Here is a 281401-nt window from a genome sequence, read left to right on the forward strand (position 1 = left end):
CTTGTTGGGAATTTTAGATTTGAATTAACAGTTTCATCTTTCAATTGGAAGGAATCTTTATTCGATTCCAATTGAGTTATCAAACTTGAATCGATAAACTAAGCATTGTGAATTGATTAAAAAGTGGATCCCTGGATCCTTAATTGCATTTAATTATTGTTTCTACAACTCTTTTATTCGTTGTATTAAAAACTTAAAATTCTCTTTAGTTCTAGAAGTTTTCTTAACCAAATTGTAGTCCATGTGGATTGACCTTGGATTCACCGAGCTTTGGTACTTCGCAACCTGCACTAGGGTGTGCAACCCTAAGGTTGTAACAAGTTTTTGATGTCGTTGTCGGGGACTGTGCGTTTAGAACGCTTTAAATTTAGATTTTATTTTTGAATTTTTTTTAAATAGGTTTTCTCTGCATTTATAGGTTGTGGTCTATTTTTCTAAGATTACTAACATCGGTTTTTGTTTTCTGTTTTATAGGGTTTTGCTAATCCTAGTTCTTCATCTTGGGTACCATCCTTCTAACTCACTCTTTACTGCTTTAGTTGAATTTTTTTTTTCATTTTTATTTTCTAGAAGTAGAAATTAGTATTAGGTTTTTGGTGTGTTCAAGCCTAAGTAGACATGCGATAGTTCAATTCGACTTCTGAGAGATGGAATTCTAGTTAAAGGGTTGTCTGATCATCGTGTTAGAAAACAACATGATACTTGTGAATTAACTAGAACCATGGCTAAGAACCAACTGAACCAACCTAATCAGGCCATGCAAAATGAGAATGATGTACATAACATCCTACCGGTTTGGACGCTATGTGATTATCTACAACTTATGCGAACGAGCACTCCTTCCTGCATAGGTTTTCCAACCACTGCGGGAAAAGTTGGTTTTAAACCTAGTATTATTCAACTACTTCCTAAATTTCATGGGCTAGATTCTTTTTTTCTTTTTTTTAAAGAGGACTAGCCCCATGTATCTTTGTTAATTTGAAACAACAATCTACAAACTAGACTATCGGGTGGGCTCCACAACAACATTAAGTCTCACCTATTATTTCGCCAACAAACAGAAAAATAGGAGAACAGACGAAAAGAAGAAATTGGAGGAGAGGGAACTGCTTCAGGCGTCAATATGGATGAGCATTTGAATTCACCAGAGTCAGGGATCCCCAACTGCCCCACATAAGCTTCAATTGGAGAAGCTCAGATAAGTGATTGGCCCTGCTGTATAGCTGACAGCCACATGCTTTCACGCCGCTAGCTGCAACGCTTCATCCCAAATCAAGCATTAGCCCTCAACCAAACTACCATCAACTAGCAGCCTTGCAGCACACACCCAGTCAAGCATCAGACTTGTTAGCATACTGTTATTGTCATTCATCCACAGTAATGGTATCTCAGACATACATTCCTGCAGTTTCCCTGGGATAGGCTTGAAAACAGTGTCATTATTAAAGTAGTAGCAGGTTTGAATCCCACCATTCCAGAAGGCCACTTTCAGTAAGGTTATCTGCTCTCGCGAAAGTAGGCAATCAACACATAAAGCCACATCCAACCCAAATTCATCTCATTAGGTGGAAGGTAACTGATAGCACTTGTGGTTGCTACCCCCAGGTAGCTCAGTCTCAACCTAAATCATGTGCAGAAAACAGGGGCCCATCTACAGGAAAAAAAATCAGAGATTCTCAACCAATTCCCTTCTTAGTTGTCTTGCTCCTAATTAGCCCACACCTTCTTTATCCAGCACCAAAGAGCCTCTAATGCTTTTTGGAAGGTCGGCGATAAAGCTTGTTTGGGCACATGTCGTTTGCAATCATCACTAGACCATCCATAATTGAATTACCTTATCAGAGGGTGTGAGAAAAAAGTAGGTTGAGTGGCTGAATCAATCTTTAAATCATGCCCATACGGTACCATATGTTAGATTCTGAAGGTCCATATTTACATCTAAAAGAGTTTGATAAGATTGTTACCACTTTGCATTGTAATAATGTCATTGATGATTTTATTAGATTGAAATTGTTTCATTTCTCCCTGAAGGAGAAAGCCAAGACATGACTTCACTCCTTACGGCCTAGAAGCATTGAACTTGGCAAGAGATGACTTAGGAATTCCTTAAAAAGATTTTTTCAATTTATAAAATCAACACATTGAAATGGAACATCATGATTTTCACGTAAAAAGAGAATGAAATATTTTTTCAATGTTGGGAACAGTTCAAAGAGCTCTTGCTTGCATGCCCTCACCATGGCTACGAAACATGTCATGTAATTAGCTTTCTCTATGATGGTTTGAACTCAAACATGCACCAATATGTAAAGATGATGTGTAATGGTGAGTTCATGAGCAAGGATCCCAAAGAGGCTTAGAATTACTTTGATCTTCTAGCCAAGAATGCCCAATCATGAGAGATATCTAACAAAGCAAGTAATACCAAGCCTATGGCCAAGGAGAAAAAAGGTATGCATATCTTAAGAGAAGATGACGATGTAAATGAAAAAATAGCGAGTCTCACACGAAAAGTTGTGGTATGGAATTAAGGAAAGTAATTAAAGATGGTTAAACCCAATGAAGTTATTAAAAGCATATGCGGTATTTGTAAGAGCAATGCACACTTAACAAAGGATTATCCTATAATTTCAACTTTTCATGAAGTGTTGCATGAACAAGCGAATGCCATGAATGCTTATCAACACTCATTCAATTCTCCCATGTCAAACACGTACACTCTTAATTGGTAGAATCATCCGAACTTTAGTTGAAGGAATGGACATACTGAGAATGCTAACAATAATCCTCACGGGCCTTTTCCTAGTACTCCATATGTGTCATTATCGATGAACACCCCAGAGGATACATTACAAGCATTCATGTAAGGCCAAACATAATTAATTCAAAACACCATGCAAGCACTCTATAAGCTCAAATCCTCAGTTGAGAAAATTGATTCTCACCTCAACATTAGAGAGAAATGGATTTTTCTAGCCAAACCTCAACCAAACCAAAAAGGACAATATAAGGTGAGCAACTCAGATTCTCCCAACTCCGATATCGTAGGGCATGACGTAACTAGGCCCTAGGCACTTCTGATTTGAAGAAATTCATTTTGGATATAGAGAAATTGTCGTTCAAAGTGTGAACCATAAATCAATCATAACTTTTTATTCAGGTATCATTACAGGACTCCGAACCTATCTTTATGTAGTTGGCCTTCTGAGGTCAACCAACCCACATAATGGGTCACATCCATTCGTTTCGTGAGAAAATGGACACTTCCTGTTCAAAACAACGATTTTAAGAAAATTAATATTTTTAATAATTTCAATTTTTGTTGTATATCTTTATTTTTAAAGTTTTAGGATTTTCTTCTTTTTTAAAAAAAAATGCTTGTAGTAATATTAGGAATACTCCAATAAGGGTTATTTGATGTTTACATTATTTGACAAATTTAATGTTTAATTAGAATTTTTTACTATTTTGGATAATTTTGAATTAGGGCTTGAGTTTTCTTTATTAATGGTGTAAAAGAAAATCACATAAACATTATTAGTCAATAAAATATCTTAATTTCTTATGGATTCAATAACTCTCCTTATAGAATGTTTTAATCACTTGAGGAAGACGTTAATCTTCCTCTTCACTTTTCATGTTCTTCCCCATGTTAGTTGGTATCAAAGCGAAGTTTCTCCTCAGTTCGATGGCTTCTAACAATGGTTTGAGTAATAACCCCACGGACGGCGCTACAGGGGACAATACTCTGACAATAGTGGCATTTACAGCCTTCTAGTTAGAGAATTTACAAGCCATGTAAAGACTACATGCAGAGATCGATCATTTGATGGAGACCTTAGGACGGAGCCATGTTTGTGATGATGAGTGGCTTGAGAATGGTGTTGGGGCTTGTACTTATCAAGTTCATGGTGTAATTCCGGTGGCAAATCGTAGACCACCACCCAATAATTGTAGATCTAACAATGAGGAGATTGATGATATGATTCTCCAACGATAAGAATAAAGAGGTGTCAGGCTGGATAGAGATAGAGATTATAAGATGAAGGTTGATTTCCCTAACTTCAATGGAGGACTTGATTGACTTCTTAAAGTCGAATGAGTCTTTGATTATATGGAGATTCCTTAGGAAAAGAATGTCAAACTTGTGGCCTACAAATTGAAAGGTAGAGCCTCAGCTCGGTGGGAATAACTCCAACTTTCACGAACCAGACAGATGAAAGCGTTGATCCGCACATGACCACAAATGAAGCAATTGATGCAGACATGATTCTTGTCAAGTGATTATGATCAGGAATTATTTCAGCAATACCATAATTATCAGCAGGGTGGCCAATCACTATAAAATTACACAGAGGAATTTTATTGCCTGTTTGTGAGAAATGGTCAGGTTGAGACTGAGTCATAATAGGTTATTAGATTCACCGATGGTTTATGTATGAAGATCCAAGATCAAGTGTAGAAACAACCCTTCCAGATGATGAACGAGGCAGTTAAATTGGCCACCCTGAGTAGAGATGCAACTGGAGCATCCCAATATACGAAATTATGTTCCGAACATGGTAACTACTTTTGAACCTTTACGGGATGTGGCACAATCCCAAGGATAGGATCCTTTTGGAGGGTGTCCTTGGCCTCCTCCAATTGCGAACCAAAATTTGGAAAGTGGTCAAGTTAGACCTCAGAGAGCACCAACCAATGTTGTTGGTCCAAGTAAAACCTTAATCCCTACGCTCCGCTTCAATCGTACAAGTGTTATCAATGTGGCTAACCTAGTCATCAATTTAATATGTGTCCTTAGAGGTATATGGTTAATCTGGCCATTAACGATGGGGAAACAAAAGATGGACAAGACGGTCTGGGATTTGATGACACTAAACACACTGAGGATGATGGAGGAGGCAAATGGATTCACGAAGATTATAATGAGTCTATGATCATAAGGAAGCTGTTGTACACACTAAAGAAGGATGAGATAGATCCGTAGCGGCACAACATCTTTTGAATGAGGTGCATTATGAACAATCTGTGATATGATTATATATGGTGGGAGTAGTGAGAATATCGTGTTAAAAACTATAGTAGAAAATCTACAACTGCATGCAGACAAAAAAAAAATCCCTCTTCGTACACGATTAGATGGATCAAGGAGGTTAACGAAATAAAGAAGTCTGAGGGAATTATACCTAAAGAAATTTATGACAAATTATCCTCCATGCAAGATATTGCTCTTGCTCAAGCAGAGTTTGCTTTCAATAACGTACATAATTTATTCACTTGCTCTTAATTCGAGGTTGTATATGATCGGGTTTCCAAACGTCCACTTGAATTGATCTCTTTTCTTAAGTTATAGGGTATGAGTGTTGTAATAAAAGATATCATGGACTAGATCATGACAGTGCATGCCGAGATCCAAAAGAAGTTAAAGGAGTTCAATGTTAAGCATGAGAAAGAGGTTGACAAACATCAACCCAAAAAAGTGTTTAAAGTGGATGATAATGTGTTAGTTTACCTATGTAATGAGAGATTTCCGACCGCAATGTATAATAAGTTGAGGAATAAGAAAATTAGCCATGTTTCGATCCTTAAGAAAATCAATGATAATACATACATTGTTGATCTCCTCAAAGGCATGCAGATCTCATGGACTTTCAATGTGATAGATCTACATGAGTATCATGAGTCAAATCTATTGGATAACACAAGGACGAGTTCTTTCCAGAGTTGAGGGAATTGATGTAAGACATGTCATAGATGTATTCTTTGAATGGTTGGACCTAAAAAATACCAAATGAAAGTAGAAGTAGTTCATCAAATTTGGGCCCACAGTCTTATGTAAAGCATAATGTAACTGGCCCCAGGCACGTCCAATTCAAAGAAAAGTGTCATTTAAAGTGTGAACCATAGATCAGTCACTACTTCTGATCTGGGTATCGTCATAGGACACACAACATATTGATCTTTATGTAGTGGGCCTTTCGGAGTCAACTGTGCCACATAGTGGGTAACTTCGTCCATTTTGCAAGAAAACACACGCTTCATGTTTGAAATTACGATTTTCAAAAGAAAAAAATTGTTGTTTATAGCAATTCCGATTTTTGTCATATCTTCTTATTTTTAGAGTTTTAGGATTCCCTTCATTTTTTTACAAATTACCTATAATAATTTCAAGAATACTCCATAAGATTTATTATATTTTTGACAAATTTACTCTTTAGATAGAATTTTTGCTACTTCTGGTAATTTTGAATTAGCGTTTGGATTTTCTTTATTAATGGTGTAATTTAGAAAATCATATACACATTCTTCAATAAAATATATAAATTTTCTATTTTAATTTTTGGTGGATTTAAGAACTCTCTTGTGAGTTTAAGATTTTAATTACTACGGGAAGATGGTGATCTTTCTCTTCGCTTTTCAAGCTCTCCCTATGCCATGTTCGATCCTATCCATCTGATTATCGAGAGTGGATATGCTTGCGTCCGGGTAACTCCAAGTTTAGTTAAGCCATGACTGTGGGCCCACTTTGATGTATATATTGTATATCCATGCCGTCCATCCCTTTTGACAGATCATTTTAGTCCATGTACTTAAAAATGAAGTAGATCCAAATCTAAGGTGAACTGCACCACAAGAAACACAATTGAATGCACACAATTCCTATGATCCACTTTAATGTTTATTTTCCATTCAACCAGTTGATAAAGGTAATAGAGACCTGAGAAATTTCCTACCGTACGACCCATATATGGCCCACGAACCTTTTTAAGCCCACTTGCTTTTACCTTACAAGAATAAACCCCAGCTGTACGGATAACTTTTCTCAGGTCGAAAATGCCCTTGCTTTTCCTTCCAACAGCGGATCGACTGGTGCCGAAGACGAGCGCTGACGCTCCTCGAACTCCGAGTTGTACGAACGGTTCAAAAGAGATCAAAGTTACATGGGCCCCACAGTTATGTATTTATTATATCCACAACGTTCATCCATATTTCGAGATCATTTTGGAGCATTATCAAAAAAAAAAATCATATCCAAAGATCAACTGTACTGCACCACAAAGAGCAGCGGGAAAATTGATTTTCACCATTAAAAATTTTGTAGGGCCCACCATAACATTTACTTTCCATCCAATCTATTTATAAGGTCACAAAGACCTGGATGAAGAGGAAAAACAAATTTCTTAATGATCCAAAACTTCTATGACCCCTAAAAGGGTTTCAATGGTAGACGTTCAAAGTAGCATGGTAATGTCTTATGCTACGGTCAGATCTATGGCTACAGATTATAACTGTAGCCATAAGTACCATAATTCGTAGCTATAGAGGCCTCCCCCCAAAAATCAAACCCGAATAAGGGTGGGCTCGCCGAACTAGCCCCCCCCCTCTCTTGCTGGCCTGTCTGGCGAGGCCACGCCGATCTGGCGTCCCCCCTATGGCTACGGATTATAACCGTACCCCCCCCCCCTGCTGGCCTATCCGGTGGGACAATGCCGATCTGGCGGCCCCCTTATGGCTACGGATTATAACCATACCCCCCCGGTCACTTGCTGGCCTGTCTGGCGGAGCCACACAAATCTGGTGGCCCCCCTATGGCTATGGATTATAACCGTAGCCATAGCTACCATAAGCCGGTCTGCCCCCCCAACTCCTTTTTATATTTTTTTTGTTTTTTTCACACACACTCACGCCTTTTCAATGACACTTTGGAATAAGATGTAAATGACATACATAACTAGGTCGGGTTTTGCAATGACTCGGCCTACGTTGCAATTTTCAAGTTGATTTTGTATCTTGTGGATAAAAGGTGGGGTCCATAGTGGTAAATTTCTCCATGTTTTATCTATGAGTTGGCATGGTTTTGTATCTTGTGGCAAATGCACGTTAGGTCGCTTCCCTTGAATTTGGGTTAGAGTATTTTTTTGCTTTGATCTTGAATAGTCATTTATATTATGATATTTTTATTATAAATTCTTTTGCGATAATATTTTTATTGGGAAAAGTTTAATTTAATGACTCAGATTGGCTCGTTCGATCTTGACTTGAGTCACGACTCGACCAAGTCAGGAGCAACTCATCTTAGGTGGGTCAAGTCATGCGTATTTTCAATGCTGATCATGGTGTCGAATCGGCTTTGATTTGACTGAGTCCAAATTGGCTTGGATGAGTTGCATCCAACTTGGATAAGTTGTCAATCCATGGTGTAGACTGTGTACAATGAGAATAACTTGACACTAATCTCTTATTCTGTGTGGGGTTTAGCACTTGGGCAGTGGTGGGATTGTGGGAATCCCATCACAGTTTCAAGATGGGATCTGAAATCCTATGTTGAAGTGCATGTTGAGACTTAAAATTCCCACTCAATGTCCATGGACAGTAGATGGTGCATGCCAACTTCTAAGCTCTGTACGCCAAAGTCGATTCTTTGTAGTTTTCATCTTATCTATTTCATTGTTCTTTGTATTATTTATTATTGGTGGATGACAATAGATGCATTTTCGTTCACCTTTCAAATAAAAAAAATAAAAGATGCATTTTTGTCTGCCCTATTTTTGATTTGGTGAATGGGCATGAGATGGGTTATTAAGCAAGAAAGAAGTCGTGCTTGGGCCAATTCACAGTCCTCTCTCTACCAAAAGAGACTTCTTGTCGCTTTTAAAAGGCAAATGCAATTGAAGTAGCTTAGATCCTCTATTAAATAATTCAGAAAATCTACTATGAAATTGAAGTGAAGAGAATTGACCGTGAAATGCATGGAATTGACCGTGAAGCGAAGGGAGAATTGACCGTGAAATGCATGGAATTGACCGCGAAGTGAAGGGAGAATTGACCGTGAAATGCATGAAATTGACCGTGAAATGAAGGGAATTGACCATGAAGTGAAAGGAATTGACTGCGAAATGCATGGAAATGATCGTGAAGTGAAGGGAATTGACTGTGAAATGAATGGAAATGACCATGAAGTGAGGATTGACTGTGAAATGCATGGAATTGACCGTGAAGTGAAGGGAATTGACCGTAAAATGCATGGAATTGACCGTGAAGTGAAGGGGAATCGTAAAAAATGATCGTGAAATGCATGGAGTTGACCGTGAAGGGAATTGACCGTGAAATGCAGGGAATTGACCGTGAAACGCATGGAATTGACCGTAAAATGAAGGGGATTGACCATCAAATGAATTAGATTGACTGTGAAGTGCATGGAAATGACGGTGTAGTACAAAGAATCGTGAAATGAGAGAAGAAATTATATGTCTTAAGTATAAATTGTTTTTGTGGGCCACCTGAGTATTACATCATCCTGACTTTGGAATCAGACTCAATGGTGGTGGAGTAAGTGATGGACAGTTGCTCATTTTATGTACGTTTTAGCACGAGGTAGTTTCCTGGAAACGGATTGGCTACTCCCCTGACACCAGCCCCGGAGCTGGTGGTCAGTGCTCTGTGGGCCCCACCATGATGTATGTGTTTCATCCATTCCGTTCATCCATTTTTAATTATCCCTTTATGTCATTATCCCAAAAATGGGAGGGATATAAATCTCAAGTGGATCACACCACAGGAAAACAATAGTGATTGGATATCCATCTTTTAAATCCTCCTAAGGCTCGTTGTACAGTTTATTTGACATCCAATCCGTTGATTAGGTCATAAAGACCCAGATGAAGGGTGAAAACAAATATCAACTTGATCCAATACTTTTATGGCTCCCAAAAAGTTTTTAACGGTCGAATCCGTTGATTAGGTCATAAAGACCCAGATGAAGGGTGAAAACAAATATCAACTTGATCCAATACTTTTATGGCCCCCAAAAAGTTTTTAACGGTCGAAGTTCATTCAACACTGTTTCGTGTAATGTGATCCACTTGAGACTGGGATATACCTCATTTTTTTTATGTTATCATAAATTGATCTAGAAAAATAGATGAACGGAATGGATGAAACATATACATCATGATGGGCCCACGGAGCACCGACCACCAGCTCCGGGGCTGGTGTCAGGGGGAGTAGCCAATCCGTTTCCTAGTTTCCTGGTAAAACAGGGAAAACAAAAGTAGTTGCGATGCATGGACGCCGCTGTTTTAATTGGCCTAACCGATGGTCCCCACATGGAACCAGCCGATCCATCCAGCGTCCGGAGCGGTTTGGGTACTAGCTGACACGTCCAGAGCTCAGAACGGGCAGGGGGTCTGAGGGGCCACCGTGATGTATGCATTTTATCCACACCGTCCATCCATTTTACTATATCATTTTAATATCGAAATAGCTAGATACAAGGCTCGGGTGAACCAGGTATTAGACAAATACCGTTGAAAACTTCACGAAGGCCAAGTAAGTTTGTCTTGACCTGATATAGGTGTTTTCCCTTCATCCAGGTCTATGTGACCTTATGAACAGGTTGGATGGAAATAAACCATCACGGTGAACCTTAGGAAGGTTTCAACGGTGTTACCATTATCACCGCTGATTCCCGTGGTGTGGTTCACTTGAGTATTGGATATGTTTCACATTTTTTGGTTTCCGTGCTAAAATGATATGAAAAAAAATGGATGGACGGAGTAGATGAAACACATACATAAAGGTGGCCCCTCAGAGGCCGTGCTCGTTCCGAGCTCGGAAAGGGCGGGGGTGGTACCTAATCCTCGTCCCCAACATCAGACGTCAGCCAATAGAAACCTAGTGCAGGACGCGGATTGCGTCCTCCCCATTACCATCTGGGCGGGGATGGCCCCACCATAATGTAAGTATTTTATCCACTCCGTTCATCGTTTTTCTCATATCATTTTAAGCTAAAGGTAAAAAAATAAGGCAGGTCCAATCTTAAGTGGACCACAAAATGGGGATTGAATATCCACCATTAAAAAATTCTCAGGAGCTGGATAAATTTGGATAAGTTTCTGATCAAGATAATATTAGTGTTTTCACTTCGTCCACGTCTACGTTAACTTATTAATAGGTTAGATGGTAAAAAACATAACAGTGGCCCTTAGAAAGGTTTCAACGTGGGTGTCATTATCACTGCATCTTCCTTTGGTGTGGTCCATTGGAGCTGTGGAACTGCCGCATTTTTTTTTTCACCTTGAAATGATACGAGAAAAGCGATTAACGGCGTGGATAAAATAATTACATCACAGTGGGGCCCACAGAGCCCTGCCCTGACGGATTACCGTCAGGGCAGGGTAGGACGCAATCTGCGTCCCCTAGTGCAGACTATCTGACCATCTCCATGTTTGTTACCCGTCGCTTTCGGGAGCGGATTAGGTGCGGCCGCCAGCCTCACCCAAGATTGTACGGCACTTACCGTGGAGCCCACTTGATGTAAGTATTCCATATCCACGCTGTCCATCCGTTTTGTCAGATCATTTAAGCGTATGATCCAAAAATAACCCTATCCAAATCTCAGGTGTACCATATCACAAGAGACAGTTCTGATTGACCATTAAAAACTTTCTGTGTGCCAAAAAACTTTCAGACGATTTTTTTTCCTACATCTAGGGTTTTTTGGTCTTCACAAAAGGTTGGATGGAAAATAAATATTAAGTTAACATTTCTATGGGCCGTAGAAACTTTTTATGGTAGGGTGTTCAATCACCACAGTTTCCTAAATCATGGACGACCTGAGATTTTGATCTACTTCATTCTTACATAAAATTATATGAAAAAACGGATGGACGGATTGGAGGTATAATATATACTTCATTGTAGGCCCCATGGTAAGGGATGCACCATCTTGGATGTAGCCGGGGCCGTACCTAATCCACTCCCGTCGCTGTCACGAGATACGACGCATTGCACGAATGCAGTTTGAAAGCGCCCTAGCCTTGCACGTGAAAATAAAAGAACACGTCTCAGAACCTCAGCCGCTCACCGGATGATAATTTACTCTGCATATTACATTACATCGGTCTGTAGTTCGTCCAGATGCGATCGTCAAAGGGGCCAAAATTCTACATAAATTCGTATCATTTGCGAAAATTTTTAACCGTTGGTATATGTTGTAATTCTTATGGCTCACCGTACGATCATATAATCCTAATTTCTAATAATATTATATATCATTTGGGTATATCCTGAGGAACGATTTAGATCTCTCATACGTGTTATTAATTTTCACGTGCGAGGTGTTCATACTTGCAATGTTCACTCGAGCGAGTGCACGCAGTAAACCAATACCCTGTCGCGACGTAGCGTACCGCGTGTTTTGCCGCCCACTTGGGTCCTCATGCTTTTTAATCTGATGATCTGAACCGTCCATATTTTGAAACCTAATATTTTAGTACTAATTTAAAAATTACACTGAAAAAATGATTGTAACCGCCACTATCTCTAGATTAATTTCTAACAGTAAAAATAAATTTTTTGATGGCTTGGATTATACAAATCATAGGTTAGGATCTTCAACGAAACTTTATTATATGAAACTATCTTTCTTATTTTAATAACGAAAATACGGACGATTCAAATCATCAGATCATCTAAGCATGTGGACCGGGGGTCGCGACACACAGAGTATCCTTAGTCGCGATGGAGACAAATACGACCTCGTTAGAAAATCCCATACCATACAAAACCCGAAATTCCAGCTTTCTTCAGAAAACTCTTCCCCATCAATCGCCTAATCCATAAATACCCAGATCCGAAAACCGCAATCGTCTCTCTTTGTCTCCCCGTCCGTTGGTCCGTCGATAGATGAATGCAGCTTCAGTACGATTCGTTTCACCTCCTTCAAGATTCGTATCGAAACCATCGCCGAAAATCGGAATTCTAGATGTAGCTGATTCGGAAGCTGTCCGATTTGCTCGGAAGTTCAAGGGTTTGAGAATTTCTGGTGTCAGATCGACGGTTACGGCGAAGGCGATGCCCGAGTCGAGAATTTTATCGGATTCGGAAGCGGCGCCGGCAGCCGGGCAGAGCGATCAGGCAGCTGCAGGTTCCGGTATTGTTTTCCTTTCGCGCATTTTCATTGTGCTTTGCAGTTAGAGAAATTGGGAAGATTTTCGAAATATCAGTTGAATTTCAGGGGTCGTTTGGATGCATATAAGTTTTTAAGTTGTAATTGACTTGCACCTACAATTCACCTATATTCTACCTATTTGGATGCAAGTTGTGTAAGTTTATATATATATATATATATATATGGGAAAAGGTACTATGCGCTCGACCTCACGATAAGCTACCGTGAGGTTGAGCTGTGTGGGCCCCACCGTGATGCATGTCGACCATCAACACCGTGCATTTGATGGGTCCCCTTTAAATTATGGGATATCCCAAAAATCAGCCGTCTACGGAACTCAGGTGGGCCATACCATCTAAAATCATGTGAAGACACCGTTAAAAGATATAAAAGCACTTGGTGGGGCCCACTTGAAATTTGCATGCGTCTGAAACTTGGTCCGAACGCTCATCCAAGTGGGACACACATAATGGATGGGCTGGAATTTCAAACCACATCTCAGTGGGCCCAAAAAATGATTATGAATGTTTTAATGGTGCACGGCCCCTCTCCACTTCTATATGTGGTGTGGCCCACACAAGTCACGGATTGACTTGATTTTTGAGACCTAGGCCCACGATGGAATGATGCATCTGACTGATGGGGTAGATGGTCAAAACGCATCACGATGGGGCCCACACAACTCGACCTCATGGGACGGACTAGTGAGGTCGAGCGCATAGTACCTTTTCCCTATATATATATATATATATATATATATATATATATATATATATATATATATATCAAGCTGTGTGGGCCCCACCGTGATGCATGTCGAAAATCTAACCCATCAGTCAGATGCACCATTCCATGGTAGGCCTAGGGCTTAAAAATCAAGGCAATCTGTGACTTGTGTGGGCCACACCACATACAAAAGTTGAGAGGGGCTACTCTCCATTAAAACATTCATAATCATTTGTTGGGCCCACCAAGATGTGGTTCACAAATCCAACCCATTCATTATGCGTGTCCCACTTGGATGAGGGGTTAGACCAAGTTTCAGACTTATCCAAATTTCGGGTGGGCCCCACTAAGTGCTTTTATATGTTTTAGGCATGTCTTCACATGATTTTAGATGGTATGACCCACCTGAGTTCCATATACAGTTGATTTTTGGGATATCCCATAATTTAAAGGGGACCCATTAAATGCACAGTGTTGATGTTCGACACATATCACGGTGGGGCCCACACAGCTCGACCTCATGGGACCCCCCCCCCCCCCCCCCCACACACACACACATATATATATAATGTTTGGTTAACCTGGAAATCACTTAAAAGTAATTAGTTGTGTAGCTTTATATAGGAAATCACTCCAAAATCTCCTTATCATGAAAAAAAGCTTGGCACAAGATATGTTATTTGGTTAAGCCCATGTAAATAAAAAGCTTGGCATAAGATATGTTATTTGGTTACGCCCACGTAAATAAATCTTTAAGCTCATTTTTCAACTAAACCTAATATGAATATTTCAACAAACCCATCAGTCTTTTTAAGGGGCTAAAGTGTTAATTTGGTTTTTTATCCTTTTATGCTTTTCTTTAGTCCCATATTGAATAGAATGGAAAAAAGAAAAATGGCTTATATATGACTCTTGTCAAGTGTGTTGATCTATGCCCAAACCCGTACGTGTGCGCAAGGGTGCAGCTAGTGGGAAATCTGGCCCAGAAGCCTTTAAATGGGTGTGTGTGGACATGCGCACTTGCATGTACTCGTGCACAAGGGGGTGCAATTGGACCCCGGGTGTCTTGATGTGGTGTCCTATTAGTGTGGATTTTGTACTAGTGTGTGCACGTTGTGTGGAAACATTGCTGAGAATCAAGGCAGGTGGATATGACTGTGGTATGAACAACTGAATCAGAACTCAGATGAACATGGGATTTCGGTGACTTAAGGCCGTAGATATTTAGCCTACTCATAAGATAAATGTACCCCAACGAAAGCCGTTGGGCAGTAGCGAACTAGATTAGGAAAAGTGAGATAAATATAAAACTTAGGTAGATATAAAAGTAGGTAGATGTGTTTAGCGTGGGGTCTCTAGCTCTTCTTCTTGTGCTCCATTTATAGCTTTTTTGAGGCAATGATAGGCCCTTGCTTAGCTTCTAGATGCTTCGTGGGAGCTTTCTAGATATGTAATCTTTTCTTTAGCAAAACGGGACTTGCGTTGGGAAAAAAGGGCTTCGAACTTGTTGGTTTCTCGGATCTTCTTTAGTAGTTGATCCTTTGCGAAGATCTTCATGGTCCGCTAAGGATCTGGCCTAGAACCTCCAAAGTTTCTCTAATGAAGATAACCAGGCCAAGTTTCGGGGAGCTCAATGGTTGATCTCTATCAAACATGACCAGTCAACATCTCCGTTAATGGCCCACCTTGTCAACTTTAAGGTGTTGGACGGTATAGATCAAACCACCTCCTTCGTTTAACCCTCCAAACAGTGATGGTCTGGAGTGCTAAAGGAATTTGACCCCAGACACTCATTTGTCATTTGGACAGACCAAATCTCCCATTCTCTTGATTTAGATCATCGTGTAGAATGAGACTGGATATGGGTTCAGCCATCCCTTGGTCTACGAAATCTTCTAAATCGCTATTAGTTCTCCAAACATCTCTTGGAAAATCTCTCATTTTGAAAGGATCGTGAGAGACGGCCTCGCAGATGAGATCATATCCAGTTGTGAGATAGGATACGTTCGTTCGGCGGGTCTTTTATAAACATGCCAGGCATGTTGCCTCATTTAATGGGCACGTTAGTCGTGGCACATGACAATTCATCCCCTTAAAAGGCCTGATAAGAGTCTACACTATCGTATTAATATTATAATACATAACGTCGATAGAAGATTAAACGAAAATCTCTTCAGGTGAGAGTATAAGTTCTGCATATGCCAAACAAATAGTATCTCCACGTGGCATCCTCCCATAAGTCCACGTTAGGGCACCAAAAAAGGCTGTAAACAACCCCTATTTGAATAAAAATTGAAAATCCCGAACTATAATATACATAAACCTTTAAGGTAAAGCTTTGTATTAAACACACATTAGAGTCGTTTCTGTCAAAACCCCATCCCCTCGCTCTCTATGCAATTTTTGTGTAACAATGTTTTGAATCGCGCTCGTAGCATAGCTACAACGCTATGTAGTGTTAGCAAATAGTGATGTAGTGCATTTCTTTAATAAAAGATAATTGTATTTTGTATTTTAAATACTCTCAACCTTTGAGATTTAAAATTCTTTTCATACTTGTGATTTCAATTAAATACTATTAATTAAAGCAGTTTGATCAGAAAATTGTTGATGTGACAATGATTTGATTTGGTTTATACATGTGGCTTAACTTTTTGATAAATGATAATTAATTATTTGTTTGAATATGCTTATACTTGAAAAAAATGAATCATCTTTTAAGTGTGTGTGTGTGTAGAGAGAGAGAGAGAGAGAAACGCTCAGCTGTGCACCGGTTCGCATATCATTACGTGCGAACCTTACTATCAACCATCCGATAAGGCAGACGGTCTGGATGAAGGCGCTCTTATGCGCGAGTTTGAAAGAGCGAGTTTCCTTCTCTGGCACGCCTCTTCACCCTATTCTCTAACTCTCCGAATGATGTGGAGAAAGCCTTTCGCATGAGGTTCTTCCGCTGGGATGCTAGGTGGGGCCCACCATGATGTTTTTTGAGAAATCTACCCTGTCCATCCATTTTTTGAGCTCATTTTAGGACCTATGACTAAAAATTAGCAGGATGCAAGACTTAAGTGGGCCGAACTAAAGGAAAAGGTGGGTAGGGAATTTTCTAACGTTGAAACCTCCCTGGACGTCGACAGTGATTTTTTCTGCTATTCATACCATTCGTAATGTCATTACCATTGAGATGAACTGAAAACACAAATATTAGCCTGATTCAAAGCTTCTGAGTCACAGGAATATTTCAACTGTGTGTGTTCAATCCTTACGTTTTCAGCCCACTTGAGTATCGTATCCTTCTCATTTTTGGCCTCATGTCCTAAAATGATCTCACAAAACGGATGGACGGATTGGATTTCTCAAAAACATCACGGTGGGTCCCACTTAGGTTTCCAACACATGAGCTTTTTGCGAAAGCGCGTTTGGTGACTTCAGAAGCGAATTAGTTATGGATAGGTTGAGTAGCTAGACTTGCTACTGAAGTGACGTCACTAGGTTTTGTAGGCCCCACCATGGTGCATAATTTGTATCCAAACCATCCATCCATTTAGAGAGATAATTTTAGGTCATGACCCAGAGAATGAGCCACACACAAAGCTTCAGTGAACCCACCACAGAAAACAATGGGGAGAGTGATGCCCACCGTTAAAAACTTCTAAGGGCCACAAAAGTTTTTGATCAAGCTGATATTTATGTTTTCCCTTCTTTCATGTCTGCGTTAACTTATGAACAGTTTGGATCTCAAATAAACATAATGGTGATCCTTAGGAAGTTTCCAACGGTGTGCATCACTCTCCCCACTATTTTATGTGGTGGGGTCCACTACAACTTTGGATCTGCCTTATTCTTTGCTTTATGCCCTAAAATAATCTCTCCAAATGGATGGATGGTGTGGATGTAACACATACATCATGATGGATCCCACAAAACTTGATGATGCCAGTTCAGTATCCAGTCACGCTGCTCAAATTATCAGTAACTAATCCGCATCCAGTAACCTCTTGTGAAATCCGTGCGGATCGCGACCTATCGCCACCCGTCTGCAACTATGAATGGGCAGGAGCTTTAAGTGGTCACGTGATGTATGGATTTTATCGACACCGTCCATCCATTTTTCCTTATCATTTCAGGGCATTATCCCAAAACTGAAGCAGATCCAAATCTCAAGTGGACCACACCACAGGAAGCAGCGGTGATAATGTAACATCCCAAGATTTCATGGCCAGACTTTATACTCGTGCCCGAGAAAAATGGGTATTAACAATGTACAAACTGGATGCTCTGAAATCGCACCCTATTTTTTTCATTTGGATTACATCTAAATACATTCATGAAGGTAACATTCACAAGAATAAAATTAACAGTATTGATTATATTTCATCAGAGTAAAAGAATAATCAACGGCCTTTCTAATTAAAGCTTATTACATTCATCGAGTTCGCAGCGGAAGTATAAAGCTAGCTAAATAAACTATCTTCGTATTCTTTCAGTACAGTCTTCTATAGGGAGATGGTCCTCTAAGTCTTTAAATTTGTACGTCACCTACATAATCTGTACAATTGGGAGAGGGTCAATGCCCTACTCATAGTGAAGGTTATCCTTTAAGATTAGTAGTAATTCAAAATATTCATAAAGCACTATAAATATTCTGATATGTCAATCACTCCACACTATAAGAGGTATCAATGCGCAATCAATCTATATGAGATGCATGCCTAGCATAGTATATGCGATGTATCACACTTAGCGATCGCCACAATGTGGAATATGATTACAGTTATCTGACTCGACCCGCATCCCATACTACGGATATTCGTCGGCGTGTCCCACGTTTAACATGATTTTACACGGTTATCCTAAGATGACCACAACACGTATCTCGATGAATACGCACCTAGAAATTGGAGCGACTATTTGTGACAACCAACCCCCCTCTAATATAGGAATTGATGTACTGCGTATACAGAACGACTCACGTACACCAACCAGTGCAACATCGCCCGAGAACCCCAGAATTATGTGGCGCCTCAGGGCCACTACCGAAAACGCATTACGTCCACGATATTTAATTGATTGTCAGAAGAGGGATTCCAACATAGTACTTGAATCAAGAGAGAATTCCCTAATCCATGGTCAGTTAAGAAGATCAAGACACTTACCAAATCCTTAAGGAGAAAGGGGCGAGTGACAATAACCAACTCGAATAAGAGGCAAGTGACAAAGGTCAACTCAAAGATGAGGAGAGAGGTTAAAGCCAATTCAAATAATAGAAGAGCAGCAAAGGTCGATTCTTTAATAGGGGTGGCAATGGCCAACTCCATAATTAGAAGAGCGAACACCGTCAATTCTTGGTAATGGAGAGTGGCAGAGCCAAATCAATGGTAAGGCAAGAGTAAGGCTTGTATCCACAGCCTCCCATGAATCCAAGAAAGCCTCTTACAATAAATATCATGTAAAAATCTCAAAAGGGTCAATAATTGATGATGACAAATTAAAATGAAAACAAAAGGAAAGTAATGGAAATCTGAGGATCGATAAAAGATATGTAAAGGATAAGTATAAAGGCAAGATAAGACATTCACTCAATTAAGACAAAAGGTATGAAAAGGGCATGATAAAATAGTATGAAGACATAAAAGGGTAGGATAAATATATCAACTTAAATTAACATAAGCTTAGGATAAAACTCTCACCCGACTTTGACTCAAACTCGGCGAGTCAACTCGGCTCGACTCGGAACCCGACTTTCCTTATCTCTCTTTCCTTCTTTCTTTCTTCCCTTTCCCTTTCTTCCTTTCTTTCTTTCCTTTCTCTTCTCTCTTTTCTTTTCTTTTCTTTCTCTTTCTTTCTTGCTGCTACGTCCAGCAAGGAGCTGGACGTCGCGCTCTCTCTCCCTGTCTTTCTTTTCTTCTTTCTTTTGTTTTCTGTCTTGCGGACGGCAGGGCGTCCCCTTTTATAGCCTGTCTGAAGTCCCGAAACTTCTCTGCGTAAGTCTGTTTACGTAGCAGTAACAATTGCGTAAGACCTACGCTGTTTGTTTTCTTAGCCGAGAAAACAGAGCACCCAACTCCCTGCTGTCTTACAGATCGAATTCAGCGTGCCGATGGTCGAATCCTCCATTTCAACAAGATGGCCGGTTCAGATCGCCCATCACGACTATAACGGAGGTCCACAACGATCTGCAAGGATCGGCATCCGTGCGGATCGCGCAGAAAGGGTACGCGGAATTTGTGGTGCGGTCCAATTCGTGACTGAACCTGCGTATCCGTGGGACCTCGACTCTGGATAAATCGAGTATGGGTTAGATCGGTTTCATCCCATATCTGTGATGAACGGTTTGGATTGGCCAGATGGGTCGTTCTGGTGGCCCACAACTCAACCGATCGGACGTTGTCCGTTGATGTTGCAGTGCAGAGGTTTTCATGCCGCGATTGTTGCGTGCCCATAGTTGTGCATAGATGTGCACGAACGGCATGAGTATAGTCGTTTTGTCTCCTCCTAGATACGATGGACAGCCCAGATCATCCAGTTGGATGATGATGGTGGCCCATCATTCGTCTCAGCGGATGATGTTTGCGAGCGACGGAAGAAAGGAAATCAGTTTCCTTTTATTTTCAAAAAAACTGTCGGGTCAAACCTTGTTTGACCCGATTTCTGGTTTGGTGCACAGCCGGTGCATGTGCACTGTGCACTTGCATTGTAAGTAGGGTCCACTTGTAATAGTGTTTCGAGAAATCCACTCTATTGATCCGTTTTGTAGGGTCGTGTTACACCAGGGGCCAAAGTATGGGACTGATCCGAGCTTTTGGTGGGCCATAATACTAGTCAACGTGGGGATCAAGTTCACCATTGAACCAAACCACTATGGAAAGTTACTTACGTGTAATGCACGTGATTTCATGTGCTTCTTGGCTCCGTGAATGGTTGGGGTGAAGGTGTGGTCCAGTATGATGTTTGGTGGGAAATCCTCTCCTTTCATTAGCTTCCTCATGTTAAGTTGGCCCAAGAGGTGAAATATGAAGCTGATTCGAGTTTCCGGTGGAACACATGATTGGCTGACATGAGGGAAATTTTTTATTATTGGAAAAAGTCTATGTTGGGCATTTGAAAATAGGTGGGGAGGACTCCACGCTAGTTTGAGTGATCTTGAGTAGAGGAAAAACATGATTTCCTTGTTTGAGCGTGATTCACTTTGGATAAGGCTTCCACTTGCGAATGTGACACATATGAGAGGCTAAGTGGGGTCCACTATGATGCATTTTTGGAAGATCCATTCCACTCATCACTATAGTCACGCCGTGTTAGCCCATGAACCCAAATATGAAGTAGATTGGAGTCTTACATGAGCTAATCTTAGAAATTCTCATAACAGGTGTTAAAAAGGACTTGATTTTAATTGACAGTCTATGTTCAATGATCAGGGTCCAATTTTGAAAAAAATGTAAAGTCAAGATAGGTGAATGGTTAGACGAAACTTGGTGGTTGATCGATGGTGGGAAAAGGATATCACCTTTTGCGTCAAAAAGAAGGAACTGGCTTCAGCATTCAATGGTGTAGGATCATAGATCGGAATCCAAATTTTGTATAACGTCGTAGTCATGTGAGGCCAAGGTGTGGTCAAAATTTGAGTTGCGATGGACGGCCGGAAGTGGCTATATTTGAATATCTAGATTTATATAGAGTTGATAAGCCTTGAAAGGATAACTTCGCGCCTAAGGAAAGCCTACCAGAGTGGAGTCTTCATATTTCATTCTTGGTTCATATGATGGGCAATCCAAGTCGTTTATATAAAAGGAAATATTCAACTATGATTAGCCACGAGGTTTCTTCACTTGATAGACACCAAAATTAACGGTTAAGGGGCTGATCTGTCAATTGGGTCATTTTTACAATAATCTAATGACTGAAATTCGACGTGTATGGTTAATTTATAATACATAGGCATGGTATAAAATTTCTCATCAAGCAGATCATGGGAACCATGTGATCTAGAATTCAGGGGTATAGGTTAATGACATTTTCATAATTATTGTTGATTTAAAAGCTTCGTGAAATCAAGTGTTCTACTTGGTTCTATGTCCATTTCTAAGCAATTTTTACAAAAGAACTTGCATCTAAATCATTATGGTTAAAGAGTTATTCACCGATTTAATCAAGAAAAGATACATGTATCCGACCACATGATCAACGGTCGAATGACTTGATTTATGGATGAAGGTCATTCCCAGTGATCAGATCTAGGTTTGAGAGTAGACGCAAGGTGAGGATAGCTAAGTTGGTATCGTATCCATATATATGTTCCGTTAAATCTCACATTAACGCTCAAGAACTTTCAATACTTGGGTATTGAAAAGTTCGGGGCGTCACAGATAATGATTCTCACTGTTAAAATTGTTTTAGGACCCATCGTGATGTTTATTTGGCAACCAACTTGTAGATTAGGTCATAAAGACCTGGATGATGGCAAAAAACAAATATAAGCTTGATCCAAAAATTTGGTAGCCCCAAGAAGGTTTTAATGGTGAGAGTTCAATCAACACTATGTGGCCCACATGAGATTTTGATCTACCACAGTTTTGGGTTTATACTATAAAATTATTTTTAAAAATGTATGGACGACATGGATTTATAACTAACATCTTGGTGGGACCCACCTAACATCCCTGCGGAAGAACTTCATGTAAAAAGCTTCCGCCACATCATTCGGAGAGTTAGAGAATAAGGTGAAGATGCGTGCCAGTAAAGGAAACTCGCTCTTTCAAAGTCACGCATAAGAGCGCCTTCATGCAGACCGTTTGCCGTGTCCGATGGTTGATAGCAAGGTTCGCACGTAATGACGTGCAAACTGGTGCGCAGCTAAGCGTCTCTCTCTCTCTCTCTCTCTCTCTCTCTCTCTCTCTCTCTCTCTCTATATATATATATATATATATATATATATATATATATATAAAGTAAAAGTATCATGTAGCTTACGTTATACAATACGCTATCGCTATTTAAAACATTACTATGTAAAAGGAAGAGAAATCCAATTTGTTGAAATCATGGCTGAGATTTGAGGTAAAGATCTTCGCTCCCCCTTTCTTCGTAGCAAAAAAAAAAAAATGATAGAAGATCTCAGGCCGTGTAAATCACTTATAGATAAGTGAAATACCACCTCTACTCCATGTACGATGCCTGTGAGTGGCTTACAAATTGTAACTCACTTACAAGTGAAATTACCGGTGAGTTATAGGTCACTTCTCGCTAACCCAACTTGCATGCATCCAAAGGACATCCGATTGCTGTGAGGTAGAGATGTGGGGAATTATAGGGTCATGATGATGATTATACATGTAGAAGACTAGAACAGTGTTATGTTGGGATAATGGTTCTTTTATCCGGGTCAATGATCGGTTGGGCTGTGTCATGGATGGGGATGCCTTGATAGTCTTTTGCATGAGATCTTTTCCTTGCAATCTTTGGCCTTTATTATAGGCCGTCTATTTTCAGGACGACAATTGAAGGGCCAGGATCTTCTAATCTAGGGTGGGTTTTCAGCTTTCCCCCATCCATGGTGGAGCTAATCAGATCAACAGTCTGGATAACTGAACTGTGGCTCCACTGTATGTACATGGTGCATCAAGCCACCATACATCCTGATTGTAAGGTCGATGGGCCTATTTGATTGGTTGTAATCACAGGTAGTCAAAGTTAAATAATTAATAATTATTTACTAGGCATTTTCTGGACAAGTATGACATCCCATCCGAGAGACTCCCACTGTGTGTGTTGGGTACCTTTGTACATGGCAAAACTCTGTGGCCTGCACCATGATTTGTGTTTCATCCATGCCGTCCATTCATTTTTTCCAAATCATTTTATGGGACGAGCTCAAAAATGAAGCAAATCCAAAGCTCAAGTGGCCCACGATGAAATAATGATGTCCACCAGTGAACTCACTGTTTTCTGTGGTGTGGTCCATTTGATCTTTAGATCTTCTCATTTTTTGGTTCATGCTGTAAAGTGATCTAAAAAAATTGAATGAATGGTGTGGATATAACACATACATCATGGTAGGGCCACAAAGTTTTGCTTGGAAAAGAGGTTGAAATTCGCACTATTTTCTATATGGAATTCCATCTATTCCAAACAGATGCTAAAACCATCATTATGATTTTTCCACCATTTACCTCCCAATCAAACAGGCCCTAGTATTCAATTCAATGTAATTAATGAACAACAATTATAGGGTACTAATGGTTCATGTCTGTACAAGTGGGACCCATGTTCAAGAGATGCAGACCATTGATGTGATCCCTAAAAAGAAAGGGGGATGCCCCAAGAATTCCCTGATTGGTAGGTCCTAACCTTTTGATCAGTTGCCTAAAATCAGTCCCCTTTACGAAAAGATATAGCAACGGCCCACATCAAAGGTAAGCCAAAAGGTCAAGGTTTCCCAATCTGGGAGATCTTTGAGTTTATGGTGAGCCTCATCAGATTAACAATTATGGATTGCTTAACCATGGGTCCTCCTGCACAGGCTAGCCAGATCAGGACACTACATGTCTTCTATCTTGGGACCCCTATAATTCCTTGAAAACCTTCCACATCTCTTATTTTTTCAGAACACATTCCAAGATTTTTATCCCATTGTTTGGATGGTGGTTATAAATAGAAAATTGGTTCCTACATGTGGGCTTTTCTTTGATAACCTCCCTACAACCATATCTTGCAAAAAGCAGCATGAACTAGTCAAAAGAACAATACCATTTTTGCCAGTTCATTAACCACTAGAAATAACATTTATAACAATTTTAAAACTCAGAAGAGCCAGATCGATCTAATCAATAAAATATTTAGTGATACAACCCATTCCAGTCCTATCCGGTCTGTCCATCCGGTTCGTTCCAGGTTCAAAATACTTAAAAGAGTTCTTGGAAGTTGAAAAGCGAATAAGTACAGAGAATAGCAACTGCACATGTTGGTATCAGTTGCACCAGCCAGTCTCAAGCCTGGATAAAGAAAGAGGAATGATATGAGCACTGTGATGTCTACTGTTGTGTGAATCTGACAAGGGTTTTGTTCTTCTGTTTGTCTAGGGACAAATGGTGTTGTGATGTCTACTGTGGGAAATTCGACAAACATTGTCTGGCAAGAATGTTCAGTTGGGAAACTCGAAAGGCAAAAGTTACTTCAGCAAAAAGGATGCGTCATATGGATTACAGGTCTCAGCGGTTCAGGTTTGTTAATTTTAATATCATTTGTGTCTACCTTGTCTAATGCAAATGTCTAATGGTATCATTTTATTGCAAAAATGTGACCCTCTTCCATGGCCACTTCTAGAATTCAGGTAAAAGATGCAAGTTGACGTCTGGGGTGCAACCTATCATAGAACTTTGAGAAAATCTTTGATACTCAGGCAGAGTGTAATGGATGATTCGCAGGTGCTTAGAAATTGCATACTTTGCATACAAGTTAGTTGAATTGAACTGTCCAAATTATGGTCCTAGTTTAGATTTATCAAAAAACAAAAATATGCTTATTTGATTACCTGACTATCAGATTGGTGGACATTTATTGGATGGTTAAAATAAAAAATATTCAATTGTGCTATTTCAACAAAATGGTCAGAAGTTAGCCCTTTAAGAAAAAGGTCCTATTTCAACAGACTAGTGTCCACAAATCAGAGGTTAGGATTGCTCAACCAATCTGAATTTGGGACTCTGACTTTAATGACGATGGGTTTGAAGATTTAGTCGGTTTAATTGAAGTTACTGGATACCACATGTGCACTTCCTCAATGCCTGCATATCAAGTGTTATACTCTGCCAGGAGTATCAAATAACTTCCCAAATTTCTTGGAGAATGGCAAGATTGCAGTGGTGATAATGACAAAGACAATGATATTTTAATGCAAACTGGTGCTTTCTTTTTCTTTCTTTTTTTCTGAGGATCATGAATGCTGGCATTAATAACAAAAAAAAAAAGACCTGGCATATAACACAACTGCATGCCAATGTTCAGAATAACAAGGAAACAGGTCCGATATTTTTGGCCTATATGTTCATCATTTGGTTGGTCTCATTAATTATGCCATGTTGAAATCTTATTCAGTTTGAGGAACCATGACCATAGCAATATGGCATGTTTTCTTTACTTATTTTATATTTGTTTTCTTTTGGTATTGATTGGATTCTAGCAGGTGTGATCAGTTTTCTTTGAGCTGTGGACCTCACATGCATTGTATGATGTGCCGTTTATTTATAATTGTGTGGTGTATTTTTATTTTATTAACAAGAATTTTGTGTTATGTGCAATACATCATTACACTCAGTTACTGATACAAGCTAGCAGCTTGAAGCCTTGAACTTCTGCTAATGGTGAAAAGTGAAAATATTCAAGAAGAATGAAAGGGATAACTGGATTTGATGGAAAGGCCATCTGTGAAAATTAAAAAGAAGAATGGCATAATGGGAACAGATGTTTTGGTCCCCATCCAAACATATTAACTCTTGGAAATTAGTGTTTGGAAATGAACTAACCTATGGAAAATATAGCAGTCTTGGATAAAGTGCAGTTCTGATCAAAGAATTACGCTGATGTACCTAACAAAATTATAGTCCTTCTCTGAAATTTGGACAACAGAAGATACATTTAATTCAAGGTTAAAATAATGAATATAAGCATCTTATTATCTTAAGAAAAGCGGTAAACCTGATAGTGGATGTAAAATGAACAGAAATGCCTCTAATGATATTATAAAGTGGAATTATAGAGTTCTGATGTAGTGGTGTATCATATACTGTCCTGATGCATATAACCCGTAACAACCAAGGCCTGTTTGTAGATCTGCTACCAAGGCCTGTTTGTAGATCTGCTGAGCCTGTTTTGTGGTTGCTTTGATGGATGAGCCCGTGTTCTTAATGTCATTTAGTTCTGTACTTGCATCCCTCTGCCTCAATCTGTTTTGCACAAAGGAAAGCTGAAATTTCAACCAAAAAAAAAAAACAAAAACAAAAACAAACAAAGAAAGGGGAAAAAAAGCCTTTTTCAAATGCTATGCTGACAGTGGCTATTCAACCATAATTGCTGCAGTCACATTATCTGAGTCTTTCTTCTGAACATTTCAGAAGCTCATTTCATGTACTTCTGAATTGCTCCAGTTGCCTATCCACAGCTGATTTGCATTTTTCAACTCATTTAGATTCTTAGATAGAAGGTCACGTTAGAGGATGGCACCATCTTTGGACCTGGGGATGTTCCCCTGCATATTTGTACCTTTTTGTTTTTGTTCCAAAACATATATAGATATTTGGCATTATTTTATTTGATAATTCTTATGTTTAGCCTTGAATTTGAATTTCAGGGAAAAGCACTTTGGCATGTGCGTTGAGTCGAGGGTTGCACTATAGAGGAAAGCTAACATATGTTCTTGATGGTGATAATGTTAGGCATGGTCTAAATCGGGATCTTAGTTTCAAAGCAGAAGATCGTGCAGAAAATATTCGCAGGATTGGTTAGTTGCCATAAAGGCTGTTTATATTGTTTTTCCTCGTTATAGATCATGCAGAAGTTATATGACGAGTTGAACATGCTTGCCAAAATGGCCACTCATATGATTTGTATCCCTTCATAACACTATTTCAACTTTGATCCGATTTTTCTAGAGACAAAGGTAAGTCTTTGGATGCTGTAATGAACTAAAATGCAATAATCAATTCAATAAAGTGAAACTTGTAGTTACCTTCACCAGTATTTCAATCAAGGAGCCATGCTCCAAATTGCTATTATGGGTGCATTCAAGTTGGACCACTTCCTCATCATGAATACTAGGAAACTTCACTAGATGTTGGATGTTTCCTCTCCTTTGAATTTGATACCTGCAATTCAATTCTTTTGTGCATCCACATGCATTTGACCCAACTTCTAGGCTTCCTTTCGTAGTGTGGATATTTTATTTGTACTTTGTCGTGAAGTTTTAATCCAAATGTGGTCAATTACATGTTTGCGAACTGGATTATTTCTACTATAACCATTTGTTCCAGTCATTTCTAAGCAACCCTGTTCTCTTCATACAGGGGAAGTGGCAAAGCTCTTTGCAGATGCTGGTGTGATCTGTATCGCTAGCTTGATATCTCCATATAGAAAAGACCGGGAAGCCTGCCGTGCACTTCTGCCAAAGGAAAGTTTTATCGAGGTTTGTGGTTTTTGTTTTGACTTTCAGGTATATACGTATAAATATTTTTCTACTGCTGCAATGTGCTAACAACACATGTTATCAAAGGTTTTCATGAATGTACCCCTGGAACTATGTGAGTCAAGGGATCCAAAAGGCCTGTACAAGCTCGCACGTGAAGGAAAGATCAAAGGTATGCTCTAGGAATGTAGATTCACTTGTTGAATACAAATTATACAGTAAACATGAATCGGTCCTCAATGTTAGGGAACTGAATTGCTTATCAGTGGTACCATGGAAGTGGCTAAATATTCCTTCTCACTTAGTTTGATCACTTTGCACTTGCAGTTCTGCAAGCAGCACTGTGGGGTTGTGCGTTGTCTGGTTTCAGGTTGTTCCCAGATTTACTCACCCTTGAAGGGCTCAGTGGCCAGGTCTAGGCTAAGTTAAATCAGAATACCAAGTGATCCTGGCCCATTGACAACCCTACACCGATTTTTGAGTCTGTTACTGCATTGTAGCTTTCAACTGTTTAATCATGTTTCCTTTAATCATTTTCTAAATCTGACACTAACAAGCTATGTTGTCACCAATCGCTATGGGCCAAGTCCTTATAAAATATGAGGGATGGTAGTATTACAATTTGCCTTGTTGAATACGAGGGATGGTAGTATTACAATTTGTTACTGCCATTCGTCGTTTGCAAGCCCTAGATTCACAGGTTGGAATCATAAGCAATACGAAATGGGATCTGTCGAATAGACGTTTCAAGATGATGATTCAGAACTATTTTGTTTCTCACTCAGACTGTCAATTTTCCATGATGTTTAGGTTCATTTGATTGCCTTGATTTTTGCACCATGGCTTGCCCCTAGCTGTATGAATGAATGAACAGTTCAAATCAACCATAGGTCTTCCCATGTGTCATTTAAAAGCTTTAGGGACATTGCTAATGCCCCCATGAAGGTGGAGATGTTAACAAAACCCACTAGAGAATATGGAGCAATATGCTAATATTTATTTATTCATTTATTCCTGCCTTTTTCTAACTCTAGCATTATGTTGCAGGTTTTACTGGGATAGATGACCCATATGAGCCACCCTTGAAATGTGAGGTGTGTGTATTGATATGTATCATCAGTTTAAAAAGGACACTTTCCAACATGATTGAGAATAACAGATGTAGATGTGCATACACTTAACAGTTTTCATATGCTTTGACATGTTATCTATTTGAAATGACACTTCATATTCAAGTATACAAAATTCCACTTCTTCCAAAAGTGGCATCATTCGCTCTGGTTTTGATGCAAACAGGATTCACTTGAGTGCAGTTACATGGGATTTGCAGCTCTCACCTGCCGACAGGGCATGTGCGTGTAAGATCTAAGGCACGCATCAGGTGGGATTCACATTTCACTGTGCAGATGTTCTGGCCCAAAAATCAAGGAGCTCCAGGCATATTGTGGGATTTTTATGTTGAATGTGTGCCATTGTTCAATCCTTTTTAACCATGTGTTTTCACATTAGTCTAATTGAGATCCAGGGCATCCACACATTGGCCTGCATGATGAGTGGCTTCGATCTCACAAATGTGTGCCACATGGGCACATGTAGGCTGCAAGTCCCATGAGAGCACTCATGCAAGTTCCATTACCAGGGCTTATGTATGTGTGCATCGGTTACAATCTGCATGCTCGCAACTCATATTCAAGCAACATGAATACATTTGCAAATTCATCGTTGCAGTTGCTTCAGAACTTTGCTCCTACAGCAGTAACCTGTGCACCGATGACCTTCAATTTCACATTTCTTCTCAGTGTTTGATAATATGTACAGAAAAAATAATAATAATTGAAGTAGCTAGTTACAGTTCCATGGCCTTTTAATTCAGACATACTGTTGTTCGAATTGACATTTTGAGCTGGTTTTCTCAGATTGAGATACGGCAGCAAGATGGTGATTGTGCTTCACCGAGTGCCATGGCGGAACAAGTGATATCTTACTTAGAGGAGAATGGTTTTTTGCAAGCTTAACAAATTACCAGCAATTCATATTTTGGTATTGAACAGCTGAAACTACTCTATCCACATTGCAGACAGCCTATAAGCATAGATACAAATTTCAGGCCCAGTGATTCGATGTAGTTCTACATTGATTAGTTTGATTGAGTGACCATCAAGATGAGTCAGTCCAGGAAATGCTGTGCTTTTTATCCATGTGTTTCTGCTCAAAAGTTGTAATTTTTGTATTTTATTATTGCTAACACGATTTTTTTTCTTCTTTTGCGAATAATGAGTGCCTTTGATTCTCTAGGCAGCTGAGGAAATAGTCCAATCCCATCAAGGTGGATTTCTCTTGATGTTTCTATAGAGGATGTTGTAAAATTTTATGGGAATATCAGTTCAAACATTCAAAATCTATTTGCCATGCCTAATGTTCATATGTTTTGTACTCTTCATGTTTTCTAAGAGAATGTTTTGCCTACTGTTCAGAATGTTTCACAGTCAACTGATCTGGGTACTCTAACTTGGTAGGCCCTGTTTTAAATGAGCCACAGTGACAATCCTTTTCATGTTGGTCATCAAGCAGATTGAAACAAAAACGATCGATGGTCCACATTCAAAGTTAGTATGTATGATGGAGCGCATGTGGCAGTGGGCGGTTGTTCATGCATCTTATAAAATATTTCCCATTCCCAGAAATTTGGTTTGATTTCTACATATTCATTCATTCAGGGGGCCCACTGAGTAGGTGAACAATGTTACTGTTCCCTGTGGACAAACTGAGTGAGAATGCTCTTCCATCCATACCTTTCAGTAGATGGGACACCTCTTGATTATCTATGGCCCCATTAATCTCACAGCAAGTATGACCCCATTAACTTGATCTATTGCCTGAACTTTTATCATTACGAAGTAGCCCATGAAATTTCTTTATAGATTCGGCAATTAGTTCCCCCCACATTGATGTAATTTCTCTGCAGGGTTGGCAATGGGCCGGCTTGCGACTAGTCCAACTCAATATTTTGAATAGGCCTGTACTGGAAGGCCTGGCTCGACTAGTTCAAGATTGGCTGCAACCAACCCCAGGCCTGCCTCTGGTCAGTCGGATTTTTTCGAGGTGGAAGATAGGAAACCACCTGAATTGTCCAGATGATAAGCACATACACAGATTTTTTCCATGAAAAGGGACACATTACACATTTAACTCTGTGAAAGAGTGGATGAAAATCAAGCCTGGATTGCCAATCGGTAGGCTGCTAATTCACTTAGTTGTATAGTTCAAAATCAGATGACATTATTGATATTGGCCTGCCTAAGTAAGATCCAATGATTAGTGGTAGAAGGGTAGGAGTGAAACTTGGGTCGGGCGCAACCTGAACCCATGAGCCAAACTTGAACTTTTAGGTCACGTTGGGTTGGGCAGAAAATCTTCAAACCAACCCAACCCTACATTGGATTGAGCTTTGCCTTTTTAAGTCAAAGGACAACTTGATTCAACTGCGACCTGACTCTGGATGTTTAAAGATATAGCCGTAGAATTATGTATGGAAATGCTAGTTGTATTTGATGGTTAGATGTTTAATGGCGTTATTTGATGCTCAGATGTTTGATTTTGTGTATTAGTTTAATAGTTGGGGTGTTAACCTGACCTAACCTAAGTTATGTTAGGGTTGAATGGTCAATGCCTCGGGTTAGGTCTTGAGTTGGGTCAGGCCTCTTAAGGTTGGGTTGGGTTTGGGTTGACCCTCAACCTGATCCGCCTGCAGTGCACTTCACCCTATTAATGGGTCATCTAGTTGTTGTGCATTTTGGATGAGGATTCATCCAAGAGGTGAGCTCACCCTAGTAAAGGCGGAGAAAGAATCGATTAAGTTCAAACATTCTTAGTATTACACACAACTCTAATTTTCTTTCATTGTGGGAAAAATCACTCTATGGTGGGTGAGCTTGTTCAATAATGCATGGTCTAGACATCAACCCTTCACAAATTCCCCTTTATCGGCAGCACGGTGTAATTGTGCTAAAGCCAAAGTGTGGGGCTTCAGTGCATCGGTCCGCCAAACATGTCGGTAACCATGTATAAATGGGTTTCATGCCAATTGTTAACATGCCAAAGTTGTTAACAACTTCTCCAAAAGCGAAAAACCCCATAATTTATTAAAACTAGTAAGTTTTGATTAAAAATTCAAAATTAACCACTAAATCAACATATTTTTGGAAAACGATTTAGGGAGTAATGGCCTTTGCCATTTGTTAACATGCCAAAGTTGTCAATAGTTTTCCAACAACATATCATGTGCACAACACGGAAAACCGATTACAAAGTTATAGTCGTTGGAAGCTATAATATGAGCTAGACGCTTGATTGAAATTTCGAACCCACTTTCTTTTTATCATAGCCATTCATGTAATTATCCTTTACTTTGTCCTACATTAGGATTTCATCTTTAAATGGCAATTACATTACTTTTAAGCATGGACTGCAAAGAGAATTGATTCTCGAGAAGTAGTTCACTCCATGTGCACTAGTCTGTTCATTTAGGACCCGTTTGTATACCACCAAATAAGTTACTTTTTCTACTTACAGTAGTAAATAAGTAACTTATTTGATATCAGTAAGTTTGGTTTAAGATCAATTATAAGTAACTTTTTTTTACTTAAAGTTACTTAATCACTTCAACTTAATAAGAAACCAAGATAAGTTACTTGAGGCAAAAGTAGTTTATCTTAAATAACTTAAGATCCAAACACCCCCTAATGAGTTTAATGTGCTTTTAATATTTATTTCTTTTTCTCTTCTTTTTTTTTCCCCCCAAGAGAGATCCAATATAACATAATACTTTTCCAAGGTCTTGATAGGGCATCACCTTTTACCATAGCTATTATGCAGGGTTGGGTTTTCACCCCCCTCACACCTTAGATGATCATCTCAACTATTTGTATACTAGATTTATTCTGTAGGCACCATGTTAAGAAGCATTTATTGAAAGGATGAGTATGAAGTTGAATTTGTGATATTGAAAAGTAAAGTTTCAATGGGTCATATTCAAATACAAGAGTCAAAGTTAGGATCATCAAAAATGTCATATAGCTTTTACATGGTTGTAATGAAAACATTAACTATTCATATCATCATCTAGAAGCTCATATGGTAGATATTCCACATGTAAACAAAACTCATTAATCTGATATCTCAATGTCCATGCAAAGGGATTTCGAAACAACGGTCCCTGTAGATGTTTACAATGATCTGGACCTTTCATCTAGAAGTTTCCACTATAGATGCCCACATAGAGAAAATATCACCAATCAGAGATATCTTCTTCCATACAAAATGACTTAGAAATAATGGGCCCAATAGAGAGTTTCTAAACCAACCTTCGTGTGGAACGATGAAGATCTTTGGGACCTTCTAGATAAACGATCTGGATCATCATGTGGTCCGGTAGAAAGGGCCACCCCAAATAGTAATTGCAATGGGTTGGGTTTAGACCAGGGCCTACCCCGGCCCAAGTCCAACATGGGTCTGGCATAGCAGACCCAAGCCCGAACCCAGAAAATGAGAATGGCCCAATCCGGATGGCTTGAAATTGATAAAAATCGCTATCTCCCCACTTGAATGCTCTTAATCTGAAAGGAAAAGAAAATATAAGCTTGATCCAAAACTTTTGTGGCCCACAAGAAGATTGTAATGGTCAATTACTACTGTTTCCTCCGGTATTTTCCACTTGAGATTTGGATCTGCTTTATTTTTGGGCTCATGTCTTAAAATGACCTGACCAAACGGATGGACGGTGTGGATATATAATACATACATCAAGGTAGGCCCCACAATCAGGACCGCACCATGTTGGGTGAGGCAGGGGCGGCACCTAATCCGCTCCCAATCCCGAACTTCTTTCTATATGAACGGCTGAGAAAAGTCGACGGGATGCACCACAAGAAAGGCGAGATGTAAGGCCTTGCTCCTTTTATACGGTCATTTTCTCGTGCGGGCGCTTCATGAAGAGAAATGATCGGGTACACCGTTTGTATAACGACTTATGATACAGGACGTGAATAGAATATCCAAACCATGAAAAATGTGGGTCACACCATAATTATCACCTGATATAAAACTCAGTTCGATCTGATCTTGATATAGTGTCAAATCAATGGTCAACAGAGGGGATGACTCAGTGTACTCGTGTGGCCCACCTAATTAATGGATGTCCACGATTTTTATCTTAGATTGTAATCATGGTGTGTCCCACCGTTTGCATGGATTGGATATTTTACACATGTTGCATGTTGGTGCAAAAAAATGGTTTTATATCTGATCATTTCTCTTTGGTGAATTCCACATGGCACGTCTCCACCGTGACCAGAGCCATTGATTTGGTGGGCGTCATCTGAGCATGCCATATATCACCGTAAATCATGACAAGTGTGTTGGCAGCCGCACGTGAAGAAGCTGTTGCAAAAATATTGATTTTAATAAAAATATTTTAATAATAAAATATAATATAATATAAAAAGTTGTTTTGAAAAAACACTTTTCTACGGGTTTTTTGGAATAGTCCCACATGGAAAAGAGAAGAGAAAAACCTGTGGTTTATATGAAGGAAGTGGAGTATTATAATATTTACTTACCTAGTCTGTGGACTATGGACTTTACGCACTGGAACACCCGCGCGCGCGCTCGCACACGGGCTCGGGTTCGGTGCGAGGGCATGGGCATGTGAGGCAGTGTGGCTGTAGAGGCGCTAGTGGCGCACTTTGCACTTCGCAAGAGTCGCTCCTTCGCGACCTTGAGCGAACCGGAGCGAGACGTGTGCGAGTCGCGGTGCGACTAAGTGGTTATGGCGGGTGGCTGGTTAGTAGAGAGACTAAAGAACTGAGAGAAAAATCTCTCAGTATGAATAGAGGGACTGAAAAGAGCTGTGCGTGGGCATTTGAGGCAGTGTGGCTGTAGAGGCGCTAGTGGCGCACTTTGAATGGCTAGCCCAACAGCTAGAAAACGGCTAGCTATTGTCTCACAACATTCAACATATAGCAGCTTAATGGCCCATGCATAACAGTTAGAAAACGGCCATAAAAATGGCTTAATGGAATTTAAGTCTCTGGACCATAACCCCCTAGCCATCCTAGCCTATAAAAGGAGGACTTGGATGGGTTTCCAATCCATCTCAACTCACTCCAGCAAACCCATACGAACTAAGACAGTCAGCCCCTCTCCACTCAAATATTCTAGTGTTTTCCAGCAACATAGCAAGGCTTAAACCTTAGCTTGAAGAACAGACCAGTGGTGTGGTCTAGAACGGTTCAACTGAACCAGTGACCTGTGCAGAAGTTTTTCTCTTCTTTTCTTCTTCTTTTGAAATTTTTTCCTTTATATTGTAATACTGCCAGAAAGCGTGTAATTGAGTTCCATTTGGTGGGCCTTCGTGTTTGCTGAACGCAGACCCACACCAGGCTCGTCGTATCCTAGAAGCTATTTGCCTATAACCTACCAGCATACTCAATTCACTTGAGTAGGGGCAAATAACGCTTTAAGGATAGCGTTTCAGACGTGCTTCAGCCTGTCCTGATTTCTGATTATTTTGCACTTTTCGGTTTCCATATTATACAGAAATACATTAAACTGTATAATTAATCCAACAATCTTAAAGCGTTATTCTACTGATGGAAGCCGACAGTGTTTCATCCATCAAGTTGATGAATCAGGACTTGATACGTCTTGATCGGTTCGATGGAACCAATTTTACAAGATGGCAAGACAAGCTGAAATTTCTCCTGACGACACTGAAGATCTATTACATATTAGATCCAAATTTGCAAGCACTACCTGAAGCATCTGACAACGATACACCTGAACAAGTAGCTGCCCGCATCAAAAGAGCCGAAGACGAACTCTTGTGTCGAGGACACATTCTGAACGCTCTCTCCGACCGCCTGTACGATCTATACCAACAGACGTCATCAGCAAAGGAGATCTGGGCCGCTTTGGAATTCAAATACAAGGCTGAAGAAAAAGGTACCAACAAGTTTATCATCGCCAGGTATTTTGACTTCAGCATGGTAGATAATAAACCGCTGCTGCCCCAAATCCAAGAATTGCAGCTAATAGTAAACAAAATCAAAGCGATAAAAATCGATCTTCCTGAATCATTCCAAGTCGGGGCCATAATCGCCAAATTGTCACCGATGTGGAAATACTATAAAAAAAAGTTGCTGCATAAAATCGAGGACTATACACTGAAACAAATCCAGAAACACCTCAGGATTGAGGAAGAATCCCATAACCGCGATAGAAAAAATGATAACGGGAATACCTCGTCCAAGGTGCATGCTGTAGAAAACACTAATAACAAACATCCCGAGAAGGACAATTCCCTGAAACCTAATAAAGGAAAATTCAAGAAGAACACCCAAAAGAAGAATGGAAAGTTCAAGGGCCCATGCCATGTCTGTGGAAAAATCGGGCACTATGCTCGAGTATGCCGCTATCGCAAATCCAAAAAAGAGGCAAGTACAGTAGAAGAAGGCGATATTGTGGCTATGATCACTGAGGTGAATACCATCCAAGGTAAAGTTCCAGGTTGGTGGTATGATACTTCCACTACTGTACATGTGTGCTACGACAAATCAGCCTTCAAAACCTATGAGAAATTGACCGATGGTCAAGAAGTCCAATGGGTAATGATGTCCGATCGAAGGTCCTCGGCAAAGGAACTGTCGAACTGATATTCACCTCTAGAAAGAAAGTGATTCTAACTAATGTACTGCACGTCCCAGACATGAGGCGAAACTTAGTTTCTGGAGATCTTTTGAAAAAATCAGACATACGGGTGGTGTATGAGTCAGGTAAACTGATTCTGTCCAAAAATGGAAATTTTGTCGGAAAGGGATATGCTTGTAACGGAATGGTTAAGTTTTCTCTGAATAAAAGTAGCACTCTGCGTATCCGCTGGACTGTGGCATGATAGACTAGCCCATATAGGGTATAGTACGTTGAAGTCTATGGCTAAGAATGGTTTAATCTCATACACAAATAATGAAACCGAAAAATGTGAAGTGTGCATAAGATCCAAAATGACAAAGAAACCTTTTCCAAGTGTTGAAAGATCGTCTCAAGTATTGGATCTTGTGCACAGTGACATTTGTTAGTTAAACGGCATTCTTACTCGTGGAGGTAAACGGTACTTCATAACCTTTATAGATGATTGCTCTAGGTATGTGTATGTGTACCTATTAAAAAGTAAAGATGAAGCATTAAGCATGTTTAAAATATATAAAGCAGAAGTGGAGAATCAACTGAATAAGAAAATAAAAATTCTCCGTAGCGACAGAGGAGGAGAATACTTCTCCAATGAATTCGATAACTTCTGTGAAGAACATGGACTGATACATCAATGTACAACGCCATATACACCTCAACCAAACGGAATAGCTGAAAGGAAGAATAGAACCTTAGTAGAAATGGTCAACTCAATGCTGATAAGAGCAAAGTTGCCACTAAGTCTATGGGGAGAGGCACTACTTGCAGCATGCCATATAATAAACAGAATTCCGTCTAAAAAATATAAAATATCTTCATATGAAACATGGAGAGGTAGAAAACCTAACCTAGGATATCTAAGAGTGTGGGGGTGTTTTGCATATTGCAGAACCCCTGATCCAAAAAGAACTAAGTTAGGACCAAGAGCTATTAAGTGCGCCTTCGTAGGGTATGCACAAAATAGTAAAGCTTATAGACTTCTAGACATAGAGTCTAATACAATAATAGAATCAAGAGATGTTGAGTTCTTTGAGAACTCACTATCCTTGGAGTCAAAGGATAATGAAATCCAAACTCCTAATAGAGAACCAGATAGCACAATTACACAGATAGTGGAAGCTCCTATTGAGCCTCGTAGGAGTCAAAGAACAAGAATAGAGAAGAGTCTTGTAAATGACTATATAGACTCACAACGTGTTATTTTCCATCTTGTAGAAGGAGATAGAGAAAATGTTATAAGAAAAATACCTATAGTAATGACTATAGAAGATGATCCTAAAACATATAAAGAGACCATATCCTCTAGAGACTCGGCTTTCTGGAAAGAAGCTATAAATGATGAAATGGAATCCATACTATCATATCAAACATGGGAACTAATTAACTTACCTCCAGGTTCTAGACCCATAGGTTGTAATTGGGTATTTAAAAAGAAATATCACACAGATGGGACTATCCAAACCTTTAAAGCTCGATTAGTAGCTAAAGGTTTTAGACAAAAAGAAGGGATAGATTACTTTGACACCTACTCTCCTGTAGCTAGGATAACATCCATTAGGATATTATTTGCGCTAGCTTCAATACATCATCTTTACATCACCCAAATGGATGTAAAGACTGCATTCCTGTATGGTGACCTGAACGAGGAGGTATACATGGAACAACCTGAAGGATTCGTTCTACCAGGAAATGAAAATAAAGTATGTAGATTAGTCAAATCATTGTATGGATTAAAACAAGAACCAGAACAGTGGCATGAAAAGTTTGACTCCAAAATACTTTCTCATGGTTTCATACATAATGTAGCTGACAAATGCATATATTCTAAAGTAGATGGTACTTACATCGTTATTATTTGTCTGTATATTGATGACATGTTAATAATAAGTAATAAAATGAATGGTGTAACTGAAACAAAAAGATTTTATCTTCCGTATTTAAAATGAAGGATCTTAGACAAGTTGATATCATTCTTAGTATCAAAGTTAAAAAAATATTATGGGGGTTATGCTTTGTGTCAATCCCATTATATTGTGCTATGCAATGCACTAGACCTGATATCGCATATGCTGTGAGTAAACTTAGTAGGTTTACTAATAACCCCAGTACTAAACACTGGAATGCAATAAGTAGAGTCCTTGGTTACTTAAAAACAACCAAAGACTTAGGACTATTCTATTCAGAGTTTCCTGCCGTATTGGAAGGATATACCGATGCGAGCTGGATATCGAGTGCAGGAGACAACAAGTCTACTACAGGGTGGGTATTCACTCTAGGAGGTACAGCTTTATCTTGGGGATCCAAGAAACAGACTTGCATAACGCATTCGACTATGGAGTCTGAATTTATAGCCCTGTCTGCAACAGGCAAAGAGGCTGAGTGGCTAAGGGATCTTCTATTAAAAATTTCTTTCTGTGTAAAGCCTATATCGGCTGTGTCACTACATTGTGATAGTGAATCCACATTAGCTAGAGCCTATAGCAGGACTTATAATGGTAAGTCTAGACATATTAGTCTTCGACATGATTATGTCAGACAATTGATTCGAGATGGAATCATTGCTATTTCTTATGTGAAATCAAGCAATAACCTGGCAGATCCTTTCACTAAACCTCTACCGAGAGAGGTAGTAAAGGCTACATATAGAGGGATGGGGTTGAAACTCTTTAACCAAAGTTCCACCAGTGATGGTAACCCAACCTAAAGTCAGAAAATCTCTGATTTTAGGTTTAATGGGTAAGAACAAGTCACTGATATATGGAAAGTTTTTCAGCGCTAAAATTATAAAACCTCATCCATAATAGATAAGTGTTGAGCGTTACGATAGAGGGTTGAGTCTTAGAACTCTTAATGAAATCCAGTCTATAAGGACAAGTATCTTATAGTAACGAAGATACTGGAAGGATTTCACCTCTATGAACGTAGAGATGGTGCCGTCTCTCATGAGAGTTAGGAGTTTTTCTCTCGGGATCGTTCATGAATTAGGATAAGCACATGGCCATTAATTGTGCTGAGTAAGATTGTGGGAACTCTAACAAACACATAGCAAATATGTGTGTGGTATTTCCAATTCTGTTATCTAGGAATAACTGGTTCAAAGCTGCGGCTACCAGTCATTTCGACAGAGTTTTGAAATACATACACTAAGGAAAGATTAAAATCTAAAGATATCTTTCTTTATGCATATAAGCAAATTATTCTGGCAGTATTGTTTAACCGAGAAAATATTTTAATAAAAAATCAAGTGGGGGATTGTTGCAAAAATATTGATTTTAATAAAAATATTTTAATAATAAAATATAATATAATATAAAAAGTTGTTTTGAAAAAATACTTTTCTACGGGTTTTTTGGAATAGTCCCACATGAAAAAGAGAAGAGAAAAACCTGTGGTTTATATGAAGAAAGTGGAGTATTATAATATTTACTTACCTAGTCCGTAGACTATGGACCTTGCGTGTTCCAGTGCGTAGCACTGGAATACCCGCGCGTAGCACTGGAATACCCTCGCGCACGCTCGCGCTCGAGCTCGGGCACGGGCACGGGCTCAGGCTCGGACTCGGACTCGGGCTCGGACTCGGTCTCGGTCTCGGTCTCGGTCTCGGTCACGGTCACGGGCTCGGGCTCGGTACGAGGGCGTGGGCATGTGAGGCAGTGTGGCTATAGAGGCGCTAGTGGCGCACTTTGCACTTCGCACGTCCGCATCGTGTCGCAGAGGGTCGTTCCTTCGCGACCTTGAGCGAACCAGAGCGAGACGTGTGCGAGTCGCAGTGCGACTAAGTGGCTATGGCGAATGGCTGGTTAGTAGAGTGACTAAAGGACTGAGAGAGAAATTTCTCAGTATAAATAGAGGGACTGAAAAGAGCTGTTGCAGCAGAAACTGTAACAGCTGAGCCATTAGTGCAGGGTCCAGCTGTAACTGCTGCATGGCTAGCCCAACAGCTAGAAAACGGCTAGCTATTGTCTCACAACAGTCAGCATGCGGCGACTTGATGGTCCATGCACTGTGATCACGGCCATAAAAGCGGCTAGTTTTCAACAACTAGAAATGGCTTAATGGAATTTAAGTCTCGGACCATAACCCCTAGCCATCCTAGCTATAAAAGGAGGACCTGGATGGGTTTCCAATCCATCTCAACTCACTTCAGCGCAAACCCATACGAACCGAGACAGAACCCCTCTCCACTCAAATATTCTAGTGTTTTCCGGCAAAAACATAGCAAGGCTTAAACCTTAGCTTGAAGAAAAAACCAGCGGTGTGGTCTAGAACAGTTCAAGCGAATCGATGGTGAAGATTTGAACTGACCAATGCAAAAGTTTTTCTCTTCTTTTCTTCTTCTTTTGGGATTTTTCCTTTATATTGTAATACTGCCAGAAAGTGTGTAATTGAGTTCCATTTGGTGGGCCTTCGTGTTTGCTGAACGCAGACCTACACCAGGCTCGTCGTATCCTAGAAGTTATTTGCCTGTAACCTACCAGCATACTCAATTCACTTGAGTAGGGGCAAATAACGCTTTAAGGACAGCGTTTCAGACGTGCTTCAGCCTGTCCTGATTTCTAATTATTTTGCACTTTTCGGTTTCCATATTATACAGAAATACATTAAACTGTAAAATTAATCCAACAGAAGCATGTTAGTGTGTGTGTGTGTGTGTGTGTGTATTCCCTATATAGGGAAAAGGTTCTATACGGTAGAGCTCATGGGAACTCCCCATGAGGTCGAGATGTGTAGGCCCCACCTTGATGTATGCCGAACATCAACACCATCAGTCAGATGCACCAGTCCATAGTGGGCCTAGGACTTAAAAATCAAGTCGAGCTGTGTGGGCCCCACCATGATGTATGTTAAACATCTACCCCATCAGTCAGATGCACCAGTCCATAGTGGGCCTAGGATTTAAAAATCAAGTCAATCCCTGACTTGTCTGGGCCACACCACATACAAAAGTTGAGAGGGGTTACCCTCCATTAAAACATTCATAATCATTTTTTGGGCCCACCGAGATGTGGTTCACAAATCCAGCCCATCCATTATGTGTGTCCCACTTGGATGAGGGGTTAGACCAAGTTTCAGATGCATCCAAATTTCAGGTGGGCCCCAACAAGTGCTTTTATATGTTTTAGGCATGTCTTCACATGATTTTAGATGGTATGGCCCACCGGAGTTCCGTATATGGCTGATTTTTAGGATATCCCATAATTTAAAGGGGGCCCATCAAATGCATGGTGTTGATGTTCGACATACATCAAGGTGGGGCCCACACAGCTCAACCTCATGGGGAGTTCCATATATATATATATATAGGGAAAAGGTACTATGCGCTCGACCTCACGATAATCTCCTGTGAGGTCGAGTTATGTGGGCCCCACTGTGATGCATGTTGACCATCAACACCGTGCATTTGATGGGTCCCCTCTAAATTATGGGATATCCCAAAAATCAGCCGTATATAGAACTCAGGTGGGCCATACCATATAAAATCATGTGAAGACATGCTAAAAACATATAAAAGCACTTGGTGGGGCCCACCTGAGTTTTGAATGCTACTGAAACTTGGTCTGAACCCTCATCCAAGTGGGACACACATAATGGATGGGCTAGATTTGCAAACCACATCTCGGTGGGCCCAAAAAATGATTATGAATATTTTAATGGTGCACGGCCCCTCCCCACTTCTGTATGTGGTGTGGCCCACACAAGTCACAGATTGACTTAATTTTTTAGACCTAGGCCCATGATGGAATGGTGCATCTAACTGATGGGGTAGATGTTCGAAACGCATCATAGTGGGGCCTACACAACTCGACCTCATGGGACGGTCTTGTGAGGTCGAGCGCATATTACCTTTTCCCATATATATATATATATATATATATATAAAGACATTGGAAATGCAAGCATTTCCAAACTCATATTTTAATTAATTAGTGGATCTATGGCTAGATGTTATCAAGTTCAAAATCAATTTAAAACCATAACCAAAATTTACATTTAATGGATGTCACGAAATTGAACATTATTGGCCAATGTTAGACCTCTGATCATATAAAGTCTACAATCCTACTTATTAATTCAAATTGTTCAAATCCCTCCACTCCCACTGTTACTATCCTTAGACCAATATTCCATGCAGGTCTAAATGATAGATCAATAGATCTTATAAACTATAAGATATTCATAAAATTGATTTAAAATAAATCAACAAATAAAATTGAAATTTAACAATTAAATTTTTTTGATAATCATTAGAAAACATTAAATGTGTTAATTAGTTGAGAAATTATTTGATAGACAGTCCAAATCACAAGATAACCCTCATTGAATCATGTGAACCTCAAGTCACCATGGTGCATCCACCAGAATCACTCATATGTCGACCACTCATGAACCTTGTAAAGGGAATTAAAGCGCAAAACACCAGGATCTTTTACCTTCTGATCCAGAGACTTAAAGTGATCCACAAATGCAAGTATCAAATAAATCTAATAACAAGAGCATATATTAATGCTCCTACTCTCATATGAAGTAGGGCAGAGGTAAGATGACTCGTCATTGAACCCAATAGTAAAGATCTTTCATCCCAACTCAGCCTTTTATCCCAACTCAGCATTATTCATCTCACACAAAATTAGTATATCGAGAATAAGCACGGGTTTGTCCTACAGCCTACTAAATGGTTATGGTCGAATAGAATAGCCAGATCCATAACCCATAACTCTCCTTCTTCTTATGGTTGTTGTGACTAATCTCAAATTCCCAAAGGCACAAAAAAAATCCCTCTTCTTAACCTATTCCATGCACATCAATGAGGTAAATAAATGAATCATTCCATAATGAAACCGAGGTCTAAAGCATAAACATTGGTTTTTCATGATATAATACAAATAAAGAATGCTAAGGTGAGCAAATAAGAAAGCTAGAAGAATTATGATAAAGTAATATAAAAACTTCTTAGTAGCCTTAAGACTTGTTTTGACATAGTAGGTGTGTAACGCCCTGAAAATCGGGGGTCGAGTAGAAATCCAACTCCCGAGTTCTAATGCATCACTTATGCAACATATTTAATGATGATTAAATGTTGTCTGTATTAGTGCATAAAACATGAATAAGATTAAGCCAAATCAGCAATACATAATCCAGGGACAGTTGTAATACACAAGCGGAAGACTTACTCAAATATGTATAGCGTTATAACTCAGTATAGGTCCCCAAAGTATGTATGCATTGTTAGGTCAATAATCACATGTATTATTTCAAATTACAAAAATGTCAAAAAGGTAATCGTTCACTACAAGTATAACCCTGAAGCCCCGCCGATCAGAATGATCTATGCAAACCTGCCTGAATACTGCATATATGAGAAGGCATCCTCATCGTCTACGAAGTCCGCCTCTGCCTCATCAGTCGAGTCTCCATCTACAGCTAAGACAGAGTCTGGTTGGTGTGTACAACATCGTCCCTTAACGTGGGAGTGAGTGATCAACTCAGTGGAACAATAAAGCAAAGGTTAACATATTCTCAATTCAGTCAAGCAATAATGATAAAATAATACAATTAAACATTCCTAAGTACTCTGATTAATGCAAGAATGTTATGAATAAATGATGCATACCCTCGCCTGCACTCCCTTTGCGATCTTCATCTAACGGTCGCGCATGTCAGTCACTTCCTCAGTGCTCTGCCCAATGCCAAACGGCACATGCAGTGCGGTGCATAAATGTGATTACCAAGTTCTTATTAGTCTTTTTCATACAGCAGGATTGAGAAGCTAAGGTACCTCCCTTATATCAATTCTGAAATGATGATCCAATATATAGTCGTTAATCCTAGCAAATCTCATATAATGTTACGATTCTAGGTCGCTGCAAAGGGCTCGTCACCTTATCAGTGCAGGCCTAGTATACTCTTATTGCTACGTAAAGGCTCATCGCCTCTACGCAGTCTTAACGTACGCTCGAGGTCACTACAAAGGGCTCGTCACCTTATCAGTGTAGGCCGACAACTCAAATGCAATGTCCCATACCACCGTATTCGGCTCACGAGTCTGGGTTGCTCACTGGTCACTATAGGGAGGCTCGTCACCCCAACGTAGGCCGACAGCTCGACCACGGTATCCCATACCACCATGCCCGGCTCATGAGTCTTAGCGGATCGATGTACCAAGGTTTAAAAGAATTTTTACTAGTGAGTTTGGTACCTTGGATTCAAGCAGTAGCGTCCATACATGGTAAACATACATCGGGTCAATCGGGTTACTTGACGAGCTCGACTAGTACAAGCGCACGTTGAGTTGATCGACATGAAGTGCATAAGCACTCCGTGTGGCCTAACCACTGCCAACATCCCAATTACGGCTCGGATTCATCGATCACGTCCTATGTGGCGAAATCAACCTCAGCCACCTATTCAATACCTGTTACCGATTGTCTGGACTATTCCGTAGTCCCAAACAAATTCAATTATAACAGATAATCATACAAGCTAATCAGAACAGTAATGGATCAACAATTCCAATCATACTAGCATATGAGCATTTGATGGATTTCAACTTAAACATGAATTCACACATATGTAGTCCCTAAGTAAAACAGACAAAGAATGTAAGTTACATGGAAGAAATCATACACATCGTTAAGATAGTTGAGAATCTCTTCTCAACGCCCATATAACGTACAATTTATTACACACTTGTTCATTCAGACATTTCTACAAACACTTAGACTACATATTCCAACATACATGACGTATGTTGGTGATAGCACGTATTAGGGCAAATCCTTTCACTAAGAAATTGTCACATATACTTCAACCATATGTCTACAACAGTTAATCATGGCAAATCCATATTCAGAATCCATACACATACAAACATTTCAACAAACACAAGAATACACAATATTCAACATAATTCATATATATATATATATATGTAAAGTGTGGGAACAACGTGTCTAAGCATGTGATAGCAATTCAAGTCAGTCATAAATCATTAATTGACATTGAAAGCCTTGAAAACCATAACCTAAACATTTATAGTCCGCACCTTTCGCCGGTAGACTCGTAGCGAACTCAGTTTTAAAAGTTAAGTCATGTTTACGGCACCACAATAACCTATATCAGGGAATATGTTAGTTATTTCATCTATTACAATAGTTGAAAACCCTAAAACAGGTTAGGGTTAGGATTCCTTACCCAAGTACGGAGTCAGAATTGTCTGTATAGTGATACAGGAATGACAGTTAAGTGCGTGGAATAGTGAGATCGAATCCCAGGAAGAATCCCCAACTCTCACTCTCACTTTCTCTCTTTTCCTTTCTCTTTCCTCTTCTCTCTATCCTAGGGTTTCTCAAATTCGTATGAGGTGAAAGAGAGAGGGTTTAAGGTCCTTATATAGGCCCAGGTTTGATGGGAATGGCCCCAGGGCCAAGGTATACTTAGTTCTATCCGAAGGGCATCTGTTTCATCCCAACGAAGCACTTCTGGTGGCCCTTTTTCCACGTGCGGTCGGACTTAAGCTCCCTGACCATGGATCTAGGTCAGGCTGAGTTTTCGTTTCGATCGGGTTTACAGATCAGCCGTGGTGGACCAGTTTCAGTTCAACGGTCACGGTCACTCGATCAGGGTCACAAGTACACCGACATGTGTGGGACATTTCTCCTGATCCGATGGTGTATTTGGGTCAGATTCTGACGGTCTGAATCCTTATATTTGGCCCGCAAGCGACACGACTCAGATTACTTAAATTCAGATTTTATTTCTAAATATTTTCACGTTTCTCACACACTTTGCTCTGGGCTCAAGTTGTGCATTTCTAAATATAGTTAGGACTTGATTTCCGAGGCGGTTGTCAAGTCCAGTAATGCGGTCATTTCCGTATAGTTTCGGGGTAATCGGACTTTCGACGTGCGGTCCAGGTCCGATACGGAGTTTCGGTGTGCTCCCGAGAGCAACTGGGTTTTGAGATGGATTCTAGATTTCAGGGTAACGTAGCGTCAATGATACTACACGGTTTGGGTCTTGCAGATCATATTTAAAGTGATTAGTGCTAATTTCATAAGCACTCTAGTTTAGCACTTGCTAACATTAACCTAATTTCTAAAGGTTTTGGTCCTAGGTGATTTCTGCCTTAGGTGGTACTCGGGTCCTTGTACAGATTTTTCCGAGACGTTACAAGGTGCATGGATACAGAAAAGAGATTACAGTCTTCTTTTCAAGAATAGCTTTACATCCGCAAAGACGGAGAAAACTTTAAAAATAAAAAATAAAAATGATATTATTGATGAAAGTTTGAATAAAAACATTTTTACAAAGTCATTAAAAGTCTTAATTTCTAAATTCATAACCTTCTCAAAATAGTAAAACTTTCTTAAAATAATAAATTTACTAAAAAGTAAACAACTTCTAAATTAATTCAAACTCTTTCCTATTACTTAAATAATGACTTTAAGCACTAGGGTGCACACGGGTCGATTCGGTCCAGTTCTGGGGTGAAATCGGAACCAAACCGTTCCATACGATTCTAGGAATTTCGAAACTGGAACCGGACCGTTAGCACCCTAGAACTGAACCAAAACCGGACCATGAAAACCGGTTTGGTTCCGGATCGGCTCCATGGTTCTAGCTAGGCTTTTTAAAATCTAGCCCAATTGGTATGAATTGTTGGGGCCCACGTTTTGGCACACTCACTTGTTGATGTGGTCACATATACTTGGACGTGAGTGGATACCTACAAATAAAGTAGATTCAACAGCTCTACTGGGCCCCACCGTAGAAAATAGTGGTGATGAACGGCCACATGTTGAAACCTTACTAGAGACCATTTTGTAGAGATGCATTTATATCCACCGTCCATCCAGGGACCACATCACAAGAAACAATGGAGGTAATATCTCCTATAGTTGAAACCTTCCTAAGGCCAGCGAGAGAGGGACAATGAGAGAGAGAGAGAGAGCGAGCGAGCAAGAGAGAGAGAGAGAGAGAGAGAGAGAGGGCAGGGGGCTTGGGCAGCCACATGCAGACGCAGCAGGGTTGGGTTGGGTAGGCTTAGGGTTTTTTTTAAAAAAAAAACATAAATTCGGTTCCTGGTTCGGTTCGGTTCTACATACCCCTAAACCAGAATCGAACCATATCCAACGGTTCTCTGATTTTCGGTCGCACGTGTGTATGCATGTGGGTGTGTGTGCACGTGTGTGAGTGTGTGTGTGTGGGCATACATATCTATATATGTATATACATATATATGTGTATATATATATAATATTGTATTATATTATTATTATATATAATATTGTATATGTCTACATATAATAATATTATATAATATATATATATATATATATATATATATATTTGATGGTGGGCCTATATGGGCCCCACCATGATGCAAGTGTTACATCCAAGTTGTTAAACCATATGGCCGTTGTTGAGGCCCACCTGGATGTGTATTTGTGGCCATTATTGAGGCCCACCTTGATATATATATAAGGCCCATGAGGTTAGGCCCATTCGACGTATTGGTGGCCCGATGATGAGGCCCACTCTGATATATATAAGGGCCATGTTACGAGACCCATTGTGATGTTTTCACAGGCTCATGGAGTATGACCCATTTGAATGTACATAAGGCCCACTAATGCGGCCCACTTGATTTATATAAGGCCCATAGGAGATGGCCCATTTAATGTATCTGGAGAACTATGGGTCGAGGCCCAATGAGATGTATATTAGTCCATTGCAATGTGTGATTTCTTATGGTTTGTGGACTGGTGCTTTATGGGTGGATAAGCCTTGGGAACACTGTTGGTTTGACTTCCACCTGGTAAGGACAATGTGGGTTAAATGTCCGCATTGTCATACTCCTTAAGGCCTCTGATAGGTTCATATTTATACTTTGCAGGCCGTCTACATCCCTATTTGCATGTTTAGTATAGATCCATGGTTCATGATCATTCGCATCATATGTATGCCGACATGAGGAGTGACCGATCATAGCATATGCCTTTGGGCGGACTGTTTAGGGCTCCCCGATAGGCGGAGTTGCCCCATATAAGTGCATGGTACATACTGACTGATGCCCTTGCATTTGTGTGATTATAGTTACTATGTGCCCTAGCGACATCGGGGCCATAGCCTCCACAACACATCGTGGATGGCGGGATTGAGACCGGAAATATTTGATTACAGCATACGGGCACCATAGATGTCCCCGGTGAAAATTCCTAAACCCGATGGTACCGAGGATGACTCAACGTCGAGACCGAGTGGATATACGAACGCATGAGGGCCGAATACCGGGAGGCCGCGTCTCCCACCGTGTCGTGGTCGGTTGGAAAGGAGTGTGGCCTTACTCGCCCGAGGGTAGGGGCAATACGAGGTTCACCTCGTGAATGGGTCCGCTATCGACGTCTCGGGTAGGTATTGACTATTGGCTAGCCGGATAGTGAGGTTTCTTACGCTCATTTGGGCGCGACTAGGAGAGCGGCAGTGCCATTTGGAGTGTATTGAACCCTGATGATTATCCATGATATATGAGGAGGATTGGCATGCTTGAGGCATCTTGCATCGCATGGCCGTGTTATGGCCGATAGATTCATATCTTGCCCGCATAGCCTTGTGACTGATTGCATTCATGTGCTCATCATCATGATTTCGCATCACTCGACCTTACATTTTTGAGCACGTATATTCCACACTTACACCCCCCTCAAGCTTTCCATAAGCTTTGCATTGATGCGGCGGTGCGTCGGGCGCAGCCATAGTCTCGTTGTAGTTGGAGCGTGCAGCCGAGCTTCTGGAGTTCTGTTTCTTTTGTTACATTGTATTTTCCTTTTCTTTCGCATTGTACTTAAAAAGTTTTTGATCTTAGTGGATTTTGTGGTGGTGTTCTTGTGGTTATTGTTTGTGGGTTATGCTTTTGTTATGCTCATTATGATTCAGACTGATGACTTGAAATCCTCCTTGTAGTATCCCAGGATCGGAACCTGGTGAATGGGTGCCGGGATCCGAAAATGGGGTTCTACGGAGGCTGTCGGCGCCGGATTCGGCGATCGGGAATTTTGTGAGCCCGGTTTCCGAGTTCGGGGCGTGACATGGACCACACCAAAGGAACCTGCACTGATAATGACACCCACAATTGAAACCTTTCTAAAGGCCAACGTGATGTTTTTTTTACCATACAACCTATTCATAAGGTCATGTAGACGTGGATGAAGTGAAAACACAAATATCAGCTTGATCCGAAACTTCTCCGATTCCTAAGAAGTTTTTAATGGTGGACGTTCAATCCCCACTTTGTGGTCCACTTAAGCCTTAGACCTGCCTCATTTTTTGGTTCACATATTAAAATTATCTGAAAAGCCATTGAACAGCGTGGATAAAACACTTACATCACGGTGGGCTCCACAGAGCCCTACCCGGACGGATTACCGTCCGGGCGGGGGTAGGACGCAATCCGGTGTCAATGTTGGATAAGTTCTACCTAAATACTTTAAAATTTACGCCAAAGCCAACCTCAAATCCACCCTGATCATTAAGTATATGATAGAAATTTAGTAATATGTCTTAAAAATTAGATAGATTTGTGATTCATATGCGTCACACCAAGTGAAACCATTTAGATAGTGGGCATCCCCTACACTGTTTTTTCTTATGTGGCCCACAACATTATAAATTTGTCTAATCTTTTATCCATACGAGTAAATTATTGTCACACACCTTATGGATGGAGTGGATTTCAAATAAACATCGTGGATTTCAAATAAACATCAAGGTTGGCCAACCCTAGCCAACTCAGTAGTGGTTGGGATGCTCAGAGACGTGGATTGCATGCCGACCCTGGCAATAACTAACCACCTTACTACTGGTTGGTTCTAGTGTGCGCAACAATGATGTATATATTTAATCCAAGCTGTCCATCCATTTTCCTAGCTCAATTTATGGCATGATCCCGAAAATGCATAAGATCCAAATTTAAAGTGGACCACACCACATGAAAATAGTGGTGATTAAATGGATTAAACGCTTATCATTAAAAATTCTTAGGTACAGTTTATCTGCCATCCAACCTATTGATTAGGTTAAAGAGACTTGGATGAAGGGAAAACACAAATATCAGCTTGATCCAAAACTTACGTTGGTCCAAAGAATTTTTTAATGGTGGGCTTTCTTGCAATCTTTCTTGTGGCATGGTCCATTTGATATTTGGATTTGACTCATTTTTTGGATCATGCCATACATTCAACTAGCAAAATAAATGGACAGTTTGGATTAAATACATACATCATTGTTGGGCTGACTAGCACTAACCAACAGTTAGGTGGCTGATGGCCCTCATGGCATGTAATCCACATCCTAGGACAACATCCCAACCAATACTGGGTCAATTGGAGATGGGCCCACCTTGACATGTATGTAAAATCCACTCCAACCATAATGGGTCAAGAAGATAATTTAGGGGCATTTCTCCAACATCAGCCACATCTATAATTCTAGTGGGCCACATGAGTGAAAACCGTGTAGGGAACACCCACTATCAAAATCACTTCACTTGGTGTAATCCACATACATCAGGTATGGGTTTAATGTTTGGTCTTCATGAATTAACCTCTACAAGGCAATTAATGGATGGAATGGATTTCACATAAACATCATGGTGGCCTTGTAAAAATTCAAACGTAGGCTTCTCCTCTCCCATTGTTTTCTGTTTTGTGGCCCAGTAAATCACAAATCAGCTATATTTTTTGCACCCTATGGTTCAATTGATATCACGTACTGAATTGTCGGAATGGATCAGAGGAACACATCATAGTGCTCACTTACAACACACTTGTTTAAGTTGGCATGACCGAATGACCGATGGTAATTTGGTGCGCAGGAAACCATTACTCTCTCTCTCTCTCTCTCTCTCTCTCTCTCTCTCTCTCTCTCTCTATATATATATATATATATATATATATAATTTAAATCTCAGTAAGTTTAAGTCTCCTGCGGTATGGTGCATAGGAGACCATTACTCTCTCTCTCTCTCTCTCTCTCTCTCTCTCTCTCTATATATATATATATATATATATATAACTCAAATCTCGTAAGTTTAGGTCTCCCATGGTACGGTGCGCATGAGACCATTTCTCTCTCTCTCTCTCTCTCTCTCTCTCTCTCTCTCTCTCTCTCTCTCTCTATATATATATATATATATATATATATATATAACTCAAATCTTGTAAGTTCACCTAAGCTCTGAGTTGTGAATGTAGCCCGTGGATACCTATGACACCCGATCGGATTAGTCCATGCAAGTAGAATCGGACTCAGATTGGGTTAGGTTCGGATTAGTCCAGGCTAGAATTGATCTTGGATTGGGTCTGGCATGTTGGACTCGATACCAAGTCAGGTCCACTTTGGATTAGGTCTAATTCAAAATTTGATAGAGTTGGGTCAGCCATAACTCGATCCAGCTCGACCTGATGCCCAGCTCCAACAACGCCACTCAAAATAGTTTGGTTCATTTTCTTGATCCATGCAATGTGACTGGTCTATGTCACCAATAATGACATATGCTGATATAGACAATAATTTCTGCTTAGGTCTAATTCAAAACTGAATAGAGCCGGGTCAGCCCTAACTCCATCCGGCTCGACATGATGTCCAGCTCCAACCCCACCACTCAAAACAGTTCGGTTCATTTCCTTGCTCCGGCGATGTGATTCGTCGATGTCACCCAGCCATGACATATGCTTATATTATCAATATTTTTTGCTGACGTCATCAATAATGACGATACGAATCACAAAAAACAAGAAATCCGTGCTCCGATCAAGAGGAATACCCGGTTCCTCGAAACAATGTGAATTGGAAATGCTGACGGTTAAAAACTTCCTGGGCATACAAGTATTGGATGATTAGATGAGAAATAAACATCACGGTGGCCCTATAAAGGTTTCAACGGTGGATATCATTGTCTACACTGTTTCCTATGCTGTGGTCCACTTGAGCTGTGGATATGCGTCAATTTTAGATTGATGCCTTAAAATGACCTGGAAATACGGATGAACGGCGTCGATGAGACAAGTACTTCCAGATGGGCCCTGCAGAGTTTACACCGTATGCAATCGGAAGCGGATTGGCTGGTGTACCACACACCACTGATGTGGCTGTGTGTTGACGTCACCAAGTTCTGTGAGCCCCATCATGGGGGTATGAGTTATATCCAAACCATACGTCCACTTGGTGAGCTCTTCCTAAAGCTTGAAACGAAAAATAAGACAGATCCAAAAATCAAGTGGACCACACTTCAAAAAGCAGTGGGGTTGAACGCCTGCAATTGAAATCCTTTGGGTCACGTAAATATGATTTTTGATTTTTCTCTTCATCCAGGTCTATGTGACGTCATGAACAAATTGGATGGAAAGTAAATATTACGGTGGACCTTAAGAACATTTTAATGGTGAGAATCATTGTCCCACTGTTATTTATGGTGTGGTCCAATTGAATATTAGAAATTATTCATTTTTGGGATCAAGAAGTAAAATGATCTTGCCAAATGGATGAACGGCATAGATAAGAAAAATACATCATTCTGGGCCATGTAGCTTTAATCTCCTTTGAACCGTTCGTACAACTCGGAGCTCGTCGCTCGTCTGCGCCCAACACGTACCCACATCAGCTATGTTGGTGGTGTGTAGTACACCAGCCAATCCGCTTCCTATTCCTGCAAGACTTCCGCAGGAAGTTCCTGCACAAGGAAGCTAAGTGGGGCTCACATCGATGTTTGTGAGAAATCCACTCCGTCCATCAGTTTATTAATAGCATTTTAGGACATGCAACCAAAAATGAGGTGAATCCAAGACTCAAGTGGGCTGCACGAGATGAAACAGTGCAGATTCAGTGACCATAGCTGAAATATTTTCATGGCCACAAAAGTTTAAGTATCAAGATAAATTTTCGTGTTTTCACTTCGTCCCAGTGGGAGTGACCTCATAAACGGTTTGGATGTCCTATAAACATCAAGGTGCTGCTCAGGAGGGTTTCAACGGTAGGAAACTCTTTTCGCCGTTTTCACTCTCGTTCAGCCCACTTGAGTTTTGTATACACCTCATTTTCAGTCGCATGTACTAAAATAACCTCTCAAAAACGAATGGACGGGGTGGATTTCTAACAAACATCACGGTGGGGCCCACCTGGCATCCCAGCGCAGGAACTTCCGGAAATCCGCTTAGTAGGGATTTATATCTTCAGCATCACTAAAACACTCTTTACGCTGATACTGGAGCTTCAGAAGCATCAACCATGGCCGTCCGGTTAGGGTCCTTCCTCTCTCTCTCCATTCCTATCTATGTTCTGTATCGGTTTCACCAAGAGACGTCCGAATCAGGTCAAGCGTACTTGTTATGGCCAATCTAGCCAGATCAGACAGGTTTGCTCCTTTCCCAACCATTCAACTGCTACCTTTTGTGATACTCATACCATATCTTAAATCTATTTCAATTCATGTCTTATTTTCAGATCCGCCACAAAATGAGAGAGATAATGGTCAAAGGAACCAGTACAGAAGTTCATTCCTGAGGTCATTGGGTAAGAGATTGAGTAAGCAACCTCAAGTAACTACCCACTCCAGAATGTATTTATCCGTAAAGTGAAGATCTTGAAGCCCCCAAAATTCCATCTTTGGAAGCTCATGGAGGTAGACTTGCATTTTCGCACCCCTACCAACACCCAATTTTCTTTATCTGGGAAGTGCCAGATTTTTAACCATTTGAAGGGGGATTTTAAAAATTATAAAATAATAATAATAATGAAAACAGAGTGCCCGATTCATCCATTCTGTGAATAGCTAAGACTCTAATATTCCTTGGAAGCTCATGTGGGTGCAAGTGCACGTTGAATTTGGACCACTGGTTCTTACTTTTCTCCTAGCCAAGTGTTTTTCTTGGGCATTTGTGGCCTTTCCACCTGATGGATTGGCTCAATTTTGGGCCAAAGCATTTGCGGCGTATGCATGTGTTCCTAGAGAAAACCCTCAATTCCCCTTTTTATGGATCTCTGTTACATCTCTTATACCTGATTATCATGAACTTGCCCAATTTTGGACTGGTATGATCTTGGGTGGGGCATGTGCACGACATTGGCATGTGTTCCTAAAGAAAACCCTTGCGACATGTGCACGACATTGGCATGTGTTCCTAAAGAAAACCCTTGCGACCCCCCCCCCCCCTGAGTGTATCTTTACAGCCTCTCCGAACCTGGTTATCATTAGTGTTCACAGTATCTGTATCGTTACATGTATTGCTGCCTGGGAATACGAAACATGTATTGATATCATCGATGCCTGAAAATATATCGTTGATTGAGGGAAATGTTTGGGAAATATGGGGAAAATGGTGGAATTTCTCAATGAAACTTTAGGAGGTGCTAAAACACACATATTTGCATATTTAGGAATCAAATAATTGTAATAATAAAAAAAGACACATATATACTAAGTTTTTCTTTAATGGGGGACTAAAAGCATGTAACGCTGACTCAAGGAAACATCGAGTAAAATGGTGGAAATTTTCAATGATACTTTAGAAAATGCTAAAATACACATTTGCATATTTAATAATCAGATAATAGCTAAAAAGTTGCAAATTTGCATATTTAGGAAACAAATAATAAGTTTCCATTTAATGGGTACCTAAAAACAGGTATTGTTGGTAGGGAAACATGAGGAAAATGGTGGATCCATCGATGCATGCACATACATACATACAAACAATGCATGATCCATCCAACCATCCATGCATGCTTACATACATACAATGAAAAATGCATATATACACAAATACATGATCCATCCATCCATTCATGCATGCATTCATAGACACATCTATACATCCATCCATCCATCCAACCATCCTTTCATTCATCCATCCATGCATACATACATACATACATACACACATACATCCCCGATCCATTCATCCATCCATGCATGCATACATATACAAACTTGCATTTCGTCATACAACCATGAACCCATACAAAAAAAAAAAAAAATGAAATGGAATTTCTTTAAATAAACAAATTTTGACAATATTGATATGTACACAAATACATGATCCATCCATCCATTCATGCATGCATTCATAGACACATGTATACATCCATCCATCCATCCATGCATGCATACACACATACATCCTTGATCCATTCATCCATCCATGCATGCATGCATATACAAACTTGCATTTCGTCATACAACCATGAATCCATAAAAAGAATTTGAAATGGAATTTCTTTTAATAAACAAAATTTTGGCAATATTGATACATTGGCGATATTATCAAAATATCACCGATATATTGTTGATACAAGCGACACTTGGAATTTACATAGTCGAAAACATTGGTGATATCGATACACAAGTGATATTGATACATTGGCAATACTTAGCGACATATCACTGATACCTAAAATTTTTAATACTGCTAGTGTTATCGGTATCGCGAAGCTGGCAGGTCCACTGATACCTGAAATTTCTAATACTACTAGTGCTTTTGCAGGTCCACGGCAATTACTCAGAGGATGTGGGGGTGAAGGTGGATAGACCGGATGAAGACACTTCGTTGGAAGGGGAGACAGAAGTAGTTGGAGCCTGATTGAGTTGTTATTGTCTCGAGTTCTCTTGTGACATCAGTTTTGGTATGTGCCTCATCAGTTTTGGTAATTTTAGATGTTCACAGTTTTAGTATGCATAACCATGTTTTATTTATTTAAATATGGGATTATTAGACCTTATGTGGGTTTGTTTTGTCTTGCTTGGGTTGGGCCATAGTGCAACTTGACATTGCTATCGTACAACCTTGATTGCTTGCTAAATGAACATGGATTTTATCATGTGAATGGATGATTCTTTCAATTAATTTTGTAGATGAATGTGGACCATTGAATTTTAAAATTTTAATGGCTCACACTCAACTAAATCACTCTTGTTGAAACATTTCTTCCATTCTTTCCCCTCTCCCACTTAACCGCCAAGATACTACACTTGGAACTGTCTCTTCTCCTCCTTGCCCCACCATTTCATTTTATCAGTGGATCTAATGCTGTCATTGGCCGTTGGATCCTTGAGGTCATGCTTGGAACTATGGATTCCATGCCACACTGCGGAAAAAAGGAAACGGGTTTTCCTTTGATGTGACAAATTTGTCTTTTGTTTGAATAGCAAAGAAAGAGGTTTGTTTGAATCCATCCCGACGTATTGCAATATGATACGTGGCTATCTCAGCCACTGAAATTGGATTCTTTCCAGTGACTCAAACCAATTATATGATAGGGCTTCCCATAGATGGGAGTGCCCTAAACATCTCCATGGTTTAATATTTCAAGGCTTTGATCATACAGATGGTGACTGTCAACTTTTAAATCAAATGATCCAAATTTCAAACAGTTGAAACAGTTGAATTTCAGACATTTTATTTGTTGTTTATCCACCATAAATACACATTGGTGAGACACATCGAATAACCGTTTACATCATCGGAAGATGATCCAGATTCAAAGGCTAAAGTCCCTATGTATCAATTGCAATATGTTGGTATGTATTTGAGGACACATTACAAAGACAATGTGGATTCTGCCAAACAATCATCACACTTTTCCATAATTTAGATTTTTGGCACAGGGTGAGTGTTGTGAGAGAAATATGAGAATTCCACTTACTACCTAAACTAGGATTCAAAATTGAAATCCCTGTTTTGTTAATTATGGTGGAAATTATCATTGGATAATTGTTGTTTCTTCTTTCCTTTCTATTGCCTTGGATCGGCTTACCCTCCGAGTGAAACAGTATCAGGCTACGCTCGGGCATAGCCTGGCCCATTGCCACCCTACTTACAGAATCTTGGATCTGTAATGCAGGGGCATTTCACACCGGGCTCGAGTGGGGTAGTCCGTGGGATGCGGGGACACACTCGGGGTGGGCGGCCCATATGATTTGGGGCCCACGAGCCCACAAGAGGGGTTCAGCCAAGGTCCTAACCCATGAGATGTGGAGCCTGGGCTATGAGATAAAGCGATTAATTCATCATACTCTAATAGTTCGAGCTTTTAGAGCAAGTGGTTAATTGCCCTGCATCAAATTGGTATCAGAGCGGGAAGTCTTGTGTTCAAGACTCCTCACCGAGGGTGATTAATGCAGGGACATTTTCACACGAGAGAGGTCTCGTGTTCGAGACTCCTCACCAGAGGATTAATGCAGGGGCATTTCACACCGGGCTCGAGTGGGGTAGCTCGTGGGATGCAGGGACACACTCGGGGTGGGCGGCCCATGTGATTTGGGGCCCACGAGGGGGGTTTGGCCGAGGTCCTCTCCCAGGAGATGTGGGGCCTGGGTTATGAGATAAAGGGATTAATTCTCCATACTCTAACAGTTCGAGCTTTTAGAGCAAGTGGTTAATTGTCTTGCACCGATCTGAGGGATGGTAAATACAGGGATACTGTCCAAGCAGCGTTTCGAGTGTAGGCTTTCATGATGTATGCTATGGGCTGCATATAGCACTGACGTTGTGTGCTGCATGTAGCCTGCATCATTCCTCACATGTCATTAAAAATGATCCTCACCATAGATTGAGTTAGTTGAATGCGAACCATTACAAATTTTATTTCAATTGCCCTTATTCATGGAAGCAGATTGTGCCCTGACCCTAGATGATAATCCATCCAGGGTGGGCTCTTTGGGGCCCACCATGATGGATGGGTTTTACCCATGCAGTCCAACCGTTTTGCCAGGTCATTTAAGGGTATGAACCGCAAAACAAGGCAGATACAAGGCTCAACTAGACCATTCTGTTGGGATTGAGCGCTCACCATTAAAAACTTATTGGGAGCCATAGAAGTATTGGAATTATGGCAAATAAACATCAAGGTGGCTCCCAGGAAGGTTTCCATGGTCTTTATCACCACTACTTCCTATGGCGTGGTCCACACTCATTAAGCCTGACCATCCCATTTTGCTTATAAAACTTGGATGGCTTAGCATTTAATTTCATTCATCCATTTCATAGCCAGAAGCTAAATGGTCAGCATCATGTAGTCAATACTGATTTGGAATTTGCTCCATCCATTGTGGGTCTCATTTTTTGGAAGGTCTAGATTTACAAACATTTGTGTTGACTAGTTTGATAAATGAGTTGTTGTTCACCCTGCTTGATAGTGTCCCTCTCTGCATTTACAAAGCTACTTTACACATTCAGGTGCACACACACCTCATTATAAATTCCGAACTGTCCAAGTGGCAAGCCTTATTTAAAGGTGCGCCATATTCAAAAACCTTGAATAGATGATCCTCACTGTCTAATTGGTGCCATCAAATGGATGATCAAAGATGCAACACAACAATTTCCAATTTATCTAATTTTTTATTTGTGCTCCCCATATTGTTTGGTTTGAAGTTATTGTATATCATATGTACCACCAAAGTGTACTACTGGTCATTGAAAGGCAAACATCCTACCATTAATTTGGATTGGAATCCCTATTCTGAATTAGCCACTAGTGGGCCTATCAAGAATAGCCCATACCCAAAAAAACACTTACAACAATCTTGTCCGTTGTATCAAACCAAGAAATATGTATTGTCTTGCTGTTATAGGTGCCTCTTGTAAGAACTTTATTGCAAATGAAAGCCAAATGGAAGATAAGAATTATATATATTAGATAAAGAATAAGAGCAATGGAGCTTATTGTATACAATAAAAAAATAGAAATTTCATACATTGAATGTTATGGAAACTATGTATAGATGTATGAATATTGCACCCGTCTTGCTTCTACCGCTTCAAATTGCAGGTTTTATCAATATTTTCTGGCACATCATGTTGTTAATAAATTCTATGAAAGGGCACTCCAATAGCTCAAATCTGTCTGAATTTGTTGCCTTAGAAAAACCATACGACGTAGTCCAACTCTGTAGAAACTTAGGAGCTATAGGCAATATCAATTTTTGTACACCCATGTCGGAAAGAATCTGCATAAAAAGCAAGTAGAACAATGTGAGCAAGTCTCCATAATTGCCATGATATTTCATTGTTTGTATTGAAATAATCTCAGGCATCGCCCACATGAGCAAGCATATGAAGGAACCATGAAGGATATTGAATCCTCTTTGTGGCATTCAAGCAATATCTAGGCTGTTCAGCAAGTGGGAACGCCATATATGACCCCATGGCATAAAATTTGGCTCGGTTCATCCGTAAAGTGGGCCACATGTATATTAATAGAAATGGACTGTTAAACCAACTTGACCAGATATCCACATTCAAAGTATACATGTGTCCTACCTGGTGCGGAATAGAGTGATATTGGGACATGAAATTCACAGACTTGCTATACTCACAATTGTGTCAATATCCTCAACTTTTTCCCCAAACACGCAGATGGATAGGTAAAACTATGTTATCTCTTATGCCTCTAATCAATGGGTTGAATGAAAATTATTCACACAAGTTAAAACATATCATTAAATATCAACACACAATATCTAGCTGTATATCTATATCTACTGAAAATCTTACCTTTTGTAAATTGTTCATGAGAAGACTTGCCATTCCTTGTCGGCGCGACATAACACGTGTACCCAATAGAGGCACTTCTGCTACCTTGTCACCATGGACCCTAGAATAGAAATGTGCCAAAAGTAGAATAATGTTTTGTTATACAATACATACAAGAGTGAAAAAAAGAAGTAAAAGTTTCAAGTACTTGTTACCAAGATACCTGAACGTTGCTACGGATATCGGTTTCTTCCCTCTGTCCAAGATCATGGTATAGAAACCTTGATAGTTCTGATAGGGCAGCTTCGATCTGCATTAAAGGAAAGAGGCTCAGTTTATCATGGATAGAAGCGACATTGAGCAACATTGAAAAACCCATGAGTTTCTTAATCTTCAAAAGATTCTATTTAGTTCCAAGGAGTGGAAGTTAAATGTTTCAAATCTTGAATTTAAGAAAATGTAGACTCTTCAATTTTATTTTATTTTTTAAATGTTGGAATGCAACAATGGTAGTAGACTCATTGAGGTCAATATGCTAATGATTAAAACCAAGGTATATGCTTTGTTGACAGTGCCCTCATCACATTAACAGCCTGGATCACCAAATAACTAGCCCCATGTGCAGACGAGTACTGGGACTTGGTGATTCCTCAACCTCAAAGACGCATTGCTAACAATATAATAGGACTACAAGGACAATAGATATTTTTATTATTGAAAGCAGGAAAGTAGGTCTTACTCTTTACTGAAAACAATATCTTTGATAAGGTTCGTCTTGGTAACCGGCTGGACAATGCGACCATAACAATCGCGCAGTACAGCACGCGCATCCACAAGCTTGTGCTTAGTCATTGCTTCAATATAGGAGGATGTGTGAAGATCATGCCCATCCTTTTCATTTGACCTCAAAATAGTCCACGATAGATCCTTTATGCCCGTTGGATTTGATCTTCCAAGAAAGTTTTGGAGATGGAAGAATATCTGTATTACAATAAGTACATTAGCAGAAATTAACATTATCATAGCTGAAAAAAAAAAAGGAAAAAAAAAGAAAAAAAAAAAGCACAAGAATGAGTATTTTTATGCTAGAATTGACCACTCTCAAGGAAATCCATAGAGGAAAAATGATTTCAATGAGAGACACATGACAATCGTAACTGGATAATATACAGATGAAGTTTCTTGGATTTCAAAAAATGCTTATAATCACAAATATGTTGAATTCAAACACATGATTCGACTTGAAAATTCAATGATTTTGATTTCTTTCTAATATAAAGAGATGAGCGTACAAGATACAAGCCACCCATTAGGCAGGACCGCTGTTCAAATTCCTTGACATGCGCGGCACACATTTTAGACTTTAGATGCCTTGACATGCACCACTTACGTCCAATGACTGTGGATCATATGTCAGTTTTAACTGTCTAGTATATAGGTGACACCTCAAAATCCACCAAACAACTATGTAGTTGAAAAAGAAAGATAATAAAAGGTATAAATATTCAATGACACATTTATAACAAAAATATTTCATGTATTAGTAAAATTCTTGTAAATGTGTAAAGCAAAAACTTGATAAAACCGAAATCACATAATAGCACTAATTATGGCTGCATATGGATGGATTATTGAAATGAATTGAAATAATTAATTCAATAAATGAAAATGATTGGATTGGAGTTATTTTTCATATTCTTACTTTGAAAAAAGAAGTGGCAAATACATTAGTTTCAAAATGGTTATGAAATTAACTCAATTTCGAGTGAATTGAACATTTGCAGTTCAATTCAGTTGTGCATCCAAACACACTGTAAGTGAAACATTAATTAGAAAAAGCATATATTTCTACTTCTCATAGAGAAAATTTTGAAGTACCTCTGCACATTTTTCCTTGCAAAACCAATTTCCCTTCGGACGACTTTCAAGCCCTTCGACTCCTCTTTCTCTTAGACAACCCACATGATCTAAAGAAAATTAAAGAAAATGTAAGTTTTGGAGATTTCAATTTTCCATACAACACACATAGGAAAAAAAGAAGATGAGAGAAGAACCCACATCTACGTTCGCATTGATCACAATACACAATTGTTCGCTCCTCAAACTGATCGTTTTCATTATTGTATTCACCCCCACCGCATAATCCACATGCACAAGATGGGCAGAACCATACACTTTCAGGAAAACCCTACACGAGCGCCAACATCAACTTAAACGTGAGAAAAAAAAAATAAAATATATATATATATATATATATATATATATATATATATATATAAATTTCTCTATTCTCAGTATTAATATATGAATTAAGGCTGTGTTTGGATTATAAAAAAAAAAAAAGAAATTATGAAAAATTAGTCCAATGAAGAGAAAAAAAATCATGACGGCATTTTCTAGTATTCACAATGAGGAATTAGCTTTCAAATTATAATCATTTCCTTCCAAATCCACTCATAAAGAAAAAAAAAAAAAATTACAATTTGGAATCTAACCCACCCATCAATACAAATATTAAGGTGATTATGATTCAGCCGTTTCCTCACATGTCTAAATTATTTCAATTCAATTCAATAGTGCATCCAAACACTGGTTGAATTATATAGCAGATTTGGTGGATCAAGCCAACTATTTGAACTTAATTGGCAAACTGTAGTGGAAATAGAATTATATCATAAGATTTCATGAGTTTGGGATCATACCTCTAAACCAATGCAGCTTAAGTGAAACATGCGCAGGCATTCACCTTCACACACTAGCAATCCAACCCCTTGGTGGAGACAAATGTGGCATATTCCATTTCCTCTGCAACATGAGATTTTACTCTTCATTTCTTCTGCAATTGTGATTCTGCAATCCTTTTTGTCAACCTTTATTTGCTGAATTAATGGGTGGGCCTGATTCCTCTCCATATGCTCATGCAGATACCCTGTGAAGCCTTCAACACCCACATCACTCTCCATTTTCTGAATTATGGGGTGTGGATTTTGTTCAAAGCCTTTAACTTCATCACCATTTTTTATTTGTGCTTGACACTGCAGCAGTGACCTTCCATCTTCCAAGAAGATATTGGCAGTAGGCCGATGACTACTGCTGCCTGCATGGACCTCAAACTTGGAAAGACAATACACATTTTTGCAACACGAACATCTGATTCCTTCGTGCATGACCCACCCTTCTGCCATAACACGGTTGTCCTTTTTATTCAAGTAACGTGCTTTCTCCCCCAACGACACCACATTATTGTCTATCAGAGAAGACAGGTTGATTGAAGGCATGCGTCTATTCCGGCGTTTTTCTCCTTTCAACTTGTGAGGTTCAACCAAGTAGCTTGATGGCTGATTTTGTCTATCCTTCTCCACTGAAGAAGCACCGGAAGACGAAGGCAAGTGGTTGCGTTCAAGCTTTCTTTTCTTTAACTCAGGTTCTCCACATTCCGGCCGTTTGCCAATCAATCCCTGGAGTTCAAGCTCCAATTGATCAACTTGATCTTTATCAATGACGTGTTTAATCATCCATTGATCAAATTCATCATCATCAAGAATAGCATCCATTTTCCTGAAAATATAAAAATCATGTTATGTAAATTACATGAAAACAAATGCATTCATGTTTAATTGATACAACAGGAAAGGAATTAAGCATGACACTATCAGATGTTCTGGGTTAGACTGTAATTAGCAGCACTCACTCATCAGTGGGCCTCACTGAAGAAGCACCGGAAGACGAAGGCAATTCAGGTTCTCCACATTCCATGACAGGTTGCGGGCCTTTGCCAATCAATCCCTGGAGTTCAAGCTCCAAATGATCAACTTGATCTTTATCTATAATGTGTTCAAATTCATTGTCATCAAGAAAAGAATCCATCTTCCTGAAAATATAAAAATCTATGTTATGTAAATTACATGAAAACAAATGCATTCATGTTTAATTGATACAACAGGAAAGGAATTAAGCATGACACTATCAGATGTTCTGGGTTAGATGGTAATTAGCACCACTCATCAGTGGACCCCTTGCAGCAAATGCTCTCCCATCATCAACATCATCGTCGACTAAGCCCTAACCTAACTAATGGGGGATAAATGGAATTCCCATTGTCCCATGTTCTTCATCAAATACCAGTTAAATTGATCCAGTTAATTTGCTAAGCTGCACTATTATACACTTGTGGGTCCCATGGTTCAGTGCTCCAGATTGTCCATCTGATTGGTCCAATCCATGATCAGAAGGGGCATGACAGTCCACATTCGGCATTGAATCTGAATGGTTGTTGTAGTTATTTTTAGGGCAAAGATCAAAGTATCATGATCTTCCATTCTACAAGAATTATGGCAAATTGTCCAACCATGGAGGGGCCCATCATAATAAACCGTCTGGATCACCAATTCATGAGCCTGAGATGTATGGAATTGTGGGTCTCATGATCGTATGATTCCTCTTAATGCAGAACCATGGTTCAGTGGTTAAGGCTATCAATCTGATATTCTCCACCATGAATGCATCACAAGCCCAAAATCGCCTGGATAGAACAATCCAGACCATTCGATCTGTAGCATGCAGATAGACGGCTATGAAAGAAATACAGCAAGTGAATATAAAGGAGGTGAAAGTGTAGACAGCTAGGATCTTCCAAAGAGGGATACTTTTTTTGGGCAGTCCCAACTACAAGGGAGCCTATTAGATTAGCGATTTAGTTCAATAATCTGTGGGCCCCATTTGTAGGGTCTGGTGCCATAGGAGAGGACCACCAATCCTACGTCCTGGAGCTCCAAAACACCAAGGGAGGTAAGAAGGAAAGATCCAACTACAAGAGGCCTAAATTTTACGCATGGAACACGTGCACAAGATCTGGGCCATTTATCTGGTGGGCCATCGTCAATGGAAGAGAATTCATACACCTTACAACCCATGGATGAGAAAGAAAAACAGAATACCTTGCGTAGAGATGCTCTACTTTTTCAGGAAGAGAGTGTAAGACCTCTAGTAGGTGCTCCCCCACATGATAAACGGTTTAGATCTGACTATTGGATTAGACTTATTGAGCATGTGGGTGGACCCCACTATGGATGTAATGGTAAGCTTGGACTGTAATATATGGGGTGGAGACTTGAGGGTGGTCTGTTAGTACCAACGTACAGAAACCTAAGAGGAAACTTTGCAGGGCCCACATAAGATATTTGTGTCTACAGTTTTGAATGTTTTCAACGGTTGACATTTCTATTTTAACTGTTTCCTTGTCGTGTGGCCCATCACTAACGTACGTGGGTGTTTCTGCTTGATTTTTGGATTCCCAAGTTGAGAAACTAATGGTCGGAGTAGATTTCTCGCGGGCATCAGTGGGTCCCACAAAGCTAGCTTACGACTACAGGAAAATCTCAAATTGAGGAAGATTCATGAACAACCTCATGCATCCACGTAAAAAGAAACAAGGGTTTTTTTTGTCACAAACAGAGAAAACTGATTTCAATTGAATTTAGGAGTATCTCATCTATATTTCAACACCCGACACACACCAACGTTGCGGTGGGGCCCATTACTAACGTACGTGTAGGGCTGACAACCGTCGATCGGTCCACTGTCCAAATGCTGGGGACAAGCCATTCGAAATCTTGATCACCAGCCCCACGATCAACGTTCGTGATGAGCCAGGCCCAATCCCGCGGTGAATGAGGCCATGCGCTTTATTTCAAGCCCTCAAGTGGGGCTGGGGCCCACCATACCACCACATGCAGAGACACGAGAGAGGCATACCTTTCGCGTTTTTCTTCTTCACAGAGACTCTTTGTTTTTTCTCTTCTCGAGTGTTTTGTTGAGAGATTGAGAGAGTTGGTGGAAATACTCTTATAATCTTTAAAGATGAAATGACCGAAATGACCTTATCTTCTATACTTTCTAAATAAGTAATGCCAGACTTCTGGAAGGATGCGGCTCCCCTATATCCCCGGATCCACTGAATTGCGGTGCCAACCGTGATGCATGTGCCTTACATCCACGCCGTCCATCCTTTTTAACAGCTCGTTTTAGGACACAATCAAAAAATGAAGCAGATCCAAATCTCAGGTGGACCACACAACAGGAAACAATGGTTATTAAATACCCACCATTAAAATTTTCTCGGGGGCCCACCGGAACGTTTATTTGCCATCCAAGCTGTTGATAAGATCACAAAAGACCTTGATGAAGGGACCACACAAATATCAGTTTGATCCAAAACTTTTGTAGCCCATAAGAAGTTTTGTGTCATATGGTATGGTCCACCTGAGATTTGGATGGCACCAAAGCCGTATCTGCCGTGGACCCACGTATGGAACCCAATGCGTCCAACTGGTGCACCCGTCTATGAAGAACATAAGAAACAAGACCCATGTCTTTCCAATCATCCGGTGGGCCAAAATTACAATATACACTCTCCAAAAACAACCTAATTCTTGTGTGGCCCACATAATGATTGGACAGGCATGATCTTTAATTCTTCTATTCATCATGATGTGGTACACCTGTTGAACGGGTTGGATGTCACACGCACATCATGTGAGGCTCCAAGGTGCTCGACTTCATTACTTTCCTAGAAAAAGATAGATAAGGGCATTAATGTCATTTCAACTCTAAAAAAAACAGAAAGTAAACCTTGAATTGGACCGTTGGACCTGGACTTTCTATTTTCTAAGTACACATTCTCCTGGCATAGGTGTTGTGATGAATGCTCCGAATCTCTCCATTCCTAGCCATCCTATGGAAGAGGAAACGGATTGGCTACTCCCCCTGCCACCAGCCCGGTGGCTTGTGATCAGTGCTCTCTACATTTCCCATTTGTACGGCCTGGTACCATAGGTAGAGGTGGGCACGGGAGGACTCGATCCTATGTTCTGGTGGGCCATCGTCAATGGGAGAGAATTCATACACCTTATAACCCATGGATGAGAAAGAAAAACAGAATACCTTTGCTTAGAGGTGCTCTACTTTTTCATGAAGAGAGTGTAAGACCTCTATTAGGTTCTCCCCCACATGATAAACGGTTTAGATTTGACTATTGGATTAGACTGATTGAGCATACATACGGTGGGCCCCACTGTGGATGTAATGGTAAGCTTGGACTGTAATGTATGGGGTGGAGACTGGAGGGTGGTTTGTTACTACCAACGTACAGAAACCTAAGAGGAAACTTTGCAGGGCCCACATAAGATATTTGTGTCTACAGTTTTGAATGTTTTCAACGGCTGACATTTCTATTCTAACTGTTTCCTTGTCGTGTGGCCCACATGTGTATCCGCTTGATTTTTAGAGTCCCAAGTTGAGAAACTAATGGAAGGGAGTAGATTTCTCACGGGCATCTGTGAGTCCCACATAGCTAGATTACGACTACCGGAAATCTCAAATTGAGGAAGATTCATGAACATCCTAATGCATCCGCATAAAAAGAAACAAGGGTTTTTGTCACAAACAGAGAAAACCGATTTCAATTGAATTTAAGAGTATCTCATCTCTACTTCAACAACACCGGACACACACCAACGTTGCGGTAGGGCTGGTAACCGTAGGGCCAATGTCCAACTGCTGAGGACACGGCATTCGAAATCTTGATCACCAGCCCTACGTTCAACACGTTGGTGATGAGCCGGGCCTAATCCCGCCATGAATGAGGCAATAGACAATCGATGCATTTCCAAGCCCTCAAGTGGGTCCCACCATATCAACACACATGCAGAGACGAGAGAGGCTTACCTTGGGTTGTTCTTCTCGATTGTTGTTGAGAGAGGGAGAGAGAGGGTGGCAGCAGTTCTCTTAATAGCTTTGCAAATCTTTCTAGAAACTTGTTTTTGGAAAGAGATGAAATGACCGAAATGACCTTTATCTCCGATTACTTTCTAAAAACTGACGCCAGAATCCTGGAAGGACGCGGCTTCCCGGATCCACCGAATGGCGGCGCCAACCGTGATGCATGTGCGTTACATCCACGCCGTCCATCCTTTTTTAAAATTTGAAGCAGATGCAAATCTCAGGTGGACCACACAACATGAAACAACGGTTATTAGATACCCACCATTAAAATTTTCTCGGGGTGCCACCGGAACGTTTATTTGCCATCCAAGCTGTTGATAAGATCACAAAAGACCTTGATGAAGAGACCACACAAACATCAATTTGATCCAAAACTTGTGTGGCCCGCAAAAGGTTTTTAATAGTCAATCACCGCTGTATCATATGGTATGGTCCACCTGAGATTTGGATGGCACCGAAGCCATGTCTGTCGTGGACCCAAGTATGAAACCCAATGCGTCCAACTGGTGAACCCGCCTATGACAATTATAAGAAGCGAGACCCGTCCACCAATGACCTTATTAATAGGTTTGATAGCAAATAAACATTCCCGTAGCTCCAAGAAAATTTTAATGGTGGGTGTTCAATCATCATCGTTTAAAGTGGTGTGGTCCACCTGAGATTTAGATCTGCAGCGTTTTTTGGATCATGCCCTAAAATGAGCTGGCCAAACGGATAGACAGCGTGGATATAATAAAATACATCAAAATGGCCATCCAACTAGTGCTATGATGATCTTCAGGAACAAGAGCGGTGCGGATCCAATCATCCGGTGGGCCACAAATTTAAAAATAAAAATACACATCATCTAAAAATCACCTAATTCTTGTGTGGCCCACATGATGATTATACCGGCCTGATTTTTGGTTGGACGTTGTTCATGATGTGGTACAACTGTTGGACGGGTTGGATGTCACACGCACACCATGTGGAGCTCCAAGATGCTCGATTTCATCACTTTCTTGGAAAAGGATAGCCGAGGGCATTATTATCATTTCACCTAAAATAACCTTGAATGTGGACAGTTGGACTTTTTATTTTCTTAGCATACGTTCTTCTAACGGAGCAGATCTCCTCCAACGGCAGGAACTAGCCATTCATTCTGTCACGATTCAAAATTCCGTTTTGGACCTTCCCGCGTTTTATCGAGACAAAACTACGGTGCATTGCGAGAGTTTAGCGATCTACATGCGCACACACAAAAGATTGTACGTGTGGCATGTCTTTTTCTCACTCAGATTGGGTAGTGACCCCTCCACTACCCAAGGCGTGGTGGAAAAGCTCTGTTGGCCCACCATGATGTATATATTTATTCACTTGAGCTTTGAATCTGCCTCACTTTCGGCTCATGCCTTATAGCTGGCAAAATAGATAGCAGCCAGATAAAACACATATATCATAGTGGGCTAACAGAGCTTTTCCACCATAAGATAGATTTCAGTAGTGGAGGGTTCACTACCCAATCCGAGTCAATGGCAGGCCTGGATACTCCGTTTCTGGGATGCCCTGTAGACCAAGCTGTGCGACTTAGTGTGATGTATATGTTTTATCCACGCCATCCATCTGTTTTACCAGTTTTTTTCAGCATGATAATAATAATAATAATAATAATAAAATGAGCCAAATTCAAAGCTCAAGCGGACCACATTACAGGAAATAGTGGAAATAATGACACCAGTATTAAAAGCTTCCTAAGACCTGCTGTAATATATATTTGCAATCCAACTTGATGATTAAGTCACACAAACTCGGATGAAGGAGAAACACAAATATCAACTTTATCCAATTTGATGATTAGGTCACACCCCTGGTGCAGTGATACACTGCGGCCAATATCTAGGCCAGCATATGGGTAGGCCGTCTTTTAAATTTTACATGCATACTTTGGAGTAGAACCTAACCAATAAACTAAAAGTCTTAGAATTGTTGAAATGCTTAAAGTTAGACTCTTTAAGCTATTGGGCTTATAACATCTACCACGCTCTATAGCTCTTTAAACTATTAGGATTATAATATTTTACCACGCTTCACGGCCAGTGTCCATCGCGGCCCCCTCTGCAGTGGTACTCTAGCCTCTTTTTCAAGTAGCCCTTTCTAAGGAAAGGTGGCTACACTCAAGGTCATCCAACTAGCTGTTTTCAACGGTAGGGATCATTGTCACCACTACTTCCTGTGGCGTGGTCCGCTCGAGCCTTTGATCTGCCTCCTTTTTAGGCTTATGCCCTGCTATGATGTGTGTACACATTTATTCATTGGATAATATATATATATATATATATATATATATATATATATATATATATATATATATATATATATATATATCATGGTGGGCCCCACAGAGACCTTGACAGGACCGTCCGTCTCTATCTAGTTCCTGGTGGGGGTAGTACCCAATCCGCGCCGGCCATCCTCCTGGGACCCAACAGCTGAATGCTCTTGATCACGTAAATGTGTGCCACGTGTGCTAAGATAGAGTGCTTAATACCTAATTTACCTTTCCTTTCCTATTTATTTTCCAGTGCTTAGTTGAACCTCAAAAGCCTCAATGTGGAGGAGGAATCATAGCCAATCCTGAATTCAACCATGGTTTGGACGGATGGGATGTGTTTGGACGTGGGATGGTAGCAGAGAGAATGTCCAAAGCAGGGAATAACTTCATCACGGCGCACAATAGAATTTAGCCATCCGATAGTTTTTCTCAAAGACTTCATCTGGAGAATGGAAAGCTCTACACTTTTTCGGTAATTTCTCATTAATTAGCATTAGAAAAATCTAAAAACCCGGTGTTGATTGGTGCCGTACGGGGGGCCCCACCAAGGAGTAGCCAAGAAAAGCAACACCATGCTTGTGGGTCCCACTGTATGGTCGCTAACCAGTCTTCAAGGACTCAGATGGGCTATAGGCTAAGGTGATAGTTCACCACCATTTCTAATATGGAGATGGCTCATCCACCATGCACAGTAGATCTCCCTAACTGAACGATCTTGTCCATCAGATCTCATTCTCCGAATTTGTTCTGCCGACAATTTTATTTTTCACGATCTACTTAATAACTGCCGCTATCAGTATGATCTTCGGGCTATGATCCATCGACAATGGGCCTCAAGATTTGGACGGTCCAGATTGACTTGCATGTTTTCGAATGTACAATGGATGATTCACTGCCATTTTGTAAATGGTGTTGGATTATCACCGTTGTTTGGAATGGCAACTGGGCTCGGGTCTGTAATAGAGTTCTGTTGGTTAGGATGGGCCTGATCCGATCCCAACAAACGGGCCGTGTATGATTTTTATGCACGACCATGGGCCTGAACGATTCAGATTAGAAAATGGGCTGGTGCTGGGCCTGACTTTCAGGTCCCATGATAAACGGTCAGGCTGCGGGCTCTGGCTGACGGGCTAGGTGTGGCCCATTCCATCGTTAAACCATAGTCCAGCCCGGACCAGAATCGCCTACGAGCTTTGTGGGGCCCACCATGTTGTGTTTACGAAATCCAATCCGTCCATCAGGTAAGAACCTTATGTTCACCGTACAGATAAAAGACTAGCCTGATGAAAATTTCATATGGGCCAAACGATTCTGAACAATGTGAAATTGTGCCTAAAACCTCCAAGCTCATATGGTGTGGCCCCCCTGAGTATTTAATCAGGTTGATTTTTGTACCCTCCCTTCGTCCTTGTTAGCCACACCTGATGAACGGGTCCGATGAACGATACACACCATGGGTGGCCTCACACATGAGCTTATGTTTGGTGTTCCATCTACAATGTTCCCTGCGGTGTGGCCCACTTGAGTCGCCTATCTTGCTGATTTTTGTATCCAGGGCCTACACTGAGGATTGCACCTAATGGACGGAGTGGATGTCACACAGACAACATATGGGCCCGCAGATCATCGATGTTTTATGCTCAGGCCCTGTCGAGGATTCCAGTAATCCAGTCCGTCCAGCCCTTCAGTTTGCTTATGATCATGTCCCATGGGCCCCACAACATGATTAGGACAATTTGCATTTGCTCTGAAAATTACAATTTTGCCCTCTCAGCATGGGTACAGATCAGTGAAGGGAGTGAAACAGTTTTGCAGTTGTAATAAGAAGTGAAAAGGGTCAGCTCACACAAGGGGGCACAGTCACAGCTAAGTCAGGATGCTGGTCCATGCTCAAAGGAGGCTTCTCTGTTAATTTCTCTGGCCCTCCTGATCTCTATTTTGAGGTGAAATTGCATCACGGCCGTCCATTCGGGCACGCGATCGTAACCAGTACATCTTTGCTGAGAAAATGGATGGCCCACCTGATGAGTGTACCAACACACAAGTCGAATAAGAGACAATCATACCACATGTTCCGTGACGAAAATACCCCACCACGCTTCATGTGGAATTCTAGTACTATTGGGTTGGGCCACACATGTACACTGACTTTGCCGTAGGGAAGCAAGTGATGAGGTGGATCACCGTCTTCCTTAGGGATAACTACTCCGAATCCACGGAGCTCTCTGGATTCCTCATATAGTTTCCTTGAATGCACAAGAGATAAAATAGAAATAATTTCTAATAAATTCAAAATTATATTAATTAATAATTTAAAAAAAAAAATTACTCTCCTTTAAAGAATGAGCTCAAACCTAGGATGGAGTTTTAGACTCAAACTCACTAAAAACGTGACTTATTATAAATAGTAAAGTTACTATTTATAGATGGTCATCATTCCTACTAGACTTCATGATTTTCAGCCAAAAATAGTAAGTATCCAATTTGGCCGCATGATTCCTACAACGCAAAGGATAAAAAAGTTACGATTGAACTAAAACTTACTGTTTATAAGGAAAAAAAAAAACGAAAATAAAATGGACTCTTGACTGTCTGATGGAATCTCACAAATCAGGCATGGGCAACACAGTATGGCGGGGTTGGTTGGCTAAAGTAGCTTCTCCTGAAAAACTCATTTCGGTTTGCAAGATATGACTGGTTTGCAAGATATGACTATTTTAAGGTTTTGATAGTCTGGATCATTTTTGCCTCGGCCTTCTCTGGTCCATCTTTGCCATGAAAGTGTCCGCGGCCTGCTCTACATTGGAATTAGTGATCTGTTTGTTCAGTACAATGTGGCCCACCTGGATGACTTGGGGGCCGATTTTATTGCAATGGCACACACATATGGGCCACACTTTGATGAAACAGCTTGGAACTCGCACATTCTAAGAAACCATCTTTTTAGTTTAGAAGTTTATAACTGATGGCCCTTCAAATTTCTTCCAGTAACTTGGTTGAGATCAACCTAAAAACTCACGTTCATGAATGGCTGAGATTTATCGTGTCGATTGACGAAGACATGAGATTTGATTTCCTGTATATTTTTCCAACAAACTGCCACTTCCACAAAGTGAAAATACAGCTATGGAGATTTGGGTCGACAACATATCACTGCAGCCCTTCACCAAAGAGCAATGGAGATCTCACCAGTTGGAAAGCATAGAGAAGGTACTATTACTAGCTCTGATCTGTGTAGTTGTAGCAGTAGTAGATAACATAACTGACGCAGGGATGAACGTGATGGGGTCTCCTCACAGAGACTTCTCGAATCCACGAGGAAAGAAAGCAAGAAAATAGAAATAAATTCTAATAAATTCGAAATTTAATTAATTCTTGAAATAAACGAGTTTACAACCCTTTAAATGGGGATACCAAGCAATGAGAGAGAAATCAGAAGCAAATTATGACTAAAACTCCTAGAAATTCAAAACTTACTATAAATAGTAAACTTACTATTTATAGACAGTCATGATGTCTACTAGTGCGCAAGGTTTTTGACCAAAAATAGTAAGTGTCCTATTTGGCTTTACCAAGCTGTTCTCCTAATTATTCTAAGCACTTTTCATGTTGGACACAACTCCTAAAGCCCAACGGATGAAGAGTTATAATCAAACTAAAACTTACTATTTATAGTAAAAACGGAATTAAAATAGGGAAACGACCATCGATCCGGGGGTATTTCGCAAATCTAGCTTGCATAACCCGGCGTAGCAGGGTTGGTTGGCTAAAGTAGCTCGTTCTACCCCAAAATCATATATTTTACGCCTGATAACTCATTCTAGATTGTGAGATACGCACAATCTAAGGTCCAACGTTCCGGATCACTTTTATCGTTGACCGGGCCTTTTCTTATCCATCTTCGCCATGAAACTTTCCGCGACCCGCTCTACATCAATAACAAGAACAGCTACCAATACTTACCGATTTTCGACCCTTACGCTTGCTTGAGAAATATCACAAAAGAACCATATGATTCAATAGAAATAGAAACAGAACAACCCCAATAAGACTAGCAATGCTTCCAGACCACCCATGTTGTGGGCCTCGCTGTGGATGGAGCAACACCCGACGATTAAATAGACTAGATGATCCACGCCTTTCCTTCCGAGCCCACAAAACAGGTGGCTTAAATGAAAAAAAAAAAAAAAAGTGCGCGAGTGGAAAATTTGAAATGGTTCAGATCTTTGATCAATGTTCGACTTTTGTATATTAGTACAAGATGGATGGTCTGGATCATCTGACCATGTAACTTCGTAGGCTCGCCGTAGGTGGGCGAAGGGCCATGGACCTAAATGGAAGGCTACACCTCTCTCTCCAGGAATCAGTATCCTTTTTACTTATGTGCCTAAACACCAAAACCAAGCTCAGTTATCAGATGACATCATCAAACCATACTTCAAGTACTCAAAAGCAAACTCCACTCAACTTTCCCAAGTCAAATCGACTCAACCAGATTTTGATCTGACTCAAGAAAAACTCGATCTGGTCATTCTAAATCAAAAAATGAGAAAAACTAGACTCAACTCACCACAACTCGATGTTATTTGAAAAATTCAGAAAAACCCATACAGGTTTTTGTAGAGCTTATCCCAGTTGCCGAGTTGAATCGACTCGACTAGGTTTGCAGTTGAGTTTTTGTGTTTTAAAACCATGAATCAAACACTCTCAAAGCCTCAATATCACCTCTTTGATGCCAGTTTCAATTCAATTCATGCAGATACGCAAGACCAAGGTGGCATTCCATGCAACTGATGCCCATGGAAATCAATTGGTAGGATCCACACTCTTCATCAACCAAATCAGGCCTACCTTCCCATTCGGCTGTGCGATGAGCCAAAACATCCTCGTGAATGCGGCCTACTGCTCCTGGTTCACTTCCTGATTCACTGCCACCGCCTTCGGCAACGAGATGAAGTGGTACAGCACCGAAAAACAGCCAGGACATGAGGACTACACGGTCCCAGATGCAATGGTTGCATTCGCTGAGCAACGCCACATTTCCGTCGGCCGCCACAATGTTTTCTGGGACAGCCCAAAGTTCCAGCCATCTTGGGTGAAGAACCTATCATCCATACTACTCAGAGAGGCATCAGCCAAGAGGATCCAATCTGTTGTTTCAAGGTATGCAGGCTGGCTTATCGCATGGGACGTTGTCAATGAGAACCTGCATTTCTCCTTCTTTGAGGACGAGCTTGGGCATAATGCATCTGCTGCATTCTACGCCAGAGCTTGGGAACTCCTTTTTCTTAAAAATAAAATAAAAATTACACACGCGCACACACCCCACACACTCACGCTGGTGGAATTTCACCACCTATGGATACTCGAACCCTTGACCGGGTGTTGAAACTCCCGATAGTCTACCACCCGAGCAAGAGTAAGGATCAACGACGACCATGTTCATGAATGAGTACAATACAGTGGAAGACAGTAGAGATAGGCGGGCCAGCCCCAATAAGCACTTAGAGAAGCTCAAGGAGAATAGGTCGTATCCGGGGGAACAAGGGCTTGTTAGCAGGGATTGGATTGCAGGCACATTTCGGATCAGGCCCACCAAACATTGCCTACATGAGAGCTACCATGGATGTGCTGGGTGCAACAGGATCGCCTCTGTGGCTTACAGAAGTAGATGTTGGTGTGGACCCAAATCAGGTGATTCATGTTCTTCTTCTTTTTTCAACTGTGTTTGAAGGCGACTAGTTACCAAAAAAAGAAGGCAACTGATTGGACAGCTAGAATCATCTGATCAGCTAGTTTTTCAAGATTGGGCCACCCACATATAGAAAGATATGGATGGATGACCCAGATATGACGCCCACCCGCCAATTGGATTGTACTTGGCTACGTATGCACAAGCCCTTGAGGGAAGATGAACTCATCTATAGGATAGCTGAATGGAATTAGTTGCCCATCATTTTTTTAGTTATAAGATAATCCCAGCTTCAAAATGCTTTTCAAACAATCCTCACCATCCAATTTGTGGTCTTTTAATTCACATCCTAATCATTGCGTGATATTTTGGGCCAGTAATCCTAAACATCCAATTAATGGCCTGATTTTTTGGGTGTCCATTCATCCTTGTAGGGAACATCTTCTGAAGGGATTGAATGGCATATATAAAACACAGCGGGCCGGCCTCACACACAATGTAGAAGGTTTTTAAGTCAATCTCCATCACAACTGTTCCATGCGATTTGGACCGCAGATTTTTGGGTCGGCCCTATTTTCGGGTGCCAAGGACAACATGAGTGGGTTCTCATGATGGATGGATTGGATGCTTGGTGGGCTCCACACATCACCTTTTAGGTTAAGCTTAACATACAAAGCTTTGTAGTGGATGAACCAATCAACTTCTCTTTGATGTAGGCCATCAATGGTGGGGGCCACTGAATTACATCTCTCATCGCGAAGGCTGGGTCCCCCATGATGTTCGTGGCGGACCTCACAGTCTACAAAATCAAGCACTACTGCAATCCATCTGCCTTTCACCATTCCTCCCCTTGGCTAAGGTGGTTTGCTTATCGCTATTTTCTTCTTATTTTCCATCAACAGGCCCAGTACTTGGAAGAGATAGTAAGGGAGGGGTATTCACACCCTGCTGTCCAAGGCATAATCATCTGGTCGGGCCCCCCGACCTCCGGTTGCAAGGCCATGTGCTTAACAGGCGAAGATTTTATGAATACCCCATCTGGAGATGCCATGGACAAGCCCATCTCCGAGTGGAAATCCAGCAAGTTGATAATCACAATTGATAGCAGTGGCCCATTTGAAGCCCCATTCTTTCATGGAGAATATAAGGTAACACTCACACACCCACTAATGAACTCATCTACCACCCTAAATTTCAAAGTGGAAAAAGAAACTTCACAAGAAGCGGGACATGTACAACATGTTCATATTCATGCATGAAACATCTGCATTCAGAATAAATCGCATTGGTGAGTCAGCGTGTGTTAGAATTATTTATGAAGTTGATTGGATCGTCCGGTTTTTTAATTTAAGTTCAATACTATTAGATAAAGATTATGGTAAGTAGTTTGATGTAAGACTAGTCACCAATGTCTTTATCTAAGGCTAGAATGGAAAGAAATCAGGTCATAGGGGACAGCTATTGATGAGTCCTACTGATTTTGTAAAATATGATTATTTCAAATGTTAAATTTCAATTTGAAGTCAAAATTTACTATCGATTTACATTTTTTAGAAGAAAAATGGCTTCATCTCAAACACCAATAGTAAATCTGATAACCATAAGGTCTAACTAGAAGTAGTAAGATTGATTCTTTTATTTTTTATTTTTTTTTAATTAGCATGTTAGTACACACACGACTGTTAGCCACACCCCCACTTAGGAATCAATACCAAGACCTCAGTGTAGAGACGAGGTTATCTTCACTTAGTCTACCACATGAGCTATAAATTGGTGTGTGATAGCAAGTTGATCGGTTAATTCACTAAGAAATGGGAGGTAACACTTGATTTTGTCAGTGCCATCCAACTGAATCCAATTCAATCGTTTACTCAATGAGTGAATTTTCAAGTTTAACTAACCCTTTTTCTATGATTATATCAAATTGGAATCTGCTCATCACAAAAAATCAAACGGGTGTGAGCTTCACCAATTACAAAGACCTGCCTTTGGCATCCAACACTGTATTGATTCCAAGTTTCTAAGGAAAAAGACATCAGAACCTCACCAGTAAGAAAAAACAAAAAACAAAGAAGAACCCAAATGAAACTTTCCTTATCTCCTTGCCCTCAGAACAGATGAATATACAGCTCTAATAACAGAACACAGAGCAGAGCTTACAGCATCATAAATCAACGACAATCTCCTCTCTTGCAAAGCCCAAATAGTCGACGCGCAGAGACCCAACCCTTCAATCACTGCCAACAAGATCTCCATCTAATCAATAAGACCTTTTTCTCTAAGAACCTCCTTCCACGCTCTCCTTTAAGAAATCATGGAAAATGAGACATGGGTTTTGAAGAACAGATCAATCTCTACAAAACCCATGTCTTGGAAACGATTTTAGATCTAAAACGTACGAGAATTTTGGTTCAAAAAGCAATGGTTTTTGATAAGGGGATACAGATAAGGAGGCGTCAGCTATTTCCAAGAAGCTTCCAAAGAGATATCTTTTCCTATCGGTTAGGGAGATAGATTACCATGATGGCATGGTGGTGACTCTTCTTCCTCACACGTGGCACTCATGTACGGCTATCCTGACCATCCAAATAGTTGGAAAGATGATGTATGGAGAGTATGTCTAAAATCATACTGATCAAGCAATCCAAACCGTTTGTTACATGGCTAACAAATGGATGGTTAACACCAAAATAGTGAGTCGTCCAAATTCAAGGGTGAATTCAGACCGTTATTGTTATAATCTCAACCTAAATTTTCGGTTATCGATCCATACATAAACGGCCACCAATATGGACGGTCTGGATTTCCATGATAATTCCACGTGTACAGTTGACGATTCATCCTCACTTTTAGAACGGTGGTCAATTATCATAGGCGTACAGACAGACAAGATGCTGAAAACTACACCAATCCGATTTCTCAATTGATAACAAACACAACTTCCGAGGAACGGTCACATACGTCCGGACGTTATGTGAGTTCCAATACGGTCGAGCTGTGTGGGGCCACGGCCATGTTTATGTGACATCCAAACGGTTAATCAGATGAGACCCCTCTTGATATACATCCCTTAATTTAGCCTAAGAAAAAACTGACGTGGGCCACATCACAGAGGACAGCAGGGAACAATTGACGGAGAAGCCTACCTTAAGAACCATGACAGTTTCTCTTAGGGACGGTCCAAAAAAAAATGGAAGCAATCCAAGATTCAGGTAGATCATATATGATTGACCATTAGGCATTTTTAGAAATAGAAATTAAATGGTATGAAATTGCATTAAAAATAATTAACACCATTGTTACACAATCTTTCTTAGTAAAAATACTAGATTTTGTATGTTCAGTCTATAATATCATATTAAGTGAAACTTGTGTTTAGTAGATCTTTGAATTATAATCAATGGACTAAAATTTTAGGATAAACACATGCAACTCAATGTCACATTTAACGGCATGCATGGCTGAACGGCATAGGTAAAACAAATGATGTATTGAACTTTGAAATCCATCAAAAATCGTGCAAAAGATGAATGTTATAACTTATAATACGCAAGCATTCCAATTGGAAATGGCGGATGGAATTTACATGGACCAAATAAAATTCCTTACCACCTCGTCCCACATTCCAAACATAAAAACTCTCCGTGGGTTAGAAAAGTTTTGGATTAGGTTGATATTTGTGTGTTCCCTTTATCAAGATTTTTTAGAGCCCATTTGGTTAGTAAATTGTACTTACTCCACAAGTAACTTATCTTAGTTTCTACTTGTTAAGAAGATATGTATGTTTTGCAAACAACATGCTTTTCACCCTTTCCTGTCATTCATCTCTCCTATAAGTCCTAGTGCCTCTTCAAAACTAATGAAAATTAAAAATGCTAAGAAAAATTAACTATAAGGATTAAGTACTTTTAAATAAAAAAGTTATGTACTTATATGATATCTACTGCTATAAGTTTTTAAAAAAAATTTAAAAAAATAAATTAAATTAAATTAAAGAAAAAAAAAAAGAGAGAGAGCAACTTATTCAGTGGTTTCCAAACGGGCCCTTAGAACAATAGGTTGGATGGTAAATAAACATTCAATCACCACTGTTTCCTGTAATGTGGTCCACCTGAGATTTGAATCAGCTTTATTTTTCATATTATGCTCTAAAATGAGCTGTCAAAACGGTGGAGGTAAGGCACATATATCAGCATGGTCCCACAGTCAGGGATCCACCGACCCCAGCGTCCCTAGACAAGGTATAACCAAAGTTCAGCCTATTCCATAACTCCGGTGGGCCAGACCAGTGCATTTAGGGGTCTTTTAACATTGTTCCCTGTGATGTGATACACCTGAGTCCTTGATCAGCATGAATTTTTTGAATGTAGGGCGAACATCGATCAGCTTACCTGATGCGCGGTTTGGATTCCACAAACAACGCCGTGGGCCTGACAGAAGCTGCCACATATGGGATCATTCCAAAAAACAAACCAAAAAAAAATAAAAAATCGTTGATTCGTTTTTTGCCTCTGTCGCGACATACGATGGCTAGCATGTGTTGCCTCATTGAGGTCCATATGATAAAATGGCCCGATGGTTTGAGCCATCCATGTTCCTGGTATTACAATAAAGAAGCTATGGTACAATAATCAATCTTCAATGATGATTCGTACAAGTTTGTTTTTATAATCTAGCCCAATTGCATGGTTTTTAATATAATCTAGTCCAAGCTTCTCTATTAAAAATTTTCACAAAGAGTAATCTTGTCATGGTTTGTTTCTATGACCCTTACGTGTTCCCAAGATGATTTTGCTGTCAATATCTACTCGTATTGTGATCCATTTAATGAATGGTATAGTTTTGTATGTATTAAAAAGAATTAATATTTATTGACCAAGGGGTACGTTTCCAGGTTTAGTTCTACGGTCCAGTTCAGTTCTACGGAACTCAAAACCGAGAACCGAACTGAATTAACCGATTCTTTGATTTTCGGATCCAGAACCGGACCGGTGCACTTCAGAATGGACCAAATCATGCGGTCTGGTCATTCCAGTCCCAAGGAACCATAGGAGCTTCCCCTTCTGTAAAGGTTGCCTGAGCTCAAATATGAACCATCCAAATAGTGGGACCAACTGTAGATTGGTCCCAGTCTATGGACAGTGACTCCCACTACTTGAGCTGTTTCGATTGGTGGTATACAGTACTAGTCGCCCAGCTATGGAGTGGAGCACCATGCCACTCGATCACCAGCGTCCGTTCCCCTAGTGAGCCCACATGTTGAGATGATGAGATGAGCGTAACTGTCCATGTTCTCGATGCTGTGCGTTGTGGTTGTAGGCCACCATAAGAAACATCTGCTGGACGAATGATGCTGACCATCACTGATGAATGTAGAACATTGAATCTCTTTCTTTCTCTCTCTCAAATAAGGGCATGTTTGGATTTGGAATTACTGCTGTAAAGTAATGGAAAAGTGGCAGTCGGTACGATTTTACCGCCACAAAATCAAATGCCGCAATCGTCAGTCAAATGCACACGTTTTGGAATTACTGATGTAAAGTAACGGAAAAGTGGCAGTCATTACGATTTTACCACCACAAAATCAAATGCAGCAATCGCCGGTCAAATGCACACGTTTTCAAGTGTAAAGGAATTTGTAAATCTCAAACTCAAATATGCACCTCAATGCATAAATTTAATGATTTGATATTAAAATGGTTATGCAATATGCTTTGCATTTCACCTTCAATTTGGCTGCAAGTGCAGTTTAGTTGACTGAGAAATATGAAGGTCGATCAAACTATGCTGTGATGTTCTCAGTGGATCGAAGAATATTTGATTGATCAAGAGTTTCTCTTGATAGCTCGGTTGACTGAAGGTCGATCAAAGTTGCGACCAATGGTTTGCACATTTTTTGTATAAGTACAGGGTATTTAAGGCTTGTTTCAAATTAGGAATCGAATCAACAAGTGTTTTCTTTCAAGAGGCAAGAATTTTGCCAAGGGAGAGAGTTTCTACACTTGTGAGTATTTGGGAAGAAATTTTCTCAAGAGATCTAGGGTTTCGTAGATGTGTGCATCGCAAGAAGAGATTCAGGTTTTATCTGTAATTGAAGAAGGTAAGTGGGGTAATCTCTAAGGTTTTGATTATAATGAATTTCTGACACTTTGTGCCATGTTTTTTTCATAAGGGTTTTCCACATAAAATATTGTTGTGTTATATGTGTGATTGCTTTATTCATTATTCTGCTTTATTGTGATTGTTTTATCTTCGTTATATGTACTTTCGCAAAACATATAGATTGACGGTGGTCTTAAATCCGAATTTTTAATACCTAGGGTTAATCTAAGTTTGTTAGGGGGTTCGAATCCCAATAAAGTGATATTAGAGTGCCAGGTCCAAGGACGTTTCGAGAATTTAGCGAATATGTCATGGTTGAAATTCGATATACATAAATTCGATTAAAAGAACCATTTTATTTTTGGATGTGAAAGGTAAAGGAAATTCTAGTCTCACTAGGGACGAGCAAGGCATTGTTGAAAACTAAACCGGAGAAAATGTCGGATGATAATTGGAGCGATCTCGGAGAGAAAGTTATGAGCACCATCCATTTGTCTGTCGGATGAGGTTATATACAATGTCTTGGATGAAGAATCTTATTAGAAAATATTGAAGAAACTAGAAGACATATACATGTTGAAGTCTCTCACAAATAAGTTATCTGTCTGCAGATGAAGGATCGGATATTCTGGAGCATATGAACTTCTTTACAAAGCGATATAGTGAGTTGTTAACCCTCTATTAGTTGCATTTGCAAATGCAAAATCAACAAATTTCACAACTCCACTTAAGTATGCATTATTCACCCTATATCATCCAATGAAATTAAAGGACATGTCAAACCAATGCATCTTAACGATTGGGCCATAACAATTGGAATGAGAAGTTACTAATTGAGGTACCTTGATAAATGAATCCAAGTCTTATCCATCACGATGTTCCTCAGCCACTCCGACGAGATAGTAAAAATACAGCAAAACTATAGTTTGACAAATTTCTAGGAAGAAGATGACGAAAAAGAGACAATTGTTAGTTAGCATGTTTAGTACCCTGAAAAACCATCAAGCACACCACATACTAGATTTTAAGCATTCCTCTTGTTTGTGTGTGCATGTGCATATGTTACAACCCATTTTATGGTAAACCAGTCATGGGCTCAAAAGGAGACAATTGTTAGTTAGCATGTTCAGTACCCTGAAAAACCATCGAGCACACCACCTACTAGATTTTAAGATTTCCTCTCGTTTGTGTGCGTGTGCATATGTTACAACCCATTTTATGGTAAACCAGTCATGGGCCATTGGATTTCAAACATTCATCGTGTGTGTGTGTGTGTGTGTGTGTGTGTGTGTGTGTGATGGCTTCCTAGCAACAATTGCAGATTTAGAATTGGTTTTCCAAAATGAATTTAACAATCCATTTTTGTGTTCCCACCTTTTGCAGCAGATGGGATGCAGTGCACTTAAAATATCCATATGGATAATTTCAAGACCCTCCTGAAGTTATTTGCTGTTGATATGGGATACTTTTTATGGATTTAAATATGAAAATGGAGCATACATTGAATATGTTGTTATTTGGATGTTTATCTAAAATCTTGTGACTGATATATTGTGATTTATGTTAAATTTTGATGTTTAGGAAAGTGGGAGAGGTCATTGTTATGAAAAGAATACTTTTGGAACTATAAAAAAACAAAAAACAAAACAAAACAAAACAGTTATCCCGACCATACACATCATGCTAAAACAACTTCCTTGACCTGCAATTCCATAGAAAAATTTAAGCAACTCCGATACCATGAGTGTAATTTCATCCTACAAAATGTCATTCCGACTACCTACAAAATTATTAAAATTTCTCGATTATTAGCTGTCGTAACCGACTAATTTTCCAAATGGTGTGTAAATGTCCTAAAGCCAGTCCCATTTGAGCTTTGCTTTATTTTTTTTTATTCTTTCATTAACTCCAAAACTAGACTTATTAAGGTTTCTTTTAACTTTTAAATCACCTTAAATCGAGTTGTATTGAAGGAGATGAAATTTTGAAATCAGGGTATGTAAGTTGTCCAATGCAGTATTTTACAACCACATTGAGCTGCGTCAATAATATATATCCAGACTACTTAAATCGAAGAGGAAAAAAAAAAAGTAAAAAAATATGATCGCACATACAAGGGATTGAAGAAGGGAAATCAAGATTAAGGAAATCATCTCTCATAAAATCCACCAAAGAAGGAGAAGAGGATTGAGTAAGCACTCTCCCAATTCTCCTTCAATTCTTTAATTCAATTCTCAATATCCTCAATAACAGAAAATGAAGTATTTATACATCTTTCTAACAAATCTTGGTGATTAGTGTGCTAATAACAACTAACCCTCAACTAAATGCAACTACCTTAGCTAATCTCCCAACTTCTTAACTAATTGCACAACGAAAGGACTAAACGATACAGGACAACTAACCACTTGCTTTAAAAGCTCGAACTGATAGAGTATGGTGAATCAATCCCTTTATCTCATGTCTCAGGCCTCACATCTCATGGGTTAGATCATCAGCCGAACCCCCCTCGTGGGCCCCTACATCACATGGGTTCTGCCTCACACTAGCCATCCACCTCACACAGGCCGCCCAACCCCCGAGTGTGCCCCCGCATCCCATAGGCCACTCCACTCAAGCCCAGTGTAAATATGTCATTGCATTAATCACTCCCGGTGAGGAGTATCAAACACAAGACATCTTGCTTTAATACCACTTTGACGCAAGACAACTAACCATTTGCTCTAAAAGCTCGAACTGATAGAGTCGCATCCCATAGGCCACTCCACTCAAGCCCGGTGTGAATATGTCATTGCATTAATCACTCCCGGTGAGGAGTCTCAAACACAAGACATCCTACTTTAATACCACTTTGACACAAGACAACTAACCACTTGCTCTAAAAGCTCGAACTGATAGAGTGTGGTGAATCAATTCATTTATCTTATAGCCCAGGCCCCACATCCCATGGGTTAGGTCATCGGCCGAACCCCTCTCGTGGGCCCCACATCACATGGGTTCCGCCTCACAAGAGCCACCCGCCTCACACGAGCCGCCCATCCCAAGTGTGTCCCCACATTCCACGGGCCACCCCACTCGAGCCCCAAGTGAAAATGCCCCTGCATTAACCATACGTTAAATATTCCTAAATCCCAAATGTAGTAAAAAAAGATTTTTTTTTAAAATCAAAACAAGACACAAAAGCATGCTACTCCTGGCAGGTGGGAATACCATTGTCATGAATCATGGAAGGGTTGATCACTAGCGAGAAAGATTATTTCTGGTACCCGGTAAAAGTTTGCCTTTATGCTCATGCATCTAAGGCAACCAAAGAGATTACTCTCACACGCAACAAGTTGGACTGCTTAGTTACAGATCAACTAACACATGACTACCGACATGGGATTTTTGTATGACTTGTCCAAAATGGTTGACCCCACCATGAGTATCACCTAGCACAAAAATCAGGCCAGTCCACTTATCATGTGGGCCAGGCATGTATAAGGCTAAGCCTCTACAACCACATGGTGACTTGGTATGCAGGTGCAAGATCCAAGCTGGTCCTAGCATGTAGATTGCATGGTCCCTCTCTGAGCATGATCCCAGAATGACAAAGAATGGAAAGAAGCCGATCAACATTATTTTATGAATCGAAGCTTTTTGGTGCATCCAGCAAAACGCAGACAGATCTACAAAAAATCCAGATCTACAATGGTGATTAGGAAATACATAAAATTTGGGTGTGGGCGCTTTAACCAGATCTACAAAAAATCCAGACATCATTGCCTAAATCACCATTTGGCTGAGAGATTCAAGCAGAGCACATCCCATCTGCCCCCAAAAGGCAGAAACACCTAAACAGTCTCAAGAAAACATAATCAACTGATAAACCAAGAAACACCTAAACATAGTCTCAAGAAAACATAATCAACTGATAAAGCAAGACAGGAATATTTCTTCCTCTTTCGAATCCCTCAATTTTGTACAGAACATCAAACATTCTTGTTCGAACTCTGAAATTACACAAACAAAGAACAGAACAAACAACAATTCACAGAAATTTGAATGAAAATAAGAAAACAGAGAAAAAACAAGACTCATCACAAAACAAAGCAATAGACCAGCTAAGAAAAGCCTTGTGCACGAAACCCTAACAGAAACTTAGCAAAAGGTGAAAAAAATATCATCTGTGGACCTCGAAATTCGGCCTGCAGCGAGCAAAATTGGATGTCTGAGATCAGAGCTGGAAATCGATGTGTGGATGTTTGGAGCAAGCCAAACCCTAATTTCTTTTCTTCTTGATTTGGGTTTGTTTGGAGGAAGCCAAACCCTAAAATGATTGTTACCACCGCTATCTATAGATGAATTGTTGAGGGTCAAATATTGCATATTAGACCCCTGTTATTGCTTGGTTTTATGTACATAATAATGCTTAGCGTCCTATTTTAATCGTGTTTTTGTTGCAAGGTGAATTTAGGAGCTTGGACTGAAAAAGGGTATTAAAAGCATGAATTTAACGCTCAGAAATCACCAAGGCAAGGGACGGAGCCTGAGGACCCTAAATTAACCGTACACGTCGAATTTCAGTCATTGGATCCTTGTGGTAGTGGCCCAACAGACAGATCAGCTCCTAAAATACTGATCTGGGGCCCACCGGATATATGTATATGCTTCAATTTTGGTCTCAACCCCTTAAACGGGGTGGCAAAACGAATGGACGGAGCGGATGTTGCATATACATCACAGTGGACCCCACATGTACACACGCGTGTACATAGTACACGTAGACCTGCTGTGCACCGAATCGACCAGAGCAGTCAGCGACCGCTAACCTGACAAATTTGAAAAGGATTTGAAAATCCTTCTTCCTGTTGCGCAAACGGAAACGGGGACTTGCGGATGATTGTAGATGGGCCGCCATCCCAGGCCAAACGGCTGATCGGGACCGTCCATCAAATGTAAACAAACCGTCTGATCCAGGCCTAGGAGAGAAATTGAAGAAAGACAACGAAGAACGATTTTCAACCGTCCAAACGGAAGACAGACGGTGCCAAGAGAAACTCTGTGGGCCACACCGAATCTAAACGGAATCACGCCATCTCCGATCGGAATTGTGAGGCGAAACTAATGGACGGGGTGGATGTCTCAGACACTGGAGTATGTGGACCCCACTGATATCACCGACTCCAACAGCGTAAATCAATTTCCGCACCGCGCGCAATAATGGTTCCGACAGGAACTGTTATGGCCCACCTCGAAGATCTGGATGGATGATCCGGACCATCCAGACGTTAGAAACGTAAGGTTCGACTCTGTCCATGCTAGCAGCAATTTTTCAGAAGAAGTGTGGTGTTATGTAGGTGGCCCTGATCATGGTTATGCAGCAAAACAGATTTGCATGCGTTCGGGATTCTTGCTGCGCAAAGCACCTACGACCAACACCTCGGCCCCAATCAGGACCGTCCAAGCTCCACAAACAAAGGATCCGAACCCCTCCATGGAATCAGAACAGATTAGAAGTAGGACGAGGCCTTCACACCGCTCCGATCTTCATATCCAAGAAAAGAAATTTATTTTTTGTCACGGCGCAGCAGGCTACGCATGCCACTAGCGTGCGCAAGAAACATCTTCCCATGGCTATAAAAGGAAGCCTCTCACAGCCGGGGATGGGGAGGTGGACGTGAGAATCATCCAAGAGGGCAGCCGTGGAGGCATTCAAGCATCTGACGAGTGGAGGACGTGGAGACCGACTAGGAGTTTTCCTTCTTCCCTTTTGTTTTCTATTTTTTCCTAAGAGATTTTAATCTAATCATGTTTATGATAGGCTAAACCTCTTAGCTAGGGCTAAGAGGTGAAGCTTGTAGTGTGATGGGTAGTTTCCTACGGCTTTGATTCATGTTAAGTTGAACTGACTTTGATTCTAGTTTGATTAATAGGAAAGCTTTCAATTTTTAATGGTTTGTTGTAACTTAAATTACAATGGATCTGCGCTAGCTTTGAGCATGTTCTTTTCCTTATTGAGATTATGAACGTGGGAGCCCTGTTGTTCACCATCACCTCATGGGCATGGTTGGATGATGGAATCCTTCCTAACGTTCATAACTTTCTCAGATTGAATGTGGATTGGTTAAATTCTGTTGTTTGGGCATGGTTTTATGATAGAATCAATTCTAATTCTCATACCTCTCATCTCTTGAAAACTGGATCAAAGGAAGTTCAAATTTGGTTTTTAATGATATATCTTCCAACTGGATGAAGATGAGACTCTAAATCCAGTTATGTTCTTAAATCAAGCATAAATCTCCCTGATCTCTACAAGTGGATCCTTGGAAACCCTAGTTTCCCACCTTTGAATTTTACAAGTTTTAGTTTAATACTTCACTATTATTCTCTTAAATTCCTCTGATTTAGATTACATCTTTATCTAGTTCTAGTTCTAGTTACTTTCAGAATACGTACAAGGTTCAGTCCCTGTGGATTCAACCTCGGTCTTACCGAGATTATTACTACATCGCAACCTTATACTTGGGGTGTGAACATGAATTAAAAACAATGTAAAGAAAATTTTCAATGGCTCTCATTTGACTCTAAAATCAAAGATAACGATCATATTTAAATCATGACTACGGGTCCATATCTACCTCTGTATAAGGATTTATCCAATTTTCAAACCATCATACCATACAATTCATGCACAAAGGAAAATGGATTGTCTTTGAAATTCACATGCTAAGTGCCAAAAGAGAGAGAGAGAGAGAGAGAGAGAGAGAGAGAGAGAGAGAGAGAGAGAGAGAGAGAGAGAGAAGAAGAAGAAGAAGAGCAATTTAAAATGGATCAATCTCTTTTAAATCTAAGTTGCATCCTAACAGAAGGAAATCTGTGTTGTGGACAAATTACGTGATATGCGACCGGCCTCTTTTCTCAACATACAACCGGTTTTTCAATTCTAAAAGTGGGGTCCATGCTAAAGTTATCTAGACCATCATCTGTTTCATCCCACTGTGGATGGACTGGGACAGAGCATTCACCTTTCAATCTATGGCCTACAAATAGACAGTAACGAAGAGGAAAATATCAACAGTGCGAATTCAACTGAAAAAGAAAATGCCAAAATGGGTGCACATTCTACCTCTTTCTATTTCTTCTTCTTTCTTCAAAACCCAAGAATGCCCAGACTGAGCTCTAGGGTTTCTTGCTGAGAGATTTCAGTGTTTTCAGTATGGGGATGGCAGGGAGTGGGGAAGTTGAGAATCATGAGACAGGTGGTCTCAGCAGCGATGGAGGAATTGGGAGGATCTAGTCATCTGTTTGATGTCATCATACGAGTAAGAGAACCAGGGATCGAGAGTCTTGCAAAGAAAATGCAGAAGAGAATAGGAGCACCAGGGATCGAGAGTCTTGCAGAGAAGATGCAAAAGAGACTAAGAGTGCCAGTGGTCGAGAGTCCTGAAGAGGAGTTGGAGAAGATTTGGGGGCATGGGCAGAGAGAGAGAGAGAGAGAAAGAGCAATGGGTTTGGGAACGTCAGTTTTATTCTTCATCACCAGTGGTTATTGCTTATTGCCGGTAAAAGCAATGGGTTTGGGAACGTCAGTTTTATTCTTCATCACCGGTGGTTATTGCTTATTGCCGGTAAAAGTCCACCAGTAAAGACTTTTAGGGGTGGTATCTTTTAAATTAGGGGCGGTCATACGAAAGCGCTGGTAATTAATACCTACACCGGCTGTGTATGTTGGCCACCGGTAATTTCCCTATTTCTTGTAGTGTGCAGTCGTGTGGGAAGATTCAATTTTGAATTATGAATGAATGAATGGGTGTTGCCCAAACAGGCCTTTTGTTTTCGTTTTGTTTACATAAACTGAGTCCCAAAATTGTAGGAGAGAGAAGAATAGATCAAAACTGTAACTTATTCATCCTATTGTTTTGTTTCCAGTACTAACAAAACTTACTTGCATTTCTCTAGCAATGGAAGGTAGCCATTCCTCTCCCCTGAGCCTTTTCAGTTCTGTGACTCTTTCTTCCTCCTTTTTTGCCGCGGCTTTTGCTGCGGCATCTTTAGCTTCAAATCTAGCCAATGATCTCTGGCATGCGGCTTTTGCTGCAGCCATTATGGCAATGCCGTCAACAGAAACAGATTCAACACGACGTCGAAACTGCAAGAGAGGCAAGGCAAAATTATATTAGAAGCACAAGAAATGCAAAGATTACTTTCGGGAGTTGAATATTGAATCTGACTCTCCAAGGCATGCCAATGTGACACGTGTGAATGCAAGCTGTCCAGCAGGTAGGCCCCAACATAGGTTCCAAGGCCTGAAAGTCTATCTGGTCACGTATGTGAAATGGATAAGTAAAAAATCATCGACCCGTAGTACCCATTCAATGGACATTTGTCACTGCCCTTGATGACCCAACTCGCCAGACTTTCAAACGGTGGAACATAAATGCTGAGGCTCACCTGAAGAATAGCATGCAAGGGTATGGAGGCGATGAATTCTGTGTTGCCGTTACAAAATTCTACTCACGAAAGTGGCCTCAACAGTGCTCCACAGGAACATGATTCAAAATCCTACTCAAACAAGTAGGCCTTAGCAGGACTACAGAAATGGGTTGGAAAACAATAATAAAAAGAAATGAATTCTCAGAAAAATAATGAACGGCTTCAACCTTCTTTGATTTCTCATCAACTTCTTCTCCAGGAAGGATTCTCGGTCTTTTAGTTGGCCGTGGATATGCATCTGATAATAAACATCAAGCTTGAATTTCTTCTTGAAATTGGCAATGAGCTTGCTTCATAGATCATGGCATCATAATACAGTTGGACATAAAGAAATATGCATACCAACAGGATCGAATATTATTCCCGGAGGTGCTTGGCTGAATAATCGAATGCCACCTTCGCTTCTCTCAGGACTTCCATCCAAGGCTGGGGTGGGATCTTTTACCATCACCAAATTCTTATCAACGAGATCATCCAAAAGCTTTTGTGCCTGCCATCAAGTGCAATAAGAATTACAGTTCCACAAAAACTAATACAGTATAAAATTTAAAATCAAGCACCTTGGTATGATGGCATTATGGTCTGGAGATAAGTTCTCATAAGATATTGGTCTCTCCATCAACACTCTCCCAACAACCTCCACTACTATGGCAACCTATGTAACTTGGACATGAATGTTTGTGTTGTGAGTCTCAAATGCAGATATGGTGGATATGGTGGCTTTTAAACGTCGGAATCGGGGACACATTTTTTTTTTTAATAGGCAACAAGGAAAATATATTAAGAGAGAGAAAAAGAGATACAAGCTAAAGGAGGAAAGGAGCTAACTGCTGAGATAGCAGAAAGACCCTAGCCTCCTAAAAAACAAAGATCGACACCTTTCAGACCCTTTACATTAGCAGCCCATTCAACTATAAGCCTTTTGGCTCTACCCCCAACAACAGAACCCAAGGAAGCAACATTGTTAAAGCATCTCTCATTCCTTTCTAACCAAACCGACCACCAGATGGCCAAGATGGCCATATTCCAAATGAGGGATCTAGTTTTTCCTAGCTTGAGACCATGCCATGCCGTTAAGAGACTATGAGCCGAATCCGGGCTAAACCAGGAGATGCCGAACCTCTGACAAAAGTCTGCCAAATTTTGGGAAATAAGAGGGCAATGCACCAGGAGATGATTCACCGATTCCACACTATGCATACAGCATAAACAGATATTAACAATCAGCAAACCTCTCTTATTGAGGTTATCGATAGTCAGGATTTTGTTGCAATCCGCTAACCAACCAAAACAAATGATCTTAGGGGGCACCGAAAGTCTCCATATGAAAGGGGAAGCGGGGGCAGGAGAGATCGGAGGGGGAGATAAATACGAGTATAGGGATTTGACCATGAAGGTGCCGAATTTATCTATCTTCCAGATAAGCTTATTTGTAGCTGACGAAAGCGGTGAAGTTTTGGATATGCAGTCGAGGAGATCCGCAAATTCTGAAATCTCCTTATCACGAAGGTTTCTTGAGCATCTGACATCCCATACTAAACTCCCTAACGAGAGAGAATAGCAATCCGATATAAGAACGTGTTTGTCTGGAACCAGCTGGAATATATTAGGAAACTGGGTTTTCAGTAACACCTCTCCCACCCATAGGTCTTCCCAAAAACGAATGCAAGACCCACTCCCCACCTCGAAGTTGATATTTTGGATGACAGCATGCTTCGATTGGAGGATACCTTTCCACAGGTGAGAGGCCCTATAATACAAGGAAGCTTTAGTCCACCAGCCCCCCATGGATGTACCGTATTTCCCTTTAACAATCAACGCCCATAGGGCCTCAGGATTAGCTCCTAATCTCCACGTCCATTTACCAAGCAGCGCCAGGTTCATTCTCCTCAAAATTTTAACGTTAGCTCCTCCTTCTTTGAAGACCTTGCAAACTTCCTTCCATTCGAGGAGATGCATCCTGTTCTGAGTATCCTTCCCAGACCACAGGAAGTCTCTTCTAACGATTTCGATGGCTTTCAAAACAGAGGTCGAACATCGAAACAGCGACATGAACTACAGAGGAAGATTGGAGAGGGCGGCGTTAATAAGGGTCAGCTTGCCACCAAGAGACAGATACCGGCATTTCCATGTCGCCAAATATTTCTGGAATTTTTCAATAATTCTATCCCACATCCTTTTGGGAGGAGGGCCAATGACAAGGGGGAGACCCACAAATGAAGAAGGGAAGGAGCCAAGAGGACATCCGAGGGTGGCTGCAAACAACTTGAGATTCTCCAACTGAACATTAACCCCAAACAATTTTGACTTAGCCATATTGATACGGAGGCCGAACACCGCTTCGAAGCAATACAACGCCGTTTGCATATTAGAGGCGTAAGTTAAAGAGGCCTCCAGGAAGATAAGCGTGTCGTCAGCAAATTGAATATGCGTAACAGGGTTGGGCAGCCCTGGCATAGATAAACCCTTCAAGATTCCTTCTTCCTGACCCTTGAGCATCATTTGAGAGAAGGCTTCGCTGATAAGAAGGAAAAGGAGAGGGGAGAGGGGATCCCCCTGACACAGCCCTCTCGAACTCTTGAAGAAACCGTAAGGAGATCCATTCAGCAACACAAAGAAGTGAGCCAAACTAACACAAGCTTGAATCCAAGATCTCCATTTGGGCCCGAAACCCATTCAAGAAAACATATATTGGAGGAATCGGGGACACATTTGTACAAATATTTAAATAATAAAATATTGTATTAAGATAGCATTGTAATTAGCTACGGCTGTATTGGCTGTTCACTAACGACAGCTGTATTGGCCCAAAACAACCAAATTCAGGGCAATACAAGGTGATATGGCCCCATATCAATGGTGAATGATAAGGTACATTCTTTGCCAAGGTGGTCCAAATAATCAACCCAATCATACTCCCACTTCTGTTAGATGCACTTGGGCTTGTTCAGCAAAGTTAGTTGTTCAAATTCAGGGAACCTACACCCATAGGCTTCCCTTCCAAAGAACCTGGCCTAAATGGCACTCTTCAGATCTAGGAGACCTGATTCCACGGATGTTGAAGTGGTCGCTCTCCAAATTTGGCTCCTCTTGTACCCACATGACAAAGTTCTCACCTGAGGGCACTCTCTTGATTAGTCGAGGTTGAGATCATTTGTACTTGCCACTTTTCATCAGCTTGTCCTGCCGGACCCCTTCAGCAGCCAAGGTTGCTCATCACTTTTCGCACATGATTGACCAAGTTACAATGCCTTTAGAAAGCGTCAGCATTAGAGTGATCCCCTCTCTAAGCCTTGATGCATGTACCATAGGCCTATTTTCTATTATGGTAATCATATCTCTAATTGATCCAGTTGGCTTTCCATTTTGGTCATCGCCAGCAAGAAGGCAGCTTCATGATTTCAAGTGGTAGCATCTTATTAGTTCAAGCCGAATGTCCTGGTACGTTCTATGGCTAGTTGTAATTCACTAAGCTACAACCGACTCCACTTTTCATCTATAAGAGGAGGACCTTCCTCTTATTAACTAATTTGAGAGATCAAAAGCGGAGACTCTTAAGTCTACAATTAGATAGTGATAAAGCCCCTGGTCCTTATGGCTATCCAATAGCTTTTTTTTGTATCTTTCTGGCATTTGATTAAAGATGATTTGATGAAATTCATTGATGATTTCTTCTGCTCTAGTCGTCTTCCCTTGTAAATGGGTTGTACTTTTATTGCTTTGATCCCAAAGTTAAAAGGGGCTGAGAACCTTAAGGATTTTAGACCAATTAGTTTAATCAGCAAACCTGACAAGATCCTCACTAAGGTCCTTAGCCAGAGGGTGAGAAATGTGCTCCCAAATATTATTTCCCCTAATCAAAGTGTTTTTGTTTATGGAATGTAGATTCTGGACAGTGTTTTAATTGCTCATAAATGCCTGGATTCTTGTTCGAGATCAGGTTGTGTCAGAGTTATGTATAAGTTAGACCTAGAAATGGCTTATGATCATGTTGAAAAGTCTTCCTTGGACAACATGATGGTCCGGATGGGTTTTGAGGGGGAAACGGAGACATTGGATTTCAGCTTGTGTCTCTTCAGCCAAGTTTTTTGTTTTAATTAATGGGTCTCTTTTGGTTTCTTCAAAGCCTCCCAGGGTTTAAGATAGGGGGATCCTCTTTCCCCCTTTCTCTGTCCTTGTTTTAGAGGCTCTTAGTTGCATGCTCTCTAAAGGGCAGGAGGAGGTTCTTTTCCAAGGATTTATACTGGAAATTTTTCCTAATAGGATTAGTTATCTTCAATTTGTTGACGATACTTTGCTCTTTTGCAAGGCTAAGGATTTCATGGTGGATTTTTTAGGTATGGCTGTTTGTTGGTTTCAACTTGTCTCAAGTCCAAAGTTAAGTTTGCTAGAAGTGAATTTTGCGGGATTAATTTGCCTAGTGAAGAGACTCTGTCCTTTGCTGAATCCTTTGGTTGTAGTGATGACTCTAGAGTTGTACACAAGCCAAGCTAGCTCAAAAAGCTCGCTTTAACTCAACTCGGTTTAACTTGGATCGCCTTGTCCCAAAAGGGGGATTCCAGACGGGCCAAGGCTTGTTTGACTCAGCTAGTTAAAAAACAAGCCAAGGTCGAGCAGCAGGTAGCTCAGCTCGGCTCGACTTGGCTTGAAGCTCGACTCCAACCTCGACTCGGCTCGACCTCAACCCTGTTAATTTCATCTGTTTGAAGGAGGTTAATTATTCATATTATTTTGTTATTAGTAGTGTTGAATGGATTACACTTTTAAATTACTAGTTTAACATTTGTTATTTTTTGTTAAACATATATCTCTAAAATATTGATGGTGTTGAATGGATTACACTTTTGGCTTTACTATTCTTTAAATTATATGTATCGTTCATATCTTGTTTTTAGGCTTTTAGCTGTTACTAAAGATAGCTCGGCTCAACTCAACTCGACTCGACTCAACTCAATCTAAGCTCAACTCAGCTCAAACCATCGGCTCGAGGCGAGCGAACATGTTGAGCTAGAAAGCCAAGCCAAGCTAAGCTCGAGCTAGGGTTAGAGTGGGGCCAATATGAACTGAGCTTGGCATAGCTCAACTCGATGTACAGCTGTAGCTGGCTCTCTCCCTACTACTTATTTTGGTCTCCCTCTATGTATTGGCAAATCTCCTCTTCACCTTTGGGACAAAGTTATTGAGCGGCTGGAGAGAAAGCTCTCCCCCTGGAAGTGTAAAAGGCTGAGCGGTGCAGGGGATTAAGATCTTTTCCCATATTTCAATGTTCTTTCCTCGACGAGTGCGTCCCATTTCCCTAGACTAATGACACAATTCACAAAAAAATTATATATTACCACAAACGAACTAGGGCTTACCTAAAACTCTATGTGAAATTACTAAATTGCCCTCTGGACATGCGAAAGTGCTAGCTGGACGAACAGTACACCTTTGATGATTAGGTCAGGCTCCATAGATCCTAACACAAGCCTCCTTAGCATTTCAATAAACAGATGACAAATACTATTGTGCAGCTCATATCATAGAAATTCCAAGCAGCTCCCTCATGGCACAAATGGCAAACATGTGAGGTGATCAGGAATGTTCATCTGGCAGGCCACTGCATGGATAGGCCACATCCCAAAAGTGAGAAAATTGTACTGGCAACAGCCATCAGTGGCTGGGAGAAGGAATGGTTACCCCGGGCAACTGTTAACATTCAACCAGAGAAAGCGGCAAAAACTGGCGTATCAGATTTGTCCAGCCACTGCATTGGCCCAGTCAATTGACAGTCCCAATCACAATAACACATGCTTACCACGTATACTGTCAGCTGTGAGGAGGAAGCTGCATAGAACTTCCACACAGCGATACAATCGAATGGAACAGAACAGAACTTATGAACACATCTCATCGGTTACTTGTCAGTTACAAACTTGTGTCGTTGCTGTTTGAATGACAAATAGCCATGGAAATGGAATCTCACTCAGATTATTGGCACAGATTATCAGAATCTTAAGGGGGCGTTTGGATGCCTGTAACTTCCTAAAATGTAATAAGTCACTTACAGGTGGTGTTTGGGAAGGGGATTCAGATGTAAGTAACTTGCTTAAAGGCTAACGTTCGATTTTTCAAAAAGGGGGGAAAGCAAGTAAGATGCTTTCAGTGCAATTAGTGATTTCAGGCTAACGTTCGATTTTTTTCAAAAAGCTATTTCAGTGCAATTACAATCTCAGTAAAATGCAATCAATCACAGTTGTAGAGAGAGAGAGAGAGAGAGAGTTACCTTGATTTGGAAGAGCTTGAAAGTACGAGATTCTGAGTTCTTCTCCTTTCGGGGATTGTCTTCGGCTGTTTTGATTGAACCGCTGATGTTTGGAGTAGTGAGATTGAAATCTGCAGTGACGGAATCGATGGCTGCTCTCCAATCGGCATCTCCATCTTCCGCTCCGCTGCTGCTACTGTTCCCGCCCATCCCTTCTCTCTCTCTCTCTCTCTCTCTCAGGAGAAAGAGGAGAACTAATCACCTACAGCCGGGTGTATGCTACAACTCCGCAACAAATCATGCCGGTCCATTCATCAGGCGGCCTCACTATCAGAATATATGGACAGGCGCGCTTCGGTTCATCCCTGTGGAGCCCACCGAGATGTACGTGCCTTACATCCACGCCGTCCATTCGTTTTGACAGCTCATTTTAGAGCATGATCCTAAAAACGGAGCAGATCAAAATCTCAGTTGGACCATACCATAGGAAACAGCGGTGATTGAATATCCACCATTAAACACTTCCTGTGGGTGTCAAAAGTTTCGGATCAAGATGATATTTGTATAGTCCCTTCATGCATGTCATTGTGACCCCATTAACAGGTTGGATGGAAAATAAACATTCCAGTGGCCCCCCAAGAAGTTTTTAATGGTGGGGTGTCAATCACCACTGTTTCCTTTGGTGTGGTCCACTTAAGATATGGATCCACTTTATCTTTTGGATCATGCCCTAAAATGAGCTGTCAAAACGGATGGACGGCATGGATGTAAGGCATATACGTCAAGGTGGGCCCATAGTCAGAATCCACCGAATCAGCGCCCATATGGACGGCTTAGGTGTACAAGGTTAATTAACCCCCAATTATAATGTCAAAAAGGCCCTTACTAGAGCATTGGGAGGGAGTCGTTATTGTTTCAGCCTCCATGACAGTGTGACACTATTCAGCTTTCTAAGATGAAAATGTCCATCTACTGGCTCTCTCCTACTCGCTCGCACGTTGGAAAGCCCTGGATGGGTTCTTGAGTTTCGAGGTATGGACTCCACGGAATCAATGATTGGAGCTATCCTGGCTAATTTGATCCGTGCACTTTAATCTGATAGTCTTAAACTCACAGTAAAATCATTTCAAAAGGAGGAAAACAAAAAAAAAAAACTGAGCCTATTTGTGACCTACAATTGCGTGAGTATTATGATTTTGGATTGTTTCCACCAATGTGGTCCACCGGTCATGAGTAATGCACTCAAACTTTGTCTATGGTATGAAATTAAAATACGTTTCATCTGTACAACTTGAATTTATTTCGATACAAACGGATGAGCCCCACATAGGACGTGGTATGAGTTCAATAGGTGTGGCCCTTGGATGGGAAATGTCATTTGGCCTTTTCTTCTCTTGCTTTTGTTATTCAAAGCACGCATGGTTGCCTTAGAAGTTGAATAAAAGAGGTGATTGTTGGTCACATTCCTTACTTGATTTGATCCATTAACTTATTTCAAAGAATCATGGGACATCGATGGATATTGATTTCATTTCCATCTCAAGCTGTCCTGGACATTGTAATAGAGATATTGGTGGACTTTTAGCCAGAGTTGTTTCCTATGTTGTGGTACACCCCTAATGTCCTCTTTCCTAAAGAAAAGACCAAAATAGCATTTTCCGCCTAAGGGCCCCGCATAATGCATCCACTCTTGTGATGGGTTCAATAAGTGGGATACTAGCTTGTTTCAGAACAAACTTAAGATGTCCACATGAAATGAGTTTTAATTTTGTGCTATAGGACAAAATTTGAATATAGAACTCATGACCAATGGACCACACCAGTAGAAATAGTCTGTAGTTAGCACACAATGCTCATGCAGTTATAAGCCACAAGCAACTTCAAATTTTTTTGAAATGACCTTATTGTAGGTTCACAGCTATCAAATTAAAGTGAACAGATCATATCGACCGATTGGTGATCCAAATCGTTTATTTAATGGGACCCACACACCCAATTTCAAAAGGCCTCTTGATTTCCGCAACATGCTAGCACTGTACAAAAGATTGTTGGCAGATGGACATTTTCATCATTAAAAAAATCCAAATAATGCCTAGGTGTATAAAACAAAAATGAATTCAAATGCTAAGGTCAACATCCTTATAATGTCATAATTTGTGATGTTATGATTGAAGATTATTTTAGTTAATAACCCAATGGGGAGTGGATTAGGTGAGACCTTGGATCCACCGAGGTGGGTGAGGCTCCCGATTGTAGAGCTCACAATGATATATTTAACTGCATCCATGCCATCCATCTGTATTAAAAGCTCATTTTAGGGTATGATCCTAAAAATGAAGCAGATCCAAATCTTGTAAGGACTATACCACAAGAAATAGTAGGGACTGAATCCCCACCATTAAAAACTTCATGGAGCCATCGGAACGTTTATTTGGCATCCAACCTGTTGATAACGTCACAAAGATGGGGATAAAGATACCACACAAATATCAACTTCATCCAAAACTTTTGTAGCCCAAGAGAAGTTTTTAATGTAGTCGCATACATCATGGTGAGCCCCACAATCAAGGGTCACACCCACGTCAGTGGATCCGGTCTCTCACCTAATCCGCTCCCCTCTATTTGATTTCGGAAACAGATGATTTTCAAGTGGGGCCCAACTTCTGCACGGGGTAGATGTCTTATAAATCTGACCAGGAAACACCAGACCTGCATGTTAAGCTTGTTGTATTTGATGCCTTAAATCTAATCAGATTCTGTGTAGATTTTTCGCGCAACTGCGAAAGGGCGGGATTTGTTTCCGATTTCATTTATGATTCTTTCCGATTTTGTTTGGAATTCTTCCTAAAACTATATATATATGGGTGTAAACGGGATTAGGAGATATTATTCTAAGGGATTCCAAGGGTTTCTAAAAGGGTTCTAGGGTTATCAAAGGGTGTAGCAAGGGTGAGATTCGAGGTTGTTCGAATCGGGTAAGTCCTCTCTCTTTGTAATTTTTATTTTCATAGTGAAGATCTATCGCTTTGTGCCATGGTTTTTTCCCTCAAGGGTTTTTCACGTTAAATCTGCGTGTTCTCTTGTGTGTGCTTGCTGCCATTGGAATATTATCATAGATCTAGATCTGTGTGATTCCGCAGGCCAAAATTTCAACAAGTGGTATCAGAGCTATCGTTGGGGCACAGATCTGAATCTGCAGAATTAGCAATAATGGGAAGTGCTATATATGATATTGAGAAGTACTCAGGGAATAATAACTTTGAGTTATGGAAGATCAAGATGATCAGTTCCTTAATCAAGCAAGGCGAAGATGGCGCTCTTAAGGAGCGAAAGTCTACTATGACTGATGATAATTAGAATAATCTTGATAAGAAGGCTTTATCAGCGATCCGTTTATGTCACACAGATGAGATTCTCTACAATGTCATGAGGGAGAAAACTGCGACTAAGTTATGGGCGAAGTTAGCAGATGTCTATGCGAAAAAATCCTCTGAAAATCGCCTGCACTTGAAGCGGCAGTGGTATAACTTCAAAATGGTAGAGGGTGGAGATCTGGAGGCTCACATCAGCAACTTTAATAAATTGGTTTGCAAATTGCTGGATATAAAGGAAGTGATGAAAGATGAGGAACAAGCATGTATGTTGCTGAATTCTCTTCCTGTGTCTTATGAGTCATTCAAGGATATAATGTGCTCCACGAATAAAACTCTGACTGTTGACATTGTTATTTCAGCCCTTCAAGGGAAGGTTATGAGAAAGCTTAATGCTGATATAGGGATATCTTCTAAGGCACTGCTTACAAGGGGTATGAATTCTAAACAAGATACAGGTTCTTCAGGTTCTAGATCCAAATCCAAAGGCAAGGGCAAAGGAAAGATAAAGTGCTGGAATTGTGGGATGGAAGGACATGTGAAGAAGGATTGTGGAAATCCTAAATCTAAGAAAGAAGATTCTGATGCTTCATACAGGGAGGTCAATGCTGCCATGTCAGATGGATCGAGTGAATGTGATAATAATGTTTTGTTTGTGCCTACGATCAGGCGGTCATACCATGATCATAAGGATGAGTGGATATTAGACACAGGGGCATCTTTTCACATGACTCATCATCGGAGTTGGTTCACCAGTTACAGAGAGTGCGATGGTGGATAGGTGTTTATGAGCAATGACTTTGCCTGTAATGTTGTGCCTGTTGGTTTGGTGCGCATTAAGATGGTTGAGCGTACCTTGACTAATGTTAGACACGTTCCTGATTTGAAGAAAAATCTGATTTCTCTTGGTGTACTTGAGACAATGGGTTGCAAGTTCACAGGTATTGATGGTACACTTAAGTTATCTAAGGGGGCACGGTAATCATGAAAGCGCAATGACTCGTTAACATGTACAGGTTGATCGGGAGCACTTCAAAAGGTGGAGCTGCAGTGGATATAGCGGATTCCACCTCTACATGTGTGTGGCATGTTGGGCATTGTCACATGAGTGGGTAGGGCAGGAAGGCTAAGACGCGCGGACAGGGATACAGAGCAGGTGGAGCAGCCACCTGTGAGGAGAATCACACGGCATGATCGCAGGATATCGGCGAGGTACATGGACGACTCTAATATCGCATGGGATTCATCTTCTATTCAGACGGCTCTAGGTGAGCCTGGTGTTGAGAAGTGGAAGGTGACTATGTGCGATGTGATGGACTCGTTGTATCAGACCGACATATGGAAGCTGGTGGAGTTTCCAGTGGGCCGAAAAGTGGTTGGATGTAGGTGGATCTTCATGAAGATACAACATAGATACAGGTCGAGGTTGGTGGCAAAGGCTTATGCTCAAAGAGAAGGGATCGGCTTCTCAAAGATATTCACGCTGACGGTATAATTGGTGTCTATTAGATCCATGATTAGCGCTGGTTGGCCACTGTGATTTTAAGCTGGAAGGATAGATGTGGAATGTCACGCCCCAAACTCGAAAAATGGGCTCACAAAATTTTCAATCGCCGAATCCAGCGCCGACAGCCTCCGTAGTGCCCCATTCTCGAATTATGGCACTCACATGCCTGATTCCGATCCTGAGATCCTACAAGGAGGATTTTCAGTATGAATATTTTTTTGTAATGGAGTATAACCATAAGCATAACCAAGTCACAAAACAACATCACCACATATCCACTATATCAAAAACTTTAAGTATAATGCGGAAAGAAAAATACAGGGTGATCAAAAACTCCAAAATAATCTGACGTACGCTTCTGCCTCAGCGCTGCTGCGATCCAATGCCACCTGCACACAACAGTCATGCATAAGCTTACAAAAGCTTAAAGGGTGGTGTAGGTGTGTGCGCAAGGCAAGCGCCAAGTGTACAATATCAGAGTAATGCGGAAATATGCGGAAAGTCCATGAATGCTATCAGTTGTACCAAAGTTATGTGATTTAAGGCCTATGTAGCCAAATATCATATGCGAGATGTAAAGCAAGCATGCCTGTACTCATCGAGTACACATATCAGTACAGTTCCTCTCCGGGATATCACCGGGGTCTAGTACACTTCACAATGATTGCCACCTCCCTAGCCGCATAGCCCAGCGAGCGGAATAGACCTCACTATCCGTCTGACCAGTAGTCTGCCAATACCCACCCAGCTCGTCGATAGCGGACTCATTTGTGAGCTGGTCAAACTCAGCCTAGCTTATAGCCCCCTCACTCGGGCGGATAAGGCCACATCCCCTTCCAACAGACCACGACACAGTGGGAGACGCGGCGTACTGGTATTCGGCACTCGGGCGCTCGTGTATCTACTCGGTTTAGACGTTATAGCACCTCCTGGTACCAAAAAGGTTTTGAAACTTTCACCCAAAGATATCCTAAGTGCCTACAGTTCTAGAACAAAGTATTTTCAGTATCCAATACAGTCATCCAAGATGTATCTGTGGAGCCACGGCCCTGATGTTACTAGGGTGTACAATGATCAAGTCACACATATGCGAGATGCATGAGTCACACCATATAGCCATGCAGTAATCCCGCGCATACCACGCACTTATATGAGGCACTCTGTCTCATAAGGAGTCTCGTAAATGTCTCAACCCAACGGCTTATGTTATGATCAAACATTCTTCATATCAAGCATACATATGATGCGTATAGCATGAGTCATGAAATTATACTAAGCATGTTATAAAGTGATGAACTATCAACAAGTATGGGCCTATCAATGGGCCCTAAGGAGAGTTACAACACGGACATTCAACCAACATTGTACTTACAATGTGGGCTTCAAACCATCATTGCTCCCAAGGCATAGCCCGCTATAAAGGTCAACACATAAACTACGGTGGAATCACATTACAATGGTCTTATATACATCTCATTGGGCCTCGACCATGGGCCTCTGATACATCGAATGGGCCTCATAATGTAGGCCTCATATATATCAAAGCGGGCCTCAACAATGGGCCACAAATGCATCAAGATGGGCCTCCTCAAATGGGCCTTATAATATCAAGGTGGGCCTCAACAACGGGTCTTATATATGTCAAAGTGGGCCTCAACAATGGGCCACAAATGCATCAAGATATATATAATTTTTTTATATAAATGAATCACCTCAAAAGATCAATTGGACCGCACTCCAAATAACAGTGGTAACGATGATTTCCACCGTTAAAATGCTATAGGGCCCACCATTATGTATTTTTGGGATCGACCTATTCATAGGTTAACATAGAGATAGATGGAGTGAGAGCAAAACATTAGCACGATCAGAACTACCGTGGCCCTTAAGAAGTTTTGAACTGTGAATGTCATTGTCCCTACTATTTTTCAGCGGTGGTGATCCACTTGAACCATGGGTTTGACTCCTTTAGCTCATGCCAAAAATGAGCTTTCAAAGTGGATAGACGATTTGGATGCAGCACAAGCATCGTGGGGTCCCACCGTCCACCATTGGACAGTGTGGTGGAAACATATAAAACATGGTGGGCTCCACCGTCCAAAATGGTGGATGGTGTGAATAAAACACATACATCCTTGGTGGGTCCCACGTGGGCCACCATAATGTTTATTTGTCATCCAACCGTTGATAAGGTCACACGGACTTGGATGAAAGGGAAAAATAAATTTCATATTAATCCAAAACTTCACTGACCCAAAAGGGTTTCAATGGCAGACGGTTCAACCCCACTATTTCCTGTGATGTGGGCCACTTGAGTTCTGGATAGGGCTGATTTTTGGAGGGGGGCCACTTCAAGAAGGGGCCCACCAAACGAACGGTGTGGATGATAAGCCCACATCATGTTGGGGCCCACGGCTGGGACCGTGGGTCCCTGTTGTCCGCCCGCCAAAACGCAACAGCGTTCTGCAGGCGTTGCCCTATTTATTATTATTTTTTTTTAAATGTAGTTTTTTCGCAGTTTTTCGTGTGTGCGGCCCGCATCAGGTAAATCCACCCCAGCCACTGGCCCCCATGGCTCAAGACAAGCCAAACAAGCCCAATATTCAATATATTTTGGGGTACAAAACATCAAGGTAGATTTCAATGGTAGACACACTGTTTGCTATGCTGTAACCCACATGAAATTCGGATCAGCTTCATTTTTTGGCTCAACGCCTAAAATGATCTAAGGAATGGAATGGACGGCTTGGATCAGATCAATACATCAAGGTGGGGCCTGCATGAGCACCTCACCTCAAAAGCTTAAACCAAGCTAATACACACACACACACATACACACACACATATATATATTGTCTTTTCTACTGCCATCAGTACACCCCTGCTCACTCTTCACTGGACCACGTCCAGTGTCCCTGGATGCTAGACGGTTTGAATGTAACACATTTAAGGTGGGCCCCACCCACAGACCTACTACCAGGGTGGCCACCAAATGGTTGGATGGTGTGGATAAGGTACACATCAAGGTGGGGTCGATCCGGGTGGGCCACACGGCCACAACATCACATGAAAAGAAATGAAAAGGAGAGGGAGAGAGAGAGAGAGGAAGAGAGTGGGACACGTGTGATGGAGGGCTCCGCCACTATGAGCCCTCCCTTGCAAGCAATCATACATCAAGTGCATCCCATTACACGTGGGCCCATCAAATCGAAAAAATCAACGGTGGAGATCCTTTCTCCACCAAATGTAAGGTCTAGATAACACTATCCATATAAGAAAAATAAACATCATGATGGGGTCCATGGAAAATGACTCCATCATGGAATGATCATGAGGATTATGGTCGGCCATCGGCCACACCTAGGGTCCAAAGTGAGATCCATACCATCAATCGGTAGGCCTCACTTGGCCCTTCATCTAAAAATGAAATCTAAGCCTATAGAAGCACCCACCATTCGATCTTCTTGGTCCGATGGAAAGTCGATCTCCTTGTGTCTCACTTTGATGGAGGGTAATGAGGTTTGAATGGCTAAGATGAAGGATTTGGGATGGAAAAGTGGGCCACACACATGCACTTTCTCTCACATGGGAGAGCTTGGATGTCCCTTTTTTTCGCTTAGCTTGGAATGTGTTGAGAAATGAGAGAGAGAGAGAGAGGGTTGTAAGGAGAGTGATGGACTGATGGAGTGATGGGAAGTGAGTGATGGGGTGATGGGCATGTACTTAACATGTATGGGTGTGTAAGAGAGAGAGAGGGAGAGAGTTGACTTCGGGGTTGCTTTTGGGGATGAGACATGTACTTGACATGTGAGGTAATTGATTGGATTGATTTGAGATGTCGTAGAGATTCTCTTGGGATTACAAACACGCGGCATTTTCTTTGAACTGAACGCGGGTCCACATCTCCCTGCCAGGGTATCGGATTGGTATGCAAGACGCGGCGTTGGAACCGCAGTGATGATATAGTCGCAATGGTACACGTTTCAGATTAAGCTGACTCAAATTTACGGGATACGACTTAGGGTTGTGCGCAAACGTCAATCATAGGTCGCGAGTTGCTAAAATTCGATGGGAAGGATCGCGGGAGTCGACGGAACAGTATGGACTAGGATACGGGTCTTACATGGAGTCTGCACTTCTGCAAGGGAAATTGAAGAGCAGATCTACATGAAGCAACTAGAGCAGTTCGAAGTTAAAGGGGCTGAGAAAAAAGTTTGCAAGAGGTCGTGGTTTGACCTGTCGCGTAGGCAGTGGTTTGATTCCTTCATGGTGAGTTAAGAATTGATGACATGTAGATCGTCAATTATGACATGTTTGAAATCAACGTACTAAAGACTCGGTTAAGTGGAACATTTAGAATGAAGGATCGGGGGGCTGCAAAGATAGTTCTCAGCATTGAGACTGAAAGAAGAGTAGGCTTTGGTTATCTCAGGCAAAATACCTTGGGTAGGTATTGATTAAGGATTTGATGGACCGGGCAAAGCCAGAGAGCATTCCCTACGCATCTCTCTTCAAGTTTTCCTCAAGACATGTCCCAAATTAAATGAGGAAAAGCAGGATATATCTCATGAGCCTTATTCGAATGTGGTTGGCAGTGTATGTCATGGTCTGTATTAGACCGTTATTTCACAAGCTATCAGTGTTGTGAGCAAGTACCCCGGCAAACAATATTGGGCAGCGGTGAGATGGTAAGAAGACTACGTCGTTCCTTTTGAGAAGACAGGCGTAAAAGTGGTTGGGCACGTAGATTCTAATCCGGCAGTCATGCTCACCTAGAACGTTCCTGCAGAGAAGTTCAAGTTCTGTGCAACTTCTCTGGGCTTGACGATGGTGAAAAAGAAGGATGGAGTGTACATGAGAAGCTATGTTGTGATGCAGATATAAGGGAATAGGACAAAGAGCTACACGTTTGAAGATAAAAGACATGGTGGAGATTGTTGTATTTGATGCCTTAAATCTAATCAGATTCTGCGCAGATTTTTCGCCCAACTGCGAAAGAGTGGGATTTGTTTCCAATTTCATTTATGATTCTTTCCGATTTTGTTTGGGATTCTTCCTAAAACTATATATATGGGTGTAAACGGGATTATGAGGTATTGTTCTAAGGAATTCCAAGGGTTTCTAAAAGGGTTTTAGGGTTATCAAAGGGTGTAGCAATGGTGAAATTCGAGGTTGTTCAAATTGGGTAAGTCCTTTCTCTTTGTAATTTTTTTTTTCATAGTGAAGATCTATCACTTTATGTCGTAGTTTTTTCCCGCAAAGATTTTCCACGTTAAAGCTACGTGTTCTCTTGTGTGTGCTTGGTGCCATTGGATTGCTATCCTAAATCTAGATCTGTATGATTCCGCAGGCTAAAATCCCAACAAAGCTAGCATACAACCAGGCTGTAGGCAATCGATTCTTGAAAGGGAAATGCTAATTGCAACTCAAGAGCATCAAATGAGCAGGAGTGGCTCGTCAGGCAATCCTTACCGTGCAGATTCCACACATCCCAAATCAGATAAGCATGATCATCTCGTGGAACGACAAGCGTATACACAAAATTCGAACCGATTATCAGTTAAGTGTGGCCCACCTGATGATCATATTGGCCTCGTCTTTTTTAATATGTAGGATCCACGTTGCTGGGATCACCGATTATTTCATGAGGTAGCTTAAGAGAATAGCTAACAGTCTACATTCAACAAAGATCTGTGGCCCCATCTAATGAACAAACTGACCTGCTTTTCAGGCCACAACAGATACTAATCCAGCCCCACCTGATGAACAGTCACGTTATCACTCAAGCATCCCATAAATGACACTAGCCGTACAATTTTATTTTATTTTATTTTAAAAAAAAAAAACGGCAAAACAAAAACAAAGGGTGCATCCATTCCGAAATGCAGTTTCCTCAGCATTACAACATTTCAACAGTTACATCCATGCACAGTTAGAAAACTCAGTGAGTAGACTCAAAACTCGCCGAGTCAGCTCGACTTGACAAGAAATCAAGCCAAGTCACCAAGGATAACAGATTAGGTGAGACGCAGGCCTCACCCAAGTCGGTGAGGCCCTTTTTAATGTGGGGTCCACCTTGATGTATTTATTATGTATCCACGCCATCCATCTGTTTTTCCTGATCATTTAAGGGCATTATGCCAAAAATGAAGCAGATCCAATCATCAGGTGGACCATACCATACGAAACAGTGGTGATTGACCATTAATGGGCCACGGAAGTTTTGGATTGAGCTGATTATTTTTTTCCCCTTCATCCAAGCTTATGTGACCTTATCAACAAATTGGATGGTAAATAAACACAACAGAAACATTAAGGTGCACCATAAGAAGTTTTTAATGATAGGACAGTCAATCACCATTGTTTCTTCCTGTATGGTCTATCTAATAATTGGATCTGCTTTATTTTTGGGATAATTCCCTAAAATGATCTAGAAAAATGGTTGGACAGCATGGATACATAATACATACATGAAGGTGGGGCCTACGGTGTATAGCAATAGATAAATAATTTATTTCAAAGAAGTAAGTTTGATTAGTGATTAGTTATAAGTAACTTTTTTTTTAACTTAAAAGTACTTAAATCACTTCAATTTTAGCTTTTTTATTTTTCATAAGTTGCTGAAGAGAGGCATAGGGAGAGATGAAAGAGAGGAGAAGCTGAGAAGTAGATTGTCTACCAAACATATTTATCTTCACAATAAGTAGAAACTAAGATAAGTTACTTGTGGCTTAGGTAACTTATCTTAAGCAACTTAAGATCCAAACAAATCCTGAGGGCAGGTTTGGATACCACCAAAGAAGTTACTTTTGTCACTAGATAAGTGACTTATTTCAATCAAGTTTGGCTTATGATTAGTCATAAGTAACCTTTTTTTTTACTTAAAAATACTTAATCACTTTAGTTATTTTTTTTTAGCTTTTTAACTTTTCACTAGCTTTTAAAGAGATGAATCAAGAGAGATGAAAGAGAGGATAAGTTGATAAGTATGTTGTTTACCAAACATACTTACCTTTCTAATACGTAGAAACTAAGATAAGCTACTTATGGCATAAGCAACTTACGAAGGGAGCATTTGGATACCACCAAATAAGTTATTTTTCTACTTACAACAATAGATAAGTAACTTATTTGAGATAAATAACTATGGTTTAAGATCAATTATAAGTAAGTTTTTTACGTACAGGTACTTAATCACTTCAGCTTAATAAGTAGAAACCAAGATAAGTTAATGCATAAGTAACTTATCTTAAATAATTTAAGGGTGTTTGGATTATAAGTTACTTTAGGCTTATCTTGGTTTCTATTTAATCAGTAGATAAGTATGTTTAATGAACAACGGACTTATCATCCAAAAAGTAGAAAAACATATTTTAAATTTTTTTTTTTTATTTTACACACACTCACACGCACAAGCACGCAGGCACCACAATGGGTACTTGAACCTATGACCTCTGTGTTGAAACTCTTGTGAGTCTACCACTAAACAATGAATAACATTATAAGTAATTATCCTGAAAGTCTGTTTGGTCCCCCTCACATCCACCATCCATCTCATGCGGGGCCAACCTTTGATGTGGATTGTTCATTGTGTAGGCCCCACCTTTGGTATGAGCTGTCCATCATGCCGAGCCTACCTTGGCTGTGGGTCATTCATCATTAGGGGCCGACCTTTAATATGCATAGTTCATTAGGTAGGGCCCAGTTTTGATGTTAGTCATCCATCATGTGGGGCCCATATTCAATATCCACTACCCATCATGTGGATCCCACCTTTGATGTGGGTCATCCATCACGCAGGACCGCCTTGGATATGGGCCACTCATCATTAGGCTGACCTTTGATGTGGATTGTCCATCATGTGGGGCCCACCATTATTAATTGCCCATCATGCAGAGCTCGCCTTGGATGTGGGCCATTCATCATTCGGGGCGGAACTTTGATGTGGCTTGTCCATCATGTGGGGCCACCTCAATATGGGTCATCATAATGTGAGGCCCACTAGATCATCTACCCATTCATTGGATGATTTTCTAATCTAATAAACTTAGAATGGGTTCATGGCCACAAAGAGCACCAATGTAAATGAACGAAATAAGTTACTTTTTGGAGTTGAAAAGCAATAAAAAATAACTTAAAAAAATAAGTTACTTTTTCTTAAAAGCTACTTGTTTAAGCTTAATAACAAAACTAACTTATTTAAGAAAAGTAACTTATTAACTTCAGTAAGTTAAAAAAGCTACTTATTTGGTAGTATCCAAACGAGCTCAACTCAGTTCCAACTCGGCATGACTCATCATGTCCCAACTTGGTCCACTGTACACAACTCAACATGGCTCGAACGGAGTCAATGCTGAGTGATTTCATTTTCAATAAAATGGAAAAGTGGATTGCAATATCTCAAATAGGAGAAACATCTACCAGCAGGCAATGTGCCATTTTGTGATTTAGTGAGGAAATTTTTACACTCAATTCATTCCAAACATCTATCATTAGCCAAATGTTCTTCCTAGTTTAATTATTAAATATCGAGTCAGGTCGATTTGAGTCTTCAAGTCAACTTGAACCAGCTCGATATTGAGTTGAGTTTCTGGGTTTTTAAATTATGGTTCCATGTAATAATAACACCAGATAGATCGATCTATTTTTCTTTTCTTTTCTTCTTTTTTTCCCTTAAGAGGATCGATCAATCATTTCTTACAGATTCAAATATTACAAATAGCAAACACTATATTTATCCTAATTCAAAATCCTGGGTCATTCTCTCAACATGATCAAGGGGGTGAATTAGAAGCCTTTCTCCTGCTGAATTAGAATTGTTGAGAAGAAGCCATGCACCACTCACCTGCAACAAGAGGATAGCAAGGGAGTATAACAATCAGACATCGAGTTTGAACAGTTAAAATTTTTAACCATACAATGGCAATGTCATGAGTTCAATTCATTTTAGTATCGTAATTATGTATTAGAAAATATATTTTTTAGTCTGGTAAGGATTAAAAATAATAAGAGATGTTCCAGTGCTCCTAGTTGCATTGGTATAGTTGACAGTCCAACCATTGATCACGACTGTTCATTGGGTTCAGTGCACATTTCATGGGCTATCATGCAAACAACACATCAGATCTGACAAAAAAGAACCATTTGATCAATGGTCTTTAATACAGATGGCAAGGACAATTTATAAAAAAAAGTAGGTCCAATCAACAATTGATCCATCTATTTGTTAGGGGCTGTCATGGATTGCTTATGAACCTAAAGAATCACTTTTGTTAGGCAATTGTAACCATCAAATCCACAGCTTGGCTGTGGAAAGTAAGGCCAAATCAAAGATGGATTGGATCATCCAATCAGTAAGATTTGTGTACGACACAAATGAAAGTGTTCTGGACTTGATGGACAGTTCAGAACAACCGAATGGACTGTCCAAGCGAATCAATGCAACTAAGAAGGCTCGCCGAAGCAAAAGCACTGAAGTACAACCCCAAGATGGAGAGAAGATTACAAACATCCACCGCTTTCACATTGGATGCCCAACCCACCACTTCTATCTTGATCTTCCTCACCACCTCTTCCACAGAATTACTCCTGGAAATATTGCCCATTCCACTCCCCCAAATCACCCAAAGCACTGCCATAATAATAGGTTGCCACATCTTCCCTCCCTAACTCTGCCATTGTGCCAAGCCCACAAGACATTTCCACAAACTTGGACATCACTCCATGAATTATTGAATATTCCCAAAAGGCACTCCCACATCTTTTGAGAGAATGAGCAATGGATGAAAAGGTAATCAATCAACTCTGCATCGCTCACGCACATAACACAAATGTTGGGGAGGATCAAATATCTCTTTTGGAGATTATCAATGGTCAACACCCTTTTCCTACCCACCAGCCAAACGAATGCCTCAACTCTTGAGGGAGCAACATAGAACCAAGATTGGGAAGAATAATTGGACACTGCATTCAGGGGCAATGTCAAAATCAGGATGTAGAAAGATTGAATAGAGAAGCATCCTGAGCTATGCACACGCCAAATTATGGAATCCTTTTCTCCTAAAGAGGGGTAACAACCCTATAACCAATCCAACGGCCTAACAAGATTGCCGACTTCCTCATCCTTCATGTCAACCACACCACAAAACCTCTATAGACGGAATAATAGCGAGCTACTGTAATGTTCCTTTCTGTAGAAAGGTGGGGCAATCTTGGAAAGTCCTTTTGCAAGGTTCTATCTCCACGCCACGTCTTCCCAAAAATGGCCACTCTCCCATCACCTAGAGAAGGACACCACTCACTAAACTTAGGGGATATCAAAGCCTGATATAGCGAAGATCTCTTAACCCCCAACCTCCCTCCCGAGTGTCGTATTTACAAGCTATGATCTCTCTCCACAATCTCCTCTATTCTGAACCAAATCTCCACAACAACTTACCTAATAATGCAAGATTCATGGCATCAACATCCTAATGCCCGCACCACCCACATCGAGCGGCTTGCAAACCTCTTTCCACTTGAGAAGATAAAACTCCAATCTATCGATAACAGATTTATGGCATTTGAAGACCGACATAAAGAACAATGGCATATTAGTAACTTTGATAAGGGTCAAGCGCCTCCCAAAGAAAGATGGCGATGCTTCCTTCTTGAGAGCTTCCTCTCAATTCTCTCAATGACCTTATCCCGAAGGTTCTTTGTCGGCTTCCCGATACACAATGGAAGGCCAAATACGATGAAGGAAAAGACCCAACCCTGCACCCAAAGACAGCAGGAATCTTCAGCACCGCATCCTTGCCCAAACGAACACCCAACATCTCACTTTTAGCTATGTTGACCTTCAATCCAAAAATCACCTCAAAACATCTATTTTTTGTAAGTTATCCACCATGACCATATCAGCATTGCAAAATAAAATGGAATCATCGGCATATTGGAGATGATTGATCTAAGTACCCACATTTGCCCACCTTAAAGCCACTACTTAAACCAACCTCCCAGCCTATATGTAACATTTTGTTGAGGGCTTATGCAACAACCACAAACAAGAAAGGGGATAGGGGGTCCCCAGTCTAATGCCCCTCGAGGCCTTAAAAAAGCTTTCGACAACCCATTGACCAAGACAAAAGGAGCAGCTGATCGAACCATAAACGACCCCAGTAAAACAGATCAAATTGATTATTGTCGAAATTATTCTAACTGTTTCAAAGACCCAACATGTTGTTGTTTGTTTTTTTTTTTTCCTTTTTCTTTTTTCCTTTTTAGGCATTGGACTTTTTCATTAACTAATATAAAGAATCAACTAGTCATCTCTTTGCCTGCACATCCCAACCTACCTAACATATAATCAAGGAAATCCCAATCTACATGGTCATGCACCTTCTCGATGTCCAACTTAGACATTAATCCTCCTCTCTCTCTCTCTCTCTCTCTCTCTCTCTCTCTCTCTCTCTCTCTCTCTCTCTCTCTCTCTCTCTCTCTCTCTCTCTCTCTCTCTCTCTCTCTCTCTTTTGTTTATAAATTTCTTTTTGAAAGGCCACGCTAATCCTCTTTTGGCTTCCCTTTGTCTGGAATAAGTGCACTCATGGGCTTATGAGGGCAGTATCCAGAATTTGCCTACACACAATGAAAGCACCCTAATTCTCGGGAATGATATTTGCAAGAAACACTCAAGATCTCGTGGCAAGAATTTTAGCTAATATCTTATAGAGGCCCTCGAGAATTGCTTTTCCAGGGATTCCGCCACCACATTCGTCAATTGATTAAAACCCAGGTTATCAAGCTGTGGCCCTTGTCCAATTTTCACAGGATTGCACCTTCCTATAGTAGTTCACTATTGCATCACCGACTTAGACTTCTCCTCAACTCTTTTACCGTCTGCTACTAGACTGCCAATCCTGTTGTTTCTCGCCCTTGCGCTAACTATACTATGGAAGAACTTTTTGGCACCTTCCTTTAACCAAATTGCTCTTGAGCACTATCTCCACTTAATTTCCCCTTCTTTTAGGCGGTTGGAATAATCCAAAGAGAGCTTAGCACGCTTCTCTTTTTGGACAGCCGACAGCTCTTCCCCCTCCTCTTCACATATAAATTTCTTTTAAAATATTATCTAACTCAGCCTCTTGAACCCCAAACACTTCTTTCTTCAAAAAATTTAGCTTCTCTTTTGACATCTTGAGCTTCTGACTCATTTTGAACCTAGTGTAGCCTTCAACCACAAAAGATCCTCACCATTCTTCAACTAAGCTCACGAAGCCATTGACTTCTAACCACATGAGCTCAAACCTAAACACTTTTGGGCCCCAATTCTCCTCTTCTACCTCTAACACAATCGGGTGACGATAGGAAGCCGGCCCAGAAGACCCTGTTGCTGAACTAGCAGGTATTTCTCTAGCCACTCAGGAGAAACCAAAAACTTGTCAAGGCGGGAAAAGATAGCTTTCTCCTACTTGTTCATCTTGCGCCCCAATTGGTAAATCCACCATTTCATCTAAGAGGACCCAATCAACAAAATCCTTCATACTTCGTGTGATGCGGCCATCATTAGACTTTTCATGGATGAATCAAATCATGTTAAAATCTCCCCCTACACACCATTAGAGGTGGGCATCGGTCCTGATCGGAGCGGATTGGGTTCAACCCAATCAGATCCGAAATGGCCATGGATGGACCCGGACTCGATCAGATCCGGAATCAAATCCGGGTCACTTGACCCGAACAGATCCGGTACATAATTCGTCTGACCCGAACAGAGTCCAACTCGGTCAGAGAAACCGAGTCTGATCGAGTTGGGTACGATTCGGATTCGTATGAATTTAATTTAATTTTTCATATAATGTGGCCCACTTCAACCTTTAATATATGTTATTTTTTTTCTCAATGCCTTAATTGATATGTCAAAATGGATAAACGGTTTAGATAAAACATATACATCAAGGTGGGCCCCACATAGCTATACAAAAACTATCCGTTTTTGTGTTTATGTTTTTACCGAACGTATAAAATAACGTGCACTGCACGAAAGCACTCAGCTTCTTTTTTATATATGTACAGTGAGTGGGACTTGCTGTAATGAACTTAGCAAGTTATGTGGGTCTTATCATGGGGTATGTGTTATATCTAAACCGTTCATCTATTTGGTAAGCTCGTTATAAGGCTTACAATGAAAAATAAGACAGATATAACTATCAAGTGGACCACACGAAATATTTAATGGTGAAAATCATTTGAGGCTGCTACTTGTGGTGTGGTCCACATGATCTTTGGATATTAATAATTTTTTAAATAATATACTAAGATGATCTCTAAAAACATATGAACGGTGTAGATATAATAAATACATCACTGTGAGGCCCATATACCTTTAATCTCCTTTGAACCGTTCGTACAACTCGGAGCACGAGGAGCGCCGGTCTCGTCCTTGCACAGAAACGGACGGGCTTACTCCCGCCTGTTGACGTGCCGTGCAAGTAACCCATTTTCATATCTGAGTGAACTCTGTTGGGGCCCACCATGAATGCATGTGGTGTATCCATGCCGTCCATTTGTTTTTTCAGATTATTTTAGCTGTTGAACCCAAAATTGATGAATATTCAAAGCTCAAGTGGACCACACCATAAGAAAAGTAAAAATATTATTTTTTACTCCGGATCTGGCCGGATCGGAACAGTCCGGATCTATTCGGATCGGGTTTTCGGATCGGAACGGTCCAGATTAACCACTATCCGATCTCGATCCGAAAACTAGTCGGATCTAAATGATCTTACCCGATCCTACCCGATCCAGGCCGTCGGTTCTGTTCGGAACGGGTCTGATCGGGTACCTAACATATAATCAAGGAAATCCCAATCTGCATGGTCATGCACCTTCTCGATGTCCAACTTAGACATTAATCCTCTCTGTCTCTCTGTCTCTCTCTCTCTCTCTCTCTCTCTCTCTCTCTCTCTCTCTCTCTTAAATTTCTTCTTGAAAGGCCACGCTAATCCTCTTTTGGCTTCCCTTTGTCTGGAATAAGTGCACTCATGGGCTAATGAGGGCAGTATCCAGAATTTGCCTACACACAATGAAAGCACCCTAATTCTCGGGAATGATATTTGCAAGAAACACTCAAGATCTTGTGGCAAGAATTTTAGCTAATATCTTATAGAGGCCCTCGAAAATTGCTTTTCCAGGGATTCCGCCACCACATTCGTCAATTGATTAAAACCCAGGTTATCAAGCTGTGGCCCTTGTCCAATTTTCACAGGATTGCACCTTCCTATAGTAGTTCACTATTGCATCACCGACTTAGACTTCTCCTCAACTCTTTTACCGTCTGCTACTAGACTGCCAATCCTGTTGTTTCTCGCCCTTGCACTAACTATACTATGGAAGAACTTTTTGGCACCTTCCTTTAACCAAATTGCTCTTGAGCACTATCTCCACTTAATTTCCCCTTCTTTTAGGCGGTTGGAATAATCCAAAGAGAGCTTAGCACGCTTCTCTTTTTGGACAGCCGACAGCTCTTCCCCCTCCTCTTCACATATAAATTTCTTTTAAAATATTATCTAACTCAGCCTCTTGAACCCCAAACACTTCTTTCTTCAAAAATTTTAGCTTCTCTTTTGACATCTTGAGCTTCTGACTCATTTTGAACCTAGTGTAGCCTTCAACCACAAAAGATCCTCACCATTCTTCAACTAAGCTCACGAAGCCATTGACTTCTAACCACATGAGCTCAAACCTAAACACTTTTGGGCCCCAATTCTCCTCTTCTACCTCTAACACAATCGGGTGATGATAGGAAGCCGGCCTAGGAGACCCTGTTGCTGAACTAGCAGGTATTTCTCTAGCCACTCAGGAGAAACCAAAAACTTGTCAAGGCAGGAAAAGATAGCTTTCTCCTACTTGTTCATCTTGCGCCCCCAATTGGTAAATCCACCATTTCATCTAAGACGACCCAATCAACAAAATCCTTCATACTTCGTGTGATGCAGCCATCATTAGACTTTTCATGGATGAATCAAATCATGTTAAAATCTCCCCCTACACGCCATGGCATCCTCTACCTATCTCTGGTGGTGCTCAACTCCTCCCACAATTGCACTCTCTTATCTAGTTGACAGGGACCATATACAACAGTAAATAATCAACCAAAAGCCAATGCAACCACCCCCACTAAGATTGAGAATGCACCAAACCATCAATCCTCTTATCTCCATACATCCGAGTTCCAACCACCACAATGCCTGATGCAGGACAAAATGATCTAACCTAATGTGATGCCATGAAATTAAAAGACAAATTAACTAGAGCAATGGAACAACAAAATAAAGCTAATTTACCATAAATTCAGAAATTTTAGATTCATGACATGTCCAAATTCAAGCCTATGACAGTCTCGCAATGCGAATCTCATAAATTACTGATTAACAAAGACCTATGGGAAATAGAACCCCCATCCTAGCATAGGAATTGATCTAATCCTAAAAGGAATCTCTTGGTTTGTTAAAGGGTTTAAGAATTAGGGTTTTTGGATTTTGGAAAAATTAGGGTTTTACGAAATTAGAGAATTTTGGGAAAATTAGGATTATGGTTTTAGAGATTAGGGTTAGGGTTTTTAGGAATCTAGGGTTAGGGTTTGATTGAATGTAGGTTCTAGGGAGACAAAAGAAAAATCAAAGAGGAGAGATTGCGGAAAGTAAAGAGAGAAAAGAAAAGAGAAGAACGAAGATAATACCTTAATGAGAAGAGAGAAAAGTAGAAAAGATAACCAGGGAATCGCTCCCCATGGTTTCGCACCACCAATTCAATCACATGATGAAATTTTGCTCAATCTGAAAGCGAAAGGAGAGAAATCTCTTTCATTTATAACATGCATATTGGCTAGGGTGGGGAAGTTCAACCCTTTATAGTCACAAAAAAGACATTTTACAAAAAAACACTATCACATAAGATTCTCAACATAAAGACACTTAATAAATTAAAAGTTGTTCCTAACTCCTTAATCTCAACACAAATATGAGTTATACAAAAAATAACATAACATGTAAACAAGCTAAACAACTAAAATATTTTGCGGCTCACGGGGGTCCACGATCAAGATGTCCGATGATGATAATCCAACGATTCGATCATCATGTCCACTCGATCCAGCTGTTCGATGTGTCCATCAAGCTCCTATATGCAGCCCACGTGCATCTTCCCAGTGTGGGTTCCTCAAAGATGCACGAACATGCACGTGGGATCTTTAACGTGGCTAGGAATGTGAATTGGGCCAAGTAGGCCCCCATGTAATGGTTGTTTAGTCAATGTCTCAATTGTCTCATTGAGACTAAAGCAACCCACTCCTTATTTTTAACCCCCCAAACCGAATCCAAAGTGGCTCGATCAAGAGACTGTAATTTAGTTTCTTGGAGAAACATTACCTTAGCTTTTTGGACAACTAATCTCACCCCTCATCCTCTCTTCCCCACGCCGACCTTGGTAGCCGAATAGTAATTGATTGAGGACTACAAGCTTAGCCGCTCTCTCCAACCCCTAGGTGATCTCCTAAACTTCATTTATGGGTTTCCCATTGTTTCTGCGACTCTCTTTCCTCTACAAATTGGAACAAGGCAAAAATATCCTTGTTGCATGCACCCAAAAGGAGACCCACCCGATCTTTCACATCCTTAGACCCACCCGATTTGTTATTTCGTGAGAACACGGTTACCCACCTTATCAACTTGAATCCTCTTCAACACAGTTAAGGTATCATCACTGATAATTATTGCTTCATCCCTCATGTTCATGACTTATACTGGCGTCCCATCCAAAGCCTCTAACAGATTGTCATATGTAAATATTATATTCCCCGAAATTAGAATCTCTCTTTCCTCTTTTGAAAGCACTTCTTGGTAAACCATGACCACCTGTCTTCTTCTTCCACTTCAGCCCGTGTATCCCCCATCACAACCTTGTATTTTGTGTTTAATTATTTCCTCTTCTTTAAAATAAATAAATAAAATCCTTAAATGGTTAACATGGGCACCATTCCTAGTCTTGGAACCATGGTAATTTTTTAATAGCCTTCAATTTATCAGTTAGTCACCATCAACTGTGTATCTCATCATGTTACCAGGTCAGATCAATGAATTGTGGAACATGACCCTAGAACCAACAGACCTAGTCATGGACTATTCTAACTTTACTGTTATAATACAAAGGGACATTACATGGAAGTGCCACATGAACCAGCATTTGGGAGAGCCATATTTCCATAGCACATGTGGGTGGAAGGGTGATTTCCAATGGGATTCATCCATCTAATGAGCCCTATAATGAATTTCTTATATTTCAAAAATCACACCTATTAGAAGCTTATCCATCACATTTTTCTTTGATTTCCCACTGAATTTTTAACCCTCATCTTTGTTTTCTACCTCACTTTGAGGGCCACCGATCGGATGACCAGGATTGTCTGATTGGTATATACTTTGAAACATCTGCCATCCACAGTAGGGGTAAATTGATGAACAACTTTCACATGTAACTTGGATATGACTCTACCATAATCCAGTTCTTCCAATTCTAACATATCATCTCCCATAAGCAAAGTGTATATGCAAGGAAAACAGTTAAGATGAAACATGATCATGGAAACTTACTTACTTTGGACCCAAGCAAATGCAACTTTCCATTTTCAGATGCTGCTAAAACTATCACTGAAATAATATGCTTCAAAGAAGAAATTTTAATTTCTGAAAATGGTATTTGTAAGACTTTGAGGTTATTTATTTACAACATAATCTTTGCAGTGCATGATATTTTTAATCATGTTGCTGGAGAGTAACATGGTAAATTTTTAATCGTATTTTTAATCATATTCGGGAACAGCTTCCTCTTCAGATTAGAGACAACAGAATAGGAGCACGGACAGTTTCCCCTTCTCACTGACCACAATACTTACACAACATATATAACCCAATCTAATTACGATTTCAATTTTTTTCATCTATAGTTAGTATATTTTAGTTCATTCCTAGCTCTCAGAATAATAAGCAGGTCTCTCCAACTTCAATACAATCAAGATTCAAGAAAACTTTCATAAAAAAGAAATGAACTATCAAAAGCAGTGACACTTGATTTTTTTATACTCAAAGTGTGCAGATGGAATGAACACATGGGTTTGTGTTCTTAGAAATAGTCATAAACTATTCAAACCAGTTCATAACAATACCATACAAATTCAATACAATGACAAGAAGCTGTGTGGGAGAACAATGTCAGATACATTAATCAACATCCATTAACAGATTAATAGTTCTTTGCAGCAAAATACCGCTGACTCCCTAAATGTACAGTGTCAATCAAACAAAAGAAAATATTTATAATCATAAATGTAAAAAGAAAAGAAAAGAAAAGAAAAGAAAGAAAGAAAAATAATAATAATAATAATAATTTTTAAAAAAAAAAAAAAAAACTGAAGAGAGATTCCAGAATGTCAGCTCAAATGAACACATATTTCAGTGATCCAGACCATTCATCGACTCCCCCTACCTTATAAAAGCAATGGACCAAAACCCTCAATCCAACAATCCCAGATATCTGATTGCTAACTTTCTCTTGTTGCATATGAACCATTGAACCTATTTTATTTGTGATCATCCATCCATATGCTAAGCATTGGATGCCTAGGATTGTGCAAAGGGAGCATAATATGCAGGCTACAACATTGCCCTTTGCAGCAGAGACCGCAAGATGAACAGCCTGGATCACTGAAGAAGGGCCCCACTTGTACAGAACGCTGGCCCAAATGAAAATCCTCACCATAGAGCCTATGCATCATATACTTCCTCTAAAGCAAAAGCAATAAATTGAAGCAAGAAAACACATATTATTTATAAAATTTTAATAAAAGGTCATACGCTATAACTCTTAAGTGCTTCAAAATGACATCCATTCCAACATCACACTATAAGTAATCCATGAAATATGAAAGAAAAAATACACAGCTAAAGAAATCCATGAATATTCATTAAATGTGCTGTTCAAATCAAACCTTAAATCTGAAATATAACTTTAAAAAAGAAGAGTCACAATGCAGATAGAAATCCCACAACACAAATAAAAAGAGAGAAACCAAGGAAATAAATGAAGAAACTAAAAATGAAAATATTGCAATCTAATAGCAAAATACAAAGAGGAAAAATCATCTAAATCACATATCTCTACCTTAAATCTGCAAGATTATCAAGGTCTGTGAACAATATACACAAACCATAACTCAATTTAAAAATGAGAAAAAATGGAAATAAATTTGAAGCAATAAATTGGAAAAAACACAGTTTGAAAGGTCTGTCAAAAAAATATAAAAACCTTCACTCAATTCAGAGACAAGAAAAAAAAATGATGGAGAAAGTACGTATTCAGAGAGTGACGGTGACACTTTTATCTTTCAAAAGAAATGAGTGACACCTCCCCTCCTTTTCCAAGCTCAGAGGCCTTTCAATGGCCAAAAATAGGGGGAGGGATTTGTAGGGTTAAGCATGCATGAGAGAGAGAGAGAGATGCACCAAGGGTTGATCTTCTTCTCCTCTTTCCTGAAGAATAACAGTTGGGTAGTTCAACAGGGGGGGAGAATGAGAGCTCCCTACTCTTATAGATCCCCATCAAGATGAAGGGGATCAAGATCCACAATGAGAGATAGATCTAAGGTTTTTTAAGGGTTGAAGAAGAAAAGGTAGAAATGACTTTCTTTCTTGCTTTTTAATTGGTTACGACTTCGAGAAGACCTATATGCAAGAAAGGCTTCTGTACACACTTTTGTTTTTTGTCGAAATCACCCCTTAAGAGGTGGGTTAAATGACAGAAGTTCATTAACCCTGCAACGGGGCTTTGTAGGATACGGTTTCCAACAAAGCTTGTAGTAGATCCGGCCAAAAAAATATTAGTGGACAAACCATACTTAACACAAAAGATAATGGATGTTTTCTTTTAGAAATATAACAAAAAGATAATAGATGTATGATCCTTTGCGCCTGTCTGACATGACAAGTTTTTTAAAAAAATGTAAGTTAACTGTGCCAAATAAACATCAATCTCTGTTTTAAAAAGTGAAAGAGAAACTCTATTTGCTTCCAGTTCTGAGCCAGAATCGAAGGAACCAGAACATAAGGCTAAATCTGAATTGTAAATCCACGATTGGAAATTTTACCAGCCACCGCCCCATCTCTCTTGCATCTCAGCTGCCTTGTCTTCTTTCATCTTCTTCACAATCTCAAGTATTTTTGGATTGGTGAAACGGTCACGAACATATTTCCTTTCCTCAGCCTGTATTTCCTTGATGGCACTCGGATATGGATTCGGAGGTGGCCTCTTCCCTTGGAGTCGTGCAATTTGCTTCAGCCGGATGTATGCCTTCTTCTTTGCCTTCTTTTCTGCCCGATATTCCATCTACATGGCATGCGCAATAAATTGAAAATGCCTCATGAATTATATTCTATTGTTATCGAAGGGGACAACCATGTGGAGAGACAAATGACTGTTCATGTTCTTGAGAAACAATTAACTGAGTAAACTAGTAAAGATTTGAAAAGATCAATACATACATCAGCTACAGCCATGGCTTCCTCTTCACTAACACCTTGCTCCTTTAACTCGAGCACACGCCAACCAAAAACACGAGCCGGAGGAGGATCAAAACCACTAAACCTGTTGAAATCATGAATAGAAGACAACACGTCATTAGACAATACATGAACAAAGGCCAGTCGTAATTTCATTAGAGAAGCAATTTTTCAACACTCAACATAAGAAGATCTAATTTCTTGAGGTTTGCTAAGCCCACACCCATGAACAGCCAGCTCATGCACACTCCATTACGCATGCCAGTGTCGCACATGTATACAAGATCCGAGGTTTCCGTGAGATAGGCCTCATTTCTTAGATCAACAAGTCCAAAGAATCAGGAGGATTCACTCCTGGGGGAGGCTGGAGTATGGGAAATGTGGTGAATCAATCCCTTTATCTAATAGCCTAGGCCCAACATCCCATGGGTTAGGTCCTCGGCCGAACCCCCCTCATGGGCCCCACATCACATGGGTTCCGCCTCACAGGCCGCCCACCCCGAGCGTGCTCTTGCATGTGAAAATGCATTTGCATTAATCACCCACGATGAGGAGTCTTGAACACGAGACCTCCCGCTCTAATACCACTTTAATGCAGGACAACTAACTACTTGCTCTAAAAGCTCAAACTGATAGAGCGCAACGAATCAAGCCCTTTATCTCATAGCCCAGGACCCCACATTACAAGGATTCTGCCTCACATGAGCCACCCACCCCGAGTTTGCCCCTGCATCCCACAAGCCACCCCACTCGAGCCCGGTATGAAAATGACCCTGCAGTATTATGGATAGCTAGCATCATGCCCACATGGTCGTGTAGTGCAATGGCGTGTGCATGAGTAGGGCTCTACCCTAATGTTGGCTCAACAAACCTCTAATCTCTTTACAGATAGTCTTAGTGCAAGTATGAAAGACCTTCTAAAACCAACAAACATGTGAGCTTATAGCCGACGTCTAATTTCTTTGTGGACAATTTGAATGCGAGTATCAAATGCCTTATAAACCATGCACCACCTCATATGACTGAGGTTGTATCAGTTCTCCATCAAAATTAAGCACACCCAACAAACCCAATATAAAATTAGACAACTCTATCTACGTCAGATTGTTCAAACGGAGAGATTGGCATTTTAGATGCGTGTGTGTGTGTGTGTGTCACAACCAACAAACCGAATATAAAATTAGACAACTCTTATCTATGTCTGATTGTTCAAATTGAGAGATTGACATGTTAGGTATGTGTGTGTGTGTGTAATCGGTGTGATGTGGACCTACAAAAGACAATTGATGTTATGAAATTTAAATGAAGAATAAGGTGCTATTATCACTTTGTGGCTTTGAGAAACAATGAGTTTGTCAGAAGGAAAGGCATCATAATCATGTAGCAACTAATTCAGGCACACTATCCTTGGTTACATGCCTAAGACACTTCTTTTTCACAATTGAGACAGATATTTAGGTTTTCCCATGTATTTGTTCTAGCATTAGAACCTAGAGGTAATTAGGAACACGGTGATGAAAAATAAGGCCTGCATTGGCTTAGGTGTAAGATCCCAATAAAAGGAAACTTAGGATGCATCGGTGCAGGTGTAAGACCCCAATAGAAGGAAACTTAGGAGAAACATTGAAGTCTCGTGTTAGAGCCAGTGCCAAAACAAAAAAGAAAGAAAACTGTATAGGATTTGGTAAAACAAATTAGCCAAGGACAGTGGAATTTGGTTCTTTGTTGAAGGGCTAGTAAAGTACAATGGATGATACAATCATTCAAGGGGAGTGTTGGCCTCTAACATAGGATGGACAAGAAAGAAGAAAAGAAAAGGGAAATAACGGATGAAAAGAAAAGGGAAACAACGGATTTGTGCACAACCCACACAGTTTAAAGATGTTGATTTTTATGGTTTTCTCCTTCTGCAAGAGAATACTTTCACCCTAATCTCAGACTTTTTTATTCCAATCCCACCATTCATCAACTATCAATTTTAATAGAAGCCTGAAGTTGGAGTCTTAGATTTCAAATTAACTTCGTTGATGAACCAACCCTTGAGTAGAAATTATTCTTTTTTCGTAGGACACTCATTTAAATGGCCTTCACCTACACTTGTACAGTAATCCTTTCTCTTTCAATAATATTGTGTCCATCTTGCGCGCTATCTTTCTTATGTTCTTCACGACAATGTTTTGATAGTTTCAACTTTTTTCACGTATTTCTTTTCCTTAGATAAATGTGCCACCTTCAAATGCAGGACATGACTCAACTCTTTTCAAAATTTGAGTAAGCTACTCATGCAATTTCGTTTCATCTTGACCAATCATCATCATGTTACTTCTTGTGGAAGAATCATCATTTTCTTTTAAGCAAAATAGAGAATCCAAAAGGGGCAAAATCAAACAACTCATTGAAATTACAAATGACACCATACCTTGCAATATTCATCAAAGACTCCAAGATGTTTTGAGACATTTCCAAAATGATTTCGAGAGACTTTTACAAAGAATCTAGCGCCAATTTTGATGAATATGGATGACTTTTCCAATGTTTCAACTTCATCTTCTTATGCAATCACAAAATAAGATTTTGATAGGAGTACGAAGTGGCAGCATCTACAAATTGCACAAGTAATTGGAGTATATTGCTTGAGCTCTGAAATTATTCTTGCGCTCTTACACTTGCAAACTATGCAAAAATGTACCATATAAAAATGCCAAGCAAGTTACTCGGAGTCTAAGGATCAATCTGAACAAATCGAAGTTATTTGGAGTTAATGTCCCGCAGAAGTCTCTCTAGAAATTTGTTGACATGCTGGGTTGCCGTATCGAGTCCTTCTCAACATATTTTGTTGGTCTGCCCCTAACAGTGGGACCCTCGCCGAAAAGCATGTGGGATAGGGTCACCACTAAATTTCAAAAGTATCTGGCATCCTGGAAATGCCGGTATCCGTCTTTGGGTGGTCGGTTGACTCTGATCAAAGCAGCCCTCTCTAGTCTTCCCCTCTATTTCATGTCGTTATTCCAATGCCCGGGGTCGGTTCTTGAGAGTATGGAGAAAATTCGAAGAGAGTTCTTGTGGTTTGGCAAGGAAAATCAGAGGAAGATTCATCTGCTTGAATGGAAACAAGTGTGCAAAGTTTTCAGTGAGGGAGGTGCGAACGTCAAAATTCTTAAGTTAATGAATAAGGCGCTGCTGGGGAAATGGGCTTGGTGATTTGCGTCGGAAAAAGATGCCCTTTGGACTTCGATAGTTAAAGGTAAGTATGGTGCATCTCATGGGAATTGGTGGCCTAAAGAAACTTCGTATTACGAGGCTTCCCACATCGGGAAAGGAATTCTTAAAGCCAAAAACCTTGTTATTGCTAATAGTAGGTATGTGTTGGGCAATGGTTCAGCTACTCGATTCTGGGAAAATCTATGTGTTGGGGAAAAGCCTCTTAAATTCTTATTCCCGCAAATTTACCAGCTCTCTCCTGACAGAGAGATTCTTATTAATAGATGTGGCTATTTCACTTCCGCTCACTTTGTTTGGGACATAAACTGCATCCGAAATCTCAATGACAACGAGGCTGACGAATACACGGCTCTTCACGATTGCATCTCCAAATCAAAGGTCATCTCCTCTCAGCCTGACAGTATTGAGTGGCTACTGGAAAAGTCTGTGGTCTTCTCAGTCAGGTCCCTCTATGCTGCTATCTACCCTACAGATAGGCCTCACTGTGATGTGACTCCCTTCATTTGGAAATATCAAGCTCCTCCTACGATCAAATGCTTCGGGTGGCTAGCGGCTCGTAATTGAATTCTTACTATAGATAATCTCGCCAAGAGAGGCATCCAAATTGTAAACATTTGCCTGTGTTGTATGCGTCAGACGGAATCCGTGAACCATTTGTTGGTACACTGCTCCTTTATCTCGTCCATTCTGACTGATTTCTGCCAACTATTCTCAGTTTCCTTGTGCGTTCCGGAGTCGGCCGCGAAGATGTTGATTGCGTGGAATGGGCTCAAGCTTGGAAAAATCAAATTGACAATTTGGCGCATGGCCATTCTTGCCATTTGGTGGGCTGTTTGGGAAGAAAGAAACGAAAGATGTTTCAATGATAGATCGTCTTCTGCGAAGGGGTTGGGGGCTAGGGCTAAAAAGATGGTATTAGAATGGGCTTTTAATGTAAAGGATTTGAATAGTGTTGATCTTAGCTTTTTAGGTGGTTAGGAGCCTTCTGCTATCTCAACAGTTCTGCTTCTTTAGTTCCTCTTTTGTTTTCTCTTTTGTTTCATTCCCCTCCTTTTAATGCATTTTCAGTTCGTTGCCTTTTAAAAAAAAATAAAAAATAAAAAATGCCAAGCAAGATAAATTCTCATGGCCTTCTCAAATCTATAAAGATTCTAACCTTAAAAATGAGACTATTAGAAAACTACTGAGTATTTAACAGAAAAACACAAAAAGTCTGTGTGGAAGTTTGCATTGGCTTGGCAAAATTTTAAAAAAATAAATAAATCATACAAGTCATTTTAGTTTTAGATTTTAATAACCACTCGTCTTCTTCATTTGAGAGTATGCTAGAAAATAAAGACTGACATCATGGATCACCCTCGTCAATATTGAAAGCGTCTATCTTTATTTTCTAGGATACTCTCAAATGAAGAAGATGGTTGGTGACTAAAATCCAAACTACAATGACTCGGACCTTTTTTGGTGCGTTGCAAACACCAATTTTAAGGCGAATTTTTAGTATCTTCCTATTACACTCTTGACTTTTCCATATAGCCTCATTTTTATAGTAGAATGCTTACAAATTTGAACAAGCAATGAGAATCTTTTGAAACTTTTACATAATAACTTTTCTTAATAATTTGCAATTGCTAAAAGTAAATAATTTTTTCCAGAACTCAAGCATACGTGCTATAATTTCTTATGCAATTTAGGATATTGTTACTTTGTGTCTTACAAAAATCTTATGTTGCAATTGCATAAAGGGGTGGTGTTGGAACATTAACATTATTTGTATTCACCAAATTTTGGCCCTAGATTTTTTACAAAAATCTCTCTCAAAATTCTTCTAGAAGTGCACAAAACATCTTAGAGCTTCCAATCAATGTTGCAAGCCACTATGTTGTTTTTAAGTCCCACAAATTTTTGCTTTCACCCCTTCCAAATTATCTACTTGGCCTAGAAGGAGAGGACAATCCTTCCAATGAAACAAAATTGCACAAAATAATTGGCTCATGAACTACATTTGAAAGAGATACATTTATCTCAGAAAAAAGAAATGCGTGAGTGAGCAGAATAAGAAGTCAAAATTGTCAAAATGTTGTCATGCAAGATAACCACAACATTACTAAAAAGATAAAAAAGAATGCCCTTAAAGTGTAGGCAAAGGACGTTTGAATAAGAGTCCTACAGAAAGAGTGGTGTCTACTCATATGCAAGTTCATCAACTTAGTTATTCAGAAATCTAAGATAACCACTTCACGCTTTTATTAGAACTAAAAGTTGATGGGATGTGGTTAGAATACAAAAAGTGAGAATTTAGTGAGAAAAGATTCTCTTACAGAAGGAGAAAACCCTAAACTCAACACCATTAAATTGAATTGCGTGGGTTATGCAAAAATCCATATAATAATAATAACAATAACAATAATAATAATAAGGAACATATCCTTAGTTACATGATGAAAATACTAACAATTTTTTTATTTTTTATTTCAATGAGTCACTCTTAAATTGTCAAATACAAGTAACATTAACAATAGTCTATCCTTTACCCCAGATTTAGAGTATTATTGTCTCCAAATTGTTGAGGGACTCATTATCAGTTGCCCATGGCAAATCTCGTAAAGTGAAAAAGAAGCCATTTAGAGAATCGTGCCTATTTGTTGGTGGAGGTTCAACTTCAATGGCTCTTCATTTGGACATCGAAGTCCACGTGGCATTGGAGGTGCTTTAGAGAGATGATAAAGGTGAGATGCAAATTGTGTTCTCCAGCCTGGTAGAAGTGAATGTGGCTGAGAGGCACTTGCCTCTAGAGAAGGTTTGAGACCTGTCCTTCGTTAGGGGAAGCCTAGAAGGTGACTCTTAGAATGTTATCTCTTGGATCTCTCGCAAATTGGCTCTTAGTAATTGTCTTTTGTTTTTGGTGAAATTTTTTGCCTTCGTTCTTTGTTAAACATCTTGTTTTCCCATGTTGGAAAAGAGACTCACGAGGTTGTGGATTTTGTAGATTGAGAGGGAATGAGCTGTTTGTCTCATTGTGGGGGAATTCCCTTCCACATCCTTGATGTATTATGCTTTGTTGTCTTAAAAAATTTCCAGTTACCTCAAAAAATAAGATACTCACAAAAATGGCAGAAAAAAAGCATCCAAATAGATACATAACCAAAATGAGAATTGATCACCTACAAGCAAGCAACAGTACCACATCTTGTGATGCTGTATCATCTTTCCTGCCAGCATGTCACTTCCATAGGAAATTAGTACCACGGAAACAATAAGCCTGACCGCGAAGGTCAACATTCTCAAAAATCAATCTAATTGGCTCGTTAGGTGGGTCACACTTGTATGTTGAGTTAGACCGTTGGTTGTGCATTACCCCAACAGTATAGCCCGCCTGATAATTTTGACCAGCTTCATTTTTGTGCCAGTTGATCTTTATGGTGGGGTATACCAGTTTCATGGTACCGACGTCCTCCATGATTGGCATGAAAGATGGCATGGTGCCAAAACTTGTGGTGCCTTGCCTATGGGTGACAATTCTCAATTGAAATAAAGGTTAGCAAAGCATGCCATGGACGTCAACAGCTTAAGGTAAACATCTGGATACTCAATGTGTATTAATAACCAATAATACACGAAATTAAACATGGGAACAAAAGATAAGCACGACTCTTCCTGAACAAACGGATTAAGACAAGTTGAACATTCCCAATAGGTTACTGTTATTGCCTCAACTGCAGTTTCCAAAAGATAGACTGTAAAACATTAGCACCAGAAATACATATTAAAGTAAGCAATACCTAATGGCATCTTCATATTTAGACTCTGGGTGCTTCTGAAAGAACTTCTTCACATAGATATCTTCAGGGAGAGTAATTGGCTCAAATTTTCCGTCAGTACGAGGAAATGTCACAGGCGGTGCCCTGTCATCAAATTTACGGACCATCAAAATATCCATTTTGTAATACACAGAAAATTCACTTTGATAATCAGACTAAAGCAGTGGACTCATGTTCTTAATCCAAACTTCAATGCCCGTTGTAGATACTCTTAATACAAACAACAAAGAACAAATAAAATCAATGAATTAGCAGATTGTCAAAACTGTATTGCAGCAATTGATAGATGAGGCAGAATAAAAGACACCCAATAAAAAATTAAAAGCAAGGAAATGGACTATTAGGTCACGTAGAAATATTCACTTGAAAGCCAAACTGGTTTTCATCAATGAAGGGAAACAAAAACATCTCGTCTTATTCTATCAGAACTATGATACATGTTTCGAAGGCCCTGCTAAGTGCACTTGCAGCCCCCACGGACCAACATTATCCAAGAGGCTCATCAGGCAGGCCCAAACATGCAGACCAATAATTGGGTCAGTCCACTTGTTCACAAAAGAAATTGAAGATTAAATAACTGACTGATGATCCAAGTTCAAAGCACCTGTCTTGCTACATTTCGACCAAGATCCCAAAATCCAGCCTGATCCATAACTCAGGTGGGCCGAAACAAAGGAAACATTGGGGTACATTGGGGAGGATGAAGCACACCATAGACACTTCCAGATGGAATGTGCAGTCCACCATATTGTGGATATGCCATCCAACCTAGTCATCAAGTGCACCCCGCCAGGATGAAGGGAAGCATCAAAACTCATGTGGGCCACACCAGGTGAATATATGGGTTTTCAGCATTATTGTGCATTGTGCACTGTGGTGTGTCCCACCTGACTTTTGGATCAGGATGATTATTGGGATGTACAGCGAACATGAGTAGGAGCACCAGATGCAAAGTTTGAATTCCACATACATATCACTGGTGGACCCTACACCAGCTAGAACACATGGTAATTACCATATGTTCAAGAGACCAGATCCACTACAAAGCTTTGTAGGTTATCCTAACCTACAACCCAATGTATCGTGTGTGTGGCCCACCTTGATGTGTGCATGGCATCCAATCCATCATGTGTGCCCCCCTAATATTCTCCTTGGATACTAAAAATCAGGCGGATCCAAAACTCCGTTGGGCCACACCATGCAAACTCAAGCCTAAAACCTATAAAATTGTGTGGTGTGGGACACCTGACTTTTTAAATGGCCTGCCTTTTTCGGGGTGCCTGTTCATCTAGATCAGGTGCATCTTCTGATGGATTGGATGGCATATAAAAAAAAGAAAAAATCATGATGGGCCCCACACACAATCATCATCGTCATTATCATCATCATCTCAGCCTCATCCCAATTAATTGCATCGGCCACATACATCCCGTTCCTTTGAATTCACTATGAAAGGTATGGCCTAAGTTTGATGCTGGCTGCCAACCAGATGCAGCCATCCTTTAGTGGGCTAAGGACCAGCAATGAGAGCACAAAATTCCCATGGGCCCAATGAAATGGATTATTACATAGGTTGATTACGATCAAGAGCTGTCTAATACCCTACTAGATAGGTTGATTACAATCAACGAGATTCCCCACACACAATCCAGAAGCTTTTTAACGGTGGTGATCCCAATCCCACCTTTTCCCTGTGGTGTAGCCCACGTGCTTTGGATTGGCCTGATTTTTAAGCACCAATGAGCACATGAGCAGTACATAGGATGGACGGATTGCATGTCATACACACATCACATGTTGCGTTGTAGGTTGAGCTTAACCTGCAAAGTTTGTAGTGGATGTGGCCTATACACTTGAATGAGAAATCTTTCATGGCTTCAATCCATTTCATCACAACTCACTCCATTAACTGATAAATATAAAAATAGATAATTAAGAAGAAGAAAAGAGAGAAGAAAGTGAAAGGGATTTGGGGATGGGTAGGTACTCTTCCATGGCTTTAAGCCATAAGGGCTTGGCCTTGGCAAGACCATTCACCAGCTTCCTCGTCTTTGTCAGCAGATCTCCTCTCATGAAAGACATCTCTTTCGTTTTGTCGTCGGAGCAGCTCCGTCTCCGGGCAATGAAAAAAAACCAAAGTATGGTTAATGAAAAGAGAAGCGAGGGTTATTTGATACTCTGACAACGTGTTACGCTTGATACGCAGGCACTCGGAAAGAGTGCAAATGTTGTACAGTCAGGGTCTACTCGATTTGTTGAAGTGTATATTCAGTATCTTACCATTTCTTTTTATAAATTTATTACAATTATATAATATTAGTTTACTTGCCCCCTCCTCAGTCGACAAATGTCTTGAACAATCTACGGGGTTGTTTGTATGCTAATAAATTTTTTAGTTGTAGACACATTACACCTGCTGTAATCAGCTTACGTACTATTTTATTTTGGTTTTTAGGTGATAATCTGCCTATAGGTAAATAGATTGTATGTTTGACTAGCAAGTAAAGTATTTCCAATAAATAGAGTATTTATATTAAAGATCTTGAACAACTGATTTTTCAAAATATATAAAATTCATTTAAGAAATGTTTGATTTTTCTAAGTCCAAAGGGGGCATTAAAGCATACACACTAAATGATTGGATGTCCTCCACCAATCACAATAGGCCTCAAATGCAGTCTGAAAGTTTTCATTGATCGACATTCCATCCTTCCCTTGTGTCGTCTATTTGATAGTGGACAAATTGTTTTGTTAGAGATATAGGAGAGCATCAAAGGAAGTACAAAATAGATAGATTAGATATACCATACGCATTATGATGGGCCTCATGGGTGTATATTAAGCATTATATTTCAAACTACAACTAAATTTATAGCCTATAAAGCTTGTAAAACAAATCCTGTAATTAAATTACAAGTAATTCATTTATAACTTAAAAGGACTTTATAGGCATCCAAATGATGCCTTAACATCTACTCCTTGGAACAGTTATTTTCTTGAAATTTGCCTACGTAATATTTTTCATTCTCAGCTCTCATAAATGTCCACCAGTCCTATAGTTAGGGAGTCAAATAATCTTAAATTTTGGTCTACGAAACATCTGGGTCCAATAATTTGGATGGTTTAGTTTGAATTAATTGCATCCAAGTGTGAAATTCTGTATAATGTTATAAGAGCTCGAGTATCACCCCAACGCACTGTTGCAAAAAATATTGATTTTAATAAAATATATATTTCAATAATAAAATGATATATAATATATATTGAAGTTGTTTTGAAAAAACACTTCTCTGTGGTTTTTGGGAATAGTCCCACATGGAAAAGGGAAGAGAAAAATATGTAGTTTATATGAAGGATGTGGAGTATTATAATATTTACCTGCCTAGTCCGTGGACTATGGACCTTGCATGTTCCAGTGCGTACTCGGGCACGAGGACAGGCTCGGGCTCGGGCTCGGTGCGAGGGCGTGGGCATGTGAGGCAGTGTGGCTGTGTGGCTGTAGAGGCGTTAGTGGCGCACTTTGCACTTCGCACGCCCCAACAGCTAGAAAACAGCTAGCTATTGTCTCACAACAGTCAGCATGCAACAGCTTAATGGCCCATGCACAACAGTCAGAAAACGATCATAAAACGGCTAGTTTTCCAACAGTCATAAATGACTTAATGAAATTTAAGTCTCTGGACCATAACCCCCTAGCCACCATAGCCTATAAAAAGAGGACCTGGATGGGTTTTCAAACAATCTTAACTCACTCCAGCAAACCCATACGAACTGAGACAGTCAGCCCCTCTCCACTCATATATTCTAGTATTTTTAGCAACATAGCAAGGCTTAAACCTTAGCTTGAAGAACAGACCAGCGGTGTGGTCTAGGACAGTTCAACTGAACCGGTGGCTGAAGATTTGAACTGATTTATGCAGAAGTCGAAACTACTTTTCTCTTCATTTGTTCTTCTTTTGGGATTTTTCTTTTATACTGTAATACTGCCAAAAAGTGTGTAATTGAGTTCCATCTGGTGGGCCTTCGTGTTTGTTGAACGCAGACCCATACTAGGCTCGTCGTATCCTAGAAGTTATTTGCCTGTAATCTATCAGCATACTCAATTTACTTGAGTAGGGGCAAATAACGCTTTAAGGACAGCATTTCAGACGTGTTTCAGCCTGTCCTGATTTCTGATTATTTTGCAATTTTTGATTTCCACATTATACAGAAATACATTAATCTGTATAGTTTCTAATAATCTTAAAGCGTTATTTTTCTGATGGAAGTCGACAGTATTTCATCCATCAAGTTGATGAATCAGGACTTGATACGTCTTGATCAGTTCGATGGAACCAATTTTACAAGATGGCAGGACAAGCTAAAATTTCTCATGACGGCGCTGAAGATCTATTACATATTAGATCCAAATTTGCAAACACTACCTGAAGCATCTGACAAAGACACACCTGAACAAGTAGCTGCCCGCACCAAAAGAGCCGAAGATGAACTCTTGCGTCGAGGACACATTCTGAATGCTCTCTCTGACCGCCTATACGATTTGTACCAACAGACGTCATCAACAAAGGAGATCTGAGCCGCTGTGGAATTCAGATATAAGGCTGAAGAATAAGGTACCAACAAGTTTCTCATCATCAGGTATTTTGACTTCAGCATGGCAGATAATAAACCGCTGCTACCCCAAATCCAAGAACTGCAGCTAATGGTAAACAAAATCAAAGCGATAAAAAATCGATCTTCCTGAATCATTCCAAGTCGGGGCTATAATTGTCAAATTGTCACCGATGTGGAAAGACTATAAAAAGAAGTCACTTCATAAAACCGAGGACTACACACTGGAACAAATCCCGAAACACCTCAAGATTGAGGAAGAATCCCATAACCGTGATAGAAAAAATGATAACGGGAATACCTCGTCCAAGGTACATGCTATAGAAACCACTAATAACAAACATCCCGAGAAGGACGATTCCCTAAAACCTAATAAAGGGAAATTCAAGAAAAACACCCAAACGAAGAATGGAAAGTTCAAGGGCCCATGCCATGCCTATGGAAAAACCGGGCACTATGCTCGAGTATACCACTATCACAAATCTAAAAAAGAGGCAAGTGCAGTAGAAGAAGGTGATATCGTGGTTATGATCACTGAGGTGAATACCATCCAAGGCAAAGTTCCAGGTTGGTGGTATGATACTGCCGCTACAGTACATGTGTGCTACGACAAATCAAGCTATGAGAAATTAACCGGTGGTCAAGAAGTCCAAATGGGTAATGAAGTCCGATCGAAGGTCGTCGGCAAAGAAACTGTCGAACTGATATTCACCTTTGGAAAGAAAGTGATTCTAACTAATGTATTGCACGTCCCAGACATGAGGCGAAACTTAGTTTATGGGGGTCTTTTGGGAAAACCAGACATACGGGTGGTGTAAGAGTCAGGTAAACTGATTCTGTCCAAAAATAGAAATTTTGTCGAAAAGGGATATGCTTGTAATGTGATGATTAAGTTTTCTCTGAATGAAAGTAGCACTTCTGCGTATATGGTTGAATCTGCTGAACTGTGGCATGATAGGCTAGTCCATATGGGGTATAATACCTTAAAATTCATGGCTAAGAATGGTTTAATCTCATACACAGATAATGAAATTAAAAAATGTGAAGTGCGCATGAAATCCAAAATGACGAAGAAACCTTTTCCAAGTGTTGAAAGATCGTCTTAAGTATTGGATCTTGTGCATAATGATATCCGTGAGTTAAACAACATTTTTACTCGTTGAGGTAAACGATACTTCATAACCTTTATAGATGATTGCTTTAGGTATGTGTATGTGTACCTATTAAAAAGTAAAGATGAAGCATTAAACATGTTTAATATATATAAAGCAGAAGTAGAGAATCAACTGAATAATAAAATAAAAATTATCCATAGCGATGGAGGAGGAGAATACTTCTCCAATGAATTCGATAACTTCTGTGAAGAACATGTACTGATACATCAATGTACAGCGCCATACACACCTCAACAAAACGGAATAGATGAAAGAAAAAATAGAACATTAGTATAAATGGTCAACTCAATACTGATAAAGGCAAAGTTGCCACTAAGTCTATGGGGAGAGGCACTGCTTGCAGCATGTCATATAATAAACAGAATTCCGTCTAAAAAATATAAAATATCTTCATATGAAACATGGAGAGGTAGAAAACCTAACCTAGGATATATAAAAGTGTGGGGGTATTTTGCATATTGCAGAACCCATGATCCAAAAAAAACTAAGTTAGGACTAAGAGCTATTAAGTGCGCTTTCGTAGGGTATGCATAAAATAGTAAAACTTATATACTTTTAGACATAGAGTCTAATTCAATAATAGAATCAAGAGACGTTAAATTTTTTAAAAACTCACTATTCTTAGAGTCAAAGGATAATGAAATCCAAACTCCTAATAGAGAACAAGATAGCACAGCTCTACAGATAGTGAAAGCTCCTATTGAACCTCGTAGGAGTCAAAGGACAATAATAGAGAATAGTCTAGGAGATGACTATATAAACTCACAACGCGTCATTTTCCATCTTGTAGAAGGAGATAGAGAAAATGTTATAAGAAAAATACATATAGTAATGACTATACGGGATGATCCTAAAACATATAAAGAAGACATATTCTCTAGAGACTCAGCTTTCTGAAAAGAAGCTATAAACGATGAAATGGAATCTATACTATCAAATCAGACATGAGAACTAGTTAACTTACCTCCAGGTTCTAGACTCATATGTTATAAGTTGGTATTTAGGAAGAAATATTACACTGATAGGACTATCCAAACATTTAAAGCTCGACTAGTAGCTAAGGATTTTAGACAAAAAGAATGGATAAATTACTTTGACACATACTCACCTGTAGCTAGGATAACATCCATTAGGATATTATTTGCGCTAACTTCCATACATCATCTTCACATCCACCAAATGGATGTAAAGACCGCATTCTTGAATGGTGACCTCAACAAGGAGGTATATATGGAACAACCTGAATGATTCCTTCTACCGGGAAATGAAAACAAAGTATGTAAATTAGTTAAATCTTTGTATGGATTAAAACAAGCACCAAAACAATGACATGAGAAGTTTGATTTCAAAATACTATCTCATGGTTTCATGCATAATGTAGCCGACAAATACATATATTTTAAAGTAGATGGTAGTTACATCGTTATTATTTATTTGTATGTTGATGACATGTTAATAATAAGTAATAAAATAGAAGGTGTGACTGAAACAAAGAGGTTTCTATCTTCCGTATTTAAAATGAAAGATCTTTGACAAATTGATACCATTTTTGCTATCAAAGTTAAAAAATATTGTGGGGGTTATGCTTCGTGTTAATCTCATTATATTGAGAAGATACTAAACAAGTTTAACCATCTAAATATAAAAGAAACCAAAAACTACAGTTGATCCAAGTATCAAGCTAAAAGAAAATATTGGAAGAACAGTTGCACAATTAAAATATGCGAGTGCTATTGAGAGTCTTATGTATGTTATGCAATGCGCTAGACCTGATATCACGTATGTTGTGAATAAACTTGATAGGTTTACTAGTAACTCCAGTACTGAACATTGAAATGCAATAAGTAGAGTCCTTGGTTACTTAAAAGCAACCAAAGACTTAGGACTATTTTATTCAGAGTTTCTTGCCGTATTAGAATTATATACCGATGCGAGCTGGATATCGAGTGCAGGGGACAACAAGTCTACTACAGGGTGGGTATTCACTCTAGGAGGTGCAGCTGTATCTTGGGGATCCAAGAAACAAACTTGCATAACGCATTCGACTATGGAGTCTGAATTTATAGCCCTGGCTGCAACAGGTAAAGAGGCTGAGTGACTAAGGGATCTTCTATTAGAAATTCCTTTATATGTAAAGCCTATATCGGTTATGTCATTACATTGTGATAGTGAAGCCACATTAGCTAGAGCCTATAGCGGCACTTATAATGGTAAGTCTAGACATATTAGTCTTCGACATAATTATGTCAGACAATTGATTCGAGATGGAATTATTATTATTTCTTATGTGAAATCAAGCAATAACCTGGCAGATCTTTTCACTATACCTCTACCGAGAGAGGTAGTAAAGGCTACATCTAGAGGGATGGGGTTGAAACTCTTCAACCAAAGTTTCACCAGTGATGATAACCCAACCTAAAGTTAGAAAATCTCTAATTTTAGATTTAATGGGTAAGAACAAGTCACTGATATGTGGAAAGTCTTCAGCACAATTATAAAACTTCATCCATAATAGATAAGTGCCGAGCGTTACAATAAAGGATTGAGTCTTAGAACTCTTAATGAAATCCAGTCTATAAAGACAAGTATCTTATAGTAACGGAGACATTGGAAGGATTTCACCTATATGAATATAGAGATGGTGCCGTCTTTTATGAGAGTTAGGAGTTTTCTCTCGTGATTGTTCACGAATTAGGATAAGCACATGGCCATTAATTGTGCTGAACAAGATTGTGGGAACTCTAACAAACACATAGCGAATATGTGTGTGGTATTTTTAATTCTTTTATCTAGGAATAACTGGTTCAAAACTGCGGCTACCAATCATTTTGACAGAGTATTGAGATACTTACACTAAGGAAAGATTAAAGTCGAAAGATATATTTCTTTATGAATATAAGTTGATTATTTTGGAAGTATTGTTTAACCGATAAAATATTTTATAAAATCAAGTGGGGAATTGTTGCAAAAAATATTGATTTTAATAAAATATATATTTTAATAATAAAATAATATATAATATATATTAAAATTGTTTTGAAAAAACACTTTTTTGTGGGTTTTTGGGAATAGTCCCACATGGAAAAGGGAAGAGAAAAATCTGTGGTTTATATGAAGGATATGGAGTATTATAATATTTACCTACCTAGTCTGTGGACTATGGACCTTACGCACTGGAACACCTGCGCGCACGCTCGCGCTTGGGCACGGGCACGGGCTCGGGCTCTGGCTCGGTGCGAGGGCGTGGGCATGTGAGGCATGTGAGGCAGTGTGGCTGTGTGGTTGTGTGGCTGTAGAGGCACCAGTGACGCACTTTGCACTTCGCACGTCCGCATAGGGTCGCTCCTTCGCGACCTTGAGCGAACCGGAGCGAGACGTGTGTGAGTCACAGTGCGACTAAGTGGCTATGGTGGGTGGCTGGTTAGCAGAGAGACTAAAGGACTGAGAGAGAAATCTCACAGTATAAATAGAGAGACTGAAAAGAACTGTTGCAGCAGAAACTGTAACAGCTGAGCTATTAGTGCGGGGTCCAGCTGTAACTGCTGCATGGCTAGCTCAATAGCTAGAAAATGGCTAGTTGTTGTCTCACAATAGTCAACATGCAGCAGCTTAATGGCGCATGCACAACAGTCAGAAAACGGTCATAAAACGGCTAGTTTTCCAACAGCCAGAAATGACTTAATGGAATTTAAGTCTTTGGACCATAATTCCCTAGCCACCATGGCCTATAAAAGGACCCATATGGGTTTCCAAACAATCTCAACTCACTCCAGCAAACCCATACGAACTGTGACAGTCAGCCCCTCTCCACTCATATATTCTAGTATTTCCAGCAACGTAGCAGGGCTTAAACCTTAGCTTGAAGAACAGACCAGCGGTGTGGTCTAGGATGGTTCAACTGAACCAGTGGCTGAAGATTTGAACTGATTTGTGCAGAAGTCGAAACTACTTTTCTCTTCTTTTTTTTTTTCTTTTGAGATTTTTCTTTTATATTGTAATACTGCCAAAAATCGTGTAATTGAGTTCCATTTGGTGGGCCTTCGTGTTTGCTAAATGCAGACCCAAACCAGGCTCGTCATATCCTAGAAGCTGTTTGCCTGTAACCCATCAGCATACTCAATTCACTTGAGTAGGGGCAAATAATGCTTTAAGGACAACGCTTTAGATGTGCTTCAGCCTGTCATGATTTCTGATTATTTTGCAATTTTCGGTTTCCACATTATACAGAAATACATTAATCTGTATAATTTCCAACACGCACTCCCCCTGAGTATTTGTTTAAATCGTTCCACCCCAGAGCCTTGATGCGGTTTGGCTGGAGTCAAAGCTCAGTGAGCCCCACTATGATATATATGTCTGATCCATGATGTCCATCATTTTTTAAGCTCATTTTAAAACATTAGCTCGGAAGTAAGTGAGATCTAAATCTCAAGTGGACTTCACTGTAGGAAATAGTGGTGATTAAACTCTGACCATTAAGAACTTCCCAGGACCACGGCAAGGTTTATTTGCCATCCAACCTATTGATTAGTTCACATGAGCATGGATTGGATTGAGGGAAAACACAAATACCAGCCGGATCCAAAACTTCTATGCCCAGGAAGCTTTCAACGGTGAGAGTTCAATCGCCGCTGTTTCCTGTGATGTGGTCCACCTGAGATTTACATCTGCCTTAATTTTTGACTCGTGCCCTAAAATGAGTTGGAAAAACGGATGAACGGCGTGGATAGAACACATACATCATGGTGAGGCCCACGGAGCTTTGACACTAGCTAGCTGGCTGGTGTTGGGGTCGCAGCCAAACTGCATCCCCTTCCTTTCAAACAGTCTCTTCCCACGGCCAAACTTTCGCTCTCTCTCACCCCAGCGTCTTCAGGGAGAGATTTTCAGCCGATCCGAAAAAAGAAGAGAAAAGAGAGAGAAACCCTAGATTTTCCAGCAAGGGCTCGAAGAACCGACGCAACAGGCGGAGGAAAAACGCAAAAGCCCTAGATTTCTTTTTCCTCTCTCCCCTTCAGACAGAGATGGGGAAGAAGCAGCACAGCAAAGATCGGATGTTCATCACCAAAACGGAGTGGGCCACGGAATGGGGCGGGGCCAAATCCAAGGATTTATCTGCACCCTTCAAGCGCTTGCCCTTCTACTGCTGCTCGTACTCATCCCTTCCCATTCTCCTCTACATTCCTTCACCGCCCTTTGTTTTCTATATCATAGCATCCTCTAATATTTTGATTTTGATTCAGTCTCGTATTCACTCCGTTCGAGGACCCTGTCTGTACAAGCGACGGCAACGTGTTTGATGTAATGTGCGTATGCTTTCAAATTACGATTTAGGTTGCGTTTGAGTTGAATTGAATTGCTATATTAGTTGAATAATGCAGCAATTATTAGACTGTAGTCGGCCCAGGTGCTATAATTAGTTGAATAAAGTGGATTCCACACACACTTTTTTGACCTTCAAAGTTGTAGGCCTCATTGCAGATGGAACATTACCTGAAAATCTCACTGATTGGAAAATCTTTTAACCATCTGATTTTTGCCTGTTAAGTTTGGACCATTGACCAATTGCTGTTTAATTGTCCATTTGATGGTTCCCAGTTGGACAGTTAATACCATCTGATCATTGTATTTTTGTGCTATGCTCCATCCAATATATATATATATTTTTTTTTTTTGGGGGGGGGGGGGGGGGGGGGGGGGGGGGTGTTCGAGATTGGTGTGCATGTTTCCACATGTATAGTGTATAGTGGCACCATAGTCTTGAGAGCTAATTTCTCACTGTGAATGCAAGGATGCATAATTACAACTTATTATTTCCTCTTTGATCAAGCTGGATGTTCACCACTCAATTCAGTTGTGTGCCCAAAAGCAGCCTTGCATTTTGTTTATTGTTTGAATTCGTATTTGTTGATCTAGTTTGATCTGTTTGGGTTCAGGAATATAATCCCTTATATAAAGAAATACGGGAAGCATCCGGTCACGGGAGCTCCTCTCAAGGAAGAGGATCTCATCCCACTTAACTTTCACAAGAACTCTGAGGGTAAGTGATGTTTCTGTCTCCTCTTAAGTCTTTTTCATTTTATTATTATCTGACAAATTTTATGTCCACTCAAGGCACAGGGAACAGGTGGTGATTTAGAATTATTTTTTTTTTCCTTTTCTCCCTTTGCCATTGATTTTTTTTTTTTTTTTTTCCTCAATTATAAGCAATTGGAAAATCATCAGTTTACTACATAATCCTGTACATTCTCGAAGCCACTCTTACATGTGGAATGATATTGATGCCTAGTTTCAAAAATAGGATATTTAATAGCTCCTGCCCCTAGGTCATGTAATCATGTTTGGCTGACGGTCATCTTAGGAGCAAAGATAAATAATTTGTGATTTTGGGATATCTGCTCTTTAGTATAATGCTGATAAGTTATGAAATGGGTCTCTCGTGTTGTGTTGGAAAGAAAGAGCTCTTTTGTATCCACACGAGTATCATCTCATGATTTTGGAAATTCAACACGCACACAGACAATGCTTCCCAGACACCCATTCTGGCCCACCCCTAAATCAATATTTGCAACCACAACGGCATTTGGGAGCTGAATCAACAGAATTATGCTACAATTAAAGCATTCTGTGCCGATTGCAAGCATTCTGCCCAAACTTGGGATATGCAAGCATATCATAGAATTTTGGTCATATGCTTGAGAATCTGGGTGAGTTGACTTGGTTTGTTTTTTAATAAATATAAATCACTTAAATAAAAGCCACCGAGCCTTTTGTTCTATATAATGATACAAGTTGACTTGGTTCTCAAAAAATAGAATAAAATACAAGTTGACTCATTTCAAGTTTTAGCTGAATCATTGTCTAAGCATTCGCCCAATTACCCTTTAAAGAAGAAGAAGAAGCATTCTTCCAATCATTGTGGTTCAACTCAAGTTTTAACTGAATCATCATCATCATCATCTCTTGAGCCTTATACCAATTGATTGGGGTTGGCTACATGAATCCTTTTTGATGCAGGACAATTAACCAGTAGCTCTAAAAGCTCGAACTGTTAGAGTATGGTGAATTAATCCCTTTATCTCATAGCCCAGGCCCCACATCGCATGGGTTAGGACCTCGGCCGAATCCCCCTTGTGGGCTCGTGGGCCCCAAATCACATGGGCCGCCCACCCCGAGTGTGTCCCCGCATCCCACGGGCTACCCCACTCGAGCCCAGTGTGAAATGTGTATTAATCATTCGCGGTGATGAGTCTCGAACACGAGACCTTCCCCATAGGCCCCAAATCACATGGGTCACCCACCTCGAGTGTGTCCCTGCCTCCCACAGGCTACCGCACTCGAGCCCGATGTGAAAATGCCCCTACATTAATTACCCCCGGTGAGGAGTCTTGAACATAAGACCTCTTACTCTGATACCAATTTGATGCAGGACAATTAACCAGTAGCTCTAAAAGATCAAATTGTTAGAGTATGACCAATTAATCCCTTTATCTCATAGCCCAGGCCCCACATCGCATGGGTTAGGACCTTGGCCGAACCCCTCTCATGGGCTCGTGGGCCCCAAATCACATGGGCCGCCCACCCCGAGTTTGTCCCCACATCCCACGGGCTACTCCACTCGAGCCCGGTGTGAAATGCGCATTAATCACCACCGGTGAGGAGTCTCGAATATGAGACCTCCCCTATGAGCCCCAAATCACATGGGTCACCCACCCCGAGTGTGTCCCCGCATCCCACGGGCTACCCCACTCGAGCCTGGTGTGAAAATGCCCCCGCATTACTTTTCTAGACATGTCAAGTTTTAACTGAATGTGTTTGAGAACTTGTAAAAAGTTTAATGAGCTGGGAACTATGGCATAACTCCAATGTAATATGTCACTCCCAAGTTGAGGTCTTGAAAACAAAGTTGTGTAAATAGAGTAAGCAATTTATGAGCTAATAGAGACCAAATGCAATCCAATATGGGGAGATGAACATGAAAAGGCTTTTGAGCACAAGCAACTGATTGATTTCCTATACCAAATAACAAGACCTCCGAAATTGTTTACAAGGGTGATAAGTAATTACTAGTGCAAACTCAGCACTGAAACCAACCTAAGTGGATTGCAGCTGTTTTGCTGGTGATTCATCGAAGATGGTGATGGTTGTATGGTGCAATGAGAGACACACCGAGTTTCCCAAGTTATGTTCTTGATAAGATGGTTACTTGGGTTTGGGACTTATTAATGCGGACCTTTAGTCCTGTTGCATGAGTTCATTTTTTGCCATTTCCCTAGCAGGTTCCCCTCTTGAGCAACAGAATCAGACAATGTTCATAGCAGGAATCAAAGTTTGTACTGCCCCGGGGGTAGTAGAGTCACATGAATCTCACTTGAGCCACCCCTTATCCCACCACTAACCAATGTCAGAAATCCACCAAGTCTTATCACCTTTATGTTTGCCTCTTTCATCCAACTTCTAATATGAGAGTCCCCACAACTAAGAGATTGATTTCTAATCAATCATAGTTGACTTCAAATCAATCTAATCTGCCTAAGATGGTAAAAGCCTAATAACAATAGAACAAATATAGAAAATAATCCTAATTACGTCTCCAAATCATCCCCATATCTTCAATAACAACCCCCTCGTATCTTCAATCACATCTTTAAATCAACCTCCATATCTTCCAAAAATACTAAATTGCAATCATTGATTTAAGCCCCCAAATCTAAAAATCTAATAAATAAACAGTCTAAAAAATCAGCACATGTTGGGCCCACAACAAAAATCGAATTTGCTCCTATGTGAGTCGAATCTGCTTCCGTTTGAGTCTTAGGAAGGACCCAAAATGAAGTCTATACTCTATATAAATATCCAACCATGCTACGACCGGAATGGGAAGCAGCGTATTAATGTCAGTATTCTGCACATACCTTTTGGAGACTTCCATCGATGACACCATGCTATGAACCAGTCAAGATTACGACGCATACGGGGCTAGTAGTATTTTTCTCCACCATGGTCAATGTTTTATCCATTTCAAACTGTCTACCTAGTCCTCTTCCACGTGGCTTAGATAGAATCTTTTCTCGCAATGATCCTTTTAGAATGCATACACGAGAACCCTTTGAATAGATATCCATCATTTGAATAGATATCCATCGTATGAGACGAATTTACACTTTGGAGTCTCTGCCATCCAGACACCTGTCAAGTATTATGCCAAAAATGGGGTCCTCTTTGTATTGTTCTTTTAATGCCTCAAATCCAATGACCTTCACGGTGAGAGTTCCTAGTAAAACCACCATCTTACTCAAAGCACCCGTCGCTTTGTTTCGACTTCTAGCTTTGTGATGCAAAAGGAAAATTTATTCTTATAGGAAAGCTATTCACTTCACATGATGTGCACTCAACTTCCTTAGGGAGTTAAGATATCTCAACGTCTCATTTATTTTTTCTTTTGATGACGTCAGGGTGTTCCCGCTCCATTTTGAGGTGATATTATTCCATGCGGATGCACACTCGCAAACCACGTGCATCGGGTAATCTCGGGGAGGGGAATCGAACTCGCGTCTGTGGAGAGCACACCCACGATGCTTGCCATTCTCCCAAACGCCTCACAGTCCGAGTATAGAATGAATTCCCAATGAATCAAGCTCTGTCTCCAATGTCGTAGTGCCTGGACAACTGCATATAACTCAAGATCATGCATGAAATAGTTCTTTCATGTATCATTAAGCTTCTTACTAAAGAAAATGACCAACTTTCCTTCATGACTCAACACTGCATCAATGCCAGCATTTGAAGCACCACTTTCCATTTCAAAGACTTTATCAAAGTCCACTAAGTACAAGAACTGGAGCTTTTATAATTTCTTTTCTTTTTTTTTTTATGGCATCGAAGCTTCAATCCACTGCTATAGTCCATTCGAACTTTCTTCTCTACGTGTAATAAGTTACAAGTGCAATGATGGTGTTGAAATTTTGAATAAATCTCCGGTGAAATGTCGCCAAGCCGTGGAAAGAATGAACCTCTAAAAAGGGTTCGTGGGGTGGGCCACTCGGCAATGGCCTTGATTTTCTCCTAGTCAACCTTGAACCATTCTATAGACACGATATACCCAAAAAACATAACAATATAGACAAGGTAGGAGCACTTTTTGAAGTTAACAAATAGTGACTCCCTCTGTGGTACATCAAATGATTAAGATGAATAGATGAATCGGGACAAAACAAGAATATCATCAAAATAGACAACTAAGAACTATCTCATAAAAGGGTGGGTTACCTCTGTCATTAGCTTTTGAAAGTGCTTGGCGCATTTGAAAGGCTAAATGGCATGACGAGTCACTCGTACAACCCTTCTTGAGTCTTAAATGCGGTCTTCTAATCATCCCCAGTCTGATACATATTTGATGATATTCGCTTTTCAGGTCAATTTTTTTAAAAGACCTTTGCTCCATGCAACATGTCTAATATATCTTCCAAGCAAGGCATATGAAACCAGTATTTGATAGCAATATGGTTGATCACAATGTCTGTCCATGCACATCCTCTAAGATGGACGCGGATTGCGTCCTACCTTGTGGGGCCTACCGTGATGTAAGTGTTTTATCCACGCCGTTCATAATTTTTCTCAGATCATTTTAAGGAATGAGAAAAAAAAGAGGTAGGTACGGGGCTTAAGTGGACCATAAAGTGGGGATTGAACGTCCACCATTAAAAACTTCTTGGGAGCTGGAGAAGTTTCGGATCAAGTTGATATTTGTTTTTTTTACTTCATCCACGTCTACGTGACCTTATGAATAAGTTGGATGGTTAAAAAAAAAAAAAAAACATCACGGTGGCCCTTGGAAAGGTTTCAACGGTGGGTGTCATTATCACTGTTGCTTCCTTTGGTGTGGTCCACTGAAGTTGTGGACCTGCTTCATTTTTATGATCATACCTTAAAATGATCTGAGAAAAGCAATGAACGGCGTGGATAAAACACTTAAATCACGGTGGGCCCCATAGAGCCTTGCCTAGGCGGATTACTGTCCGGGCGGGGGTAGGATGCAATCCATGTCCCTCTAAGATCCATTTTTCTTATGGGTAAATAATGCAGGAACAACACATGGTGACATGCTTATTGAATTAAACCATTTTGTAGCAACTTAGTAACCTGTTGGTGGAGCTCAACATGTTTAACTGGATTCATCTGGTAGTGCGCAAAATTTGGTTGACTTGAAGCTGACACTAAATGTCATGTCCTGAAATCTGGGTATACAAGTAGGGGTACTCAAGACCCAAATCCCAAGGCTGTGAACTATATTAATTAATATTTATCACAACCCACGAAATTCATTTGAATTCAATAGAAATTCAGAACTTCTAAAAGGAAATTAATTTTGAAATAAATTTCATTAACACTGTTCACTATTTCAAGTCTCTTTTCTTTTGACAATTTGCTATTTCATCGGAAATTGAAAATTTAAACTAAACCTAGTAAGTGAACGGAAATTAGTAATAGAGGCCCGCCTACTCGTAATATTCCAGCTTGGCACCTGTAAAATTGTGGGGTGAGGTGGGGTGAGCATAACAGCTCAGTGGGATCATCTCATACCCAGATTTTGAAACTTTCAAATTTATTTCTAAAATAGATAACCATAGAATATACATGAACTGTAAAGCATCAATTAAGAAAGCTGTGATGAGAAACTAAGATCGCAGGGAAACAATGAATGCATTGCCTACTACGAATACTCATGAACCATAAAATAAATATCATTCTTTTCGTGATCTTTTAGGATTATTGTAGGGCAGAGCACCCGTGTTATGGATCTTTTAGGGAGAACCCAAGGTAGAGGACTTGTGATCTTTTAGGGAGAACCCAAGGCAGAGGACCTGTGATCTTTTAGGGACAACCCAAGGCAGAGCACCTGTGATCTTTTAGGGATAACCCAAGGCAGGGTAACTTTGATCTTTTAGGGACGTCCAGTGGCAGAGCACCTTTGATTTCATCCTCAATTCTCATTCTTTGTGCTATGAATGCAACATACACAATTCATATAATCTATCATCGATTCTAACATAACTTAAGCATGTACACAATGACAATATCACATCCAGACCTTAATTCAATATGAAATATAAACTTTTGGAATGTAAGATGTACTCAAGGTTTAATTATAACATTGTCATACCAGGTTATAAATTAGAATCAACTTAATCTTAGCATCGTATGAAAAATTGAAGATAAATGTAAATTAATCATGCACACGATGGACTCTGAGTCCTTGCTAGATCCTACGTGCACTCGAGCTAGACTCAATTCGGCTTGACTTAGCTCGACTCAACTCGACTCGGTTGGATTTCGACGCGACCTAGTTTGAATTCAGGGTGCAAAAAATCCAGCAGGGATCTCAACTCTCTCTCTCTTTCTCTCTCTAGGGTTCATGATCTGTTGGACCTAAATTCAACTTGAAATCTGCCTGACTTGGCTTGAAACTCAATGAATTGACTCGGCGAGTTGACTTAGCAAAACTCCATCTCCCTTACCCATTTGTCTTTCTTCCTCCTTCTCTTCTTCTTTCCTCTCCTTTCCTTTCCTCTCTTCTTTCCATCCATCATGTCCAACAGAGGGTCTAGACTCGGTGTTGTGACCCCATTGATCTCTCTCTCTCTCACGCTCTCTCGTGATTTCTCTCTTTCTTTCACGTGATTTCTCTCTCGTTTTCTCTTGTCCCTTTGTGATCTTTCCCTTACGTCAAAAGAGTTTAAATAAGGCTCACAAAGACTCTAGAATCACATTTATAATAGGAGATAGTGTTGGGTTTGTGCACGGAGCAAGTTGCAGACGAAGTTGGGTTTCGACGCTGGTTTGGGTTGGTGTTCTATACCAAATATGTGGATGGATTTTTGGTTGGATATCACTTATTAGTGATCATATGTGCGACAAATGGGTCACACGACGATGGATTCAGATCTTCAATCAAATGTTTTATAAGTTCCTAAGGTGGTGGTTTTGTTTCGATTGGGAGTCCTTGTTGGAGAATGATAAAGGGTCCCATGATCTTGAACAGTTTGGATTACAACTGATTTTGGACAGTTTTGATTGGATAGCCGTGCCTCTGAAATTTGAAAGGAAAGAACTCGGAAGGGAGAAAGAGTCGGGTTCGGTCTTCTCGTTGATAGCGTGAGGGTGCTGATTTGATTTTCTAGATGGATTGCTAGGGAATGAATGGTCCATATTTAGTTGGTGGCTCACGAACTCGTCCCAAAAAGTTCCATAATGAGAAGATGTTGGGAGAATAATGCAGTGTGTTCAGATTTCTCGACCCTAGCTCATCGCATCGTAGAGACACCAGCTGAGTTCTTGGATCTAAGGGATGAATGGTTCAAATGGAAGATCAGAAGCTCATGACTTTGTTTCCACATTCATTGGAGGGGAGGAGAAAAATAAGGAGGGGGAATCGGGAGGGAAGTTTTCGCACGTTGGGAGGTTTTCGTGGGTTCCGGCTTGACCACATGTGCACTCGTGCCATGTTTCACACGTGTATAGGGTTGGTGTTGAGCTATGGGTTGATCAATGTTCATGATATTTGGTGGTCCAATACGAGGGTGTCTCCTTCTCAGAATCGCTATGGGTTGATTAGTGTTCACCACTCTACTTAGAATGGCTATAATTATTTGAATCTTGAATCAATAGTCTACTCTTCTTTAAACTCACAATACGAGGGTCCATGGAGGTTCCATGAGGTGTCTAGGTGTAAATGTTTAGTCCGTCTATCGGATTAATGGGCAGATCTTGATCTTTTCATGTGAAGGTGCACGGAGAAGGGTGTACATAGGATCACTAGATCCTTAGGCTTTAGAAACTGTAGGATTTGTAGGATTCGTTGTGGCATATCTAGGGACTGAAAATGGGCCCAGACATGGTCCAATGTGAAATGTGAACCGGTAGATTCGTTGGGGATCGCATGTGGATTGTAAGGATGGTCTTTATCCAATTTTTAGGAGGTTCATCTAGCAAATATGATGTGAATTCTGGTGAACGGTTGATCTTGTGAGTCAGACTTCGAGATTGACAATGTACAATTCAATTGAGTTGGATAATCATCGGTTAGGTTTTCGTTGCAATCAGACTCCTACAAATTGGTTTTCCAAAGAGTAGTGTAGGGTAGGAACATGTAGACTGTGGGAATCCTAGATGATTGGTGGATGCACCTCTAACCATTGGGATTGAAAGTCAACAATAAGATATGATCATGCGAGGGTAGGGAATAGGGTGGATGGTTTAGATTCATGGATAGGCAAGTGTATGTGTGATTGAGATAGTCTTAGGGCAAGTTCACTATAATGGGATGGTCTAAAGGTGACGTGGACGGTTAGATTGTTGGATCTAAGTCTAATTAGATATCTCTACGATTGGTTTGGTGAATGATTGTATATACAAGCAGATGTGAAAGTTAATGGATGAATGGCCTAAGATTGGTGATGGAATTGGAGGATCTGTGCACGTTCCTTTAGGGTAAGGATCCAAGGATTGGTCCACTATCTCGATTGAATTGTTCTAGATGGTTTAGGTATGTCATCACATGTCTTAGAGGGCTAATATAAGTCGTGGGTTCAATGGCCATTAGTGATGCAAGTCTAAGGTGGAGATAATTGGTCAATCATAGGTGAATTGATCTTTAACTCTACGGTTTTTCTATGGGTCAGTATAACTCGAAATTGTATAGTTTAGATTGTGCTGATTGAGTAATCTACTTCAGTAGATTTTTAATGTAACTACAGGGTCTTAATGGAGTGGTTTTGACACACGGGTCGAGGGGCAAGATTAGGTAGGTTTAGGGTAAGTTATATGGTTAGATTTGAGCTTGTTTATGGATACACGAGTGGTCTTGAGAGTGTAAGTGGCGAGAGTGCAAGTGTATATGTACATATACACAATATAATTAATAATTACATACATCAATGGTTCACTCTAAACAAATTGATTATGCATATTAATATTCACAACTTCCATAGAATGATGGATATATGTATGCATGGATGCGTGGATGGATTCATGGATGAATGTAAGTGTACTTGCATGCACGTGCATTCGTGCACAGCAAAATCCCGGGTCCTTGCACTAAATCAATGTGATGTTGAATGTTCTTCATAGGAATAAGTTTAGCTGAGTGTTCTTTGAGCGCTAAGTCTTTATATTCATGAAGGAGCTCTTTTATAGGAGGTGGAACATCTGATTGTTTCATGTCTTCTTTAGCAACTATGACATTGATGATGCCAGTCTCTTCGCTTTCCTCTTCAAACTTTGCACATTGAATGATTTTTAACCCTCTTCTTTATCAGATTTGGGTGTTAGAAGATGTTTTATTGGGTGCAATGTGATATCAACACCATCATTGACAAAGGAATAAGTGTTTGCCTAAGTCAAATGCATCACATCTCTATCTTACAATCACGGTTTCCCTAACAAAATGTGACATGTATCCATGGGGACCATGTCACACCATACCTCATCCTTGTACTTAGATTCAATAGAGAAGGAAATTAAGGACTTCGAGTTAACAAAAGCTTCTCCCTATTTCTTGAACCAACGAATCCGATATGGTCGTGGATGCTTATGTTTGTTGAATTATAATTTATCCACCATTTCTTGTGAGACTATTCTCATTGCTCCTCCCGTTTACCAAAATTATGCATATCTTCCCAACAGAAGTACAAGTGGCGCGGAAGATATTATGTCACAACCATCACCCCTCATCAACCATTTGAGGCGTTGATAGCATAGTCTGTTAGATAACCAACGATTCTCCCCTATTACCATACACATATATTACATCTTCCCCAACATGTACCCCATCCTCATATGCATGTTCTTCGTATTCTGTCTACTTCAACTTTCGTTTGCATGTGGTCGGGAGTGTCTTCAACATATTCTCATTCTTCAAATAAATTTACTTCAATTGTGGACTAATGCTTAGGGTAGTGAAAAGAGTGATGTCTCGGTTGCCCACACTTAAAGCACATAAAGGGAGTGTTGCTTTAACCCATCTTTGGTGCACTAGCATGTTATTCATAACCACCCCCCCCTAAGTTGGGGCTTGGCTTCTTTGTTGGATGTTGGCCTATCGTCCCTCTGCCTATGGGAGGCCTTGTGGTTGCATTATGTGAGAAGTTAGCATGTTGCCTCGTTGTCGACGACGACCCTCATGGGGCGCCAAATTGTCTCCCAAGTTCCCAATTAATTATCTCCTCGGCTTTCAATGCAAGTATATATGCATCAAACATTTTAAATACATCTTTAAAACCCAATTCATTTATGATATTCCAGTTAAGACCATTAAGATATTTTGAAATCTTTTGGTCTCCATAGTCACGAAACCTTGCTTGTGATGTCAAAGTATGAAACTCGGTGTTTTCATTTATTGACTTGTTCCCTTGACGTAGATTGTGGCATCTTTAATAGAGGTCACGAGCATAAGTCGTGGATAGGAATTTCTTTTTCTTTTTTATTTTTTAACTTTATTTTTTTTCATCTTTTCCCAATAATTTAATTTCTCCTTATCTTGATGGATTCGTTTGATTTGGGGATCATCCCGTTATGCTATAGCATGACCGGAAGACTTCATAGCTACTAACTTCACCTTCTAATTATCCACGATTTCCTTATACTCAAACACCTTTACCACCTTGTTTAGCCAATCGAAGAAATTGTCAACATGCTATTGACCATGGAATTTCGGAATTTTTACCTTAATTCCAAGCTGTCTATAACGTTCCAACAATCAAAGCATTCAATAATTGGTGTCTTCAAAAACTAGGGCTATTTGTTGTTAGTTAGGACCTTGGTAGGGGCTCCCCCTGCATGTCCACATGCTCCAACTTTGGTCTCTGAATCCCTCAACGCCGAATCTCCCCCACTTTTTTTTTTTTTGGGATCTCTCCCACTTGATTAGTGAGATTGCCTACATTGTGTGTTTAATCTACTCTGTGAGTGTGCGGAACAATTGGGTTAGTTGCACTAACTCTTTCTATGTCATCCCCTTGAAAGCCATCATAAGATGATGTAGAGTCGAAATCCTCAAAGACAACCCCGCTTTGATACCAAAATGGTGCAACTTGATCATCAAATCAATGAGATATTGGCATCGAATCTCTAAGAAGTGGACATGAATTACATTCACAAGAATATTTGAGTAGATAGGGGGAATAACTTTATTAATATCAAACTTCTTCTTACAATTTTTAAGAAAACTCATGCTTAGAAAAATTTAGAATGACCATGTCCGACACCACCACCCTTTTTTATAGAAGGAGCACAACATTATTGATCTATGCTTGACTAGGCACAGAGTAGGTCTGGATTTAGAACCTTTGAAGGTTTGACCCTCTACTGATGCACCAAGAAGGTTTTCATACTGAAAATGTGGGATGCAGCATGTGAAGCTCATATAAGTCATTCAATCATGAAATTTATGTTCCTAAATTTTCTCATATAGCTTCATTTAGTGGTTCTTAGTCTTGTTTGTGCTTGCCCACCTGAATGTATCCATAATAATTTTTAAAAAGTGCAATTGTTTAATCAGTATGTCCCAATTTCTATTTTTGTCCTCGTCCCTTTATTTCTCGTTTTTCTATTTTCTGTTCTGGATGTCCATGAATTACTCGGTGTTCGTTAAATCTGTTCTTGATGTCACTGTAGGAGAGTATCATTGCCCTGTTTTGAACAAAGTCTTTACTGAATTTACACACATAGTTGCTGTCAAAACTACAGGGAACGTGTTCTGTTACGAGGTTTGTTGCTATTCTTGATTGCTGTTCCAAATATCATTTTGTAGGAAGTTTCCTTACATAACTTGGCTTCCACATTATTGAAATTTGGGTCACTTTTGTTTCACAGGCAATTAAAGAGTTGAACCTGAAAACCAAAAATTGGAAGGAACTCCTCACAGATGAACCTTTCACGAAAGAGGACCTGATAACAATCCAGGTACTTAGGTGAATTAGCACATAGCCTTTACTATCTATTGATACCAATCTTCATAACCATCAGTCCATCACGCTTACGATTTTATTTTATTTTTCTGTTATGGTTGCCCCGTTGCAGAACCCAAATACTATTGATAGCAAGGTCCTCACGGATTTTGACCATGTCAAAAATAGCTTGAAACTTGATGATGAAGGCAAGTGATTTAAAAATAGTTTTCTTAAGAATTTATCTATTCAATATCCATGATAATGATTTTTGTCCTTTTGTTGGCCAGATTTACGGAAGGGTGAGGATCCATCAAGTGACATAAATGTTTCAGGAGATATCAAGCAGATGCTACAAGAGCTTGGAACTGAGAAGGCGAAACAAACTGCATTGCATGGTGGTGGTGGCAGCAAAGCGCAAAATGAAAGAGCCGCTGTACTTGCTGCCATTTTATCATCAAGATCTCGCATCAAAGAAGACTCCAAATCCAGCTCTAATCCCGGGCAGTCATTCAGCATTGTAGATGCTGCATCTGCATCAGTACATGGAAGAAGCGCAGCAGCAGCCAAAGCTGCAGCTAGTGATAAGACTGCTGCTCGAATTGCCATGCACATGGCGGGAGAACGCATGCCTGTGAATGCAAAAATGGTCAGTTATTCTAATTAAAGCCACTCAATCCAATACTTTGGTTTTGTTTCACATTTATTTGTTGTAAAACTTGGCACACAGTTTTGGTGCTCATCTATTCGAGTCAGTTTTTCCTTTCTTGCTTCCATTTCTTATTGGAAGGCATTGGGTGTTCTTTCAGGTAAAAAGCCGTTTTACTACAGGGGCTGCATCACGATCCTTTACTTCTACTTCGTTTGATCCTGTCACCAAAAATGACTTTGAATATGTTAAAGTTGAAAAAAATCCAAAGAAAAAAGGCTATGTCCAGTTGCATACAACACATGGAGATTTGAACATAGAGCTGCATTGTGATATAACTCCAAGGACGTGTGAGAACTTCATCACCCTCTGTGAACGTGGCTATTATAATGGAATAGCTTTCCATCGAAGCATCAGGTACAGTAAACAGACTGCCCCGTCGATACCTTGTATGTTAAACTAGTTTTCTTCTTTGTAATTCCATTTAAAAAAAAAAATGTCAATAGGACTAATCATCTGCATTATATAGGAATTTCATGATTCAAGGTGGTGATCCAACTGGTACTGGAAAAGGAGGGGAGTCTATTTGGGGAAAGCCTTTCAAGGATGAGCTCAACTCAAAATTGCTTCACTCGGGAAGAGGAGTTGTCAGTATGGCAAATAGTGGCCCCCACACTAATGGCTCCCAGTTTTTCATCCTGTACAAGTCTGCAAATCATCTGAACTTCAAACATACGGTATTTGGTGGAGTTGTCGGTGGCTTGACGACCCTTGCAGCAATGGAGAAGGTCCCGGTTGATGACGATGACCGGCCTTTGGTAAGTGAACATCTCTTGGTTATTCTCTTCAGAACAGATTGTGCATCCAAATCTTGGTAGTGTTTTTTTTTTTTTAAATTTTTTTTTTTTTTTTATAACACAGTAATTGTGAATTTAGAGATTATCTTTTAATATTCATTTTGCAACATTAATTGCTTAAGATATCAGTCTCTTGAGAAATGTTAGACAACCATTGTTTTTGTTTCATGTTATTTTGAATCTTCTAAAGAAGTGACCTCTGTTATGCTCTTGCTGTTGGTATTAGATTTTGGCTTGTGGATGAAGCAGTGCTAGCATTTTTCCTATTTTTCATGCTACTCCTATCCAGTGTTCGAAGTATCAGTATTGTTACAAGTTTCGCTGGCCAGGGATACAGAAATAATATCGATATCACGGATAATATTGCTGATAACCGGAAATACGGGGAAACATGGGAAAAACGGTGAAATTTTCAGTGAAACTTCGGGAGATGTTAAAATGTACGTATTTGCATATTTAGAAATAAAACAAAATTGCAAAAAGAATGCATACATAACCAGTTTCCATTTAATGGGGCCTTAAAAGCATGTGTTTTTGTAAGAAATCAGTCCAACCATCCCTTCCGGCCTATTTAACCATCCAACCTTCTATCCAAACATCCATCAATATTGCAAAATATCAACAACACATAATATTTCACCAAGAAATCATCAACATTTGGAAAGGAAACAAAAGATTGTGGTCTCAATATCTCGTATGTTGCGATATCGATAATATCGAGATATTATCAATATTATCAATGACAAATTGAACATTACATACAACCATGTGCCCATGAAAAAAAATGGAAATAATTTTTTTTTTTTTTCTAATAAACAGAATTTTGATGATATCAATAGGTATTGAGATATCGTTGATACACTTATGATACAAGCATTACCTAGAATTTACATAGTCAAAAATATTGGCGATGTTGATGCATTGGCAATACAAGCAACACTTAGAATTTACATAGTTGAAAATATTAACGATTACATTAGCGATATTGATATGTTGGCGATATTTAGCGATACATTGCTAATACCTGAAATTTCTGATATTGCCAACATTATCGGTATCGCTACCAGTGTTATCGGTATCGTTGAGTTGGAGATAAAGATAATATCGGAGAAAATTCGAACACTGCTCCTAGCATTCTTTATGTATTGTTGGTTGTGGATGCCAGTTGGACTTTATCTCCTAGTTCAAAAGTGCAACAAATTCGACTTGATTGGATGCTGGTTGGCTGTGGATGCCAGTTGGGGGTTTATCTCCTGGTTCAAAAGTGCAACAAATTTGACTTGATTGGATCTCAACTTGACCTAAAGAGAACTTGTCTGCATTGAGTTCAAATTGAGTTGCTTTATAGCCTAGTTGAGTCAACTAGAAGAAAACTAGGTTTTTTACTAAAATTTCTAGATTTTTCCTCCTTTTTTTTTTGGGAATTTATATATTCAATAATAATTTATATATTCACTAAATAGATATATATCATTGCTCAACTTGGTGAATCTGGCTCAAGAATTGTTTGAGTCGACTAGGATCGACACAAAACGAGCCAATATCTTGTACTAATCAGCTTATAATAGGAGTTGGTTGATTTTAACTATACTCAACTAAGTTTTGGACAAGCTTTATGGATCAACTGAGTTTTACATGACTCTATCAAGTTTTGTATTGGGTAAAATGAGGATGGGGTTGAACCCACAACCTTCTGTGAGAGAACTAGTGATACTACAACCACTAGGACAAATGCTCATTTTGATATAGTTTGCATTTGTTATGCAAATAATTTCTTCTTCTTTTTTTCATGGATGAATGATTGTTCCTCATTTTTTATCCATCGTACAAGTAACATGCATAAATGTCCCGAGTGGTGTTAAGCTGTTCGGTTTGGGCTAACTTCCTGATTCGGTTTGACTTCCTGATTCGATTTAAGTTGGTGTGTCCCGAGTGAGGTTAAGCTGTTCCTTTAGGCGTGACATGGGGTTCAATTAGGGAAGGCGAAAACTGTGATTTGGAGGATGGTTATTCTGGCAGTCTGGTGGTCTGTTTGGGGAGAGAGGAACAATAGAGTTTTTAGGAATTGCTCTAATCTCGTAGGGGAGGTTTCGTCTAAGGCTAAGCGTTTTTTGATTGAATGGGCTTCCAAGTTTGAGGGTCTCAATGCTTGTGATTTTTCTTTTTAGGCGTGTAATCGTTGTCTGCTTTCTCAACGTACTTCTTTTGTAGCTTCTTTTCCTTTTAATAGAATCGTCTTTCCGAAAAAAAAAAAAAAACATGCATAAATGTCAATCCAGATTCCACACGGTAAAACTCATAGAGCCCATTCTAGACAACAAACTAACCTATCATGAATGACTCCACATGCCTATAAGAATGTGAAAACACCCAAACTATACTCTTCAAGATTGAGAGAGATTTGCCCCTTCACATGTGATCTACTCGAGGTTTTGACTCTAACATTATCGACAAATCCTAGATATGCAAAACCGGGCATCTCGTCGTCCATTTTTCCATTTGTATCTTGCCGAAACCACCAATATAGTGGTAAAATTACATCTCTGTAGAACAACCCCTTTTCATAATTGAGGACATCCTATAATGGTTTTGAAAACCGGTTACGATACATCCTAATCAGCCGTTTCGTGACTGTATATGCTGTCCCCTTTACATGATACAGGGGTGAACTGATCCATTGAAAAGTATGGGCCTTATCATTGATACAGGGTAATACACCCCTTATCGTTACCGGCCAATATGGCCATAATGGGCCCATTTCAATTTTTTATTTTTGCAACTTTTTTTTTTTCCACTCGTTTCTTCACTTCAACCATGGAGGAAGCTTAAAAACACATTTTTATAGTAGATCTTGGCTTATTTTGGTGATCAAAGCACAAGATTTGAGTGATATTCGATGCATTGAAGTGGAATAAACCATTTTGGGTAAAGGCATATTTTTTTGTTCATTTAAAAAAATAAATCTTTTGGTTCTTTTCTCAAGGGTAAAAAGAGCTTTATTAATAAGATTGTTAACAGAGTTTGTAATATTGATACTATCGGCTGATATTATCGTTATTGCTAGCCAGTGATATGAAACCCCTTAGAACTTGCTCAGGAAAAAAAAAAAAAAACGGAATTATGTGTATCGTGCGATATATCACAAAATATCATGTGATATCGCCGATAAATCGCAATTTATCATGATTTTTTAATTGATTTTATGCCAAATATTGTCAATATCAACAAAATCCTCTCTACCACGCCACAAATTTGAAATATATATATATATAAAATTGTAGCAAAAAATCTCTCATCTCAAGATCTGCACGAGGGAGTGGCCTTTGATTGGATTTGGTGGGCTAATCGTCGAGTGTGCCGGATCAGGTAAGAAAAGCTTACCCCCCCCTCGCTTCTTTTTTTTTCCCCCCCTCTTCTGGAGAGAATCACTTTGAAAAAAAAAATACCATATTTCCACCAAGGTTTTGGGGATTTGAAAAAATGATGAAATTTGGGTGAGATTTTTGGGCTTTCGAACGGATTCGAAATCACAAGGACTTGCGGAGCCTGCGGCTTTAACGGAGAAGAAGATGAGGCCTCGAGGGTTTCTTTGACTCTCTCCCTTAATTTAAGGAGTGGATTTGATGTGACTTGTTGCATTGAAGACGGTGCGGCCCTTACCATCCATACGTTGGAGTGATAAATTTAGGCGAGACGGAATGAGGTAAATCCAAAGCTCAAGTGGACCCCATCACAGAAAGCAGTTGGGATTGAATGTCTATCGTTAAAAACTTCTTGAGGGCCACAAAAGTTTTCAATCACGCTTATATTTGTGTTTTCCCTTTGTCCACATCTTCCTGGACTTATGAACAGGTTGGATCACAAATAAACATCATGATGGCCCTAGGAAGGTTTCAAGTTTCAATGGTGGATGCCATTATCCTTGTTGTTTTCTGTGGTGGGGTCCACTTGAGCTTTGGATTGGCCTCACTCTTTGATTGAGAGGTAGTAGAAATGAAGCAGGGGAGAAGCTGCTGCTTCTAGAATGCAAGCTTATCCTTGACCTTTTTTAGAGCGTACCACTATTGAAATAATACAAAAGGGTTTATGCCCTAAAATGATCTCTCCAAATGGATGGATGGTGCAGATACAACACATGCATCATGGTGGGGCCCATAGTCAAGCTCCCACTCACATCGCTCTTCCGTGTGTAGCGCAGACTAGGGAGTAGCCCAACTCCGGGCGGACGCAGATTTCAGAAGTTCCCAAGTTGGGAACCTATGTGGGGCCCACCGTGATTTTTGTGATGAATCCACACTGTCCATCTGTTTTGCGTGATCATTTTAGGACATGCGGCCAAAATTGAGACAGATCTAAGTCAAGTGGGCCATACGAGAGGGAAAATTGGAGAAATAAATTCCTACCGTTGAAACCTTTCTGGGCTCCAGCTTGATGTTTATATGACATCCAAACCATTTGTAAGGTCATTCCCATTGGGATGAACTGAAAACACTAAAAGCTTAGCCTGATACAAAACTTTTGTGGCCATATGAGTGTTTCAATGGTGGTTTCTCAATCCTCATTGTTTCCTCTCACGTGGCCCACATGGCTCTTAGATCTGACTTAGTTTTGGCCGCATGCCCTAAAATGATCACGTCAAACGTATGGGCGGGGTGGATTCATCAAAAACATCACGATGGGCCCCATCTAGGTTCCCAACGCAAGAACTTCATGGGAAAGGATTTCACAGTAAATCCACGTCCACTTCAGTCGTGGTTTTGGTGGATCCACTTGATGGATCCCTAACTGCGGGGCCCAATGTAATGTATATGCCTTACATCCACACCGTCCATATTTTGAAAGCTCATTTTCAGGCATGATCCCAAAAATGAAGCAGATCCAATTCTTAGATGGACCATAACACGGTTAACAATAGTGATTGAATCCCCACCATTAAAACTTTATGGGGTCCACCGGAATGTTTATTCACCATCCAACTTGTTGGTAAGGTCACAAAGACCTAGATGAAGAGACCACACAAATATCAGCTTGATCCAAAGCTTTTGTGGCCCATGAAAATTCATGGTCGATTACCATTGTTTCCTATATTATGGTCCACTTGAGATTTGGATTTGCTTCAATTTTGGGACCATGCCCTAAAATAAGTTTTAAAAACATATGGACAACATGGATATAAGTAAAATAAATCAGTGGTCCCCGTGGTTAGGGATCCCACGACCTTGATGGATCAAGATCCACCGAAAGTTACCCCCAAGTCCATATGAAGCGTATAACGTACCGAGTAAACTCTGTGGGGGCCACCGATATTTATGAATTTTATCCACTCTGTCCAACCATCTTATCAGGTAATTTTAGGGCTTGAGCCCAAAAAAGAATCATATCCAAAGATCTAGTGGAGCACACCACAAGAAATCCCACGACCTCGATGGATCAAGATCTACCGAAAGTTGCCCCCAAGTCCATAGGAAGCGTATAATGTACCGAGTAAACTCTGTGGGGGCCACCGTGATTTATGAATTTTATCCACTCTGTCCATCCATTTTATCAGGTAATTTTAGGGCTTGAGCCCAAAAAAGAAGCATATCCAAAGATCTAGTGGAGCACACCATAGGAAGCAGTGTGAATTGAAGGTCTACTATTGAATGTGGTGTGGTCCACATGAGATTTGAATCTGCCTAATTTTTAGGATTATGGTCTAACATTATCTAGGAAAATGGATTAATAGAGTTGATAAAAAACATACATCATGGTGGGGCCCATAGAGCACCATCTAGTACATATTGGCTATTGACAACGTCAATCGTCAGTAGGAAATCTACGTTGATAGGTATGTTTCTCAATTTCAAGTTCTACTATATCTTTTGCTTTTGAATGAATGGGTTGTGTTTTCATACATGTCTTGATACATTTATAAATGTTATACATTATATTTGAATATAATTGCCTTAGTTCAGTCAGACAACACATAAATTAGGACGCTATATAAAGGAAACCTATTATGTGTACTTTTTTTAGATGTTATGATTTAAAAGTGTGTATCAAGGCCTTTTTTAACAATCCCTGAAATTTCAGTGAAAAATTCAACCATTTTCCAAAAAGTGTGATAAATTACCCGATACAAACGATATATCCCGTGTGATAACCAATACATGTGTTCTAAGGGTGCGATACATTGTGCGATACTGATATTTTGAACATTGACTGTTTAGACAAAAGACCAAACAACTAAGAATCAGAAACAAACAAGGATAAAATCATCCCAATTCCTAGCCTTACATCCCAAACAAAAGAGAAACTGCATCCAAGTTTACATCCTTTGCCCCAGCCACCCCTGCTAAAACATCCCTTTTTACTACAAAGACACCTCAATTCAAGATCGTTGCTTGTTGAGAAAGCAACTTCGATTGCACTCCTAGAATAGCCATTCACCATGGGACTTGCCAAATTTTGGGAGTGAGGCTGCCATGCCAAGACCAAAACAGGTCCCCAATTGATTGGGGCATAACCCACTAGACTCCAAAGGTTTGAAGAAAGGTGGACCATCCATGCCTAATGGAAGCGCAGTGACTGAAGAGGTGGTCTATTGATTCTACATCGTTGCAATACATTAGGCATATGTTTGGAAGGATCATGGATCTAAGCCAAAGGTTGTCAATGGTTAAGATCCGATTCCGGCCGAAAAACCAAGCAAATGAAGCCACCTTAGGAGGGGCTCCATAAAACCATAATGCATGAAAAAGCTCCCTTCCTCCCCTTGGCTCTAAGGAGCCCGAGAGTCTCTTATAAAAAGACTTGATTGAGAGTTTCCCGAAAGGTTCATCCACCCATACCATCGAGCCCTGTTGATCCGGAGATGGAGAGACATAGTGAAGCCTTTGTAATAGACGAACGAAGTTGTCTGCCTCCTCATTTGATAAGCTCCTCCTGCAAGGGGGGCACCATACTCTCCACTCTCCAGACAAAGAGAAGCAAGAAGCAACCGTCATTTTCCTACAAGGGGCTAGAGATGCCAACAATGGGAAATCTACCTCCAAGGGCCTCTCCCCAAGCCAATGATCCTCCCAGAACTAGATGCTATGCCCATTGCCAAGATAGAACATCACCCCTAGCTTGAAGAAAGGAGCTATCGGAAAGATGGATCTCCAAATCACGAAGGCTCGATAAAGTGAGGATGTTTTGATCTCCCATCCCTCCCTCTTGGATACCATATTTGGACGCGATAGTCTCTCTCCATAGCTTACCTTCCTCGGAACCGAATCTCTACTACCATTTGTCAAGAAGAGCTATGTTCATGAGTTCCAACACTCTTATACATTCCACCCCCCTTTGTTCGAGGGTTTTCACACCTCTTCCCACTTGAGTAAGTGGAATTTGTCCCTGTCATTTGCTCCTCTCCAAAGATAGACGCCTTAGTTTCTCCAATTTCTCCAGGACTGACTTTGGGCATTTGAATAAGGATATAAAATATATTGGGAGATAGAGCAGATTTGATCGCAGTAATACGTCCTGCCAATGATAGGTGGCAACATTTCCACCTAGAGAGCTTTTGTTCCGGTGCCGCAACCAAACACATCCGCTATGGTACCCAATTCTTCCTTAGTGAGCTCGATGCCAAGCATTTCACTTTTCATTACATTCACCTTGAGACCTGAAACCTCTTCAAAGCATCCAACTATTTTCCTGAGATTATCCACCATTTCAATATTGGCATCACAAAATAGAATTGTATCGTCTGTGAATTGTAGGAGAGAAATGTTGGGCATATTTCTTGCCCCTTTAAAACTTGAAATGAGTCCCATTGCTTGGCCTCTAATGAGCATTCTGCTAAGGGCTTCCGTAACAACCACAAACAAGAAGGGGGAGAGGGGGTCGCGCTGCCTTAAACCTCTTGAAGCTTTGAAGAAGCCCTTTGGAGAACCGTTAACAAGAGTTGAGGAGGTAGTTGAAGATGTACACTCACGCATCCATCGAATCCAGTTGCCCCCATAACTGATTCTGCCCAACATATATTTTAGAAAGTCCCAATCAACGTGATCAGAAGCCTTTTCAATGTCAAGCTTGCGCACCACTCCTTTGATATTCTCTCTGTACCTAGAGTAAATGCACTCATGGGCAAGGAATGCACTGTCAAGAATCTGTCTATCGGCCACGAAGGCGCCTTGATTCTTAGAAATGACCGAGGGAAGGAGCCTTCTGAACTTGGAAGCGAAGACTTTGGCCAATATCTTGTAGGGGCTACCAATAAGGCTAATAGGCTAAAAGTCTTTGAGCGAATCGGCCCCCTCCATCTTAGGAATGATTGCAATAAAGATTGCTCCCATCCCTTTATTCAACGAGTCCTTGTCACAAAATTCGGCTATGAAGTTGATTGCATCCTTTTTAACAGTTTCCTAGAAAACTTGAAAGAAGGCTAACGGAAATCCATCTAGCCCCGGGGCCTTGTCTTTGCCTAGCGAATCAACCGCACTTTTATTTTCTTCTTTTGAGACTAGCTTCTCGAGAGACTCTGATGGGGACATCTCACGCACACGCACGCCCCCCTTACATATATACGCAAGGAGGAGGGCCCCACCTTCGATCTGGATCGATGACGACATCCATGGAGGACATCCTAGTTAGAGGATTGTGTTTTGGTTCCTTGGGGTGGACCCGATCATCATGTGAATCCCACATTGGATCTTATGATTGTGGCCCACTATCCTAGGTGACCTAAGACTTTGAGTTTTGCTTATTACCGTTATTAGGAACATCATGAACGGTTTAGAATACATTGATTAATTGTTATTTTTTATTACTTCGCCTTTAAGTAATAATATGCGCACATGGCGCGACTTTTGGGGTATAGGTTTTTCTTATAAATAGGCAACCCCTTGTAGGTTTTTTTCATTAAAGATGATTAATAAAATTCTACGTTTTCCTGCTTCTCTAATTCTCTAAGTTGTGGAAACTTAATTGGGCGCGAAACCCTCCCTTCTTCAAAGGGCTAATTACCGTGGCGCGAAGCCACACCCATCCCAATTCGCCCTCATCTCCTACCCTCCATATTCCTCATCTCCTACAGCCATCCCCTCATCAAATCCACCCACATTTGCAGCTAATCTTTCCCCTACAACAGATTTTCAGAATTTGGCCCTGCAGGAGGGTTGAAACTTCGCCAAAGCACCGTGTTCAAACTAATCATCCGTTTGGCCTGAAATTTGGAGGGAAGGTGGCCCATCCCTGGCCGACTAGCCCATCCCTGGCCGATTCCAGATTCGTGGGCCCCACACACATGCGGGCCGCCATCCACGCACGTGCGTCAAGCCGGTTTGCTGTCCACACGTGCGGGCTGATCACAGGTTCCCTCTCGTCTCTATTTTACTCCTCTTTCGCCTTGTTCCATTACCCTAACCCTAGATCATCTCAAATCTCCAAGTTCTATTCTACTTTTGAAACCCTAGGTTTTCTCGAATTGAACCCGTGAATCCCTTGGATTGGGAAAATATTTCTGTGCATGTGTGGATGAATTTACGCTCCTTTGAGCATTGTTTGGTCTATAAGTTTAATTGATCCAGTCCTGGCATGTGTAGGCTTGGACTCACTTAGATTCCCCTTGTTGAATGCTTGACTTTTTGTGGGATGTGGAATTTTGTGTGATTGTTTTTGAACTAGTATGATCTAAAGCCTAGAATCTTGCATAGCATATTTAAATTTTCATGTCTTACACCAGACTCCCTATCTGCTTGAGAGATGCAATTAAACATTAGGTTATCCAGCAAAGGTCATGTCCTTCCCTCACTAGATAGAAGCTTTGAATAGAAGTCCACTATAGCCGAAAAAACTTGTTCCTTTTCATCGATCCGATTCCCATTTATGTCCAAGGAGCTGATTCAGTTGTTTCTTGCCCTTGCGCTTGCTATACTATGAAAGAAGCTAGTGTTCTTGTCTCCCGCTTTTAACCAGGTTACTCTTGATCGATCATTGCCTCCACTTAATCTCTTCTTCCTTCAGGTATTTAGAAGAATCTGCTGCCAACAAGGCGCGCTTTTGGCTTTCTTCCTTTGTCAACTTGCCTCCTTCTTCCTTGATATCTAAATTATGCATTTCAGTCAGCATATATTCTGCAGCGCTATTCCTGAGCTTTAAATAATTCTTTTTCCAAGCAATTAACTTGCCTTTGGGCAGCTTGAGCTTCTGGGACAGCCGAAAACCTGCAGTCCCAGAAATGCTAAACGATAACTACCAATTTTCTATGAGATCCCTGAAACCTTCAACTTCTAGTCCCATAAGTTCAAACCTAAAAGGTTTGGGTCCCCAATTGTCTTGGACAACGTCTAATAATATGGGACGATGATCCGAGGTGGGTCTTGGGAGACCGCGTAAAGAAACTAGTGGGTATACGTCAACCCACTCTGGAGACAACAAAAATCTGTCCAATCTGGACTGAATCGGCTTGGCTCTCGCATTTGTCCATGTAAATTTGGCATCTATCATCGGAATGTCTATCAGTTTGTTGCTGCTGACCCATTATTCGAAACCTTTCATGCTGCTGGTGATCGTAGCCCCATTCAATTTGTCTTTTGACTTCCATCTTATCTTTTGACTCCCAGATGTCTTTGTCCCATGCAACTAAAATGCCTCCTGCAGAACCTGCTGTATCAAGAGTCGTCCATCTCTTGTTCTTGATGCCCCATATCGAATCGAGAATCCTTTGATTGAATACATCTGAACTTTGTTTCTTGAACAAATAGAATGCTCACCTTGTATTTTTTGCAGAATTCCTTAACATGAAACCTTTTTTCCGGGCTGATTGTAGCCCCATTCAGTTTCTTGTGAATAAATCTGATGACGTTGAAGTCGCCACCCACGCACCATGGATACCTGAAGTTGACTCTGATCGCATTTAGTTCGTCCCAAAAGAATTGTCTGCTGGCAGGAGTACACGGCCCATACACGCACCGCGGACAAATTTTTTTCATGCTGCTGGTGATCGTAGCCCCATTAGATTTCTCGCAAATAAATCTGATGACATTGAACTCGCCACCCACGCACCATGGATAACTGAAGTTGGCTCTGAATGCATTTAGTTCGTCCCAAAAGAATTGTCTGCTGGCAGGAGTACATGGCCCATACACAGGAGAATAACCATTTGAAATTTGAAGCTATGTCTTTCAGCATGACAGAGAGTGAGAAGGATCCAACCATCATATCTTTTGACTCCCAGATGTCTCTGTCCCATCTCCCATACAACTAAAATGCCTCCTGCAGAACCTGTTGCATCAAGAGTCGCCCATCCCTTGTTCTTGATGCCCCATATCGAATCGATAATCCTTTGATCGAATACATCTGAACTTTGTTTCTTGAATAGATAGAATGTTCACCTTGCATTTTTTTTGCAGAATTCCTTAACAACGAAACCTTTTTCCCTGGCTCCCCAAGTCCCTAATGTTCCAGCTTAACATCTTCATTAGGAAACAAGTCTCGCTCCTTTTGGTTGTATTTCAATATAATGGGTGGTAATCTATCAGACCATGCTTGATTTATGTTTAATTGGGCCCTATCTGGTTGATTTTCAACAGTTCAAGCTGACAAACAACTTTCTTATTAAAGAATGGTGTGATTCATCATTTAACACATGTTAAACCATAAAAGCATAGAAATGATAGGTCTTTTTTTTACTTTTTTTTTTTAAAAAAAAAAACAAAGATAAAATTTCGGTTGTTACAGGTGGCCCATATCATCTGAAACAGGTTTGAATTCATAGTCCAGTACACCCTTTATTGTATCGTTTTTAGGCTTGAACGATAACATTATTGAAAACCTTGCATCCCATCCAATCATTTGACCTAGGATCTGTGGGACACCACAACTAATACCCGAGGTACAAAAGAAGCATATTCTACAGGATCCCGAAACCACTAGCCACCACCTGTCCTAACAATGAACTCACCAACTTCCTAGCGGGATACCTATAGTCAGTGTTTGAGTTATCGGCGAGAAATCGATAATATCGCCGATATTATTGGTGTCGCCAGACCTGCGATACCGAAACCCCAATATTTCGTTTCTCTTCTAGATGTCGCCGATATTTTCGATATTATCGGCGATATTTTCGGATCACTGGCACAATAGGCAAAACAAATGCCGTGTTTTCGGCGACATTAGGCGACGACCCTCTTATTCGGAAAAAAAATATATAGAAGAAGAAGAAGAAGAAGAAGAAGAAGCTCTCTTACCTTTTTACTCAAGATCTACCCAAGGAGTGGCCTTCGGCTGAATTTGGTTGTCCAATCGTGGTCAACAGCGCCGGATCTTTCACAAGAACGAAAAACCTAAAATCCCCTTTTTTCTTCGAATGGAATAGCTTTGAAAGGCAACTGGATTCTACCTAGGCTTACGGGGATTTGATTTGGGATTTGAAAAAATATCAGAATTTGGGGAGAGATTTTTGGGAGCTTTAACAAAAACCCATCGAAATCGCCATCGTCGGGGTCGGTTCATCAAAAAAAGGGAAGTGGAATGGGTGGTGTACACACAGTAGCTGTATAGCTGCTGTAGGTACGTGGCGTGCGCAGACGAGCACTAACGCTCCTCGAGCTCCGAGTTTACGAACGGTTCAAAGGAGATTAAAGTTACGTGGGCCCCACAGTGATGTATTTATTATATCTACACCGTTCATCTATTTTTAGAGATTATTTTAGGGCATTATCCAGAAAATGAATCATATCCAAAGATCATGTGGACCACACCACAAATAGCAGCGGAGATAATGATTTTCACCATTAAACAATTCGTTGGGCCACCATAACGTTTTGTAGGCCCCACCATGATGTATGTATTGTATCCTTACCGTCCATCTATTTTTCGAGACAATTTTAGAGTATGAGATAAAAAATGAGGTATATCCCAATCTCAAGTGGACCACATGACAGGAATAACGTGGACCATTAAAAACCTTTTGGGACCTATAAAAGTATTGGATGAAGCTAATATTTGATTTTTGCCCTCATCTAGGTCTGTATGGCGTAATCATACAGATTGAATATCAAATAAATAGTACAGTGGGCCATAGGAGGATTTTAACGGTGGATATCCAATCATTATTGTTTTCATGTGGTGTGGTTCATTAGAGATTTGGATCTGACACATTCTTTATCTTGTACACTAAAATGATATCTTCCAATGGTTGGACGGTGTAGATACGAAACATAAACCATGGTGGGCCAGATAACAACTACACGTCACTACAGTGGCAAGTCTTGCCGCTCAACCCGTCGTAGCTAAGCCACCGACTCAAGTACATATGTATTTGAGTACTGAGTAAATTATGTGGGGTCCACCATGATTTACATATTTTATCCACTCCGTCCATCCATTTTAACAAATAATTTGAGGGCTTTAGCTCAAAAACCAATTATATCCAAATCTCAAGTGGACCTCACCACGGAAACAATGTGAATTGAAATTATAACATCTAAAATTCCATGAGGCCTAAGAAAATCTGGATCAATATATTATTTGTGTTTTTCCTTCATCCATGTCTTTGTGACCTTATGGACAGGTTAGATGACAAATAAACATCACTGTAGGCCCTACCAAGGTTTCAACTGTGAAAATCATTACTACCAATGTTTCATGTGGTGTGGTCCACTTGAGCTTTGGACATGCTTCAAATTTCGAAACAACTATTAAAATGAGCTGAAAAAATGGATTGTCAGCGTGGATAACCCACGCACATTCATAGTGGGCCACAGTATTACTCTCAACGGCCACGAGATCTGAGCAATGATTACGAGTCACCTTGTCATTCTATATAGGGATGAAATGTGGCCATAAATGTGTATTTTTTTTTAAATGCATTTACTTTTGCATGTCTTAATTATTATAAGCTTACATTTGTATTACATAAACTCATTTTGGTTATTATTTGAGTGATTTCTTACGACAACGCGTGCCTTTTGGCCCCCATTAAATGGAAACTTCTTATTTAATGCATTCTTTTTGTAATTTTTTCAATCCTAAATATGTAAATATGTGTATTTAGACATGTCATGAAGTTTCATTGAAAAATTCCACCATTTTCTCCATGTTTCCCCCTTTTTCCCTGCATTTCCAGTTATCGGCGATATTATCGGCGATAACGATATTATATCTTTATCTCTGGCCAGCGAAACTTGTAGCGATACCGACAACTCGAACACTGCCTGTAGTTAAAAACCGACATGTCAAGATCCAAATTTGAATGGGTTCTTCGTCCTAATCAAATACCACTGTGGTTGCTTGGGCAATCCGACAAAGAGGTGGAAGTAGTGGTATCTTTCTTTCCATAACAAATGACTCACTTTGCTTGCTCCCTCCCGTCCAGTGTGAAGAGAAGGTGAAAAAGAGGCTGCTGAGGTAGCATGAGTAGGCTTCTATTGCTACAACATTAGAGCGGGATATCATTTTGGCCCAGTAGTTAGCCCTCAAGAGCACTGGTTCCCAAAAGCTGACTCTAGTCAGTTTATCCTTAGATTCTAGTTGGGTCTCATTGGTAAAATTTGTTTATCTATAAGCTTCAATGGTGTGAAGTGGATTTAACCTTTGTTGTCCCCACTGTTTCCTGAACCCGAGGAGCTCAAGAAACATGTCCTCATGATTTGAGCCTATAGCTCAATGGTAGACAAGGAAAAGAAAGTATGTCTCACTGTCTTTTTTTTTTTTTTTTTTGAGCAAGCATAAAAGCAACTATCTTAAAAGGATAAGGGGAAAGAATTCTCGATGCAGAGTGAAGGACAGTGGCGCCCTCAATCACTAGGGACTAACAACTGACATTTGATCCATTAGATACAAAAGTAACTGAAATGTTTCATCTAGATACAACGTGTTATCACCTTTGTCAAAGATCTTGTCAGGAGCCTTTTGGTAAAAGGAGCCTCCCCTTTCCACCTCAGTCCTTTCCATAAATTCTCTTCCTAGACACGTCTTGTACATTGCAATGCAGCCCCAATCATCTAGGGCCTGTTTGGATTCGCGTATTAGACTTCATTGTATGGTATTAGAGGGCTTGATTTGACATTTACGATGTTTGGTTTGGAGTTGAGATGCATGAAAAACCATGTGCGCGAATACATCCTCTATCCAAAAACTCGAATCGACGGTAGAGGATTGTCAGACGGCTCTGTTGCTGTCAGTACTCTCTATTCAATGCACTCTATTCGTGTGTGAGGATTATGAGAAGTGCAGAGAGTTTCTCTCTCCTGTTTCTCTCTTTTCATTCCTTGTTTGCGTTTTCCAGTGGTCGGACATGGGGTTTTATATTGTTCCAAAACCTCCAGATTGTTCCAGCGCATTTCCACGCAGAACACGTCTTGTGCGACACGGCTGCGTTAGCGGGAGTGCAGAAGGCCGTTTGGACACATTCCACCATCCCTTCTCCCTTCTTTTCTGATGGCCAAGGTCGGTTTTGGACAGGCCTATCAGTGGACGGCTGAGATTAGCCTATGGAAGCCGCACAGTCTTCTTGAGTAGTCATCTTCCTGACGAAGGTGGTGCACGTCAATGGCAGGTTCCAATATGGTCACTCGTCTTTCAAGATAGTTTCGCTAGATGGTTGGGATTTCCTTGTTGGTGTGTTCTGGGCCTCAAGATCGGAGGTCCAATCATTCTGGAAGTAGATTGCTTCCGGTTTCTCTGTCGTTTGCGGAATAAACGGTTTCGGTCTCCCTGTTGTAGTCGGTGGGGTCCACTCACGATCATCTTGCGATGGATCAGGGTCATTTATTGGTTTTACAGGACCGAGTTACGCCATAAGTCCAAATGTGAATTGAATCCGCATCTTGGGTGGACCACACCAAAATCAATCGTAGTGTTGCTTTCACCTGTGCTGTGATCGCTTGTGTGTACATGGATGCTTATGGACGACATGGGTTTGGTAGGATTTGCCTTCGGATGCAATGGATGGTTCAGATTTTCCTATCAGATTTTCCATCCGTACAAATGCTATTGTATGTTGTACGATTGTACAATACGCAGGCCTAATACGTCGTATCCAAACATTGATCTGTATAAGAAATTGTATACTTGCCCGAACAATACCTCCTATCCAAACATTGATTAATGGCATGTTGATTTGGATGTATTCTGAAAACCATCCAACGTATACATGAACAGTACCCGGATACAATACAATACACCCTAATACGCGAATCCAAACAGGCCCCTACTTGTAGGGTGATGTTGCAAATCCGCGTCATCATCCCCACTACTTGACCCACTTCCCTTGAGCATAGTTGACAAAACTCCATACTATTGAAAAAAAAAAAAACTTTTGTAATTGATTAAAAGTTTAAAACTCCTTACAATTCGAAAGATAGGAAAAAAAGCCCACAATAGGGTATTAAATGCTGATGCATTTTCACACTGGGGTTGAGTGGGGTGGCCTGTGGGATGCGGGGGCACACTCAAGGTGGGTGGCCCGTGTGAGGCAAGACCCATGTGATGTGGGGCCCATGAGGGGGGTTCGGCCGAGGACCTAACCCATGAGAAGTGGAGCCTAGGCTATGGGATAAATGGATTGACTCGCCACGCTCTATTAGTTCAAGCTTTTAGAGCAAGCGATTAGTCGTCCTGCGTCAAGTGGTATCAGAGTGGGAGGTCTCGTGTTCGAGACTCCTCACTGGGGGTGATTAATGCGGGAGCATTTTCACACCATGCTCGAGTCGGTTAGCCTGTGTGATGCGGGGCACACTCGGGGTGGGCGGCTCGAGTGAGGTGGTTGACTCGTGTGAGGTGAGACCCATGTGATGTGGGGCCTACGAGGGAAGTTTGGCTGAGGACCTAACCCATGAGAAGTAGGGCCCGTGCTATGAGATAAAGGGATTGATTCGTCACGCTCTATCAGTTCAGGCTTTTAGAGCAAGTGGTTAGTTGTCTTCCGTCAATATTTTGACCATGCTCCCTTCTTTCCCAAGTTATGGAGAGAATTAAGTATCTTTTCATTACCTGGATACTAAGGACATCCTTCACTAGAGGTGTCATTGATGACTTTCGTAATCCTCTGAAAAGAACTGATGTGTGGTTCTTTGCAGTCTCCACTTGTTGTTGGTGGAAGCTTCACATTGGTTGTAACTCTCTATATGAGCAACCCTGGGGTCTCGAGATTGGTGGGATGATAAAGGACGAACTGGAGCGACTAAATGGATGTTTCGCAGCCCAACTGGTATTAATGACTTGAAAAGAGCAGAGCTTTTCGCTATAAAAGTTGAGGTATTTGAAACTGGCATGCGGAGCATGGGGGAGCTCTAGGAAAGAGAAAGTGGAGAATCCTTCTTTTAGTAGTCTTTTGGGCTGTGTGGGCGGAAAGAAATAATCGTTGTTTTAGAAACCCGAGTGTTTCTTCGGTTGGAGGTTCTCGAGGGTTCTAGTCTTGTTTAGGGACTGGGCTCCTTGGTTTGTGTAGTCGGGGTTATTGCTAGTCTTGGGACCGGCTTTTGTTTTCCGTCCTCTCTTGTTTTTATCGCTTTCCTTGCTTTTTTTTTTTTTTGTTGTTGTTGTTGTTGTTGTTTTTGCTGCTACTGCTGCTGCTGCTGTGTTTGTAGCTCTTTTCTTTTTAGCTTAATAACATTCTCATCTTTCAAAAAAAAAGTTGAGGTTGAATTTTTTTTTTTTTTTTTGAAACACTTTGTTGAGCTGTTGATGGTGGAAGAGACTCGCATAATGCTATTGCTTGGGCATTTGTAGTTGTTTGGTCCCCTGGAAACTCTCTTTCTTGATGAATGAGATTAGATGGCTAACATCTTCTATGGTTATTTCATTTAATCATTTGTCTACGGAAGCCAACTCCATTGCCAATTCTCTAGCAAAGCTGGGAGTCTCAAAATCCTCTATTTGTTTTAAATCTTTAATGCATCATCTTGATGGATTCTTGTATTCCTTTTTTATTTTAATGAATGATCTCTGTTATTGCCAATCAGATTCTTGTAATCCTTTTTTTATTTTAATGAATGATCTCTGTTATTGTCAATCAGAGGTATTGTGGAATTTGTTCGAGGCATTCGATGAATTGTCCTGTCCCTGTGAGAGTATTAGACCTAAGCAAATTTTTTTTGTTAGAAAATAATCTAAATTCGAAGTTTCAAAGTTTTTTTTTTTTTTCATCTATATGTTTCAGATTTTCTTAGAGATTGGGTTAAGGTGATCAACAACTAGTCTGCTTCTTCCAAGGTAAAGGCCCAGTGAAACCTGCCATGGCTGTAATGTGGTAACTTAATTTTCATGGTTCTTCCATTGGGAGGTTGGGCAAATATGGTGTTGGTGGTGTGACTGGTGTCTAGGGATGCCCGAGGGCCACTTGTGTGTCCTTCTCTGTTTCTGTGGGTCTGGGTGAGGCTAGTGAATCAAGATAAGGCTTATAGGAATGGTCAAATTTTCACCTACAACTTTTTTGGGCCTGTTTTTGGTTGAAGGTGATCTAGAAATGTTTTTTTTTTTTTTTTTCAACTCTCTTTGTATCAGGGTATTTTCCCCCTTTAATTTATCTCAATACGTTTCTTTATTGTCTCCCTCTCCTCCCCTCTCTCAAAGATCTGGAAATGTTTTTTGGAGGGAGGGACAGGGGGAGGGATGTGAACGGAGGTTTCTTTCCAATCTCATGTAGCACTGTTGACGTTGTGAGAGATGGAATTTGATCTTGTAGCCATTAAAGGCATGTCATCCCGCTGACAAAACCAGTTCTGTTTGTGTTTGACAGTTAGGAAGGACTGAAGAAAAATGTGTCTATAGCGTTCACTGGATGTGATTGTCTTAGCTCATCTTACCTATAACTTTAGGACTCAGATATGAGGGTTTCTCAGCCTCTTAAAGAGGAATTGTACCTATGCATTTCTATGGCTATATACATTACCACCATAGATATGAATATCAGTATTATATTGGCTGATACGGCTGCATTGTATTTGTATCAGGATGAGATGATATGCAATACGGGGTCGTATCAGCCCGATATGAAAAAAACTGACCTGTATAGGCTGATACACCCTGATATGGGGCCCATATGGCCAATGCAGGCCGATATGCCCATAAAAACCCAATTTTGATTTTTGATTTTTATTTCTTCCTTCAAAATTTCATTCATGTCTCTTCTTCATTTCTTCATTTAAACCATGGAATAAAGGTATCAGTTTTGGGGACTCAGGAGGGGACATCTGAAGTAAAACAAAATACTATTAACCCATTGCAGTTGGAAAAGTCACCGTGTCGATCCATTTTTTTAGCAAAACTGAGTCCTGAAGTTGTAATAAAAAAAGGAATTGACTCATACGAATTTTGCCATGTTTTCACGGGACTCAGACCGATTCAAAAGAAAATTCTTTATGTCGTTTCTACTTCCTATTCTATTGAAGAAACCCAACATAATCAAGCCAACCTTGTTGGGTCATGAATTGTGTTTACCAGTTCAGAAGATTCTCACAAGTCATAAGTCAACTAATATCAGGTGTCTTTAGACTTCTCAACTAAAATGTTAGGTAAATTTTGAGGTTTGAGTCTTTCGACTATTAAGAGTATTTTTCAAGTTGTCTTGGCCCAAAAGGTCAAGGTTCTCTTCATCAAGGGTTCAAGGACAAGAAAACGCCACCAATGATCAACAACATAACAAACTCTGCAACTTTGATATGATTCACGATGCAAGAAATGTCTATGCTTCATATGAATTGGTACAACTTCATAACGGTGTAGGTGATTCTCATGCGCCCTGTTACTTAGATGTCTCCTCTTGTTGTTTCATGCATCTCGGTTGATGTTTTTTCAGATGTCTTGCGTGCTTCTGATATCAGTATCCAAGGGACTCAGGAGGGGACCAAAATTTATTGATTTATTTATTTTTTATTTTTAAAAGAGAGATAGAGAGAGGAAAAAAGATAGGTTGTCTTATCTCCAAACTAGAGCATTTAATTCTGTTCTTATTCTTATAGAGTCAGAGAGTTTCCTTTTCTAGTTTATCTATTCTTTCTTTTGTTTTCCTTGTCTGTTTTTACTTCCTGCTGATTTTCTTTTCTGTTTTCCTTCGCTTTGGGAAAGTTGTATGTTTGTCTTTTGGCCTTTCCTCTTCTGCTGTTGCTGGTTTTCTCCTTTCTGAATAAATAATCCTTTACCCATCCTCATTGAGTACCAAGCATGTTTTCAGTGAAGTCAATAATCTGGCTGAAGCTCTAATTAGAGAGGGCACAAGTTTCAAGTGGTGGGAGCCTTTTCTTTTAATCTCAAGATTAGGTTTTTTTTTTTTTTTAAAATTTAACTCAAGATGCCCAGATGCTTGTTTGGGCTTATGTACCAGTATCGTTTCATGTCAATATCAACATGGAAAATACTGCACAGATACTTGTAACAATACTTTTCAGGGCGTGTTTGGTGCCTGCCACAAAGATTTATCATGGGGTTGAGACAACCCCTGACTGTATTGAACACAGGGTCATCATGACAGCCACGTGGGATGAATTTCAGCGTCCAGTGGTGATTTCTCGTGTTGTTCCTAATGGGAAAAATCTGGCATTTTGAAGAATTTTTTCATTGAGAAAAAGCAGCTAGATGATGGAACTGTGTTCCACATGGTTGTCAATATGAACACACCAGCAGCTGCTTACCCTGCTGTATATGTTTGCAGTGGACACCAAACAGACCCTTAAACAGTATTCTATTGTATTAGGTTCATTAAAAAGTTTTTTATTTTTTTTTAAATGTCTTGGCAATTTTTCGTGTTCTTATAGTTTTAAAGCATAAGAATGGGATACCTGCATCTATCTCCTTGATTTTGGGAACTGTGGACTTGTATCCTCACTTCCCCGTTCATTGTACAGGTGCTCATGTATATGTTCTGCAGGAATTCCCTGGTTGAGCTATTTTCTTTCTTCTTCTTCTTTTTCTTTTTTCCTTTTTCTTTTGTATTAATAATGTTACTATAGCCAAAAGAAAATTTTACAAGTCGTGCTATGTTTGCACCCTTTGCTTTTTATTTATATCATTGCATGTTTTCTTTGCAGGAAGAGATAAAGATAACAAGTATCACGGTATTTGTCAATCCCTACACAGAACCAGATGAAGAGGAAGACAAGAAGGGTGAAGATGAGAAAGTTGCTGACGAGGATAATGTAAGTTGCAGCATATTGTATCTATCCTGCAGCATAGAGATGCTGAGTGGAATTATGCAAGTGAGGTAGAAGGGGTTTTTTTGTTGCATGCATGCAAATGCAGCACAAGTGCAATACCGAACCATTCACTTGGTGGGGCCTGCTGTGGACACTGGATGGCCCAAAAACCAGGCCAGTCTACTAATCAGGTGGATCATATGTATATTGAACCTTTGCTTATTTTTTTCTGCCCACCATTTCTCACTACTGTCAACCAGCCTTATTCTTGGACCAGGACATGCTTGCATTGGGCCCACCTGATGAATGCCCTGGATCCTACACAGGTGTGCCACATTGATACATGCTGCGAATCCCCCTCTCCATCACGAGACTCATAGCAGTGGTCTCCAGTAGTATCACAACTGATGATTGGTTGGGTCATTTTGTAACTTTTTAGGAAAAGGTGGGATCATGGTATAGCAACCCAGGCATGGGGATGATGGCTTCCACAACTAATGGTAATGGAGTCGGCAAGTATTTGAAAGCTAGGAATGCCCAAGCCCAAGCCCAAGCCCAAGCCACTGTTGATACAGCGCTGGAGGCAAATGGCTTCAGCAAGAAAAGGAAAGTAGGTGCCTCAAAGGTGGAATATAAGGATTTTTCTGCCTGGTAAAGAGTCACCAATGCTGTCGGAGAGCCGCATGTGAGAAGCCAAATGCTTTTGCAGAGGCAATCACATATTGTAACATATTCAACACTTTTAGAGTAAGCTTTTGAAACCGCACATATAAGGATTTTTCTGCCTGGTAAAGAGTCACCAATGCTGTCGGAGAGCCGTGTGAGAAGCCAAATGCTTTTATAGAGACAATCACATATTGTAACATATTCAACACTTTTAGAGTAAGCTTTTGAAACCGCACATGTAACATCCAAGCAACTTAATGCTGTACAAATAGATGCATTCATTCATTTCCTGCCTGTCCAATGAGTTGCAGTTTTGGGGGTCAAATGATGGAATTAACTTCCATGTTTTGTTGTATTTTGTTTGTTAATTATACATGGTTGATGTCCTCCTCTCCTCCTGTTTCTTCTGGTATTTCTAAGGTCTTTTCAGCTTAATGAAGTTCAATCCAATAAAACATTCTTATAGTTCTTCCTTTGCATGTAAAATTCATTGTATAAAAGTTCACTTTCAAAGAGCTAGTAAGATTGAGAAATAACCCGTCACACTTGCTTCTGTGCTTTGTTTTTTTTTTATGCAAATGTGATTGATTTTCAAGAAACCCAAGTGACCAAAACTCAATCATCTAATAATGAAATGTTAAGAGAAGAAGAAGCTGCTGAGTTTCCTATTAATTAGGGATGGGAGACTTCCCTATTTGGGACCTAATCTGTACATGTGGGGCCCATAATTAGTTTATCAAAGCCATTGATCTGATGTCCCTCATCATGGACGAACCATGCCTGGAAAAAATAATCCCAAATGGAAGATCCTAACCATTGAATTTTCGTCTTTTCCCCCCATTGAATGTGGTAATGATGGAAAGGTTAAGAATTGACCAAATGAAGACATCTTTTTTGACATTAATGAAAGGGCCATCAGATCCATGGTTTGGATAAAGGAACCATGGCCCCTACGTGCAGATTAGGTACCAAACAGGGCAGTTCCTAAAAAACAACAACATAATCATGTTATGCGATTTTAAAAGAGGTGGAAATGGTGAAGTGGAAGATAGTAATGTCTGAAGCATGCTTCAAAAACTAGGAGATATTGACTCCACTCACTATTTTGAAATATGTCTATTCAAAATATATACATATATATAGTTATTTGAAGTTAAACATTTAAAATTGCCAAAACGGACAATGACACTTTTTGGATTGCTGGTTGTATGTCCTATTTATTATTATTATTATTTTAACTTTGTCTAGGCTGGAGTCACTGAGTCATGTTGAGTCAAGACCGAGTTACCTGGTGACTTAGCTCATAAGCTTGCAGAGTTGAGTTGATCTGGCCAAGTATCGTGTGGAGTCACTGAGTTTTGAACTATGATCTGAACTTGGGTTGGAAAACACTAACCACATTTGAACTTGGGTTGGGGTTTTGGGTTGGGTTGGGTTGGGTTGGGAATAATCAAAGTATTTGGCTCCGGATATGGTTGGGACTGTGGCTTGGGTTTGGATCGGGCCCTTCAGTTAAATATGAGGTTGGATCAGGTGGCAGGTTGGGTTGGGCTTCGATTGGCTCTTAACCCAACACAAGCTCAGCCCAAGCCCATCCCAAAGCTCATTGGGTTTGTCGGGGTGGGCTACCCGCACTGTCACGATGCCGATTGCCACCCTTAATTCCTGGAAACCCTGGTTTTGCAACTGGTGTTCTTGACAATCAAGTCTAATACCCATTTCCATTGGACCCTAGCCCTCCACGTAGGATTGCCCACACTAAATCTGTGCTTTCCTCCGCACAAAATGCAATTAGCTGTGAGTGCACGCGCCTACACACACACACAGAGGAATGCTCACCTACGTACCTTCTTACGTGAGCACCCGTTCACACCTTTACGCATGAGTGCTTACATAAGAAGGTGCGCAGGTGAGCAATATATATATATATATATATATATATATATATATATATATATAAAATGTGTGTGACGTGGAGGAAAGCGCCACTTTACCATACGAATCCTACGTGAAAGGCGTATGGCCCCCACCAAAATCAGGATTAGTCTTAATCCCGGTACCCTGCCCAAACGGAGCTTAAGCAATGGATGTGATGTGTAAGATTTCTCATAAGGCTGGATCCTCTGCAAAGCTTTGTAGGATTGTTGCACCTCATGACACCGAATCAGTCAGCCCGTCATGTGCAGCTCCTTAGGTTCTCCTCGGCGGCTTAAAATCAGCTCAATCCAAAACTCAAGTGGGCCACACTACATCAAACATTGGATGGGATACATGCCATAAAAACCCTTTCAAATTCATATGGGGCCACCGTGTTTTTAACATGCCACCCCATTAATTCATAAGAAGCAACTCACAACAATGAATGGACGACCCAAAAATCTGGCCATTCCAAAGCTCAAGTGGGCGACACCACATGATTTTAGAGGATGTGGGCAGATTTTACATGGTGTGGCCCACTTGAATTTTGGACCCACCTCAGTTTTTGGATCATAGAGAGGATGAGAAGGCGCACACGATGGACGGATTGGATGTCATGCAGAAGTCATGGTAGGCTCCACACATCACATTGTAGGTTAAGCTTAATATATAAAGCTTTTGTAGTGACCCTTTAGCATCTTGATTTCATATATGAGAAAGTCTATCAATAATGTAAGGTCCACTCTTCTAAAATCACTTCCATTGGACTATCTAATCATCCGATCAATGAAAAATTAAATGGACAATCCAGAACAATTCTTACAGAAAAGGTCCGGTTGTCGTTTTAGACCCGTTGTCATGGGTCCCACATTGGACTGGAAGTGTCCCTCTAGAATCATTTTGATCAGATAATACTAAATCGAATGGTTGGTCTATAAATTCCCCCATTTATATTTTATACCGTTCATTGTACGTAAGCCTTGGATTGCCCAGGTCTTGATCGGGTGATGCTAACCGTTCGATTGATGGCCAACAGATGATCTAGATCATCATAAAAGTTCAACCATCAATCCAGCCGATTTCATAACGTTGGCAAACATTGCTTGACATTTTGAAATAAAGAAAGTAAAAAAGTTGACCGTCCAAACATCAATCTGGACCATTCATTCGTCCCATGCTACTGTACCAAAAAATTCACACTGATCCGATGGACCTGCCCCTTTGAATGTGGGGTCATTTTTTTTTTTTTTTCTAACCATCCGCTTTACAAGGCCTAGATCTAGTGGTTAGCATCATCCGACCAAAGTGTTTCTTTAGATCTAAGGATGATTTGAATTGATATGTGGGCCTATTTTTTCTGCTTGATCTTGAACATCCAATTTTACACAATATTGATTGGTTGGTTCAGATCATCTGATTAGTTTGATTTTTGCACCATCACCTACTAAGTGTTGGCTACAATGAATGAACAGTCCAGATCAATGTTTGGTCAGTAACACGTGTCCTAAGAAGCCTATCATACAACTAGTAGTATAAGATCCTTTCAAATTCAAAATTGGTTCCTCCAATAGAAGAATAATACTACTTTTGGCAACCTAACATCTACTAATAAAACAGGAGAAACCATTTCATGAAAGTGAGCTCTACCGAAGTTAGGTGCACCCACATGCACCTTACCCAAATAATACCACCTGTGATATGCATTACTAAGATCAGGACCATCCATCTGCTTGGCTTTGTTGTGGATGGACCACGTCCTGGAAAATCAACCGTTCAGATGATCCTTAATGATTGGAGTCTTGAGGGATTAACAATAGATGGTTAGAAAATAAAAGGTCCTGTCCTGGTAGAAATGTTAATGGCAAGAAGTTCCACAAACCATATCTACGTTCATCCAACTGGTGTGGTCTATGAACGGTTCAGATTTCATAATTGCATGGCAAATTCACCAAAATGGAGTGGTTGATAACTAACTCAGAGTCAAGCGTTTAAATTTTATACTTGAAAAGGAATCAGTTCATCATCCTTCGAAAATGGTGGTGACTTATCCGTCTTACACGTGGCGGCATTTATGGCTATCCAGATCATTCAGATAGTGTGGCACATTTTCGATGGAGTGTAGCTCAAAAAAGGAACACAGATCTAGTAATCCGAACCATCTAGTTTAGGGCTATCAAATGGATGGTTAAAAACAAGGCATTGAGTGGTCCAAAGTTCACTTTCAGAACGAGATGATTACTGCCATCTGCTCAGACATTATTGGATTCTGCTCCATCCACAATCTGTTCAGCAATTCGGACGGTACGGATTACCCTACAACTGTGGCAAGTGTACAGCTAATGACTCACCACAATATTTAAAATGGTGGTGAACTATCACAGGACTCTGTTCTGCTTTGCGAGCATCATGAAAGAAGTGGTGAGCCCCAGTAAAAAGGTTATGAAAGGCGTAGTTTTAAAAAGAGGAGTTATATGATACTCTGGCAGAGTATGATAGTTCATACACAGGCACTGATAAATTTTGTAATAAGAAAACTCTAACTTTTAAATAAAACCGAACAAACCGTGTGACCCACCGTAGATAGTTAACATTATCAAAATCAGATTGATTGAATGATCCTACAATCTGATTAATGGATATTTTCTGGTTGAATTCTGACCGTCAAATTATTTTCATTTCAACCGTCCACCAATCAACCATCCAGTAAATTACATGTGTAACTTTTAAGGTGCAATCCACCTATTGTGGGTCCACAGTATGGGCGGTTTTGTTTGAATTAATCATATGCCACTTGTACATTTTCATAGTGCCTGCATATGAACAATCACGCTCTGCCAGAGCATCAGAGTTCTTCTCTTTTATAAAGTGGTGGGCCATGGCTTTAGAAAAGATGAGCTTTTCTTTTAAAAGAATAGACGCATAGTGCGCATCGTAGAGGAATGCGTACCTCCACCTTATTATATTCTAAAGTGATTTGGTGGTCCAAAACAATAGATACAACAACATGCCACGTGGCACTCGATTCGTTTGGAGATCTCATTAGTGGACCGCATGAAATACACCTTTGGGCGGCACTCGTGTCCGGCAGCTTCTAATCAATGTTATACGTCCATTACAATGTATATACCAAATTTGAAATTTGGTCCATTTACAACCGTTGATTATCTCCACTAAGATGCTTTGATCAACACCGTCCACAACAAAATATAAAATTATCAAATTACAACAGCAGATGTGGGGGTGGGGGCCCTCCAAACCACATTCACAATCCATACCAGAGTTTTGCTTACTCCGCACGTGTGGAGCCCTGCCAAGACACACGCAGGCACACGTGCCATAAATGGGCCGGGCTCGGGAATTCGAAATCACAATTTAAATAGTGCCGGCCCGACGGCCCACCTGAAACAGTTCAAAATACGGGCCGGACAGGCCCGTTTACGGCGGTCCTATTTTCAACTTGTTGGAAACAATGCTTTCATGCGTACCTAAAAAATCAGGCCGTTTAATACTCGTCTGGAGGGCCACAATGTACTGAGTAATCTGACCGTTAAAAAATCATTTTATGGCCTTCCATTTGTTTTGTGTGTTATGGCCCCACCCGACATGTGAAATGGCCTGATCTTTATGCCAGAAGATCTAAACCGTATGACCTACCTAATGGAAAGCTCAGATCTCACACTCGTATTCCATATTGGGATGTGTGCCTGCGTGTGTATCCACATGGCTCCCACACGCGTGTGGAATTGGCAAACCTACCTTCAGCGATATTCCCTCAAGAAAAACATGATCCCTTGGAAAGCACGTCTGTCCGTCCAAACGTACCATCATTTCATGAAATGTTATTAAAGCATGCGAATAGTTTCCGCGTGCGTCATATACCATTCAGCAAAATGATCTCAGCTGTACGATTCATAGGATTGATGTTGTTTAAATCGATCCAGACCATCCAACCAATACAAAACCTCGCGGACGGCTGGTCGGACAAAAATTTTAGGTCTACGGAATTTTGGACCATTGCTAAAAGCTTCTATGACTGTCCGAAAATGATTCTTTGATTTGATACTAACTCCCAATAAATTTCATTGTTGGGTTATGTCATACAAGAGATGGTCCACTAACTAGACGGTCCAGATCGATCGCTATAGAGAACCATTAAAGTATTCATTAGTTTTTAATAAATGAAAATCCAACGACGCACCCTCCGTCTTTACCAGACAATATACGACCAATAGATTTGAAAACTTAACAAGTTGCCATATTCCTCCGAATCCAAAAGAGACATCTATTATTGCTGATTCAATGACGTTTCATCTACACAATTATAATCTCATCCGTCAATTTAGTAACTAAGGTGGGGCCCACATCAGCTCCAAAATCCCCTAATCAAGCACTGATGTTAATTCTCCAACGTCAAAAGGTGATATTGAAAGAAACCGAAATGCATTTATAATCAATGTAAAGGTGGGCCACACAGGGAATGTCTACATCCATCTTAAGAGATAAACATCTAATTAAGTTGCAAAGTCAAGACAAGACAAAACCGTCCGTAAATATATATTTCAAAGCGACCTAAATGAACTGACCCACACCATTGTTTTTGTGTATGAATTTTGGGCTTTCCTTGGATTGAAAGGTAGGTGAGCGCTGGCGCAAAGACAGCGATGATGACAACCAACATGTAATATCTAATGGCCATTTTCATCAACGTACAAGAAGCCCTGGCATGGAGTTCTCCCAAATGATTGGAGGAGGCCGAAAAAAGAAAACCATTGGCCAACACCCAACAAATTTATATGTTTTTGTTTTTTTTTTTTTTTTTGTTCGTATCAATAAATGACCAGTTAAATAGTTAATAAAAGCTGTAACAAATGTTTCACGATTGTTGTCAATCAGACACAAGTCTCTTCTCTATTCAATCCGAGAATGCAATATTGAATAGCTGCAAAGAAAGTGTTGTGCTATCTGAAAAGGACAAAGAACTTCTAACTTATATACAAAAGGTTTGATTATTTAAAATTGGTTGGATACTCTAACGCAGATTATGCTGGCTACGTTAATATAAAGAAGTTCACCTTAGACTACATTTTCATAATAGTTAGTGGGGTTGTATTTTGAAAAAGCGTGAAACAGTCCACAATCTCATCCACCATGACAAAGATGGGGAGTAGTATTCGGTGGCCCAGATTCCTGAGTGGAGTTGATCTTCTTACCTTGATCAAAGGTCTCCTCACTCTATATAATATAGGTTTGGGGGCGATTAGAAATGGGCAGCTCAGTTTGTGTTATACGATAGGCGAGGATGTCATCCTTTTTGTTGTGACTCCATATGAATTAATAAAGTTTTCTTCTTTAAAAAATGAAAAAAATAAAATAAAACTTGGGCAAATTTCCGCCACATGTTTTTGTAGTGTGGAAGAAAGTTAATTATTCATATTCTATTGTTATTGGTAGTGTTGAATGGATTACACTTTTAAATTATTGATTTCACATTTGTTATATTTTTTAAATATATGTTTCTGAAATATTGATGATATTGAATGAAAAAAAAAAAACCCAATTCCAATTGATTGCAATTATTAAACATTTACCTCCTTTGTAGAATGAATTATTAGAAACCCCTTAGATACAAGAGAAGATATGTCAATCCTCCTTCACCTTTACTTCCACCTTTGAATAGAATAAAGTAAGAGTAATTGATGGAAAGAATGGTTAGAAAGTTTGTTAAAAGTCAACATGGTTGCTGATAAGAACATGCGAGCAATTTCAATATAATGTCTACTAAGAAAAAGAATATATAAGGTAGTAGGCATCAAAAGAAATATAATTAACAACTAAAATAATTTTAGGTGTTTTATATGTTGGAAACCCAACCACTCTGTGATGTTGCGCCATAACCAGAAGAAGTACACAAATGCTTAGCCTAGACGAATGTTACTTCAGCGAGCACCACTCAAGTGAATTTCATTGAAAAACAGTACGTGATTGTGGTGTCTAATTAGATTAATTCTATTGGTATAAGGAATGCTATAGGCGGTGGTTTTGTAATGATGTATAAATGCATGTGTCCCTTGATAGGAATATACTTAAAAGCTATTAACCATTAGAAAATGATATCAGGCTTATTTTGGCAACAAATATCACCACTATCGTTAATTATAAGAAAAAGGAAGTGTTGAGTTCAATTTCACTTCAAGAATATCATCATCCTATTGAGTCTCTTATTGGGTTTTTCAAGATAAAAATGAAAAAAAAAAAAAAAAAAAACAGACCAATAAATAATGTCTTTTAGTAAATTTTTTGTCTTTTAGTTGCATTTGTTGGTGATCTTAGTGAAAGGTTATAATGCCTTTTCGTAGATTTTGAATTCATTAAATGGTGGTGGAAGGATGTTATGAATTAAAAGATGCCATGGATGGACATGCTTTTCATGAAAAGGAACTTAAAAGTGTCCTTGTAGCATTTTTAGGTCAATTTATTACACAACAACTCTAAAATCTCTTCTCTCCATCTTCTCATCCATCATTTTCTTGTTTTGAGTTCATTTTGAAAAGTTATAGAAATTTTAGGAGACAAACTGTAAATAATAAAGAAGTTAGGGTATAAACTGTAAAAGATAAAGAAGTTAGGTGTGTATATTGCAAAAGTGTGTTTAGGGTACAGTTTTTCAGTTTTTCAAACTGAAACTCACATTTAAAAAAAAAATTAAGAGAGGAGACTTATTTTATCCTGTAGTTGGATTTGTTGCAACCTTTTTGCAAACTAGTTTAAATACTAGTAAAGTGTGAATTTCTCCTTTAAAGAAAGCGTCTCTATAACATGCCTTAAACTTGTCTTTAAATATGTTTTATTTTTTTCATCTCTTCCATACGCCTCTTCTCTTTCATCTCTTATCCACTAGAGATGAGAAATAATCTAGTCTATGAGTTTTTTTTTTTTTTTTTCCTTTTTAAATAAGGTTGCATTTAGTTTTTTTTTTTGGTATAATCTAAATAAATTGTGATCTTCCAAAAGAATGTATTTGTGGCGGAATGGTTATGCTTGTAAGGAGATCATATAAATTGAATATAATGCTATTAATAATTATATAATATCTTATTCTGCTTATATTGTTGAGTATCTTAATACACAACATGGTAGAGTACGGCACGCCATCTTCAAAACCTTAAAAAATATGAGTAGAAGAGGTCTACTTACAAATGTCAGCTATAAATTAGTGACAAGAATTGTCCATTAAACTAAGTCAAGGGTTTGAGTATCCATAGGTGGTGAAATTCCACTAGCGTGAGTGTGTGGGGTGTGTGTGCGTGTGTATAAAAAAAAAAAAATAAATAAAAAAATTCGAGAATTTCAGTATGTCTTTCCTTTCACTTAGTAGAAAAATATTGTAAAATCCTTAAATCGATTCCCACTAACATATTTGATCAGAAAAATACTATGACTTAAGGAGGTAAATTATACTTTATTATGTCCATTGATAACTTCTCAAAATATACTCATATATAAAAGCTAAACACTAAGAAATTTTGAATGTATAATAACAAGTAAAGAATTTAATGGGCCAGAAAATTAAATAAATAAGAAGTGATACAAAATGCCGCTGAAAATGAGTTCAAGAAGCTTTTTCCTTTTCCATGAAATTAAAAAAAAAAATGACATATTACCCTTATACTCGACAACAAAATGGAGTTACCAAACACACAAATGGAATCTTAATAGACATAATTAATGTGATACTCTTTAAATCTCGTTCACCAAAAAACTTATTGGGATAAGCATTAGTCGCATCCTACTATATCCTAAACCAAGTACTTAATTTATTCCAAGTCTAATAAAGCCCATCATGAACATTAGAAAGACAAATCCTAAACTAAGTATCTTTGAGTATATGGAGTGTTTATCTTATGTTGGAATTTCACAATCAAAGAAATTAAAATTAGGCTCCAAAGCTTTAGAGTATATCCTTGTAAGATATATATTCCTCTAACAGTTCTACTCACACGTTTTTGGACTCAAACTATAGTGGTATCAATGGATGCTCAATTCTATGAAGAGGGTCAATCAGGTAGTTAGAGTCAACCTCGTCCAAATCATATTTGGGAATTATTTGACCTCCCTGGAGGTTAAAAACATTAGGTTACAAATGGGTTTTTAAGAAAAGGCTTTGGGCAGATGAATCCATCTTAGGCTCCAAAGCCTTAGAGTATATCCTTGTAAGATATATATTCCTCTAACAGTTCTACTCCAACGTTTTTGGACTCAAACTATAGTGGTATCAATGGATGCTCAATTCTGTGAAGAGGGTCAATCAGGTAGTTAGAGTCAACCTCGTCCAAATCATATTTGGGAATTATTTGACCTCCCTGGAGGTTAAAAACATTAGGTTACAAATGGGTTCTTAAGAAAAGGCTTTGGGCAGATGAATCCATCTTAGGCTCCAAAGCTTTAGACTATATACTCGTAAGATATATATTCCTCTAACAGTTCTACTCACACGTTTTTGGACTCAAACTGGTATCAATGGATGCTCAATTCTATGAAGAGGGTCAATCAGGTAGTTAGAGTCAACCTCGTCCAAATCATATTTGGGATCTATTTGACCTCCCTGGAGGTTAAAAACATTAGGTTACAAATGGGTTCTTAAGAAAAGGCTTTGGGCAGATGAATCCATCTTAAAATTCACAGCCAGGTTAGTGAGAAAGGGTTTCGAATCAAAGAGAAGGGTTAGATTCGGCACCCACTCTCCATTGTCTAAAATAATGTCAATAGGATTCTAATTGCTACAGCTATCGTGTACAACAAGTCATCCTTGAAATGAATGTTAAAACCAATTTTTTAAATGGATATTCATATCATAAAATCTGTATGGAACAATCAAAAGGATATGTTGTACTAATTTTAGAACATAAAGCTTACAAACTTGAATTTTTTTCTGTACGGTCTAAAGCAAACTCCCAAACAATGATATAATAAATTTGATCAAGCTTGATTTGCTTGGATTGAACTCCCAAACAATGATATAATAAATTTGATCAAGCTTGATTTGCTTGGATTGCTTGTATACATTCAGTGTTACCAAACAATAACATAAAACAAGCTCACAATATTCAGCTAAATACTGAATATTCAATGATTGCACCTTTGTAAAGATTTTCTTTTCTTTTGTTTTTTTTTTTTTTTTTAATTTTTTATTTTTATTTGAGACTCTTTTTTATTTTTGCACATACACTCACACCACAGTGGAATTTCACCATAATGGGTACTTGAACCCATGACCTGATCATGTTAAAACTCTTGTGAGTCTACTACCGGCAAGCGATAGATATTGATGGATCTAAATTCGTAGTGCATATATCTTCACTATGGGAGTTGCTGTAGTGCCCTGGAAATCTTAAAAATAAATCGTGATATCACATTCAACCATGGAATATAAACTTTTAGCCAAATAAGCTGAATATATGAAAAATCTTCTAGCAGAAATTCCTTAAACCAATTCCAATAATATTGTGACTGTAATGCAACTATTAGTAAGGCTATTGGCCAAGTACCATATAATGAAAAATTCAAAAAGGTGCATCTTAAGCAAATTATATGAGGCAATGGTTAGATCATGGACTAATCTCCATCCCATCCTACCACCTAATCTAGTCGTAGCTTCAATGTAAGTTGGCACATATGGAACATCTAAGCCGCAACAAATGTTGTGTGCCTGATGATTGGACCGACCCAAATTTTCGGACCAGGTCATCCACATGGCAGGGCTCACATATGCGTGACATGCGCATAGAGGTGCACGTGTACCTAGTAAACTAGCCACAGTAACACTTCAAGAAACTTTACAGATCGATGGTGTGAAAAAAGATGAGTTTTAATTGCTAAGGGATAACGTAAAATTTGATAGTGGTGGATTTGGAATTTGTCGTGTAACCTAAACTCTTATGAAGGATGATGAAGTGCAAGTAAAAAAATTGGTTTCCTACATGACCAAAATCACATGGGCAGGACTAGCATTTTTTTAAATATGGAAGACGGCCACTTTAGATGGGTATCTTAGATTTAGAGTAAAAAACAGTCGGGTTGTATGGATACATAATATATAATACTGTAAAGGTTGTAAAAAGCACAGAGAGAGAGAGAGAGAGAGAGAGAGAGAGAGAGAGAGGAGTTTCCTGTGTTTAGAATCTCAAAAGCCTGGATGGTATGGATACATACTATGTACTGAAAAGTTGGTAAAGTGTGTATATATATATATATATATATATATATATATATATATGAGAGAGAGAGAGAGAGAGAGAGAGAGAGAGAGAGAGAGAGAGATTGTTTTTTGATCATCTGAGAGGAGCTTTGGACCTTTTGATGGGTGTCCTGATTTAGTCTCAAAAACTTGTGTGGTATGGATACATGCTATATGCTAAAGTTGGTACCAGGAGGGAGAGAGAGATTCAAAAGCTTAGGTGGTACGTATACACTCAATGTACCATAAAGGTGGTGAGAGAAAAAGCATGCCCCTAGATTTTGGAGAAGGGTTAGGGCTAGAAATGAGTATTAAAAGGCCAAAAGTGGTAGATATGATTATACCTGTGTATACATGTATGGGCTTATATAGTATAGAAAGAGAAAAGTAAAGGGTGCGTTTGGCAGAGTTTGGAGAGGGATTAGGAGGCAAGGAATGTGGGATGGTGGGATGGTGGGGTTTGATGATGGATGATGCACGCGCCCTGCTTTCCTGACGTCCCACCTCCTCCTCTTTTGCACGCCTGCTCCCACTCATCACCTTTCCCAAACGAGGAATCTTTCTATGCTCTCGTGGAACACCTGATATCCTATGCTCTCACGCATCAAATCTACACCTGTTGTGCACCCGTGTACCTCAATCTGAACCGTTGAAATAAAAAATCGTTTGACTTTACTTAGGATATGGCCTAGATCTTACACTGATTGGACCATTCTATGTGTCTGATGGTGGATTTTGCTCGCTGAGTTCTGATGGGCCGATTTTCGTTCTAAACATTAACTGGATGGCTACAAAACGTGGGAATCTGATCATACTGAATTTCAACTGTTCTGAGTCAATTGGGAGCTCGTCTAAAGTGGGGCCCTCAATTTGGACGGTCTGGGATGTACATGCGTGCCAAACTTGGATTGAGTCTGTGCAGGCGTATGATATGCCTGTACAGTTCTTCTTTTTCTTCTCACCCTCTCATGAAAATAAAAACAGCCCACTAGACGCTCCTCTTTCGTATCTTTCCACATTCTTGTCAGTCAAATTCCATTTCTAAAACGGTAAAAAAGAACATAAACCGCGGGAGCACCAATTGAAATTCTTGCCTCTGAAGATGGCCCACGTGTACACATGATCGCAACTGTTCAAATGATAGCCTGATACGCCCTACAATGGATACCCCACAACTAAAATACCTCTCCTAAGCACAATACTTTTAAAAAAAAAAAAAAAAAAAAAAAAGGCCAACTATCTATATTCAAATCCAACCATTGAAATGACTATGATCAGGTATTTGTACCTACATCTCGATCAAATCACCATCACTCATACAAGTGGGCCATCCATGGGGAGCACAATTTCAAATGGTACTCATGTGGTGTACACTAAAAACCTGTTAAACTCCTTGCAACATGGACCTTCCATGTTAGGAGAAAGAAAGACCCACATCAGTCAATACCACCTTCAAAACATGTATGAAAAGCAATCTAACAAAGCAAAGCATTCTCTAGCATTACAAAAGAAACTCCACTCATCCCTCATCGATTACCCCCAAGATTCTCTCTCTCTCTCTCGCTCCCCCCACCACCCTACTGTTAAAAACACAAAAGACCCATATTCCTCTCTCTCTCTCTCTCTCTCTCTCTCTCTCTCTCTCTCTCTCTCCACCCCACTGTTAAAAACACAAAAGACCCATATTCCTCTCTAACAACTTCTCTCTATCAAAGGACATGGCCCTTTGATGTGAGTCTTGTTACATGGATACCTTATTTAGGCTAGTCAGTCTCCAATCAGACCAATCCTACAACTCCAGTAGAACTTCAAGCAGTTCAAGATCCTCAAGACAAAACCACCCACACCATCAAGAAGAATGCAGCTATCTTTTCATGGATGAAGACGATTTCTCTTCTTCTTCTTCCAGACATTTCTTCCCATACAACACAACCCCTCCAAACACCACTTCCGCCACACATCCCACCACCACACATGTTACTACTACACATACCTCCACCACCCATCTTTTTGAATCACCCCAATTCAATTTCTCCCCCACTCCAAACCTACAATTGCCATCCTCAACATCAGCATCTGGCAAGTGGGCCACCGACCTATTAATAGAATCCGCCCGAGCAATCGCCGATAAGAACAGCGCACGTGTCCAACAACTGATGTGGATGTTGAATGAACTAAGCTCTCCCTACGGCGATACCGATCAAAAGCTCGCCGCATACTTCCTTCAAGCACTCTTCTGCCGCATGACAGACACCGGCGAGCGCTGCCACCGTACGTTGGTATCCGCATCAGAGAAGACATGTTCGTTCGAGTCGACTCGTAAGACTGTCTTGAAATTCCAAGAAGTTAGCCCATGGACTACGTTCGGTCATGTTGCATGCAATGGTGCAATTCTCGAAGCCTTTGAAGGAGAGAACAAACTCCACATTGTAGATATCAGCAACACCTACTGCACCCAATGGCCCACCTTACTGGAAGCTCTCGCCACACGCAACGACGACACTCCCCATCTTCGAATCACAACCGTCGTTGCAACCAAGGCCGTTGCAGGTAGCAGCAACGGAGCTGCTGCCGTACATAAGGTGATGAGAGAGATTGGAAATCGGATGGAGAAATTCGCACGGCTCATGGGCGTACCGTTCAAATTCAGTGTGGTCCACCATACCGGTGATCTATCAGATATGAATTTTGATGATCTTGAAATCAACGACGATGAAGCTCTCGCCATCAATTGCATCGGTACATTGCATTCCATCACTGCAGCTGGGTCCCGCCGCGATGCAGTGCTATCCGTCTTTCGACGGATGCGGCCGAAGATTGTAACGGTAGTAGAGGACGAGGCTGATCTGGATATTGGAATTGACGGTGCAGATTTCGTTAGGGGTTTTCAAGAATCCCTCCGGTGGTTTTCCGTTTACTTCGAGTCATTGGACGAGAGCTTCCCACGTGCAAGCAACGAGCGCCTGATGCTCGAGCGTGCGGCGGGCCGCGCTATCGTTGACCTCATCGCATGCCTGCCAGATGAGTCGGTGGAACGGAGGGAGACGGCCGCGCGGTGGTCGAGACGCCTCCAGGCCGCCGGATTCGCTCCTGCAGCATTCAGCGACGACGTGGCTGACGACGTCCGCGCTCTCCTGAGGCGGTACCGGGACGGGTGGTCGATGATACAAGGCGGCGATGCGGCCGGAATCTTTCTAGCGTGGAAGGAACAGCCCGTCGTGTGGGCGTGCGCATGGAAGCCATGATGCGGATCTTTACAGCATCTAGCACGTGTGATTATGCATGGGAGGTGAATTGGCACGTGTGCATGGTAAGAATTCACATGAGCATGGCATGGAATTGGGACGGTAATGTAAGGAGAGTGAAAAAAAAAAAAAGAAAAAAAAAGGAGGGAAGAATTGCTTGAATAGAATACGTTCGAAAAAGAATATATTATTGTTGTTATATTATCATTGTTATTAAATTACATGTTAGAGAAGGATTTTTCAAAAAAATGAGTGATTTAAAAAAAAAAATGGGGTTGTTGTTAGGTAATGTGATGATATCAGCTAATGGATTAGTTAAGAGAACTGATCAGCTACAGGCAACTGTGCCACTACTTTTGGCAACGTTGCCATTTTCCCGCCAATTTGATACTTGTTTTGGAAATCAGTATCATGAAAATGATAGGGCCCACCATGAAGATTATATTGGTTGGAAATCAGCTTGATCGGCTCTCTGAAAGAGCAAACACGTGTGTTGAGTCAAACCGTCGGTTATCCTTTGAATCCAATGTTGTGGCCCACCTGATAAGAAGACTGGGCTTATCTTTTTTTTATAATGATTGTCTTGGTGGGTTTTACTGTTTTAATGGTAGTGATTTTCTATGCAAGTGGTATTTTAGCGGGAAGGATGTACAGTACCATAAGTTGTGGTACCTTGCCTGTAGGTGATCCGCTCTCATTAGTTAAAAGAGAAGGAATGGAGGTCCACCTAGGGAGAGTAGCTGAAAATAGTTCTCCATGGGATTGTGTGATGATCGGGACCGGTCAAGAGGTGGGCCCCACAATGCATAGTAGCAATCCACGGTATTTGGATGATAGAAAAAAACGTTTGATCGATGTTCCATTGAATTTAACGGGTTGGCTATTTTTGTATGGTCCTAAGGATGGCGTGATCTTTACCCATGGCCCATCATGGTGGGGCCATCCCAAGATCGTGGATCACGAATTTGGATGCTCCCGAGGTGTATGGTTGAGGGGTCGTTATCAGGTGGTGAGACAGAATCTTATGGGATGAATTGGGAAGGAGAATACGAATCTAACAAATGGAGGTAGGTTTAGTGGATCGCCTGTGACCCCTGACAGAGATATATCTCGGTGCCTGGGGCTGTGTGGGGCCCACAGAGATATCAGTGACAAAGCCACTCCGTCCATCTGTTGTGAAGGATCACAGTAGGAGAGATATCTAAAAATCAGGTAGATCCAAAGCTCAGGTACGCCACACCAAACTAAACAGTGGGAACGGAAGCATCCACCGTTGAAATATTCCTGGAGCTGACCATGATGTTTATATGCCATCCAAGCTGTTCATCAGTTTATTACCACTCAGATAAACTGTAAGCACAAATATCATCCTAATAAAAAACTTCTGTAGTCCCCATCCATTCAATCCCCATTGTTTCGTTTGATATGGCCCACATGAGTTTTGGATCTACCTGATTTTTAGAATCATGTCCTATTGTGATCCTGCAAAATAGATGGACGGAGTGGATTTGTCACGAACATCTCTGTGATTCCCACACCGCCACCTGCACAGGAATAAATCTGTGCCCGGGGTCACAGGCAATGTCCAGAAATTGATCGTTAGAGTCAGGTGAACCGGAATATTGTAGAGCCGTCTATCCAACCGTACACATGGAAGAGTGATTTATCAATCAGATCCATCCATCTACTTCCCTATCATGGATGGCTTGTAATTCAAAAATCAGACTTATTATCAATGTCACCCTCTACTTTTCTTCAGTCCAACCATTTTCGTTTTCTACCGTCAGATTTGATGGTGACAGATCAGATGTATAAGATCATCAGATCGACGTGTATTTTGAACCACTTGCTATCCACATTATACGCAACTAGGTGGGCGGCTACAAATGATAAATTACACTTCCGTGTATAGTTGTGAGAGATGGGTGTACCATCTTCCAGTACTTCGCAGCTACCCTGTCATCTACCGTACAGCCCCTTGAAGACGTCGGTGGGCCCACCAAAGACTCCTAGAGCCCATATAAGCCCATGGGGTACTAAACTGACGGGTACTTTTGGCCCGCAAGGAGATAGTGGGAACTGCTTTTGAGGGGCTCTAGCAGTCTTTTGATGAGACATGCCTCCCCTGAGACCCTCCACTCACCCCAAAAGACCCCCTTTTTCTATCTTTTGGTCTTTTTAATGTTCTTCTTTTGGTGGGCTTTTGAGGAAACATGGCCCACTTCTTTTTATATTGGCATTCTCTATCAATGAAATTAGGTCATTGAGGTGGACATGGTCTATAATTCTATCTATTGACTAGGACCTAGTCGTGCTGATTGGATGAGAGTAACCATCCGATTGGTTGGTCTTATTTATTTATTTTATTTTATTAAATATAATTCTTCCTTTTGTTGATTTTGGATGAAACGGGTCAAGGATTGCTTGGAGTTTTAGGCTGTGGCCCGTCAATTTGGACGGTCCTATTAGATGGTCACATGCATTGACTATTGGACGGTCCTATTAGATGTATCGTTTCTAGATAATATTGTTGTACAGCTTATAAATTTTAACAATAGTAGCAACAAAATAATAATAATAATAATAATTATTATTATTATTATTATTATTATTATTATTATTATCATATATGGCTCAACTGAGGATGCAGTTTATGATAGAGTGGAATTGTGAACGCAATTTGTATAATTGACCTTAATTAATTAGGATAATGGTTAGATAATTGTTGTTGGAGTAACGTACACGGTAATTAATTGAAATAAGGCTTAAATAATAAGGTTTAGATGACTATTGTTGTTATCGTCATTGTCGGCATTGTCGGTGTTCTTAGAATAATACGATGGAATGGGTTGAGAAGTATGAAACCTTCCCCTGCACATGGTCCCATTTAGATTTCTTAGCATTCACCTATCTAGGTGTACATTTAAGTACAATCCCTTCGTCTTGCTATTATGCAAAAGCCATTGAAATACGATGGCCTGGACTTAAACATTTATGATTGGACCTATTTTTTTTATGAATAATTGTGTAAATTCATTTTTTGTTGTTAGGACAATCCAATTGGTATGATTTGTGGAGTCAACCTAGGAAGAGTGGAATGGCCTAATATTGGATGATCCAAATAGGTGACATGGATGCCAACAAGTCCTAATAAAAATATGTGTGCCTTAAGTTTCCATACACTTTGCCTATTGGATCAATGTATGTGAAGTTTGATAGAGCTTGAATGATATCAGAGAAACGAGAATATGGATTTGGTTAATTCATGAATAAGTTGATTTTTATGGATTTGTACTGGATTTGGATTTGATAGAGCCCAAGTTTATAATTTGGGTATCATGCCTCCAATCCACGAATTTAGGACGCATATGTTTCAATGGAATAACTTTTTATTGCTCGTTAAAAAACTCATACGTCACGAAATTATAACATTTTCTAGGTGTTGAATTATGGGGGGTTCAAATCCATGGATTCATGGGAGTATGTATTCAGGAAAAAAAAAATCTCCAATAAAAATAAAATAGAGCCTTGTTCATGTGCATGCCACAACATATGCTAGATTGGCGGAGGGGGGCCAAATTGTTTATCATTTGAGACCCACTGTTTATATTCCTTTTCAAGAAAATCAAGCCATAGTTAAATATTCCCACAATATTAGAAATGGTCGCCCGTCCATTTCAATTGTACATCGAAATCCATATGTTAATCTAACTTATTAGAATATATGTCATTTTAGTCCAATGAATTATATATTTTATTCATTGATACTTTATTTAAGCTTAATATTATTGTTGTTGGTGAACAACTGTGTATTTTATTGACTAAAATTGTATATAAATACAGGGAAGATATAAATACAATAGTTATATTTATAACTGTAAAAGTTTATACAAGGAATAACATAATGTATAGATTCTACATAATTTATATACATACACTCCCCTTAAACTTAAGATGTATTTATAAGAATCAGGGAGAGTTTGGAAACAAGATACAAAAAACAGGAGGCAATGTGATATTTGATAAAGAAATCCACAAGTTGTTTAGAGAAGGTTATATACAGGAAAGAAGTGTGCTATCTAAATATTATTGTTGAACAAAATGACAATCTACCTCAATATGCTTGGTGTGCTCATAAAATTTAATGATGCGCGCAATGTGGATTGCATTATCACGGTACAAGAGTGTTGGTGTTGCAAATGAACACCAAAATCAGCAAGTAACTATCATAGCCAAACAATCTTAGTAATAGCTTGAGTCATTACTCGATATTCAACCTCAGTAGCAGATTGAGAAATACATTGTTGTTTCTTACTCTTTCAGGAGAGAAGAAAAACTCCAAGAAATATGTAAAAGCTTATGGTAGACTTCCGATCAGAGATAGATCCAGTGAAATCAAAATCTAAATATGTTTAAAGCTCAAGGAATGTAGTTGCTGATAAAAAATAACTTTATTAAAAGTCTTTTAAATATATTGGATGATACATAAAACAACTGTTAAATGGACATAGCAAAGAGCACTCAAGAATTGGCTGACAAAGTAAACAACATAAGCAATATCTAGTTGAAGAATGATTAGGTAAATCAATCCTCCAACAAGTTGGTAATAAAAAGTGGGATCCAAAAGTTCTCCTTTTGTATGACTGAGCTTGATATTTAATTCAATTAAGATGTGATCAACTCGCTTAATAACATCCATTAATCATGCTCAAGAGAGAAGATCAGTGGCATATTCGATTTGAGAGATTACATAGTTAAGAGGAGAATATGCAACTTCGAGTCTTAGAAAGTAACGTAAAATCTGAGGTCTTTCATGTAAAAAAAACCTTCTAAGATATTCTTTGATTATACGAATAATAGTTTTATCATCACCAGAAATGATCATTTCATCAATATAGAGCAATAAAGTGACCTGACCTTTAAGAGTGTTCAAGACTAATAAGACAGGATTATGAGAACTTTGTTGATTTCTATTGAGAAATGCATTTTTTTTTACATTAAACTGATATACATAAGCCATTGACGAATGACAACAATAACAATCAAGGTCTGAACTATTATCATATAAGCAACCAGAGTAAATGTTTCAGAAAAGTCAATGCCCAATTGTTGATTGTAACTATTGGCTACAAGGTAAGCTTTATATTTTTCAATACTTCCATCCGCTTTTGTTTTAATCTTGTACATCCATCGACAACTAATTGTATGCCTTTTTGGGGGAAGAGAAATAAGTTTTCATTATTTGATTTGATCAAGCGCATCTAGTTTTTTTGACATGACCTATTGCCATTTAGGATGATTTGTTGCTTCTTTATATGACTGAAGCTCAAAATATGATTGAACTGTGACAAAGAAAGTCCAATGATGTAGTAAAAGGATTTCATGATCTGTAAAACGAGTAAAAGAAATAGAGGATCTAGAGCTACGACAAACTGCAGGAGACGGTGCATGATCAGTAGGAGCAAAAGATGGAAGGAAATATTGGTAATAAGTAAAACATCTGTTGTATAATTTTCTTAAGGTCCTGCAAGAGATATCTTAGACAAAGATAATTTCCTGTAGAATGAAAAAAGAAATGAGATGTCAATAGAAAATGTACTTTCTCTTGCGGAGTGAAAGAGAATATGTTTATAGCTTCTTGAAACAATAAGTACATTCGATTCTGGATCATAATATTGATACTCCCTCTATTTGTTTGGGTACCCAAGAAAGCAACACTTAACAGTTTTAACAAACAATTTTTTTATATATGGTTGTAAAGAGAATAAAACAAGTGCATCTAAACTCACGAAGAGCATAGTAGTCAGGACAATGAAAGAATAGTCGTGCAAATAGTGAATTTCCAAACAAGATAGAGGAGGGCATAATATTAATTAAATAAATGGCAGTGCGAATAACTTTTGCACAGAACTCTTTGGGAATAGAGATGGATAAACCTAAGTAGTTTTGAGAATGTGATGATTTTTTGCTCAGCCACACATTTTTGCTCATGGGTATATGAATAAGAGTTTTGATTTTTAGAAAGAAATTATTAAAATTTCTCATTAATATATTCTCCTTTGGAGTTAAACTTCAGAGCTTTATTTTTAGTTGAAACTTCTACGTAATTATAAAATTCAAAAAATATGTTATAAAGCTCAGAGTGACTGGACAAAAAATATCCAAGTATATTTAGAATAATCATCAATAAATTATACATAATAATGAGATCCTCCTTTTAATAAAATGGGAGTGGGTCATCATATATCATTATGCATAAGATCAAATGTATAAGAAGAAATAAATATACCATGACTGGAAGGTAAAACATGAGTTTTAGCAAATTACAAGATGTAGTCCTTAATATTATTTAGATTTTATGGAAAAAAGTACCAAGCATATGATGTAAAATCATGAATTGTAACAAAGAAACAGAAACTTGACCCAAACGACAATCTCATAATGATGAAGCATCGACTGTATTTACTACATTGGTAGATATACAACCTGAAGTGTCCAAGTTTAGATAGTTTAAAAAATAAATATGTCTAACCTTATGCCTAATCTCAATCAGCTTTTTGGATTGAAGATTTTGCACATAACAAATGAAAGGAGAAAAAATAGAAATGCAATTAAATCATATAATTTGATCAACCTAGAGTAAAGTCATGGTGATAGATGGAACATAGCAGACATCAAACATGGTTAAATTTTTTTTTAAATAGACTTAGTTTTAAAAACTGACATAGGATCCATCTGTTGTGTGAATAGAGTCAGAAAAAGGTTGACAAATGTCTAAAAAAGAATCATTTATAGTCAAGTGACTGAAGCGCAAAAATTAATTAACCTAGTAAAAACAGTGTTACCTAAAAAGGAAGTAATAAAATCAAAAGATATATTAGCTTGGGAGAGTATAAAATAAAGTTACTTTAAATTGAAAATGATAAATAAAGAATCAAAAAGAGCATCTTGTGTAGATGCAATAGAGAAATCTGAAATAGCAGATGGGTCTGTAGTGTGCTCTGGAGATGGACCCATGTTGATAGTTAATTGTAGAAAAAGATTTCGTAATGTAGAAGAGATTTTAGATTGACCCATGGGTCTGACATGCTCTCTGTCCAAAACCCTTCCAATAGTTGCATCTGATAGGTGAGTTGTGAGATGCAAAAGAAGAAGTTTGTCTTCATGTAGAAAAAAAAACAAAAAGCTAATCAAGAAGTGAAATTCATCTTAAACTCTGTGCATTAGAAAATGACTTATAAAAAAAACTTGTTTGCTAAAAGAGTTAGAATTGAGAGTTTTAAGCTTTGTTTATTCAGTAATTAGCTTTTCAAGAGTCTAAGTCCATGATGGAAGAGACGATATATGTAGTATAGAAATATAAACACCATTAAATTCAAGATGAAAGGCCATTAAAAATTCAATAACTCTAAACTAATTCCAAGATCATTCAAGGATCTAGGCACTGGGGTCATCCTTAAGTACATGCTCCATACGAGTTAAACAATCCCATAACTATTTAATGGAAGAGTAAATCTCTTAAATCAACTGATTTTTCTAATGAAGAGATCGAAGTTATTATACTAATCGATTTTTTTTCCAATTAGTTTGATGAAATATCATCTCAAGAAAAAATCCATACTTCATGGGTAATTCAAAAATTGTTCACATTTACACTAATATTAGTTTCGATAAAGATCATTAACCAGGCTATAATACGTATATTGTTGGCATCTCATTCTATACTTTTTTTAAGCGTCGTCTTTGGGTTCAATCTCGGAAGCATTAATATAACCTAAAAATTCCATTAATAAAGCCTAAAAGTCTCTTACCATAAATTACATTTTGCATAAATAATTTCTAGTAAGTATGGTTGGACCCATTTAATTTGAAAAAAATTAGCTGAAAAGATTCTGTTGATGCAAAAATCTGGTCCACCCTCCTTAGACCTTTGAATACCTGCACAAGAAAAGGACAAAGGAGACCCTGGCTAGAGCAGGGGACCCTCCGATGCCAAAGTCAGGCTAGAAATCTGGATCTTATAGTATTGAGGGATTTCAGGAGAGAGTTTTTGCGTACCTTTTACCCTTGAAGTGTGTCTCATTTATAGGAGAGGGAGGATCCCGCCGTACGGGGATTCTTTCCCCAATTTCTAGGGGATTTGATTTAGCCGTAATCTACTTACGGACGCTTCCTGATAACAAGATCCTCGAGATCGAGAATCCTTTCCCATGATTTTCGGAATGGTATTTAAGCTTACACCATCTCTTCCTCGCTCAGCTCGGCCTTGACTGACTCAAGTAACAGACGAGTCTCAGCTGGCTACAAGGATAAAGCTTTTTGCCTCCTATCGGATGAAACAGGCTCGGCTTACGGCCGACGTTCTTCCTTAATCCGATAACTGGCACTTAACCGGCCTTATATGGGTCAGTTTTATGGTCGGTCTGGTTGCTTTTAGCTTCAGGGGATCAATCGACTCCTTTAGACATTGTTGCCTCGTTAACCGAGCTAACTTTATGTGTCTTACTTTGCCTATAGCTCCTGACTCTTAAAGTCTTGGTCGGGAGTTTTCCAGGAATCCGAGTTAAGCCTCTCCTCTAGGCTTTGTCTCGTGCGTTGCCTCGGACTCTTGAGCAGTGCCGATAGAGTTGGTCCATTCTATAACCGGGTCTCCAGACTTGGTATTTTTTTCCCAACAGTAAGCCCCCTACTCCTTGTGTTAGTTAGGTCGACATTGAGTAATGAGTTTTTTTGAGTCAGTGTGCCCTGGAGACCAAGGTTATGATGAGGCATTTAATGCTTCTTGTGTCGTTCTTGACTGACATCGGTTTGGTCCTCGAGGTCGCACGAGCGAATAGTCGTCAGAACGTTTCGTCCGCTTATGAGCATCGAACGCGTGGCGAGGGCGTTACTTGCGTTAGTCGACGTGCGCCAGGTGTTGGGCGGGGGAGTCGAAGCAGGTATCGATTTGACTCCTCCTTAAATGTCGTTGCCACGTGGCTCAGGTATAAAAGGGGAGAGCGGGATTTATTTCTCATTTTCATGCGAGCTTTTCTTTCCCGTTTTCTCTTCTTCCTTTCTCCTCCTCTCTGTCTGTTTTCGTGTTTCACCACTTCCTTTATTACTTTCACTCTTCTTCTCCTTTTTACTTTCCCAACTGTGCGCTTTTTGCCTCTCCGATGAGTTTTCTTTCCCTCCCTTTCCTTTTCGACTTTTTAATGGCAATGTATTCTTCAAGTCCCCGAGAAGGGATTTTCGGTGATGAGGACTAAACAGGACATCTCTGGAATGTCTCGGAATCACCCTCATTGCTGGCGAAGATGGCGATTAGTGCCAATGAAGCTTTCCGGTTCTTTGAAAGAACGTTTGGAACTTCAGCGGAACGTCCTACTTTGGCGGGTCCTTCCGGCGGAGGGGTGTCTCTGGTGACTGCCCCTGGGAGACCTAACCCCCATTTTTCTGGGGATGACTTGGAAGAAGAGGATGAGGAGTTAGAGTAAACCACTAAATCGGTTCCCCTCAGAAGGTCGGCCAGGGCCATTGAGTCGGCAGACGAAGAGGGAGATACTGCCGAGGGAGAAGTTGGAGACGATCAGAAGGGTCCAATCCCATCAGTTTTAACTGAGGCAAATTTAGACAGGATCCGAGTCGGGTGTCATGTCCCCGACTCGGTTATTATTCATCTTCCCCTTCTAAGTGAATTGCCTGACCATCCTCCTACTGGGATAGTCGCAATTTTTCAAGTCACAATGCAATGTGGCTTACGTCTGCCCCTCTAACTCGTTGCTCGAGATTTTCTGTCCTGACTCCGAATCGCTCCTGGGCAGATAGTGCCGAATGGGTGGAGGAACTTGTTCGGATGTTCAGTGTTTTGGACCGAGACAGAGCAACCCTCACTGACTATGGACGAGTTCCTTTATCTGTACCAAATACGGCCAAACCTTCAACAACCCGGCTGAAACTTCTTATGCGCTTGGCAGAACAAGGGCGGTCCTTTGATAATCGACCCTCCTACCTCCAACAAACACTGGAGAGAGAGGTGGTTTTGGGCATACGGTCGCTGGAAAACTGTCGAGCCTGGGCTCTTCGAATCTCGTATTCCCTGGGCATTTTCTGAAGCAGGTGACTCGGCATTTCCTTTTTCCGTATGTTTTCTATTTTGACATTTCTGAGTCTGACTAAACGCATTTTGCAGATATCCCTAAGGAAGGCTGAGGCTAGGAGTTGGTGCTCTAGCTCGGATCAAGGATCTGAGGGGACTAAGCTCGAAAGATCGATCTTCAAAGACTCTTCTTCAACCAGATCGCCTCCTTCTCTCGGGCCTAGACTCTGCTGTGACAGGTATCCTCGATTTATTCTGTCGTGTTTCTATTGGGTTCTGTCTAACTCTTTACCTTATCTGATATAGAGATGGTCAAAGCTCGACCCTTCCTTAAATCGGTGTAAAAAATGAAGGTTCCTCCGAGGTCAGTGATTCTGTCAGAGCCTCGTCCTTTAAAGAAGGCGAAGATGACTCCGAAGGCTAAGGAGCTATCCACCCCAGTCCCCCTTGCTTCGGTCGTCCCGACCGTCGTCGTGCTTTCTGACCCCGAAGAGAGGGCGGAAGAGACAGAAGCGGCTCGTGCCGAGTCTCAAGTTGCTTCTGAGCCGGGGCCCGTTGTAGAGCGGATCTCGGAACTAAGAGAGGAGCAGAGAGAGGAGACTTCAGGAGGGGGATGACTCAACAGGAGCCTTCGCCTTTCCACTTCGTGAGGTGGCCTGAAGCTTCTGGTTTCTGTAGGACCTAATATAGTGGGAGATCAGTCATGACAATAATTGTATGAGCATGAAAATATGGCCGAAGTCGTCGCGAGGAGGCAATCAACACTAGGGCCACTTTTTTCAGGAGTGGGTATCTCATCTCTGCTGGTAGTAATGCTTTATTGACGTAATAAACTGGCAGTTGTTTTCCTTCGTGCTCCTGTATCAGTGCTAAGCTAACCGCTACCTCGGACACTGCAAGATATAACAGCAGGACTTCTCTTGGCTCGGGTTTCGATAAGAGGGGCGGAGACCTGAGGTAAGACTTTAATTGCTGGAACGCTGCTTCGCACTCTTCTGTCCAATCTATCATTTGTCGTCCCTTCAATTGTTTGAAAAATGGGAGACATTTATCGGTGGCTCAGGAGAGGAAACGGTTGAGTGCCACTACTCGTCCAGTCAATATTTGTATGTCTTTTATAGTTTTCAGAGACTCCATGTCAAGCAATGCCTTAATTTTCTCCGAATTTACTTTGATTTCTCGCTGGCTGACTAGGAATCCGAGGAACTTCTCAAAGCTCACACCAAAGGCACATTTGCTTGGGTTCAACTTCATTTGGAACTTGCGTGAGATCAGGAACATTTCTTCTAAGTCGGCTATATGGTCGATGGCGTGTACACTTTTGACGAGCATATCGTCAATGTACACTTCCATGGTTCGGCCGATCAACCGAGGAAAGATTTTGTTCACTAATCTTTGATAAGTCGCTCCAGCATTTTTCAAACTAAACGGCATCACTCGGTAACAATAAAGTCCTTTGTCGGTAACAAAGGTGGTCTTAGATTTATCAGACTAATGCATTATAATTTGGTTGTACCATGAATAAGCATCCATAAAACTAAGAAGTTCGTACCCCGCAATGTTATCCACCAACTGATCGATCCTCAAAAAAGGAAAACTATCCTTTGGGCAGGCTTTATTCAGGCCAGTATAGTCAATACAGACACGCCACTTCCCATTGGCTTTTTTTACAAGTACGACGTTAGCTACCCATTCTGGGTAGTATATCTCTTCTATAAATTTGGCTTTGAAGAGTTTGTTAACCTCTTCTTCAATGATTGCGTACCTTTCAAGACCGAGCGGACGTCGCTTCGGTCAGATCGGCCGGTAGGTCGGATCAATGTTAAGTCGATGTGTGATAACGGATGGGTCGATTCCTGGCATGTCTTCATAGTTCTATGCAAATAAGTCAGTGTATCGCTGGAGCAGGGCTATCAGACTGTTTTTCAGTGGCGATCGCAGAGACGAGCCAATTTGTACCATTTTAGATCCATTGGTCTCGACCAAAGGTACTGAAACAAGGTTTTCCACCGGTTGCCCTTGCTCGTGAGTTTCAGCTCGGGGATCTAATGACTCGATCATTAATACCTCGGTCGGGACTTTTACGGCTGTTGCGTAGCAGCATCTTACGTCTTCCTGATCTCTTTTAAAAACTCTCACTCTCGACTCAGTCGAAAATTTTATAGAGAGATAGTATGTAGATACCACGGCTTGAAGAAAACTCAAAGAGGGTCGGCCAAGTATCGCATTATAAATGGACGACTGGTCGACTATCAGAAAATCGACCATTACTGTCGCCTGATGCGGAGGGTTTCCATCAGTAAGTGGCAGTGAGATGATACCTTGTAGGAGTATCTGTCCTCCTAAGAATCCGATCAATGGGGTACGCACCGACCGCAAGGTCGATCGTTTAATACCCATTTTGTCGAATGCCTGAGTGAACAGTATGTCAGCAGATGATCTTGTGTCGACGAGTATGTGGAACACCCTTCGGTTTGCGATGGTTAGAGTGATAACTAATGCGTCATCATGAGGATAATGAATGCCTCGAGCATCTTCATTGGTGAACAAGATGTAATATTTTTCTCTCTTCTTTTCCTTCAAAGGCCGAGCTATGATTAGGATCTCGAACTCGGGTCGACTGATGCTCCTGGCGTGACTTTTCCGAGCATTATTTGAGTCACCTCCGCTGCGGGGACCACCGACGATAGTCCGGATTTCCTCCGTGGGTTGGTTATCCCCCGAGCGTTCTTCCACTGTCCCTGTTCTCTCGACATGTTCTCTGAGCCGACCTTCTCAGATAAGCCTTTCGATCTCCTCCTTCAAGTGATAACAATCACCTGTACTGTGGCTATGATTGCGATGGTAGTGGCAATATTTATCCTTATTCCGCCAGTTCGGATTACTCCGGAGCTTATTCGGCCAACTGACAAATCCTTCACTCTTGATTTTCATCAGCACATGCTCTTGAGGTTTATTAAGAGGGTGTGTGTAGAAAACCTTCGGTCGGGTCGCTTACCCGACTTGCATTCATCGCGTGTTCGGTCGTCCTTACGTTTCTTTCCTTCGGTCAAGTCAACTTCCTTTTCGGCTGACACTTTGGCTTAGATTTTTGCGTTCTGGACGGCCTCACGCAAGTTTCTTGTTTCCTCGGCGTCTGTGTATTTATCTGACTGAGTCATGAATTCAGCCAAAGTCCCAAGCGGATTCTTGTCCAAGGATGCCAGAAACGGCTTATCCCTAACGCCCTGCATGATAGAATTGAGTGTCATCTCCTCTGAATGTTTCTGAACTTGGAGTGATTCAAAGTTGAAACATTTAATGTAGTCTTTCAGTAGCTCTCCCTCCTTCTGAACTATATTATTCAGATGCGCAGGGGGCTTCAACTTATTCTTCCCGCCAATGAAAATAGTGAGAAAGGCATCGTTGAGTTTCGCGAACGTGCTGATAGACTTTGGTTCCAGCTGCTTAAACTAAAGTCAGGCTACATCGGCTAAGGTCAGGGAGAAAACTCAACACATCACGACATCCGAAGCATCATGCAGTTCCATGTACGTTCGGAAGCATTCGATGTATTCTGTTGGGTCAGTTTTGCCTATGAAAAGTGTAATCTGAGGGAGGCGAAATCTTTCCGGCAGCCGGGCTTGCATCACTTCATCGACAAATGGGGACGCTTTTATTTCTGTCTTGGTTGAATATGCATCCCGACTATGCTTCATATCCGCCATCTCCTCTAGTACTTCTTTTTTAAAGTCCTGAAGGTCAGCTTTCCAAGGCTCGTTACTTTTTGTCATCCCTTCAATTGGAGGCCGGCCGTGCCTCTTCCGATCTATCTCGTGTCGGAGATCAATGGAAGTAGCACGACAGTTGTGGAATGAGCAGGCGCTGGCTCGAACGGCCCATGGGGCTGACTCGGCTGTGCCAGCGACCGCGGGGTAGTAGGATGAAGGTCGGCAACTTGTTGCGGAACATTCATCGCCTATTCTTGTTAAGGCCACTGAGTCAGTTGACGGTGCATTTTCTCCAACATTTGTTTCATAACAGTTATATCGGCTCTGAGCTCCTGGACTTCTCGATCCAACCGTCCATTTCCTCGAATCCACTGGGTATTTCTAGTTGCGGCAGATGCTGCAGGACGAACCGCGGAACCTCGTTGATTGTCAGGTTGATTCTGAGTTCCTTGGACCCTGTCTGGACCTGAAGGTCCAGCGTCATCAACCTCATTTGGTTCGTTAGGACCAGTTTTTTTGGTTCTCACCATTAGCGCTCGCTTGACACTTCTGGATAGAGCTTGGAACATGACTTTTTGTATCATTTTCCACATACGGCGCCAAACTATTGATGTAAAAATCTGGTCCACCCTTCTTAGACCTTCGAATACCTGCACAAGAAGAGGACAAAGGAGACCCTGACTAGAGCAGGGGACCCTCTGGTACCAAAGTCAGGCTAAGAATCTGGGTCTTATAGTATTGAGGGATTTCGGGAGAGTTTTTTGCATACCTTTCACCCTTAAAAGCGTGTCTCATTTATAGGAGAGGGAGGATCCCGCCGTACGGGGATTCTCTCCCCGATTTCTAGGAGATTTGATTTAGTCGTAATCTACTTATGGACGCTTCCCGATCCCGAGATCCTCGGGATCAAGAATCATTTCCCATGATTTTCAGAACGGTATTTAAGCTTACAACGTCTCTTCCTCGCTCCGCTCGGCCTTGATCGACTCAAGTAACAGACGAGTCTCGGCTAGCTACAAGGATAAAGCTTTTTGCCTCCTATCGGACGGAACAGGATCGGCTTACAGTCGGCGTTTTTCCTTGATCCGATAACTGACACTTAACCGGCCTTGTATGGGTCAGTTTTATGGTCGGTCGGGTTACTTTTAGATTCAGGAGATCAATCGACCCCTTTAGACATTGCTGCCTTGTTAACCAAGCCAACTTTATGTGTCTTACTTTGCCTATGGCTTCTTACTCTTAAGGTCTTGGTCGGGATTCGTTTCCCAAGAATTCGAGCTAAGTCTCTCCTCTAGGCTTTGTCTCGTGTGTTGCCTCGAACTCTCGGGTAGTGCCGATAGAGTTGGTCCATTCCATAACCGGGTCTCCGGACTTGGTGTTTTTTCCCCAACAGATTCTAATTTTTTCATCACAAAAGAATACAAGAGAACTTATATCGAGTTATAATGAATGATCAATGCACGAAACTAAGACCTCAAATATGGCCCACGACAAAGAAGAAGACACATAAGTCACACCAACAAGATGAGACAGAGGACAGACACAAAATCCATAGACCATTTGGGGCTACTCATGAATACTTGTATATCTACTCAAAAGAGAGATAGGTGTGTGGTTTGGGGGTTTAGGGGCATGTGTTTGAGTAAATATAGATGTGGGAGCTGCAATAGGAGTGGAGGGGATGCACGAGTGATGGGAGAGGATTTTGTGGCCATTAATGGTCGGATTGCGGTAAGGATAATGGCGCATTATAGTGTCATCAATAAAGGAGTCAATGAAGATTAGTTCCAAGTATAACAAGTTTGGTCATATGAATTTGGGGTTGTAATAGGGGGTAAGGATAATGGTGTATTATAGTGTCATAAATAAAGGAGTCAATGAAGATTGGTTCCAAGTACAACAAGTTTGGTCATATGAATTTGGGGTTGTAATAGGGGTTGTTGGTTTGACGAAAATAAGGCATTTGTAAAGGCAATTGGGATTTATAATGGTGGTCGGGCTTGAGAATATAAGTTACGATGGCGGCTTGTGAGGAGAAGGATTACGAATGGGGGTGGTGTTAGTCAGGGGCAGGAACGAGAATGGATTTAAGGTGGTGGTAATGGCATCGCTTTGGGGATGGTAAATTATAGAGTGATGCCGGTCAGGGTCAAGGACGGGGAAAGATATGGTTTCAATCAGACGGTGGTAAATGTGAGTAATGCTGGTCAAGGACGATGATAGTAGGTTGATCGAACGAAAGTGGAAGATGGTGATGCCTATCAAGAATAGATTGTATATGCACAAAATTGTGTATACATGAAATAGATATGTTTGAGATGTATTTTTTGGGAGGCCTTATTAAGGTCTTTGTATCTATAGAGAATAAAGTAGGACCAAGTTTAATGTGATTAAGAGGCCAAACTTGTTTAGTTCTTTATAGGTCTAAAATATTGTCATAGTCATTAGATAATTAGTTGGGATATCTTAATCCATGAGCTATTATATATGACGTGATTATTATGCGTATGATGATTCTCTACCATTAGATATTGTCCATACACATGTCTAGGTGTGTGTACGTGTGCAAATTGGCTGAATCTATGAAGTCAAGATGGATTTAATTGTCTGATATTAGCTTGCATTTCATATGCTTGTTAAGTGTATCCTTAAAAATGAGATGACCTAGGGTCCTACCGGGGATTTGGTCTATTTCTTGATTTACCAGTATATGAGCCTTTAAAGTGAATCATGGTGAGTTGATTGATCGATCATATTTCATGGGGATTAAGATACTCAATAAATGATCAATGGACTTCTAAGTTTAGCCTTATATTAGGAATTAGAATAATTGATCGATATGGCCAGTAAAAGTAGTTTTGTAAATCTTTTTTAAACAATTGATTTTGAAATCATCATATGCATTGTTTTATATAATAATCAATTATTCAAATTTATTAAAGGATGATCAATCAGGATTATAAGATATAATGGGCACATGATAATGGGTCTTAAGCTGATATGTAAAATGCTGTGTATTTTAGCATAAGACAGGGTGATCATGTATATTTACATGATTATAGACTCCCCACATAGGCTAGCATCTTGAGAAAGTAAGGATGACCCTTAGAAGAAACCCGGAAACCCCAATCACTCCCTAAACCCTAACCCTAACCTACCCCAACCATTCATTAAACCTTAACCCTAGCCTAAACCCCAACTTAAACCCTAACCACCACCCAATCCAGTGCGTACCTGAAACTCAATCCAATTCCCAAAAACACACCCAACCATTCTGAGCCGAACATCTGAAAACAGGCTTTGCACCGACCTAAGATCCCAAAGCAAGCCTACCAGCCAGAGCCCAAAGGGAACCTAGCCCGGGTGGTAGTCTGACTACCATCGATGGTAATTGGAGTGCAGCTCCTTATCTGAAGGGTGTCCCCTCTAAGCGTCCCCTCTGAGCACATAGTTGTCCTCCCTTCTAAAGTCAACTTTCATATGGAATTATCCTTAAAGTTCACCCTATTTACCATTTTACCAAACCCTAAGAGCTTATAAGAGCATGCCATATAACATTTTCCTCTCCTCAACCAATCACAAGCTGTCATGTCAACTTTTACCCTCCACAAACCCAACAATTACCAAAATACCATCACAAAAGGCTATAAAGAGCTTCACCACTCCTCATTTCACATAGCAATTCCATTTTTCAAATTTTCTAAAGGGAAGAGTAAGAGAGAGAAGAAGAGAGTGAGAGTGAAAGGAATCTCCAAGCTTTCAAGCCCTAATCTTTTAGGCATTCCCTAGCCTCCTCCAAGCCATCCTCGACTCTTACAATCCTACCCGGGTTGGCATGGTGCACTCCATGTCCTAACTATCTCAAGAGTAAGCCAAAGATCATATTATCTTTCACCAAAGCATTCATCATGTCATTTTTTCCCTTCTCAACCCCCTCGCTACTCTAAATCACTATTGAATGTATACTCTGTGACTTACCATCTATCGGATCCTATCACATCAGAAACTTATGGTGATCTAGTCCACTTTCTTTTTATAATTACATTAGCATCATTACATCCGCTTTTATAGACATTCTTCGGACGTATGCTCTGTAGCTTGCTGAAATCTCAGACCTTACTACATCAGAAATCTGAGTGTGCCTAGTCCCACTTCGACTACATTATCTTGTCCCTTAAGATTACTTTATTACATGGAGTAGAGATCGTACACTGTACAGGCAGAGAGTGTGCCTAACACCTTCCCTCTTTGTAAATGAGGTCCCTTACTCAGAATTTCAAATCGCAAACCAGAAGTCAATTTAAAGCCAGAGAGTCTTCGGATTCTCTAATTTTACATATTCTGCAGGTTCTAACCGACTGCAGGATTTTGAGATTAAGTGGTCAGTGATGACTCCAAATCTACATCATCAATCCAAATCAGTCAAGTCATCACCCCCACAAAAAAATAAAAAAATATAACAAACTAAGCGTGGGCACTGATTTCATAGCGTTCAAAATGACGTATATGCAAAAACGTTCAAACTTAGGTTTAACTTTGTCAAAGTTTTTATATGGTTACGCAAGTATATCGTGGATGTTACTTATACTTTAACATACAATGATTGCATTAAAGAGATCTATCTATAAAAATAAAATATTGGTGATAAAAGCTTATAAATTTATAAATACGTGAAAGTAGCTTAAAATTTTTTATAAAGTTTCACGCCTCAAGAAAGCTTTCTTAGTGCATAGAGTAAAAAATTTAAGATGAGTGGTTTAAGAAAAGAATGAGAAAGTAAAAACGAGCTCCAATCGTCTTTCGTTCTTCATAAAAAGTAAGTTCTAAGTTCATATTAATCATTAATGCTTAAAAGTATATTCAACTTGATTTATTTTACTTTCCTCATATGCAAACACTTTCATAACAAGTATATTTTTATGTCGAAGTTATCTAAACCAATGATGACTTAGATCTCAAACTTGTGTGTGTAGATGAGATGCCTTATACACATGTGTAGGGTTAATAAACATATGTAATGTATATCTATATTACTATATAAAAGACGAATATTTTTTAGATAATTTAATTTACCCTGACAATTAATTTGTTTAGTGTAGACAACTTTTAATAGATATAGAAAAATATTTTAAGTAAGGTCTAGGATCTTTAGAAAATATATGTAGAAAACCACATAAGGATATAGAAATGAGGGTCATGACATCCATGATGAAGAACAAAGAAAAAGATAGAAGAGGAGAGTGTATAAAGAGAAGAGAATGAGAGACTAAAAGATAAAAACTACTTAAAAAAAATTTTTAAAAAAAAAGAAAAAGAAAAAAAGAGGAGATAGTGGTTTTACATATATCTTGTGTACGTATTAAGTAGCCCTTATAAAGAAGATTACTTCTTATTTTCAAATCATATTAATACCACAAATCTAAGAAAAAAATTCCTAACTAACCACTTTCATAGTTTCAATTAACTAAAACTTGCTTAATAATGAGTATCTTAATTAAAGTAGAACCTAGCAATGATCATTAATACTCTCCATTATTATTAACTCCCACTTACCTCTATCATTCCTAAACTTCTTTTGAACAGATTAAACTTCTTAATTAAAGTAGTTGACTATCTCTCCAAAGTAACTTAATTATTGTATTACCCATATATTTTCATATGCAGTTATTGTCGTAGCTCGATAGTTAGCCTTTGTAGCATATAATGCAATAGTGAGTTTATTCTTACTTCCTTATAACATGCTTTCCAAAGTAGGACTAAAACATTAACCCGACATTGAATGACGTGTAGATGAGTTCCTGTTTCAATCTCCATCATAATAACCTACAAGATTTGTTAATACAACAGAATTGTAAAACGCACATTCACTAATAGTCGCTTTCATATATTTCAAGATTTTATTCATTGTGTTTATATATGACTTTCTCGACTCTTGCATAAAATGATTAACTTCAACAAGATACACTAAATCTAAACAAATGATAGTTAAATATGTCAAGCTATCAACTATATTTCGATAAGCATGGGCATTTGTAAGAATCTTTCATTTATCTTTTAACAGAGCGTGTGGTTCACTTTATGTAGTATCCCAATCAGTTTTAACTTTAACAAATAAAACTTTGTACACAAATTCAAACTAAATTTCTTTTAAAGTATATTAAAAAATTATCTTTTATCACTTCAATACCCAAAAAGTACTTAAAGTTTTTCAAATCATTCATCTTAAGCCTTATAGTGATAACAAAAATTAATTTTGCACCTCTTTTAAAACATTATATGCGATTATCAAATCATCTATGTAAATAAAACATGTAATATTTTTTATTAAATATTTTATAAAAGTGTATGCATTAGCGAAAAAAATAAAATTAATTGAATTAAAGATTTTTATAACATTTTCAGACCAAACTATGAGTGCTCGTGTTAGACCATAGAGGTCTTTCTTAAGCTTGTTCATGTGCATTTGTTTTTTAAGATCTTTAAATCTTATAAGTTGCTCTTTATACATTTTTTAAATATTGTTATTTAAAAATACTTTGTTTATGTTCATTTATTAAAGCATCCAACCATTTGTAGTTGGAAAAGTTGTAATAACACATGCTCTTGAGATTTTAGTCATGAGACTATATGTTTCATTATAATATTCATCATAATTCTCGGAGAAACTTTTAGATACTAAACATGTTTTTTAATATTTGACTTTTCCTTTGATTTTTCACTTTATTTCATATATCCACGTACAATGAATAGATTTGTTTTCTTTTATAATCTCAACTAGGTACCGTGTCATTCTTTTTCAATGCACTCATCTCTTCCTCTATAGCCTGTTGCCACTTAGGGTTATCAACTGCTTCTTCGAAAGTATTTGACATTTAAGAATTTATAACCTACATCATACTAGCATAATGCATATTTTTAACATAATAATTTGTAAACCACCCTCAGGATGGGTTAAGCTGAATGTTGATGGTTTAGCTAGGGGCAACCTGGGTGAGGGGGGTGGAGGTAGAATATGCAGAAATCACCATGACAACTTCATCTTTGCTTCCAAAATAGATATGGATCAGTTTTCAACACAATTACAAAGGCCCATGCACTGGTTAACAGTTTGATTCTATGCAAAGATAAAGGCCTAACTCAGATCATAGCAGAGACTGATTCCTGAGTGATTTTTGATGTCGTGATTAATCCCAACAAATCCTTCAGCTGGAATATATGCAACTATTTGGGAACTATACAACAGCTAACCTATACCCTCAACATCCGTTTCACTCACACGTTTAGGGAGGAAAACTCGGTTGCCGACAGTCTTCCCAAATTGGCTAGCATGGGTGCCCCAAACTCGCTTTTCCTCGAGCCAAGTGACCTTTCGAGGCCCATAAGAAGTTTTATGTTTCTTAACAGATCTAGCCTTAGCCAGATTAGGCGATCCGGACCCAAAACAGGGGTCAGCTGACTCTGTTTCTACGCAGAGCCTTCCTTCGCCTCATTCAGGGGGCAGCCTCTGCCAGTTTCGTGCCCCATGAGCAGCATTGTAGTCCATCTGGGAGGCTTTCTTTAGCTTTGGTTGGTAGCTATTATTAGTTAGTGTCAATCTAGTAGTCGATTCCAGTTTCTGCTTTCTTTTCTTCTTTCAGTTTTTTCTTTTCTCATTTCCAAATGATAGGTGTGGCCTATTTCCCTGTGGGACTCGTTTGAATCTCCAAGATATACATTTTAATTTTTTCAGTACATAGCAGGTGAATCATTTCTTTATATACAAAATCTTCATACAAAAAAAAAGTAATAATAATCTATAAATCTTTCATAGTGGGTCTTTTCATAACTATAATATCTTCATTTTAGAATATCACTCGATAAGGCAACAACCTCATTTTCCTTTAATTCTATCAGTTAAGATCTTCTAACTAGCTTAATGATTGTATAGTAGATAATCATATGTTTAAATTTTCATCCAATAAAGGCTTTAAAGATTCAACCTTATGCTTTAAAGCTTAATACCATTGTGAATTCTCATCCAAATTTAAATCATAACTTTCGTGGATATAACAATTTATCCGATTATAACATCGATATGTTTTTATTTGATGTGAATATTAAAAGAACACATTCTATAACTTTCTCATAATGCTTATCATAATTTTCATCACTGCCTGGATATAAATATTGATAAATATATTAAATCTAATTTTTTTCTTTTATAGAATTTGATATGGGGCTTTCTTATCTATTTGCAATGGCATACGATTAATCATTTATACAATGGTTCACATTACATCAGTTTAATACATTTTAAGTAAAAAAAATATTCATCATAACCCAAGTAACCTCGACTATGTAACCATTTTTTCTCTCAACAATCTTATTTCTTTGAAATTTTATAAGGCAAGTGGTTGCCTTTTGATTCTATATGCTTTTTAAAAAACATTGAAATCATTAGATACATTATCCACTGTGATCATTTTATAGAATTTTTATTTTTTATTGAACAGACTTTTTATAAGTGCTTTATATTTTTTAAAGCATTTAAATACTTTAAATCTTTGATATAGAAAATAGATCAAAGTATAAATGAAAAAAATCACTAATGAAAGATAAATAGTACCTTAAGTGTGTATGTGACTATATCAGACTTGATCCGCAAACATTACTATGGATTATTTTAAATGGATAATGAGTTGCGATAACAGATTAGGTGAAAGAATAACAACCACCTTTGCAAATTCATATGCCTTACACATGTGATTTTCATAATACTTTATAATCGGCATTTCAATAACTAGTCTCTTTCCCGACATGTCTGTGATTTTCTAAAAGTTGTTATAACTCAATCTCATATGCCATAAATTGAGTATTTTGAATGAATAATTCTTAAAAGATAATTTTATCGTAAGTGCAAATAATGACCAACTTTTCTTCCTCGAGCAATCATCCCACTATCATCCTTCAATAAAATTTTACATCCATTATCATCAAATATAACCTTGTAGCCTTGATGTATAAATTGTTCTACATATATAAAATTCTTTCATAACTTTAGTATATGAAAACATTAGAAAGATGCTTTATATTCCATTTAAATATTCTAAGATAACGATACTCTTGGTTTTGACTTCAGGGGGGGTGTTATCACACTCAATGCATATAATGTTAGTTATTTATTAGTGAAAAGATATTCTCTTAGTACATGTGATTCGAGCACGTCGAATCTATATATCACTCATCTACACCTGATTTTAATGTTTTCACCATATAAATGACTTCTTCTCTTTTATATTTCCTTACTTATCTTCAACGATGTAGTTACCTTCATCAGATTCATGTTAGTGCCTGTATTCTTTACAATTATAGAACTTAACTCAATTTTGAGATATACATATTTAAGAATTGCCTTTTTTTATTATTATTGTTAGTGGATAGTTGAGATTATTAACGATTTTAGAATTATTGGTGATTTTAATAAATTAAAAAAATCTAAGAATTCATTTTTGAGTTATATATGACATCTTCCTTCCATGGGGTTGACTATGTATTTATAAAAATAAAATATTATGATTTATCTATATCTTTTTAAAATTACTTTCAACATCTAATCTTTATTATTTTTAGAAGAGTATCTTCTTATGATAATATACTCACTATCTCCTCTATAAATAGGCTTATTTTGTTAAATTAACATATTCACTGAACCAAACTCGATTTGTAGATTTTTCGAGATGATCGCCACTCAAGTATTGTTTTTCATCTTGATGTCAATTTCTTCCATCTAATTATATAAATCCTTTACTTTTCGAGAAAACTTCACCACGAAGTTGTTGTCTTACTTGATCACCCTCAAGTATGCTTTCAAAAATATCTTCCAATATCACTCACTTTCTTATGCACGATGACTAGACAATATTGATCAAGTGTCTTTAATTTAGTGTAAAGAAGGTAATTTTTTGCTTGATTAGAGCCTGTCTTGATTTAACCAAAAATTTCATTTTCGACCATTTTCTCGCTGTGATGTTTTGTACAATTTCTGTTTGATACTCGGTCTGATTGAGGAATATCAATTATGTTCTATCCAACCGAAAGTTATATCCAGTTCGACTGATTAGAATGCTTAAGTGCGAGTTTTATTTCCTTAGCTTGTACGGTAGTATATAAGTATGTTTATAATTAGGAGTAGTGTAATGTAGAAACGAGATTCAAAAGTTTTGAACGATAGTTAAGGTTTTCTACTATGTGTTATTACATCTCTTATAAGTTTTATAGTGAATTGATCGTCACTTTATGTTATGGTTTTTTTCTCACAAATGTTTTTCACATAAAATTTGTATTCTCTGTATTTGTTCATTCTTTTTCATTCTCTATTTTATGTTTGATTCATTCTAAGGTTACTTCTGCATCCATTAAGGATATCAGTACATAATACATAGTATCATAGTGTAAGTTGCATTATCATATTGAATATGAAAATATGACATCGAGTGGATTGAATGTGAAGTTTGAAATGGAGAAGTTTATAAGAAAAAAAAATAACTTCGAACTATGGAGGTTAAAGATGAAAGCCCTAGTAGTTCAGCAAGAGCTGCACCATGCACTCATTGGGAAAGTAAAACATTTGTAATCTATGAAGGAAGATGATTGAGATGAACTTAATCAGATGGCGATTAGAAAAATTCAATTGTACTTAGCCAATAAAGTCTTTTATAATGTCATTTGATGAGATGATTATCGCGAGTTTATGGGCGAAGTTAGAGAGCATCTACATGATGAAGCTACTCTCTAATCGTATATATTTGAAGAAAAATTGTATACTCTGAAGATGGCTAAATGGTCAGATCTCTTTGAGCACATTAATGTCTTCAATAAATTAGTTTGTAAGTTGACAATTATGTGGGTGAAGATGAATAAAGAAGACAAAACATTAATTTTATTAACATCTCTCCCAGAATTATGCGAGTATCTAGTTGATACTCTATGTTATGGTAAGGAGACATTGGATGGCGATATCGTTATTTCATCCCTTTAATCGAAGTAGAAGAGAAGGAAAAGCGGAGGCAAATATATTTCTATAAATATATTATATGCTCAGGAAGACTGTTTAAGCAAAAGAATGGGAAGTCACGATCTAAATACAAGTCAAAAGGTAAAGGCAAGTTGATGTAATGAAATTGTGAAAAAATGAGGCATATGAAGAGTGACTGTCAATATCCCAAAACCTAAAAGGAAGAGAAATCAGATGATTTTTCAAAGGAAGCCAATTCAGATGAATTGGGTGAAGGAACAAGTGATTGTGACGTATTGTGAGTATCCGAGGTCTATCACTCATATCTTGAGTGAATTTTGGATACGAGGGCATCATACCATATATGTCATCATCGAAATTAGTTCACCACATATAGCGAGTATGATGGTGGTCTAGTTCTTATGGGCAATGATCATACTTGTAAAATTATAGGAATTGTTTCGTTCCGTATTAGGATGTTTAACGGGATGCAGTGTACTCTGATTGATGTAAGGCACGTTCTAAATTTAAAGAAAAATATGATCTTTCTGGGAGCTTTAGATGCACTCGGGTATAAGTTTGTCAGTTATGAAGGTATCATAAAGGTTTTAAAAGGGGCACTCACTACTATGAAGGCACGTTCTAAATTTGAAGAAAAATATGATCTTTCTGGAAGCTTTAGATGCACTCGGGTGTAAATTTATCGGTTATGAAGGTGTCTTAAAGGCACGGAGAAGTGGATATCTTTATAAATTTATTGAGAATATTATATTGGGTGGAGTTGCAGCATCTATAACGGAATCCACGTGGCACATTTATGGCATGCACACCTAGGCCGCATAAGTGGGCGCGGTATAAAAGTAATTTTTTATTGTTGTTTAATTCCTTGTTTTAAAAGTTTTGATATATATATATATATATATATATATATATATATATATAGAGAGAGAGAGAGAGAGAGAGAGAGAGAGAGAGAGAGAGAGGTTCTATGCGGTCGAGCTCATGGGAACTTCCCATGAGGTCGAGCTGTGTGGGCCCCACCATGATGTATGTCAAACAACTACCCCATCAGTCCGATGCACCATTCCATGGTGGGCCTAGGGCTTCAAAATCAAGTCAATCCGTGACTTGTGTGGGCCACACGACATACAAAAGTTGAGAGGGGTTTCCCTCCATTAAAACATTCATAATCATTTTTTGGGCCCACTGAGATGTGGTTCACAAATCCAGCTCATCCATTATGTGTGTCCCACTTGGATGAGGGGTCAAACCAAGTTTCAGATGCATCCAAATTTCATGTGGGCCCCACCAAGTGCCTTTATATGTTTTAGGCATGTCTTCACATGATTTTGATGGTATGGCCCATCTGAGTTCCATATACTGCTGATTTTTGGGATATCCCATAATTTAAAGGATACCCTTCAAATGCACGGTGTTGATGTTTGACATACATCATGGTGGGGCCCACACAGTTTGACCTCATGGGAGGTTCCCATGACCTCGACCGCATAGAATATTTTCCATATATATATATATATAAACATTGTTTATATGAGAAACAATCAAGGTTAAGCTATGATTTCTTTACAAAATTTTAATTTACTTTATAAAACATAAATATGATGTTTTTGCCATTTTTAAGATGTAGGTGGCAATAGTTGAAAAATGGACAAGGTAGAAGGTGAAAATTTTAAGGACAAACAAGAATTTGTTTCTAAAGAATTTAATCAATATTATAAGAATGAAGAAATAGTGAGGCACAACACAGTGAGGCATACACTAGAGCAGAATAGTACATGTGATTGAACATATGAATTAAATTATTTTAGAGAGTCTGTAGTATCTTGAGTAATGTTGGGTTAGGTAAGCAGCTATGGTTTGAAGTTGTCTTTACGGCTGCTATTTAGTGAATTGATCTCCCTCTACAGTCATTGATTGAAAATTTTCAGAAGAAGTATGGAGTGGTCAAGTAGTTGATTATTCGGGGTTGTAGATATTTGGTTATGATGCTTAATCTCATGTATCGTCAGTTGAAAGAGATAAGCTAGACCAAAGAGCTGCTAAAAAGTATACTTTTGTTAGCTATAGTGATGGGTGAAAGGATACAAATTGTATGATTGAGTTTCATGAAAAATCATTTTTAATAGGGACGCCAAGTTCTATGAAAATTCATTGTTTCAGAAGAACTAAGTGTATCACTCCCGGACTAAATATATTGACGTGCGTCATCACTTTATCCGACAGATGTTAGAGGAAGAACTTAATTGACTTGTGCAGTTTTGCAAAATTGCGGGTTTTGTTTTCTATTTTAATTTTAATACTTTTTAAGGGTCTGTTTATTTTTCGAGAGTGTGGTGAAAGCAGAGTGAAATGGGTCATCATTACCCTGTCCAGCGTTTGGCAAGTGGTGTAAATGCACTCGATAAAGGCGGCCTGCAATTCGGATTTCCTAACATGGGAGCTTGGCGATTTCCAAGGGAAATCCTGAACAAAATCGGTGATCTCCTCGAGGTAGCGACAAGACCATGCTCTTATTTCAGTGGTCCACTGGAGCATGTAGACAGGTCGTACGCTTCTTATATTACTCCATTTTCATTGTCTTAAGGCTTCCACCTGCTCCAACTCCGGCATAGGTATAATCCTCTCCTTCTCTCCCGAAAAATATTACATTCTCTATTGATCATTTCACGTTGTTAAGATGGAGATAATACCAGTCTTTGCTGATAATTGATTCTTCTTCTTCCTCCTCACAGGTGAGGAAGAGTTGGTATTTCAAGAGAAATATTCTGGTTCTCGGTGCGGAGTTCAGACGGGTACAGGAGGAAGAAATCGTTTACAAGTATGCATTTTCAGCCAAATGAAAGACTCCATCACCTTCCCCATTTTGGGTATCTTCTTTAATGATGTATAACAATGACGATACATGCATGTACCCTTCCTGTTGGAGGCCAATAAGATGGTTCTGTATGCGTGTCTCTGCGGGGAATCACAGTCTTCTGCAGGGCCTCTGCTACCCTTCTCTTCTAATGGATCTTGAAAGAGCTGGTGGAGTTTCTTGGTTCCACGGCTATTATTGAAAGGGATTCCCTCAGCATTCAGTTTGTTCTTATTAGATTTTTTATTTCCTTTTGCACTCGCCACGGTGGAGATTGTGTACATTCTCCATCCGCACATCTCATTGCCCCCTTCTATGGATATATAAAGGCCCACGTGCATGTTGAACAACTCAGATTTTATACACACTTTCTACCCTCACATGTTCTGCACATGAACATTGTTATTTCCCTGTCCATAAGGCGTGGTTTTGGTTGATCCCTGACTGTGGGGCCATTTTCATGTATGTTCCTTACATTCACGCCATGCATCCATCTATTTTGAATGCTCATTTTATAACAGAATCCTAAAAATGAAGTTGATCATAATCTAAGATTGACCACACCACAAGAAACACTGGTGACTGAGACTTTCAGTGGTCTACAACGTCCGTGTCTCCGTAAAATTTTCCTTAGTGTATTTCAAACATGGAAAATACTAATTATAGGTGGTTTTTGTAAAAAGTTTGATTTTCCAAATAGAAAAATATGTTATGATAGGAGCCGGCATTTCACCCGAAATTACATTTGGAAGTAAAATTTGCTCTAAAAAGATGCATTTACGACATCCTTAAGAAATCAAACAGGCTCACTGGAAAACATGCTTAAGGCTTTTGGTGAGCAAAGGGAGTTCAAAGCTAAGGTGTTTTTGTGGTTTTTAGGGTATGTTCTCAGAGCAGTAAGTTTTTCGATCTTTTGTAACATTGATTACCATAGTAGATTTATTGTCGCTTTATGCCATGGTTTTTTTTCCGAGAGAATTTTTTCACATAAAACCTTATGTTCTACGTGTACTTTGTTGTTTGCTTCCACGCATCCCCCAAAAAGTAAACCACCACACAAAAAAATATAAAGATATGTGGAACCATAAGCATCTTCCCTCTCTAAGTGTAGCCTACCCATTTATTAAATTTCTCCTAATTTCCTCCACCTTCTCTGATTCCTCCGGTTTTTTTAGCTCGTTCTCATCTCAAATGTGCGTCACGCGTGCTATACTTCTCCTAGTTTATTAGGAGAAGAAGATAAACAACGTGGCATACTAGGGTAGGGTTCTTCTGAGTAAGTTGGGTTTGAAAATGTGAAAAATAGGTGTCTTCTTTATTATATAGAAATGAGATTAGGGTATGATAGGGATAGAGATTTAAGATAGTTTTCGGATTGCTAGAGGGTCCTAATCAATAGTAATAATATAAACTACATTTGTTAGCTAATTCCAAACGCACGTGGGAGCCCTGTCCAACCACATACAGGCAAACGTGCACGTGAAAAGCATGAGATCTAAGCTTTCTATTAGATGAGCTACACTTCTTAGATCTTCCGGCCTAAAATTCTGGTCATTCGCACCTCAAGCAGGCCACACCATACAAAATAAATGAACAGCTGGAAAACGTTGACCATCGGTTTACTTTCTGCATTGTGGCCCACCAGATGAGTGAAATGATCTGATTTTTTGAAGCAGAAAACGTGGGCATCTTTTCCAAATAGATGGAGAGTTCAGATCTCAAACATGTGTCCCATATTGGCATGTGTGCCTGCGTGTGCATGGACAGGGCTACACACGCATGTGGAATTAGCGATTGGTTAGTTGCAGTGGACTTCGTCAGGTTTGCATTATGCGTCTTATTTACACGTAGTGAGGTTACATACTTATAATACAATAGCTGATATTTTGACCCTTGTTTTTTGATACAAGCACCCCATTTGCTGGAATTTCTTAAGAAAAGTAGAAAGAAAGGGGTGTGTTTATATAAAGCAGGAGTTGTAAATATCATTTCTATCTAGAGTTCTCATCTTTGACATTGCTTTGGCTCATGTAACTGGAAGACAATAAACAAATGGAGGAATGATCATAAGCCCAAGTGGAGATAAATATTATATGGTCCACCGTGGATTTACAGACCACGTATTACGTGTATGCAATATCCGATCCGTCTAAAAGATTGTATACACCTTTAAGAATATTGGATGCCGATAATCAGATGATCCATGGATCATTTGGGACACGTTGTATAAAATAATGGACTACCAATGGATCAATTCAAATATATATGTGGCCCGTATGACAATTGGATCAGTGTTATGTGGTATGAAATAATATTTCAAGTACTGTAAAACCTTTTTGACGGCTCAGATGTAATATAAACATGACATGCTAGCTGTAGATACAAGTTGGACAGTAACGTTCCTGTCCATTAAACAGTACAGAGGTTTGATTGAATGCATTCGGACTTATCACAATACGATATGTCGGAACGATCCAAACCGTTGATATAATGGTTCTCACTTTGTATGGTAGATACCAATAAATAAAGCTCTTAATTTGGATTAGTCCATCCCTTTGATAATTTGGCTCTTTGTATAATCAAAGGATTAAAATATTCAATCTGAGACTTTTTTAGCGTATCCCCAATCTAATGGGAGCCCTATCAGATAAACGGTTTGGATCAGTGACAAGAATCCAAATCCAATAGCTGAATCCCTACTAAGTGCACACCTTACACCAAGAAAGAGAAACACGTGTGTGAGATTGGATCCATTCTCGGTGCGATCACCACCTTCGAAAATCAGGCTTCTACGATCATCAGGCAGCCCAAACGTGTACACAATAAATGGACGGTTAATAAGAATTCACTAGCATTTGTGGCCCACCTGATGATCAGATCGGCCTAATTTTTTAGACATAGCATCTCCGCTACAGGGATAGCCTGATGAGCGACTCCGATCTCAAGCACTTGTTCCTGGTTCCATATGGTACTGATGTACGGCTCTCAAGAAACCCAAATTAAAGGTCCCTTGATCAAGCAATCCTAACCGTTCAATAATAGCTATTGAATGGATGGTCAAAAGTAAAATAGTGAGTGGTGAAAATTCAAAGCGAAGAATCTGATGATTGGTATTATTTCTCGTTGCAATCATAGGCTTGCAAGTTACCTCCCTCCACAGTAGGGTCAGGGAGTTTCGGACAGTCTGTATTGCCGTACAACCATGCCATGTGTAGAGTTGAAGAGTCACCACCATTTAGGTCTAGCCCTAAACAGAGACATGTGAAGTCTGATAAATCCACTTGCATTTGGGCCCTACCAATCCAGACAAAGCACGCATGCCACTGTGGCTTGCGTGTGCAGGACTTGAGCTTTTCATCAGGTGGTCCACAGTGTTTTTTAAGTACGGACTAAAGAAAAATTTCTAGCCATCCATTTGTTTAGTACAGTGGCCCAAGATTGAAATGGCCTGATTTTTGGAGGAAAGGACCTAAACAGTGAGGCCCACCTAATGGAAAGCTTGGATCTGAAACACGTGTTATATTGGCATGTGGATGGGAATTCCGGGCGTATGTGGGCTTATCAAAGGTCCAGATTCATACCACTAATACACGTAACTACTGTAAGCATGACACGGTCGGCCGGACCCACAAAACCCAGACCAATATATCAATATCCGGAATTCAAACCTATGTTGAACCATCCATTTGATGTCCACCAATTGGATGGTTACGATCATCTAATAACTGTATGACTTTGGATATGCTTCATGCACATTTGGGCCCACGGTTTGGACAGTGTAGATTGACTTGTATTGAGCATGTCCATTGGATGAGCCACTACTGGTTAATAAATGTTGGAAAGCGCATGCAATGGTCCGGATTGGCTGGTGTACCACACACTACATATATAGCTGATGTATTGACGTCAGCAAGTTCTGTGGGTCCCATCATGAGGTATGTGTTATATCCAAACCGTCCATCCATTTGGCGAGATCGTATTAAGGATTGAGACGAAAAACAAGACAGATTTAAAGATCAAATGGACCACACTACAAAAAGCCGTGGGGGATTGAACGTCTACCATTGAAACCCTTTTGGGGGTCACAGAAGTTTCGGATCAATATGAAATTTGTTTTTCCTCTTCATTCATGTATTTGTGACCTTATTAACAGGTTAGATGGAAAATAAACGTTACGGTGGGCACTAGGAATTTTTTAACGGTGAAAATCATTATCCTTGCTGCTATTTTTGGTGTGGTCCATTTGAGCTTTAGATATGATTCATTTTTTTTTCTAATGCTCTAAAATGATATCGAAAAATGGATGAATGGTGTGAATATAATAAATACATTATTGTGGAGCCCATGTAACTTTGATCTCCACATTGTGGATGAATGGTGTGAATAATGGGGAACATTGGTGAGGGGGAAGCCCACCGTAGAAACTTCCAGATGGAATGTGGAGTCCTCCGTATGGTTTATAGATCATCCAACCCATTCATCAGGTGTGCCTCACAAGGATAAAGGAACTCACCAAAAATCAAACCATTCCAAAACTTAGGTGGGCCATATACAGGCCATGGATTACACATTGCTGCCTGTGGTGTGTCCCACCTGACTTTTGGATCTGGATGATTCTTGGGATGCACAGTGAAAACGTGGGAGTGCACCAGATTCACAATCTGGATTCCCCATAAATATCATGGGTGGGCCCCACACAACTCAAAAATATAGTAATTACCATAAATCCACGATCATTAGATATATCGTGGGCCATTATTTTCTATCAATGTCTGGGGCTGAACAATATCCAGGATGAGCCTATAGATAGGATATCAGTTGGACAAAAGCCGTTTGGATGTTCGTAACCGTCCAATAAACAGCAAGCAGTTTTTGGATACCAACAAAGTGCTAGATCATCATTTGGACGGTTGGGAGAGGTGTATGAGAGCCAAACAGACGTGCACCAAACGCAAGGAGGGCATTCATATGACCGTTTTACACCTGAACAAACCTTCACACTTCAGCATAAGTTGGGTCATTTACTTCTATTAGCTGGGACCCAGCATCACCTAGACTCCTCTCCTGTTAGAATTTGACGTTGCCGAAAAATATAAAAAATAAATTTATGAAAAATTATTTCACCAGGCTGAATGAATGACGTATAAAATATGCTGTCCTTAAAGCGTGATTCGCCCCTTATCAACTGCTAATGGGTTACACGCGAATTGCTTCGAGGATAAGACAAGCCTTATTTGGATCCAGCGTGCAGCAATCACAATAGGTCCACTATGGAACAATTTTAACTAGAACTGGGCATATCTGACCTGATCCGATGGATCCGACCCGATTAGACCCTATTCAACCCGTTCCGAACCGAACTGACGACCTGGATCGATGCGGATTGGGTAGGGTCATTCAAATCCGACAGTTTTCGGATCAAGATCGGGTTACAGTTAATCCAGACTGATCCGATCCGAAAACCCGATCCGAATGGATCCGGACCGTCCCGATCCGACCCGATCCGGAGTGGTTCTTATTAGTAATTCTACTACTTTTCCAGTGGTATGGTCCAATTAGAGCTTTGGATATGCATCAATTTTTCAACCACTAAAATGATCTGAAAAAATGAATGGACGGCGTGGATAAACCACATGCATTCACGGTGTGCCCCAACAGAGTCTAGTTAGTATAATAAGAAGAGGTTTGTTGGTGTACCATATACACAGCAATATAACTGTTGTAGGATAGGATAGCTAATCTAGGCTATAGGTTATAGTTGGAGGTGTGTGTCGTGCGAAGACGAGCACTGACGCTCCCTCGAGCTCCGAGTTGTACGAACGGTTTAAAGGAGATCAAACTTAAATGGGCCCCATAGTGATGTATTTATTATATCTACACCGTTCATTTATTTTTAGAGATCATTTTAAAACATTATCCAAAAAATAAATCATATCCAAAGATCATGTGGACCACACCACAAATAGCAGCGGAGATAATGATTTTCATCGCTAAACAATTTGTAGGGCCCACCATAATGTTTATTTTCCATCCAATCTGTTCATAAGGTCACAAAGACCTGAATTAAGAGGCAAAATAAATTTCAAATTGATCCAAAACTTCTGTGAGGCCTGTGACCCCCAAAAGGCTTTCAATGGTAGACGTTCAATCCCCACTGCTTTTTTCAGTGTGGTCCACCTAATGGTTAGATCTACCTTATTTTTCGTCTCAAGCCTTAAAACTAGCTCACCAAATGGATGGACGGTTTGGATATAACACATGTTCTATGATCAGACCCACAGAACTTGCTAACATAAAGGCAGCAATGTGGGCACTTTCGTACACGGCACGCTGCACGTTGTGCTGTACACGTAAAGCATATAGCGCCTCGAGCTCCGAGTTGTACGAACGGCTCAAATGGGAACGGAGTGGTTGGTGGTCTGTGGGCCCCAAAATGATGTATGCGTTTCATCCGTGTCGTCCATCTATTTTTCCAGGTCATTTTATGGTGTGAGACAAAAAATGAGGTTTATCCAAATCTCAAGTGGAACACATTACAGGAAACAGTGTTGAATGAGTGTTGACCATTAAAAAACTTTTGGGTGCCATAAAAGTTTTGGATCAATCTATTTTTTATTTTTTCCATTCATTTGGACCTTTATGACCTAATCAACAGATTGGATTTCAAAGAAACAGTACATTGGGCATTAGAAGGATTTTAATTGTGGTATCCAATCACTATTGTTTTCCTGTGGTGTGGTCCACCTAAGATTTATATCCCTCTCATATTTTGGGTCAAGTGCTAAAATGATCTTTAAAAATGGATAAATGGAATGGATTAAAACCACACATCATGGTGGGTCCCACAGAGCACCAACCACCAGCCACAGGGCTGGTGTGGCAGGGGAGTTGCCAATCCGGTTTCCGCTCAAATGAGATTATCATCACATATCCATACCGTCTATCCATTTTTCGTGATCATTTTAGAGCATTTGGAAAAAAAACCCGAATCATATCTAAAGCTCTAATGGACCACACTGAAAATAGTAGCAAGGATAATGATTTTCACCATTAAAAAAAAGCCAATCTAAATTGTACCCAACCCGATCCAACTCGGTTTCCCTGACCAAGTCGGACTCGGTTCAGGTCAGGCCAACCGTGTGTTGGATCGGTTTGAGTCCTGTGTCCCGGACCCGGTCCCAGATCGGATCGGGTTCAGATCAAGTCAGCTACATTTCAGACCGGGTCGAGTTGGACCGAATCCGATCTAATTCAGTCCGATGCCCAGCTCTAGTTTTAACGCAGCAAATCTCTTCTCGCAGACTCAGACGGTAGAGATGTTCACAATATTCTATACTAGAGATTTAGATTGTATCTGATTTGATGGGAGAGATGGTGTGTTGAGATGATGAAATCGGACTCGAATGGTCCAGTTTATATAGGCATCAGGTAGTGGACCGTTGCTAGACGGCTATCAATGGTTCAGAACGTTTGGATAACGTTTCTGACCGTTGATCATTAACTCCAAACGTTTCTGGTCATCGGATTAAAGGATCTGACCATTGGATCGTCATGGTCCGTCCATTTTCAAACCGTTTGGCTTTCAAGGCAAAGAGCCGTTTTCAGAAACTGCTGAACGTTTTGGATTTATGATCCGACCGTTCTTAGTCTCTTATAAAACTCAAACCATTTTAGACCCCACCACACACAGGCACTGACCAGACCTATCGTGTCGAGGTCACATCGTTTGCGACACGATGCACAAGTGCAAAGTGTGCCATCTAGCACCACTACAGTCACACTACTTCATTGCCTCACTGCCCATGCCCTCACCCTCACCCACACCCGTGCCTGTGCCTGAGCCCGAGCGCGCTCACGTGTGCGTGCGTGTGTGTGTTCCAATACTACGCACTGGAACATGCAACCCGAGTATCACCTCTTCCAAAAACTCCAAGTAAGAATACTCTTCATAAGATCTCATATAAACCACACAACTTTTCTTTATATTTCCGATGTGGGACAAAGCAGACACACCGCACTTTTTAATTCAAAATTTTCAAAAAATGTTTTGGCGAGAAATTCTCGAAATTTTGAAAATTTCGAATTTTCATTTTTTCAAAAACTACTGATTTTTAACAATCCCCTACTGGTTTTTTAAAACAATGAAAAACTCTGCCAGAATAATAACAATTATTATGCATAAAAAAATATATCTTGCGATTTGAATCTTTCCTTAGTGTAAGTATTTTAAAGTTATTTCGAAATTTCTAGTTGCTACAGCATTGAACCAGTTATTCATATATGATATAACCGACAATACTACACATATAATAGCTCCTGCGCTATGTGTTCCTTCATAATCTTGCTTAGCACTTTTCATGGCCATGTACTTATCCTGTTTCATGAACGATCCCGAGATAACTCTAACTCCCATGAGAAGTGGCACCACTTCAACGTTCACATAGGTGAAATCCTTCCAGTGTTTCCGTTAAAATACTTGTCCTATTTGACTGGACTTCATTAAGAGTTTAATATTCATCCCTCTTTTATAACGGCCAGCACTTTCATCCTGGATGAGGTTATTTTAATTTTTAGTGCCGAAACTTTTCACTTATCAATGAATTGTTGTTCCCATTAAACCCAATCTTTAGAGATTTTCTAATTTTGGGTTGGGTTTTCTTCACTAGTGAAACTCTGAGTAAAGAGTTTCAACCTCATCCCTCTAGATGTTGTCCTTACTATCTCTCTCGTCAGAGGTTTAGTAAAAGGATCAGCCAAGTTATTACTCGACTTCACATATGAGATTACAATGATTCTATCTTGAATCAATTGTCTTATATAGTCATGTCTCAAACTTATGTATTTGGACTTCCCATTATAGGTACCGTTATAGGCTCTCGCTAGAGTGGCTTCACTATCACAATGAAGTGAAACAGCCAGTATAAGCTTCGCATAGAATGAGATTTCTAATAGAAGATCACTTAACCACTCAGCCTCTTTGCCTATAGCATCCAAAGCTATGAACTCAGATTCCATAGTTGAGTGCATTATGCAAGTTTGTTTCTTGGAACCCCAAGACACAGCTGCACCTTCTAGGGTGAATATCTACCCTGTAGTGGACTTGTTGTCCCCTGCACTCGATATCCAACTTGCATCGGTATATCCTTCTAACACTACTGGAAATTCTCAGTAAAATAACCCTAGTTCTTTGGTTTCCTTAAGATAACCTAGAACTCTACTTATTGCTTTCCAGTGTTCAACACTTAGATTACTCGTAAACCTACTTAGTTTACTCACAGTGTATGTTATATCCGATCTTGTGCATTGCATTGCATACATAAGACTGTCTATAGCACTAGCATAATCTAGTTGTGCAACTGCTCTTCCACTGTTTTCTTTTAACTTGATACTTGGATCAAACGGGGTCTTTGCCTCTTTACTTTTCAAGTGATTAAACTTGTTTATTATTTTTTCAATATAATGAGACTGGCATAATACAAAACCCCTACTATGTTTTTTAACTTTGATACTTAATATAGTATCCACTTGTCCAAGATCCTTCATTTTGAAAAAACTGAAGAGAGAAACTTCTTGGTTTCAGGTACACCTTCCATTTTATTACTGATTATTAACATATTATTTACATACAAGCATATGATTACAACCTAATCATTACACACTTTTGAATATATGCATTTATGAGCAATATTATGTTCAAAACCATAGGAAATTTATCATGCTACTGTTTTGGTACTTGCTTTAATCCATACAAAGACTTAACAAGTCTATACACTTTTCTTTCATTTCCTGATAGAACAAACCCTTCTAGTTGCTCCATATATACCTCCTCATTGAGATCACCATTCAGGAATGCTGTCTTCACGTCCGTTTGATGGATATTATAGAGATAATGTATGGATGCTAGAGTGAATAAGATCCTAATCGATGTTATTCGAACTACTGGTGCATAAGTGTCAAAATAATTGACTCCTTCTTTCTGTCGAAAACCCTTAGCAACTACCTTAAAGGTTTAAATTGTATCCTCTGTGTGATATTTTTTCTTAAATACCCACTTACAACCTATTGGTTTAGAACCTGGAGGTAAATCTACCAATTCTCATGTTTGGTTAGATATTATGGAATCCATTTCATCATTAATGTCCTCTTTCCAAAAAGTGGAATCTCTTGAAATGATAGTTTCACTAAAAGTTTTAGGTTCATCTTATATAGTTAAAACTATAGGTATTTTTCTAATCGCATTCTCTCTATCACCCTCAACTAGATGAAATGAGAGTCGCTGAGGGTCTATTTGATTAGGATCAAGACTTTTTTTTATTCTTTCTCTTTAACTCCTACGAGGTTCACTTGGAATTATTTCTTCTATTTATGTTTCCTTTATAGTTTCATTAGGGGATTGAATCTCAGCATTCTTTTTCTCTGTGAATACAGAATTTTCAAAGAACTCTACATCTCTATATTCTATGATTATATTGGAGTCTAAGTCTAGAAGTCTTAATATGTTGTGCATATCCTATAAGGACGAACTTAATAGCTCTTAGTCCTAACTTAGTTCTTTTAAGTTCTGGAGTTCTGCAGTATGCAAAACACCCCCATACTCTAAGATACCCTATATTTGGTTTTCTTTCTTTCCATATTTCGTATGGAGAGGTTTTGGTTTTCTTAGATGGAATTCGATTTAAAACATGACATGTAGCTAACAGTGCTTCTCCCCACAGGTTTAATAGCAATTGTACTTGTATTAGCATTGAGTTGACCATTTCTACTAATGTCCTATTTTTTCTTTCTACTACACCATTTTGTTGTGGTGTATAAGGTACTGCGCACTGATGTATTATGCAGTGTTCTTCATAATAGTTAGAAAATTCATTAGAGAAATATTCTCCTCCTCGATTACTACGAAGGACTTTAATATTTTTAACTAATTGATTTTCTGCTTCAGATTTATAGATCTTGAATGCATTAAATACTTCATCTTTCGATTTTAACAGATATACATATACATATCTTGAACGATCATCTATAAACGTTATAAAGTACCTTTTACCTCCACGAGTAAGAACGCCATTTAGTTCACATTTGTCCATTTGCATTAAGTCTAATATTTGAGATGATCTCTCAACGCTAGGGAATGGTTTCGTTATTATTTTAGACCGTATGCATACTTCACATTTATCTTTGTTACTATCATTGTATGATATTAGGCCGTTCTTAGCCATGAGTCTTATGGTATTGTACCCAATATGGGCTAATCTACCATGCCATAGCGTTACAAACTCAATCATGTAAACAGAAGAATTCTTTTCATTCAGAGATAATTTGATCATCCCATTATAAGCGTATCCCTTACTCACAAAGTTCTCATTCTTGGACAAGATCAGCTTGCCCGATTCAAACACAACCCTAATCCCAGATTTGCTTAAGAGATCCCCTGAGACAAGATTCTTCTTTATGTCTGGGACATGCAGTACGTTGGTCAGGATTACCTTCTTTCTAGAGGAAAAAAGTAATTTTACGGTTCATTTGCCTGCAACTTTCAATCATCCTTCATTTCTCATTTGAACCTCTTGACCATTGGTCTCGTCTTCATAGGTTTTAAAGGCAGAATGATCATTGCATACATGGACTGTGGCACCTGTATCGTACCACCAACCAGGAATTTTCTCTTGAACTAGGTTCACTTCTGTGACCATGGGTACGATTTCATCGTCTACTGCATTAGCCTCTTTCTTAGGCTTTTTTCGATCCCTACAGACTCGAGTGACATGCTCGGTCTTGCCGTAGACATAGTAAGCTCCCATAGGTTTGTCATTTTCCTTCTTTTGGGTTTTCTTGAATTTCCCTTGATCTTTGTTAGGTTTAAGGGAATCAGCTTTCTCATATAAATTATTTTGAAATGGTCGTTCTACTGCGTTCACTTTGGATGAGGATGCACCATTAGCATCATCCTTTTTGTCTCGGTTACGGGATTCTTCTTCAATTCAAAGATGCTTTTGGATTTGTTTCAGGGTAAACTCATCGGATTTATGCAGTAGTTTTTTCTTGTAGTCTTTCCAGCTTGGAGGCAATTTTGCGATTTTGTTTATAATAAGTTGCAGTTCTTGGATTGGGGCAAGCAGCGGTAGATTGACTACCATTGTGAAGTCCAAATACCTATCGCACCGCAATCACACCGGTTCGCGTAAGATCGCAAGTACAAAGTGCGTCATCTAGTGCCACTACAGCCACACTGCCCATGACCTCGCCCACGCCCGAGCACGCGCACGCGTGCGTGCGTGCGTTCCAGTGCATACCAAGTATCACCTCATCCAAAAACTCAAAGTAAAAATACTCTTCACAAGATCTCATATAAACCACACAACTTTTCTTTACATTTCCAATGTGGGACTAAGCACACACACCGCACTTTTTAATTCAAAATTTTTAAAAAGCGTTTCGGCGGGAAATTCTCGAAAATTTGAAAATTTTGAATTTTCATTTTTTCAAAAACCACTGATTTTTAACAATTCCACTATCACAGGTCGAACCGAGTCAAGCTTGGCACGACTTGGCTCAACCAATTGCTAACCCCCAGCTCGAACTTGGTTCAATCCTTGAACTTAACCAGCCAGCTCGACTCGATTTGGTCAGCAGCTCGGGCAAGTTCTAGCTGAGTTCAAGCCTCTGAGGCATTTTCTCAAACACATATAGCACATCTTCAAATTTTAATATAATGCAAAATAGTAATAGCAGCATATGGGGCAGGCAACATCAAAATCATGATTTGAGGGTAGGTTTATAATATGAAGTTTGTTTTTTTTGTAGTGATTTGTTTCATATCCGTTCCTTCCTTACTACTAGCTAATCCCGTGGAGAATGTATGCACACGAAACAGCACTTCATTGAGTCATTTCATCAAACACTTGGCGAGCAACATTAATATCAAAATAACCAAGTCACCAAGTCGATTGGAGTTGAGGTTCAATCCAAGTTGAGTTGAGCTCGGGCAAGCTCAAACTCGGCCCACCCGAGCTCGACTCGGCCCGAAGTTTTTTCAAGCTCAAAAAATCAGCTGGACTCAGCTCGTAGTTTCAAACGGAGTCAAATCAGCTTTTTTGAGTCGAGTCAAGCGAGCTAACCGAGCTAACTCGGTTCGTGTGCAGCTCTTGTGTCCATGTGGCAAGGGGCATGCAAATCAGGACATCCCATCTAGTAAGGACTACTTTGGACGGCCCATAGTTCAAAAACTACCCTCATGGTACAATCCTCATCACTCTTTCAGTGGCTTCAAACTGACAATCCAAAATAAATGATTGTCCAGTCGATCACCCAGTAGGACCCACTGGATGAACGCTCCTGATTCACACACCTTCCCTGCCACACCATATCACATCACGGTCCCAAAATTCAAATCACATGATAATCAAATATAAGGTCACTCAATTGCTAATCCAGTCACCAAAGGTAAAGATGACATTAAATCAACTGTTCCAAGTTATCATAACGCAAAAATCCTCCATCTGGCCAAAGAGTGTTAAACAATCCTCCCAATGACATGGATGATCTTCACCCCTCTTTTTATGGATATGTAAACAAGACCACCTCAGATGAAGGGTTATGAAGGCAAGGGAGATGGAGATACTACAAAACTACAACATCAGAATGCAGAATGCAGACACACCCACCCAAAGAGACTGCACATATAATACACATACACACTGTCATCAGAAGTGAATGCTATGAGGTTTGATAATACGCCCACAGGCACCTCTACATGTGGCCACACGCCCCGCGCGTGTGGGACCAACCGCCAAGCTTTACAAACAGGCGTGGACCACTGTGTAGATGAGCTGGCCCAAGGATCAGGCCGGTCCGCTTACTCAATGGGCCATGTGCACTCATTGGCCAGTTGCAACTTTTAAACTACATATCATTTACGTACCTGCGTGACCCACCTGGCGAATCTACTGTGGGGCCAGCTCACATTTGAATGGCTCAGAGATCTCCCACACGTACAGTGCATGTGTGGCGGCGAGTAGAGATGCATGTAGGCTAGCCAAAGCTCAATGCTCTAAGCAATCAGATGGGCCTTAAAATGGCCAAACTCCGGGTTTTAGGCTCTTTTCCATCCATCTGGTAGCCTCCACTTTCTGTGCCAGTAAATGGACACTCTAGACCACAATGGGAACCCAAAATTGTACTCCAGCGGCTCATCAGCTGCGCCGCCAACGGTCAACGGCAACCATACATATCTTGAGTCCCTCAGCTCCGCTGGGTTCCACCGATCTGCCATAAATATGAAAGAATCAGGAATCCCCGGCAGCGGCACCACGAACGTGCTCTGTGAAAAGAATGTCGTTGCTCTGAAGACCTTGTTCCCCCCTATACAAGGATTCCCCATCGTCTCCCATGGCCCCATGATTGACTCTGCCGCATGGGCCAATGCCTCATTTGGGGCCCACCCCGTGCACCCTGAAGTGATCATGTAATAAGTCCCTTGGTGCTTGAAAATGGCAGGGGCCTCCCGATGTTGCCCCACCAAAATCCTCTTCATAACATGAGTAACATCAAGATAATCGTCCGTGAGTGGGCCAATGTGGAGTTCGCTATTGTCCTCGGAAGAATAGATGAGGTAGGCCTTGCCGTCGTCATCTTTGAAGACAGTCATGTCCCTACTGTCGAACCCATGCGGGCGTTGGCTGTAGAGATACTTGAACGGCCCCGTGGGTGAATCGCTGACAGCTACCCCTGCAGAGGCTTTTGTGTAGTTAACATCGTCAATGTGCATCCACATTACGTATTGGTTTGTCCTGTCGTTGTGGATCACCTTAGGCCTCTCGAGCACATTGGACTTGTACAGGTCGTGGGTGACGTTCGTCTCCTCCCCTGACAGCACGATACCCTCATGAAACCACGTCCACAGGTCCTTGGAAGAATAGCAACTAACACCAATAATGTCAACCTGGGGCAAGAAGAGCAGCATTCATCAGTCAAAATGTACAGATATTGGTCGCGTTTGGATGCTCTATCGAATTAGATTGCAACTATAAGTTCAGATGAAGCAGAAATGACCAAATTGCAGTTGGCTTAGTATTTATGTCGACAGTTATACGTTACTTTTCAAGTCAGACGGAGATGACTCACCATTTCCTCTCTATCACACTAATTATTGTGATTCAATTGAATTCATAGAGCATCCAAACGCTTCCAATTTCCAAGGGTCGATATGTTTTGGATGGAGAGAATCCAAGATGTGGACATGGAAAATCCCTAACGAATCATACTCGGCAAATGGAAAAAACACTTATAAAATCAATGCATGCTAGAGGACAACGATGCAACACGCCCATCAGGGGAAGCTTGGAGTTACAAGAGTCCCCCAAAGATTTTTATTTTATTAAGCCCTCATTCTTTTCTCTTCATTTTCTAAGAGATGAGTTTATTGTGCAGATAGCTCACTTTAGCCTCTTTCAACTACCATATGATCAGCAGCTGAGATTTTAGGAGTGATGAAATATACCTACTTGGGACACAAGGGGTTTACACAATAAGAACATATTTATTGTGACGACATTTATAGCGGTAATCCAATTAAAATATTTTTACTATATTTTCAGCCTCGAGCATACTTCGAAAAAATAAAAATAAAAATAAAAATAAACAGTCTTGAGTTTTCTAAATTGCCGCGATGATTAAAAAAAGGGGACCACTAAAGGACAATTGCATTAAACAACCGAAGCGAACAGCACATGGTAGCAATGGACCGGGATAGGACAGGACTGGGGTTGGCCCTAGTCCCTTGACCCCGGACCTTGGACCTAATCAGGCTAAAAATCCGTTGGCCCTGGCTGTACAAGGCAGGACTATGCCAGGGCTGGCCCTGGAAGGAAAAGAGTGAAATGATCTAAGGTTTGAACTAGTCCAATCTAAGAACTTTTGAGGATATAAGCTGAGCGATCCTAAAAATTTAATAGAGGCGTGCTTCTGAAAAATGGTATCCAAGAACTTTCTTTACAAAAGCATTGATCAGATATAAAATGGATTGATGCAGCCTTCACCCCAATGTATCAAACCTTTCATACCGCTAGACAAAAATAGTTGTAGCTAATGAACTAAAATCTTTGTAAGGAACTATGACCTGTAATTTCATCCCAGTGCTAATGAACTAAAATCTTCGTAAGGAAACCTGTAATTTCATCCTTGCATTCATGATATCCTGAGGTAACCGCAATTTACAGTTTTACACCTGCCCTGCTTCAATGGGATAAAGCATTTCAATTCCCAAAAATGGAAAATGGGTCTATGCTTCGGTCCCCAGGATTGAAAATAGGTGTGTATGAAGAGGTGCTATACAACGATCCGACCAGAGGTTGTCCAGTACATTCAGGGTTTCAGTTTGTACGAGGGCAAGTGGGGACAACGGTTCATTGATCCAAACGGTTGATAGTATGGGCTCCACAGCAATGGCTTATGCACCAAAAATAACCCCCAGATTGAAAGAATCCCAAATTTCCAATAAGTTGTTAGCATATAGAAGGTTAAGAAAGAAAATACAGCAACAGTTTGCAAGAAAGGCCAAATACTGTAGATAGGATCTTACAATCACATGACCCATCCATGGCAAGGATCTTTTTTTTTTTTTTTTTGAAGACACAGGGTGTCCCCACCTCATTTTTGAAGTAAGACTAATCCCAGCAGATACAGGCAATGACCCACAACCACGAGGATCTTTGTGTCAATCATTTGCACAACTGAACCATGCGACCACTTGTACAAACTCAAAATCCAAATGATTCTACACAACACTTCAGCCCAATCATTGTCTATTACCTCGTGTATAAAATAGCACAATTCTGTGCTATTTCAGTTCCCAAAATAGAAAATTGGTGAATGCACATCGATCAGGGGGTTGTAAATATCAGCTTACTATATTAATTCAGGAAATAACATGAAACTAATTCAAAAGAGGAAATTTATATATCAAGTCATGTTTTTCTCATGTGTACAAGCCTAGGTTTAGAAGACAAGTGTGTGTGTGTGTGTGTGCGCGCGCGTGCGCGCATGTCTATACATACATACATACGTACATACATATATGTGTGTGCGCGTGCGTGCGTGTGTGTGTGTGGTACTATGAGGTCGAGCTCTGTGGGCCCACCATGATGTGTGATGGACATCTAGGTCCCCTCTAAGTTGTGGGATGTCCAACACATTCAGGGTTTTGGAATGGCCTAAAAATTGGTGTCACATCCAAGAGGGACACACAATGGTTGGGCTAACATAGTGGAAACCCTCGGGGCCGTTGATTTGCCTCTCACTTTGCTATGGCCCACCAAATTTTTGGATCAGGCCGAAAAGTTTGCCATGAGGGTTTCATGAGGTGATCATCTGATGTAAGACAATTAACCATTTGCTCTAAAAGCTCGAACTGATAAAGCATGGCGAATCAATCCATTTATCTCATAACGAATGCCCTACATCTCAAGGGTTAGGACCTCGGTCGACCCCCCTCGTGGGCCCCACTTCACATGGGTTCTGCTTCACACGAGCCACCCGCCTCATAGGGGTCGCCCACCCCGGGTGTGCCCCTGCATCCCATAGGTCACCCCACTCGAGCTTGGTGTGAAAATGACCCTACATTAATCACACCCGGTGAGGAGTCTCGAACATAAGCATTAATCACTTCTGGTGAGGAGTCTCGAACACAAGATATCCCGCTCTGATACCACTTTAACACAGGACAATTAACCATTTGCTCTAAAAACTCAAACCGATAGAGCATGGCGAATCAATCCCTTTAGCTCATAGCCCAAGCCCCACATCTTATGAGTTAGGACCTCGGCCGAACCCCCCTTGTAGGCCCCACTTCACATGGGTTCTGCTTCACACGAGCCACCCGCCTTGTACGGGCCGCCCACCCCAAGTGTGCCCCTACATCCCATAAGCCACCCCACTAGAGCCCAGTGTGAAAATGCCTATGCATTATCATCTTGTGTGTGTGTGTGTAGAGAGAGAGAGAGAGAGAGAGAGATGCTCACCTGCGCACCTTCTTAAGTGAGAACTCATGCATACCTTTCCACACGTGTCATGGGTATACAATCCGAACGGTCTACATGATGCGGCACCCCATGAAATCTCCAAGGCCCAAATTTTAGCCTAATCCAAAACTCTATTGGACCATAGCAAAGGAAGAGGCAAATCAATGGAGGATTACTATTTCTGTTTGTTATGGTCCACCAAAGTTTTAGACCAATCTAAAATTTAGACCATGAGGGTTTCATGGGGTGCCGCATCACGTGGACTATTCGGATTTTGTGCCCATGACATTGTGGAAAGGTGTGCATGAGTTCTCACCTAAGAAGGTGCACTGGTGAGCATCTCTCTCTCTCTCTCTCTCTCTCTCTCTCTCTCTCTCTCTGTGTGTGTGTAGGGAAACGATACTATGAGGTCCACCTCATGGGAACTTCCCATGAGGTCAAGTTGTGTGGGCCCCATCGAGATGTGTGTCGAATATCTACCCCATCAGTCAGATGCACCATTCCATGGTGAGCCACAAGCTTAAAAATCAAATCAATCCATGACTTGGGTGGGCCACACCACATACAACAGTTGAGAGGGGTTACCCTCCCATTTAAACATTCATAATCATTTATTGGGCCCACCGAGATGTGGTTCACAAATCCAGCCCATCCATTGTGTGTGTCCCACTTGGATGAGGGATCAAACCAAGTTTAAGCCGCATCCAAAACTCATGTGGGCCCCACCAAGTGATTTTATATGTTTTAGGCATGTCTTCACATTGTTTTAGATGGTATGGCCCACCTTAGTTCCGTATACAACTGATTTTTGGGATATCCCACAACTTAAAGGGGACCCATCAAATGCACGGTGTTGATGTTCAACACACATCACAGTGGGGGGTGTGTGTGTGTGTGTGTGTGTTTGTGTGTGTGTGTAACAATGCTCTCTCAAGAATCGGTTCTCATTGGAACTTCGTGAGAACTTTCGACACATTGTGGGCATAAAATCCGGACAGTTCACTAGATGAGTCACCTTATAAAACCCCTAGGGCTAACTTTTTGGCCTTATCCAAAAAACTGGTGAGCCGTAACAAAGTGAGAGGTAAATCAAAGGGCCAAGGGGTTTCCACTTTGCTATGGTCCACCAGATTTATGGATCAGGCCAAAAAAATTTCCCTTGGTGTCATGAGGTGACACATCCAGTGGACTATCCGAATTTTATGCCCACATCACATGCCGAAAGTTCTCACGAAGTTCCCATGAGAACCCTCTCTCTCTCTCTCTCTCTCTCTCTCTCTCTCTCTCTCTCTCTCTCGATATATATATATATATATATCAGTGTGTGTGTGTGTGTAAGATGTATCAGCAAAACAAACTGATACTCTCTTTTTTTTCCAACACGCACTCACACCACAAAGGGTGCTCGAACGCATGATCTCATGTTGAAACTCTTGTGAGTCTGTCACTAAGCCATAGGGTCACAGGCAAACAAATAGATACTCATGCATGCAAGGAATTCCAATTAACTAAGAAAATAGCATGATAATGAGAAGGACCACAAGGCTGAAATGGCTCCAACACATCTCTACTCAAGTAAAAGAAGCATCGAGCTGTGATGCTTTGGTGGGTCATTTCCAAATTGACCTAAATGCCTCATTAGCAAGTGGTCAACGTATCCTTCAATAAATCCAAGGAATAACAAAAAAAAAAAAAAAAAACACTTCCATCGTCAGTACCATGAAAAGACTTGATAGTTAGTGAAACTTTGGTGTAAACACTGTCCTTTCCGTATGCTAGTCCACTTCCAAGTGGATTTCCTTTCTCGAAGAACAAGATATATCTTTGCCAATAAAGAACATGTGTCACCCAATTTTAGGCCTATAGATAAAAAACTAGCCCCATCCGTAATTCAGGTGGGCCATACCAAGAGAAAGAGTTAGGAGGGGAACACCAACCCTTGATTTTTTACATGGTCCACCATGATGCGTACGTAGAGCTGTACACGAGCAGGCTAAGCTCGGGTACTCGACTCGGAATACTCGACTCGTCTGAGTTAGAGCCGAGTACGAGCGGGTTTCTAAGACTCGTTTAGATTACGAATCTAGAGGTACTCGACTCATGTGCTCGACTCGGTACTCGACTCGTACCCGTATATATAAGCCCGCCCAAAAAAGAAACCCTACTCACCCAGTCACCCGTCATTTTCAAGCAGCGCCCGTTCGAAAACCTTCTTCCCTCCCAGCGGCCGTTCGAAAAAAAAAAAAAAAAACCCTCTCTCTCTCTCTCTCTCCCTTTCGCAGCGCCCGTCCGGCCATCCCTCTTCTTCTCTCTCTCTCCCTCTCTCTCTCTCTCTCGTCCGATGGTGCTAGACCCTGCGACCTGTCCGGTGCCCCTGTCCGGTGACGGAGCTCGTCCCTGCCAGGCTGCCACTCATCCGTCATCGCCCTGCCCTGCACGCAGCTGCCAGTCGTTCCTGCCCAGCTCACTCGGTGATGTGTGGGTTTGATTTTTTATTTTTAGAAATTGTTTAATATATGTTAATATAGAAGTTGTTTAATATAGTTTTGGGATTAACCTGATATTTGTGTTTTCCCTAAATATTCATTTCACTATGGTCCTATGGATTCCCTAGAGGGGGTGGCTAACAATGAAGTGTGAACTGACAGTGGGTGTACTAATGGGCTAACCAGAAAAAATATAATAATAATAATAATAATCCCAAATCCCAAGTATTGTCCCTGTACCAATGTCGGCGCAGACAGATGGTTATGAAGTCGATGCTGGAAAAGCTTTGTAGGCATCATGTTTATGCATGTGATTTATCCACACCATCCATCTATTTTGCCAGCTCAATTTAGAACAGTTTAAATTTTTGGTGGATGACACTGCAGGAGAAGAGTGGTAATTAAAAACTTTTTGAAACCCAAAACGAATTTAGATTAGGTTAACATTTGTATTTTCACTTCATCTACTTATTGTGGTGTGGTCAATGGAGATTTGGATATTCTTCATTTTTTGACTAACGCCTTAAAATGTGCTGGTAAAATAAAACACACTAGCAGGTTGATTGCTTGGAAAGCCTCTAACATGAATTGAGAAGCTAGGTGAGGCAGTGTGATGTTTGTGGGAAATCCACACTTTCCATCCATTGATCATGTTAGGACAAACAAAAAAAATGATGCAAATCCAGAATCCAAGTGGGCTGCATGATAGAGGATTGAACTTCCATTGTTGAAATATCAAGTGTTTCACTCAGCCATAACATCATATGACTTCCCAATGCATACTAGTATAAACATTGATCGTGAGAGGGTGGTAATCGGAATCGCTAGACACATGTGAGAGGATGAACACCTTTTGAAACTTGGTGGGCCCCTCTGACATGTCGGATGGGCCAATTAATATAGAAATTGTTAATATGTTTATATATGTTAATATGTTGAAATTCTTAATATGTTAATATATGTTAATATGTTAAAATTGTTAATATATGTTAATATACGTTAATATAGAAATTGTTAATATAGAAATATGTTACTATAGAAATATGTTAATATAAAAATTATTAATATATTAATCATTGTCCTCTACTATTCAAGTCACATGCCCTAATAGCTATGTTTTCCATGTTTCTTAATTTACTTTATAAATGACAGTTTACTTGTTACTTTGTTAGTGTTGAATGCTACCACTTTAAGATGTCTTTGATTTTTCATTTGACATTTTGTTATTAGTTAGCTAGATGATGAATGTCAATTTCAGCATGCTCCTTTGTTTGCATAGATATGAATTATTAGTATTGTTCTAGTTAGTAGACTTGTATTATAGGATAATCAGTTGCCCATTTGAGGATTTCTATGTTGTCAGACATAGATTTAGTGTGTTCTTGGATGCATAAAAATTCTCAAATTGTCCCTTTTTGGATAGTTCAGGGTTAGATAGATTGTAATGTCTTCATTTATTTTTAATTTAAATGCATATGCCTGTTCTGGTTTCGTCTTTCCTTTTTCTTTCTGGATATATTTTATGTATTTATTTCCGTCGTCAAATGTTCACACTTTGTGTTGATGATTGACATGAGAATTGAATACAAGATTAATATATTCTGGAGAGATAAGGGGAAATGCTGCCGGAATTTCGGCGTAGCATTTAAAATGAAAAATGAAGGCATTACAATCTATCCAACCTTGAATGAGTGACTGATTTAGACAGTTAAGTAAGTATACCCGTCTAGCGGTCTAGGCGTCTAGCCCTCTAGGTATAGCCGTATAACATATCGAAAACTTTATTTTATAGATGACTAGTCAAGATGAAAGCCCAAATACCCCTGGAATGAGTGCATCCGCCACATCTCCTCTAATCGTAGAGGAAGACATAGACACGTCATCTGCATGCAAAGGGAAGAAGAAGAGATCAGAAATGTGGGATGATTTCGAAAATGTGATAGTTAACGGTGTACAGAAGATAAAGTGTAATCACTGCAAAGGGTTATTCAGCAAGATTCCAGGATAATCTACGACACATCTAATTAGACATTTGAAGACGTGTCCTAAGAGACCAAGACTACCTCCTCCTGGCCAACAGTTACTGTCATTTACTAAGTCAGAAGGGGACGACTCCCAAGGCGTAGTGTCCACTCATAAGTTTGACAAAGAAAAGTTGTATGAGTGGTATGCTAGATTATTGATTCTGGAAGAAAAACCTTTCAAAATGATAGAAAGTAAAGGGTTTAGGGCTTTCTGTCAATTCCTTAACCCTCGGGCCGAGAATGTCTCCCGCGTCACAGTGCAAAGAGAGTGCATGAAGATGTACGCAAAGGAGAAGATGAAATTGAAAGAAGTTTTGGCTTCAGTGTCCAGAATAGCTTTGACGTCTGATTTATGGATAGCGTCCAATCAAAGAAAATGATACATTTCATTAACTGCTCACTTTGTCGAAAAGGATTGGAAACTATGCAAGAGAATTTTGAACTTCCGTAATCTTCCTCCTCCACATACTGGTTTACTTATTTTAGATTGCATGTACAGTTGTCTAGAAGGCTGGGGCATTGAAAAGAAAATTTCAGCAATAACTTTACACAATGCTTCAGTAACTGACAGTGTCGTTTCATACTTACGTAACCAGTTCAGGGCTACAGGAAATTTATTTTTTGAAGGGAAAATATTCCTGGTCAGATGTTGTACCCATATTATAAATTTGATTGTACAAGAAGGGCCGAAAGAAATTGACAACACTATAGAGAGCATAAGAGAAAGTGTGAAATATATAAGGGGGTCGCCATCGAGACTGAGTGTATGGAATGACATCATCCAACGTTTGAATGTGCCATCTAAAAAAGCATTGAAGTTGGATGTCTGTACACGTTGGAACTCGACCTATGAAATGTTAGATACGGCAATGGAATTACAGCTTGCATTTCCTGAATATGCGGCGCGTGACAGAACGTATTCTTGGTTGTCGAGCACAGACGATTGGGCCAAAGCACAACAAGTTCGCACATTTCTCAAAGTTTTCTACGAGTGCACGAAGATTTTTTCTGGGAATCAGTATTCAACCGTGAATCTGTTTCTTCCGTCTCTTTGGAAGATTAAGGATGCTCTACAGAAAAATGTCAGTGCGGGTCCAGATTTTATACGCCAAATGACAGTTGGTATGAAGACGAAGTTCGATAAATACTGGGACGAATGTCATCTGTTGATGTCCTTGGCAGTTGTTCTTGATCCTCGTTTTAATATGGGGTTGGTTAGCTTTATTTTCATAAAGCTTTATCCTACTGAAAGAGCGGCAGCAGAAATATCTAAGGTTCGTCAAGCCCTTGAAGATTTGTACAAATCGTATGTTAATACTTTACCTGCAACGGGTGTTGAAGAAAGTAGAGATGCGGATATTTTTGTACCTGGTAATCCGGATGTGCTAAATGAATACATATCATACTTGGTACAAGCACGAATGGGAGTTGATACTAAGGAATCAGAGCCAGAAATGTACCTCAAGGAGCCAATCGTAGTGCGATCCGAATTTGATGTGTTGGAATGGTGGAAGATGAGGGTTAGTGAATCAAAATACCCTACATTATCTGTGATAGCACGGGACATTATCAATACCAATTTCAACAGTGGCATCAGAATCCGCATTCAGCACAGGGAGCAAGGTTGTGAGCAAGTATCGAAGCTCACTTTCGCCAGATACAGTTGAAGCGTTGATTTGTACGCAAGATTGGTTGCGCCCAATATGGGGAGGAGATATGAATGATGATGATGATGAAGGGGATATTGAGATTCATGACGAGTCTCTACCTGCAGATCAGTAACTACTTTCGGTTTTTCAATTCTTTTTGGTTGAAAGTTGAATGATCTGTAATATTATTTCACTGCAACTGCAAACATGAAAGTGTTGGTCCTTTTGTAATGTGGTTTGGAAGACTTTGAATCTTTGATATTTATTTATATATGCCTGTTCATTTGCTTTTATTTTTGAATTTTGATACATCTATATTGCTTTCTTTGGTTCCTATATCAAGTTCAAATTATTTATCAATATTCAGATTTTTTTATATTAAAAATTAAGTGTAGATATGTCATCATCTGACCCATCGACAAACATTTGGGACTACGCTTCCCTGGTTGAATCACCACCAAGGTCTAGAAAAACAAAGATTAAGTATGGTTTGTGTGGCGCAAAGTTTGTGAACAAGACTAATCGCTTTCGCTTACACTTGTCATGTCGAGGTGGTGATGCAAAACCATGCCCCAATGCCCCTAAGGATGTCCAAATTCTTTTTCAAGCACTGTTAGATTCGAATAGAAAATCTTCTACTCCATCCAAACCTTCTGCTTCTGGATCTAGTACACGAATGACATCCACAAAAGATGCAGAGGAGGATGCCAGATTAAAAGCTTTGGAGGAAGAACAATTCCAACTCGCCTTAAAACGCAGTATGAAAGATGTTTCTAGACTTCAGCGATATTCGAGTCAAAGACAACACGATGTTGAAGCAGGGTCGAGTTACTCGAGTACGACAAACAAGAAGAAGAAAAAGAGTAACAAATTCAAATTCCTAACCCGTCTCGATGAATTTTATAAGGCATTGGGTACTACATACAATTCTTCACATAAAGCAAGTTTGAAAAATCTAGTTCAAAGTGTAAAAGAGCACGATGGAAATATCTCTTCGCCTTCTGACTCAGAGGAAGTGAACCAATTTGTATATGAAAAAATAGATAGCAGTTCCGATGGATCAGATGACAATACAGGAAGGCACTCCTCTTATGGAGGTTATTAGTTATAAATTGTCATTTTGAAAAATGTAATGTAAATATGTTAATGTAATTATCGAAGTTTTTTAATCATAAATTATGTGCATTTTATATATTTTATTGTTTCGTTTAACTTCAAATTCCAATTGACAATCGAATTGAAATTCAAATGAATCTCAATTTATAACTCGAACTTGGCTCAAAGCTCGAACTCGTTGCTCGAAAACCATGCTCGAATTGGGCTCAAATTCAGACTCGGACTCGAACTCGCCTCGAAAACTCGGACTCGACTCGACTCTATTTCTGCTCGTACTCGAACTCGCCTCGAAAACTCAGACTCGACTCGACTCATTTTCTACTCGTACTCGGGCGAGTAGAGTACGAGCAGGGAGTCCATGCTCATTGGCCGAGTAGAGCCAAGTACGAGCAGGACTCGGGCGTTAAGAGCCGAGTACGAGTAGGGCGATACTCGGCTCAGCTCGACTCGTGTACAGCTCTATGCGTACGTGAAATCCACTCTGACAATTACATGTGTCATCTCAAGTTAGGCCCAGGGCAAAAAGATCAGGCTAACATATGATTCAAGTGTGTCACACCAAAGGAAATAGTTGGAGAGAGGAGTCCACCGTTGATTTTTTTACAGAAGCCCAACATGATGATTTTGTGAAAGTCACTCGAACTATTAGATGCCACACTAAAATTTAGGCCTGGGGCCGAAAAATCAAGCCCATTCCTAATTCTGGTGGGCCACACCAAGGGAAATAATTTGGAGGGTGAGTGTTGCCCTGTAGGCTGGTTTTCGAGCCCTAGACTTAAAATTGCGTCACACGCCTGGTGGTCAGAGCGGATTTCGAAAAAAGATCACGGTAGAACCCAACCCATCTGTCCAACCCCTTTGCTTGCAATAGAAGCCATTTACGGTCTCTCTCTCTCTCTCTCTCTCTCTCCACACACACACGCACACGCACACAAGACGTATCAACAAACAAATTGATACACATGCATGCAAGGAACTCCAATTAACTAAGAAAATAACATGATAATGAGAAGGACCGCAAGGCTGAAATGGCGACAACACATCTCTGCTCAAGTAATACAAGCATCTGGTTGTGATGCTTTGGTGGGTCATTTCCTAAGTGACCATAAATGCCTCATTACAAAGTGGTCAACATATCCTTCAATAAATCCAAGGAATTGAAAAAAAAAAAAAAAAAACTTCCATAGCCAATACCATGAAAAGAAAAGACTTGAAAGTTGGGGAAACTTTAGTGCAGACATTGTCCTTTCCAGATGCTAGTCCATGTCTAAGTGGATTTCCCTTCTCAGAGAATAAGATATATCTTTATCAATAAAGAACATGAGTGTGTTTCTACGCAAGCGACCATTTGTGTCTCTCCCACCCATGACGAAAGGTCAATTGAGAATCTTGAGATCTTGTTGGTCTTAACTGCACAACAAAAGACAAGAAGCTTTTGAATATTTGCTTCATGAGTTCAAAGGACAAGGAATCCATGGGTAACCTTTTAATCTGTTCTAGGATGGTGCGAGGAATGTGGCATCATTTCTTTTGACGTTCACTCATATATTGGATCTTGAATCCAAAGATAGGTGAGTTGGTTGGCAGGCACATTCCTTTCAAGGAAGATGAGGATGCCCAAATTTATGATCACATTGATGGTGGAGCCCACTAGTATATTGTAGTGCCTAAAACTCCAGTGTAAGCTAAAGAGGGAATCAAAGGTACATTGTAGTGCACATTAAACTGCAACCCTACTTTTTTTCTTTTTGTAAAGGTTTCAACCTCACTATTTTGTAATAGAGAAGAATGAGGACAATATTTGTCATATACTCGTGTTTTCAAGTACATGATAGTTGCTGTTAATGCTGAGATTTGGTTAACCTTGCTAGCCCGTAGTGTACCTGCAAAGCTAGACCGCAAAGGGGGCCCTAATTGTAACTGGGGACCCTTCGATGCCTAGTTAGAATAAGCACTCTGGGTCTAGTCGAATTAGGGTTTTTGTGCATATCTTCTATCGTATGTAGGGTTCTTATTTATAATCTCCTGATGCTCCTTACGTATATGGCAATGAGTCTGTCATTCAGTCGCGTATCACGCAGGAGATCTTTCCAAAGATATACGACGCCATTCTCGGCATGATTCTCGCTGAAAATCTCGTGGAGGTAATCCTCCCGGTGGTCGGTATCCGAGGAGGTCGTGGTCAATAACTGATGTTGACCTCTAAGTCGAGTTGGTTGAGGTCCTATAGACCGAGCTTAAATGTTGATCGTGATCGGGACATATCTTCAAGGTTGGGTCGATACTTATAGTCGTTCCTTGATCGCGATAGTGAAATGTTAAATAAGTGATTGAGGTTATTGTTAATGGTTGGTGCTCGAGTTGGTTGCGGAGGTCATGCTTGGTAGTCGAAACCAAGCTCTTACCCGACCTCCTCTTCCGAGGTACCCGCCTTCTGTTTTCTATCTCATTCTGGTTGTTTGGTCAATCCAATTTTATCCATAACAGTAGCCCCCCTTTTCATAAGCTCAGGAAGTAAACGGATTCGGATTGATACCTGAGTGCAAGGGCCTCACACATAGGAGGTTGGGACCACATGTCAATATGGCAAAAGAGGGAAAGGCAATGAGCGCAGGAATTGAGGAGGATCCAACAATGATATCGATGAGTCATACGAGGAGGCATGTGTGGAGTGGCGCTTTTTCATCTTTAAACAAGTGGCAAGATGACACCTATCTCGGCCTCGGTAGTCGGGTCTGTCTGCGAACCCCTAATCGCCACGTGGATGGAGGCGTGCGCTGTAGCGCTTCTTCGGATTGCGGCATTGAATGCGAGCAATCAATGTTGTAGCCGAGGAGGCTATAAATAAGGGGAGAAATGTCATAGACTCACTTCATTTGCTCTTACTTGCCTCTGTTACTCTCTTTGGCTACCGGACTAGGCGATTTCCGATAAGTCGGAAATCCTTTCATTTCCTATTTCTCCGGCCAGTCTTTCCTTCTTCAACCATCTTTTTCCTTCTCTTTTTTCTGGTCGGAATGTCAGACGGTTCCGACAAGTTATCTGTATCTGGGGTGTTTCACAGGGAGTCCATCCCAAAAAGTGTACACTCCCAGTTGGGTGCCCCATCTGAGGTATCATCTCCAGTGCCGGAAGGCCAGGAGAAGACGGTAGTGTTTATCCCGGTGAGGTTGGTAGCTCAGTCTGCCGCGGGGCCGTCTCTAGACGTCGGCCCCTTCGGGTCAAGGTTGCAGGATGCCAACCTAATCCGGATTAGGTCGAAGTTCCATATCCCCGAGTCTGTGGTACTCCGAGGTCCTAAACTTGGGAAGTTCCAGGTCTGCCTCACGAGGGCGAGGTGGCTATATACGTTATGGCCCTCCAATGTGGCCTTCGGCTCCCTCCGCACCCTATTGTACTGGAGGTCACCTACAGCTTGAGGTTGGCTCCAGGCCAGCTAATCCCGAACGCTTGGAGGACCCTGTTCAGGACCTTCATCATGTGGCATCAGTTTGAGCAAGCCGAACTGTCTGCGGATGAGTTCCTCTACTTATACAAAGCGAAGGCCAGCCCTAATCATCGGGGTTGGTACTATTTCTCCGCTTGGGCGAACAAAGGGCAAGCCCTCATCACCGACAACCCTTACTCCAACAAGGGCTAGAAGAACAAATGGTTCTTCGTGTCAGGGGAGTGGGAGGCCCCAACGACTGAGGTGGGTAGGTTGCACTCTCGGGTCCCTACTAAATTTGTATATCCAGGTAGCTCAGAAGAGGAGGTCGAGTAAGAGCTCGATCTCGACTACCGAGCACGACCTCCGCAACCATCTCGAGCACCAACCATCAGCGATGGCCTCAGTCGCTTATTCAACATTTCGCTATCGCAACCAATGAACGACTATAAGTACTAACCCAACCTTGAAGATATGCCCCGACCACGATCAACAATTAAGCTCGATCTATGGGACCTTAGCCAACTCGACTTAGAGGTCGGCATCAATTGTCAACCACGACCTCCTCGGATACTGACCATCAGGAGATCTCCTCCATGTACAGGAGGATTACTTCCCCGAGATCTTCACCGAGAATCACACCGAGGATAGCGCCATATATCCCCAAAAAGATCCCTTGCGTGATACGCGACTGAATGGCAGACTCATTGCCATATACATAAGGAGCATCAAGAGACTATAAATAAGAACCCTATCTACGGTAGAAAGTATGCACAAAAACCCTAATTCGACCCGAAGTGTTTATTTTAACTAGGAATCAAAGGGTCCCCCGACTACAACCAGGGCCCCCTTTGTTGTCTGGTTTTACAAGTACACTACAAGCTAGCAAGGTTAACCAAATCTCAACATCAACATAGCAAGGTTAACTAAATCTCAGCATCAACAGTTGCTAATCCACCAACCAAAGTTGTAATTTCACATATTTGTTCAGATTATGCATCTAGAAGTGAAATTAAATCGCCTTTTCCTAGGTAAGAACTTCTGAATATTTTCTTCATGTATTCAGAGAACATGTTGGATCTGCATTTGGACTAAATCCTTGTTTGAATCCTTGAGTCTAATAGGACCAAAACAAACTAGTTTCGCCCCCATCTATTTAGCCTCAAAAGACACCTCTTATATCGTCGGGACCCATATTACCAATTGAGATCCCGTCAAGCTTCCATTATTCTGATTGGTGGTTTTTCCAGTTAAGCAATGCTATTTCTCTATTTCTTTTTGAGGACCTCCTCTCACCGCCAACTTCCTACTATCATTACTATCTAGAAAGCTTACCACCCAAAACTTTTTCTATAAATTAGTGAGAGGATAATAATTTCCTTAATCATCTCCATTGATCACACTTGATCTCCAAAAGTACAGAACTTTGTTATTTCCAACTCCTCACATTATGGTAGTTTACTCCAAAGAAATCCATCCCTAATGTGAAAGGGACCACTCAACCAACCACCAAATAGTTCCTTTGCCTTTGCTGGAAATACCCAATGAACTACAGAAAGTTTTAAACTAGAACGCTTTGCCATGCAATGCAATTGAGTTCCACTTGTATGATCTTCAAGCATTCATTTTTACTCTTTATCACTACATGTTTCTGCAAAAAAATATTAAAAGAAACATAATCCTTTAGTTGAGCTTCGATTTTGAAGACTGTTTGGTGAGCTAAAGATAAAGAATCCAAGATTTCTCAGAAACAACACGGACTACAAAGTGTTGAAAAGTTCTTACAATATCCATGCAAACGAGGTGCTAAAGAAACACATCTCTCTCCTAATTTTTCTTCGAGAATCTTTATAGCCAAAATGAACTGAACTAACCAAATAAGGACACTGTCATGTATCTGTACAAAATGTTCCAGACATTTCAACCGAAAGAGAATGAAATTGAGAACAAAAGCATTCATCTTTTCTATGCACAGAATGTTTCTAGAAGCAATGCTTAGTGGCACTTTCAACCATTTAGGTTCACAATTTGAGCTTTGTATTTTAATATTTCAGTAGCGAGGGAGCTTTTAAATTTTCTTAGCAGCGAATGTTTAGGCTTTTGATTCTTGGGACATCTATTGTTCACTACACTTGTAATACTCAGTTTCCGGATTTTGAAAAATAAACTTTCCTCATAGAGAGAAAACTCAGGGCAAACCTCACCATGATGAAAATAATACTGACAACATGAGGTCTACTTCACCAGATTTAAATGACATTAGTTGGAGGACAATCAAACAGGTAGAAAATAGATTCACCAAGGACATGAATAACAATCACCATTGTGACATCATTGCCACACTATCACCCGTCGATTCAGCAAACTCGAGAGTATTGTTAATAAATATGTGGCAAATAGGGTGCATGCTGCAGGATGGTTATCTAGTTTGTGTTTTGGTAGTTAGATGTTTGTGGTATGCCACTTTATTCTTACATTTAGGCAGTGGACTGCAGATGCCCATTTTGAATTACTTGCCCCACTATTCAAGCTTGTTGATGCAATCACACCCTGATCCATGGCTGAAGTGGTAGACTGAGTGAAAGATACCTCGTTTCAACACTGAGGTCTTGGTATCGATTCCCTAGTGGGGGTGGCTAACCATGGAGTGTGTACTGACAGTGGGGTGTGTACTAACAAGCTAACCCAAAAAAAAAAAAAAAAATGCAATCAAATGCATGCCAGGAAAGAGATCAATGGTGGGGCGCACTTGATCACACATTTGGAGCGTGTGGACCCCAAAGGACTATCTAAATTGATACATTTCAGCCAAGTTCCAAGTGCATCATAGGAACTACAAAAATAGGTTCTTTCCCTTTCATAATTTCAATCTTGGTTTCTTTCTTAGGTTGTTGTTCTTGATTCCATTGGCCTCCTATATGAGACTGCTTTACTTGTCATATGCGTGTTTAAGACAGGCACATGATGACCATGCCCAGCTAACCATAACGTTATTAATCAAATCATTTCATGATTCCCGACATGCATTGCCCCTTTCTCAATCTTATGGAAATGCACTTTGAAGATCTTCAAAGTGGCTCTTCCTCCAATTTTATTCACTTCTAGTTCCTACCCAAATACGTTCAAGGATATTGAGTACTGACTGGCCCCCACATCAGTAAGCAATAAAAAGATTCTAAAGCCATCAAAACCTCCATAAGGCCATGAAAAAAAGGAGTATGTTCTATGATCAGAATAATAAACATAAGTGAGACAGAATTAGGGCACAGGTGGCATTAAGATGCAAGCTATAAGTCTAAAACCAGACATGGTCCAGCATAAGATGATTGCATGTAACTTCTTACTTTTTGCAAGAGCAGCTATGAAAACAGTGATGAGCTTTGCTGAGCCCAAATGCACCTCTATGCAAGGCCACATGGCCAAGTTGGCATATGTGTCGGACGCCTTTTACCTCAGGTATGCCCCACCATGTGGATGACTGGAAAAACATGGGCCAAGTCAAGTCACCATGCGAGCAACACATGTACTGGAACAATGGACGGTTGAAAAAATAGCCTACAGTAAATATTCAATATATGCACCTGCCTGCCTGATACATGGACAGGCCTGATTCTTGGCCCAGATTGTCTACCCTGTGAGACACCCGATCCACCATGTCTGGGCAATGGGCAAGCTTGTGAAGAGCCACATGCAGTCTCAGCAAAAGCTCTCAATGATATATCACAGTATATAAAGAATTCTGGAAATGGAAATGGCATTTGAATTTGGTAAAAGTAAATCCCAACCCGTGCTGCTCCTTTTTTGTGAGCGTGGTAAGTGGGCCCGTCCTTGTTTTCTCCATACCAGTAGTACGTCTCTGTCCTCTCATCATACAGAATCCCTCCTCCGTGGGCTTGAATATGATTCCCCTCAGTGTCCAACCACTGCTTACCCGGGTAGAAATACATGCTATCATTACCTGCTGACCTTGTGGGGCCAAAAGCAGTCCTATGATCGGGGAAGAACAGCAATCTGATCTGAGAAGAATCATCAAGGAATTCATCGATCAGGGAGGGTTTCCTCCCTCCTCTCCGTTTTGCAGCACGTGGGGACCGCTTGCCTCGAGGCTGGAGCTGGAAATTCTCCTCCTCAATCTCTTCAAGTTCTCTGGTCAGCGGAAAATGATTCAAGCGCACTTGGGTCTCTCCCTTGTCCTGGTGGCGCGCAAGGGAGTAGAAATGAATCATGAGAATGCACCCTACCAAGCTCCACACTATAGCAGACAATGAGCATCTGCTTCCTGCATTGCAACGGAAAGCAGATGATTTCCTGGGTTTGTTCCTCATCCTCATTTTCTCCCTCTTTTTATCTCCAAGATAATGCTGCAGTAAAGAAAATGTAACCTATATAGATACAATCGAATCCCATCAAAGTTATGTCCCTATTAACCTACATTTTAAATAAATAGAAGGAAAAAAAAAAAAACATGACTGTTGTCTCAAAATGCAAAATTTGCATTTACCACATGGTGTTAGGAATTAGGATGCAGATCCACTAAGGAAAATTTTTATTCTCATCATAATATAAGGCATTGTTTAGTTACGGAAACAACGAGGTAGGGCTGTCAACAGGTTGGGTTCAGGACAGGTCCTAGAGTTCCCAACCCAGTCTAATTGGATCCAGGTCATGCTTGGGTCTGGTCTCTTTTTTAGGACCATACTCAGAACAGATTGGGTTTTAGATACCATCGGGTCTTTGGAACTTGGTTTCAAGTCAGGTTCAGGTTAGGTCCGTGTCAAATCAGGGCATTCGCATGGTCAGTTCACTTGAATGGATGGATTAGATCAGGGTTCCAACCCATGGCTCAGTGGTAAGACAGAGTGAGTTTCAACACTGAGGTCGTGGGTTCGAGTGCCCATGTGGGGTGTGTGTGTGTGCCAAAAAAAAAAGGATGGATAAGATCACACATGCATGCCAAATTGACACATGCAAGGTGTTAGGGATTGACAAACATCATTCCATTGCTAGAATAATTAGTATATATTTGAGATATATAATATAAGTATTAAAATTAACTAGACCAGACCAAATTTTAATCCAGTCCAGGATGGTGAACCCAGACTACAATTGCATGAAGCAGCAACAAATTCAGATGCAGGAGCGAGTAAGCATCAGTTCTTTTTCTTTTCTTTTCTTTTTTTCTTTTTCTTTTTTGGAAGGGCAGGAAGAATCAGTTTCAAAATGTTTTTAAAAAAAGCGTAAAAGGGTACGAAGTGGGAGCAGGAACCTGAAGCGTGATTAGAGAGGCAGTGCCACCTAGTTAGAAGGATCCTACAACTAATGCCCAGATGCAAACCAACCCGACCACACCTGTTTTTTAACAAGGTCCAAAATGGCGGACTGGAACCCAACATAATTGTAAATGGTCCAAGAAATTGGACTGGAACCCATTAAATCAAGTTGGGTCCATCAGGTATCCATTGACAGCCCTACAACCAGGTATTTCTGCAGTTTCTCTTGTCAATTTTTAACCACAGGGAAGACATTGTTGGGTTGCTTTTTTCTGACAAATACTGCAATATTTGCAATATATGGTGAAATGCATAAACACCATGGTATTCTGCCTCCACTTCACACAATACCCAAGACCCACATCTAGTCAGAAGAACGGTTTCATATCACAAAAGACGAAGGAATTCCGCCTTTTCCAGCATTTATCAGGTCACCCAAATGCAATGCAAACCCAATTGCAGTTTTACCACAGTGCAAGCATCTTCCAAAGAGCTTGTAAAACAAAAGAATAAGCCCGTCGCGGTATATTTCTGTACGAACATGTGCATGACATTTGAGCTGAAACTGATTGCCACATGCGCACTACATTTAAGCTGAAACTGATTGCCAATGGTAGCACAACAAACCAAAATCGGCCTACCATATCACACAACGTAGAATCAATAATGACCCAAATGCAATTGAATGAGAAGGAATTCCCATCCTTTCTTAAAAATCACCAAAGTTTGGAATTGGGTTTCAAGGAATTCCCATGGAGATACAATACACTCCATTCAATTCACAAAATCAGAAACCCAAAACTCTAAAGCCAAAAACTCTCATTCCACAGATTGACTGGCATCAAAGAATGCCCATTTTCCTCGTGGAGAAATCAAGCCACCCGAAAAGAAAATAGAAATGAAAGAATGAATTATACTTGTGTGTGTGTGTGTGTGTGTGTGTGTGTATGTGTGTGTGTAATTGTCCATTAGTATGTGTTTGTGCATGTTAGGGATCCAAAGAAGAAACCATCAACATCAAAGGAAAAAAACAAAAACCAACAAAAAAAAAAAAAAAAAATCATTTTTCCAGAAACACCATGCAGATCTCAGATCAATAAGAGAAACTCCAAAATCATTCTCACGCACATGAAATCAAAATCTAGCCTTCCAATTAAACACCTTTAGAATCCAGATCACAGATCATATAAACAACAAAAACAATGCATACCCATTTAATAAAAAAACCAAAATTAAATGATGGATACCCATTAAGAGAATAAAACAAAACAAACCCATGAAAGAAAATAAAAATAAAATCAAGACAGGCTGCAATGCATATAGACTCCACCATCATGTCCAAAATAAAGAAACCCATAAAATAAAACATACAAAAATAACAAAGAAGAAGAAGAAAGAAAGAAAGAAAGAAAGAAAGACCTGATAAGATCCTGATCAAGAGTGGGACATTTGAAGACATGGGTATTGATGGCATCCTATCCACCATTAGCTAGAACTGAGTGGCCACAGGAAATCCAAGCTCTCAGCTGACCTCTCTCTCTCTCTCTCTAAACATAGAGCATCACATGATTTTCATTAATTTTCTCTTTTTCTTATTATTTAAGCCTTTCTGACCACTTGCTGACACACACTCTCTCTCTCTCTCTCTCTCTCTCTCTGGTTTTGTTGAGGCGTGCCTGTTGTGAGAGGGTGGGGAATGATGCAATGATCAATGATAAATCTATAGGGTGGAGGTTTGTTCATTCAATGCATCGGTGGACGACTTAAAAGAGAAGTGATAAGATACATCAGATGTATAATTAGTTACGATACATCCACTTTTTCCCGCCACCTTGTTGCATATGTATAATAACATGTCCGTACAAATGGTGGGACGCACCATGATGATTATCTTGTATGAAAATTTGGCCGATATGCATATAGATTGGGGCACGGCATCAATATCAATGGAAGCCGATGGCATGACTTGGTGTACTTTTATGTCCTTTAAATGAGTGACCGGCTTGAAATTTTTTTAGGAAGTGATTATCATGGTGTGGATCACGGTTTTAACGGTTAGGATTTTCTCTGTTTGTGCCACATTGGCAGAAAAATAAAAGGCTTTGTCATGCGTTATGATACAGCAGCTGTACCGATCATTTCCCAACTTAAAATCTAAGCATCGATACAAGTACAGTGGTTTTTCCTCTTTTCTACCCTTCGAGTGGTTGAGGTTATATGGTATGGTAGTTGGAGAACCACTGATTGAAGGTAGTCCGCTGCTCAGGGACGAGAGTGGGTCGGGCCTGGGCTGTGTCCAGTCCTTTTTGGGTGCACTGGTCACAAGCCTAGTCCCGCCAATTGGGCTTACTGTGAGTTTCAGGCCCAATAACTATTTAATCGGGTCCTGTTTTTGGACATGCACAATTGCCACTTGTGTTGGAAATCCGTGCCATCCAAATGTTAGGGCCCACCATGAAGATCAATTAGCAGAAAAATCAAGCTGGTCCGTTCGTTAAGTTGACCACACTGTTAGGACAACTGAAAACCTGGCTCAACAGATAGTTGTGGCCCACTTAGTGAGTGGACTTGCCTCATTTCCGTGGGTGGTAATTTTCACGGTGGGCTATCATTTAGAGGACCTGGTAGGATTTTGACAGGGAGGATGTGGGTGGATCATGGTTAAAAGACTCGGTGACTCAGACAGACTCAGTTCCATCCCGAGTCGGGTAGTATGGCCCACAAAACTGATTTCTGTGGTGTTGTCCGCTTGAGCTTTGGATCTGTCTGATTTTTGTGTCCATGCGCTAAAATGATCTCGCAAAATGGATGGACAGTGTGGATATAACACATACATCATGGTGGGGCCCATGGAACTTGTTGCGTCAACACACCGATGAGTCCGGTGGTGTGTGGCACACGCCAGCAAGGCTGCCTGAGTCAGCACCGACTCGAACGAGTCAACCTGAGTGCACACCTATTTCCGATCCATCGTAAATTGAACCGGATCCGTTCCACCGAGTCCGAGTCTTAAAACGATGGGCTGGACGATAAGTCTGCCTATATATGACTGTAGCATATGACGCGTTTTCTCCATTAACATGGCTAGAACGCGGTTTGACTAGTGACTCTGCCACTAGCCAGGTGGCTAGTGGTTGGTGCTCCGTGGTCCCACGATGATGTTAAGTGTTTTATCCATGCTGTCCATTCATTTTTAAAGATAATTTTAGGGCCTGATACCAAAAATGAAGCAGATCTAAAACTCATGTGGACCACACCACCGAAAAATAGTGGTGATTGAATGTACACCATTAAAATCCTCCTAGGGACCGCTGTAATGTTTATTTGACATCCAACCTGTTGATTAGGTCGTACAGACCTGGATGAAGCGAAAAAAATAAACAATACCTTGATCCAAAACTTTTGTGGCCCACAAGAAGTTTTTAATGGGGAGTGTTCAACCAACAAACACTTTGTGGTCCAAATGAGATTTGGATCTACCTCATTGTTAGGCTCATATCATAAAATGATCTGGTAAAATGGACGGATGGAATGGATGAAACACATAAATCATGATGAGCCCACATAGCAACGAGCACTAGCCATTGGCTAGCGGCAGGGTCATAGCTAATCCGTTTCCGCTAGAACGGGCGCTTGGCTAATTGGTTGAGTTGGGCCATGCAGGCCTAAGCCCAAATTCTAGCTCTTTTGTCTGGACTCGAATTATTGCAAGGTTTGAAAATAATGCCGTGACTCCCATGATCTGATAGGACTGGGACCCATCTTGAAATGATGTGTGGTTCTAGCTGGTTGAGCCAGTGGTTTCTTCTAGTAGTTTTACTTCAGTTTTTTAATCATTCTGTTTTAACCGGACGTGTTATGAGTTAGAATGTGCACCGTCCATCGGCTCTAGTTTTTTGAACCGTCAAAATTTTAAGTACCTTCCTCTTTTTTATAATCATTCCATTTTAACCGGACGTGTCATGTGTTAGATGATTTGCACCGTCCATCTGATCTAGCCCGTTGAAAATGAGCTAAGGTCAATGAATCATATTGAATAGATTATCTAACTTTCCTAACTTGATTTGCTGCCAATGGACGATTAAGAACAAAAGGAAGACAAAGGGAATGGATTAGGTGTTACCCTTAACGTGGGGCCTAACTTGATGGTTTCTTGTATATCCACGCTGTCCATCCGTTTTTTCATCCTATTTTAGGACGTGGTCCTAAAAGTTAAGCAGATTCAAATCTCAGGTGGACCACACCACAGGAAATAGTGGTGATTGAACGACCACCATTAAAAACATTTTAGGTCCCACCATAATGTTTATTTTCCATCCAACCCGTTGATAAGGTCAAGAAGATCTGGATGGAGAGAAAATAGAAAGATTGCCACAGCCAACTCGGTCCTTGCACGGGCTCTGTGGGGTCCACTATGATGTAAGCGTTTTATCCATGCCGTTCATACATTTTTTCAGATCATTTTAGCGTACACCATAAATAATCAGGCAGAATCAGGGCTCAAGTGGACCACGCCAGAGGAAGCAGTGGTGATAATAATGCCTACCGTTGAAACCTTCTTAGGGCCTACCATGATGTTTATTTTCCATCCAACCTGTTCATAAGGTCACATAGACTTGGATGAAAGGAAAACAAAACTTTCACCTTGATCAAAACTTCTGCGTCTCCCAGAAAGCTTTTAATGGTCTTCGTTCAATGCCATTTTGTGGTCCAATTGAGCCTTATATCTACCTCATTTTCTACATCATACCCTAAAATGATCTTTAAAAATGGATGTACGGAATGGATAATACATATACATCATGGTGGGACCCACAGAGCTCCTACAAGGACCGAGTCGTTCTGGCAAGAGTACGACGCAATCCGCGTCAAATTGGTGGGGCCTATCTGCCCAATGGCCCACTTACAAATTGGGTGCATCAAGAGGCTATTCACTTGCTGATGACACAGCTTTGATTCCCCTGCGATGTACCAAAACACCTCTTTACATGACCCGCACTTGTGTGGGGTGATAAGGACAGTTGAATTGGTGGGCCACCCTGTGGATGGGTAGTTTCACCAAAGGCGAGGGGGTTGGAGTGCAGAACCATCAGATCAGTGCATTGAAAAGCAGACGGCCCACCAAAACATTAAACAGTGGTGTCCCTAGAGACAGACTTGAATATTATGTAACGGCCAATTTTCGTGTTGGTCCACCAGATCAACTGTCCGATCACCGTATATGTCCGCTCCTGTACTTTGAACTTCTGGAAAGCAAGCATCATAACAGCATTGCTGGTCGGTGAACGTTTTGGATGAGAGATCAGAACCGTTGAATCTTCTGGGAGACACGTGCGCACTGGATACAGTATACACGAAAATCCACCCCTTATCTTTTAGCAATATTTCAAAGAAGAAAAGTATCATGCTGGAGAAATATCAGGTACATCCGTCCGTACAGTAATCTTAGAGTACGAGTCCCTTGTTCCGCTAACTTGTATAATTTCTATAAAATCCAAACCATGGAAACGATGGGTTTCATCACGAAATTCACCTGTAAAAAAAATATTTTTTGATTCATCATGTGGACCAAGTTATCAAAATAATTGACTGCCAAGCGTAAAAACCAAACATTGACTTAAAAATAAGTAGATCGAGTTAATTTTTGTAAATGAAGATATTCATTACAAAAAAATAACATTTTCAAGGTTCAGATTTTCTAAAAATTCAACCCATCTGAGGTAAAGAAGGTGATGTACGGTGAACTTAGGTTGATGAGAGCGGCACCTGACCATCTCCATCAATTTGGTTTTTGGTCAAACTGGGCTGACGTTCCCTTCACACCAGCGTGCTTTCAACAAACTTTGAAAAAAAAGAACTCTTTCGGTGCCCCGTACGGAGCTTTGTTACTCGGGCGCGGATTGTCTGGAGACCAGTCACTAGGGATTCTTTGGAGCCATCGTTATACATGTGTTTTATCCACACCGTCCATCTGTTTTTCCAATATCATTTTGGGTATACGGCCAAAAATTAGCCAGATCTGATCTCAAGTGGACTACACCACAGGAAACAGTGGGGATAATGACACCCACCGTTGAAAACTTTCTAGGGCCCACCATAATGTTTATTTTCCATCCAACCTATTCATAAGGTCACACAGGCCTCGACAAAGGGGGAAAAAAAAATATCGACGTGATGCAAAAAATATGTGGACCCAAGAAGTTTTCAACGGTACGTGTTGAATCTGCATGTTTTATGTGGGATCCACTTGCTCCAAAGCTCTGAGTAAATATAATACACGCATCTCCGCATATAAAATATAAATTTTCTCCATTTCATTTATTTACGTGAGATAACACTTTTGAAATTTCCAAAAGCATTTATGTGGCAAAACAAAATTCCGAAATACTTTGAATATTTAATTTTTACAGAAACCTCAAATTTCGACAGATTGACGGTTAACAAAGCATGCATAGTCTGCGTCCAAAGAAATAAAGAGAAAAGATCAAACTTCTTGCCACATTAATCTAAGTTGGGCCCACCGTTATATTTGTGAGAAATCCATTCAATCCATCCGTTCTCCCAGATGATGTAAGAATGTGGGCCAAAAAATAGGTAGATCCAGAACTAAAGTGAGCTGCACGACAAGAAAAAGTCGGTAAGGAAATGTCAACCGTTGAATTTTTTATAATTTCACCGTGATGTTTGTAACATCATGTAGTATATAAGTTCACTTCTACTGTGATGAACGGAAGGTACAAAAACTATAGCCTGTTATAAAAATTATGTGGCCCACTAATGTTTCAACGGTGGATGTTCAATGGTCATTATTTGCTGTTGTGTGGCCCACTTGAGTTTTGAATCTGCCTTGATTATGGGCCCACGCATGATATGGCAGAACGGATGGACAGAGGTTAATTTCCCTCGAACTTCACGGTGGGCCTTCCTAGCTTCCTCTGGACTGGCAAGCAGTTCCTGCAAAATCCTTTGGTAGGCAATTGGCGTCTAGCTAGCGTGTAGTCTCTTAATTTGCGGCGCTGATTAAGTCAGGTCGTGACCGTAGGGCCATCTTGATGTATGCGTTGCATCTTCTTTTTTTCTTTTTTTTTTGGCTCATTTTAAAATGGAATCCCAAAACTGAAGGAGATTCAAATCCCGAGTAGACGGCACTGCATGAAACAATAACTCTCCATTAAAAACTTCATATAGGCCACAGGGTCCTATCTGATTGAATCCGTGCTCATTAATTTAGGAGATGTTTTGTCCATAGGAATTCTATGATGGGATCCATTGGATCAATGGTCTAAAGAAATTATTTAAGGGGATGAGCAAAGAAAGGAAGTAAATTCAAGGCTCACGTGGACCACACGATAGGAAGCAGTGGGGATTGGAAACTTAATGGGGGTATAGAAGTTTTTGGATCAAGCCCATTTTTATTTTTTCCTGTCTTACAGGTTTATGTGACCTTATGAACAGATTGGATGGTAAATAAACATAAGGTGCTTCCCAATAAGTTTTTAATGGTAAGAATTCAATCTCTACGGGTTCACATAGGTATGGTCAACTGGAGCCTTCAATCCATCTCCTTTCTCAGCTCATGCTCTAAAATGATATGTCAAAGCAAATGTATAGCATGGATGAAACAAACACTTCACGTCCCGCGGATCCTTGATAGGACTGTCTGTCTCTAATTAGGTCCATGTGGCGGTAGGGTAGGCCCCAATTGGGCCTCATCCATTTCCCCACTTCAAATTAGAGTTTACAATACCGTAGGCTCCTTACATGAATTCGCCAGTGACCCCTCCATTACCTAACTCGGTATAGAAAAAAAAAAAGTCTTGTAGCCTTACCACGGTGTATGTGTTTTATCCATGTGGTCTATCAAACTTTTCAAATCATTAATTTTAGGTGTTTATACTCATTTTCAGTGCCATTATGTGGACCAAAGGAAATTCACCACATATTGTCACTACAAGTTTGGTATTCACAAAAATCCTACTCTCACTCAAAGATATGTTTAAAGGATTTTCCTTCGGCGATATGTATTCTATTATTAATGCAGTGGCACAAACCCTTATAGATGCCTTTCAATGAGCGAACCGTCACATGTTGTGTCGTCATGATTAGTGAGCTAATTAATGCTAAATAACCAATTAATGTGACAACGTGCTCGGCATGCCTATAAAGACCTACTAAAAGAGGAAGAATCTTATCACGGAGTTACTTATGATAGAATTGGTAAGATCGTTTCTCACAATCCTTATAAAATGAGAGATTTTTTTCAAAACGTTCAGGGAGTCAGCGAAGAGTAAATATCCAAATATCGGAAGATCAAAACGATATCCAAGCAAAATTAATTATGGATTGGACCCGAATAAGAAGCGAGTGAACATCAGGCAAATCAAGTCTCGATTTGTATAATAATCATAATTAACATAATGGAAAAGATTAACAAAAAATTGATCCAACCTGCCTAATAACATATTAGGATAATGTGGATCTAGTCCATCAACCCATCTAAAGACCCCCATCATAAGGGAGAGAGAGTTCAAGACAAATATAGGAGGTGGTTTGATTGGGTCATTAAGATACATGATCTTGATCAATTTAAATTTCAGGATCAGTGGTAGAGGATTCGCTAATTAATCACAAATGTATATGTAATTGTTTTGTGAATGGGATCAACTACAAGAAAAAGATCCAAGAAGCTAGAAGTTTTTTGGATCAATCCAAAGATCTTTCTATTCGTAATGTATGCCAACAAAAACGCGGAAGATTCAAGATCACTAAGGAAACCTAGCAAGGGTTTAGATGGCTCAACAACTTATAAAAGGAGCATGTGAAAAGTGCTCAAAGCCCCACGCTAAACACATTTATCTACTTTTGCGATTTATCTTTCGTCTATTTTTATATTTATCTTAGCATGACATAACATAGCCTAGCTCTAGCATAAATCACTATTGTTCGGCATCCACCGCTACAATACTATAGGATTAGATTAAATATTCACAATCCTAAGTTGTTGGATCCTAATCAACTAAGTTCGTACTTAGGCGATCACACCTCTTTGGTCATGTCTTGCTGAACATTCGCCTCAATATCTGTTACTACTGATTGATCAGGTGTTTATCTCTTATTTGTTTATTTCTCTATATTATTTTTGAAATTTTGTTGATTATAATGAGTCATATATTCAACTAATAAACTCGACATTGTTCAGTTTTTCTTTTATTTATCTATTCATTTTCATTCTTTTTAGAAATTTATAATTTTTACTAGTGAAAGAATAAGTCTTTAAACACAAGGTAAATACGAATCCATCAGAGGGCTACCCTACCCTTTTACAAATCACTTGATCGTTGATTATAATTGACGGTTGAAAGGATAGTTAGATACGATATTTAGTCTCAAATTAGTCTAACTCAATGCGGGGGCACCCACGTTCAATCAAATATTTAATCGAGTACGACTCTCGCACGCTTGCACTTCTTAATCACATACGTATCTAAATACAAGCTCTCATCACACGTGTTACCTCACGTTGATTGAATGAAGCTAATATTAAGTATGAGCTAAAAAATTGAGGTAAATCCATATCCCAAGTGAACTACACCAAGGATGCAGTGTGATTGAACGTTCACGGTTAAGAACTTCTTGGGAGCCACGAAAGTTTAAGTTTGAGATAAAGATAATATTTGTGTTTTTCCTTCGTCTACATCTCTATGTGACTAAATCAATAAGTTGGATGGCAAGAAACGTTACCGTTCAATCACCACTTTCCTGTGATATGGCCCAAGTGAGATTTACTTCTACGGACGCGGATTTCCTGCCAAAGCCTATCACAGGAAGCTCTTGCGCAAGGATGCTGGGTAGGACCCACTGCCATGTCTCTAAGGAATCACTCCGTCTATCCGTTTTGCAAGCTCATTTAATGACATGAGATAAAAAAATTCAGCAAGATTCAAAACTCAAGTGTGTCGCACGAGAGGAAACAGTCGATTTTCAGCAAGCACAGTTGAAACATTTTACTGGCAATAAAAATATTGTATCAGCCTAAGTTTGTTGGGTTTTTACTTCTAAGTGGGAATAACCTTATAAGCGGTTTGGATGACATACAAACATCAAGGTAGAGCCCAGGAAGGTTTCAACGGTAGGAATCTCGTGAGACCCACTTGAGTTTTGAATTCTCCTGATTTGTGGTCTCATGAAATGAGATTGCAAAAACGGATGTACGGAGTGGATTTCTCACAAAATTATCGGTGGGTCCCACTCACCATCCTTGCACAGGTACTTAATCCGTGTCCTTTTATTTTTTTTAAGGCTTATTAGTACAACCCACTGTCGGTTTACACTTCACCGTTTAGCCACCCCCACCAGGGAATCGATCCGCGTCCTACATCTACCTCGTCTTTGTATACTGACGCAGGGATGAACGTGATGAGGATAACTACTCCGAATCCACGGGGCTTCTCTGGACTCCTCACAGAGATTTCTCGAATCCACGAGGAAAGAAAGCAGAAAATAGAAATAAATTCTAATAAATTCGAAATTGATTAATTGATGAATAAAAACGAGTTCACAACCCTTTAAATAGGGGTACCAAGCAATGGGAAAGAAATCAGAATCAAACTACAACTCAAACTCTTAGAATCCGCGACTTACTATAAATAGTAAACTTACTATTTATAGACGGTCGTGATGTCTACTAGTGCGCAAGGTTTTCGGCCAAAAATAGTAAGTGTCCTATTTGGCTTCACCAAACCGTTCTCCTAATTATTCTAAGCTCTTTTCACGTTGGGCGCAACTCCTAAAGCCCGACGGATGAAGAGTTACAATCAAACTAAAACTTACTATTTATAGTAAAAGCGAAATTAAAGCGGAAACGACCATCGATCCAGGGGTTTTTCGCAATTGGCGCAACCCGGCGTAGCGGGTTGGTTGGCTTCATAGCTCGTTCTACCCCAAAATCATATATTTTACGTCGGATAACTCATTAGGATTGCAAGATACGCCCGATTTAAGGTTCGATGGTCCGGATCACTTCTATCGTGGGCCTTTTCCGATCCATCTTGGCCATGTAACGGTCCGCGACCGCTCTACATCAGTCTCCTCCACTTCAAAAGAACTCGTCCTCGAGTTCTCGTCATGCTATGATTCATGATACTCGGTTAGGTCCGCGACGTTGAAAGTCCATGAGATCGTCATGTCATCTGGAAGATCAACAACATAAGCGTTGTCATTGATCTTTCGGATGATTGGTATCGGTCCAATCTTCTTATTTTTCAACTTGTTGTACGTCCTGGTCGGAAATCTCTCTTTGCGCAAATGGACCATAACGCGGTCGCCCACCTCGAACACTTTTTGTTGCCGATGCTTGTCCGCTTGTTCCTTGTACTTCTCGTTCGAGGCATGTAGCTTGGTCTGCACTTCTGCATGGATGCCCATGATCTTGTCTGCCATATGTTCTGCTGCAATGCTCATGCTTAAGAGCCTGTGCAAAGGGACCAAGTCAAGTGCGTGGTGAGGTACTCGTTCGTAAATAATCTGGAACGAGGATTTCCTTGTCGAGCGGTTCACCGTATTGTTAAATGCAAACTCCATTTGAGACAAGGTCAAATCCCACTACTTCAATTTTTTTCCTGAAATACATCCAAGGAGGTTTCTTAACGTACAATTCACAACCCCGGTCTGCTCGTTAGTCTGTGGGTGGTAGGCGCTGGTGAACTAAAGTCGTATATCGAATCGATTCCATAAAGTCCGCCAAAAGTGGTTAATGAACTTCGTGTCACGATCGAAAGTAATGGTCTTGGGGACCCCGTGTAGCCGAACGACCTCCCTAAAAAATAAATTTGCCACGTGTGTTGCATCGAGGGTCTTCTTGCATGGGATAAAGTGCGCCATCTTTGAGAAACGATCTACCACCACGAACACCGAATCCATGCCGCGTTGTGTTCGTGGGAGACCAAGTACGAAGTCCATTGATAAATCCTCCCAAGGGCCGTTAGGCATAGGTAACGGGATGTAGAGGCCCGTATTCTGAGATTGCCCCTTGGAGGTCTGACAAACATGACAACGTTGTACGGCTTTTCCCACATCGCGTACTAATGCGGCGCTCTTCCACAAGAGCTCGCGTCTTGTCTCGCCCCAGGTGTCCACCAAGGCCACCTCCATGTAGCTCCTGAATAATCTGCTCCCTCAGAGAACTTTGGGGGATGCACAATCGATTCCCTTTGAAGAGAAAACCGTCCTGTATATGAAGGTCACTGGGGTGACCTTCTTGACACTTCATCCAAGAATCTTTGAAGTCCTCATCCTCGGCATACAGCTCCTTGAGACAGTCGAAGCCGACTACCTCGTTGCTCATTGTTACTAGTAGTGATGCACGACGGCTAAGTGCATCAGCCACCTTGTTCAGCTGCCCTGACTTGTGCTTCAGAACGAACGTGAATTCCTGTAAAACGCAACCCATCTAGCATGCACACGTTTCACGTTAGTCTGACTATTAATAAACTTTAATGCTTGATGGTCAGTGTACAAAATAAACTCTCTTTGAATCGAGATAATGCCGCCAATGTCGCGGTGCCTGAACAAATGCGTATAACTCAAGCTCATAAGTCGACCACTTCTTTCGGGCTTCAGTGAGCTTCTCACTCTACCTTCCTGTGATAATACTCCTCCAATTTCGATGTATGAAGCGTCACACTAACTTCAAATAATTTGTTGAAATTAGGAAGCACCAAAACTGGTATTGTAGACAAACGATGATTGATCTTATAAAAGCTCTTGTCAGCTTTATCGGTCCACTGGAATGGTCCTTTTTTCATGCAATCTGTTATAGGCGCGACTATAGTACTAAAATATCTCACAAATCGACGTTAGAAAGTCACCAACCCGTGAAAACTCCTCACCTCATGAATGTTTGTTAGGATCGGCCATTCTCTAATAGTTCGCACCTTTTCATCGTCCACACGAATGCCTGTGGACGTTACAACAAATCTTAGAAACAACAGGCTGTCAGTTAAAAAACTACACTTTTTCAAGTTGAGGCACAACTTATTAATTTTTAGGACCTGCAGCACCTGCCTGAGATGTTTCTTGTGCTCCGCCTCATCCTGGCTATATATCAAGATGTCATCAAAATATACTACTACAAATCGGCTAGTGAGCGGTTTTAGAACTTGATTCATCAAACGCATAAAAGTACTTGGTGCGTTCGATAGGCCGAAGGGCATGACTAGCCACTTATACAACCCTTTCTTTGTTTTGAATGCCGTTTTCCACTCATCACCAGCTCGGATACGAATCTGATGATACCCGCTCCTTAGATCTAGTTTAGAGAACACCTTGACCCCTTCTAGCATATCGAGCATGTTATCCAACCATGGTATTGGGAACTGATATTTGATGGTAATTTTGTTGATCGACACACATGCGCCAGGTTCCATCTTTTTTTGGCGTTAATAGTGTTGGTACGATACATGGGCTCATTCTCTCTCTCAAGAGACCCTTACGAATCAATTCCTTCACTTGCCCTTAAAGTATCTCACACTCCTTCAGACTCATCTGATAATGAGGGTGGTTGGGCAGGCTAGCCTCAGGGACGAGGTCTATGTGATATTGGATGTCCCTCATGGGGGGCAATCCATCAGGTAAATCTTCAGGCCAGACTTCTTTGAATTCGTTTAGCAACAGTCTTAAACTTGGAGGGATGTTTGAGGGTTCCTCTTCCTCGCCCTTCACCACTACAGCGTATACCTCGCCGGTTTCCTTGGATTCTTCCATAAAATCCCGAATGGTCAAGAGGGAACTCCCCTCCACTTTAGAGGCTTCAGGGTGGTTCTCTGGTGCCATAGGGGCAAGGATTATTTTTCGACTATCCTTGACAAATACGTAAACATTATCTCGTCCCCGATGGGTCGCATCACGGTCCGACTGCCAAGGTCGACCGAGTAACATATGACAAGCTTCCATATCGACCACATCACAAAGTATTTGATCTTTATAATTTTTGCCAATTGAAAAAGAGATAGTGCATTGTTCAGTTACCTTGGTCTCATTCACCTTTTTTATCCAGCCAATTGAGTACGGGGAAGGATGTTTCATCGTTGGTAGCCGCAACTTGTCCACCATCACTCTTGAAACGATGTTCTCGCTACTACCACTGTCTATGGTTACAGACCTTTCTGTTGACGGTGCACCGAGTTCGAAATATATTGTGTCGTTGTGGATGTAATTCCTTTCGTGGGGCATACAGAATCGCCTCACAACTAGAAATTCGCCATGATCCTCGCCCGTCATTTCATCGCCACCGGCTATTTCTTCAATGATTTGTTCATGTTCATCAAAGCGATGGTCTTCTTCTCGGCCTATCTTCAGTGCCCCCTTCATTTATAGTCAAGTGTGTTTGCGGGGCGTTGAGGACAAGTGTTTGATAAGTGGCACAGTTGGCCACAATAATAATTGTTCGACCTTGGCCGAGCATAAGGATTTGGAATCCTACTCGGACTCGTTGTTGTGACGTTGAGGTCCGGATGAGCCGCTCCCCGTATCATGGTTTTGCGGTTGTAGGAAGTTGAGGTACTAGGTCTTTTCCTCGTGGCGGCACTGGATTCTGCGTGGAACCCGTCATGGGGGTCGAGTTGAAGGATATGGACGGCGGGAGCTCTTGCAAGTTGTGTTTCGCCCTACCCGCCAATTGAATTGCTTCATCCACGATCCCGACTGGGTACATCTGAACTGTCTGAATTGTGGGCCCAACCCACCTATAAATCGGCCACCTTCGTGACTCGATTCGGCGGATCGTTTCGTGTAGCCCGTTGGAATTCTTGATATAATGTATTCGATTTCCTTGCCTGAATTTTGATATTCTTTGGAATAATATCTGCTCATAATCACGGAGAAATCGAGATCGAAGAAGACGTCTCATCAGGGCCCATGATGAGATGGGCGCCTTGTTCGGCGAGCTCGTGAGAGTTGTAATTGTTCCCACCATGCGGAACCCGATTTTAATTTAAACGCTACCAATTTTACCCTTTTATGATCGCACGTCCATGTAATCAAAATATCTCTCTACTTGGGCCGATCGAGAAAATCTTCTATACGTAATAAACCGTTAAAACTAGGAAGTTCGACCTTACCTCGATAGTCTCTTTCGGACGATCTAGATGATCACTTCCATGGATTGGTCGTCGCGCAAAACCCTCATTAAGGTCCTCATCGCTAGAACTTGAATCATCTGGTGTAGCCCTACGACTTATCACTAGTAGTGCTTTACGAAAATCGGGGTTGCGTCGTACAGCAACCACGGGTGATAGAGCAACCATAGGTGGTGGAGCACCGCCTAGGGCTCCGGGCGGAAGTAGCGCATCCGCAAGACGGTCGAGGGTTACCTGCAGCCCTTGCATGGTCAACTGACTCTCCCGGTGGAAAGCTTACATTCTTTCCGAAAGATAACGAATCCTAGATCACCGTACACAGGATTTTGATTCATACCTTCATTGCTTGTCATTGGCCCGAGGGGAATCCTCGCTTTGATACCAATTGACATAGGGATGAACGTGATGGGGATAACTACTCCGAATCCATGGAGCTTCTCTGGACTCCTCACAGATACTTCTCGAATCCACGAGGAAAGAAAGCAGGAAATAGAAATAAATTTGAAATTGATTAATTGATGAATAAAAACGAGTTCACAACCCTTTAAAAAGGGGTATCAAGCAATGAGAAAGAAATCAGAATCAAACTACAACTCAAACTCTTAGAATCCGCGACTTACTATAAATAGTAAACTTACTATTTATAGACGGTCGTGATGTCTACTAGTGCGCAAGGTTTTCGGCCAAAAATAGTAAGTGTCCTATTTGGCTTCACCAAACCGTTCTCCTAATTATTCTAAGCTCTTTTCACGTTGGGCGCAACTCCTAAAGCCCGACGGATGAAGAGTTACAATCAAACTAAAACTTACTATTTATAGTAAAAGCGAAATTAAAACGGGGAAACGACCATCGATCCAGGGGTTTTTCGCAATTCCGGGCTGCGCAACCCGGCGTAGCGGGGTTGGTTGGCTTCAGTAGCTCGTTCTACCCCAAAATCATATATTTTACGTCAGATAACTCATTCCGGATTGCAAGATACGCCCGATTTAAGGTTCGATGGTCCGGATCACTTCTGTCGTCGACCGGGCCTTTTCTGATCCATCTTGGCCATGTAACTGTCCGCGACCTGCTCTACATCATATACATGCCCTGAAATGTGTTGGATGGATTGATGGAAAGCGTGGATGAGACTTTCACACATACATCGTTACATCATGGTAAGGCCACATAGCTTTTTCAGCACCGACTCCTAGTCAATTATACGGTCCTCAAATGAGTCGGCAAAATGGATGGATGGCATGGATAAAACATACAGCTAACCCACGAAGCATTTTCAGTTACGACAGTACCGACCTTTAGTGGCGGTGTCACTATCGAAGTCGAGTCTCGGGCGCCACTTGCGTTAGTGTGGGGTCCACCGTTGGAAACGGATTGGCTACTTCCCCTGCCATCAGCCATGGTGGTCGGTGCTCTATGGGCCCCACCATGATGTATGTGTTTCATCCATGCTGTCCATCTATTTATCTAAATCATTTTATTGTATGAGACAAAAAAATGAGATATATTATCATCTCAAGTGGACCACATTACATGAAACAGTGTTGAATGAAGGTAGACTATTAAAAAAAAGTTTGGGGCCAATAAAAGTTTTGGATCAATCTGATCTTTGTTTTTTCCCTTCATCTGGGTCTGTATGACCTAATCAAGAGATTGGATGTCAAATAAACATTACAGTGGGCCTTAGGAGGATTTTATCACTATTGTTTTACTGTGGTGTGGTCCACCTGATATATATATCCCTCTCATTTTTGGGATCGAGCCATAAAATGATATGTAAAAATGGATGAACGGCATGGATGAAACACATATCCCTCTCAGTTTGTATAAGCAGCCCATCGTTCACAGATCCAAACCATTGAATGAGGAATCCTACCTTGATGAACCATGGACCAAAAACCCTTACGTGGAAATATTCTAACCGTTGATCAAGTCGTCCTACAAAATAGACGATGGAAAATAAAGAAACTATGCATTTTGCACGGAAAATGCCAAATACCCAACCAGATTTTTTCAGCAAAATTCCAAAACTTTGGTTTCTTCTGTAAACTTATCCTTTTGGCTTTAGTACCTCTTTATTATGTTTTAGATGGACCGCGGCGTAAAAAGTTAAGTCGATCATGTGGGGTCCACATGAGGTGTGTATGACATCTAACCCTTTGAACAGTTGTAGCCTACTGTGATAATCAGATGAATATCAAATCAGGTAGATACAATCTTCAGGTGGACCACATGAGTAGAAACAGTGTACACCGTCCAAAAAGCACCAAAATTCATATTTGGCCGATTTGATTATTGGATCGTCCTGATCGTTTTATTCCCTTAATCATCATGGTGGGTCGCATCTTTTGGAAGGGTCTGGATTTATACACACACCATGTGGGGTCGTGGGCCCACAATGCTACAGTCCAACTGTCCAATTCCTTTACTAAAAAAAGTAAAAGACTAACTTTCGTTTCAATCCCACGAGAAGCCCGTGTTAGACTTTATTTTTTAATCAAGGCATTGTTAAAGTAAAATCAGATTTTTTGAAGATTTTTTTATTAAAAATAAAAAATTTAAAAAAAAAAAGAAAGAAAGAAAGAAAGAAAGAAAGAGCCCTCTCACGTGGCTAAATATAAACCGTGACTTTTGGTGTATGGCCATCTACGTACAAGGAAGATCTGAGGAAGGTGTGATAATTGACTACCACATCATGTGGTGCCGATAAGAGCTGTACCCGAGTTGAATCTAGTTGAGCTTGGCATAGCTTGGCTCGGCTGGGTCAGTAGCTAACCTCAGCTTGAACTCGGTTGGGCTAGGCTTGCTCCTTGAGCCTGATTGGCAGACCCGGCTCAATTTAATCGGCAGCTTGGGCCAATTAGAGCTGAGTTCGAGCCTTTGTGATATTTTATCGAACACATAAAGTATATCTTTAATTTGTCACAGAATGTGAAATAATAATAGCATTTTACAGGTATTTCATCAAATACTCAGCGGGCAACATCAAAATCAAGTTTTCTTTTTGCAGTGAGTTGTTTCGTATCCTTCTTTCCTCGCCACCCATCGATCCCATGAAGAATACATGCACCCAAAACAATACTTCGTTGAGTCGTTTCATCAAACACTGTTAGCAGCATCAATATCTAAATAACTGAGTCATCGAGCCGATTCAATCCGAGTCTATTTGAGTTGAGGTTTGATCCGAGTTAAGTCAAGCTTGGGTGAGCTCCAAAAATCAGCTCGCCTCGATCTGAATCCAATTTCGAGCCGAGGTGAGTTGAGCTTTTCCGAGTCGAGTCAAGTGAGCTGACCAAGCTAACTCGACTCGTGTATAGCTCTAGGTACAATGGTTTTTTGGACTCCACGACTCATCTTGACTCATTAGTGTTTGAGCTGAGGCTCTACACCCCTGAGTCAAGTAAAATCGACCGGCTCACCTGAGTCAAGTTGAATCAAGGGGTGTTAACTCATGGTAACAATACACATGTTGGCTAAGTTGGTAATCCACGTGCCGCAGCGTACCATCTTTCTTACCACATGCCATGTGTAGACACTAGTACCATGAAAATCTAGGCCTAGTTTAAAAGATCACCTAACACAAAAAATTAGACTAACCTGTTCATTTGGTGGGACACACTGTTGGAGTCAATGGATAACCAATAGTCTAGCTCAATGAACATGTGTCCCCCATCTATTTGCGCAGTTCACTTAAACACAAGGCTACATGTGTTAATTAGGGCTTGTATTCGATTTACATGTGAGATTAGGAGTACGAGCGTGCCAAGGTCATATTGGACTCAATGCTTGATTGCATGTTGGTGACCCTACACTGAGATGGACCGATTAAGACCAAGTTTTAGGTCTCAGCCACCAGTTGTAATAACGATTAGACGATTTGCGAATAGATAGGGGTTAGTCCTTTCTTATGTATTCTTCTTACCTTATGTCTTAAAGACTTATTTTTTAACTAGTAATCGTGGCTAATATATTTTTCAAATGAATAAAAATGGATAAACCAAAATATAAAAAAGCTAAAACAATGTTGATTTTTTTAATTAATTTATATATGATGTTCATTACAACCGATAGAGTAATAAATAACTCGAGAAAAAAAATAATAAAAAGAGATAAATACTTGAATCGCACGTATGAACAAATGATCTAGGAGATTGGTCAACAAGATGTGAGTAAAATGTTTAATCTTCCAAAGACTCGGTTGATCGGGATCTAACAATGAAAGGCTGCAGATATTTATTATATTTCTAAGGTATTGTAGCAATAATGTTAGACAATACTGATCTAATCTAAGACTAGGCTAGGCTATACTAAAATGGAAGATAAAGGTAAAGGTAAAGACTATGAAGATATATAAATTGTGTTTGGTGTGAGCATAGAGCTCTTAATTGCGTTCTTTTTTTATATCTTCTAGAGGTAGTAAAACCATCGCTATGTTTCCTTGTTAGTTTAGGATTCTTTGCAACCATGATTTTTTATATGCTCTACCTACAAGAGATTTTCGTAAATATAAATTCGTTTTCAAATCTCTTGCCAACATGGTTACGATAATTTTCACACGTCGAAAATCATTTTTAGGGCTTTATCTCATCTATCTGGTTGATCGCTAACTATTTTTAGAGATATCCTATTATGAACATGAATATTTGTGGAACTGGTGGAACCGGTCGAACTGGTATCGGCCACCCTTGTTAGCCACCGGTTGTAACAACGATTAGATGATTTGCGAATGGATAGGGGTTAGTCCTTATGTATTCTTTTTGTCTTATGTCTTAAAGACTTATTTTTTGACTAGTAATTGTAGTCAATATAATTGTACTCAAGTTCGATATTCGAAGCTTCGTAATCATCGCGAAAACTCCGAACATTTGTAGGAAAATCTCCCATTCTGGAAGGATTGTGAGAGATGACATTTTTTAACATATTCAGATTTGTGAAAAGGGATCATTGCATCGGTGGGTCTTTTATATACATGTTAGATACGCTTACTTGGTCACATGCCACACAAATATACTACGTGTCGTCTGTCACTTTGTTTCCTCTAAAGGTATGCGTATAGTTCTATGTCACTGCATTTATGAAAGAAAAACGTGTTGCCAAATGTGAAACATAAAAGATATCCTCAAGCACAAGTAGGATTATGTCATTATTAAGCATGTAGTGCCAACACGCGGCAGCATTTTATTAATGCATAAGGGTATGTAAAAAATGGGTATAAACACCTCCTCATCTTAGAGAAGGGTGATCTTCATTGCAGGACTATAAGGTGTGATACCAATTTCCTAAAGTAGTGGCTTGTTGACAGGAAAGATGGCTAGCATGTGGTTTGGCTAGTGACCCCAACACCAGCCAGCTAGTTAGTGTCAAAGCTTTATGGGTCCACCATGATGCATGTGTCCTAGCCACTTTGTCCAGCCATTTTGCTCCCTATTTTATGGCATGAACCTAAAAATGAGGTAGATCCAAATCTAAGGTAGACCATACCATAAGAGAGCAGATCGAACGTTTATCATTAAAAACTTCCTAAGGCCCACATGTGGACGTGGATGAAGGGAAAGCACGAATATTAGTTTGATCCAAAACTTTTGTGGTCCTCTAAAAGTTTTCAATGGTAAGCCCCCAATCCCCATTGTTTCCTGTGGTGTGGTCCACTTGAGATTTGGATCTAATTTATTTTTGAGCCCGGCCATGCCCTAAAATGAAGTCAAAAAATGGACAAATGGCATGGATAAAATACATACATCTTGGTGGGGCCATAGAACTTTGACACCAGTTAGTCAGCTAGTGTTGGGGTCACAAGCCAAACCGCATCCAATGGCACAAGGCCATAAGTTGTGGCAATATTGCATATAGACCATTGGATCTCATTTCTGCCTGGCATCATATTTTTGTGGGGACCAATTGTAATTCGTGAGATAAAAGAAGTGACTTGTAGAACCATGTTAATGTGCACATTTATGAGATCCAAATCATCCATCAAGTGGCCCATTTGTGAACATGTCTTGTAAAAAGATACACAATGATCTACTCATTAGGTGGGCCATGCTTATAAAACAAACATGGAGGCCTTTGCTAAAAGTATAGATTTTGAATTGTCCATGGAGTCGCCTATTATTAATTGGACAAATCTTAAGGCCTTGTATAATAACAATGAAAGTTGTGTTCTTGATATAATATTTTGGTTGTACTATTTTATTTAAGCTATCTGGGTCATATTATATTGGACTTTTTTAAAAAAAAAAAAAATTTCATTTTGTCATAAACTCAACTACATATAGTAAAAATAGATAGCAACACACATGGCACATGTGGGAGCTTAAAATGTATGGTGGCTCATGTCCACATTAACACATGTGGCACACATAGGGATTTAAACATGGACAGTGGCATATGCAATATTTATGGCACATGCATAGTACAACATATATGACGCATGTGTACATTGATACATATGGTGCATGCAGGACACTTAAAGATTGATGGTAACACATTTCGTAAATGTCTTCTCTCTTCTCATCCATCCATAATAGATCCTAGCTACCATATCAAAGGCCTTGATCATTAAAAGTGCATGATTCCCACTCCAAAATATATGCATTACTAAACCACCCATGCTCGGACGCATCATATCTTATCTTCCAAAAGAAAATCTTCTAACACTTTGATGGATTTTCATGGAATAAATAATTATACTCATAGCACATGTATGAATTAATTGGACGGTCCCAATTGTGAACCTACTTTAAATAAATAAAAACTCAAAATCAGTACTAGGAGGATATCCAAGATAGTTGGTTAGTGGATAGCCAATGGACATTTAAATGAAGAAACGTCTTGATTCATGTGAAAAACAGACATTTCTATAATTATTAAATTACTTGTCCGCTTAAATTACCAAAAAAATCATGAATCCCATAAAGTAATCATCAACTTTATTCATATTTATAATTTTTGCTGAAGAGAAGTAACAAATGGAGCGAATTGCCAATGACCCTCGGCGCAAGGACTGTGTGGGGCCCACATAGATGTGGGTGGCAAATCCATTCAGTTCATAAGTTTCGCAGGACCACAAAAGGACATATTCTAAAAATCACGCAGATCCAAAACTTATGTGGACCATCCCACATCAAATGGGGGGATTGAATGCATGCTTGGGGTTGACAGAAGTTTTGTATAAGATGATATTTGGGCCTATAGTTTATCCGATTGGTAGTAACCCTATGAACGGTTTAGATGGCATATAATCATCATGGTCTGCTCTAGGAAGGTTTCAATAGTGGACATTTCTATTCCCACTGTTTCGTTTGGTGTAGCCCAGTTGAGTTTTGGATCTGCCTTATTTTTATATTCCTATCTTCTCATGGTATTTCAAAACAGATGGACGGAGTAGATTTATAACGGACAACTCTGTGGGCCCCACAAAGCCCTGGGCACGGGTATATCCTTGCACGTGGGGTCATAAGCAATCCGCCTCCGTACAAGAATAAGAATTATGTGTCATTTATTAAACTGAAAATAAGCTCTAAAAATTAATTCAAGTATTGTTAAATTTTAGTACTTATAAACACTTAAAAATCCATTTGATAAGGTTTTTGGGGAAAAAAAAAATCTAATATCTAAAAATAAGTAGTTTTTTCACTTAAACTCGTTTGGTAAACATAAGCTATAAATGTTATAAATTTGACAATTTATCATATTTATTTTTATTATTTTAGTTTCTTTCTTTTATAAGGTATGAAATTAAGCCTATTACTACCATGGCATCAAATTTAGTGTATCAATGCTGAATTTTAATATAACTCTCAAACATGACATTTTGATTGATTGGTCAAGTACTATATTATTTTTAATAGAATAATTATAATGATTTCATTGGTGTCTTTGAACTAGATAACCGTTGATGTAGAAATCTAGTTAGCCTTCCTTAGACCAACGAACCCGCATAAAGGACAGACAAAAAAGACCCAGGCTCAGGCAAGGACCCTCCGATGCCTAAGTTAGGAAAGGAATTTGGATCTAGTTAAATATTTGGGATTTAGGGCTAGAGATTGTACGTACCTTTCACCATTAAAGGTATGGTTTTTATAAGTGCATAGAGGCGGTTGTGTAGAGGCCCGTTCCTGCTTTGGCAAGGACGAGTTATGGTAGGAGTCTGATTCCTCGTTAAGCGGAACGATCTCTATGAATCTTTGCCTAGAATCCCAGATGGGTTCGAATTGGGATTAGCCTCCTGGATCCTCGACTGGGATCACCGAGTAACACGGCCGAAGTCAGGTCGGATCCAGTGGAGGGTGAGTTTCCTCGACTCGGGGTCGCGCCGACCTGGGGTGATCCGAACTAACTTGCAGGGTCGAGGTCAAGTCAAACTTAGCGGGGTACAAGTCTTGTTGCCTTGTATCATGCCGACCTGAGGTGCCCAGTTGTTCCCTGTGAAGGGTGATAAATTGATGGTCGTTGCTATCTCGTGTTGGGGAATTGGGCTCGACCTCTCTAACCTTGGTCAGGGGATGAAGGTCGGGTTGCGGGTTCCGCTATCTGAAGGGCTAGCCTGGCATGTATAAGTTAGTCGGTATATTTTTCCCATAACAATAACTAATAAGAGAAATGCAATAACATCTCATATTGAACTAAGAAAGTTAATTGGAGGGTTAGGATTATCTTCTTCTTTTTTTGGATGGTGAATCTACCACGGACCTCATATTGACAATATCATTGATCATGGAACCAATGAACTCACCTGCACTATAACTTAGAACCTTAGAGTGGTTCTTTATAATGTAATAAAGAGAAGGATGAACTCGAGCTGCAATATTTCAAGTGGGGCCATGGTAGCATTGATCCTGGTCATTGGTATGATGTGAACCTACATGGATTTCTGATGTGTAATAACGAGACCATGAATCCATGAATCTTCTTTTTCATATGAGTAATAGCCAGACCATGAATGGGGTGAAAGAAAGCTGGCGTAATCGGTAGGAGTGGGATGAGTTGAGATTAGATTTGCAGATTTAATTATAATATCCACATTCAACTGGAAGTAAAATACAACAACAGTCCACATTCAGCTGAAAAAGTACTAAGGTTGGTGGCTCATATCTTAAAATAATAGGAATGAATGTCATGGATGAAACACATACATCATATACATTAAGGTGAGCCTCACATACTACCATCATATATATGCCATATACTGTAACACCATGTTTGTATGCAATCTGCATAGGGATGCCATCATTACATGGGCATCCTCGGCCATGTAGAGAAAATGAGGTGGCTCACTTTCATGTTCATGTGAAATCCATGCCGTCCCACCATTTTGACAACTTATTTTAACGTATGAGCTTAAGGCAGATCCTAACCTCAGTGGACAACACAATTCAAAACCGTGGTAATCAAATCTCCGCCATTAAAAATTTCCTGGGCCTTAAAATTTTTGGATGAAGTTGATATTTGTGTTTTCCCTACATTGAAGTATTTGTGACCTAATTAACAGGTTGAACAGCAAATAAAGATTACAGTAAGCCCTAGGAAGTTTTTAATGGTAGGCGTACATTTAATTACTATTGTCTTCTTGTGGTGTGGTCCACCTGAGATTTGGATCTGTTTTGTTTTTGGGACCATGCCCTGCTTGGATATACAACACATGCAACAAGGTGGGCCCGACAGTCAGGTCAATACCCAATGGAGTGTTACCCAATGACACGTAATCGGCTCCCTCGCTTGTTATTAACGTGACACTTCTGATGCGGGAAAGTTGTGTGGGCCCCATCATGATGTATGGACTATATCTACACAGTCCATCTATTTTTTCAGATCAGATTAGGATACGAGCTCAAAATGAGGTAGATCCAAAGCTCGAATGGACCACACCATAGAAAACAGTGGGAATCATATGCCTACCATTAAAAACTCTTGGGGGCACAAAAGTTGTGGATCAAAGCAGATGTTTGTGTTCTCCCTTCATCAAGGTCGTTGTGACCTCATGAAGAGGTTTGATTGCCCTATGAAGATTTCAACGGTAGACATCATTGTTCTCATTGATTTCGTGTGGTCCACTTGAGATGTGGATCTACCTCAATTTTTTAGTTCTCACTTTAAAATGATCCGGAGAAATGGATGGACAGTGTGGATATAACACATTCATCATAGTGAGGCCCATAAAACCTTTTCACGTCACCACCTAGTATATTTTTAAAACTTCAAAGGATAACAGTATCATTTTAAAATGTTGGTAAGGATACTTTCATCAGCCGCCTTCTGCTTTAAAAAATAAATAAATAAATAAATCACCAATTTTAAGCCATTTTTAACGTTAATTATTATTATTATTTTTTGTCTTTACCAAACAGTCTAAAAGTTGGAAATCATGGGAAAATGTCATTTTCACTTATAAATTCAAAATTTAAGTTTTACTAAACAGGCCTTAGTATATAGGTTGATAGTGTGTGGTTCATACACATGCAGTCAGATTGTCCACATTTCACACATGTAACTCAAGTTCAACTTTTCAAATGGTTAGGATCATGGTGAGTAGGCCATGACACCTAAAAATCATATAGTTTGGACAACACTAGGAACTAATCAATGGATATTACCTTAATGTATTAAGGCCTTTGAAAAATTTCATCTTAACCATTCATTTGATGTCCACCGACCAGAAATTGTGGATGCTATTCCAGCATAATTTTAGTGTATAGTCCAAATAGACACATATTTAGACGGTTTTATTTAAATTACCAATTAACTACTTGTAAAATTTCCCAATGCATGTGTATAAATCTTCATACCCTTCCATGTACAAAAGTTTTTATCCACACCCCAAGATACGGAAGATTACAAGAGGATATTTATCCGTCGAGCTGGTCAACAAGAGACACCTCCCCCACCGGCAATTAGAAGATCCGGATCCCCATATGTCCATTTAGTTGGTCTTGTCTTCATATTGCCTGACATTGGGAATAAGATTGTTATTTTATATACTGCCATCTATATATGTACACATCTAAATGAGGACTTGTATTGGGTTGGCGTGTGTGAATGGAAAGTGTGGGTATGATTGGTTATGCTTAACTCAATGTTTGATTGAAGACTGGTGTCTCTGTGCTTAGATGACTTGACTTAGATTACATTATACAATTCAGCTGCCCTCTCAACCATCAGTTATAATAATGATCATGCAATTTGCCAAGGGATAGGGTTAGTAATTCATAATTTATTTATTTTTTTACCTTAAGTAGAAAAAATATATTTTAATTTTTCACTAATAATTATAGTCAAAATGCTTTCCAAAGGAATAAAAATAGACATATAAAATAAATAGAAGATTATAACAATGACGATTTTATTGATTTATGAATGATGCTCATTACAATTGATAGAGTGCCAAATAAAATAGAGAATAAAATAAAACAAAAGGAAAATAGTTGTTCCACTAGTAAGAACATATGATTTAGGCAAATGATTAACAAGATATGATAAGATTGTTTGATCTTTTAAGTAAGAACTCAGTTGATTAGATTGCAACAATGGAAGATTGCGGATATTTAATATACTCGAGCATTATTATAGCGATGACGTTATATAATAGTGATCTAAGCTAGAAGTAGGCTAAGTTATGTTGATCCTTACTCTTGCTCCAGTGGTAGATTCTCAGGAGTTTTAACATCGGATTAAGGGTTCGAGTATCCATAGGTGGTGAAACTCCACTATGGCGTGTGTGTGTGTGTTTTTTTTTTTAAAAAAAAAAAAATTATATAAAAAGGCTATGTTATGTTAAAAAGGTAAAGATAAAAACTATGTAGATAAATTTTAGTTGTCGTGTACCTCGAGCTCTTCTTTGTGTTTTACTTTTATAACTTTTAGAGTCGGTGAAACCCTTGTTGGGTTTCCTCGTTCATTCAAGATTCTTTGTAGCTACAACTTTTACGTAGTTTTCTCATAAGAGATCTCCATAAATCTATAAGTGTTTCCAGATCTCTACTTTTATGTGGTTATGACGCTTTTTTATATTCGAAAATCATTTTCAAGACACCGTGGTAGCTAAATTTGGCTAGATCAAAGTCATCTTCAGATTCCACGACCTTGAATGTTCGCAGAACTAGTGGAACTGGTCCCACTAGATCTTGATTGAGCCTCGATCCATTAATGACTATCTATTCAGATGTTGGTCCGATCAACGAATGTTTAAAATCTTTATAATCACCCAAAGAACTTAGAACGTTTTCAGAAATATTTTCCATTTTAGAAATATTATGAGAGACAATTTTACCAAGCATCATTAGAGGTGTACACGAGTCGAATTAAATTGAGCTTGGCACAGCTCAACTCGGCTCGCTCACTTGCCAACCCCAGCTTGAACTAGTTGAACTAGGCTCGACTCGATCCTTAAGCCTGACTGGCCAGCTTGGCTCAGTTTAGTCAGTAGCTCAGGCCAGTTAGAGCCAAGATCGAGCCGAGTTCGCCTCTGCGGCATTTTCACAAACACATGGATTGCATCTCGAATTCTCAATGTTTGTAAAACAGTAACAACGATTTTTACAGGTATTTCATCTAACACCTCGTATGCAACATTAAAATCAAGAAAAATAGGTATTTCACATACATACCTTCCCTGCCACCACCCGACACTTGGTTGGGTCATTTCATCAAATAGTTGGTAAGCAACATCAATATCTAAATAGCCGAGTCGCCAAATTGGTTTGATTCGAGTCTAACTCGAGTAGAGCTCGGTCAAGCTCGAACTCGATTCAAAATTTTTTTAAATTAAAAAAATCATCTCAGACTCAGTTTCAAACCAAGTCGCATCTAGCTAACTCGATTCAAAATTTTTTTAAATTAAAAAAATCATCTCAGACTCAGTTTCAAACCGAGTCGCATCTAGCTTTTTCGAGCCGAGTGGAGCCAAGTGAGCTAACTTTGCTCTTGTACAGCCCTCCCGAGTATATCCCAATATGTAATAGGATATTTACTTCAATGAGTAATTTTATAAA

General features: G+C 40.0%; 7 protein-coding genes and 2 pseudogenes across 20 annotated transcripts; 5 read left to right on the forward strand and 4 right to left on the reverse strand.

Moving 5' to 3' along the window:
* The first annotated feature begins 12550 nt into the window (after window positions 1–12550).
* Window positions 12551–30276, forward strand: LOC131229508 (adenylyl-sulfate kinase 3-like). 4 transcript variants are annotated; one of them, XM_058225477.1, is made up of 7 exons: window positions 12551–12934; window positions 24757–24897; window positions 27024–27173; window positions 27736–27854; window positions 27942–28026; window positions 28902–28948; window positions 29771–30276. In XM_058225477.1, exons 1-7 carry the CDS (start codon window positions 12688–12690, stop codon window positions 29867–29869), a joined length of 888 nt encoding a protein of 295 aa, XP_058081460.1. In that variant the 5' UTR covers window positions 12551–12687; the 3' UTR covers window positions 29870–30276. The 4 variants fall into 4 exon arrangements, with proteins under 4 accessions (XP_058081460.1, XP_058081462.1, XP_058081465.1 ...); XM_058225479.1 differs by lacking the exon at window positions 28902–28948; XM_058225482.1 differs by lacking the exon at window positions 27024–27173.
* A 23550-nt stretch (window positions 30277–53826) lies between these two features.
* On the forward strand, window positions 53827–56471 carry LOC131229432 (small ribosomal subunit protein eS1-like; annotated as a pseudogene).
* Window positions 56472–59412: 2941 nt separating this feature from the next.
* On the reverse strand, window positions 59413–63994 carry LOC131228879 (increased DNA methylation 1-like). Its single transcript, XM_058224726.1, has 8 exons — window positions 63819–63994; window positions 62830–63685; window positions 62186–62315; window positions 62006–62094; window positions 60867–61108; window positions 60351–60437; window positions 60149–60248; window positions 59413–59601 (listed from the first exon to the last, which is right to left on the reverse strand). Exons 1-8 carry the CDS (start codon window positions 63992–63994, stop codon window positions 59413–59415), a joined length of 1869 nt encoding a protein of 622 aa, XP_058080709.1.
* Window positions 63995–64684: 690 nt separating this feature from the next.
* LOC131228880 (endo-1,4-beta-xylanase 5-like) lies at window positions 64685–77936 on the forward strand (annotated as a pseudogene).
* Window positions 77937–80156: 2220 nt separating this feature from the next.
* LOC131229096 (uncharacterized) lies at window positions 80157–97035 on the reverse strand. 9 transcript variants are annotated; one of them, XM_058224960.1, is made up of 6 exons: window positions 96755–97034; window positions 90832–90979; window positions 90657–90727; window positions 89942–90145; window positions 80304–80352; window positions 80157–80230 (listed from the first exon to the last, which is right to left on the reverse strand). In XM_058224960.1, exons 1-6 carry the CDS (start codon window positions 96941–96943, stop codon window positions 80172–80174), a joined length of 720 nt encoding a protein of 239 aa, XP_058080943.1. In that variant the 5' UTR covers window positions 96944–97034; the 3' UTR covers window positions 80157–80171. The 9 variants fall into 9 exon arrangements, 8 of the variants coding, with proteins under 8 accessions (XP_058080943.1, XP_058080944.1, XP_058080942.1 ...); XM_058224961.1 differs by having other exon boundaries at window positions 80192–80230; window positions 80304–80342; window positions 96755–97033; XR_009163176.1 differs by lacking the exons at window positions 80157–80230; window positions 80304–80352 and adding exons at window positions 82446–82761; window positions 82857–82951 and having other exon boundaries at window positions 96755–97031.
* A 13068-nt stretch (window positions 97036–110103) lies between these two features.
* Window positions 110104–131366, reverse strand: LOC131228987 (uncharacterized). Its single transcript, XM_058224837.1, has 5 exons — window positions 131227–131366; window positions 129201–129323; window positions 122182–122284; window positions 121788–122026; window positions 110104–110456 (listed from the first exon to the last, which is right to left on the reverse strand). The coding sequence occupies exons 1-5, from the start codon at window positions 131319–131321 to the stop codon at window positions 110453–110455; spliced, it is 564 nt and encodes a 187-aa protein (XP_058080820.1). The 5' UTR covers window positions 131322–131366; the 3' UTR covers window positions 110104–110452.
* Window positions 131367–139849: 8483 nt separating this feature from the next.
* LOC131228958 (peptidyl-prolyl cis-trans isomerase CYP65) lies at window positions 139850–176356 on the forward strand. The gene is made up of 11 exons (XM_058224798.1): window positions 139850–140177; window positions 140269–140331; window positions 140962–141065; window positions 152699–152790; window positions 152897–152986; window positions 153104–153179; window positions 153261–153619; window positions 153780–154036; window positions 154149–154437; window positions 175473–175580; window positions 176017–176356. Exons 1-11 carry the CDS (start codon window positions 140050–140052, stop codon window positions 176230–176232), a joined length of 1782 nt encoding a protein of 593 aa, XP_058080781.1. The 5' UTR covers window positions 139850–140049; the 3' UTR covers window positions 176233–176356.
* Window positions 176357–189953: 13597 nt separating this feature from the next.
* Window positions 189954–191844, forward strand: LOC131229271 (protein SHORT-ROOT-like). The gene has a single exon (XM_058225173.1). The coding sequence runs from the start codon at window positions 190140–190142 to the stop codon at window positions 191637–191639; it is 1500 nt and encodes a 499-aa protein (XP_058081156.1). The 5' UTR covers window positions 189954–190139; the 3' UTR covers window positions 191640–191844.
* A 40877-nt stretch (window positions 191845–232721) lies between these two features.
* LOC131229777 (uncharacterized) lies at window positions 232722–254831 on the reverse strand. 3 transcript variants are annotated; one of them, XM_058225790.1, is made up of 3 exons: window positions 254704–254831; window positions 251800–252293; window positions 232722–234236 (listed from the first exon to the last, which is right to left on the reverse strand). In XM_058225790.1, the coding sequence occupies exons 1-3, from the start codon at window positions 254768–254770 to the stop codon at window positions 233388–233390; spliced, it is 1410 nt and encodes a 469-aa protein (XP_058081773.1). In that variant the 5' UTR covers window positions 254771–254831; the 3' UTR covers window positions 232722–233387. The 3 variants fall into 3 exon arrangements, with proteins under 3 accessions (XP_058081773.1, XP_058081775.1, XP_058081774.1); XM_058225792.1 differs by having other exon boundaries at window positions 251800–252375; XM_058225791.1 differs by having other exon boundaries at window positions 251800–252396.
* Between the last annotated feature and the right edge of the window lie 26570 nt (window positions 254832–281401).

Source organism: Magnolia sinica, chromosome 16, assembly GCF_029962835.1.
Source record: "Magnolia sinica isolate HGM2019 chromosome 16, MsV1, whole genome shotgun sequence".
In the NCBI taxonomy this organism is placed as follows: domain Eukaryota; kingdom Viridiplantae; phylum Streptophyta; class Magnoliopsida; order Magnoliales; family Magnoliaceae; genus Magnolia; species Magnolia sinica.

Excerpts from the sequence above, each read along its gene's own strand:
- LOC131229508 (XM_058225477.1), top strand. The coding sequence starts at position 12,688 with ATGAATGCAGCTTCAGTACGATTCGTTTCACCTCCTTCAAGATTCGTA. Across the intron at positions 24,898-27,023 it reads TACAGGTCTCAGCGGTTCAG|GGAAAAGCACTTTGGCATGT; the intron begins GTTTGTTAATTT and ends TTTGAATTTCAG. Across the intron at positions 27,855-27,941 it reads CAAAGGAAAGTTTTATCGAG|GTTTTCATGAATGTACCCCT; the intron begins GTTTGTGGTTTT and ends ATGTTATCAAAG.
- LOC131228879 (XM_058224726.1), bottom strand. The coding sequence starts at position 63,994 with ATGGATTCTTTTCTTGATGACAATGAATTTGAACACATTATAGATAAA. Across the intron at positions 62,316-62,829 it reads TAAGCTGCATTGGTTTAGAG|GGTTTTCCTGAAAGTGTATG; the intron begins GTATGATCCCAA and ends GCGCTCGTGTAG. Across the intron at positions 62,095-62,185 it reads TGATCAATGCGAACGTAGAT|ATCATGTGGGTTGTCTAAGA; the intron begins GTGGGTTCTTCT and ends AATTTTCTTTAG.
- LOC131229096 (XM_058224959.1), bottom strand. The coding sequence starts at position 96,943 with ATGGGCGGGAACAGTAGCAGCAGCGGAGCGGAAGATGGAGATGCCGAT. Across the intron at positions 90,146-90,656 it reads TTGATGAGAAATCAAAGAAG|TTTCGACGTCGTGTTGAATC; the intron begins GTTGAAGCCGTT and ends CCTCTCTTGCAG. Across the intron at positions 80,353-89,941 it reads CCATTGCTAGAGAAATGCAA|CTTCTGTCAGGCCCACGGCG; the intron begins GTAAGTTTTGTT and ends CATATGTGGCAG.
- LOC131228987 (XM_058224837.1), bottom strand. The coding sequence starts at position 131,321 with ATGTCTTTCATGAGAGGAGATCTGCTGACAAAGACGAGGAAGCTGGTG. Across the intron at positions 129,324-131,226 it reads TGGCTTAAAGCCATGGAAGA|GGCACCGCCTGTGACATTTC; the intron begins GTACCTACCCAT and ends ATTTGATGACAG. Across the intron at positions 122,285-129,200 it reads AAATATGAAGATGCCATTAG|GTTTAGTGGTTTTGATCCTC; the intron begins GTATTGCTTACT and ends TGATTTCAACAG.
- LOC131228958 (XM_058224798.1), top strand. The coding sequence starts at position 140,050 with ATGGGGAAGAAGCAGCACAGCAAAGATCGGATGTTCATCACCAAAACG. Across the intron at positions 141,066-152,698 it reads CTTTCACAAGAACTCTGAGG|GAGAGTATCATTGCCCTGTT; the intron begins GTAAGTGATGTT and ends ATGTCACTGTAG. Across the intron at positions 152,791-152,896 it reads GGAACGTGTTCTGTTACGAG|GCAATTAAAGAGTTGAACCT; the intron begins GTTTGTTGCTAT and ends TTTGTTTCACAG.
- LOC131229271 (XM_058225173.1), top strand. The coding sequence starts at position 190,140 with ATGGATACCTTATTTAGGCTAGTCAGTCTCCAATCAGACCAATCCTAC.
- LOC131229777 (XM_058225790.1), bottom strand. The coding sequence starts at position 254,770 with ATGGTGGATAGGATGCCATCAATACCCATGTCTTCAAATGTCCCACTC. Across the intron at positions 252,294-254,703 it reads CTTGATCAGGATCTTATCAG|GAAGCAGATGCTCATTGTCT; the intron begins GTCTTTCTTTCT and ends GTTGCAATGCAG. Across the intron at positions 234,237-251,799 it reads ACAAAAAAGGAGCAGCACGG|GTTGACATTATTGGTGTTAG; the intron begins GTTGGGATTTAC and ends TTCTTGCCCCAG.